The sequence below is a fragment of the Podarcis filfolensis genome (assembly GCF_964270895.1).
Source record: "Podarcis filfolensis genome assembly, chromosome: Z".
Classification (NCBI taxonomy): Eukaryota; Metazoa; Chordata; class Lepidosauria; order Squamata; family Lacertidae; genus Podarcis; species Podarcis filfolensis.
This window is the reverse complement of record NC_139617.1, coordinates 45,494,874-45,709,782: the sequence shown is the minus strand read 5'-3', so window position 1 is coordinate 45,709,782 and position 214,909 is coordinate 45,494,874. Positions and strand designations below refer to the sequence as shown.

General features: G+C 44.1%; 1 protein-coding gene and 1 long non-coding RNA gene across 7 annotated transcripts; both read left to right on the top strand.

Moving 5' to 3' along the window:
- The first annotated feature begins 2,351 nt into the window (after positions 1-2,351).
- CDK5RAP2 (CDK5 regulatory subunit associated protein 2) lies at positions 2,352-138,156 on the top strand. Of its 6 annotated transcripts, none has more exons than XM_083597129.1 (38): positions 2,352-2,780; positions 6,839-6,906; positions 8,790-8,857; positions 12,271-12,381; positions 21,654-21,730; positions 23,245-23,365; positions 25,776-25,930; positions 26,216-26,378; positions 28,591-28,644; positions 31,398-31,517; positions 34,002-34,085; positions 37,935-38,153; positions 44,585-44,755; positions 48,429-48,581; positions 59,050-59,147; positions 61,481-61,608; positions 66,303-66,418; positions 67,604-67,732; positions 78,923-79,018; positions 83,687-83,868; positions 86,187-86,643; positions 89,499-89,736; positions 94,997-95,095; positions 96,558-97,146; positions 99,349-99,581; positions 103,137-103,185; positions 104,231-104,349; positions 110,390-110,515; positions 114,062-114,178; positions 114,874-115,063; positions 117,788-117,909; positions 119,951-120,199; positions 125,052-125,132; positions 126,359-126,600; positions 127,457-127,603; positions 129,943-130,081; positions 134,362-134,408; positions 138,059-138,156. In XM_083597129.1, the coding sequence occupies exons 1-38, from the start codon at positions 2,728-2,730 to the stop codon at positions 138,116-138,118; spliced, it is 5,670 nt and encodes a 1,889-aa protein (XP_083453255.1). In that variant the 5' UTR covers positions 2,352-2,727; the 3' UTR covers positions 138,119-138,156. The 6 variants fall into 6 exon arrangements, with proteins under 6 accessions (XP_083453255.1, XP_083453254.1, XP_083453258.1 ...); XM_083597128.1 differs by having other exon boundaries at positions 83,684-83,868; XM_083597130.1 differs by lacking the exon at positions 2,352-2,780 and adding an exon at positions 2,789-2,914.
- LOC310754963 lies at positions 51,366-54,918 on the top strand. Its single transcript, XR_014544113.1, has 2 exons — positions 51,366-53,108; positions 54,016-54,918. It is a non-coding gene; the product is annotated as an uncharacterized lncRNA (long non-coding RNA).
- Positions 138,157-214,909: the final 76,753 nt, after the last annotated feature.

Here is a 214,909-nt window from a genome sequence, read left to right as displayed (position 1 = left end):
TCTTTGTAGTACTGGAACCTTGCCAATAACAATTGGCAAGGTCAAATGGTTTAAGAATGGCTTAATCTCCTGAAATGTGCGGCTAATTGAAATAAGGCTGAAACAATGCTGATCTTATTAGTGGCAGGGAAGTCTTTAACTGCTTCAAAACGATACTGTTTCACCACCTCTATCATAGCCCTGTGATGCTGTGGTAAAATATATAGAATCACAGTTGGAGGGGTCCAGATTTCTGCTAAGGTGGTGGTGAGGGCAAGCCTCAGGTGTTTGATGTGTGTGTATGTGTTGGGGGGATGTGGTCCTCCAAGCCTCTCCATTTGGTCCTTAATTGTGATAATGCCCCTTGTGTACTGGAAGAAGCAAAGATCACCAGTGTCGAAGCAATGACTCTTCAATATCAACTTCATTGGACTGGTCATGATGTTCAGATGTCTGATTATCATCTTTCGAAGCAACTACTTTATTCCGAACTTAAAAATGGAAAACGTAATGCTGGTGGTCAAGAAAAGAGGTTAAAAAAAAATCAAGAGCGCTTCAGGATTGCTTTCCTGTACTATTTCAGACATGTGGTTTATGTATGTGTGTTTACCTTCTGCATTTATGAACATTTATCTATATTTGAGACCTTAGAATTCTTATAACCTGTTGAACGTAGCAGCTGGAGGTGTAGAAGAGAGACTGCTTAACGCTAAACAAAACTAGAGATGTTTGAAGAAACTAGTGAAATTGGATGTCAGTACATGTACATATAGGGACGCGGGTGGCGCTGTGGGTTAAACCACAAAGCCTAGGACTTGCCGATCAGAAGGTCGGCGGTTTGAATCCCCGAGACGGGGTGAGCTCCCGTTGCTCGGTCCCTGCTCCTGCCAACCTAGCAGTTCGAAAGCACGTCAAAGTGCAAGTAGATAAATAGGTACCGCTGCAGCGGGAAGGTAAATGGCGTTTCCGTGCGCTGCTCTGGTTCACCAGAAGCGGCTTAGTCATGCTGGCCACATGATCCGGAAGCTGTCTGCGGACAAACGCCGGCTCCTTTGGCCAATAAAGCGAGATGAGCGCCACAACCCCAGAGTCGGCTACGACTGGACCTAATGGTCAGGGGTCCCTTTACCTTACATGTACATATATGTAAAACACTGCTGCTTCGCATGAAATGTTGGAAATCATTAAATAGTGAAACAAGACCTGACAGGAGTGAACACGGACCACTGGTACCAAATCGTATGGGAAACCTTACTAGAAAAGCTAACCAGCAGATTGAAACCGACATGGGGACAAAAAGACAAGGGCACCTTCACCCTGGTATGGCCCCCCTTTATTACATACGCAGCCCAACAAGATAACAAGAACCCATCAACTGCTTACAAATCAGTATGGATAACTTGACCCAACAATCCACCCCCCCCCCAAGGAGACAAATCTCACTGCAGCCAACCAACCATGCCCTGCCCTGCCCCCCCCTGCCAAAAGAAAATAAAAACCAATAGAAAGGGAACCTATCCAAGTGATGCTTGGATTAAGTAAAAGAATGTAAGTTTACCACCCTCCCCCCTCTTCTCCCCCAATCTTATACTGTATGTCTCACGTAACTTATTCGTAGAAAAGACTCTACGACCTGAAAATAGAGACAATGCATGTACTTTTGTAACCCCAAAAATCTTTAATAATAATATTAATTACAGCATATTTGGAAGTTAGGAAATAACACTTCTGCCTTTGCATAGTAAAAGAGAACTACATAACTGAGTTAATGATTTGTATGGTGACATCTTGTTTTAAGACTGGTGGGGTATAAATAATAATAAACTAATAATAATAACTGAGAAAGGTTACTTGGGGACTCGAGCATTGTGATCACTATTTTTAATTATTAAGAAACAAGAGAACTGGTAGTATGTGTAGTGGTCAGGATGTTGGACATCAGGAAGAACTTTCTGAGGTAAAGAGCTGTTCGAAAGTGGAACAAGATGTGGTGGGCTCTTCTTCCTTGAAGGCCAACTGTCATGGATGCATAGCTGTCAACGTTTCCCTTTTCTTAAGGTAAATTCCCTTATTCCGAATAGGATTCCTCGCAAGAAAAGGGAAAAGTTGACAGCTATGCATGGATGCTTTAAAGATTCCTGCATTGCAAGGGGGTTGTACTAGATGACCATCGGAATCCCTCCCAACTCTACAATTGTAATTAAATGTATTTTGAATGTACTGCTTCGGCAGGAGAGAAAATAATATTTCCCGCTTTTATTTCCTCTCCTCCTGCTTCTCATGACCAGATTGCCCCAACCACCCCACCCACCCCCACGTGCCACGCCTCTTCCTGGAGAAAAAAATGCCCGTATCGTGTCGTTGCTTCCTGTCGGCATGCGCCGCGTACCCGGAACAAATATGACGGCTCAGCTTCCGCCCCGACAAAAAAACCCCCGCTTTTGCATTCACCCGCCTATCGGCTGCGACGTGCCACATAATTCCCTTAACAAAGATGGCGCTCAAAACGCCCTCTCTCAATGGAAGTAGGCAGGGAAAGATGGCGGCAAGCCATAGGATTAACTGCGCAGCTTTTGCCAGGGCGTCTCTCGCGGCTTCATCAAGATGGCTGGGGGCGCCGCTGAGGCCGTTTGAATTCCGAGCCAGCCGCCAAACTCGGACAATAACAGCCCGGGTCGCCGCCGGGGAAGTCGCAGCAGCCGCTCGCCTGCTCGCCCCTCCTCACCTCTCTCTCCCGTGTTTCCAGCTATGGACTCGCTGCCGGGGGAAGACCCCACTTTGCCCTTGGAGTTCAGCGGCAGGTACCTTCGCGAGGGAGGCGGAGACCGTTAGAACCGTTACGTGGAGGGAGGGGGGTGGAGGAGGATGAGGGCGAGTTGGAGTTTAATTCTAACTCTTTACTACCCGTGGCGTGTTTGCACGGGCGTGAAAAGAGGTGTGTGTGTGAGAGAGAGTGAGAGTGAGAGAGAGAGAGAGTGAGAGAGTGAGAGAGAGAGAGAGAGACAGACAGACAGAGAGAGAGATTTAATACCCCCCCCCCGGTGTGGGAGGAAAAAAATATTCCTAGAGGTGGGGGCTTGACCGAAGAGAAGGCATTCAAGGCCAGTACCACTCTCTTCCCCTCTCCGTCCCTTCCTCTCCCCACACCGTTGTTCCTTGTTACAGAACAGTGGAGCCTCCAGCCTCAGAGGCAGTGTATCTGCGCATCGCCTTGGGGGAGGGCATCTGAAAGGGCATCAAATGGTTGGCTATTGCTGCCGGGGAAGGCAGTGGGAGAGGTGTGTGTTGGCAAGGAATGTGTATGTGTTTTAATCAGGGTGGATAAAAATGATTTTTAAAAATTAAAATCGGATTTTTAAAAATTAAAATAGGATTTTTGGAGGAAAAATCTTTCTAAAGATAGTTTTCTGTTTAAGTTACGTTATAGTCCAAAGGCTGTTCATCAGGAAATAAGGATTTAAGTTTTTCATGTGTGCTAAAACTCAGTCTAAGGTATTTTTTTAAAAAATGTTTAACCACATGAGTTAACAAACATGGATACATATGCTATAATGTTATTGTTTTAGTTAAATTGTTTAAATTGCTATTAAGGAAATATATGTTTTTCTCCTTCCAGTAAAGTACAGCAGAAAAGTTGTCCAAATATAAACAGTTAACTTATTAAACCTCACAATAATTCCATAATTATCTGTCTTATGTATTTCTAATAGCATAACCAAATCAGTAATTTTTGAAACAACTGTAAAAACTACTCTGAAAATTTATTATTTCAGAAAAGAAACCTTCATCTGGTTGTAAATATTAAGATTATACCAGCAAGAATGAGTCTTTCTGTAAAAAAATGATTTAAATCAAGTCTTCCTGACTAGTGTTTTAAATCGTGTTTTAAATCGAATTGATTTAAATCAAATCCATCCTGGTTTTAACGACCCCCCCCCCCACTTTAGTGGGATGAAAATAATTGTTTTCCAAGCGGGGAGGGAGCTTGACAGAAGGCATTCAGGGCCACTGTCCCCGTCCCCCACTCTTTGGTGTTACCTGTGGCTGGCGACCCTTAGTGCCTTTTGTTAAGACCCCTCTTGGAAAACTATATTTTACTCCTACTGGGGTTTTTTAAAATCTCACACCCACACATCAGTGGTTTGTTGTGGAATCCATTTTTACCATTATTGTATTGCTACTGGAAAAGCGGATGTGTGAGGTGTGTGCTACCAAAGATGGTTTGGTGGGTGGAGGGGGATATGTAACCCTCTTTTCCACTAGTGGGAGCAAGTCTGTGGGGGTGTGACTCTTTGTATGGCTTTTGAAGGAGGCTAGGCAAATTTTTGCACCCACAATGTTGGTATTGTCCAGAAGAGTTCAGTGGAGCCTCCAGCCTTAGAGGCAAATTGCCATTAAGGCTGTCAGTCACCTCCTGACTCAGGTGTAGAAATAGATTGCTAATAAGCAAGCATGATGAGCATTGCAGCCTGGGTCCAGCACACAACAACATGGTCAAATTACTAATTCTTTCACCTCTTTCCACCTACTCCAAGGCTTTGTCCTAAACAGTTTTTTAAAGCAAGTAAAAGCGCTCTCTCTCTTTCTCTCTCTCTCTCTCTGTGTGGTTCTCCAAGGATTTTTCCACAGGTTACCTATTTTCTCTGCTGTTGATGCCAGTCTGCAGGAAGGGGGAACTGGGTCTGAAGGGAGCTTGATTTTGAAACATTTAATAAGTGACTAATGCTTCTCTCCAGGCTTGAAAAAGCTTAACATCCAAAAATTTATTTGTTTTTATTGAGAGAGAGATGGCAACTCTAGCTACAATGGGTTTAATCTTATGAATGTAAAGAGAGCCCTATTCATTTGGACCAAAGGCCTACCCAGCATCAAGTTTCCAAGCTTGGTTATAGTAGATGCCTCCAGAAAGGCTAGAGGTAGGGGAGTCCTTGTCCGTTGTTTCTCAAGCAATTACTGTAGTGCACTAAAAACAAAAGAGAAGTTCTGTGTCCCATGTGATACAATAGCCATGTGGTCCAGATACTTTACATTGGAAACATATCTAGACAAAAGGAACTGACTGGGCACATTGGACCTCTCCAACTCACATGCTTCTTGAAGCACTTTGCACTCTATAATGTGCCATGACTGTTGCTTCCTTTTGGTGCACAGTATTTTTAAGTACCGTATTTTTCGCTCTATAGGGCGCACTTTTCCCCCTCCAAAAATGAAGGGGAAATGTGTGTGCGTCCTATAGGGCGAATGCAGGCTTTCGCTGAAGCCTGCAGAGTGAGAGGGGAGAGCCCCAGCGCCAGCCCCACAAGGTCGGGGGACAGAGGGAGGCGGAACGCTGCCATCCCGCTGTCTCCCGAAGTGGTTTGGAGGCTGATGGCGGGGAGACCCCGCCGCCAGCCCCGCAAGCTCCGGGGACAGTGGGGAGGCGCAGCGCGTCTCCCCGCTGTCCCCAGACCTGATCTGAAGGCGGGCGGCGAGGAGAAGAGCGCTTCTCCCCGCTGCCTGCCCCGCAAGCTCCGGGGACAGCGGGGAGGCGCAGCGCGTCTTCCCGCTGTCCCCAGACCTGGTCTGAAGGCGGGCGGCAGGGAGAAGAGCGCTTCTCCCCGCTGCCTGCCCCACAAGCTCCGGGGACAGCGAGGAGGCGCAGCGCGTCTCCCCGCTGTCCCCAGACCTGATCTGAAGGCGGGCGGCGAGGAGAAGAGCGCTTCTCCCCGCTGCCTGCCCCGCAAGCTCCGGGGACAGCGGGGAGGCGCAGCGCGTCTTCCCGCTGTCCCCAGACCTGGTCTGAAGGCGGGCGGCAGGGAGAAGAGCGCTTCTCCCCGCTGCCTGCCCCACAAGCTCCGGGGACAGCGAGGAGGCGCAGCGCGTCTCCCCGCTGTCCCCGGACCTGGTCTGAAGGCGGGCGGCGGGGAGAAGAGCGCTTCTCCCCGCTGCCTGCCCCACAAGCTCTGGGGACAGCTGGGAGGCATAGCGCGTCTTCCCGCTGTCCCCAGACCTGGTCTGAAGGCGGGCGGCGGGGAGAAGAGCGCTTCTCCCCGCTGCCTGCCCCGCAAGCTCCGGGGACTGCTGGGAGGCGCAGCGCGTCTCCCCGCTGACCCCGGACCTGGTCTGAAGGCGGGCTGCGGGGAGAAGAGCGCTTCTCCCCGCTGCCGGCACCACAAGCGCCTGGGGGGGAAATAATTTTTTTTCCTTTATTTCCCCCCTAAAAAACTTGATGCGTCCTATGGGCCGGTGCGTCCTATGGGGCGAAAATACGGTAGATTGCCAATAATATCACTTGGAACTGGAAAGGCACTCTTACAAAAACTTGGTGCTGTACTCCAAAATACGTTGTGAACAATGTTCAAACTAACCAGGTGCCAGCTGCTTTTTTTGTGACTCAAGAGTGCCTTCTTGCAATCAAGTTGATATTTCCTGTCATAAGTCTTGCTTTGCAGAAGCAGTGGTGTGAGTTTTCTGAATTTTTCCCTATGCATATTAGACAAAGAAAACTTTGTATTTGCACTGGGGAAATTTATGGTGCCCTAGAGAGTGTTCTAATTTAGCATGCTTATTTTGCTTGTATTTAAGTAAAGAAAGATGGAAATTTTCAACCTGCCAAGCTTCCCAAATATTATATTTGCAGTTGGTATGTTCCACTATTACAAGTGAAGTTTGGGAACAAAATTTTCTGTGAAAAAATAAAACACTGGGGGAATATTCTGCCCCAAATTTCTGGCTACAAGGTAGCTTCTTGTGTTCCTGTTTTATGTATGATTTTGAGTGATCCCAACTAAATTTGGGAAATGTACATGTGAGAGATATTGCATTGATGAATCTGACTTCTAAAAGCTTTCCTCAAGTGAATTCTCCTGCTTCTTCCTAGTGTGAATATGGCCAAACTTCTTGATGTATCGGGAGATGAAGTCCGAATTCGTCTGGGAGGTGATGGAGGTAAAGCTATAGGAATGCCACTTACCTTCTCTTTTTTTAATTCATTGATTAGGTCTGTGTGTACAGAAAGCAAATTTGGGATGGGAAAGAAATTTCAAATGTAGACTTCGGTGCATTTCAGTTCCTTCTTCTATGCAATTGCTGAGTCCAGTGATGGTAGTCTAGTACAGAGGTTCCCAGACATACTTGGGTGGTGCTGTGGGTTAAACCACAGAGCCTAGGACTTGCCGATCAGAAGGTCGGCGGTTTGAATCCCCGAGACGGGGTCAGCTCCCGTTGCTCGGTCCCTGCTCCTGCCAACCTAGCAGTTCGAAAGCACATCAAAGTGCAAGTAGATAAATAGGTACTGCTCCGGCGGGAAGGTAAACGGCGTTTCCGTGTGCTGCTCTGGTTTGCCAGAAGCGGCTTAGTCAGGCTGGCCACATGACCCGGAAGCTGTACGCTGGCTCCCTCGGCCAATAAAGCGAGATGAGCGCCACAACCCCAGAGTCATCCGTGACTGGACCTAATGGTCAGGGGTCCGTTTACATTTACCTTTTACCCCTTTTCAGGGGGAAAAATTTTCAGAAAAAAAATTACTCAGCGCCCCCCGCCCCCCCCTGGAAATCTACCTTCTTTAGCTGAACAAACAGGAAGATGCAGGCAAATAGGCATGCCAGCTGTGTTCCACCTTCTCAGGCCTGGGTGAAGCCAAAAGGTTCACCCGAACCTGGGAAACCTCTTACCTCCAACATGACTGCCAGGGAGGCATTGTCACCATCTCGCAACGGCACCTAACCTGGCAATAAGCACTATTATAAAACAGATGAAACATGTACAGTTTTCAATTCCCCCCCTCTCTTTATGCTTCCACCGCCCCCTTATTCAATGCCCCCCAATTGCACCCAAGACCGCTACTGTCCCCTGGATTTTTCCAGCACCTCCCAGGGGGAGGTATTGCCCACTTTGGGGAACACTGGTCTAGTACTTCACTCCATGCCAAATATAGCCCTCCAGGCCTCCCTGTCTGACTTTTGTGACCCTCAACAGCCCTGTTCTGCACTCTTTTAGTGTTTTTGCTAGGATGGAACATGTTCTTCAGTGGTGGTAATGCTTCTTGCTTTACTGGATAGAGGGAGATGGGGTGTGGGGTAGCAGTTTGTTTGCTATAGGAACCTCTGGCTTTTGTGTTGCTAGAATGTGTCTTCTTAAAGAAAAATTAGAGTCACACTTGTTGTTTTGTCTACTTTTGCTTCTGACTGTGCCCACCACAGACACATGACACCCACACCATTGGTAATGTTGTCCATGAGAGAATATGGCCATAATACACTCCCAACCCCTGTTCTGTGTAATATCTTGTTAAGGCTAATCTCAGGTAACCGTGTAGGAGCTGTTGAGAGATGAATGCACCTTCTGCATTACTGTTGTTCAGCTGCAGGATTTATAGTTTATTCACTTTGTAGCTTGCTGCATAACCCAGGTGAATAATTCCGGCAAGGGAATTGAGAAACCACACAAGTATTTCTGTCAGCCCAAGGGAAATTTGTGTTTTGTTTCTCAAATATCACCCTGTCTCCATCCTGCATAGCAAACTGCCTTTTCAATTTGGGCAATGAAGGTGTTTCAGAAACAGTTTTGTGATGTTACAAAGTAAAGAAAAATAGTCACTAAAGCTTTCTGTGTATGCCTAAGCACCTGAAGTAGCTTTTCAGATCTTGGTTGGCTTGTTAAAAGAATAAAGCCCTTACAAATACTGGAATTTGATGTTGCTGCTATCCTCTCTCTGACTACCTACTTCTTTTTTAGTTTCTCTTCTTTCTTAACTGAAGGTGATGTATGCACAGTGCTGAAAAGTTAAATTTACTGGAATCTGAATAAACTTTGTCTTTTGAAACTTGTAGCATTACCAGATGTGGCAGAAGACACAGTGTCACCAACTAGAGCACGGACCATGAAAGACTTTGAAAATGTGAGTGAATGACTTTTGGCCACCCAGTGAAGTGTGTAGGTTGAAGCAGACCATTTCTTGTTCAGTATATACTGAGGAAAAGGGGGTTTACAAAAGTGCTGTTAAGGGACTAAGCAATAACCTAACGTCCTCCATTTTCCCCCTATATTGCACATGCAGCTTCTGCTGTGCTGTTGCATACATATTAAGTTAATCTACAAAAGTAGTTTCAGTACTGGGAAAATACAGCTTGTATTTGTAGATATTTCACAAATAAATAAGTATGGAAAGTTTTAGATGCATATTTCTGTGGGCAGAATTGTTTCTGGGTAATTAAGAGTATTTACTGGTTTTGAAAATTTACAACTGAGTTTACTTCAGGGTTGCATTGAGTTCAGCGTATAAGCAAGGTCTTACAAGGATTACTATCACTTTCCCGTCAATCTTATACAGAAGTTACCCCTTGCTGGGCTGGGTGGTGGTGGTTGGATTTGTCTAAGCCCAGACCTGCTTGTCCTCCACTGAGGAAGTGCAACCAGAGGCATATGTACCACCAGCGGAGAGCCCCAATATGGGCCCTTCTGGGGAGGGGCTGACCAAGCCCAGGATCCTTTGGATCCTAAGCCAACCCTGTTGCTGTGGCAGCATTCAGGTTTGTGTGGTGATTTGTTTGCCTTTCTGCCCTCTTTAGGAGGCCTGCAAATGTGGTGGAAGCTCTTTTACTTTGTTAAGCTGCACTGAGCAGCTCCTGGGGTTTGGTTTGCACACCAAGCCCCATTTGAATTTGGTGTCTGTGTGTGTGTCTTAAGCAAGATTGCTTGTAGCTTCTATACCTACTCTAAGCCTTTCATTATACAGAAGCATGGACATCAATATTTTATTAGTAACATATTAGATTTCTCCATTTGGAAAGCATCTGGCAGACAGCAGGGATACGGGCCAATTGCTTTATTTGGATGTATGTTTGAAACTCATTCTTTTGAAAAAATTAAATCCTTTTCTTTTCCCTCTAATGCAATTTTCTGACATTTTACCCTCCTTCATTGGGGGTTAAGGTTAAGTCTCAAGCAATGAAGAATGCTGGGACAGCAGACTGTCCTAAGGGTACTGTGTTTGCCTTTTTTCTGCAAGTAGTTGATGTTTAAAATCTTCAGAGGAAGATATATTTACCTGTCCCCTGTCTCTCCCGTCCCATTGAGAATGGTCTGTTCTGGGCTAAAATGGTTCTGTCAGTTTCCTACCACAAACACTGTTCTGTGTGCCACTTTCCAAGTATGGATCCATTAATGCAGTGAAAGCAGTGTCATCCATGCACATAAGTAGGCTTTTGGGAACACTGAAATTTGCATAGGTAGAAAAAGAAAACTCCAGGATGCTTTGTGGTTGCCACAGAATGCTGACTACCTCTTGGGGAGAGCAGGCAGAAAACCAGAAGGGGAGGGGAAATGAAATGGTGCATGCTGTAAGAAGGCATGCTGGCTGGAATCCGGAATAGGAACAGTCCACACTGCAGTGTTTAGTCACAAGTCCAATTTGTTCTTTCTCAACAACATTTTTTAAGGAATATAAGATCTGTCGACTTAGTTGCTAACCATTATTTATGAGTATCGCCAATCCCCTCTCCCACATCCCATTGGCATGAACAGGGGACTTTGAGGAGAAGAAGCAGAGTGCTCTCCCATTTGTGCAGGGTGAAAGGTAAGAAACAGCAGGAGTTTCTCCTGCTGTTTGGATGGGACTCTTGCTCTTGGTTTAAACAAAGCATTGAAAATGAGACCAGTAGCATGGGGATCTATGTGATGGCAGATGTCCAGAAGCTTGTGGGCATTCTACTCCAATGGGAACCCTTGAAAAACACCTCTTACTCTCAAATTCAACACACAGGAAGCAGTATCAGCTTCTCTTTCACATGTGAGACTGCTTGGGCAATGTGCCCCAAAATTCTCAACTTTTTAGTTCTCTCACACATATTTGTGTAAGAGTTTGCATTGTAGACAGGGCTTTTTCAGGGGGAACTCACAGGAACTTAGTTCCAGCACCTCTCAGATGGGCACCATTGCCATTATAAGAGAGCGAGGGAGGTGTTTATGGTAAGTTCCAGCACCTCTTTTTCAAGAAAAATAGCACTAATTGTAGGTGTTTATAATAATAATAATAATAATAATAATTATTATTATTATTATTATTATTATTATTATTATTATTATTATTTATTATTTGTACCCCGCCCATCTGGCTGGTTTTCCCTAGCCACTCTGGGCGGCTTCCACAGAAACCAAAAATACACTAAAATCACACATTAAAAACTTCCCTGAACAGGGCTGCCTTAAGATGTCTTCTGAATGTCAGGTAATTGTTGATCGCTTTGACATCTGATGGAAGGGCGTTCCACAGGGTGGGCGCCACTACCGAGAAGGCCCTCTGCTGGTTCCCTGTAGCTTTGCTTCTCGCAATGAGGGAAATGCCAGAAGGCGCTCGGCGCTGGACCTCAGTGTACGGGCAGAACGATGGGGGTGGAGACGCTCCTTCAGGTATACTGGGCTGAGGCTGTTTAGGGCTTTAAAGGTCAGCACCAATACTTTGAATTGTGCTCGGAAACGTACTGGGAGCCAATGTAGGTCTTTTAAGACCGGTGTTATGTGGTCTGTTTCTGTTTGGGGCAAATAAATGTCTGTAGGAGCACAGTATTGATTGCAGGAAGTTGCTTGTTTGAGAGGTGCATGTTGCAATGAGGTGTGTTTGTGTGTGTGTGTGTGTGCATGAGCTAATGATGAATTAAGTTTTTGTGTGCTCATAATGACACAGAATTCATTGATTAGTTTAATCTCCAAAGAAACCTCTCAAAGTTATTTTTGTGTAGCAGCTGAATTGGTGAGATCCCCAAATCTTTTCAGTTACACTGTTTTTAATATGGTTGTGTGACATTGTTTCTGGTCCACCCTCTTTAGCAGATGTGGGGACCTCAAGCTCAGGGGCCAAATGAGGCCCTCCAGGTCTCTCTCTCTGAGGCCCTTGGGGCTCTTCCCAGGCCATACCCCCATCTCAGCATGTTCTCTCTCCCCAGGCAACACTCATCAGTGGCACTACCTGTTACTTGCCTGAATGCAAGACAGAGAAGTGTATGAGTGTCTATAGAAATTTGCCTGCAGAACAAAGGTAAAATTAATATTTGTTGCTCTGCTCACCACTAGCATGTTTCCCTCAGGAGGCTGCCTAGGAGGCAATGTAGCCTGTAGGCTGACTGTGTTTTTCACTTCTGCTATACAGGTAGTCTTGGAAAACACAGAACTTTCTCAACATTTTTAAAGTTTTTCCCTAACACTGATATATATTCCAGGATAAACTTGATGAGAGCATTTGTTTCCATCCTGTTCACATGATATTGCTGGATTGGTACAGTATGTATGTCACATGGTATTTCTCTTTCGTTATAGCAAATAATTGAGCTGCGAAAGGAGAATTTCAACCTGAAACTGCGCATATATTACCTGGAAGAGCGCATGCAGCAGAAATTTGATGGTCCCAATGAAGACATCTACCGAATTGTAGGTCTTTTTAAATCTCTTATAACTGATATAATTTATTTATTCATTCACTAAAGCAGTTGTAGGCTTTCTGGTTGAAGATGGTGATGAGTAAGACTGTCCTTGAACCCTGCAGTCTATTTTAATTTGTTTTTATTTTGAATAGTTTTAAACTTAGTTGGCTTAGCTGTTAAAAAAAATCTGCAAAAAGAAATCAGGAAAAAGGAGTGATAAAATAACTAAATAGTTGTGGTGATTCAAAGGTTTAATTTGAAATCAAGTTGGGTTTGCTTTGTTGGTGTGTCTGGTAGCTTCTTTCTTACCTCATGGATGTTGGCTCATAATATGGATCAGTATTGTTTTATTGATGCTGTTGCTGTAGGTTTGTCATAGCCTTTCACTAGAGCAGTAAACTTACCGTATTTTTCGCACCATAGGACGCACTTTTTCCCCTCCAAAAATGAAGGGGAAATGTGTGTGCGTCCTATGGTGCGAATGCAGGCTTTCGCTGAAGCCTGGAGAGTGAGAGAGGTTGGTGCGCACCGACCCCTCACGCTCTCCAGGCTTCGCACACCTCTCTGCAAGCAGCGGGAGCCCAGCGCTGGGCTCCCGCTGCTTGCGGAGACTTGCCTGCATGCCGAAGCCTGCGCGCGCTGAACTCAGCGTGCCCAGGCTTCGCGGACCTCTCCGCAAACAGCGGGAGCGCTCCCGCTGCTTGCGGAGAGTTGCCAGCATGCCGAAGCCTGCGGGCGCTGAGATCAGCGCGCCCAGGCTTCGCGGACCTCTCCGCAAACAGCGGGAGCGCTCCCGCTGCTTGCGGAGAGTTGCCAGCATGCCGAAGCCTGCGGGCGCTGAGATCAGCGCGCCCAGGCTTCGCGGACCTCTCCGCAAACAGCGGGAGCGCTCCCGCTGCTTGCGGAGAGTTGCCAGCATGCCGAAGCCTGCGGGCGCTGAGATCAGCGCGCCCAGGCTTCGCGGACCTCTCCGCAAACAGCGGGAGCGCTCCCACGGCTTGCAGAGAGCTGCCTGTTTGGGGGCTGGGGTCGGGGGAAGCTCGAGCTTCCCCCACCCCAGCCCCGCGCCTGGGGGGAAAATAATTTTTCCCCTTTATTTCCCCCCCCAAAAAACTGGGTGCGCCCTATGGTCCGGTGCGCCCTATGGTGCGAAAAATACGGTATATCAAAGCATTTGTATCCTACCCTTCTGGTGCAAAAGCACTACCCAGGTTGGCTTACAAAAATTACAAATGTATATAAACAATATATAAAACAAAGGTCCAAGGAGTGTGGTTCAGCAGTTAAAACCAACACATGAAAATATCACATACAATACTATCTTGCCAGAAGAAAACAAAATTTTGGTGAAAAACATCAAGGGAGGAGGGTGTTAACCATACTTCATGGAATGAAGTGTTCCATAATTTGGTTGCAGCCACTGATAAGGCCCTCAGTGTCTTGTTCCCCTCAATCATGGTTCTTGGTCAGCAGAGGAGTAGAGCATACAGGAAAGGCATAAGTCCTCCTTGGAGGAAGAGTCAGCACTGATTGACTAACAACAACAACAACAACAACACTTTATTATTTATATGCAGCCAGTCTGACTGGGTTACCCCAGCACTCTGGGTGGCTGGGTGATGCTGACCATCTGGAAGGGAAGGAAACCTTACTGTAATTGCCAGTATTTGTTCTCAAACTTAATCAGTTCCGGAAATCTGTTCAAAAACCAAAGTGTTCCAAAACCAAGGTGCGCTTTCCATAGAAAGTAATGCAAATGGATTAATTCGTTCCAGACTTTTAAGAACAAGCCCCAAAATAGCAATTTAAAATGAATTTTACTGTCTAACACAGGGGTCAGCAATGTGTGGCCCATGGGCTGGATGCGGCCCACAAAGACTGTTTTATCGGTCCCCGAGCCGCCCCCAAACCAAGCCGCCTGCTTGGTGAGTCCTCTGTGTGCGGCGCTAAACCAGCGCAGCGCGGGGACTCACCAAGTGGCGCCGGAAATTGTGTCTGTGCATGTGCAGATACTAGAAATCGCTTCTGCGGATGCCCAGATGCTGGAAATCGTTTCTGCGCAGGCGCAATTTTCAGCGTCTGGGCATGCGCACAAGCGATTTCCGGCAGTGCGGACATGCGCAGATGTGATTTCCGGCATCACGCTGTTCTGGTCTGGCCCATGGACAATCTCCGTGGGAGTGATCTGGCCCATGGTCGGTAAGCCCTACCGACCTCTGATCTAACGAGACCATTGAGCCATAAAATGAAAGCAATAATCAATGTACTGTACTCTAAAATTAAACAGTACCATAGATTATTTTTTTTTAAAAAATAAATCTTTTCTTACCTGCACTGATGATAGTCATTGTTTGGATGGGGGGCTTTTATCCATTTGCTCAGTCACACAATCAGTCAGTAGCTGAGCTGGGTTCCACACAGTCACAAAAACAAATTAACCGAAAAAGCCTCAAAAACAAAAAACGCAAAATAAATAGCAAAAACAAAAGCACCAAATATAAGCTCCAAATATCACCTCAATTGGAAACAGAAGACTTGAATTGCAATGGGGGGACATAAATTAGCAACGCAACAGTAAAAACGGAAGCTCAGGACTCAGAACAGAGTACGTTCAGCTCTCAAAGCAACGTTTGCAAACTGGAACACTGACTTCCGGGTTTGCAGCGTTCGAGTTTCAAGTTGTTTGGGAACTAAGCTGTTCCAAAATCAAGGTACCACTGTACATGTGGAAAGGATTTAGGGGTCTTGGTGGAACACAGTCCCACTTCTACTCTTTGATGGCCAGATTGAATAAAGCCATTCTCCATGGCCACTCATGTTGTGGCTGGGTTACTTCAGCCCCTGTGCAGTGTGGCTGCAATTCTTGATACATTTACTTGGGGATAAGTCCCCTCTGGATACAGCAGGATTTCTGAGTAAAGAGGTGCAGGACTGCACTCTGTGTGTTCTTTTATTTTTGAAAGCCAGTTATTCTCATTCTAGTTCTGGATTTGCTTAAACATAAATTCCCGGGTGTTAGTATGCCTTTGTTATATTTCAGCTATGAGATGTACGGTAATAAGGGGTTTAGAATGACCTTTGTATGATGTGTAGTATTACTTCTTAAACGATGCTGTTTCAGTACTAAAATAAAACAATTTCATTACTAGGAGTTCTAATCAAAGAGCTTCTTTCCTACTTAATTTAAATTGCTTGTTCGGTCTGACACTTTTATCAGTAAAACAAAGGCTTTCAGAAATTACATTATAATCCTTGCACATCAAACTGCAGCAGAAAGATGATCCATGTTAATATAAACTGTCTGCTTCTCTTGCTTGCATTTTCTTTTGCTTCTTTGTTCTGTAAGGCCATACAGAGAAATGATCAAATGAATGCTTGAGATAATATCCTATTTAACAAAAAATCCAGCTGCTGATTCCCTGTAGTGAGTGCAATTTTTGCAGCTGCTAATGCCTCGTTTAAAACTACTGTTCGTTTTGTGGATGTTTTGCCTGGCATAATTCAGATATCATATCAAACCTTGGTTTGTGCTAACCAGAGATCAGAACCCAAATCATGGTTTGAGCTTCCAGAAAAGGAATGGCCAATACATAATTTTGAGCTGCTCGTCTGCTTTTATCTTCCATCCTCTTAGCCCTAGCATCCTAAACTAAATGTCCTAATGCAGCAGCCTATGTAGGTGGAGCATTACTTGTAACAATGGAGTACAAGTCATGTTTTTCAGAATGCATCTCAAACCATGGTTCTGATTCTGGTTTGCTGGTGAACTGTAAACATTTCTTCGTCACTATGGGCAGGCAGCATGCAAGAAGAAGCTTCAGTTTTAAAATTGATTTATTTGTGGCCTTTGCATGCCACCCCATAGCATAGTTGTCTTGGTGGCTTACAACAAATAAGTAATAAATGGTGGTTTGTAACCAACTAAGCATATTAATGTTGAAACCTGTATCACCATAGCTCAGTGATCAAGGACTCACTTTGCATGCAGAAGGTCCCAGGTCCAATCACCAACATTCCTCAGCTGGGAATGTCTCCTGCCTGAAACCCTGGAGAGCTGCTGCCAGTGAGTGTGGACCATTGGTCTGACTTGGTATAAGGCAGCTTCCTGTGTTTCTAACTCTTTACTAAAATGAGAACAGAGAACACATGAGAAGGCAAGGCATACTCTCCAACTAGGTTCTAAGCATATTCGCTGCAGAATACATGAGTTATTGGTTCTATGTTTAAAAATCTGGTCCAGCATTCTCTACATCAGGGGTTGGCAAACTTTTTTAGCAGGGGGCCGGTCCACTGTCCCTCAGACCTTGTGGGGCACTGGACTACATTTTTTTTTTGGGGGGGGGGGGATGAACGAATTCCTATGCACACCAAGCAGGCCCCACAAATAACCCACAGATGCATTTTAAAAGGACACATTCCATGCAAGAGCACCAGGTAGGCCAGACAGTATTGTAGATGATAAAATTTAAAATTATTACTTTTTCTTACCTTCACTGAGGATAGTCATTGTTTGGGTAGGGGGTCCTCTCCTGGGTTTGGTGCTGCATTGTGGCCTGCTGGGCCTCCTGCAGCCGGCACCTCCTCTGCGCTTCGGGGGTGGGATGGGGGGCCCTCCTGCCGGCAGCAGAGGCCAGATCGCTGCCGCACAGTCAGCGGGGAGAGCTCCTGCCTGCTCACCCCACCCTCTCTCTTTTCCCTCCCCCTGTAAATCTCTTGCCCCCTCCCCTGCCCTGGATGGTGCCTCTTTTCCCGCCAGCGGCACCTCTGCCTCCTCCCTTTCCTCCTCCTGCACCTCCTGAAGGAGCACTTCGTGTGAGAACGTGTGGTGGCTTCCCTCTTTTTTGTCTTTTTTTCCAGGGAGCTCAGACAGTGGCCAGGCCGGGTTAATGACCTTTGCAGGCTTGATCCGGCCCATGGACTGTAGTTTGCTGACCCTGCTCTACACGCTAGGCTTCACTTCTGCTTAGGTTTAGCATTTTTAACTGTTCTTAGCTACAATTTCTGTGTTAGTCCTATGATTTTGTGTCCATATGATGCTGTGTCCCTGTGATTTTCCCCTATTTCTACCTATGATTAATCAAAATATAATTTATCAGATACACACACACACACAGTTTTTTAGTCCCACACAGCTCCCACCATCTTCTGAGTGGGAGGTACAATTTTTCAGCTCCTTTGGGGGTGGCCTCTTCTGCTCTCAGGCACCTTGGGAAAGCCTTTTCTTTCTCTAGCCTCTGCTCATTTCCTTCTGGAACAGAGAGCCCTTTAGCTACAAGTGGCTGTGGGTGTGGATGCTGGGCCAGATGGCGAGTGGGGAAGGCTCAGACTGTTGGTATGTGTACTGTAGGGCAAGGGTAGGACCAGACCTGCCTCCTGCCCACTGGCCTCTCTGTCCATGGGCCCATCGGGGGGCTTCAGCCGGAGCTTGGCATGCTTGTTGGCCCTGCGCCTGGCGCGTGGCTTGGTTCTGCTTCTGGCGCGTTCAGCGGAGTGTGAGCTGCGCGCTGCCTGCCTAGCGTTCTGCATGTGCGGCCTGCCCACCGACCTGGCCTCAGACAATGGTGCACGCTACCTGGGAGCTCAGCGGGGATGGGCCGATGTAGCAGGTGCTGCTTGTCAACAACGCTGAGTGCTGAGACGCGCTCCTGAGCACATGCAGAGTGCATTCCTCCTCCAGGTCTGGAAGCAGCTGTGGGACCGGCATGCAGGGTATTTATATTTTTCAAAATATAGTCCGCCGCCCCCAAGGTCTGGGGGACAGTGGACCGGCCCCCTGTTGAAAAAGTTTGCTGACCCCTGCTTTAAATGGTATCTTATGCCTGGGAAATATGAGGGGCACTCATTAAATATTTCCCCTGACGTACTTCCTGTGGACTGAGACAAACGAAACTGGACACAGTTATTAGTCCTTCTCTGCATAGCGACCAGCAAGAGTCACACACTTCTCCCATCGCTTTATGCAGCTGTGGAGACCTCATCTGTATAAGTTGGCAGGTTACATCAGAAACCATGACTTGACCTCAGAAATCAGCATTTCATTGTCTGGAAAAAGCTTGCCCTTCAAAAATAACTTCATGGTTGGAAAGAGGTGGAAGTCAGATAGTGCAAGGTTGGGAGAATAACAGGGGTGAGGAAGGATTTCATAGCCACAGGACCGTACTTCTGTCTGAGCAACATGCGAGTTATGAATCGGGCGTTAATCCTGCAGGAGGCAGACGCCTTTGGTCAGCATACCACACCTCTTGATTTTGATGGTCTTCAGCAATTTCTGCAGCAGTAGTATGTCCCGGTAATGATACCCTTTGTCAGGAAATCCATCATCACTACTCCGCGCTGGTCCCAAAAGACCATGAGCATGACCTTGCCGGTTGACGGTTGGATACATGCTTTCTTTGGAGGTGGTGAGGCAGAGTGCTTCCATTGTTTGGACTGGGATTTAGTCTCTGGGTCATAATGATGGACCCATGTTTCATCCTGAGTAATTAGTGTGGCAAAGAAGTCATCATGGTTTTCGTGACACATGGCCAAAAGAGCCCGTGGGCATGTGACTTGTTCCTGCTTCTGGGAAGGCATCACCAGTCAGTGAATCCACTGTGCGGATGCCTTTCCCATGTGCAAATGGTCATGGATGATTTTTTTCTACAGAGCCCACACTGATCTTGACATCTTCAGCTAGTTGCCGGATGGTTATGTGGCGATCCTCCAAAATGGCAGCCTCCACTTGCCGGATGGTGTCTTAATCAATGGCAGACTTTGGTTGCCCAGGAATGGGAACCGTTTTCCCCAAAGTCCGACCACACTTGAACTGATGATTCCAGTTCTTGACTACGTCATACAATGGGGCATCCTCCCCATAAGTCCCCTTTCCTCTCATCTAATGTCTCCCATGGTGTGTGCCCTTTCAAGTACAGGAACCTGATGACCACTCTGCATTCAACTGCATTATCAGTTGATGAACCTGATGACCATTCTGCATTATCAGACATTACTCCATGTTAGTACCTGTAGCAGAGAAACTGTTAGGAGTTCAGGGCTACAAATTACCACGTTGCCTATGGAGAGATTTATCATTATACATGTGCCATGTCATCCTTCTACGATAACTGGAAGTGGGTCAGGGGAAATCTTTAATGAGTGACCCTTGTATTAGAAAATAAGGTTCAAGGGGATAGATATATTCTGGAGATGTAATAGTAGTAATGTTGAAGACCTGCAGATAAGGCAGCAATGTCTGTAAATAAATGGATGAATGCTTGTAAGGCAACAGCTGTTGATATTGGGTGCCTCTGAACCTAATTTACTTAGTGGGATTCTTAAGCAACCAGAGGTGATAGTTTAGCTAAATACTGAAGATTGGTTTGAATGGATTTGGATTGCTCTCACTGTGGTTAAGCTCTCACAACTGCTGAGGCTCAGGGGAGCAAGATGGTTTTAAATTACAATTCTTTGCAATGTTGGAACATATTTGAACAGTGTTTGAATGTAAAGTATAATTAAATGAACTGTATCAATTCAAATCTTCAGTCTGAGACTTCTCTGTATGTATACAAGGGAAGGGCTGTTGCTTTTTTGTGTTTCATATAGGCTCCCCACAGTCATCCCCACAATGACTAGGGTGCTGGACCAGATGGACACTTGGTCTGATCCAGCAGGGCTCTTCTTACATTTGTATATGTCCTTGGCTCTCCCCCGACTTTTCTTTATGGGAGTATTTTAGTATCCCCTTGGAATTTATGAATTGCATTATTATATGACTCTTGATGTATACAGATCTATGAGAACCTTATTCTGTGCAATTTATTGTTGAAATTGCCATCTTAAGAAGAGCACTCCTTGACCAAGCCAAAGGTCTTTCCAGTCCTGGATCCTGTTTCCCACAGGGCCAACTGGACGCTACCAGGAAGTCTGCAAGAAGGCATGAACACAAGAGTTATTCCCCACAGTTGATATTTGTATATTTGCATTTGTATATCTGTTGCCTAGTTTGAGACCACTGATGCCGGACTGTGCACGCAGAACAAACCCAGTGCCATTAAAGATAGTTATTGCCAAGACAAAGTCCTAGCCTGAACAGCAAGTCATTACTATTACTATTAATACCCTGCCTGCTGAGGACAGCCTGCATAGACAGAGTCCCTCTAGTACATGAGAACCTTTTTCTGCCTACGAAGATGATCAAATCTGGGGCACCTCTGGGTTGCTGCTTTGTGTCCTGGTAGCTCTTCACAGGTTGTAGCCAAATTTCCAGCATTAGAGTACATTTACAGTAACTCTAGAAGAATTAGATGTAATTGTGTTAAATTTGCACTTAGTCATCTCTCCTAAACCAGGGATGGAGAATCTCAGACCCGGAGACTGAATGTGGCCCTCTAGACCTCTTTATCTGACCTTTGAAACACTCCAGACTATCTATTCTTCCCAGGCCATGCCACTCACCAACTCTGTTCCATGCTCCCCATGAGTGTTTTTGTCTGGTAAAAATGTGTAGAAACTAGTTTACTGTACAGTGGTACCTCGGGTTAAGTACTTAATTCGTTCCGGAGGTCCGTTCTTAACCTGAAACTGTTCTTAAGCTGAAGCACCACATTAGCTAATGGGGCCTCCCGCTGTTGCCGCGCCGCCGGAGCACGATTTCTGTTCTCACCCTGAAGCAAAGTTCTTAACCTGAGGTACTATTTCTGGGTTAGTGGAGTCTGTAATATGAAGCGTATGTAACCTGAAGCATAAGTAACCCGAGGTACCACTGTATAAAGGTTAAATATGCATTTTCTGCTCTATCTGATTTTGTCTCTGGCTCCATGAAACACTGGCATCTGTCCCCTGGAACATTGTCTAGAATGTGGCCCTTGGGCTGAGGAAGGTTTCCCTGCCCTTGTTTTAAACAGATGAGTACAATGGACCCTCGGGTTACGTTACCTTTGGGTAATGTAAGTTTCGGGTTGTGAATGCGGCAAACCCGGAACTATACACTTCGGGGTTTCATCGTGTGCACATGCACAGAAGCGCTCTGTCATGCCGTGCATGTGCGCAGAAGCAGCGGCTCTTCTTACGAAATTTTCGGGGTGCACCCGGACCCCCGGAACGAATTGAATTTGTATCTGGAGGATCCACTGTTTTTGTTTTTGTTTGACTGTTTTGAGGTATAAAGTCATGTAAATGTTTCATTCCCCAGTCGCTTAATGTAAATTGAATATTGTGGTGGGTGAGATGCTGGGAAGGTGGGACTCTAAGTTTTCCTGAGCTGAGGTGGCTACTATTTTTCTTCTCTTGTTCTGCTAGAACATTGAACTCAAAGTTGAATTGGAAAGCTTGAAACGAGAACTGCAGGAGCGAGAGCAATTGCTCATCAAGGCTTCGTAAGTGTCATCTTCATTTTTCATCCTTTGCTAGTAGCCCTCCTTTGAAGGTGTCATGCTCTTTTAGCAGTTGTTGCTTTCTCCCAGGTTTCTATTCAGAGATTAGCCTGTGCAGTCTGCATTCCAGATGGAGTCTTTGATTAGCCTGCAGGGTTGCCATATGCCCTTTTTTCCAAGACACGCCATCTTTTTCAGGTCTGGTTGTCATATGTTCTCTTTTTCCCAGACACGTTCTCTTTTTCAGGATTAAAATTTCTGTCTGGGTGGATTTTTAAAATTTGGCAAAATGTCCATTTATTTATTTTGTTTACAGTAACCCAAGAAAATTTTCCTAATGCATTAGACTGAGATCTAAGACACCTGGCTAAGCTGGTCTGCAGCACAGAATCACAACAGAACAGCATCTTAAACCAGCTACATATTGTATAAATCCCTTCTCTTGTGGCTGAACTAAAAGGTCAGCTAGAAGATCATGGAGAAGGAGTCTGGGAGGGCAAGAGTTAACATCTGCCTGCCCTTAAGAAGAGTCCATATGTACATGTTAAACAGTTTAATAAATTGTTCTGTGCACGCTTATGTTCACAAAGATGTGAACATGAGCCCAAATACTTTCATGTGACAAGTGATGGAGCAATATTTATTATTATTATTATTATTATTATTATTATTATTATTATTTTGTTGAAAGTTAAGAACAATGCTGCCAGCAATATATCACAGCTTCTATAGCCTACATATGGTAGGGGTATTTAAAATGAGAGTCATCAAAGCGATCTGTAGTTAAAAGTCTGCAAATGCGTCCTCTTTTTTTGCTCTTTAAAATATGGCAGCACTAGATTAGGGCTAGTATTTTTGGTTTTTGTACTGGGAAAGTCACTCTTATTAAAGAGGTACACTTTTTCTCTTTATGCAATGCCAGTTCAAACAGTTGAATCAAGTTTCTTGAAATAACATTGATATGCTGGTATATCCCTTTGCATGTAAGTAACTTGTGTGCCACATTCAAAAAATCTTCCTCTCTCGCCAATAGGATCTTGTCATCTCTGTCCTTGAGCCAGTCTTTTCCTGAACAAATCACTATTGGTGACCAGGAATCCAGATAGACATATAAGAAATAAACCATCTGGTGGAGGGACAGATCTTTATTTCAGCTTTTGAATCCCCTGAATAATACCTGCTTTGCTTGTTTTTATATTGCTATTTTATCAGTTTTATGTTGTTGTTTTGTTTTAAATATTGTTTTGTTTTTATATTTTACACCACTTAGAGATTTAAAAAAATAAGCTGTTTAAAAATGCTTTAAAATAACTAAGTAAACTTCCTCCAAGAAGCCCAGGATCATGTACATAATTCCCTTCCTATTTCATCCTCACCAAAATGTTGCAATGTAGGTTAGGCTGAGATATTGGTAATAACATTATAGTAATGCTGATTCTGATTTATTAGGTAGTGAGCGAAGTCTGGTGACAATCTTCTCATAAATTTCTAAAAGGATCTGTGCTTTGTCTTTGCAGTAAAGCAGTGGAAAGCTTGGCTCAAGGTGATGCTGAAATCAAGCGTCTGAAGGAAGAGGCTCATAAGGAAGTCCAGCAAGTGGAAGAAAGCTTGAAGTGCAAGATAAGCCACTTAGAGGAGGCAAGGCAATATGTTTTCATAGTGCACGTGCAGGTGTTTTTATGATTTCTGCTATTATACTTTGCTGGATCTTGTAGGAGAGCACTTGTTGTCTTTCAGTAATAATCTGAGAATAAGCCCTCACTTTCCTGAGAAAAAACTCAGGTAATTCAGTCTCTCTCTGAGGTAGGATGAACAATGGACATGTAACTGTCTCTTCCCTCCCTTGGGACGGGTTGGGATTGGGTTGAAGTCTAAAGAGGCTGAGCCAAGGCCATAGTAACATTCTTAGGTGCCAGAGGCAGGTCAGGGGTACAGGTGTGCGTTTCAAAGAAGGCAAGTGGAACAAGGCACTAAGACTGCTGCTGCTACTTGTGGTGACAGGTTGCTCAGACTGACTTATGGTCCAACCCTGAGGCCAGGGCTTCATGGACCAAGGTGAACTGGGATATGCATATAGGGTCAGTTGGCAATTACTGCAGCTGAGGTGACACCCTTGTTGACTGCAATGATTAGTCAGCCAGGTATGCAGGGGAAGCAGAGCACCAGTGGTGGCAAGGCTACCGAATGCCTGATTTGAGTCACACACACGTTGCACTTTACAGTAATGTTGAAAAGGTTGGAGGAGAGGGATTGGGTTTTTCGGACGCTATGAACCTTGCAGGGCCGGGAAAGCGGCTTTGTGGGGTGCTGAATACTTTTCTCCGTGAGGGAGTCTTTCCGGACCCCATTAAAGAAGTGGTTTTAAGCCACCTCTTGAAAAAACATCTTTGGACCTGGCCATTATGGCCAATTATCGCCCAGTCTCATCTCTTCCATTCTTGGGAAAGATAATTGAGTGGGTGGCATAATTGAGTGGCAACTCCAGGCACATGAAGATGCAGACCTTCCAGTTGCGATTCAGCCCCCGTCATGGGACTGAAACCACCTTAGTCGTGCTTGTTGATGATTTTGGGTGGGCTAGGACAGAGGTGAAAGCTGTTTCCTGGTTCTGCTGGATCTCTCAGTGGCTTTTGATACTATTGACCATGGTGTCCTTTAGGGCAAAACTAGTTTGAATTTCACATCGTGATAACTGTTTCCTAATATTTGACCTGGCAATATATTGCAAATCACAATATGTTTTAGGGCTAGGCCTCACACATATTGAGGTGATTGATAATATCATTTAACAATTTAGACCCTTAAGTAGTAGCAGTTGCCAAGACATTGTCCTGTTCGCCTCTGTGTAGTTCCTGCCTTATTTCAGATATTGAGGTATATCAATATATCATGATGTTTAGCTGCTGATATATCACACTATTGAAAGCCAGATATTGCCCAGATCTAGTGCCCTTCTGGACCATCTTAGGGGGGTTAGGAGCTGAGGGTTATTGTTATGTAGTGGTTCCCCTCCTTCCTCTGTGTTCGAGTCCAGAAAGTGGTGTTGGGAGGTGAGTGTTCAGACCCCTGGGCACTCATTTGTGGGGTATCTCAGGGCTCCGTCCTCTCCCCCTTGTTTTTTTAGCATCTATATGAAGCTGCAGGGAGAGATCATCAGGGGGTTTGGGCTGGGTGTTCACCAGTATGTGGATGATACCTAGCACTACTTCCTTTAAATTGGAACCAGTGAATGCGTTGAATGTCCTGTGTGAGTATCTGGAGGTTGGATGGCAGCTAATGGATTGAGATTGAATCCCAGGATAAGACAGAAGTACTGTTTTGGGGAGATGGGGTGAGCAGGTGTCGGGGACTCCCTGGTCATGAATGGAGTAACTGTGCCCCTGAAGGACCAGGTACGCAGCCTGTGAGTCATTTTGGACTCACAGCTGTCCATGGAGGTGCAGGCCAATTCTGTGTCCGGGGCAGCTGTCTACCAGCTCCATCTGGTATGCTGGCTGAGACCCCATTTGCCCGCAGACTGCAGACTGGTAATATAGAAAAGCTGGTGGAGGAATAGTTTAGTCTCTGAAGACTGTCAGTAACTGTCTTTAAGGTGGTCCTCCTTGAACAAAAGAACATCAAAGGTGGATTGCAATGTTAAGCAGTTGAATTGGAATACATCAAGAGAATTTTCTCACAACAAATGTCTTAATTGGCTGACCTGTACCAGGATGTCTATATTATCTAATACTGTTTTTGGTGAATGGCTGCAAAGTAATTATCACCCTCTGTACTTTCCTGCATTTCATTTTCTTCTGAGCTCCTATGAATAGTTCTCCTCTTTCCCATGCAAGTATGTAGCTGTAACTTACTCAGGGCATTACCTCTTGTTTGTGATTAAGTCTATTGTGGTCCAGAAAAGTGCATGTCATATTAAATTCCACCACAAGTAGTGATCCTTGCTGGGCAAATGAGCCCAGGAGGGGCAATACTGCTTGAGAAAGTATTGCAAAAGTTCACTGGCTGTGAATGGTTGGTTCATCATGCATCTCTTATTTTCTGAGCACAGGATCTTAAGGTGGCGAAGGAAGAAGTAGAGAAAGCGTTTGCAATGACGGAGCAGGAGAGAGTACTAAGACTTGCAGCCGAACAGCAACTTTCTTTGATTACAAATAGGCAGTCAAAGGATCTGGATGTGATGACAGTGCTTGAAGAAAAGGACAGGTTAGGTTGTTATTATGGATGAGTACTCATTTTGTCAAATTGGTCCGATCTCCCTTGACTACACCTCTTACTGACCTTCCTTCACATTCCAAGTGATTTTGCCTGACTGGAATATTCTTGAACTCTGTTAATGCCTCTTGCTTTTGTTTCATTTTCATTGGGCTTGTTGTGGGGACAAGTTGTGGTAAGTCCATTCAGTGACTAGATGTATCAATCGGATCTTATGTCTTTCCCTTCTGCTCTGCCTATGTCATCATCATCATGGTTCTTTTTCTGTAATTTTAGATGTATTGAGCAACTGAGTCTTTCTCTGAAAAATAAAGAAGCTTTAATCCAGTGCTTGGAAGCAGCAGAGTCCGGAAATAGATCTTTGGAGGAGAGTTTGTCAGAAGAAAAAATCCAAGATCATCCTGGTGCTTTAGTGCTTGAGAAAGAAAAGGAGCTGGAGGTGAGGACTATCAATAGGGTAGAAAGGTGGAATGCCATCCCTTGAGAAGATCCTGTTTGTCACCCTTGTTGTTTTCCCACAGTTATCTAAGGCATGACTTTTCCACTGAGCACAGGAGCAGTCTGTAAGCTGATACAGAGCTGTACTTTTGCATTTTTTTCTGCAGATACTCTTTGTTTTCCCCCCTTATTTTGTTTTTATTTTTACCTTTCTGTTCCACCTTCTTTCCAAGTCCTCAAGGTGTTATACATGCATCTCCCCCTCCCCATTTTGTTCTCACAACAACCATATGAGTCAGGGCTGAGAGAAGGCAATTGGCCCAAGATAACCCTGTGAGCTTCATGGCTGAGTGGGTATTTGAACCCCGAGCTCCAAGGACCTAGTCAAATGCTTTAACAGGACACCATACAGGGGATAGCCACCAGGCTATGAGCCACTTTGCTCACTTTCTCAACTGCTTCTCATTTGGTTCCTATTGGTCCAGGTTTCTAGCAATGTAAAACAATTAATGAATTCTTTCTCGAAGGCATGGGTCACACTGTCATCAAGTTTCAGAAACGTAGATAATTAATTATTATTATTGCATTTATATCCCACCTTTCCTCCAAGGTGCTCAATGTTGTGTAATATTCTTCTCCCTCCCCATTTTATCCCCACAACAAAGCTGTGAGGTGGGTTACACTGTGAGACAGTGACTAGCCCAAGGTCACTTAAGTGAGCTTAATGACCAGGTATGGATTTGAACCCTGGTCTTCCAGGTCCTAGTCAAATGCTCTAAATACTATACCACACTGGTGTACCTGTTGCTTCTATGGTCATTTCTATTGTAATGCTAGTAGTCTTTGAAAGTCATATGTTGCTGAAAAGCTGGTTAATTTGGAGGGTCAGATTGGGTCCAAAAGGAGTCATCTTTGAACCAACCCATACGTAGACCCTTCTGATGCAAATGAGGAGCTCAATTTTCTTTTGCCTCTAAACTCGATGTGGGTGGCAGGAGAGGGGATTGGGCAGAGCAAGGTGGCACTTTGTATTGGCTGAGCAAGAGGCAAACTTGTTGCTGACACAAATCCACCGCCTCCAAGGCCCACAGACATTCTGATTCCTTATATCTTTGAGGGATGCTCTGATCTTTGGATGTATGGTTTGTATCCACCAGGAGCCATGCATTCAATATTGTGTGCCAAGTTCTGTGACACTCCCTCCCAGCTGAGATCAGACAGGCCTCCTGACTATTGAACTTCAGGTGCTTGACAATGGCTTTCCTATTTCAGCAGGTGTCTTAAGTAAGCTGTACTTATTATGCCTGTTTATGGAACTGACATTTTCACCTGCCCTTTTTATTTTAAGTACCATATTGTTTTGGTTGATCTATAAACTACTTTTTGGCTTCTATGGTGAAAAGAGGTTTATAAATATTGATGATAGTTTTTAGTTTATTGAAAAGGGCTATTTTGTGCATAATTCATTCTGCTGCCACAGAACCAGGTGGTATATTGGTTTGAATGTTAGAACAGGACCTGGGAGCATTGGATTCAAATCCCCACTCAGCCTTGAAATTCACCAAGTGACCTTGGTTCAGTCACTATCCTATCAGGCTAACTTCCTTTCCTGAGTTGTAAGGAAAAAATAGGGGTGTGTATGAACAATCACATAAGGCCATTAGAGAAATAGTTGTGTAAATATGTCATAATAATTCCCTAGTTGCATGAGGAAAGTATGCATGCTCAGTCCTTGTTTGGGTTTATGGACGCATAGGGGGCACTTCTGACTTGATTTAATTACTCTTATCCTGCTTTTCTGTCCAGGATCTTACAGCCTCTTACATGATTTAAAACAGTAAGATGATTAAAACACTCTCATCATAAAAAGTGTGATTTCCAACCTCCCTTGATTTTTCTGCAAAGGTGGGGTGTATATTGTAGCTATAACACCTGCTCAGCTTACCCTCTTCTCCTTCTCACACTTGGGTGTATGCATGTGGACATCCTGTCTAACAAATATAGGGAGTTAAATGGAGAAGCATAGCTATGCATGTGCACAAAAGCCAGATTTTTCAAATATTAATCCTTGTGGTCTCCCGGGATGCATATTTTAATTATGTATATTTCACACATATAATGCTTTTTCTTATTGGAAATAAAAGAACCTGATAGCTGTCTACCTAGCTAATAATTGACACTGGAGTGAAAACTGGATTATTTTATTCCTTTAGGCGCTCAGAACAGAATTCTACAATGCAAAACATGACTTGGAAAAAAAGATCGCAGTACGTCTTGAATTTTCCCTTTCCTTTCTAGTTGTTGTGTATTGGCAGGTACAACCTTTGCAAGTGTCCTTTTATTCTACCATGAGTAGGAGCTGAAGCTCATGTTGTTTCCAAACAGTTTTTAGCCAAGGAGAGAGCTTCCAATATTAAAAGGTTTTGCAAGGAGTGCAGTGTGTGTTGTTAAGCTTTGTCAGGCATTGGTCAGGATGGAGAACTTGCAGTCTTCCATATGCTTATTGGACTCTCAATTACCCCAGCCAGCATGGCCCATAGTCAGGAATGCTTGGAGAACAGACATTTTCTGTCACTGTCCCCTGTCCCCTTCTGTCCTGTCCCACTATCCCCCTGCTGCCTGCAGAGACTTCATCAATCCTCTGCTTCCATCACCTGGAAGAGCCAGAAAGAATAAATTGTCCAGTTGAGGACACATACCACCCTCTAGGAGATGAAAACATGCCTCAGGACCCTAGATGCTAGGTAGCACAAATCTGTAGAGCACCATTTGGAATAACCTGTTGCGCCTGTGGCATCGAAGGCCTGAGGAGTGGATATTTTCCATTGATGTCCTTTCCACATGCCTTCTGCCTTTTAATCTTATGTCTGTTACACACTGGTTTTCACTTAACCACCAGCCACCTTGGAGGCTTGCAGAACAACAGAAAATAAATAGTAGAAATAAGTATTGTTTTAATTTTTATATCAGGATTTATTATATAGCACTTAATCATCAAAACCTCTTAAGTTGTTTAATATAAATTAAAAGCTACCGGTAACCTTCTTTTAACACCTGCTTTCAATGTGATAGTCTTCAAAATAAAATAATCAGTTTTAGCAGCATACATTGTAAAGTCAAGTTACATGTCAGACATGCACGTCTGAGTAGGCTTGCTTAAAGAAGCAAGTTTTTAAAGGTAAAGGCAAAGGTACCCCTGACTGTTAGGTCCAGTCGTGGACAACTCTGGCGTTGCATGCTCATCTTGCTCTATAGGCCGAGGGTGCCGGCGTTTGTCCACAGACAGCTTTCCGGGTCATGTGGCCAGCATGACTAAGCTGCTTCTGGCAAACCAGAGCAGCGCACAGAAACGCCATTTACATTCCCACCGGAGCGGTACCTATTTATCAGCTTGCGCTTTGACATGCTTTCGAACTGCTAGGTGGGCAGGAGCAGGGACTGAGCAACAGGAGCTCACCCTGTCGCAGGGATTTGAACTGCCGACCTTGTGATCACAGTGCCACCCGCATCCCTTTTACAGCATACATTGTAAAGTCAAGTTACATGCATGTCAGACATGCACGTCTGAGTAGGCTTGCTTAAAGAAGCAAGTTTTTAGGAGGTGCGAAAAACTCTACAGTGAAAGTGCCTGCTTAATATTCATCATAAACACAGTGGGTAACCAGATACCTTTGGGGACACCCTGGCCCTCCCCCTCCTCTACTGTGGTTCTCCAGCAGCTGGTATACAGAGGCACATTGCCTCTGATCCTGGAGCTATCATGCAACCGCCATGACTGGTAGTCCAATAGCTTTATTGTCCCTCTATCAGTTTCTTATTCTCTTTTCAAGCCATCTGAATTGTTGGCCGGTGCTACATCCTGTGGCAGCATATTTCACACTTAATGTGCTGTGTGAAAAGAGCTTGGATGAAGAGTCTGTTTAGTTCAGCGTCCTGCCTCCCACAGTGGCTGGGAAGCCCACAAGCAGGGTGGTTGCCTGGTGTACTGCCTTTGAAAACAGAGCTTCTGTTTAGCTTTTTTGGCTAGTAGACATTGATAGACCTCTCACTCACCTTTCTAAAGCCACCCAAGCCATCTCCACAGGCCTAGGGTCTTGCCATGTGGAGAAGCACATGGAAAAAAGCCTCCACCTTTTATCTCTCTTGCACCACTAACCATCTGTTCAGTTCTCACAGCTAATCTGGCCTCTCATCACTCCATCAGTGAGATGCTTATCTTCCCTCCAGCAAACATGCCACAACATTGTGGAATGCAGTGGAGCATTCTGGAGGCGTTGTGGGACTGAGCCGATTCAGAATCTGTTGGATCCCAAGCCAGTCTCACTGTTGTCATGCAGTGGCACTGGGCCCAGTTGCAGTGTCAGCTCCAGGATGGCACAGCAATCGTACTGCCCACCCCCCCACCTTCTGCCCTGGACAGTTCTGTGAAATCCCACTTTGGCTGTGTTGTATTTCAGCCTTAAAAGGTAGGAGAATAGGCAAGAGTTGCTTTAACCACATTATAAATGTTAAGGATTGCTCCTTTTGTGCTTGACAAAATATTGGGTAAGCAGCATATATGCAGGATAGGGCACCTTTGCCAGGAAAGCTTCAGGCCTAGTTCTTATGGTGGCCAACCTGCATCTACATTGTGCCACTTCAGGCAGGAGGTGGGAACTCACATGAGAGAATGCTGCTGTGTATCTAAAATTCTATGCATTTAGAAAACAAGCTTCTTAGCGAGGGTTCTAACCTTGCCAGCTCCCTTACACATTAGTTTTCTGTATACAGAGATTTCTGAGTGGAGGAACATTCAGCTACAGAAACCCCCTACCCCGCCTGCCATAGCGTGAAGTGGCCCAGCCCAGGTAGAGATTTCCTGTCTCAACAGTGAAAGGCTTGTGGCAAAGCTTATGTGGTCAAAATTGCAGTTGCCCTGAGTGAGGAGCTGTGCTCTTGCTTGATTCCTGTGAAAGTATTCTTAATATAGAAAATGTGTGCCTTGAAAAAGGATAACTATGCATTTACTTTTAATCCTCAGTCACTCCAGAAGGAACTTCATGAACGAGAGATGGAGCTTTCTGTCGAAAAGATAAATGCTTTGAAACGAGACAAAACTATCCAGGGATTAGTCCTTGCTGTAAAAGTGAAAGAAAAGGAGGTACACAGATTATGTTATTCTGATAAAAATGTATTCAAGCCATGCTTGATAGTAACAGATTGAGGGAAGGGCAGGGTGGACATTCTAGGAAGTCTTGAGGGTTAAGAATACCTATTTAGAGCAAGAGAGGGGAACATTTTTCAGTCCGAGAGCCACATTACCTTCTGGGCAACCTTCTGAGAGCAACATGCCACTGCTGAGCAGGCCAGGGGCAAAAGCGGATGAAACAATGGATGTATATTTTTCCTTTAACAAGTAGGCTATTTTCCACCTCACTCCCCCTCTAGCCCCCATCCAGGAAAACAAGTGGCAATATCAATGTATCAATACATCGCCCAGGACCAGTTTCAGGGCCAGAGTGTGATGTTGCCTTCACCCAGTGGTATATCATGGGTGAAACTGCGGCTGCTCCTGACTCAGGAATGGTGGTGCCTTCACCTGCGATATACTGCTGGGTGAAGGCTCCATCACGCTCGGGTCCTCAAACTGAGGGAGGAACAAGCTGCGAGGTGCCAGAGCTGATGCAGCTCATTTTCGCCCTCGGAGCACCAGGTGCCCATGTGCACAGAGAAACAAGCTGCACTGGCCCCGGCCTCGCAAGGTACCAATGTGAAACTCGTTGCTCCCGCCAAGGCCCGGGCCTGATACAACTTGTTCCTCCCTCTGCTTTTCAACATTCCGATGTATCACTATATCACGATGTTTGGCTGGTGATACATTACGATGTTGAAAAGCTGATAATCAGCCAGCCCTAATTGGAGGTCAAAAACACATTTAGTCCAGGTAAAAATACTTTGTGTGCAAAGCAGGGTTTGTGAAGTTTGACCCAGTGAGAGATTTGAGGGCCAGATAGAGAGGTCTGGAGCCCATGGTTGGCCCCCACCCATGATCTAGAGATAGAAAAACTGCTGGATCAGAGTTTCTAGTGTAGTATCTCACAGATGCCTCCAAGAAGTCCAAAAGTAAGATGCAAAAGGAATAGCCCATTACCATGGTTGTACTGAAGCTGCTGGTATTTAGTTGTTTGCTGCTTCTGAAGATGGAGGTTCTACTTAGCCATCATTGCTGATATATGCTTGGGTTTAAGGTGGAAGCTAATATTCTGCACGGGGAAGTTGTATTCTTATAGCTGTTGGATTTTGGTCTTCCTCCCCTGAATGAGAGAGTAATATTGGCAAATACTGGGAACACTCCACTCATTCCTGTACATCAGGGGTCGGCAAGGTTAACCTCGCCTGGGCCGGTTCACTCTAGCAGAGATCCCTCCATGGGCAGGATTGTGAGTGCACGTGCCTGCGATTTCTGGCGTCTGCATTTGCGCAGGCATGATTTCCAGCGTCTGTGTCTGCGCAGACGCGATTTCCTTGCCGAGCGGGCGGCTCAGTTCGGGGGCAGCTCATGGGCCGGTTAAACAACCCCTGTGGGCCGCTTGTGGCCCATGGGCTTTAGGTTGCCGACCCCTGCTGTAGATTGAGGGCATCCTCAACCATCCAGGGTGTCATGTGTTTTGAGTTGTGCTTCTGTGGGCACAACTGCAGAGCCAAGCAGGGGGAAAGCATCAAAAAGAGGCATGGTAATGGGACAGGATCAGGTTTCCCCATCCCTGTTGCAGTGGAGGCTCTGCCCCACCTGGCACAAATTATGAAATCCAAGGTGTGCCAGTCACACTTCCAGGCAGCAGAAGCATGTTCCCAGATCTCATGAGAAATGGCAGTCTTGAGGTTTCCGAGGTGAAACTGGAAAGCGGCTATGAGTGGGGAAGTGTCATTTAAGAACTTGAGGCAGTTGAGCCTTCAGAGTTGATCTGAGTGCCTGGAAGCAAAATGGGATGGAGAAGATAATTTGGCTCTTTTTGGAAATATCCTACTCTCATCTGTCTGGCTGGGGTGCGAATCCCTGAGCCAAGAACCCTGCACTGTGCTCCCACAATCTCCTACAGTAGTCAAATGATGGTTGGGTTCCCTAGTGTTAGTTTGAACCCAGGGTTGACTTTTTTCTTTCCAGATTGTTTCTTCTTAGGCAAAGGCTTTGACTCCTCCATTTGTTGGTTATAGGCCAGGGATGGGAAACCTTGGCCTGGAGGTTAAATGAGGCCCTCCAAGCCTTTCTTTCTGACTCTCAGGAATCTCCCAGACATTGTCCCTTACTATCTCTGCTTTGCACCTCGGGTATATTTGCTGGGCTGGAATGTGTCCTTAAGCTCTGATCATGCCTTTTGCTTGCATGGATGGATAACAGAGTGGTGTGCAAGTGTGTATGGGGAGGGCAGAGCAAAGGTTGGTACCAGCCCAGCCTCTGGAAGTGGGTGGGAGAGACTCCTCATTGCCCCGTCCTCTCTCTCTGCAGAAAAAAGAACATTCCTGGGAAATGCTGACATTCTTTTTTCATATGGTTGTGGTGGTGCTTTTGTTTTTGCCGTCTCTTGGCTCTTGTGTGTCTTTCACATCCATGAGATTTCACCCCTTTCTGTGTTCTTTCGTTCAGAATGAAAAACTTTGCTCTGAAATTGAAGATTTAAACACATCATTGGCTGAAGCCACCCAGAAAATTCAGATGCGGAAATTCAAGGTGAGACAATAAGGATTATTATGGTTACTTCTGTTCCTCCACCCTGTATTTCCAGGCAGAATCAGAGAATAGAATCAGAGAAGGGACCCAAGAGTCCTCTGGTCCAACCCCGTGCAATGCAGAAATCTCAGTTAAAGCATCCATTACATATGGCTATCCAACCTCTGTTAAAAAACTTCCAAGGAAGGGGAGTCCACCACCTCTTGCAGGAGTCTGTTCCACTGCCAAACAGTTCTTACTGTCAGAAAGTTTTTTCGAATGTTTAGTCAGAATCTCCTTTCTTGTAACTTGAAGCCATTGCCTTGAGTCCTACCCTGCAGAGCAGGAAAAAACAAACTTGCTCCCTTTTCCATGTGACAGCCCTTAAGATATTTGAAGATGGCTATCATATCTCTGGTCCAGGGGGTCATGAAGAGTCGGACATGACTAAATGAGTGAACAACAACAACAAAAATCATATCTCCTCCTAGTCTCCTCTTTTCTAGGCTAAACATACCCAGCTCTTTCAAGCACTCCTTATAAGACTTAGTTTCCATACCTTTGATCATCTTGGTTGCCCTCCTCTGCACATGTTCCAACTTGTCAACATCCTTCTTAAATTGTGGTGCCTAGAATAGGACACAGTGTTCGAGTTGTGGTCTGACCAAGGCAGAATAGAGTGATACTATTACTTCCCTTGATCTGGACATTATACTTCTGTGGATGCAGCCTAGAATAGCATTAGCTTTTTTTGCTGCTGCATCACACTGTTGACTCATGTAAGCTTGTGTTTCACCAAGACTCCCAGATCCTTTTCACATGTACTGTTGGTAAGTCAGGTGTCCCACATCCTATATTGGTGCGTCTGGTTCTTCCTGCCTAAGTGTAGAAACTTACATTTGTCTTTATTGAGATTCATTTTTCTAGCTTGCACCCAGTTCTCCAATCTGTTACAGTCATTCTGAATTATGATTCTGATTTCTGTGGCATTAGCTACCCCTTCCAGTTTAGTGTCATCTGCAAATTTGATGAGCATCCCCTCAATTCCTTCATCCAACTCATTTATAAAGATGTTAAACAACAATGGGCCCAGGACAGAACCCTGCGGAACCTCTGTCACTCTTTTCCAGGATGACGAACTATTAATGAGTACTCTGGGTTCAGTCAACCAGCTACAAATATACCTAACAGTTACCTCGTCCAACCCACATTTTACCAGCTCCCTCATGAGAATATCATGGGGAACTTTGTCAAAAGCCTTACTGAAATCAAGATACACTGTATCCACAGCATTTCCCTGATCCACCAAGTTTGTTATTCTATCAAAATAATAACTTATTTCTGAGAAACCCATGCAATCACAGCATCCTTTCTAAATGCTCACAGACAAACTGTTGAATTATCTGTTCTAGGACTTTCCCTGGTATTGATGTCAAGCTCACTGGTTAGCCATTGTCTGTGTTTCCTTTCCCCTCTTTTTGAAGATGCTGACTATTAAAAATCTAGTAAACTCTATCCACCATCCTTATATTCAAGGCCACAATATGGTACATCTAGAGATTGTATGTAACGTGAAGGAGATTATGCGTTGAAATATTTTAGTTGATATTTTAGAATGTAAAATGCTATTTTATTTATTGATTGGTTTTACCTTGTGGGCTTATAGCCGAATAAAGTATTATCTATCTATCTTTTTGAAGATGGGAACAATATTTGCCCACATCCAGTCTTTAGGGACCTGACCTATTCTGCAAGAATTCTCAGAGATAATAGGCAAAGGATCTGAAATTACACCTGCAAGCTCCTTTAGTTCCCTTGGATGCAGCTCATCAGGCCCTGGAGATTTGAATTCATTTAAAGTAGCTAGGTGTTCCCTTACTACCTCTTTTCCTATTTTGCGTTCCCTCCTTTCGTCATCTATTCTGTTATCACCAGGTTGCGCATCACTTTCCTTTTGAGTGAAGACAGAGGCAAAGTAGGTGTTGAATAGTTCTGCCTTCTCTCTTTCACTCAATAGCATTTCTCCATCTTCCCTATGCAGAGGACCTACCACTTGCTTGTTCTTCCTCTTACTTCGGACATAGCCGATGAAACCTTTTTTTATTATTTCTAACCTCTCTTGCAACCCTGAGCTCATTTTGAGCTGTAGCCAGCCTGATGTTACCCCTGCAACTGTTGGCTACTCCTGTATACTCTTTCTTTGTTATTTACCCTTTCTTCTATTTCTTATACATCCCCTTCTTAACTCTCAGCTCATCTGTAAGCCCCTTATGCAGTCACACTGGTTTCCTTAGATGCCTCCCACTTTTCTTTCTTGCATTTGGGCCTTCAGTATTTCTCCTTTAAGAAACTCCCACCCTTCTCTTTGAGTATTTCTAACCATGGGATCACACTCAGTAGCTCCTTCAGCTTTTTGAAACTGGCCTTCTTAAAGTCCAGAGTGTGTATCCGACTACGCTGCTGAAACCCAGGAGAACATGATCACTTCCTCCCAAGTTTCTGAGCACTTCCACTTCATCAATCAGTTACTCCCTATTGGTGAGGACCAGGTCCAAAATAGATGATTCCTTTGCTAGTTCTTCCACTTTCTGGGAAATGGAATGGTTAGTGAGGCTGTGGAGGCATTTGTCACACCTTACAGACTTGGCAGAGTTTGAGTCCCAACAGATATCAGGGAAGTTGAAGTCCCCCATGAAATCTATTTATTGCTGATGGGCTTTTATTTTTTGCTGATGGGCTATTTATTGCTGATGGGCCTTTGGAATTGGTAAGATTAGTTAATAGATCTGTTAAGTCACTGTTGCTAGAAGCTCTGACTGGTTTTTTGCCTATCCCTCACTGCGGGCTAATGTGCTTTCTTTTGACAGACCAGGGCAGAATCATTTCCTGGATTACCCCAGCAGGGACCCAGTTGGGTCCCTTGGCAGTGGATCTTGGTAACCCCCCTAGGTAGACATCTAACTGTGCTTTTGTGGATTGTAAGAATAATGTTTTTAGGAAGAATCCATGGCTTGTATATTACTCTGTGGTAGCCAATCTGTGTGGGGTGTACCACTTCAGAATGCAGATGAGGGGTGGTGGGCTCGTATGATAGAATGCCCACCCATAAAAATATTCCCTGCATGCAGAAAGCTAGCACATTTGAGGAAAGGCAGCCCTGGAATTCTCCACCCTTGACATATATAGGGCTGTATGCAACTCAGTTATACTCAAAGTATGTCCATTTGAATTAGTGAACCTATTGTTAGTGATGTCATTCATTTGGTCTACTCTGAGTACAAGTAGCATTGAATACCACTCAGTTTTCTATGTGCAGCATTTTTTTATTTATGGAGCAGTGTTCAGCTATGTGAACCCTGTCTGAAGTAGTACAGCCTCAACACGTCAACCAGTTTGGTGTGACTGTGCTGAGTGGCTTAAGAGTGTGCCATCCACAGTTTCCTACATAGAACTAAAGAAGCTGGAAGAGAGTAGGCTTTGTTAATTCTAAACAGATCATCTTCTCCTTTTCCTTAGCCTAATAGCTCACAGTTGTGAGGCTAGACATAAACAGAAAGCCCACCTGCAAGTTTTTGTTGTATAGTAGAAACTTGTCTGATGCTAAAATTACTTGTCCTAGGCGAGCAGCTAATAATAAGCCTGCCTTTAGAAGTCTTAATATGTTCCTGAATGTCTGTTCTACAAGCTTCATTTGGAGAATATTTGTGGCTAGGCTCTTTCGCAAAACAGTTTGGGCAACTGGGCTTGTCTTGCATTTGTGACATGAAAACTATGTTGATGTAGAGCTGTGAAAGGCATGAAAATAAAAGAGAAAGTTGTCCTCTATATTGCATGACTTGTGCTAACTGAAGTCACTGCTTTTTTTTCTAGGGTGTTGAAGATCCTCAGACTCTCTTGATGGAAAAAGAAAGTCTCCTGGCGGATTTGCGTTCTGAAAACCTGACCAAAGATCTAGAGAACCATAATCTTCAAAGGAAAGTTAAGAAGACCGAACAAGAGTTGCATGATTTGAATCTTGAGAAAGAGACATTGGTAAAGGAACTAGAAGAGGCTCAGCTACAGAAAAGTAGAAGTGACAAAGCCATTAATGTTAGTATTCAATTTTCCCTGTGTTTAAGAAATGCAGTTAAAAATAGTTTGCATAATTTGTAACTTCCTAAACATGAATATGAGTTGAGAGCAGGGAGAACTCACTGGAACTCAGTTCTGACACCTCTCAGGTGGGCGCCATTGCCATTCTAAGAGAACAAGGGAGGTATTCATGGTGAGTTCCGGCACCTCTTTTTCTCGAAAAAGGCTACTGCCACCTCTACTTTGGAGATAAAAGGTAGTCCTCTTGCAACCCCTCCCAGACTTCTGCTTACTCATTGTACCCACACAAATAGAACCTGTTACAAAAGGTTGAAGTTTGTGCTGCTTCTGTTCTGGCTGCTTCAATCCATTCTACTCCCTGCCTCCTACACATGGGTCTAACAATTACTTTAATGTGAGTGGAAGTGAACTTTCCTTACCTTCTCAGTTATTTTTCATCCAGCCCTGTTTCCTTCCTGAATCAGAATTGGTCTAGAGGAGAAAAGTTTGAATAACTGAGCCTTGAGAGGTGATGTGCGAGGGGATTCAAGTACTCTCACTTGTTTTCTTGTTAAAACGAACACACCGTATAAGTGACCTGGTCCAAAAGTGGCTAATTTATGTGGTGTCAGATCTGGTTTAGCCCCTCATTCCCCTCAAGGCCACTTGTAATATTACTTAAAGCCAGCAGAGGGGTCTCTCTGTCCACAGATCCAAGGCATCTCCCTCTCTCTGCCGTAATCCACTTATATATGATAACTGAATTACGGATGCAGTCTCTTGTCTGCTGGTTCTCTGATTCTCCACTCCACTATGGGGTGAACCTCTGAGACACCACTGAGACAGCCTCTATCATTAAGACCAGGAGTTGGCAACAATGGAACACTTATAATAGTCTGAAGATAATTTTCAGTGTCTGCATTTACCATAGTCTGCATATCTGTTTTGCCATCATAGCAGGCACCAAACTATAGTGGTTTGAATGTGTTATTCTTTATTCAAAAAATGGTTCTCTTAAATGTGAAAAAACTTTGAGCTACCCTTTGAAAATCATTATGGTTTTGGTGTGTGGAAAAAAGATAGTAAGAATATGAACATAGGGCTTCCAACTCTGCCTTTTTTTGGGGGGGGAGGAATAGACTATTGCAGCTGGTATTGGCCTGTGTACTGACATGACATCTAGTTAGTGTGCTAATTTTTGCTTCAGTTCCTCACCAGTGCTGGCATGTTCACTGCTGCCTTAGGAGCATAGGTAGTTGCCTTGTACTGAATCATACCACTGGCCCATCTAACTCAGTACTGTATGCACTGACTGGCAGCTGCTCTCCAGGATTTTAGGCTGAATTTGTTATTGTGTGTAAGGGCTGGGTGCAGATTTGCCCAGCAGAATTATTTGTACCTACCTTGGCTTGAGCTAAAGTTCCTAGGATTTTTCAAAACTTGTATTCAACTGATGTACATTTGTGGTGTGGACATGCTGGCTGTATTTGCATGTCACAGTAGACCATGGTTTAGTACAGGGGTGGGTGACCTTCAGCTCAAGGGCCACATTCTCTCAAAGGCATCCTTTGGCGCGGTGCATGCCAGTGCTAGGCATGGCTAGATGCAAAAGTGGGCAGATCAACAGATGTGACTCTTTACCTTTGTACGGGAGGTTACATTCCAGGCATGCACAAGCCAGAGATTTATACACACCTCGATCTATCCACCTACACCTCTATCCATCCAAGTAAGCAAGGTGCGTTGTCACATTTCAAGGACATATTTTGGCCAGGCAAAAGCACTTGAGGAGGGCTTACACCTGAGATCTTATAGAACTGCTGCCTGTCAGAGTAGACTATACAGGACTGGAGCAATGGTGTGATCCAGGGGTCAGCAAACTTTTTCAGCAGGGGGCCAGTCCACTGTCCCTCAGACCTTGTGGGGGGCTGGGCTGGACTATATTTGGGGGGGGGGGGAATTGAACGAATTCCTATGCCCCACAAATAAGCCAGAGATGCATTTTAAATAAAAGCACACATTCTACTCATGTAAAAACACCAGGCAGGCCCCACAAATAACCCAGAGATGCATTTTAAATAAAAGGACACATTCTGCTCGTGTAAAAACATGCTGATTCTTGGACCGTCCACAGGCCGAATTTAGAAGGCGATTGCGCCGGATCCAGCCCCCAGGCCTTAGTTTCCCTACCTATGGTCTGGTCTATATAAAGCAATTTCATGTGACTGTCCCTTCTGCTTTTCCCAAGGATGACAAAAAGCCTGGAATGAGAGGATTAAGGAGTTATCTCTCAGGATTTCCACAAGACTGAATTCATCATTGTGCCACTTTATGACCTCTTAGCTCTTCCCACAGATGTTTGCTCAGAGGACCAAAGTCCTTGCTAAATGATCTGCAGCATCCTCAAAAATTGAAGCCTGATCATCTTTTAATGCGGCCTGCTGTATCAAACACCAGAGCCACTGCTGTGAGTTGAATGCATTTCATCGGAAGCCTGGATGTGAAAATGTTTGCCCATTGAACAGGCAGGCAGGAGTAAAGAGCACACGGCAATATTTTCCTTATTTGACAATTTGGAACCCATTTGAGGGCTGTGATGCAAAATCTCTGTGAACGAGCTCAGCCGCCCCTGTTCTATTAACGTTAGGCAAAATGGTTGCTGTGCTGTGTTGCCAGCCCATAAAACTTTAACAAAATGAACCATGCCAGGTTTTTTTTTTGCTCCTTTACATCAAATTCTGAATATAGAAGGGAAATCTGAGCTGCTGGCTGGGAAATTAAATGATCTCTAAAATAGAATCATTGTAGAATCAGTGGTCCTTACACATAGTTGGGTAGAAAAGACACACTGTTGCATATCCATGGGGAATCAGTGGGGAGCCGGCTGTGCAATTGCCTGCTCCCATCCTTCTTATAGGCCCAAGCCAGCTGCTTCTCCTCCTCCTTGTGCCACATGCACTTCAAGGGGGCAGGTGAGCAAGGAGTGATAGTGAGGGGGAGGGGGGAGGGCTCCAGGGCAGAGGCAGTTTTAGGGTAGTGCAACTAGTGTGGTTGCACTGGGCGCCATGCTGTAGGAGATGTCAAAACAATGCTATAGAGCAGAGCATGAGAGGTGGGGACTGCGCCAAATTTTAGCTTGCACAGGGCACCACTGAAATTTGAGAGCCCAAAGCCTGCCACTGCCAGGGGTTGACAGTGGGCGCTCTGTTGAGGTAAGGACCTTGACCGGTGGTGACTCCTGAAGCTTTGATACAAGGCAGGAGTGAGGAACCTCAGGAACCAGGGTCAAATATGGCCCTCCAGGCCCTTGAATACTGATAGTGCCTTTTGCTTGTCTAGATGGGGGATAGACAGGGGTGTATGGATTGAAAATGGTGTATAAAAGCACAAAATGTACATTTTTTTGTTCCACCCACATTTGCCTCTGGCTCCACCTACCTCTGCCATGTGATCCCTGGAAGGTCGCCCGAAAAAAACTTTGGCCCTTGAGCTAAAATATGCTTATCAGCCCATGGTGTAAGGGAAGCAAAGCAGCCTGTAGCAAGTCTCAGGGACTAAAAATGGAGGCTGCAGCAGTCCATGGAAGACCACAGGCCAAAGAAGCAAAGGATAAAGCCAAGGGGAATGAAGCTGAAATGTGTTAGTTATGAGCCTAATCTGTTACGATTTTAGAGCTTTTAAATTTATGCTGTGTGAGTGTGTGTGTGTGTTCTTTGGGGGAAGTCTTGTGCTTGACTCTGATTCAGAGTCTTGACAGTGGCTGGATTTTGGAGTCATGACACTAATAGGCTACACAGTGAGCTTTGTGGTGGGTTTTAACCTGATTTTTTCCTTTCCAAACCCAACAATATATAATTGCTATGTCACAGTAATTTCCATTTTCTCTCCTTGGGCCGGGTTTGAAGGCGGATTAATCTTATCTGTAGGAACTAGAATGATCCTGAGCATATGGCTACTTACGCACCAAAAAACTTGTTTCTGACATCCAGTAAAGTACAAAAATATTTTCAGTATAAAGGCCAGTTAATTAGCTCTACCCAGTTGTATTCTGTGTACTTGACTCAGTGCTGAGAGTCTACTATGCTGTATCTGTGGAGTGGATTGCAGATTTTAGTGTGCTTTTTGCTTTTTGTTTTACTCTGAAGCAGTTAACATTTTGGGGCTTTGGGTGGATTTCACAGATGTTAGGAAATCGCCAGAGACGATGGAAGAAAATGGAGCCTTGCGGATGACACAAAGCTCCTCTGACAAAGTATTAAAAGAATTTAGCAGGAAACACAAGTGGACCTTTGGGGTACACGCAGCAGAGCTTTAGTCTTTCTTTAAGCAAATCCCCAAATTCAGGAATTCTTCCAAGCCATTGAGTCTGCAACACATTTTCCAGCAGCTGATTAATAATGTGCATCTACCAAATAACAGCTGGTTTAATAAGGTGCATTTACCAGTAACTGTCCGTCATCTTTGATCAAATGGTTGGGAATGGACAATAAGTCATTGTGTTGGATCTATTATGTGATGGTTGTCCCACCACCCCTGTCCTCAATCTTAAACTGAAAGGGTTGGGAGCTTAATATTTTAATTATTCATTCTTTTCCACCTTTTTTCTATTTGACCAATGGGGAGGACACTTCTCTGACCTTCAGTCTGAATTCTTTTAAGAATGGCTTTCCCATTCATTTTCTAAATTCAGTCATTATTCATCACAGAGCACTCCCTGGAAAAATGAGTTGTGGTGGTCAGGAGGTATTTGGCAGAAAGCATCTCTCATGGAGAATTGGCTCATTCTGTTTGTTGGGACATAGAGACCACTCACTTTCTTTGTAAGTTTGGGTCGTTCCATTGGAACCTGGTCCCTGAAAAGAAAATACATTTCAGTTAAGATAACATAGTGTTTCATTAGTAGAAGGGACTCCAAAATCACTCAACTTGTTTAACCAAAAAACCCGGGCTGTATAATTGGGATCAGTTAGTTTTCTTTATTTAGAAAGCTGCATTATGCCAAGTCAGATTGTTGGTCCATCTAGTTCAGAATTCTCTACACTCACTGGCAACTGATCTCCAGGATTTCAGGCAGGAAGTCTCTCCCACTGTTCCTGGAGATGCTGGGTACTGAACCTGGTGCGTTCTGCTTGCAAAGCAGATTGTCTACACTGAACTATCAGCACTTTCCCTTTGTTCCATGTATATCCCACTTTTTCTTCTATGAAAGATCTTGAGGCATATTCGTGTTCCTGTGTGGTCTTGTGTTCAGATAAAACTATAACACCAGAATTCATTAAAAATGCCCGCCATGGTGAATGCCTCCAATGGCATGAAGCCAAGCGCCTGGGCAATCTTCTTGATAGATAAGGGTTGTACGTGAACAGTGTAATGGCTACTAATTGTCATGGCTAAATATGATCTCATGTCAGTTGCTGTGGATCACAAGCAGTGGAATGATGCTCATTGAAGGTTTGTCAGTTAGGACTGAATGATGCACTGCCCAACCAATCACCCTCTGCCTTCAGCCATTCCTCCTTATTACAACTGGTCCAGGAACTGCAGTGACTGTCAGCTTCTTGCTTTTCAGTGTTGCCCTTTGTAAATATCATTTGGGGGTGGGAACAAACCCAGAATTAATTAACTGCATTTATTATTAGCTTTAACTTCACAAGTCAGTTGATCCATCTTCATCTACTGTTGACCTCCCTGCCTTTTGCCCTATTAGTCCCAATGAACATCAGTCTCCATTTGTGCTGCTCTTGCATTCATGTCCTGCTATTTGGTTGCTTACTGAGAACAATTCTGGAGCATACAGGTGTTTGGTTCTGATTCTTATGTTTTTCTGCAGTGGAAAATAATAGGTGTGAATTCAGATTGGGGAAATAGTTTATTTTTAAAAATTATAAATTATGTTTAATGCTTCTTGTTTTGATGTCTTCTAAAATACAAGGGGCTAATTTCTACTCAGAGTAGACCCAATAAAATAAATGGACCTAGGTTAGTAACGAGCATTAATTTCAGTGGGTCCACTGTGAGTAGAACTAACATTGTTTAAAAGCTTCAGAGTAAGTGTGGTGTATTGGTTACAATATCAGTCTAGGACCTGGGAGACCAGGATTCAAATCTCCACTTATTCTTGAAGCTCACTGGGTGACCCTGGGCTAGTCAGTCTCTGGAAGCCAAGCGTACCTTACAGCATTTTTGTGAAGATAATATGCGAGGGGGAGAACCATGCACACCACACCTTGAGCTTGGAGCAAAAGTAGAGTATAAATGGGATAAATGAATGAAAAAAAATCTTTAGAATGTCTAGGAATGTAAAACAGTAAAAAGTTAACCCTAACTTGAGCTGTTACTTAAAAGGATTTATTTCATCTTTGTTTCACCTCACAGGTTTTTCCCCCCTTTCCTTTTCTTTACTTGATTCACTTATGTCTTCTCTCCCCCATGTTCTCTTTCTTGGTTAGGACCTTAGAAACCAGCTAGAGAAATTTCACGATGAAATGGCTGACAAAGAAAAGGCCCTTGAGCTTCATTACAGTGTTCTTTTGAGTGAAGGCAATCAGAAATTGCAGAGCCAGGAATTAGTCATCACACACCTCACAGCCAGCATTGCTCAGAAGGATGAGTTACTCCAGGTAGGAATATTGGAGCAAAACTGAAGTGCAGGATTTTATACAAGGGTGTTTAAAATGTTTACATTTGCTCCCTGTTCTTTTTACCATATATGCTGTTTTAGTTCACTACTTTTGATGAGAGTTGTGGCATGTTTCACAAAGTCTCATGTTGCAATAGTGGAGAATGGGTTGTTCTCGAGATGCTGTTAGACCTCAGCTCCTATCAGCCCCAGCCAGTATGGCCAGTTGTCAAGAGATTATGGGTGTTGTAGTCAAGCGGCATCTGGAGAGTCACAATGGGTTTCTTTCGGATGGGGACAAAATACAGGAGAGGTGCTGGTGCTCACAGTCACATTTTCATGTGCTCTGAGGTGGCTTAAGAAAATTCCCATAAATCTGCTATCTTCTCTGCTAAACTTCTGTACTTCTGTTTTCACAGTTGGATGGAGTACTGCAATTGTCTGGTCCTTCCAACCACTACGCAAACTATATTTGTGTAATTGCATTAAAGGTGCTTAAAATGTGTTGGAAAGGAAGGGTCATAGTGACCCTGACAAGACAGAAGTACTGTTTTTGGGGGACAGGGGGCGGGCTGGTGTGGAGGACTCCCTGGTCCTGAATAGGGTAACTGTGCCCCTGAAGGATCAGGTGCGCAGCCTGGGAGTCATTTTGGACTCACAGCTGTCCATGGAGGCGCAGGTCAATTCTGTGTCCAGGGCAGCTGTCTACCAACTCCACCTGGTATGCAGGCTGAGACCCTACCTGCCCGCGGACTGTCTCGCCAGAGTGGTGCATGCTCTGGTTATCTCCCGCTTGGACTACTGCAATGCGCTCAACGTGGGGCTACCTTTGACTCGGAAACTACAACTAATCCAGAATGCGGCAGCTAGACTGGTGACTGGGGGCGGCCGCCGAGACCACATAACACCGGTCTTGAAAGACCTACATTGGCTCCCAGTACGTTTCCGAGCACAATTCAAAGTGCTGGTGTTGACCTTTAAAGCCCTAAACGGCCTCGGCCCAGTATACCTGAAGGAGCGTCTCCACCCCCATCGTTCTGCCCGGATGCTGAGGTCCAGCGCCGAGGGCCTTCTGGCGGTTCCCTCATTGCGAGAAGCAAAGCTACAGGGAACCAGGCAGAGGGCCTTCTCGGTAGTGGCGCCTGCCCTGTGGAACGCCCTCCCATTGGATGTCAAAGGGATAATTAACTACCTGACATTCAGAAGACATCTTAAGGCAGCCCTGTTCAGGGAAGTTTTTAGTGTATTTTTGGTTTTCTATGGAAGCCGCCCAGAGTGGCTGGGGAAACCCAGCCAGATGGGCGGGGTACAAATAATAAATTATTATTATTATTATTATTATCATAGTCAGTACTTTTCCCCAAGAAAAGTAGGTGCGTGAGCTCGCTATGAAGTTGTTGCCAGGCGACTCTGGGCAGCTTTGAAAGATGCTGGTTTGACAATAGCTGCATTCATCGGCTGCAGAGGTGCTAAAAACTATGGCAAGCTGTTTGCCAGGCTCAGGGGTTTTCAACCTTTTTGAGTCTATGGCTCCCTTGACCAACTACATTCTTTCTGCAGCACCCTTGTGGGGCTCAGGAGCCCAGTTATGTTATCCCTTGCCTGCAGAGTTGGCAGCCCCTGAACCCTTTTTGAGCACCCTCCCTTGTGGAGTGTTCCCTCAGCCTCCTCTCCTCTCCCCTCTCCTTGGGAGTTCTCTGGGCAGCCACTGTAGTCAACCCTGGCCTCTGAGATACTCCTCACCCCAAAGAGAGGCACCTACTCACACAGCTCCACATGGATCTGGGAACATGATGTCCCCAACCTTAACAGCCTGATGGAGACTGGCCGAAGGTTAATATGAGACCACCATCTTACTTTGGAGGCAGCAGTAGCAGCAGCAGATGCTGCTGGTCCCACATGGTGGAAAGGCTCCCCTTCGGTGCCAGCCACTCAGCTCCCAAGCAGGGAAAAAGGCCAGTACAGCGCCTGCCTGCCTGCCTGGCCTCCTACTTGTCTGTCCATTCCCAACAGCAAGGGCTGGTGGACTGGCTGGCTGGCCTCCCTCACCCACTTGCTTGCTTACTCCGAGGTCACCTCAGCTCCTAGCAACCAGCATCCCCTGGCCAGCCCCAGAGGTACCATTTGCCTCCAGAGCTTGTAGTCAGGGTTGCTATAATAAACAGCCGTCCAAGCCCTTGGGAGGCAGAGACGTGAGAGGGCATCAGAGAAAGGAGGGAAGGAAAGAGGGACAGAGGACAGTGTTGCCCATGGCACCCCAACCATCATGAAAAGCACCCCAGGGTGCCATGGCACACTGGTTGAAAACCACTGGCCTAGCTAGTTGGGGTGTTGCCCCTGGTTCTGTTGAAGGTCAAATAAATGCACCACCACCTCCTTCATTCTCTTTGATTCAGGCTGATGACTAGGGCAGCTTGGAAGAGCCCTCACACAAACGTTTGTGCATGTGTGCAGTGTTAGAGGCCAGACTGGAAAGTTCACAGTCCACTGCTGCTACATGGGAGACAGATTGAAGAAAAGGAAATATAAATTGGCCCTGCTCTATATCTAGGAATGGCTAGGAACTAGGTGGAGTCAGATCTATAAAAAAAAAGTGTTGACTCGCGCATGTTGGCCAGTTTCTGATTTGACATGAAATGTTCGTTTTGGGCTTCTTAAAGGTAAAGGTAAAGGTAAAGGGACCCCTGACCATTAGGTCCAGTCGTGACCGACTTGGGTTGCGGCGCTCATCTCGCTTTATTGGCCGAGGGAGCCGGCGTACAGCTTTTGGATCATGCAGCCAGCATGACTAAGCCGCTTCTGGCGAACCAGAGCAGCGCACGGAAACGCCGTTTACCTTCCCGCTAGAGCGGTACCTATTTATCTACTTGCACTTTGACGTGCTTTTGAACTGCTAGGTTGGCAGGAGCAGGGACTGAGCAACGGGAGCTCACCCCGTCATGGGGATTCGAACCGCCGACCTTCTGATCGGCAAGTTTGGGGTTCTTAGAAGTATGTAAAAGCAAGAAGTGGGTGAGGAGTGTGTGGCCCGCAATGGCACCCACCTGAGAGGTGGCAAAATTGCTCTGGTGCGTTTTGGCCAAAAACCTGCTAGTCTTAATTTAGTGGGTAAAGCATAGACATTGCAATCAGAAGGCCCTAAGTTCCAGCTCCAAAATCTCTAGAGAGGGTTGAGAGTCTCATGTCTGAAACCCTGGAGAGATTCTGCCTATCATTGTAGACAATTGTAGGCTGGGGCTAGTGAGAGTTAGTGTCAAATAGCATTTGGTGGGCACTGTTTTGAGAAAACCCTGGTTTGGGAACTCCCACCATCTGAAGTGTGGCAGATGGCTTCTGAAAAAGCACTTTCAAAGTGGTGGTGCTCCAGATTTGGAATGTTACCATCTTCCAAAGATGCCTACCTGGTACCTACTTTGATGGCCGTTTTGGCATCAGACAGATTTTGTTTTGTTTTGTTTTCCAGGCTTTAGAAATGTTTAATCCATTTTATCTATGCTGATAGTTTTCGCTGCTTTGGATTTGCTGCTTTTATCATGTTGTTCTTATGTTGTTGTATTTAATTCTTTGTAAGCCACCCTGAGACCTTGCTTGAGGGGCTGGATGGAATTCTTCTTCTTCTTCTTCTTCATCATCATCATCATCGTTGTGACATGTATCTACTTTGTTTTCCTTAGAAACTTGATAGAGTGATTAAAGAAAAGGCCATGGAGTTTCAGACTCTTTTAAAAGATAAAGAGGATCTTCAGAAGCAGAATGAAGATTTAGAAAAGGAGAAGTGTGCTGCCCAGTCACAGCAGCCAATGATCCAGATGATCCCAGATTTAGAGGTAGGTTTGCCACTTAAAAAAAATTTAAAAAAAGAAAAGGCTACTGGAGATTACTGGTTGGGGTTGTAAATGGTTTTAACTGATTTTAATCTTGTATTTTTCTATTGTTGTGAAGTCAAACTGTTGGAAGGTTACAGCATCTGCTGTGGCTGCAGAGACTGATATGGGAGAGATTTGTTTTGTTGCAGCTGGGACAAATGAAGGAATAATGTTGTTTTACTGAAGTTGCACCATGAAATTTTTTTCTCTTTGTGATCCTCCCAGTGGTCATTCTTCATCTGGTCACTGCTATGGATGCATGACCTGACTTCAGTCTAGTCACTGCAGTTGCCTGTAAGGAATTTCCACATGGCAGGGTTGATGTTGCCAATTTTCATGTCTCGTTTGCAGACATTTTTGTAACGGGCCTGGTGCCCAAATTCACAGAGAGACCCTGACTGAAACCAGCTCCTTATAGAACACATCCTTTGGGATCCTGCCATCTTCCATTCTATGGACATATCTAAGCTGCTGAGACAGGAGTGTGAACATGCTCTGAATGTGGGCTTGGGAGAGCACATCTTTGTTTGAGACTCTGTCATGTCTTTCTGATGCAGCACATCTGGAAGGCACTGAGGCATCACTTCTAGCAGTTGCAATTTGCCCACAAAGCAGTGTGCTCAACATGCAAGCCTGGTAGATCTTCACCTTGGTCATTAGCATCACATTCTCCCATACCATTTTGGAGGGATGAGCCATTGCTGTAGCTTCCATGTCAATACTCTTGTCTAGCTCACTGTCAGTGAGGAGGCTGTTGGTTATGGTGGAACCCTGGTAGACAGAATTGTCTGCCACCTCAAGCATGTGGTCAGCACCACTGTTTGTAGGGAAGGCGTCTGAAGATGAGCAGTCATATTGGACAGTGCTACACATGTTCTTGTGGAAGGACATGATCATCTTGTGAAGCTTGGATGGCATCCTATCTTACTGAACTGTGTGGAGTCCTTTTCAGCTGATGAGGTCAAAGGCCATCATCATTTCTTTGGAGATGTACAAGGGGCAACTCTGCTCTCTGCATTTCTCCTGCAGCTGGCTCAGTGAGAAAATAATGTTGACTGTTGACCTCTCAGTTCTAAAGCTGCATTATGACTCAGGATAGACCCTATCAGTGAGTGACTGTAATCTGTTGAGAACTACATGGGTGAAGGCATTCCCCACAGTACTTAGCAGGGAGATTTCATGGTAGTTCTTGCAGTCATGACAGCCACCTTTGTGCTTGTAGAGGGTCACAATGCTGGAGTTGCACATTTTTTGTGGCACAGATCCTCGTTCCCAACTCCACAATAGCAGGCTGTAGCAGTGTGTCATGAAGGAGGAATTGCAACCAGCTTTTATCACTTCTGTTGGGATTCCAACTTGTCCTGAGGCTATACCACATGCCTGAGAGTTGGTGGCATTCTTCAGCTCATCAAGGGAGGGAGGGACATCCAGCTCTTCCAAGACAGGCAGAGTCTGGATACTGTTGATTGCTGGGTCAGAGACCATGTTTTCCTGCAAGTATAGTTCTTGATAGCACTATGCCCAATGCTTTACCTGTTTGCTGCAGCCTTCATACATTTTGCGAGTGTTGCCAAAGTCAGCAGCAAGTTGAATGCTCTGATGCAGCTTTAGCTATTAATCATTGGCACATTGTCTGGGAATCTGCTGGGCATCACCCCATGTGTGATGATCGTCCCTAACTCTGGCATTGAAATCTCCTAGCAGGAATAGGTCTTTGCAGTCTGGGACCCTTCTGATAGGCTGGTCTAATTCCTAGGTCCTTGGTCTGTATGTCAGAGCTTGTAATGGGGAAAGTAGACACTCAAGATGTTAATTTGACCAGAGGTAGTTGAGAGGTGGAAGGAAAGCAAGTGTTCTGAGTCCTTGTTTGGCGGTTCTATTGCAGACAGATGGAGTTCCTCACTGTGAAGCCTACGCTGTGAGTATGTGGCTCGTCTCCTTGCTCCCAAAAGGTGTAGTTCTTTTCTTGGAGACAGCCATTTGAAATGAGTCTGGTCTCCTCCCATAAAGCAGAAACATCAATGTTGAGCTCATTTTCAGCTCATGGTCAATGATGGCCATCTTCCATGAGTTATTGACCAACAACAGGTTGGTGGACAAGCCAGGACACATGGCCCTGATATTCCAGCTTGATAGGTGCAAGAGGGTTTGTTTCTTTTCTTTTTGCCAGGTGCAGAAGCTCAGTCCCCTTGCTGAGTGACACTCTGAGTGCCAAGCACCCACTGAAGCAGGTGGACAGTGGTGGGTCAGCATTTTATTCACTGGGGATTTCCCAGCTCAAGGCAGGCAGTAACTGACCAGTGAAACATGTTTATGTGTCCATTGGCCAAAGCAACATGTAGCACTTGTACCATATGCCAATCAAGTTGAGCTTACAGCTCATAACCACTGCCTCCTGCATTGTTTTTACTGCTCCCCCCCCCCACTTCTCCCAAAGATGTCCCACAAGGCAATGAGTACTGATTTTTTCTTGGGGTTTATTCCCAAAGCCTTTCTCACAAATGAGTATAGGCACAAGGCAGGGGAGGTTTAGGACCAATCCTTTAGCCCATTATCCTAGATGGGCTGTCTTCCCAGGCTGATGAGCCCCATCTGCCCCTTCGGTGGGGGGAGTGGAGTATACATGTCCTTAAGGCATGTGCTGATTCCTTGGGAATAGCTAAATAATAATAATCTCCCTAGGCCCCAAGTACAGTGTGGATGTACCTTTATGTTGGTTTGTGCAGCTGTCTACATCACTGATTCAGATGAATATGAGACCTGTAGTGGGACCATGCAGCTGGCTTTACACTGAGGAAGTGGCATTGCCTCTTCCAGGCCCACTTCCTGCAATTTCTGTCTAGTGGTATAAAGCACTGCAGAAGGCATCTATTTGGCTTTCTGATAGTTCAGATTACATTTGAACATCTCGCCACAACACCAAGGGCAATAAATTTGCTTGTACTTGGAGAATGCTGTCAAAGGTCTGGTTGCAGATTCCTCATAGAGAAGTGTGCAAGAGGTGGGTGGAATTACAGAAAACATGTCTAGTTGTGTAACTGGTGGAAATGGCAAAGAAAAAAAGATCAGCGGTATGTTGCAAAGGAGGCATTAGGATCAATGGGATGCTGTTGAAGCTGAGACTAGAGTGTCACCCTTAAATGGGCTACTAAGGAGGAGGTGCGGCAGGAGTGATTCTGCAGAAGAAGGGATTAATTAATTAATTAGCTGAAGCTAATGGAAGACACTTGGCACTGCTGAGGCCGCCTGAGCCTCAAAGGATCTATAGGTAGAAGTAACCCTAAGCCAAGTACTTGTTCCTTCAGAGGGCGTGTAACTCCATCAAGAGCAGGCAACCACCCTTCTATCTTGTCTTGGGAGCCACCCACTACTAGTGCCTCGGTCTTATCTGGATTGAGCTTCAGTTTGTTGGCTCTCATACAGTTCATTTCTGAGGCAAGACACTGGTCCAGCACATCCACTGCCATAACTGCAGATGTAAAGGAGTAGAGCTGTCTGTCATCAGCATATTGCTGACAACATACTCTAAAACTCCAGATAACCCCACTCAGCTGGTTCATGTAGATGTTAAACAGCATAGGAGATAAAATTGAACCCTGAGGAACCCTACATTGAAGGTTCACAGGGCTGAAGAGCGCTCCCCAAGCACCACACTTTGGAAATAACCATCTACAGGTGAAACTCGAAAAATTAGAATATCGTGGAAAAGTTCCTTTCTTACAGTAATTCAGCTTAAAAGGTGAAACTAATATATGAGGTAGACTCATGACATGCAAAGCGAGATATGTCAAGCAAAAGGGGCCCAAACCAAATCCTGAGTACATATGCATGCTTCTACTTCTCAGAGGTCCAATATTGCTCTATTTGCAATCCTTGTTTTGCTGATTTCATTTAATATTCTAATTTTCTGAGATTGTTAATTTGGGGTTTTCATCAGCTGTATGCCATGATCATCACAATTATATAAAGGCTTGACATATTTTGCTTTGCATGTCATGAGTCTATCTCATATATTAGTTTCACCTTTTAAGTTGAATTACTGAAATAAATGAACTTTTCCACAATATTCTAATTTTTCGAGTTAGACAAACACAATTCTCCAGGATGGAAGAGGGACTGGCACACGGCACAGTCACCAACTGCTGTGTGCTCCTTACCTGGTGTCCCCACACCATACCTGCCGCTACCGTCAACCACTGTGTGATTGGGGTCCTTCTGCTCTCTCCTGCTCCTCTCTTCCTGGAGCATGACTTGGTGTGTTCTTTGAACTTAAATGAGGCTCACTTAACCAAAGCTCATAAAAGTCATGTTTCACTCAAGGGTTCTGCAAATACACAACTTTTGTGTCCTGTTTACTGGGTAGGATGACTTACTCTTACTTGAAAAAATGTGTGTGTGTTTCTATGGAATCCTTTGACCTGGACACCTTGATTTGTCAGCCCTTCCGAGTCAAAGACCCCATGGATAGCATTGCCTACAAACTAGCTGGTAAGGGCTTTATCATTGTCTGTGAAGTGGTGTGGTGTGGATCTGGGCAAGGGTTGTTGTAGGATTCAAGAGCGAGCAGCAATCACACCCTTGTCCTTTAATTTGGGGGTAGAAGTCAGGTGTTCTTGCTTCACTGGTGTGCTCCCCTCACCAGATTGTAGAATGGAGGCAACAAACAACTGAAGGGGGTATGGGAGCCCAGAGTGTTTTCAGACTGAGCTTTCACTGCTCGGGAATGGGAAGGGGTGGCGACAAGGAGAAAGAGGTGAAGGAAGATATTTATATCGTGTTGGAAGGATAGGGTTTCTGTCCCTGTTCTCTTGCCCAGTTGTTTGCGTGATGTGTGCATGCATTCTGACATTAACTGAAGGTCCTGCCTGCTGTCCTTTCCTCACAATCTTAAATCATGATTCTCCATTCGGAACAACCCTGTTATTGGCCTTATAGCTGGTCAAAGAAGAGATCCTATATGGGGTTCTTCTCCCTCCCCCTTCCCCTTCTGGGTACCCAGCACCACACGTGTGTGTGGTAGCACACAAATACAACGTGCGTAAATGGGGAGTTGCGTGTACTTACAACACAAGGACACAGGCCATGCAAACAAGCTGTTTAGCACAAATACAAGCCACATGGTAGATTCTATGACACATAACAAGCACAAAAATATTTTGCTGCTCCATTATAATTTGCACTGTGCTTGTGACCTTTTTAATGTTTAGAGACATTAATGTCTTAGAGACATTGTGTTCATTCGGGGCAGGGATAAGTCCCATGCATAGAGCTGGAATACTTAAATTGCTGTAGCTCTAGAATTATAGGCAATGCACCAAAGTTTATTCATGTGGCCAGGGCTTTGCACCTGATGTTTTCCTAGGTTGGAAGTTGATGTTCTTTGTTGTCATTGCAGTGATGCAGATGTGCTGGAGTGATTGAAATTGATGCAGCCTGCCAGTTGTTGCTGAGTCATCTCAACTGTTCAAACTGATGTGGGCGATTTTTTCTCCCCTTCTGAGCATGCCCTGTCTTTCAAAATTGCCATAAACACATTGCACTCAGCCTCTCAGAAGTGATTGATGTTGGGAAAGTTCTTGTCAGGGTTGACTTCCTTAGGCAAGGCAGGTCTGTTTCTGTAAATGAGATTGGTCCCTTCCCCCTATCTACACACTTGAAACATTCCCAAATTCTTCTTTGTGTACACTGGCTAAGAATATATCTTATTGTTAGTTTTATAGAGCACCACCTACATCAGGGGTGGGGAACTTTGGCCCTCCAAGTGCTCAGCTCCAACTCCCATCTGTCTTCACATTCATCATGCTAGCTTGGGCTGATGGGAGTTGTAGTTCAGCAACACCTGGACTGATTTATGAGCACAGTGCTTCATGAAGTAGTAGCATTCAGGCCTCTGCCCTGTGGGACTTACAATCTCTCACTCATCACAGGGGAGGGAAATGGAGGCAGGGGTGAAAAGGGAAGGATTCCACTGTCCAATTCTTCATACCATAGCTTAAAGAAGAAGTGGAGATTTCCCAGTGGAATTGGGGGGTGCATGGTGGCCTGCTCCTGTGAACACATATAGTGATGTTCACCTTTCATCAACACACTACTATTTTTATGGGAGATCCTTCCTCTCCCATCTGAGGTTATAGCCCTCCCTGTGCTAAACAGTGCGGGGCATGGACTTTCAAATGATTGGAAGGGCATGTTGCAGCGCCTTGTGATGTAGTTCCTTCTCCCACTTCAAATTATTTTGAATTGTGAAATAACACCAACAAGATCAAATGTTAAAAACCAATTAAACATTTAAAATGCATATGTGTTTCTGTGTTGTATTTGTACTATCGCTACGACAGCTGCTTCTCAGCATTCCACTTGTCACTTAGGAGCAAGGCCACCTGCAATCAATCCCCCAGGTAGAGTGTCCTGATTTTACTACAAAGAAATGACCCAGTGGGGTGATCCTTGTTTAGTGCCACGTACTTCAGGATGACTCCACCAGGGCAGAAATCGGCTGTCAATGGCAACCTCTATATAAGTAAGCTTCTCTTCTGGAAACCAGATGCAGTTAAGGCAGAGTTGTTCTTCATGGGTGGACCTAGCTAGCCAACCTTCTAGCTCCTCCATATCACTGCTCTTCTCCAGGTGCATCAGAAAATGGCTGTGGGCGCTAACATTCCCAGCCAACAATGTTAAAAAGCCAGAGTACATGCTCAGGATCTCTTAAGATATAAGGCATCACCCAACTGCATTCATGATTTGAAATCTGCACTTTTGCTTAGGAATATGTTCTGGGCCAGGGTGGGGGGCATGGAGGATGGTTTGATACTAACAAGAATTTCAAGATTATGAAAATTCGACATAATACTATTTTATCTCCTTTCTAAAAGGCTGAATGTTAAATGGGATCTCAGGAGACTATGTAAAACTATTGGTGCTACATCTCTCCCCAGAATGGCATGTAAACAACAGAGGGTTTCTTAAATGAAATCTACTTTTTGACATAGACATATTTCTTCTTTTCCTTCCCAGACACCCCCTAATCTAGAAGAAATTGATCACTGTGACAGTATGTGTTTGTCAGAAGTTGGGGAAACACAAGTAGTTGTGAATAAACATGGTATGTTTATTGTTTTAGTATACTAGATAAAGTCATGAAGCCAACCCAACTTGGCTAGGGGTTCAAAACCTCATCCTATTGGTCCACGGTGGCTTGCTGTGATCGTAGAGGGGTTACATGCCCTCCCGGCAGGTCATGGCAGCCCTCAGAGGCTGGATGTCATGTGATATCATCAATCAAACTCTAAGGGACCAGTCAAACCATGGGGTGGCCTTAAGCATTTGACAGGAGATAGTATTCTTGTACTACTCATGTTTACTCAGAAGAAAGTTATAGTGAGCTCAATGGGGCTTATCCTTTATCAGGTTTGTTTTGGATCAACTAAGGGGTTATACCGTGTGAGACTTAAAAGTGTAGTTAGCAGTGAAATCCAAAAGTAAGGTACATTGAGTTCAATGGAATTGACTCCCAGAGACATGTATTTAGAATTGCAGCCTCAGCCTTTTAAAGCAGTTATCAGGATTAATTCTTTGAGCAGTGCTCTACATTCACCACAGGCCTCTTAAACTGATCCAGCTCCCATCTTTGGCGATCACTTGTAGCGAGTAAGATTATCTTCCATGAAAATGGTCTTAACAGTGTGTCCATGGTGACTGTGAAGGCCACTTCTGGATCTGCACATCCTTCCACAGTGGTGACATAGATTTCTAGGTGGGAGTTGATGACAGTGAGGATTTGCCAAACGTGCCTTCCTCTTAGCTCCTTTCTCCCTTTCGTCTTGAGTTCATGCTTCTTCAAAGTCCATGACACCTTTGGTAGAGACTGTTCTTCAATTGGAGTTCTCGCAGGCCAGTGCTTCCTAGTTGTTGGTGTTCATACTACATTTTTAAAGATTTGCCTTGAGAGCGTCTTTAAACCTCTTGTGTTGTTCACTGGGGTTGCACTTTCCATTCTTAAGTTGGGAATAAAGTAGATGCTTTGGAAGACAGGAACCAGGCATCCAAACAACGTGACCAGTCCAGTGAAGTTAATTCTGAAGAATCATTGCTTTGGCACATACCAGGCTGACCATTATTCAGAGATGCTGAGAGGTGCCCGGAAGGCACCTCTGTTCTAGGCAACAGTTTACATTGTTAAACTGCTCTGATAACCAAGGATACCTGGTGGTCGAACAAACTGACAAGCAGTCAACCCATGGAGCATGATTTTCTCCTGTCTAGATTGCTTTCAGGTCCGAGCTGCTGTTCCTGTTAGGAGTCTTGTAAGGAGTCTCCAGATAGCAAGTCTTTACTTCTCTACTTGTTTTGTATGTCAGGGTGTCGAATGCTTCATTAATTGTTTCTGTATTATAACCTGTGTTGGCTATGTATCTGCCTTATTCTTTGTAATTCATTGGGGAACTCATTGGAATAACTCATGCCTTCCATAGAAGAGATTGTAATCATATGCAGAGAAGAATACAATATTGCTCCTAATGGCCTCATCGCTGTTGATTTGTCAGAAGCTTTTCAAATATAAAGATGTGGTTGTGTAAATGCAGTGATGAATAAGAAAGGAGCCAGAAGCCACCTGTTTAATGCTTTCTATGTGTAATCCGTGGATTCAGACAAATGGCTGAAATGTAAGTGCTGACAGTGAAACAGCAAAGCCACCACAAGTGAATTTAGCATGTCTGTCTGTTGTCACGGGTGATTGGCGGTAGTGCTCGTTTTCCGCGATGTGTCTTAAGCATTCAAACAGTTTTAGTGTCAGAATTGTCATCTTCTTCACCCCCTCCACTACCATATTCTTAGCTAAACAAAGATACCGCACCGTTGATCCATCCTGTCTATCTAGCTACCATCCAATTTCCCTTCTACCCTTTCTAGACTCTTAGAACAGGTTGAAGAACTTGTGGTGGTGTTGGACTCCAACTCCCATTAGTCACAGACAGCATGATAAATGGTCAGATATAATGGGAGTTGTGGTCCAGCAACACCTAAGAGAACCACAGGTTCCCCATCCCTGTCATAGAATTAGGAGTGCCACCACTGTGAAGGTTCACTTCTGAGAAGAACCATCTGTTGCATCTGGTATGACAAACTTGCTGGGAGGAATGAGCCTGATAAAAATCTTAACCCTATGGGCAGACATATCTGGAGGCAGGTGGTCCTTCCTGTGACTACATGTCACAGAGTGCTGCTAAAGGTCAGAAGCAGTACTTTGAACCAAGCATGGAAATTATGCAGGAGACTATGTAGTTGTTGAGACAATGAGATCTAGCAAGAGGAGGTTCTGAGAGGCTTTCTGGATAACACAGTAGGAAGGAAGGCAAGCAAAGTCAAGGTTTATTATCGTCTAGATGAGAGAAGGTCACAGCATGAAACCCCTGCAAAAGTGTGCACAACCTGAAGCTTTGGAAACTTAAGTAGATGAAGAATTAAGCAGGCCACCTGCAATGATGATGTGGCACACAGAATGATAACATATCCAGTTCCCTGTTCAGTGCCGTTTGGCAAATGGAACACTTTGCATGTAGGGCAGTTGAAATAATTCCCACTGTGGAGTTTGTTTTAACATATCTGGGATATGCTCTTTAATAATTCCAAACATGCATCGTACAAACCTTGTGATTATTTTCTCCCATCTGGGCTGCGGTGGGGGAACAATGTTATTTCAGATGTAGAAGGTGGTGGTAGTCTCTGGCACTTGCTAACTTAATGAAGACATCTGACACATGCTTTGCCGGTGGTGTCAGCTGAGTGACATGGGGGGGGGGGGGAGAAGAGAGAGAGAAAAGGGAATGTATCTTCTAGTGTCTTAGTAGGAAAATGGATTCTTTAAACACTCAGGTGGACGCATTTCTTTTACTTACTTATTTAAATTATTGAGAACCTACCCGCCCCGTTTCTGTCCTTTAGGATCTCCAACAACAGAAAACAACAACATAAAATCAAGTAGATAGCAGTGCCCTAGAAACTGCAGTTATTCAGGAATTTCAATAAAGCTAAAGTAGGGCATCAGGAGGTGGGTTGCGGGGGCAGCTAATGGTCATTTATCTCAAAAGCCCTCTGAAAGAGCAAGATCTTCACCTGCTGTCTGAACCCCATTAAGGAAGGAGTCAGGTAAGTCTCCCCGATAAGAAAGTTTCACAAGATAAGCACCACAACCAAGGAAGTCTTGTCTCATTTCACCACTCACTACATGTCAGATGTCTGACTCATCAGACATTGGGAACATTAGCCACTTTAAGCTGCAGAAACTGTTCTTGGGTCCTTCTTGTTTTGAAAAAAAATGTTTCTGCCTCTGCTATTCATTCTATGACTGGTTCTTAATTTGCAGACAAGCACTCTTCCAGGGTATTTTTACTTAAGAGTAATTGGTATGTATTTCTGTTTTTTAATTTAGAAAACAAAGGAATCTGAATTTGCAGGAATAATGGAAGGTCTACAGAAAGAGCGTGACATTTTTTCAGCTCTAATAAAGTCCCTGCAAGATACCAATAGGTGAGTGTCAGATTTTGCCTTTGAATACAAACAATGATGTCTGGTCACTCATCAGATCAGTGGGATGTCATCCATTTGCAACAGCCCAGAGTTCTGGTAATAAGGAGGAATCTTACACCCTTATATTAAAGTACTTTGAGACCAAGTAGCTCCAGTGGTATTCTGTACCCACTGAAACTTAAGATGGGCTGCACTAGAGGCACAATTAGGTTCCTTCTTTTCATTAGATGTTGTTTTCTTTGTTCTCTTCCACCTCCAGCATGGCTGCAAAAAAATTGGAAGTTTTTACTTCCGTTTTAGATTAACTACAGCTTCCCATGTTGTCTGAACTTGATCAACTGTGCTTAAACTATGGTTTATTGAAACATGCCAGCTCCAAGCCATAGTTTAATAATCTGGCTTGTTTCAATAAATTATGGTTAAGATTAACCACAGTTTCAGGGTTTGGGATGTATTGCTAAACCATGTAAATCTAAAATGAAAACAGATGTTTCCAATCATCTCATGGTCACAATGAAGAGGAGGCTTACTGTAACTCTTTATGTAACTCATCCTATGCAGTGAAATATGAAAATGCAGAAAATTGGTGTTTTCATGGTACCTGTATGTCCACTGCAGCCTCAACGTCCTCCTTGCTCCCTGGTCCACCAGGTAGAGAGGAAGGGCCACCTGTGGAGAAGTGACCCCCATCCGAGGGAATCTTGACCCCCCACCTGATAGCAATTGACCCGCCTACCTGAGGGGAAAGTGACCCCCCACTTGTGGGAAGGTGACCCCCCACCTGAGGAGAAGGTGATGCTCCACCTGAGGAGAAATGACCCTGCCGCAGCGACAGCACTAACTCTTGCTGTCAGCTAAGTTCCAGAAGGAATGACCTTCATTACAGTTATATGTTTTAGGCAAAGCCAGTGGCCTTTTTTCTTTTTTAAAAAAATTCCAACAATACTTAATTCTTGGGTTTTTATTATTATTATTAGTTTTGCTCATACTTTTGCCAGCTTCTTTCACTTGGATGCCAGAAGCCAGGCAGTGATTGCCTCTAAACAGCAAAGGAGCTGAGCCTCTTTCTAATGCTGAAATGGAGAAATTGTAGCCCTGCAGAAGTTGCTGGACTCCCAGCTGTCATCAGCCCCAGCCAGAATGGCCAGTGGTCAAGAATGATGGGACCTATAAGCCGGCAGCATCCAGAGAGCCATAGGTTCCTGTGGTATAGACAATGCTGAGCAGGCCTGGACAAGGGTGGGGAACCGGTAGCCCTGAAGAAGTTGTTGGACACAAGCTCCCATCAGCCCCAGCCAGCATAGTCAACGACCGGGGATGATGGGAGTTGTAAGACCAATAACTTCAGGAGAGTAATTAGTTCTCCACCCTGTCCTATTAAAAGTATTCTGTATGAAGTAGGGCAGGTGCGGCTGGAGTTTTAAGGAGCACCTATTGTGGTTTACATAGTTTTATAAAATGTGTTCTTATTATCTTTATTTTGTTGGTTGGGGGAGCTGAGCATTTATTAGTGTTAAATGAATCCTTTCTCCTTTGAAGATTTCTCTTTCTCTTTCCCTATTTCTTAGACTGACTTAAAAAGCAACCTTAGCATTGGCATTCACAGATGCTTACTTTTCACTCTACCTAGAGAAGGCAGGTTAAAGTTTTATGTACTCAGGTCTTTTAACATCCTGCCTCTGGCCAGCAGCATGTTCCCCTTCTTATTTTAACCATGCAAATGTGATCCAATTTGCTTGCCATGTCATCATCCCCAACGACCTTTACTTTTGAGAACCAGCTCCATCCTTGGATGCTTTGCCTGTGTCACAATTGATATTAAAATAAGCCACATTTATCTTAAAATGTGGAGATTTTCCACACACACCCTTGAGTGTGGAAGTCATGAGTTCAGTGGAAGATGTGTAAGATAAAATAAATCTAATATATGTGACAAAGGAGTTGCTCATAGACGCAGAACAACAGGATGTGCCAAATGTACTTCAGTCTGATTTTTTCTGCGGGAGGGAGAAATGAGCTTGAAGTTGGCCCATTAAGTGTGCCTTGAAGGTTCTGAAAGATGCCAGAATGTAGATGTGCAAGGGTTTCTATTCCTTTCGTCTTATGTAAAGATTTTTATTTTTTTAATGCTGTGCGTCGAGATGAGAGGATTGCATGCTTTCAAGAGAGTTTAGTTCTTTCTGCTTTGGAGTGAATTCTTTTATCGGAACCTTGATGTATAAAAGATGCCAGAGGTTCACAAGAAAATGACCCCAACTGTTTGATGAACCTTGAGTGATGCCTCCTTACAACTTCAGCATACTGATTTTTTTTACTTTTGAATTTTATTTTAGCATAAATAACCTTCAAGAAGAGTTGCACAACATTTCTGTGTTACGTAAGCAACTAGAAGATGACATCTTAGCTAACTGGAATTTGCGGAGAGGGCTGGAAAGTCAAATCAAAGCTAACAGAAGAGAAGGTAAGGAAGAATATGTGGCAAAGCATCTTTCATAGCATCATAGAATTGGTAGAGTTGGAAGGGACCACAAGGGTCATCTAGTTAAACCCCCTGCAATGCAGGAATCTCAGCTACAGCATCCATGACAGATGGCTCATTCGAAGCAGCTAATTATGAACCACAGCAGGGATGGGGAACATTTTCAGAGCAAGGGCCACATTCCAAGCAACCTTCTTGACTCCATACGTCAGTAGTGGGTGGGTCCAGATGCAAAAGTGGACAGAGCAGTGGATATAAATTGTACGTTTTGTACAGTAGGCTAGTTTCTGCATACACACACTCACACACCCTTTTCTATAATCCACCAGACAAGCAAGGGACACTATCAGAGTTCACAGACGCATTCCAACCAGCCAAAAACACTCAGGTGTGCAGTAGGGCCAGTGAGGGGTATGGCAGGTGGGGGAAGTTTTGAGGGCCAGGTAGACCTTGAAAGCCACATTTTGCCCTGGGCTAGGTTTATCTGTCCTTGGTATAAAATGCGGGAGATCTGCTAAGTCACTATACCTCCTTCCTAGCTGATTTGGATTTGAAATAAGTTGATTACAACAGGTCTTTTTCTACAAATTGTTCAGTTAAATAGCACAAACTATTCTTTCTATTCAGTTCCCGCAGTCTGTTGCACCAAAACCAAAAAATATATATTCTGCACTGTTATTAACCTGGCGTTTCCCCCCAAGACCTCTGGTTTCTCTCTCTCTCTCCCTCTCCCTCTATCCTTCCTGTCCCACCTTTACTTTGCACTTGCTCCAAATTATTAAATATGCAAATTATGATTCTGCATTAGATTCACAATGCATACTGATCGCTAGTAAAAAATCTAATACGTCTAAAATGTCAAAAAGTTACAAAGGAATATGAGGGTAAAAATTATTTCAGTTAAAGGGAATGCTTTGGGACAGAAGTAAGTAGCAACAATTTCCTCCCGTTTTAGCAGGCTGTTACACTACCATTTTTCATTACTGTTGTTATGTACCACCTAAACATGTACTAAGCACTTAGTTTTTAATCATTTGCAAACAACTTCATGCCTAGTAGGGTTTATAATCTAAAATTTAAGAAGTGTAAGGCTTGTAATACAGTGTTGCCACCTTGTCAGACAGTGTAAAGTAATGGATTCAGACCTGATCTTTGCATGATGCAGAGCGAGGTGGTAGACTTCTGGCTGAATATAAATGCTTCCTTGCATTTAAAAACACATACACCAACCAGTTTGCTTCAAGTGAAAAGCTAGCTCAGGTTCTAGCATAGTTTTTTCTTTGTTGTGCTTCTTTCCTACCTACAAGGATCTTGTTCTGTAGGGCAACCAATCAATATTGGGGTTTCCACAGTTGAGCACTTCAGTCCATTCTTCCACTTCAAGGTAGCCAGTTCATTCAGCTACATGCATACATGCATAAAGGCTTTGAAATGGCAGCCCAGTTACCACTTACGTAGTGAGTGTACACCAGGAGTCAGCAAACTTTTTCAGCAGGGGGCTGGTCCACCGTCCCTCAGACCTTATGGGGGGCCAGACTATATTTTGAAAAAAATAAAAATGAACGAATTCCTATGCCCCACAAATAACCCAGAGATGCATTTTAAATAAAAGCACACATTCTATGCATGTGAAAACACTAGGCAGGCCCCACAAATAACCCAAAGATGCATTTTAAATAAAAGGACACATCCTACTCATGTAAAAAGACGCTGATTCCTGGACTGTCCGCAGGCCAAATTTAGAAGGCGTTTGGGCCGGATCTGGGCCCCGGCCCTTAGCTTGCCTACCCATGGTGTACACAGTCCATTTATTCTTATGTAGGGACATAGGTTGTTGTCTTACACTGAGCCAGATCATTCGGGATCCATCTAATTCAATATTGTTTACACTACTGGCAGTGGTTCTACAAGGCTTCAGGAAGGGGTCTCTTCCCAGCCCTACCAAGAGATGCCAGGGAACAGATCTTCAGCATACAAAGTGTGTGTGCTGCCATTGAGCTACAGTCTACCCAATATTCTAGGCTAGGACACCACAGGGCTACAAGTAAGACTTTGCAAGAGGGCAAACTAGTTTCAGGACCCTGGCCAGCTCCTTGTGGAATGAGGATTAGAGGCTGGATACAATAAACCTGCTTCACCTGGAACTGGGTGTGGAACACAGCTGTGGGCAGTTGGGCTGAGGAATTTATTGATCTATCATCCAAAACTGGTTTGAAATCCACATCATGATAACTGTTGCAAAATATTTGACCTGGCAATATATCACATATTATGATGTTAGAAAAACCACGAAGCCAGTGCTTTTCTCACGATTCCTGCAGTCCATCTGAGCTCTCCTCTCCTTCCTGCAGTGGGCAACAATCCTCAGAGCAGTTTCAGACAAAAGCAGCCCACCGGGAACTTTCCTTAGTAATATAGATGGTGACGCCATGAGCTTCTTGCTTTAAGGTGCCAGTCTGGTAAATGGTTGAGGGAGATGCAGGTCTGAGCCTGCCCTGTTGTTTAAGCCTCTTCCCTCCCTCCCTCCCTCCCTCCCTCCCTCCCTCCCTTCTCTCTCTCTCTCTCTCTCTCTCTCTCTCTCTCTCTCTCTCTCTCTGTCTGTCTCCCACCTGTTTCTCTCTTGTCAATGCTCTTTGTTTCTCATCTTCTGCATGTTTGTGTGTTTGCCTGTGTCCCCCCCCCCGTTATGTTCCCCATTTTCTCCTTACCCTTGAAATCTTCCCAATTATCTCCTCTCCCCTTTGCTTTCTCACACATTTGTTTCCCCAGCCCTGTACTTCCTTATGTGCTGCTTCTTTCTTTTTCTTCTCTGCTGTCTACCAAGTCCCACTGGCAGAAAAACGGGGGGAAGTGTTTTTATTTTCATTTTCTGGTGCTTACATTGTTGTTTCCCCCTAAATTAGCTTCCCTCCATATTACAAAGGAAGGGTTTTTCTTTTTTAAAGAACTTACCTCTTTGCTTGCTTGCCCTCGCTGCCTCCCTTTGATAAAAAAGTGAGAGATGGGTGGGCTGAGGGCTTGGGGGGGGTGAGGCTTCTGCGTCACAATAGGGGGAAATGGAAGGGAGAGATTTAACTGGCCACCTTATGCTGAAATAGGAGGTTGGATAGTTGTGAAGTGAGAATGATGGGGTGTTTGTTAGTAAGCAGTGCACCCTACTGAATTCAATGGAGCTTACGCCCAGGGAGGTAGAACTACATTTAGTTGAACTCATTGGGGCTTACTCATGCATTTGGCCCTCTGAGTGGAGAAGCAGATGCAACTTGACACTTGTAAATTACTTAAATTATTCTTCGATTAGTTGAAAATAGATTAAGCTGTTCAATAAATTTTTGTTGTGTAAAATTTTATCTATTCTTTCTAGTTTGGCCTGGTTTATAAAAGAAATGCAATTTTTCCTGGCAAATTTTTTAAAATAAATTTTTGTTCTGTAAAATTTTATCCATTCTTTCTAGTTTGTAGTTCTAGCTGTACTTCTGCAACTTTAATTTAAGAGAAAATGTGCTAATTAAAAAATTATCTGTACTGTAAAATAACAGTTGTAACAATATGTTTAAAAAATTGTCAGTTTTAGACCCCTAAGTAGTATCAGTTGCCAGGACATTACCTCGTTCACCTATACATAGTTCCATCCTTATTTCAGACATTGTGATATATTGGTATATTACATTGCTTAGCTGGTGATATATCATATTGTTGAAAACCAGATATTAAACCAAGTTCTAGTAGGGAGCCTGAGGATGTAACATCCACCTTGGACCGGCCCATAAAAAGCAAGTCTAGAGTGAGAGACTGGGGTGATGTCCGCTGTTTCCAGGAAGTCTTCTCATTGTGAGACTTTTATGGGTGAGCAGGACCCTGCATGAGAACCTGGAGGCTGAGGAGGAGGGTTTGTCAGCAGGAAAATGAATTCATATTGATTTGGTATTGATATTGATGTTGGTATTGGACCCCTCTGACCACATCAAAGTCTGTCAGTCAGTTGACTACTTTGCTGCATCATGGTAGACAGAAACAGTCATGTATATTATGTACCGCAAAAAATATCTACCCACTAAGGCATCTCAGAATCTGCAGCAAGCATGGCTGAGTTCTGAGCCCTGAACAAAATATGTTTGCATCGTTCCCCCATAATTCAGTCCCTTTGAACTGTTCATAGAATCATAGAATTGTAGAGTTGGAAAGGATACTGAGGATCATCTAGTCCAACCCCCTGCAATGCAGGAATATGCAGCTCTCCCATACGGGGATCGAACCTGCAACTTCGGCATTATCAGCACAATCCGCTAACCAACTGAGCTATCCTCAGGATATTAGAAATCCCTGCAGAACACTCATTCCCACTGCTGATTTCTGAGATTTCCTGAAGTAATGCCCTTACAACATTCAGCCTTCTGTTTTAGTCATAAGGACTAACAACTTGATTTTGTAAGAAACTGCTGAATCCCGCACCTGGTTTCATATTATATGCACTTTTAGCACATGCACAAAATCACAGAGTATGTAGATGTGACAGCAGTAAGAAGGGAGTAGAGATCTGCAAATAATGGTACACTCGTTCCATTGAATGGGTACTTCAGTTACAAAATATATTGGTGGTTTTTCAAGGCCAGAGCAGGAAATTCCAATGCAATTATATAGATTAAGCTATCTTCTTCTTCTTTTTTAAAAAATAGAGGAAACCCTATCTTCTTGGGGAGAACAGACGTCTTACATGAGCATTTGTTTAAGAGACCAGGGTGGTTTGGAGTTGCAGTTGGACCAGCTGTCTCATGAGGAGCTTAAGAGAAAGGTATTGTTTTCCTGTTCCTTTACAGTCGTCCAGTATTTCTTGGGCATGCCAGCCTGCTTCTTTGTTTGGAACTCTGATGTGGGTGATTTTTGGAGGATTGGGTTCAGGGAAGGACCTGCATGATCTATAAATGTACAAGAGGCAGTTGCAGATTCCAGGCATCAGGACAGACTAATCTGTCCATAATTCCTGACTGGAGCTGATGGGAGTTGTAGTCCAAAACATCTGGGGAACACCAGGGTGGGAAAGGCTACTGTAAGTAATATGCACTCTGCCCTGCCAAGCCACAAATATGCTGTGCCACTAAATGCAGTTTCTGAATACTTTTCAAAGGTATCCCAACACAGAGCACATTCCAGTAATCCATATGAGAGCTTACAGTGCACAATACGTCTGTTTTTCTTTAGAATGCTGCAAGATTCATGGGAGTTATTGAAATAAGAATTGTTCTTTCTCTGCATACCAAGAACCATTGCTCACATCCTGTGGTTGTTATGATTACAGATCAGAACCACATTGTGTACCTATTAAGAACTGTAATGAGTTTACCTATTACAACTGTAATGTATTTTTTCTTCAGAAGTGCCATTGCCCTCAGGTCCTTATTGCAAGCCTGCCATGGGCATCTTCTGTAGTTATTACTGTCATTAGCTATTTTGGAATATTTATTGGTTTGGTGGTATGTCTTAGGCTTGTTAAACAATTCATTTTAAATGCATCCAAAATTACTGATTTAAAATAATTATTATTTAATTGTTAATTTAATGTTGTATGTTGTATATTGTATTGTTTTAATTATGGTTATTGTATATTTGTCTTTGGGCTATTCTGTTGTTAACTGCTTTGAGTAGAATTTTGTAGAAAATGTGGCAACAACAGCCAGCCACCATCCCCATCATCATCTGGTTGGCTGCATTGAGAACGAGATGCTTGATCCAACAGGCTCTTCTCATGTACTCAGATTCTTAACTCCCTGTCATGGATTTCTTGGGGTATACACTCAGTGGGGGGGGGGGGGGGGAAGGATGCATACACACTTCAAACATGAACAATTTCAACTGGCAGGCAATGCACACCTACAGTGTATCTTTTAAGAAATTGGTTGTTGAAATCATGATGTATGAAGCAGGCTGAAGAATGTTAAGAGCTTCCAAAGTCTCTAAAGGCATCCTTTTGCTTTTTCAGGTTGCTGAACTCCTCTCAGTCGTGAAGGAGCTGCATTTGGCAAATCAAAACCTAAAAAAAAATCAACTTGAAATCTCCACATTGGACATTGTGGCAAAGGAAAGTCAGGATACTCTAGACCAGAGTGAGGTGAGACTTAGTTTCCTGGTGCTGCTAAAGCTGGTGGAAGTGCAGCTTTATTTTTAAACATGGTTTCTAGATACAGTAGTACCTCGGGTTAAGAACTTAATTCGTTCTGGAGGTCTGTTCCTAACCTGAAACTGTTCTTAACCTGAGGTACCATGTTTTTTTATGGTTCTGCTCATACTGCTTCCAGAAGGTGGTACTAGGGCAGAGATGGGGAACCTGATGTCCTCCACATGTCATTGTACTACAATGCATTGTACAGGCATTGTACTCTCATCAATGTCTGCCATCATGGCCAGTGATCAGGGTTGATTGGAGCTGTAGTCCAACAATAACTGGAGGGCACCAGATTCCCACCCCAATGTTAGATCTCTGCTTGACCATGTCTCATTTACACTTTTAGATTCCATAGAGCTTGGTTCCCACCCCATCTCTTACTGTTCAGCATCTACATGAAACCATTAAGTGAGGTCAACTTGGGAATTAGAGTGTGGTGTTAGCACTAATTCAATGACCCAAAATTCTGGTTCATCTCATGTAAGACAGTTGAGATGATACAGAGGCTCAAATGGCTTGGTGGAGTGGAAGGTATTTGGGCATTGAGGAGTCCAGTCGCTGGATAGAGCTGAGGTTGAGGGCTGCAGTCTTGGGTTCTTAGTTCTTAAGCTTGAGAGCCCTTTGTTACTGGGTTCAGATTGCGTGCCTCCATAGTCACCTCATTCTTGGTATCTGTGTCCAGGGTCCTGCTGGAAGGTGAGGCTGCAACATTCTTAATGCATTATTGGCATGGCACTGGACCCCACATAGCCTGATACTGTGTGTGTGTGTGTGTGTGTGTGTGTGTGTGTGTGTGTGTGTTTAAAAGGGACTCTGTTAACTTCTGGTTATAAGCATACTGGAGGCTTCTGAGTGTCTCCCCACATTTTTGTCTTGATCTGAGACCCCCAATACTGGATCTGGGTTTTTACAAGGTAACTGTTTCTTAAAGTAGAGGCATTGCTTTGGGGGAGATGTTTGCTGCAATTTGCGCTGCTCTCCTCAAGGGGGTACTGTTCCCCTGCAACTGTCAACAGAAAACAACAACAGTGGCATTTATATAACACTTTTGAGTTTTTTCAAAGTGGTTCACATATAGTATCTAATTCTACTCCTTAAAAAGAATCTTGTAAGTCTGGCCAGGATTTTGTGTGTGTGGTTTTTTTTTACACATTTTTTAATCCAGTTTTTCTCAAAAACAATGAAGTTTGCAGCCAAGAAAAACCAGGTAATAAGAACACAAAGGGATTAAGTAATGCCCCAAGTTATTAATTAATAATACAGATAAATAAAGTCTATACAAATTTCAGCAACCACACCTCAATCAAAAATCCAAGTAGATGGAGTGGGAGGAACAAAAACCAGCTTTCATGAAAATGAAAGGCCCCAAAGCCTTCTCAAAGAGCCAGGTCTTAACCCTATGTGCTTGGACTTGATGGGCCTCCCTGAGGAGGCCATTCTGTGGAACTGGCATGGCAACTGAAAAAGCTCCAATAACTACTGGATACCTAGCAAACTTAACTGAGAAAAGTAATTTTTTTAGTTTTATTTCTCAGCCTTCTACCCCACCCCTCATCATAAATCATAAATAATCTCAGGGCGACTAACAGCAGTTTAAAATACAATAGAATTGGGGCAGGGATATGCTGGGTTTTTTTTGGATATGCTGGGGGTTGAATCTGGGGCCTTCTGCATGCAAAGCAGATACCTTTACCTCTGAGTTGTGGCCCTCCCCTGAATACACAAGTACTTCTGCTACACCAGGGATGATAAAATCTCAGGACCGGGGACCCATTGTGACCCTTCAGGCTTCTCTGCCCTTGGAATTTCCCCAAGGCGTTTCCATATGTCACACTCCTCCAGGCACAGCTTTGAACCCTGAGTGTCCTTGAGCTCTGAGAATGCCAGTGGCTTGCAGGCAAGGTAGAGGCATTCTCAGAGCAAATGGCCACATTTGAGCCAGAAACAAATATTCAAGGAGGGTGCAAGGAAGGGTCAGTAGGTTGTGTGGCCTGGGGAGAGTCCTAAAGACCAGCCAGAGAGTCATGGTAGGCCTGCATTTGGTCCCTGAGCCTGAGGTTCCCATTAGGATAAACTATGCAATGGTAAGAGCATGATGTAGTGGTTAGAGTGTTTGACTAGGACCTGAGAGACCAGGGTTTAAAACACTGCCCAGCCATGAAACTCACTAGGTGATCTTGGGTTAATCACAATCCCTCAGCCTAACCTACCACACAGGGTTGTAACAAATATAAAATGGGGAAGAAGAGAAACATGTACACTACCTTGAGGTCATTGGAGGAAAGGTGGGATATATATACACACTGTTCAATAGTGCCTGTAGCGCCTGTCTCGGGAGATTGTGGACTCTCCTTTGCCATCTAGCCTCTGCTTAAATGCCTTCAGAAATCTGTCAGGGATGCTGTCATTGCAATGCAGATCTGGCATTGTTGATGCAGATGGTCACCAAGATTGCTTCCAGGTCTGTGAGTCTACAATTCAGTAGGGGACCATGGAGCAAGGGCTCAGAAGTTGCATGGAGCTTGCAAAAGAGTAGAGATGGGGGAAAGACAGATCTTAAGGTAGACAGAATAAATGGTTTTCTATTGGGGTTAGACAGATTCTTGGATAGATTTATCAACAGCTATTAGTTCCTGGTAGCTAAATGCAACCTTCAAATTCACAAGCAGTTTGTCTATGAATACCAATTATGGGCTGGGGGGAGGCAGCAGCGGATGATAGTAGCCTTCATGCCCTGATGGAGGACTGTAGAGGCATCTGACTGGTTGCTCTTGAAAAAAATGATGTTGGCCAAGTGTTCTCCACCACTCATTTCAGTCTGTTCTAATCTGATATCTAAAGGTAAAGGTAAAGGGACCCCTGACCGTTTAGGTCCAGTCGTGGACGACTCTGGAGTTGCAGCGCGCATCTCGATTTATTGGCTGAGGGAGCCGGCGTACAGCTTCCGGGTCATGTGGCCAGCATGACTAAGCCGCTTCTGGCAAACTAGAGTAGCGCACGGAAACGCCGTGTACCTTCCCTCCAGAGTGGTACCTATTTATCTACTTGCATTTTGACGTGCTTTCGAACTGCTAGGTTGGCAGGAGCAGGGACCAAGCAACGGGAGCTCACCTTGTTGCAGGGATTTGAACTGCCGACCTTCTGATCGGCAAGCCCTAGGCTCTGTGGTTTAACCCACAGCGCCACTTGCGTCCCTATTCTGATATCTAATATGGCCTTAATCCCAGAATCTGCATGTTAAATTGTTGTTTGGGGGGAATATTGGCTGAAAACATGCTTTCCTCTCCTCCTCCACCCCCCCAAATGTTACACAGTGGTATCACAGTGCTTCTGGCACTAGTTTGCAAAACAATCCTATTTCTTCTTGAAGAGTAGCACACACACACACAAATATATGTATGTATTTTTATATTTAATGTCTGTCCTGGACATTTGATAGCCCTATATCTTTTAGCAAAATAAGAAACTGGAAAAAGAGAAAACTGACGGCCCTTCAGGTGCTTACATGGCTTTCTCCAAGCTAAGCATCCCAGTTCCGTCACCGTTTCTCCACAGGACTGCACTTTTGACCCTCTTCATTGACTTTTTCTGAAGTCATTTGTCTAAATCCTTGAAATGCAGTGCCCAGAACTGAAAACATACACATTCCTGGGTTATACCTACATATCCTGTAGGCAGTTTTTTGTAGGAGTTTTGGGGGGTATTTTCATAGGGAAGGAAGGCTTAATGCCCTTCCCCTGTTCTGCAGCACAACAGTGCTGATCCAGATCTCTACCCTTGCTTCCTCAAGGTGCTATGAACACCTTTAAAAACAGCAGGGCAATGTATTTGGGGGTCTCCATCATCACATCTAATTTGGCCCTCAGCTCTGTACAGCATTGAGTGTGCCACCCACATTGAATAAATATTAGAATACTGAATTGGTCAAATTCTGGGTAGTGGGGCTTATTTTAACGTATTGGAATCTGCTTCATTTGGTGCTGCCATGGGATTTGTTCATTCCTCTCAACCAGCACATGATGCCCATCAAGATATAATTCTCTGAGCCCAGGACTTTCTCTTGGCTGTTTTAAAAATTGTATCATTTTTTCTTTCTGTGAAGACAGCAGAAACACAATCCTGCTAAGCCCCGCTGTAGAGTCTTCCTAAGTCATGTCTCCCTTGGGTTGCCGCAGCTCTGAGCTGTATGGGGTGCCTTCGGGCTCCAAAAGAGAGATAAAAAAGGTTGTTTTTCTGCTGTCCTCTGAACATCTGCTTTCAGATGTGCTGAGTCCTGCCTCTGGGACTCATGGGATCTTTGCAAACCAAGCATATCAACTATTCATTTAGGAAAAAACACATTCTCAAGGTTTTTCATTGCCATGGGATGATTTGAAAGAGGAAGCTTTATCCTTCATAGACCTTCTCCTGGCCTTGAGCCACATATTTTACATTTTTTTAAAAAAAATGGTCAAGCATTAAAAGTCTCTTCCTTGGGGTACAGCAATTTCTCCATCACTCAGAAGCTAACACTTGAAGTCTTGAATGCAGCTCTATGCTTGCTTGCTTCTTTGGTGGCCTTTTAAAGTAGATCAACACAATTTTAGTAACTTGGTGCTGGTCGGGAAGGAGCTCTTAGTGACTGTATGCTTTCTTGTATCAAGTTTCAGAGGCAGTATGCTTCTGAAGACCATTTGCTGGGGAACAATGGTGGGGGGAGGTCTCTTGCCTTCATGTCCTTCTTAAGTGCATAAGAGCCCTGCTGGATTAAGCCAACTGTCAGGCCACTGTTTATACACTTGGAGTTTTATCCAGTGTTAGTTCTACTCCAGGAAGACCCATTGGAATCAATGGACATGACTATCAGGTCCACTAATTCCAGAAGGTCTACTCTGAATAAAACTTAGTTGGATATAATCCTTGATGCTTTTTTACTCACTTAGGTAATGTATGAAGCTAGCCTTAAGAAAGAGCAATCTGAGGTCTTAATAAAATATTTTTTCTTTTCAGTAAACTTTTTATCACATGACCCAAATCTCCCATTGGCTCTTAATAGTGGGGCACCAAGGGCCTGGCACCCAGGCCTTCTCATTTGTCCTTTCAGGCTGTTTTGGTGCAGCCATGCCTATATATGATTTTACCTGTGAGGCAGGTAAATACACAGCTGTTGCTTGCAAGCACTGCTAATCAGCTGTTTGACCATGTGGGTAAAAGCAGTTCATGTGCCATCATTATTATGTTCTGGTTGAGGCTCTGGTTGAGGCTAATCTAACTTCCTTAGGGCCCGGGACCTCTAGGGTGTTGCTATATATGGACCTTAAGGTCCTCCGTGGGGCATATACAGGGGGGTATACAGGGCCAAGACCATTTAGGGCTTTAAAGGTCAGCACCAACACTTTGAATTGCACTTGGAAATTGTACTGGGAGCCAATGTAGATCCTTTAGGACTGGTGTTATATGGTCCCGGCGGCCATTCCCAGTCACCAGTCTAGCTGCCGCGTTCTGGATTAATTGTAGTTTCTGAGTCACCTTCAAAGGTAGCCTCGTGTAGAGTGCATTGCAGTAGTCCAAGCAGGAGATAAACAGAGCATGTACCACTCCAGCAAGACAGTGTGTGGGCAGGTAGGGTCACAGCTGTCGCTTTTAGACAGCCATCCTGGGCACAGAATTAACCTCCATGGACAGCTGTGAATCCAAAATGACCTCCAGGCTTCGCATTTCCAGTCAAGCCATTAGTTTTTAGAAATTCTTGATAAATGTGTTGGCAAATAAAAATAATAAAAAGAAGCAGAAACTGGTAATGATAACTCAGAAAATGACACTGATTAAATTTTATGTAGTATACATTGAGTCTTCTTCTTCCCCCCTCCCTTCTTTTTCTCAGCTCTTTTTATGGAAATGAGTGCTTTATGTCTGCTTCACACTGTGAAGGCCTGGAGGAGATGTAATGATTTTCAGAATGCACAATAACTTTCTTTGTTTTTACTATAATGTTGATGGTTTCTTCTGTTTTTTACTTTTTGCTAGCTCTTCATAAATTGACAAAACCAAAGAGATGCTTAGGTTTCTTACAGTTTGGCAGCTTTTGTAACTTTTTTTTTTTAAAAAACCCCTCTAAATTTATTTTGTAATTATTGTATGACTATACTGTACTTTGAATATACAAAACATGGTAATTTTATGACATACCAAGTTATGCACAATACATTTTATGTTTCTAAAATAACAAAGTGATATTTGATCTGTAAAGGGTGCTAAAGAATGCATTGAAGATTTTTCAGTTTTCCCAAAATTTGTGTTTTGCCCTGGGGGGGGGGGGGGGAAACTATTTCTCCCATGGCTTCAAAATTTATCACTCCCCCCCCCCTGGTCAAATGTGGACTTGCGTGGGGCGTGGGTGGCCAGATCTATTTTTCATCCATGATCTGCTCAGGGATCCAACTCCTTGCTCTTGGTTTCTCTCCTGGCTACTCCCACTTGATTGACTATAGGCCATCCTTGACAATGTTTCCACCCTAAAAGCAGGTTCTTTTAATCCCAGATAACATCTGTACAGGGACGCGGGTGGCGCTGTGGTCTAAACCTCAGAGCCTAGGGTTTGCCGATCAGAAGGCCGGCGGTTCGAATCCCCATGACGGGGTGAGCTCCCGTTGCTCAGTCCCTGCTCCTGCCAACCTAGCAGTTCGGAAGCACGCCAAAAAGTGCAAGTAGATAAATAGGTACCGCTCTGGCGGGAAGGTAAATGGTGTTTCCGTGCTCTGCTCTGGTTTGCCAGAAGCTACTTAGTCATGCTGGCCACATGACCTGGAAGCTGTACGCTGGCTCCCTCGGCCAATAAAGCGAGATGAGCGCCGCAACCCCAGAGTCGGCCACAACTGGACCTAATGGTCAGGGGTCCCTTTACCTTTACCTTTAACATCTGTGCAGGATAATGAATTCTTCTGCTGGCTTTAAGTCCATTAAAGCAGCTTCCTGATTCTTTGAGTTCAAAATCTTCTGGGGAATGCATGTCAGAGACAAAGTGGGTGGAGCAATGGATATGGCTCTTACTTTGAATAGTCAGCTGTATTTAAGCCACACAAAAGTCAGAGGTTTTTATTTGCATACTATATTTGCCATATGTCTGTTTCCCCCCAGAAATGTCCTCTTTTTCAGGTTTAAAATGTCTGTCTGGGTGGATTTTAAAAATTTGGCAGAATGTCCAGGGTTTTTTGTTTGTTTGTTTGTTTGGTACCATTACAGGTTTCGTGCGGTTGTTTTGGGTTGTTTTTTGTTTCGCTTTTCTGCCTGTGGGATTTCCCTCCAATCCCCCGTGGATCACCTTACCCAACCTCTCTTCCCTCTTCTGCTGCAGGGATAGACAGGGACCAGTTCACTTTCCCCTCTTCCTTATCAACAGTTCCACTCCATACTTCCAGGAATCTCCCAAGAAAAAAAAAGCAGGCGGGGAAGGAGGCTGCCAGGGTTTACACAGCCACTTCCTGCCAATCAAGAGCCTGCCAGCCTCCCCTGCCAGCCAATGAAAGTTCTGAGCATTCATAAAAATAAATACTCTTGACACACTCCATCCCAGCCACACACAGGCATCAGGAATCCAAACCTCTTTCTTTCTCTTTCCCCCAGCGTGTCACTTTTCCCGTAAAATATACAAGCTCCTCTTGGAACCGGAGCAGCTCAAATATTCTTCTTGTGGCTCTTGCTCTCTTTCCTGCCCTCTCCATCCCTCCAGCTCCCAGCACAATTCAGCCAGCAGCAGCCACATGCTGACATGAGATGCAAGTTCACTGGCTCTTGCTGTCTTCCTCCCCCCCTACCAACCAGCCCTGCTTTACTCTGCTAATCTGGAAGGTATCAGGTGTGTGTGGAGGGCAGGATGTGGCAGGGAGAGAGATGAATTGGCCCAGTTTGGGAAGAAGCTTTCCATCCGGTGTGCTCCAGGCACTCAGGACATTTGCAGACTTCTCCTCTCACCACTTCCCCCCCCTAACCTCAACCCACCTCCCTTGCCGGCATTGCAAGTATGGCAAAGGCACACTAACTGACTGGACTCTGTTTTGGCAACACATTTCACGATTGGGAGAGGATTTTTAAATTTTGATCCCCCACCTGTTCCCTCCCTCTCTCCCTTCTTCCACTCTTTGAGAGAAACACACAGGCACCTCACTGCTTTCACACCTCCAAAGGTAAGTGAGTTTAAAACAACAACAACAGTGAGAGGAATAATAACCCCCAACCCCTGTTTTATATAGTTGATGCCAGAAGTGGGGAGCAGGGGTGAGATTGCAAAGGTGGGAAGAATACTGCAAGACCAGCCCACCCAGAGCTGAAAGTGACGGACAATTAGTGCCTGGGTAACTTTGGCTCCTGCTTCTGTCTAACCAGAACTATTGTGGTGCTTTTCTTGTCAGGTGCTAGTCAGTCTAGGAGGAGTAACTATCTTCAAGTTTTAATTTTGTATCCTTGTCATTAAGGATTATTATGATGGCTGTTTATTTATTTAGGAAAATAATGAGAATCCAAATTATAGGCAAGCAGCATGGTGGCTTTGGTTGCTTTGGAGGGGTGGGGGTGGGGGGTAAACAAGGACCAGAATCTGCACAAATTGGAAATCTGACCAAAAAACTAATTGAAGAAAATGTGAACTTCCATAACATTTAACTTTTGAGAGCTGGCTTCTGGAAGATATTAATGTGCTATCTATGTGGCTGTTGTAATTAAAACAGTACAATATAAACAGCCAACTTGCCACATTCGGGACTTTTCCATTTCCACCACACATGCCTTAAATTCAACTTACACAATAGAAAATTTCTTTAGGAGCTGTAGCAAAACCTTGCTTGGTAGCCCTGGTTTATCTCTATATATGAAAGTTAAGAACATTGCCACTAGCAATATATCACAGCTTCTATAGCCTACTTATAGTCGGGGTATTTAAAATGAGAGACATCATAATGATCCATAGTTAAAAGTAGAAGTTGGCAAATGTCCTCTTTTTTGTTCTTCAGAAAATGATAATACTACCACACACACACCCCTTCATTCACACAAGCACATAGCATGCTCATAGTTCAATGAAACATTCCAGCAGGGCAAATGCACTGAAGCAGGGTTGGTAAGGAGATGTGGCCAAAGGAGAGTCCTGAGTGCTAGCTGCGGAGCCTTGAAGGTTGCTCCTGGGCCTGAAGTTCCTAAGCCCCCTTCTTTAGAACATGTAAACTTGAATGCTTGAGGGTGTTCTGAAAAGCTGACATTTAGTAGGCCATGATCTACTTGAGAACTTTTTCCCAGCCAAATTCCTTGCACTCTGCCCAGGTGGTATTTTGCCCAAAGGTAGATTTGGTCTTGTGCTGCAAAGGAGCATGGGGTGGTGGGGACCCCCTTTTTAAACAGATGAAAACCAGCCTATTGGCCATTGGACAGTGAAGGCAGGGGCAGGTTGGCAGACTGCATCCAGTTTTCTTTCCCTTGTGCAGATGATCAGAGCATTCGCATATATGAAATGACTCTCTGTGTAACCCAGACTATTGGGTCCAGAGAGAGGAATATGCATGTCAACTCAATTTGATGATGTGGTGCCCCGTGCAAATCCCACACATTTGGGAGTTCCTTCCTGTGCATGTAGTGCTGGATCAGAGCATGGGAGCATGTTCTGATACTTGTATGCTCCCCATCCATCCTACCCATACCATAGAAGGCTGAAGGATCAATAATCCCATAAATATTTGAACCCAATATCTCTTTTGGCTACATAAATTTGGTCAAGCTTAAAAAGTTACAGTGGAACATGTCTTTTTTATTTATAACTGCAGCAGAAGTTTTAAAAATGAATTTTCAACCTCATTAAGAAAATGAGTAGACAACCTCAGTTAGGTTTAAGCAGTGCTTTGTGACTATTGCCTTAATTCATAAACTAAGACACAGAAAGGCAGCCAAGCTAGTTTGTTGGAGCAAGCACAAAAAAGAGTCAACAGGCACCTTAAGGACCAACTGATTTATTGTAGCCATCAGATGCATTAGACAAAATGGGCCCTAGTCCTTGAAAGCTTATGCCATAATAAATCCAGTCTTTCTGGTTCTGAGATATTGGTGGAGAATAGATTCATAACCTTGTTAGACAAGTACTGAAACTGCTCCCCCATTGCCTGCCATAAAACTAGGAGGAAACTCTAAGCAACCCACAGACCTGGCATGTGCCCAATCTTGGCACTTGAATGTCATGCATGCTAACAACCCAATCTAACACATGCTTGCTTGGAAGTTAGTCCCCAGATTGAAGCTTTAGCTGTTGTGTGGTGTACATTCGGTCTTAGCCTTATGTCCAGCCTTGTATTTTTGGGTGAGGATTGTGTTGCTTGAATTATTCAACAGTTTACATGCCACCCATCCCATCTGCCCATGATTTTCCAGTTCCTCTCCTCCCCTACCACAGCTTGGCTTGTTCTTCTCTGAACAGGGGTGGTAAGTGAAACGAAGGCCTCCTTCCTCCTCCCAGGGTCTGACGTGCTGCTATGCAGCATTCCAGATGCAAGTAGACATGGGAAATCAATTTCCCCTAGGCCACCACCTTTGGAGAAAACTCAATTTCCCAGATTTATTTGCATCTGACACACTTTGCAGCAGCATACTAGATGCTGGAGCAGGAAGAGATGCCCCTCTCACTTTCTGCCAGTGAAACAGCTTCATAAGTGAATAAGAGGGAAAGAAGAGAGAAATTGGGGAAAGGATGAACTGGGGTCTGACTGTGTTACATCATTGACTAGGATCAGAACAGGGTTTGAATTGATTTTTGAATTGACTCAGATCATGCCGAGCAATTTACTGTCTTCTTTTGAATGGTGTAGTTCAGCTTAGCCTGATCTTATCCAATTCAAATTTGGGAGAATTCATCCCTTGCTTGAAGTATCCGAGTCCTGCATTGCTGACAGCCATGGTCAATATTCATGAATTTGAATTGATTGCTTTTTAAAATTGGTATCTTTTTGGATCCCTTTGATGCCCTCTAATCTAATGTTTGTTACTCTATTCCAGGCATATATTTTTTTCAATTTCATTTTTTTAAAAACAAAAAAAGACATGACTTATTTGTACACGTTTCATATCACCAGATTTTGTTTTGCGAGCGCTGCATTTTTCATATCATTCCATTCATTTGTGTAGTTCCTTGAAAGAACAGAAGAAAGTCGGACTCTGACAGAAGCTTTCAATGACCAGACAAACAGCCAGAGTGGCCAATCTACTGAGACACCCAATGAGGTGGGATTTTTGTCTAGTGTATTTAAATAGTTTTAATAGCCCTTTCCTTTTGGAATATACAGGTCTGAGCTTCAAGTGACTCAGTAAGTTTACCCTTGTAGAAATTTGGTTTACTTAGTTTGTGCTTTGGCTCACTTCAGCTGCTCGAAGCTATATGCTCTGCAGGCGGTCCAAGGTTTCTAATACCAGCTGCACTACACTGAGATCTCTCCTGGCAATAGAGACCTTTGTTCCATTGTTTTCCCTCCTATTACTGTATTTCACCACGTAATGGTCACATTTTTGTGTGCCGATTTTTCATTTCCAAAAAGGGTACAACCATTATGAGGTGAATTATGGTTGGAAGCTGGTGAGGTGGCTGGAAGCCAGGCTGTCCCAGAGTGTAGGTCCCTCACAAAACTGTCCCCCCCATACCCCCCGCCCACTCGCACTGCCCTCATCCAACCCACCTCAGAAGGCGCAGTAAAAGAGGAAAATCCTTATATACTCGTTCACCCACATTCACCTCCTTGCCACCCAGCTGCTTCTCCTTGAACTCAAGCCCATCCCTCTTTCGGGATTTGCTGGGTCCGGGACTGTGCAAGAGGGGCATGCAGGCAGCGCCACAAAATTTGGCCAAGGCACCAGAGTTGTCCACAGGGAGAGCGAGAGTAGAGGAGCCTTGGTGATCACAGGCTGCAATTTTCATGTTTTTCGCTTGACCTCCTTTCCAGCACTGCCATAATCCCTCCTCAGAGCCGCCACCTCTGCCTCCTGACCATGTACAGAAATATACTGGTACCGATAATGCGCATGCTGAGAATTACCCCTGCAACTATTATGTCGAGGAATGCTCTGGGACCAATTTCAGGGTCTGATAAAGGGGTGTGTGATTATTACACAGTGGTGACCAGTATGCAGTGAAATACTTTAGTCCTTATCCTCCCCACTGCCCTCCTGCTCACAGTGTCCATAAGTTGGTAACACTGCATTACTTTTGTCCTGGTCATCTTTGCTTAAGTCATTGTTGGGGAACCCCTGCACCATGGACCTAATTAGGCCCAGAATTTGATGCATGATACAGTTTCCTCCCAAGCCACACTCACCTGCTCTACACCCAACATAATGTATGACATCAGGGTTGGGGAAAGTAAAGACAGGGCTCCCTGCTGAAAGCAGCGTTTGCAGACACTCCTGATCAGCTGATCCAATGGCATGTGCAACACCTGCTCCTATACCAGTGTGGTTTGAAGCTGTGCAGGAAAAGGAACAGGGCGTTGCAAGTGCAACTGGTCATCTGATTGATTTCAAAGAGTGCAGTTAACAGAAAACACATCACCTGGCATCATGGTTAAATCAGGTGACTGACAAGTGGGCAGCTATGCCCAAATGTCAAAATGGTTCACAGGGCTTAAGTCATAGGACTATAAGAAGTTGCCTTGTACCAAATCAGAACACTGGCATATCTGGCCTACTGACAGCTGCTCAGCTGTCCACAGACACGAGTCATTTCTAGCCCTACTTGGAGATGCTGAGGGTTGAACCTTAGATCTTCTGCTGCAGCCTTTCTTACTAAATGGAAGAGGTGTCAGAGTTATGAGCAGCACAGCCTCCAGCAATCATATCAACAAGTGTGGTGAAGCAGGCAGTGTGCCAGGTTACCTGGAGGAACAAATACTTCTTGCCTTGCATAATTAATTGGACCCTCTGGGAGCCCCTGCCTAGTGAGGTATGACTGGTAGCTCACCACCTTTTGGTGGTAGCCGCCCAGCTATGGAGTGCATAAAAGTGACTTTGTAGTGGTGAAGATATTTTGGACATTGGTTTTTTGTTTTTTTAAAAGTAACCCTTTAAAATTGGGTTAAAATATTGTTGCTTTTACTCAAGAGTCTGGAATTGTTCTTCTTCTCAGCTCTTGGAAATTTTTTTTAATAGGGCACTATATGTTCTTATTTTTATGGTTTCATAATTGCATTTTAATGGTTTACTATTGTAAGTGGCCCAGCACATGCAGTGCTGTTAATAAATAATGGGTTGCATCCAACTACATTTTATTCAGGATAGACCCAGTAGAATCAATGGACCTGAGCTAGTAATATCCATGAATTTAAGTGGGTATACTCTGAGTAGGGCTTGCATTGTATATAGCCTAATAACTTTCCCTCATCTGGGTTTGGCAAGAGCAGCTCTGAATCAGCATGTTGCACTGGTACTGAAAGCTCTGCACTGGATGTCAGCATGTTCCCAAGCCAAGTTCAAGGGTTACACTGTTAGTGTATAAATCCATAAATAGCCTAGGACCTGGTGGCATTGTCCCTTCTGCACAGGCCATATCACTGGAGTCATCTGAAGAGCCCCTCCTACTGCCTTGTTAGTGAAGTTCGCACATGAACTAAGCCTTTTAGCATAGTGACAGCAGTACTTTGGAACACTTTTCCTATTGAAATCAGATAGGCACCTATAATTTTGTTATTTTGTCATCTGCTGAAAAAAATGTTTTGCCAGGTGTTTTTAGAGAATAAGGTGCCAGGTGTTTTTAGAGAATTTAGAGAATTAGATTCACTTTTGCTATGTGTTTTACGGTTTTATAATCTTATGTTTTAATAATTTTATTGTACACTACCATGATTTTTTTAAAAAAATTGAGTTGGCTTTTAGTAACTACTTATATAACAAACAAACAAGCAAACAAACAATAAAATAAAATGTAGGCTTTATTTTTAATGAGGGCTAATTGTAATTTGGCCTTAAGAATTATCTTAATGCATGTGGCTGCATCTAAGGGGCTGGATAGTAAAACCTTCTCCATTTGTAGGGTAAAAATACCCTAAACAAATTGCACTTGAAATGAGCAAGCTCCCAGAACCACCCAGGAAAAATGACTAAAAAGTAAGGCTATGTTCCTTTAGTGAAGTAATCCTTTCACTTATTTGATTTTTTTAAAATGTTCTGATTGACTTTAAAAGGTGCCCCTCCTGGATTACCGTATTTTTCGCCCTATAGGACGCACTTTTCCCCCTCCAAAAATGAAGGGGAAATGTGTGTGCGTCCTATGGGGCGAATGCAGGCTATCGCTGAAGCCTGGAGAGCGAGAGGGGTCGGTGCACACCTCCCTCTCCAGGCTTCAGGAAGCTATCCGCAAGCCGTGGGAGCCCGCGGGAGTTCCCCCCGGGCTCCCCCGGCTTGTGCAGAGCTGCCTGCATCCCGAAGCCCCGGCGTGCTGAGCGGTTGCGCCGGGGCTTCGGGTAGCTCTGCGCAAGCCGCGGGATGGCTCCCCCAGCTTGCGCAGCGCTGCCTCTTATCCCAAAGTCCCGGCGCGCTCAGCAGTCGCGCCAGGGCTTCGGGTAGCTCTGCGCAAGCCGCAGGATGGCTTCCCTGGCTTGTGCAGCGCTGCCTCTTATCCCGAAGTCCCGGCGCGCTCAGCAGTCGCGCCAGGGCTTCGGGTAGCTCTGCGCAAGCCGCAGGATGGCTTCCCTGGCTTGTGCAGCGCTGCCTCTTATCCCGAAGCCCCGGCGCGCTCAGCAGTCGCGCCGGGGCTTCGGGTAACTCTGCGCAAGCCGCGGGAGGGCTCCCCCAGCTTGCGCAGCGCTGCTTCTTATCCCGAAGCTACCCGAAGCGACTGCTCAGCTCGCCGGGGCTTCGGGATAAAAGGCAGTGCTGCGCAAGCCGCGGGAGGGCTCCCCCGGCTTGCGCAGCGCTGCCTCTTATCCCAAAGTCCCGGCGCGCTCAGCAGTCGCGCCAGGGCTTCGGGTAGCTCTGCGCAAGCCGCGGGAGGGCTCCCCCGGCTTGCGCAGCGCTGCCTCTTATCCCAAAGTCCTGGTGCGCTGAGAAGTCGCGCTGGGGCTTCGGGTAGCTCTGCGCAAGCCGCGGGAGGGCTCCCACGGCTTGCAGAGAGCAGCCTGTTCTGGGGGCTGGGGTCGGGGGAAGCTCGGGCTTCCCCCGCCCCAGCCTCGCGCCTTGGGGGGGGGAATAATTTTTTCCCCCTTTATTTCCCCCCCAAAAAACTAGGTGCGCCTTATGGGCCAGTGCGCCCTATGGGGCGAAAAATACGGTAATTGCACAACAGATTTAACAATAGTGGTGGTAATGGTAGTCATAGCAACATCAGTAGCAACTGTAATAAACAACTATTTTAATTACAGTCACATATAAAATTAAATGAAGCATTCCATCCTATGTGGGAAAATTGGGAGATGCCTCTTCTAAGATGCGACCTGCATATTACATAGGAAAACAAAGTATTTTTTAAAATGCTAGATTGATTATTATTTGGTCATATTCAAATTTATGCAGAATTAGTTCATTCATTGACGAAAACATGGAGGATTAATCAACCTAAGATTACTTTAATTGAGGGATAGCTTTTCTAAAAAGTATTGGAGCCTTCACTTTCTCATGAGAGATACTTTCAAGGAAACCTTGTTAGTTCCCCTATGACAGCTCTTTATTTCTTTTTCTTCCACCCTGAAGAAACCAATATCAAATTGGTGTTCATTAGTGTTGATACTAATGAGTGGTATGTGGGATAATTTTACTGAGACTGTCTTTTCTAATGTAGATTAATCCCCTCCAAGAAGATAAAGTCTTATTATGTAAAGATCACAGCCCCCAAAGTAATAGAACATTGACATACCTGTCTCTAGTTATTATTTTTAAGAAAAGAAGTAAGTGCATTTTTCTTTTTAGCAGGCAACTCCTTCGGATTATTCGGATATACAGTGTCTGAATCTAAATAAGCCTGAGTTTGAACATGAGCTGGCTGATGGCAAATGCTTTGGCAGAAGCACAACAGGGAAAAAAGGCGAAGCTCAAGAGAGTGGTTTGCTCATGTCTCTTTTAAATGAAAATGGAGTGGCACTGCTTGGATCTAGGTAAGCGGGTGGCTTAGACACGACACTTTTAACAGTTGTTCTATTGCAAAAGAGAGGAAAGCAATTGTGTTAAAAGTGAATTTAGATAACGGAGTTCTCTAATTTACCTGGGAGATTGGCAAGCCTCCTTCAGAGTCGTTTTAGTCCATCATGCAATTAAGTAATTAGGAGATGTAAAGCACAGTCAGAGACATCAGTTACAAGATGCATTTTCCTTCATGGCAAGATGGCAACATACAGGGAATCAGATAAACAATACAAAATGACAGAGCAAAGACCTCACAGTTCCTTCCAGGCAAATAGAAGAAGATTGTCCAAATGGTTGGGAGTTGCAAAGCTCTGAAAATTGAGAGCTGGGAGTAGTTAAATCATGCTCCTGCCCAAAGTTACGAAATGCCCACTCCCATTCTTGCTGCCTGCAAATAATAGGAAGGATTCCAGGAAAGAGGGGTATAGGCAAAGAAGACCTCAAAACTTGCTTCCCTGTCTGGTGGAAACAATCTTTATGATTTATGTTTGAATATTGCTGAATGTGATTTCATTAATGTATTTTGATTTATAAGCTGCCTTATTTATATTCTGAAAGGCAGAGTACAAATAGTTACAACAAATAAATGGTACTGGTTTAGCCCTAGATAGGACCCTCATTGATCCACACTGCATTTATGGCAGTGATTGCTGCATTATATGAATGTGATTAGGGAAATTCAGAGAGAGCTGCTACTTCGTTTGAAGCCAGGGGTCACTAATGCTCAGCAGCCAGATTCCTTCTGAAATGAATGATACTAATTGCTGTTCATCGTACATCAGCTGAAGAGCATAAGTTAATATTAGTCACCAAAGCAATGTAGGATGGCAGATGAGAGATCTTCAGATACGAATCTAGAACATTGCCATCTTTCTCAACCTTACATAAAAATTTGCTATGGAGCATTTCCCTTCCAGCATTTTTAGGACTCTGATACACCATTCATCCTAATGTTTTCCTATAAATTCTCTCAGCCTGATTGGTGCCAAGGCAATAGTGCTGGGTAACTTACTTCTCACGAATGGCATTAAAAACATACTCGGCATTCTTTCTTTCAACTGCCAGCCTTCTAAATGCCTCTTGTTTTCAGTCCTGGCTTGTATTTCAAATGGCACAAAACAACTCTTTATTGACATGCTTGAAATTAACGACAGGATTTGTTTTGGAGTGTAATGTCCTTCTATTTAGTTTCCATTGGATTGTGAAATTGCTTTCCAAGCTGACATCCATAAGCCTTTAGCAGTATACAGAGCTATGCCTGGAAATTTACTAAGTTGGCTATTGCTTCTGATGGAGTATGCTTCCAACATGTTTTCAGACTGATTTGTGGTATTAAAATAGAAGACAGCTTAACTGCGTGGGGATTCCAGAGGTTGCCAGTATGGCACCCACAGGCAGCGCTTACAGATTTCTTCCCTGGTGCTTGCAGGGTCCCCTCCCTGATCCTACCCCTTAATTTACACTAGTCTTTAAACAAGCATTCTACTGTAGCCTATGGAATAGGTTGTGGCATGTACTTGGTGTAGTTTATCCCTCTGGTTTACAGTGAATATGGCTATGGGCCCCAAAAGTTTGGCAGTCCCTGGCTTAAACTTTCAGACTCTACAGTCTTGGGACTGGGGGGAGAAGCAGGGAGTTCAACCCTTTCTCCCCCATCATGGTCCTGGAAATAAATAAAAAATCTATTAAAAGCAGGTGAGTGCATTATAAGGGAACCCTCCTTTGGTGCGATTGGGCACTTTCCTTGAAATTGAAATAGTAGCTTCTGAGAAGTTGAAACCATGGCAGAGTCAGAGAGAGTTAAATTCCACCTCTCCACCATCCATGATCTAAAGGGAGGTTGTATAGGCTTTCCTTTTACAAACTAGTTACGTAACCGAAAGTGATCATTAATCACATTAATGCAATTAATGTCGTGTCTGATTTGGCTGCTAGAACTGTAACTTTAGGATTATTTTATACCTGAGACTTCTACTGCCAAACCCTCTTTCTCAGTCCTGCTCAACTTCTGAGTAGCAGTAGTGTTTTGAGAAGGTATTTCTTTGTAACTCATCCTGGATTTCTCCGAGTCACGTATCTGAGATTTCTTTCTTTCAACAATTTATTTTACTTATTTCATCAATTTATATACAACTTAATTACAATAGTCTGCAGGTGGTATATATCTGACACAAAGTGAGATTATGAAATATGTGTGAATTCTTTTTAATGATTTTATAATGTAAATCATAGAAGATAATATTGTTTTCTTATTGTTACTATTCTGCCCCCCCCCCCCCGGTAAAACTAGAGAAGAACAAATACAAATTGCAAATTACCTGTTAGATCATCTGAACACAAGCGAGCAAGACACTTCAAGTGGCCATCTAGAGAATAAAGATGAGAAAGATCTTAAGCAACTGATTATTCAGCTAAGAACTGAACTTGAGCAGCAAAGGCAAGCAAATAAATTCCTGAAGCTGCAAGTTGAATCCAAATCTACTTTGACTGAGGAAGAAGGGCTTGATCCCAAAACAATGCTACAGATTAATGTGGATATTGGATCATCAAAAGCTAAAGTGAAAACTGTAGCTACTCAAACAGGGACTGTTGAAGGTAACATCGTGGGAGTGAAACATGAAGGCCAAATAGCAAGCTCTGAATACAAAGCAGCATCTTCAAGATTAAATGAAGAACCTTGGCGGGAGAGAGCCTCTGTGAAGAGTGAACAGCAAGAGATCCTTCGGCATACAAGGAAAATGAACAAAGTGAGTTTGTTTTAAGGTGCTAAAGCTCCTTTTTAGAGTGTGAAAGAGTTCTCTCCACAACCAATAGGGTTGTGTTGTTTTGGGAGGCGGAATTACCTAAAGACTGGGGCAGGGGTCGGCAAGGTTTACCTCGCCTGGGCCGGTTCACTCCCACGGAGATCACTCTGTGGGCCACATCGCCTCTGCGCAGATGCGATTTCTGGCACTGCGGAAGCGAGTCCCTGCTCCACACTGTGCCAGTTTAGCACAGCGCACATGGACTCACTGAGTGGGCGGCTCAGTTCGGGGGTGGCTCGTGGGCCATTTAAACAACCCCCGTGGGCTGCTTGTGGCCCATGGGCCGCAGGTTGCCAACCCCTGGACTAGGATGTCAAAAGATACTTAAGATGCTTATGCATATTGTATACATCAGCCAGTTTTTAAAAGCAGTGTTACACCTGAACTCACGGTTTGCAATTTTGCTGCTGAGCTCCTTTTTCTCAAGCTGCAGCATCTGCATTTGAGTTCTCTTAAAAGGCTTTTGCATTAAACACCTTGTGGTGCACCTTAGTTACTTTTTAAAATTATTAAAAGTATAAAATTCTGCCATCTCAAAATTTTTGGTGTAGTGTACAGCAATATGTATGGAAGAACACATAAAACAAACAGTACAAAATCATTGTTAAAAAGACTGACTGCTCAAGAAAGTTTTAAACTGTTACATAGACCTGTTGGCATAGAAAGGTTTCTAAGAGCTGTCTTAAATATGTACAGGAGGGGGAGGGGACTAGGCATTGCTAGGAAACAGGTTGACATTGCTAGGTTTGGTCTTGGTCTTGCATGTCACTGAAATGTTGGTCACAGTCAGTCACAGCAAGCACAAGCCTAGTAGAGCTGCATGCTTTGAGGTGAGGGCTTTTGGCAGGATTTAGGCTTAATAGAACCAGGTGGCAAAGCTGTGATGTTGTTTCAGGAGCAACAAGACTGAGTTCTATGTAGTAGCAGCAGCTGTGTCCCAATTGTTAGCTCTGCCCCCACTGGGAGGTGCCTCTTCAGTTAAAAGGGGCCAGCCTGCTCTGGTAGTCTTCTGCTCCAGTGGAGCAGAAGAGACACTGCCCTCCTTAGGGCTACCACAATGGAACCCAACATTGTATGAAGAACATTGTCAAATGGCAGCATCAGTGAAGATGGTGAGGTGTTCTGTGAGGAACTGTTGAAAAAGCTGGGTAGGTTTAGTGTGGAAGATAAATTGTTATGGGGAGACATAATCAATGTCTTCAAATATCTGAAGTCACCCAAAGGATGGAGCAGACTCCAAAAGGCAGGACTTGACCCAGTGGGTGGACATAGTAGGGGCAGTGGGTTTTGGCTAAACATTTGGAGAAACTTCTTCATGGTTAGAGCTGTTTGGCAGAGGAAGTCATAGGAGGTGGTGTACTCTCGTTTGCCAAATGTATTTAAACATCTGGCCAATCTTTGTCAGACATATGGTACTTCATTTGCATCCTACATTGCAGATCCTGCTTTGAGCAGTGTGTTGGACTAGAAAATAACCTTGCAGGTCACTTTCAGCTCAATGACTCCATGAGGAATGTCCTAGGAAGCTCTCAAGAGAGCAGATAGAGCCTTTGTATTTGGCTTTCCCACATGCATATGACATTTCTCTGGCCGCTGGTGGGAACAGAATGTTACACTGGATGAATCTTAGTTTGACACCCAGTCTTGGAATTCTTGTTGCAGCCTCCATTATTTTACCTTAGGATACAGAGCTTCCGTTCTTTACCAGTTTGGTTATTACGTTGTTGATAGACTATATTCCATGAATATATTTAATTAAAGAATAAGTAATATTGAAACATAATGTTTGGTAACAATGAATTTCATAAGCTAGTGATGCGTTGTGTGAAGGGGCACTCCCTTTTCTTTCTTTTTTTAATGTAAACTCATAAGGTTCCTGGAAGGATAAAGTGAGTTTGAATTATTCCTTTATAGAAATCTAATTTCTCAAGCCTTTCTATTTAAACCTTGATACAACAATGATAATGGTCTTTTTGTTTGTTTGTTTGTTTACATACTGCTCTTCATCAAAAGATCTCAGGATGGTTCACAAGATAAAAATACAAGATAAAAACACAAATAAGTAATTAAAAAAACACCAAGAAAACAGTAGTACCCAATAACAAAACAATATAACAACCAGAGAAACTATTTTCTTCCTTTAGCATGCTTTGAGTTTTCTCATCCACCCTTACATGTTATTACTAATCTCATTGACGCTTTGTCACAAAGCTGAACTGAATTTCATGTCACTTTTCACATGAAGGGGAGGCAGCATGCTCTTCTTCAAAAGAAGCACTTTTAACTTTTTTCCTGCAATGTTTTGCATGATATTCCTGTTGTCCCGCTCAGCAGGGTTGTTCTTGCTAGCTACATAGTCTAGCCATGTGGACAGTGTGTTGAACATCATGGCACCATGTACCCAATCCAGTATGACTACATAGTAATATCATCAGACTAAGTCAGAGGGAAGGCAGTGCTTCTTATCTTTATTATTAATTATTATTATTTATTAAACAATAATATCTAATATTATTATTTAATATTGGTAATCTTAGGGTGGTTCACAACATAAATCTGAATTGTGTGTGTGTGTGTGTGTCCTGGTTCACAGATCACCTACTCTTGAATTGTACATTGTAACTAGGAGTAGGGTGTTTTTTAGGAGTGTGTGTGTTGCATCCCCCCCTTGGTAAAATGCTACCCCCTTTCAGTTAAGGTTTTTTGCAAAATATTCAAGGCTGGATTTTAGTGACCATTGTTTTCTTATACTGATCTTCCCTTCTCAACCTACTCACATTTTTCTATGTGTCATTTAGAGTGATCCTTGCCAGCCATTCAAGAAATCCTGTTTGCCTGTTTTACTGAAGTTATCCAAGTCGTTAGAAAGCATCTCCTTAAAGGACCCCATCTGGAAGCCAGACATGCAACTTCAGCATCGCATCTTTACCTTGGATGAAGATCTGAAGAAAAGAATTATGCAGCCACTTAATGATGAATTGCAGCCAAATGAAGTTGAGAGTGAGAGATCTGCTCAGGAAGGGATATTACTAGGAGGTAAGCAAGCAAGTACAGTTGAAAATAATACAGAAAGCATGCAGTGGCATTTCGTTCCTGTTGTGGTTGTGTCCAATTTGAATTCCACAGCAATATCCAGGGTTAGCATTGCTTCAGCAATCAGTAAGCTGCAAGTTTAAATGCTGTGTGCACCATTCAGTTTTACCCACCTTCCTCAACTCATCAAAATTGTATATTTTACATGTTACAAGTTGGCACCCCTGGGACTGGTCAGCTCGGCTTTCTTCTATTTTGTCGGGAAGAAAGGGGTGGGGGGAGAGGATGGTTGTCCCTAGCCTGTGTGGTGCAGGACACATTTTGTAGCACTAGCCATGGAGAACAAGATTATCAAGGGCCACTAGTCAAAATGGCTATGCTCTCCCGCCACTGTTGGAGGTAGCATGCCTCTGAATACCAGTTGCTGGGTATTATAGCCCCCCCATAAGTAAAAATCAATAGAAATCAATAGAAATCTGAGGTTCTGACTCCCCTATCAAAAGGCTGCCCACCCAAAAAAAAATTCCTGCTTAAATAGAACATGTTTTATTTATAATTGTTATAATTCATGCAAAATATAGTTACATAAAATGATAGCAAGATAATGAAATATTGTTGAAGCAGAAAAACATAGAATCATGGAGCTGGAATGGACCCCAAGCGTCATCTTTCTAGTGCAACCCCCTGCAATCTAGGAAATTCAGCTAAAGCATCCATGACAGATGACCATTCAACCTCTACTTAGAAACCTCCAAGGAAGGAGAGTCCACAACCTCCCAAGGAAGATCCATCTTCCATGTATTATAAATAGTAAACAACACTTATTTGACCCCAGTTATTTGACACTACAGATACAATCCAAAAGATGGAAAAGGAGTTCTGTATATGTGGGAGAATTTTAAAAAGCAAGTGTTCCTCATTAACCTGGTGCAAAAAGCTTGTCATCCAGAGGAGCCCTAGCTTCCTAGATAAAACACTACAGCCCCCCACACCCTTACCTGAGAGTAAGATGTGACAACACAACGGCCCTCTCTCTCCCTGGCAGCACTGTGCCAGCCCTCAGTTTCCCTTTCCCTGAGGTGAATTCCCCCAATGGAGAATGAATCACAAGCGGCAGTGGGTTTTTCTTTTGTGAAAACAGGTTGCAAACAAACTTTATTATAACAGATGAGTTTTGGTTCTTCTTCTTCCACAGAAATGTAACGAACAGTGAGGTTATTCACAGCATAGTGCTGTTGCTTTACGTATACTGAAACGTATACTGTTTCAGGTTATAGGCTGTATGCCAGGTGTCAGCAAGGTTTACTTCACCTGGGTCGGTTCACTCCAGTGGAGATCCCTCTGGGCTGAATTGTGTGTGAGCGCCTCCCCCCCCCCCCCGATTTCCACAGATGCAATTTCTGGCGCCGCAGAAGCGAGTCCCCTGCGCCACACTGCTCCAGTTGAGTGCAGTGTGCGGGGACTCACTGAGCAGGCAGCTGGGTTCGGGGGTGGCTCATGGGCTAGTTAAATGACCCCCGTGGGCCACTTGTGGCCCATGGGCCTTAGGTTGCCTACCCCTGCTGTATGCTGTTCAGGCTTAAGGTTACCTTCTTTTACACATCTTCCATAGATAAGACTTCTCCACACACACTTCAGCAACTTAGGATTTTAACTGGACTGTTTCCCTTACAGACCCCCAAATCCTCCCTGGCCTCGGAATCACTACTGCCCTTTCCTGTCAGAGTATCCCCTCTGGGGACCCTTTTTCCTGTAGGCACGTGTGGAACTGTGTCTTTTCTGCGATTCAGAACCTGAGAGCATCTCCTGGGAGTTCTCGGCTCTCCTCAGCCTCCTGACAGAATCCCCCTCACACACTCCTGCCTCCACTCCAGCTGCCTCCCCTGGAACTCTGGCCAGTCAGCCATTGTTGTTAGTTAATTGTTTGCTGGCAGGGGGAAAAACACTTGATGACTCATCCTGCTCAGAAAACAAACTTTTCTGTCACAATAAGGCCCACTGAACTCAGTGTGGCTTTCTTTTGAGTAGACAGTTATTTACTAGATGCAAGTCAGCAGCACTAGATGACCCGCTCAGCTAGGCATTGGGGTGGATTTCTCCCTGTGCCTTGCAGAGCTGGGCCGACGATGCCGATGAGCCATGCGCCCCTCAGCAACATCCAAAGGCCCTGATCCACTAGGTGCTGGGGTGGATTGCACTCTGTGCCTTACAGAGTCAGGCCCAGGCTGCCACCAGGCCCAGCACTGGCGGCAGCAACAAGCAGCTCTGGCAGCTCTGGCCATTGCCACCCCACCGCAGCACTTACTTGACCTGGGGGTTCTGGATCACAGGCTTCTACTGGTAAAAATGGGAACCTCAGCGATTGCCTTCTCCCACCAGAAACGAACCAGGACTGCTCCAAGAAAACACACATGGCAAAAAGGAACTCTAGGCCCTCGTGGGCCACCCCTTACCCGCTTGGAATTAGCCAAGCAGATAGCCAACCAATCAGGATTTTATTTTATTTTTAAAAAAGATCCCCCCCCATCACTTCTCACTTCCCTCTGTGGCCCCCTAGCCTCGTGCTGTGGCCTCCCATTTTCACATTTTGTTACCTGGGCCCTCCTTGGAATTTCCTGGCGGGGCTCCAGGGCCCCATAAGGCCCCTGCTTTAGAAACACTGGTCTACTCTGCCTTTCCAGGCCCTTGGGCATAGACGGGTATTTTCCATCAGCTGCTACTGGTTATGCCTAGAATTGAACATGAGGATACTGTACCATGAGGCTACAGACCCTTTCCATGGCTGTCCATGCTTCCCTGTTTGTTTTTCTGTGGGTCAGGTTTGGGAGTATTTAGATTGGGGAGAATGACATAGGGGTAAGAATGAAACACCCATTCTCTGTTCTATCTTACTTCCCTTACTATTTCATGAATGTGTGGCATGTGTGTGTGTCTGTTTCATTGAAGAGAAAATGTTAATGCCCACATCTTATTTATTATGCACATTACCCTAGGTTCCCGCATGTGCTTTCCTTGTGGATCAAGTGGTACATAAGAGAATAAGTATAATAAATAAGATGGTTGCAGAACAGTAATTTTTTTTTTTATGAAGACACTTGTTCGCTTGGAGACAGATAAAGTAGATCATTTTAACATTGTGGATCAGGAATAGAATTTAATGTCTCACTCGGCTAGAAGAAATGGAGCTGTGCCTTGCAAAGATGTACTCTGGATTACATTGGAAGACAGTTGCTGTCCCCTCTCCCCTTGCCAGTAGTTTACTGCAGGGATCCCTCATGCCACTGAAGGATTGGCATCATTTCCCTTCCCTCCCATCCACTAGCACCACCACTTTGCTGTCCCTTTAATTCCATTTATAGTTCAATCCCAATAAGGATTACTTGGATTTTTGCTACCAGCTCAACAATAGGCAGTAGTTTACCTGCCCCCAAACCCATTTCTGCCTTGCACCTACCATCTCCTTGTGATACTGAAGGTTAAATTGCACAGATGGATCTAAGAACGTCAATCAGTGAGCAGCTCAACATGCAGCTAAAGGGTTAAAACAGGTGTAATGCTGCCAAATTTGATTAGAATGCCCTCTCCTTAACTTTGAAGCAAGGAGTGGTAGTAGGAGCTGAGGGTTAAAAGTGGTAGAGGAGAGCCAGGAGGATTCTGCAGAAATACTTGGATTGTTGTAGTTATTTACATTTCACCCTGGGGTAGCCAACATTGCACATTCCATATATTGTTTGATTCCAGTTCCCTTCATCAGCTGGAGTCCAACAATGGGTGAAGGGCCACAGGTTCCTCAACTCTACTGGGACCTAGCCACTTATATTTGACATTCTCTTCTGCAATGATGAATCTGCAGCTTGCTGAGCTCACCAGCAGCCAGTTACAGATTGGTTTTGGTTCATATGACACTTGCCTTTTGTCATCATCATCAGGCTGTGAATTGCCTCACCTCTTCCTTTGGACTACTTATCCCAACTAGGTTACTCCTGACCTTGCCTTTCTTCCATGAAACATAATGGTGGCATATAGGAGGGGAGTTGAGGAGTGACCAGACCTGCAAGGCCATTCCATCATGTCCATTTAGATCACACAGAAACATGACAGGGGAAACTAGGGCCCACAGCCAAGTTAATTTGGCTGATGAGAATGCCTGTGAGAATAATTTCTCACTTTTTTTCTTGCTTTTTAGGCACTAGATGCTTGATAATATATTGATTGGGCATCTGCTGATAGGGCATGCCAACACTCAACAGAAAATGTGAGGAGATGATGATGAAGAAAAATAAGATGAAGAACATGGGGCAATTGCCTGCTCTCAAGACTGTTTTGCCTCTCTTCCTGCATCCGTAGTACCAGTAGGGTAGAAGATCAGCAAAAGCTAGGAACCAACACCATGTGGCTTTATTTACTTACTCAAAAGGCTTACATTCTTTTCAGCTTCCAAGCCTGCAAGGCGGCTTACAGACAATGAAAATGATTGGTAATAACATCCAAAAGAACTCTTGAACCATCAAACATGCAAAAAGAGATCTGGACAATAAGATAACAGCTGCTACAAAAACAATAAGTCATTAAATCCTTGGGAAAATAAAACCCCTTTAAACTTGGTGTCCATAAAAATAAGAATCCTTACTGAAGAAGTATTTTCAGAGACACTGTTTTATAGGTGAAATGCCAGCATCAAAAAATTCCTGTTCATCACCCACCTAACCTAGGAGCACCCCAGCAGCTGATCTTAAGGAATGGGAACATGACATGCAGGAGGTATGCCTTCAGATAGGATGAAACACTGCGAATGTGTGCTTTAGATCAGAGGTAGGGATTCTTTTTCATCTCAAGGGCTATATTCCCTTGCTTGCTCTGAATGACTGTGACCACTGTTTCCATAGCATGCAAGAACCACCCTTCCAGTGGTGGGCACAGCAGGGGGCACAAGTGGGAGGAGAAACAAATGCAAGTTTTACCTTTGCACAGTAGGCTAGTTTAACATACATTCACACACCACTCTCCATACTCCTATCCCTGCAACCAAAAGGCATTCTCACAGTCCAAGGCCAGGCAAAAACAGTCATGATGCAAAGCTGGACCAGTGAGGGGTCTGTGTGGGGAGATTTCTGAGTGCCAGACAGAGAGGCTTTGGAAGGTCACATTTCTCTCCTGCGCCTGTGAAGATCAGTTTGAACTTCTAAATTGCTGAGATGTTTCATTCTTTAAATGTGTCCCTTTTCTTTTACCACTTTTCTCTTCATTTCCATGTTTTCTCCAGCTGAGTCATTGATCAGAGTAAATGGCTCTGAAGTGGATGTCACCTTGGTCAGTGGTGAAAGCAAAGGCGAAACAGCCAAGGATCCGAGCAGCAGCCAAGGTATGAGATGGATACACAAGTGATTTTGCCGGGACTGGGAGAACAAACCTTTCTTGCAAAACAAGCTGGTCATTTTTGTTAATTGTCCAAATAAATTCCAGCTAACAGCTTGTTTGCTAAAGTTAATTGCTCCTTTTTACCACAGTCTGTAACTTTAAAATATTGTTTGCTTAATTATCCCACAATAGCAGCCCCTGGGAATAGCAGCCACAGTCTTTTAAGTGTGGAAGAGTCCCCGGGATTTATGAGTATGGGTTTTAATAAAATGAATGAAATGTGTGCACAACTCTATATGTACTCAGTGCCACAGAATTGGTCTGATCTTGGCTTGTGATTAAAAAAAATATTAATGGATTCTGATTTTTTATTTTTATTTTTGCATTCCTGACGTTTCTAAACCCTCTCCCTTTGATTCTTACCCTCTCCCTTTGATTCCCTCAAAATATAAAGGAATTAGTGCAGATTATAAATAGTTTATCAGTCGTGTGACTCTGCTGTGGAAGTACCAATATACTCTTTTGTCAACACTAGAAAGTTCCCCAAAGTTCATGTTCCACCAGGAATTTTTCCCATCGTTAAATGATAATGAATGGAAACTGGAAGAACAGTTATGTGACATGAAGAATGTTGCTTGGTTACTAGCAAACCACAACAGAATTGGTCTGGGGTTGTTTGCTTAAGGAGTAGGATTCAGATAGCTTGGACATTTTAACCTAACTGAATTGCTTTCCAGTGTCACTTAGATTAGAGAAATGATTGATGGTTAGGTCTAATCTGGTATTCATTGGGATATTTAAATGGAACCTCTATAAGCAAAGGAAAAACATTTCTGAGTACTTTGTGCTGGGGCCATGCAAATGGAGTTGACTATCACATTCCTGCCATAGCTACTCTTGGAAACACTGTTGGACTGTATCCAGCAAGGTAGTACTTCAAAGGGATGACTTAGAGCAGGTTTTTGGACTGTCAGCAATCAGGTTGTTCATAATAGATTGTGCACTCAGACCTTTTCAGTCAAATTGTTTATAGTTTACATAGAGGAGAAAGTTTATGAATTGAGTTTTGGAATAGTCAAGTGACTGGACAAAGCAGAGGCCACTTGTGTAAATGGAGCTGTCAGTATTAGAGTATTAGATGCAGATGGCTATGAGAGTTGGACTCCAACAACAACTGAAGGACCACCAGTTCTCCACCCCTCCTATAAGCTTTTCGTAATAGTAGGAATGGGGAACCTGTGGCCTTCTGGACTGCAATTCCTATGATCCCTAACAAATGGCCATGCTGGCTGGGGCTGATGGGAACTGAGTCCCACAACATTTGGAGGGCCATAAATTTCCCATTCATGCAGATAATGCTGAGCAGTGGCAGACCCAGAAGCCTCATTGGTTGCAAAAATAAGGGAATGTCTTAGACCGAATCATAACCTCTAACCTTTAAGTAAAACACATTATTTTATTTCCAGAAACAGAAACTTCCACACCTGAGTCAAAGCTTGCTATGAAAGAGCTAAATCAAGAGTTTGCTTTCTCAGAGAAGGAAGATGTTGATGCAACTACCACATACTCAGATTCTAGGAGCCTGCTTTCACTCAGCTTAAGAATTACAAGCATAGATGCATTTGACTATGAAGCTACTGATGACATTGAAGAATTGAGACAAATAATTAAGATTCTGAAGTCTGAACTGGCAAAGTACAGGATGCTGATGATCCACTTTGAGCCTGCCAAGCAACTCCCTTCTGGTGATATTTTAAGTACAACTCAGAATGATGGGGAGCTGCCCACGCACCATCATTTTCTTCCCATAATAGATGCCAGTAGACCAGAGTTGCAAACTTTCTCTGATGAGCATCTGCAAGAGGAGCCTCAAATCCGCATCAAGGATCTCACATCTCATGACTTGGAGCAACAAAATGAAAAAAAAATTCAAAAGCTGAAGGAGCTGCTGTCAGAGAATGAGATGGAGTTGGAAAAAGAGCAGATTGCAAACATACATCTTCTGGATGAGGTGTGCCGTCTGCAAAATAAACTTAAAGGAGTTTCACTGGCTAGGTGAGCTTATGATAAAGCAGCTTTGGGGAGGAAGTTTGGAGTGGGCAGAATGGTTAAGTAAATACATGAATGGTTCTTGAATGTAATACTCCATAGGACTCTGAGCAGCCTTGGAGGCCGTACTGATGTCATATCCTCATGCGTGTCATCATGAGACAGATTATGCTAGGGCAGGGATGGGGAAGCTCAGGCTTGGAGGCCAGATATGTAGCCCTCCAGGCCTCTCTATCTGGCCCTCATAACTTACCCAAGAACACATTCCTCACTGCCTTGCTTAGTACCCAAAGTGTTTTGCAGTGCCTAGAGAGACTTCAGAAGGCAGCTTAGAGCAAGGATGGGGAACCTCAGGCCAAATGTGACCCTCCAGATCTCCCTATCTGGCCTCATGGAACTATCCCATGGCCATATTCTCTTCTCAGACCACACACTACTCACTAGCCCTGCTTCATAACTCCCTTGAGTGATTTTGCCTGGCCTGAAGTGTCCTCATGCTTGTTTGGATGGAGAACAGAGAAATTAGCCTGCTGTATAAAGGTGGTCCCCCACCCCATAGTGCATCATTTGCTTATGGAGCTTGTTGTCAGTAGATGTAGTGATGGCCACTAGCTTGGGTGGATTTAATAGAGGATTAAAGCAATTCATGGAGCATACATTTAGCAATGGCTTCCTATCATAGAATCTATGAAAGGCACCATTTTGAGGAACAATTTCTGGGATCAGCAATGGGACAGGGCTCTTCTCTTCATGTCCTGCCTGTAGGCTTTGGTTGCAGCATCTGGTTGGCTAACTGGGGAAGCAGAATGCTGGACTAGATGGGTCTTTGTTATGATCCAGCAAGGCTGCTCTTATGTTGAGGTAAATTATTAAAAGACTGGTTACTACCTCCAGTATCGGAGGCAGTATGATGAGGGCTTATGAAATGGAGGCCAGAAATTGGATAACTTTAAAAGAGGATTAGACAGTTTTCATGGAGGATAAGGCTATTGGTGGTTACCTGCCATGATGGCTATATTATGCCTCCACAGCTGGAGACAGCATGCCTCTGAATACTAGTTGCTGGGGTCTGCAGGTGGGGAGAGTGCTGCTGCATTCAGGTACTGCTTATGGGCTTCTCAGAGGTATCTGTTTGGCTACTGTGAGACTAAGATGCTTCACTGGATGGGCCTTCAGACTTTTCTTGTGTGTCAACAGGAAAACTCAGCTAGAGCTTCTAGGATGATTGTGCTGGGGTGTTTCATTTTGTTTATCTTTATCTACCAAACATCTACTTCTCTGTGTATTCATTTTGTTCTTCAGTGGTGCTTTATATGTCACATCTGGGGTTGGGGAAATTAGATTTTTATTAGTACATGCCAGGTTCACACTACATAAGATGGGGGGGGGGGGAAACAACTGCAGCCACCTTTCCATAAATGACAAAAGAAATGTACAAAAAGGTAAAGCAGTGACAAATTATTTCACAAAACAAAATGCAAAACCTTGTGCTATTTATTTCTCTGTTAGAACAAGAAAGAAGAGTACAAACAGACTTGATTGGGTTCACTTCAGGGTATCTGCTCTGGAGAATTAAATTGCTTCTAAATCCCACTATATCATTTCAATAACAGTTGCCTTGCTCTTGAATTTCTGCATTTCTGAAATATCAAGGTAGTAAGAACAATGTTTCAAATGGTCACTATCATTATCAGTTGTTGATTGTACTCTGTTTAAAAGAAACTGGAAATACTGGATGATATCCAACTAAGTCCTATCCAGTGTAGACACATTGAAAACCACGAACTTGCATTTTTCATTGATTTCTGTGGATCTGCTTGTGAGTATGACATAGTTGAATAGCACCCTCTGTGTTCACCATGAACTGCAAATATCTCACTTCTCATATAATATTTTGTTGATTTAAACTGCTTATTAAAAAATCACAAATATTTTGGTAAGTTTTATAGTTAGAGGAAAACTTCACGCTTTGATCAATTCTGCTCTCTGAAACGTGGGTCCAGAGGGCACCAGGTGATTCTGCAGAGGAGCTTTCTTCAAGGGGGGAGTGCATAGGGAGGTGAAATAGATACTCTCACATGTGGTCCCTCACAAATATCATGCCTTGTGCAAAATTCTAGTCTAGAAATTGTGTTTTGAGTCAACTTTGAAAAGCTGGATGCATCTTCTTTCTAAAGTCGGCTTCTGGTTCCCCCCCTTTTTTTAAAGGCACGATTCCCCAATCCACTCTCCAGTACATGAGCAGTCTTACCAGCGTCAGAAAATTCAAGAGATCCACAGCATCTGTGCAACTTACCGCCAGCACCTGTCCAATTTGATCAGAGCTTTTGAGGAGCTCTTGCAGGCCAGCGAAGTGGATTATTGTGTTGCAGAGGGCTTTCGCGAACAGCTGAATCAAAGTGCCCAGCTGTTTGAGAGGCTGGAACAGCAGTGTCTGTATGGTGTGTGGCTGTGTTTGTTGCTTATCTTCAGTTATAGATCTCAGACACACATTCCTATCTGTTTTCTGGGCTCCTATCTGTGTGCCAATGTTTTTTCTTTCCCCTTCTTCTCCTTATCGCATGGTGATTGTCGAAGATTGGGCCCCTCATTTATCATTTAAGATAGGAATATATATATACTATGGGATCTTCAACAAATGTTGCAGAGTTGAGTGCTGCTGTTCAGTTTTTAAAAGGTATATTTTAAACTCTGGACAGAAATTCCAGGCAATCCCACAAACTGCAATCCCATTGGGTAGCAGTACCAACCAAGTGTGCTACCAAGTGCATGCCCCATTAGGTGTGCAGAAGTGTAACTTTATGGGCACAGCATGGGGTTGCAAATATTTCTGGGTTTGATGTTACTTTGTTTTCCGATACCAAGAGACTTTAATTTGAGAAACAATATTGTAGTTTACATGTCCTAGCTGTATTCTCAAAAGACTTGAGTGTATTCAATTATCATATATCAAATTCTTCACATTGGAAATAAGTTTCTCCAGCGAATAAACATTAAAATGCCTTTCTGTTCAAATCAGCAGATGGTATCATATATACTAATGAAATTGCTGACAACTGAGACAATTCAATATATCTTTGCACAATAGGGTTGCACTGAATCACAAGTAAAGACAAGGGCTGGAGCAGAATATTCAAGCAGGCTGAAAGTTAGAGTGGCAGTCATAGTCCACTGTTTTGTGGAAGGGCTGTGGTTTGGGGGTGCAGATTTGATTTTAAAAAATTCTGTTTAGTTAAGGCATTTATACTTAGCCCTTGTAGCCAAAAAGGCTCCCAGAGAGACTTAAAAATCAGCAGTAAGAAGGTCCCTGCCCTCAAACTTAGAATGTAAAAAGACATGGCTCTCCTTATAATGTCTATGCATCAGCCTGTCATAATAATAACCTTTAAACAAAATTTGCCTTCCTAAACAAGGGGTGGATAGGTTTCCCCAGCCCAATGCATCCATATGTTTTGGTGTCAGTGGCCAGCTGCTTTTGCAATCATCATTCCCTCACTGCCTCCTCTGTCCTTTGGCATGTGTAGAGCACTTGGGGGAAGGAAGGGTTATTTCTTTCCTCTGGGCTTTTGCAGAGGCAAGGCCATGGGAGAAACTTATGCTGCTGCTTCAGGTGTTTAGCACAAAATGAGAGCAGCCTCCTCCCCAGCCTGTTTTCTCCCAAGTCTTCTGGCATATGGAGGGGACTCAGGAATTGAGTTGACACATCCCTGTCTTTCTGGAGACCCTGTAAAAAACTGGCCAGATTGGGTTTAGGTGTGGCGCTGCCTGGTGGTCCATAGGCAATAATGCAAGCTTGAAAAATTAATTAATAAATTAAAAAAGGAAGCTGCCGTCTTGGCTCCTCCCCGCTCCTCCCTCCCTCAGTTTTTTAATTTTGCCTTGTGGGAAGTGGTTGTTTCTTCCTGAGACTTCTGGTGCACATCTTTTTTCAGGCTGGTTAATTCCTTGTTTATTCTACCTCTTGTTGAATTTCTCTGTGGCTCTAGTTCCTTTACCTTCTGCTTATTTTCACTACTTATAAGTATCAGTAGCTTCTGTATTTCTCCCTATCGAGCCCTAATGCTGAGTGCAGTTAAGGCTTTGGAAACGGAAACTGTTAGTTCTCAGTGGGGGTTTAGCCAGTTTTCTGCCACTTTGCTAACAATCTGCAAACAACTGGCTATTGTTCAGTTCTGCTTCTTTGCCTGCATTTAAATAGTAAAGGCACAGATGAAATCCACACTCTCCTGCCAGGAGAGAATTGCAGCAGCAAACTACAGCCTGTAAAGGCAATAGACATGATTCAGATAGATCTGATAGACTTTAGCTCCAGCCCTCCTCCCATGTAAGCAGCAGCTACTGCTACTTTCAACAGTTATGACAGATCTTCCCAGTTTACCAGCCTCTCCTTCCCCCTCTCTAGGGGGGAACATCTCAGAGCCAGATCAGGTGTGCCCATAAATTCCCCTTTATATGGCATTATTCTAACTGGGGGAGAGGTGTGCAATAGAAAGCTCAGCAGGAGGCTCTGTCCCTGCTTTGGCTGAAGAATGCTCACTGCACAGAGAGAGGATGGCAACAGAATACAGTGGACGCTTGGGTTGCGAACGTGATCCGTGCAGGATGCACATTCACAACCTGCAGCGTTCGCAACCTGCGCATGCGCATGCACGGGTTGTGATTTGGCGCTTCTGCACATGTGCAAAGCGCGATTTAGCGCTTCTGCGCATGCGCGACTGCCGAAACCCAAAAGTAACCTGTTCCGGTACTTCCGGGATTTAGCGGTCCGCAACCCGAAAAAACGCAACCTGAAGTGGCTGTAAGCCGAGGTATGACTGTATTCCTGTGGAGGACAAGGAGAGCAAGCAGTTCAATCACAAGGAAGCTCTCCCTCAGCTGGACTTAGAAGAATTCCTCATCCTATGGAAACTCCTATCAGAGCAAAGGTATTTATGCAGCTCACCCCAGCATGAACCAGCCTCAATATTCAATACTTAATACACAACTGTCCAGAATCTGTCTCAACTGATGCAGTTTTCTGCATTATTTATTCCTTAATTTTCGATCTACTTCACTGCCCCAAGGAGACCTAGCTAAGTAAGTACTTTTACCTTCAGCCCCATATCAGTTTCCAAATGTTCTACATCAACAATCTGTATCTACTACTACTCCCTCCACCTCCAGGAGGCAGTCTAAAGTGTGACCTTCACACAGGAGTTCTCAGTCGCAACCCAGGCACTCTGTTTCCCTTGAAGACCTTGACTCTGAACATCAGCCACAGGATGAAGGTGATGAATGGAGTGGTGAATGAGGAGTCTGATTCTTGCAGAGTTACCGGCACTCTGATTTCTTTACTCCCTGGTGCAATTCTATTCTGCAATTATTCTGTGATACCTTTACTCTTATATGCTTTGTCTGATAGTTGCTCCATATTTTTCTACCTTTTTACTGGGAAGTCTCAGTGAATCCTTTAGGCAACCTTTTCCTGTTGAAAGCTGCCTCCCACACTATACTAATACCAAATCTCCCCACTTTCTGGCTTGTTATCTAAAAACTGAGGGAGGGAGGAGCTAAAACGGCAGCTTCCTGCTTGAATTGTTTATTTTTTCAAGCTTGCAGTGTTGCCTATTGACCGCCAGGCAGTGCCAAATCTAACTCAATCTGGCAGCAGCTTTTACAGGATCTAGAAATACCTTTCATGGTAAGTATAATTCCTTTCTGTAGCAAGCTTGGGGGTCAGATTGCAATGGCTTGAGTTTCTTGCAGGGAAAAACTATTAAGAGGGACTTGCACAGTTTCTTTGCCTCTCCAGCACCCCACCCTTTTCTCTAAGGCCTTTGTGTTTGACTTGGGGAGAGCGGGGACTAAGCATGCCAGGGTTTTGCAGGATGCAGAACCAGGAAAAATCTGGTTTGTTTCAGTGGCCATATGCCTCTGAATACCAGTAGCTGGGGAGGTGGAGAGAGCACTTTATCATTTCAGCATAATTTTGAAAGGCTTCTTTTCCCCTATTGCAGGAGAGTCAATAGATGATGAGATGACTCAACTGTGTGGCCTTGCACGAAGGTAAGTGCATCATTTCCTTTTGCTAACCTTTCTTTATTAGTTCAGTACACTTAGCAGTCACAATTGGGGCACAATGTTTTAAAGAATTACATTAGGCTGAAGGTTGAGAGTCTGGTGTCCTCCTGCTCCCCTGCAAATTTTGTAGGGTTCAGGTGAGACAATGAACATATCCCTTGATGAACTCTAGGGCAAATAAGGGAAAAGCTCATTGCTTATTCCACATCAAGGAGCCCATTGAAACATCAATTGATCATTGCTATATTAGCAATTTTGGGGGGAAAAAATAATCCTATTTGTTTTGCTGTTCCATATGAGAAGGGTTACCAGGATTGCTACTCTTTCCAGGCTGCTTAGGAAGCTCTCCCATTAAACAGTTCATTCAGTGGCTTGCAAATCATATTTTTAAAATAGCAGTCCCTGTCATCAGACTCTTGCCCTTTAAAAAGACAGGGAAAAAAGAATGGGGAGGAAAGAGGAAAAGAAGCAAATTCTGACACCAAATTCTTAACATTACAAGATTTTTGTAATGACTGGCTTGGATGGAAACAAGATGCTCACATTTCAAAATAGAAGCCTTGACACCCAGCCTGGAAGTGACTGTAATGCACTTCCTCCCAGAGTGGAGTATAGCAGGAATCTATGGCTAGCCATACTCTGAGTATACCCTTTTAAATTAATGAACATGGCTAGCCTAGATCTAGTCAGTGGTTCTACTCTGAGTAGAATGTAGTTGGAAATAATTCTCAGCTTCTTGTCACTCCCAGATTGGTTCATGGGGGCCCTGTTGATGCCACCACTCCCAGAGCAGCTAATCCTGTTCATCTTCCTCACAGGGCAGGTGCAACTGATGGCCTTGGGAAGTGTGGGAAGGGGTCCAGTCCATCTGGTGAGAGCAGCAGCAAGTGGAAGTGGTAGTTCCTTGCTGTCTGCTACTTCTGTGATTCATAGTGGTCATGAACTTGGCTATGTAACTTGCCATAAATAAGCTCTCCAGACATTAGGCAGAATTCATGTTAAGACATCCCCTCTTCTTTTTCTTCTATAGTTTATCTGACTTGGAGATGCCACAAAAGCCATCCTCTTTGGAATCCCCCCAGCCTGAAAAAGAAGAAACGGAGGGTGAGAGGGAAAACCTGGCAATCATGCCGGTCAAATTCCCCCCAGGTAAACTAGTTTACTCTAGCAGAGGGAATCTTTAGCAGCCTTGAGGCATCATTGGAAAAGGAAGTTTCTGGTTTGAATGCCATAACTGGCACACTGGTCGGGTTAGTGGAGACAGGAATTCTGATTGCAGCACTGCAGACAGGACCTACCAGCAAAGAAACTGAAGTTAGTGATGGTTTGAAGATACATCAAGATTTAGATAGGTCTGAGATTGCTAAGTCCATATCAGTAACTGAACAATTTTGTTGTTGGAATCTTTCTGTCTTGAGAGAGTAGAGTGCACCTCTGTGGCTGCAGACATTGATAACTCGTAACTGCTGCCTCCTGCGTTGTTTTTGCTGCATTATATATTTGCTGACAGAGAGCTGTTAGTTAGAATTAAAAGGCTGCACAACCAATAGCAAGTTAAATATTCCTCTCCTGTACATAGCAGAAAAAGGAAATTGCAGTCTGGAAAAAGGAACAGGACATTCTCAAGCCTTAAGGCCTTTGCTACTTTTACTAATAATATCCAGATACGCTCCAATAGTCAAGAAGGGAAGATTCATTATATTGGCCCAAATGCAGGTATTGGAAGAAATATACCCAAGTTAGAGGTTCAAAACTTCAACCCTGCTAGCAATTTATTTTTCAGAAATCAAAAGAATTATACATTAACAAATGCTCAAGATAAGACCAGGCCTAGGGGTAATTATAGAAAATCAAATTATGATACCTTCAGCTCTTCTTTAAGATACCATAACTGACTAGAAAACATCCAAAAAGGCCTTAATAGTTTTTCCTGGAACCTGGCAGGTTGGGATAATAAGATGGATAAGGATTTTATTTGTATGCTCTAGCAATTTGATAAAATATGTTTGCAGGAGACTTGGTCTTATTAACCTAAGCTGCTCCTGCCCTCAACTTACAGGATTGTAACTCTTCTAGCCAGTCAGCTGTTAAGAAATTTAAAAGGGGCTGAGGAAGTCAGAGCTTGGCTTATTTTATAAGACTTGGTTTGGCAGGAGAAGTTTGGATAGCAGATTTTGGAATTCAAAATAATTATATTTGCCAGTAGAAATCAAAACTGAGCTCTATAAGGAATGCATAGGATGGTGGATGCCTACCATGACTGGCTTATTTACTACCATAAACAAGGGCAAAAACTATTGGCCACTTATCTTGTTAGACATCTCAAAGCTATGCATGGTATCTCCTCCAAAAATAATCAGACTGGTTGCAAAATAACAACATTATTCATGAAAACAAGTGGGGTTCAGAGAAGGACACAGTACCATTGATCAATGTTTTATTCTGAACCATAGTATAAGGAAATAGACTAGGAACATTAAGAATAATCTTTATGTAGCCTTTTTATCTCTGCTGCATTTGCCTCTATTAATCGAAACAGACTGGGAGAAATTTCAAATTGCCAATACTGACTGCAGAATTCTGTTATTGATCTAACAGCTGTACTGAAATGAGGGTCAGAGTATGTTTAAAACAGGGGTCGGAGCACGCGCGCCTGCATGAGTGCATGCACCTGCGATTTCCAGTGTCTGCACAGTCACGATTTTCGTTGTTTGTACTTGCACAGATGTGATTTCTGGTGTCTGCGTGTGCACAGACGCAATTTCCGGCACTGTGGAAGCGAGTCCCTGTGCTGTGCTGCACCGGTGTAGCACAGCACGCTGGGACTCGCCGAGTGGGCGGCTTGGTTCTGGGGCAGCTCGTGGGCCAGTTAAATGGCCTCCGTGGGCTGTTTCCAGCCCATGGGCCGCACATTGCCGACCCCTGGTTTAAAAGGTTGCACTCTGGCTCCCACTCTTTTAAACTTTTATATTAATGACAGGAAAGCCTATATATTACTCTTAATGATTTTTTAGCAAACACAGTCCTAAGTATAAATGGTATTTAGATCAGCAAGCTGTAGAACAAACTCACTCATATCTGGGTGTACTCTTTAGTGAAACCCTCTCTTGGAAGTGCCATATGGAGGAAGTGAAAGTCAAAGCAGAGAAAAGCATAGGGACATTGATGAAGTTCTGTTACAATAAGGAAGGGCAGCTGATTGAACCTGCACAAAATATACTTGGTAGCAAAGTGCTTATCCAGTGCTCTGTGGTGTTGAAATCTGAGGCTCTGATTTTAACTCGATTAAAGTTTTGGAAACTGTGCAGAATATATATTTTTTCCCCTGGAAGAAATACTCTCTACCATCAGGAATATCAGGAGCTCTTCTTTGTACAAAATCCAAGTGGCCGACAATTAAGGCAAGAGCTGACTGCACTCAGTTAAAGTATATTAGAAGAATTGCTGTTATGCCAGTTGAGTGTTTTCCTGTGCTGTGCTATAGGGAATTGGGTAAGAACCAGTGCTGAAAAGCAGCTTGTCAAGATATTTTAGACTATGATTATTTTCCATAACTGAGCTCTTCATTTACATTGAATACATGTCAACTAAGGGATTGGCTCTTCTGGATAGAATCCAGAAGGGACCTGCAACTTATTAGAAATACTAAATTTCCCCATTAGTATCCACTCCCGAGAACAGAGCATTTTACAGCTAGTTATCTGACCAAACTCTTACCAGCTTCCTTAAAAATGCCTCTATTGAGCTGCGTTTCCAAGTGATGCCCACCACATCCTTGGATGGGTACTGCAACAAGGTCCCGTACATCAACAGACTTTGTATTTCTGGTCAACCTCAGGTGGAAGATATTACTCATTATCTGTTAGCCTGCCGCCTTATATATAGACCTAAGAGATTTGGTTTTGAAATCTTTGTTCACATAAATAAACAAGCAGGTACAGCCTAGCAGAAATGGTCCAGTTTCATTTGAGTGACAACAATAGCTTCATAACTCAGAGAGTGGCTCTCTGTGCATTGGCTGCAAAAAAGGAGGGAAAAGGAGTTTGATGCGAACGGGATCCATTCCAAAGCCCTGTTCGCATCCTGAAGTGAACATAACCCGCGTCTGCACGTGCGTGGGTCGCGATTCGTCGCTTCCGCGCATGCACATGACGTCATTTTGAGCGTCTGCGCATGCGCGAGCGGCGAAACCCGGAAGTAACACGCTCCGTTACTTCTGGGTTGTCGTGGAGCACAACCTGAAAATGCTTAACCTGAAGCTACTTCAACCTGAGGTATGACTGTATTAGTTGTTGTGGTGATTCAGAGGTATAATCTGAAATCAAGCTACATTTAAGCTTACTGGTGTCTCTCGTATCTTCTGCATCGTGGATGTTGGCTTATATTATGGATGTTTGTTATGTATTATATTATAAATACTATTGCTACAAGTTTGTCATGGCTTTGGCTAGAACAACAAACTTACAAAGAACAACTAGTTTACCCACTACAGGTTTACTACGCATAGAAGGACATCTACTAGATTTTCTAGCGAGGATTCCATCCTCCGCCATTGAGGCACACAGACCTTTTGGCTGACAGAATTTGCTTCATTGTTTTACGAGTACCCCAAGATCAGCTTGGATCAAAAGATGTAAACATAATAATTCTACAAGAATAAGTTTTGAATTTCAGAACTGAATGGAGTTCACAGTCATTTCTCTTGAAAATCTATTTCTGGATACCCTAAGATTTCTTCATTTCAGTAATATAATTTAAGGTGTGAGAGCACTCATTTAGTTGCTAATATTGTGAAATTGTAGGTAGTAGGTAGATCCATTTTACCGCAAATCACTCAGAGATCTTCTACCAGTGGATTCAATCTTCCTATCCTTGTTTTAGTCTTTTAGTGTTTGTATTTTAAAAATAGATGGACTTTTCTCTAAAATTCAAATTAGGAGCTAGAATACAGACAATTGATAGGTGATGTTTAAGTTACATGGTTTCTACCACTATAAAAGCCCAGGTACTGTTTCATTGGGATTGAAGTGTGCTGCATAATTAATAGGAGGAGTGAGACTTGACCTGGAACAGGACACCCAGTGCAATTGATGCTTACCAGGCTGTTCTGCTAGAGACTCAATTGAAAGCAGGTGGTGTTTGCAAAATGCTCTGTTTGAAATAAAACAGAATTTATTGGAAGTGGCTGAACTAACAAATAAAATGGAATAGGTGAATTCCTGACCAATGTGGAAGTTACTGCAGGTGGGGGGAACCTGCAGTCAACCATCAAAGGTACTTTTTAATTGAAACAGAATACTGTGTAATATGCTTCCTTATTTTTTTTCCTGTGCTATGTGAATCAAACTCATCTATTAAATAGTTTCATATAGTGTTGTCCGAGTGCATGATGCTCTACAGAGTATCATTAGTGACGCTAAGGGGTTCCTGCCCCAGTGAATTTACAAACCACATGTCAACAGTAGTTTGAGATCAGAAGTAGAGAAGGAAGAAGTGAGTGTAGGACAGAGTCACAGGAAGAAGGGAGAAAGGAAGAGTTTCAAAAGGGTGACCAAATGCATTGACATGTAAAGTGGACTTATTTTCAGGGATGAAGCTGGGGAGTTGGAAAAAAAACCCTTTTTTTAGATTAGCTTGCCTTGTCACCTGAGATTGCTACCTGAGATTCTTCTTATGGTAGCCCTGAATTCAAAAGGTGGGCTGGTTGCACAGGAAAGGGAGGGCCGTCCCTGTGGTGGCGCCCCAACTATTGAACTTCCTCCCTAGCAAAACTCAAATTACTGTGTTGAGAAGGTAGTGGGGGACATAATTTGACAAAGCATGAAAGTATAAAGCATGAAAGAGGTATAGATTGCATTAAGAGTCTTCCATACCTCCTCCCTAATTACTGAAGTGAGGTGAAGTCTTTCTGAGCTTTCAACAGCATTCTATTGCTTCTTCCTTATTCTTCTGTTGTCTTTTAATCCATTTTAGTTGGCATTTTGTATTGCATTTAATTGGTCTGTCAGCTACCTTGAAAGCTATTCTGATGGGAAAGATGGGAATATAAACATGCGTACATACACACACACACATATACACAAAAGTGTAGGCAGCTTATTGGACAGCTGAGGTTGGGGAGGCTGATGTTCATGGGCAAGGCTGGAGAAAAAGGGGAAAATAAGAACAGAAAGTTGGGGCACGTATATGTGGCAATGGGCAAGCCTGCAAAGTCAAAGGTGAGGGTTGATGGAAAGCTGATTGTAAAGATATACAGAGGGTGTCATGTAGTCTCAGTGACGAAAGGGAAAGAGGGGGATGGTTTTGACAGAAAACCAGTGGGTACAGCTGAGAGGATTCTGTGAGGCAAGAGACTGCCAGAGAGAAGGTGCTTGTGGTTATTGAGGCAGGAGATTACCAGATTTTGTGGGGTGGGGGATGTGGATGGAAGAAGAGATTTTTGTAATGATATTTAAGGGAGAACTGACAACTTGGCAATGGAATTCCATTGCCCTCTGCGAGTTGAAGGAAGATAGGAAATCTGGGAGGAGTTGGTGACATTTCTTCAATAGCATTGATATAAATCAGGTCAGGGGAACCTCTAGCCCTCTGGTTGTTGCTGGGCTCCAGCTCCCTTCAGCCCTAGCCAGCATAGCCAATGGTCAGGGATGATGGGAGCATGGACTCAAATGACATTGGGTGTGGGGGAGCACAGTGATTGTAGCCAACTTTGCTTTGAGAGTTATTGACTTGTGTATGCCCCACACAGATTATATTATTACTACTACAGTGGTACCTCGGGTTAAGTACTTAATTCGTCCCGGAGGTCCGTTCTTAACCTGAAGCACCACTTTAGCTAATGGGGCCTCCCACTGCCACCGCGCCACCGCCGCACGATTTCTGTTCTCTGTTCTCATCCTGAAGCAAAGTTCTTAACCCAAGATACTTTTTCTGGGTTAGCAGAGTCTGTAACCTGAAGCGTATGTAACCTGAACCGTATGTAACCCAAGGTACCACTGTATTTCTATTAAATTTTCTGTACCACTCTTAATCCAATTTGTGCCAGATTTTATATTTTGTGTGTCAGGGTAAAATGACTGATTCTGGCTTTTGGAGATCTAAATCTGAAAGCCCTCCAGTAACTAGTAAAGAGCCATAATATTTTCAGTCCCCTGCTCCAGACTTTGATATGGCCACTCTCTTTATTTAGAGTTGTTGATGGAGCATCTCCAAGAAATACGAATGTTGAGGCACCAGCTTGAGGAATCCATCAGAACCAACGACCGACTAAGGAAGCAGCTTGAGCAACAAGTGTCAGACTCTGCTCAGGAGCAAGGTAGAATATTTGAAGTCAAAGTCTGCCTAGGAAGGTTGGAAGGAAGGAGAGCTGTGTAGACCTCCAAAAAAGAAAATAGCCCTCCTTTATTTGCAAACAGTGATATCACAATTTGGGTTTCATGAGCATTTGTACCTGCCCCATATCAGAAGACACAGGAAAGCCACTGAACTTCCTCCTCAGGCTCTGCTTTGAACCCTACTCTTATTAAATGTTGCATTTTTTAAGCATCCTATGCTTGCGTTTTTGTTGTTGTTTTTAAATGGTCCTATCTGGAAATGGTGATTCCTCTCAGGAGTAATTTACACTGATGGAAAAGTATATATATAAATGCCTCTGAGTTTGTTCATGAAGTATTTACAAGCAGCTGGAAAGCCATGCTGTTCACTTGCGAAATGACCACACCTGAAACTATTCCAGCTATTGTTTTTATGGCTTCATAAAGATTTGAGGAAAGGACATCTGGTTAATGCAGCAGGCATACAATCTCTTACACCTTTTCATCCATCTTTCTGTTACTTTGGTTAATCAAATTTATCACTGTGTGATGGATTCCTTACCACTGCGGAAAAAGGAGCAGGGCTGTTTTGTATTTATAAGTGAGAGAATCCTCCCAGCTCCTTCGTATTTTGATGGCAAATCAAGACAAGGCAGCAGGTGAGCTATGCTTAAGCTGAAAAGTAGTGTGGGGAGGGGAATTGAGTTGGAAAACCAGTGCTGAGGGAATGGAGCGTGTCTCTCCCCTGGTTTGGTTTCTGTATATTTTCTTCTGTGGGGTAAGCAGCTTTGAGGGAGAGTGGATTTGGATCAGAAAACGTGAAGGAAAGGGGCTAACCCTCTGCATTGCAGCCTGGTCCTGTTCATTATTTTTTAGGCAAGGAGATAGGATCGCTGCAGTTTCTGTTTAACCTCTTAAGAAATGTGGGCTATCTGATGATTAATCTTCAGCCATCTTGTCCATTTGACCTTGAGGCTGTGGGCTCAAACTACACAGCACATAAAATGTATTATTGTGTTTAATGTGGGCTTGCTTATTGAATTACTCCCTTGCTTATGACTATTCCAGTACACAAGAAGGGAAGGGGGTTTCTACTGACCCAATGAAAAGTTGCCCTGTGCTGCCTGTTTACTGGATCCAGACAGGGGACATACTTCTGCCAGAGGTTAAAACTCTCTCTGGTGGTGACAGCCAGGGAGACGGGCCATCCTGCTCTTCAGACTGATGTTGTCCGGGGTTAGCATAAGTTAGGCTAATCAACGATCTGGAGAGACTTCTCTTCCTTGGCCTTTTTCTTGGCAATTTCTTCTTTTCTCTGTCCCTTGCACAGAACTGGTGATCAGTGGCAAAGCTTTGGTGTGATTGTTGGCTGTGGTGGGGCTTCATGGAGTTTACTCCATCGTAGATTAAATCATTGTAATCCTAACAATCCCGTAAAGTGGGTGAATGTTTTTCCCCATTATGCAGTTGGCTCAGAGAGACTGGCTTTGCTGCAGCCACTCAGTTTATGGTGCAGGGGAGATTTGGGCCACGGAAGTTTCTTGATTCATAGCGCAACCCTTTTACCACTAAAGCTACAAATCACACATCTCTTTCTTACAATATAATTTTATACACAACACTGGCTTGTGGGAGAGCTTCCATAGCTGTGACAAATGAATTAACCTTTGAAACAGCAATATTTGAAGGGGTGGGGGAAAGAAAGCAATGAATGTGGGCTTCTTTACCTTGGCTCCTTGTCTGATCCATTATTGCTTTTATCCATCATATCTTCAAACACCTCTGCAACCTTGACAGCTAGAAACTTGCTTGCTTGTTATAAATGAACTCAGCATTTTGGTGCTGCGAGCAGCTGCCCATCACTGACGAAAGCTCAGGCCAGATGTGCCTGTGTTTATGCTCACTGTAACCATCTCAGCTTCATAAACTGCTTGCGTTCCTAGCTTCAGCTTCATATCTGATCCTGGGGACTGGTGATTGTTATAGAGCACTGGCAGCATACAGATTACAAGAGGGAAGGCTGCTGCCCCAAGGAGCTTTCCATCTCAGATTCAGTGCATGGAAATAAAGCGGAGAGAGGGAAGAGGAGGAAGAGGGATGTGGAGGCAGGAATGAACAAGGAAAGAGTATGGTTGATTCAGTCACTGTACTTAGGCTTGGTTTCAGGGTTAGTTGCAATAGGATATGGAAACTAGGGGGCTGAGGCAAAAGATTTCATGGAAAAGGCTTAGGTACCATGGTTTCCTGCTTAAAACCCTTGGCATATTAAAACACAATACAAGGACATTCTCAGTTTAATAAACCGTGGTATTTTAAGCAAGATTATTGTGTCTGAACTTGACCACACTCAACTGAAGAATCATGTCAAATGGCAGATAAGGAAGTTTAAATATGGCTTGAGGTGATAGCTAAACTGAGGAGTGTTTTGTTATCAACCAGCTAAACAAAGTAAGAAGTCATTATTTGCACATACCATGGTGTGATGTGATATCCTACTTGACAAGCCATAGCTACAGTCAGTGCTCCACCATCAGAATCTAGTGTTTCATAGAAATGAGAGAGAATTCATGAAGTTGAATGGGACAGAAATTGGAAGTAGGCAGGTGGTTCTAAACCATGGCTTCCCAGTTATATATTTGGGATCTAAAGCTATGGTCTGGCTTCTAAGCTATGGCTAGCACAAACCCTGGTTTGACCTGTTGTCTGTATAGAGCAAATGAATATGAGTTTCTAAAACTGAGAAGAAGAAGAAAAGTTCAAAATAATTTAAAGGTAATTAATATGCTTCTTGATTTCAGTGGAGTATACCTTCAGGTATCTAGGATTCATTTTGTGAGGTGGGGATGGGGGAGAACTCCGTGGCTCTGAGCCCCAGTGAGGAGTCACCCTTGCTTTCAAGCCCTTGAATAACTAAAATAAAGGTGAAATAATGCAGACTTGTATTACTGCCACATAGTCTTTGTTTCACAAGTGGCTCCAGGCATGTTGAGGTCAGCCTTGTTAATGGGGGGGGGGGATTCTCTTAACCTCTAGCAGAGGAGCCCCTCCTCTTGTAAAGTCTACCTGCGCAACTGCTCTTTCAGCAGATGAAAATTGCAATTCAACCAATAGATCAACTGGAACTTGTCAAACGCAAAACTAGCATCCTCCTTTTATTCTTCTTTCTTTCCTTTTTTCCTTTTTGTAAATGCAGTAATTTACCAGAGTGTTGAAAATGACTGCAAATTCGTCTTCTTGCAATCTCTAGCTGGAGGCCCAAGATAAGTGTGGCAATGTCTGCACCCAACATCATTATCTGCCAGGGATAATTTGCAATTTTACTGATATTAGCCCAGCATCAGTAGTGGTGTTGGAATGGCTTGATCAGAGTCCACCTGAATTACCTTTTACTCTGATGATAACCTTCAGAATATATAGGGGATAAATAGCTTTCATAGTGTGTGTATTGCCCCCCTCTCTGCTTTGTTTAAATTGTTCTTGTCTGGAAAAGTTTAATCTTTACTGACCTAGAGATGACTCATAAATCGTTTTTATGTATATATTTATAGGTTCTGCAAGCGTTTGTATTCGTGGCTCGGAGCAACATAATTCCCTGACTTCTGAAATTCATTTCCTGAGGAAGCAAAATCAGGCTTTGAATATGATGCTGGCAAAGGGATCTCAAGGTACGATAAGAAACTCGGTGTTAAAGAGAGAGCACAACAATTTGGAGTTATTTGTTTGAAAATGGTAGGACAATATTGTTGTGCCTTTTCAACATCACACTCGAGAAGAGAATGTTTTGTAGGTGCTAGTTTGCCTGTTACAATATCTGCTGTACTCAACAGATTTCTGAAAATGTTGCTTTGAAAAGAAGATTGCTAGTCCTCATTGTCTCATTTATTCATTGCAACATTTATATCTACAATAGAACTCCTCTACCCCACAAAAGTGTTTCACAATCTGAATAAAATAATAATCAATAAAACTGCAAATGAAACCTTTTGTAGAGAGGCAAAATGGTAGCAGCTTGTAAATGGAGCATTGTGGAGGATGCTTAGCCACTGCAAGGAGATCTCGCTCCAGCAGCTGATGGACATCACCTTCCTTCTTATGATATAATCCCTCTTATAGAACTCAGGTATTGTAAGGGTTATTTTTTTTATTTCTTTGAAATGCATTTTCTATTCCAGAGCCTCAGGAGAGAAAACTGGGATGCTAGAATTGTAAATGTCACATGAGTATCTCATTTCGCTTATTGCTTCTCTGAGTTGTGGGCGTCTTTAATGTTGAAATAAATATATAAATCATTAATTTTCCCTAGCGGTTTTGCTCAGATTATGCTTAAATTGCCAACAAACTGAGCTTTGTTTCCTTCCAGAGAAACAAAAGGAAAATGAAAAGTTGAGAGAATCCCTGTCGAAGAAGCACCTTGCTGCCGAGCGCCTTCACAAGGACTACGAGCACCTCAAGAAGGAGAAGGAGAAACTGCAGAAGCAGCTTGGGAAGCAAGAGGAAGAAAATGGGCATCTGACTCATGATATTTACAGTGTTAGAAACGAATTAAACAGGTAGTAATCCTGTTATTTCTCTCCCAAAACATATTTCCAAAGAATGTAGTCATGCTGCAGTTCGCATCGCAGTCAGTGGGTGAAGCTATGAACTTCACGGTGGTGACAAACTGGGCTCTTGGAGCTGCTGGCCATCACAGTAGCGTTGAAGGGCGAGGAGGAAGAAATCAGAGATGGGAGTGAGCAAGTGACCCAGACCTGTGAGCAGAGGTTTGGCGAGGTTTGAGGGGGGGAGTGGTTTGGACAAGGCTTAGATGGTAGGTAAGGGGATGGGCGTGGCAGGTAGGTGAGGCTGGCGAGCAAAACAAGCAGAGTCAAACCCCTAGTAAGGCTGTATGAAGGTAAAGCAGAGTCCTCTGCCCCAGGATTGAGGAGGTAGCCTCCTTTTTCTGAGATACTAGAACTCGGGGCAAGATGTGGCTGGGTGGTATGTACTTCAGTACCAAGATTACAGGTATCTTTGGGTGGCTTTGCCTTTGCAGTCAAGGAATCACAGAACTGTAGTGTTGGAAGGGACTCAAAGGCTCATCCAGTCTAGCCCCCCAAAGTGCAGGAATTTCCTTAGCCTCAACCCCTGTCCTGCCTTCCAGCTTTTGCTTCCCCCTCCCACAAAGCATCACGCTCCATGATCACCCATTTCCCCCTCCTTAAACTCATCATGAATCTAAGACTGCCCAGCTGTTTTCCCCTGAAACCAGCCTTGCCCAGTTTGAAGACTGAAAATCCCACTCAAGAGAGGGAGCAGGTACAGAAGGGCTGGACCACTCCAACCATCCTCTTCCTCAGGCAGGACTAACCCGCCTACCAAATGCATCTCAGGCAGGACCCCAGAGGGAGCAAAACATCTCCCTGCATGACACACCCCTCCTAGCCAGCCAACCCAGTAGAGAGTCCCTTTGTATTAGTACAGTGGTACCTCTGGATGCGAACGGGATCCGTTCCGGAACCCCCATTCGCATCCTGAAGCGAATGCAACCCGCATGTGTGTGGGTCACAATTCACTGCTTCTGCGCATGCATGTGACGTCATTTTGAGCGTCTGCGCATGTGCGAGCGGCAAAACCTGGAAGAAACGTGCTCCGTTACTTCTGGGTCGCCGTGGAGCGCAACCTGAAAACGCTCAACCCGAAGCTACTTCAACCCGAGCTATGACTGTATTACCATTTTAATAGCCCTGGGAGTGCCTAGTAGGGTCATTGGGGGGTGCTTCTGTTCCTTTCCTCCGCTGATGGAATGGAAACATCATCTATCCCCCCTCTGAGTGGGCTAGACACTTCCCCATTGACTGGCAACTGTCCCAAACGCCCCCATCTCTGCCAGAAGTGACCACCCTGCCTCCAACTGCTCCACACACACCCCAAGAATCTGGAGCCCCTGCACCCAGCGGTGGGGGGTTCTTCTCACCTGACGACTGGCCACCACAGATGGCACAGAGGTGCTTCCTGAGCATCATGGCTCCGTGTGGGTGGATGCCCAACACCCTCATGCCCAGGAAGGGTTTCACAACATCTGAGCTGCTGACCGAGTGGAGCCTCGACAGGTTCACTGTGGAGTTGATCTGGGGGCTGCTGACAGGGCTGAATTGAGATTGTATACTACAGGTAGCCAACATGAGTTCCCCCCTTCCCCCCCCCGACATGTGACCGCAGCTCTCGTCCTCCCTGACCACTGGCCATGTTGGCTGGAGCTGATAGGAGTTGTAGTCCAACAACATCTGGAGGGCACCATATTGGCTACCCCTATGATATGCACAGGTCACGTATTTGCTTTGTTTATGTAAAATCAGCTTCAGGAGCAGATGATGGGAGAAGAGAGAGTGTGTTTAAAACCTTCTCACTACCTCCTGGGAAGGGCTATGGCTCAATTACAGAACATCGGCTTTTCATAGAAAAGGTCCCAGGCTCATTCCCCAATGTCTCCAGATTGAGTTCAGAGAGAACCACCTTTGAAACCCTGGAGAGCCACTGTTACTCAGCATAGCCAAAACTGAGCTAGATGGACCACTAGTGTGAATAGAAGGCAGCTTCCTATGTTTTTATGTACTGCTTTGTGCTTCAAAATGCCTCCCCCAGCCACTTTTCCAGATGTATGTTTACCCTTGCAAGTGCATCTGGAAGCCTGCAAGAGAGGGAGGGTTAGCATCTTTGAGGGGGGTTTTGAGCAGATGGGAAAGACTTTAATTCCTCCCCCAGTGCTCCATTCTAAATTGCTGCCTTTCTGAAACTGCTTTTCTATATACAGTGAGCATTGGATTTTAAAAACAAAACATTGGCAGGTAGCCTCTAGTGCGGCCATCAGGATGTGTAGGCTAAACATTGCAGGAAATAACAACAACAACAACAACTGCCACCACCCAAACAATTGGGGACAAAATCATGCATTAGTGGCTTTGGAAGGTTTGATCCTTTCCTTGTGTTGGGTTGCTCAAGTTTCTGCAGCTATCCATTCTGCATCGACCTGAGTGTGGTCAAGTTGATCATCTCCATCCTGAACTGTGATCTGGATGGTGGGGGGTTAGTCTGTGTAGGGCTGATAACATCAAAAATCCTCCTTAGGGTAGGAGTTGTCAATGACCTGGTCTGTTCTAGTCCTATAATTCTAAATTTTCTTTCCTGAGGCATCATTGGTTTTTCATGATAGCAAAAATTGTGTTAGCACAGCCTGGCCACAATTTATGGTGCCAATGTTTAAACTCATACTGACCAGTTCAATTGGAATGTCACAGGCTGCAAATTGAGCTGAACGCCAAACAGCATCAGCTGTCAGAGAACGACAAATTACTACACTCACTGCAACTGGAGCTGAAGGTATATGAAAAGTTAGATGAAGCAATCAGAAGTCAAAAAGGTATGAAACAATATGATCTTGGTGGTAGGTCCCACTATATGCTCCCTCAGAAATTCACACTAGGCTTTTGCTTTTCCTGCTCAGTTCCTACATTTCAATTGCTGCCAAGATTGAACACCTATCCTCTCCGTTCTGAACAGAGGAGAGATGTTCTGAACAGAGGAGAGATGAACAGAGGAGAGTACTTCTCTCTTGGAGCAAGTGCTTTGGTGGCTGATGTTGGTGCTTTATTCCTCTTTGATAGAGCTGCTGATGAGGCAGGAGAGGCATGCCCACACCTTTTGTGGTCATGTCTCTTCTATGTGCTTTTAAATGTGGCAGACATTTTGTGTTATACTGTGCCTACGCAACAGCTGTTTTGTGGCTTGGTGACCCCTGGGATGCAGGATGCAAACTGTTACTAAATGCTTGCAGAGAAACTTGTAAGAACTAATTCATCCAGATGTACCCACCTGGATCTTACCCATCACTGAGATTAACTAGAAGATGGAAACCAGTCCCAAGGAAACCAGTCATGCCATTTTGCTCATCCTTATGTTTGCTGCATCCTTTTCCTCTGTTCCTGCATTCTCTGTTGATATTCAAGTTTGGGAATTCCTGTAAGCACAGGGAAACCAATGGTTAGCTACCTGTCACCCATAGTTTCATTAGAAAGCAAGGTTTTACATTATGGACCACTTGCTGCTCCCTGGTACTACCCATCATGCACCCGTAATGGGGAAATGAAGGTACCATGTATGGGGGTTTATGTGAACCTCATGCAAGTGCACCGCATATCCAGGGGTGCAGCAAATGCAGATTTAACCTCTCTGAAGGGCATTTGTTTCTGTTCTGCATCAGAGAAGCCATTAAAAAAAAATCATTTTCTTAGAGAAGCTTTTAAATCACCATTTGTCTGGGCCAAATGCATGCTGGATCCTCTTTCTTTTAGGCTGCAGAAGACCTAACATCTGTCAGTAAAATGTTTGGACTAGTTACATTAGTGAACTTCTTTACATGGCTGTGATCCCAATGCTTGTAAAACATCATTTAGCAGTTACATGGCATGTCACTGGAAGAAAGAGAGAAGGAAAAGAGAGGGAATGATAATTTGGGGGGTAACACAAATTCTAGAATTTCTCATCCTAGAGTTGATCCTTCAAGTTCACTATCAGAAAACAGCTAATTGGGTTCAAGTAGCCCCAATTATTAGCAACAAACAGGAAAGGCAATGAGCTTTTAATTGTCTCTGCGTAGGTAGTTTTAAAATACTGCCATTTGGCCTGTGTTCTGCCCCTGGCATATTTCACAAAAATGCCCAGATGATTAAGAGAAACTTTCCTCTTCATTTTTACAGTAGTAAGTGTGACTGTATTAGAAGGCAAGATTGGACACAGTTGAGCAGGAAACAGAGCCTGCATTTCCCACATCTAAGCCCAAGGCTGCTTTCATACCTCCATTGATGAACTTAGAGCTGAGGCAGAGGGTTAAAAAGTGAGCTGTTACGATTTTAGCTGCAAGGGAGAAAGGTGTTCCTGGAAAATAATGCTTAGCATTCCAACCACAGATATGGCCCATCTGTTTATGAAACCATAAACCTTTGCCTTTTTGGCAGATTAAGAATACCTAGGATTCTCAGTTTCCATGATTAAATGTTGTCCAGGCTTTTGATGAAACTGCCTTCATTTTCAGTATCTACTCTTCCTTCTTTCCGTTTTTTTCTTTTTCATGCCATGCTTCCAAATGCCCTTCAGGATATATATCCCCCAGTCCGTTAATATACATAATTTTACCTTGGGTATGCAACATTAGCTTTTACGGACAAAGTGATTTTTTAAATTTATTTTTTGGCTCTTGTTAAATCTTTGGAGGATAGAAGTAATTAAGGTTGGAGAGGGGTGTGTATTTGTGTGCGCAACCCTCTTCCCTTTTAAATTATTACCATCTACTGTTTGTAGTAGTTAGTTCTTAATATCTGGCTCAAATGCACTCATCCAGCATGTTAATAATGACTCTTTTCATTGTTTGCAATGGTAATTAAAAACAAACCCCAACTCCTAAGATCTTGGCCGTGACGGATCGGATGAATGCTGGAAAGATCAAAACCATCCACTTGACTTGCATGAACTATTGACTGAAATACAGAACTTCAGAATGCAGCTTGAAAGGAGCATCAAGGCAAACAAGACGTTGCATGAAAAATTGGAAGAACAGCTTTCCAGAGGAAAGAGAGAGGGAGACAGCTTGGGGTCAACTGTAAATATCGGCTGCCTTTTAAAGCAAGAATTGCAGCATTACACTGGGATAAACGGTATGGTGTATGGTGCACAATCAGGTTTTTTGTGTTGGTTTGATGGGGTTTTCCTCCAATCCATTTTGTTGGAAACATATGCTGAACTGAACGCATTTGTGTGCTGTGTTGTTTGCTTTTATCCCCTCTTCCCACCAAATCTAACCTAGAGGCAGCTTGAGATTTCAAATGGAGGGAAGGCAAAATACAAGCTCCCCTAATTCAAAAGAGTGTCCCCATTGAGTCTGATCCAGCTGCCCCCCTTTTTTTAAAAAAAATATTTTTATATAAATTCCAATACAAGATTTAAACATACATATTCAATATTATCACAGATACATAATTTTGACTTCCTTCAGCTCATCCGCGAAGCTTCCGTTTTCTAATCTTCTATCCACAATTCTAAATTTAACATTGCCTTTTATTTTAAATAAACCTTTTCCCTTATTCCCTTTTTTACAGTGTTTCTAATATTATTTCTTCACAAAGCTTCCTGTAAACCCACAAACGTTATTTGCGTATCACAAATGCTTTTCATATAGTCCACAAATTTACTCCAGTCCTTGGTAAACTTGTGATCTCGTCGGTTTTGGATCCTTCCTGTTAATTTATCTAATTCTGCGTAGTCCATTAATTTCATTCTCCATTCTTCTATCAATGGTAATTCTTCCTGCTTCCATTTTTGGGCCAGTAGTATTCTTGCTGCTGATACTGCATATAAAAATATTTTATGGTCCTTTCTATTTATTTCATTTCCAACCATTCCTAACAAAAAAGCTTCTGGTTTTTAAAAAAATGTATATTTCAACATTTTTTTAAATTCATTATATATCAATTCCCAGAAGACTCTCACCTTTTTACACTCCCACCACATATGATAAAATGTTCCCTCCTTTTCTTTACATTTCCAACACTTATTACATACTTTATACATTTTTGCTAATTTAACTGGAGTGATATACCATCTATAGACCATCTTCTTCATATTTTCTTTTAATGCAGTACAGGCTGTGAATTTTATCCTTTCGTTCCACAATTTAGTCCACTCCTCTAATTGTACATTATACCCAAAATCTCTGGCCCAATGGATCATAACCGATTTTACCTCTTCGTCTTTCATATACCATTCTAACAGCAGTTTATACATTTTAGACAAATTTTTGAATTCATTACTCAATATCTCACTTTGAAACTTTGACTCTTTTTCTGAAAAATCTCTCTCCTTTATCTCCATTTTAAACATTTCATTAATCTGATAATAATGCAACCAGTCGTTTACATGTTCTTTAACTTCTTCATATGGCTTTAACTTCCATTTTCCTCCTTCTTTAATAATCATATCCCCATAAGTTATCCACCACCCTCTCATATTGATTTTCTTCACACTCATCTTTTTTTTAATAAAATATTTATTGAGATTTTACAAAAAACAAAGGTTTACAGAATAAGAAGAAAACATATAAAAAGAAAGAAATAAAAAAACATACAAAAATACATAAAATTGAAAAAATAAAAAATAAAAATAAAAATACAAAATGCAAAAAACGAACAAGTAAGAAAAAATTAAAAACAAATCCATTTTTTTGTATCTTTAAACTCATTAGCTTGTTTCCTTGACCTCCTCACACCTCCCCTTTTTGTGTTCCCATTTACATAATTAAATCAACAAATCCTTACCCTCTTTCATTTATCTTAACTCTATATCTTAACATATTATAACTCTATATTTTCATCCATTATCAATCCATTTTTGCATATTCTTATTAACTTTGTTGCTAATGCCACTTATTTTCAATCCAACATCATTTTAACATTCATTAATTTTACAGTGTTTCTGCAGATAGTCTTTAAATTTCTTCCAATCTTCTTCCACCAACTCTTCTCCCAGGTCTCGGATTCTGCCAGCCATTTCCGCCAATTCCATATAGTCCATCACCTTCATCTGCCACTCTTCTAGGGTGGGTAAATCTTGTGTCTTCCAATACTTTGCAATAAGTATTCTTGCTGCTGTTGCATACATGAAGAAAGTTCTATCCTTCTTTGGCACCAATTGGCCGACTATGCCCAAGAGAAAGGCCTCTGGTTTCTTCAGAAAGGTATATTTAAATACCTTTTTCATTTCATTATAGATCATCTCCCAGAAAGCCTTAATCTTTGGGCACGTCCACCAAAGGTGAAAGAATGTACCTTCATTTTCTTTACATTTCCAACATTTGTTATCGGGCAAATGATATATTTTTGCAAGCTTTACTGGTGTCATGTACCACCTGTATATCATTTTCATAATATTCTCTCTTAAGGCATTACATGCCGTAAATTTCATACCGGTGGTCCACAACTGTTCCCAGATTTTCACACTCATCACTTCTAAAGGAGATAACCAATGTGGTATTTTTGGTTCTAATAGGTTTTTATACCTATCCCAAACTTCCAAAAGAGATCTTCGAATGATGTGGTTTTCAAAACCTTTATGTACTTTTTTCTTATCATACCATAAATAGGCGTGCCAACCGAATCTATTATCAAAACCTTCCAAATCCAACAGTTCCTTATTCTCTAATTTCATCCACTCCTTCAACCAACAGAGGCAAGATGCTTTATAATATACTGTATTTTTTGCTCTATAAGACTCACTTTTTCCCTCCTGAAAAGTAAGGGGAAATGTGTGTGCGTCTTATGGAGCGAATGCAGCTATCCCAGAAGCCAGAACAGCAAGAGGGATTGCTGCTTTCACTGCGCAGCGATTCCTCTTGCTGTTCTGGCTTCTGAGATTCAGAATATTTTTTTTCTTGTTTTCCTCCTCCCAAAACTAGGTGCGTCTTGTGGTCTGGTGCATCTTATAGAGCGAAAAATACGGTAATTTCAGGTCCGGCAGGGCGAAGCCTCCTCTTTCTTTCGTTTCAGTTAACAGTTTAAATTGTATTCTTGGCTTCTTACCCTGCCGTATATACCTTGAAATTATTTTTTGCCACTCCTTAAATATCATTGCCCTTTTGATTACCGGAATTGTCTGAAATAAAAATAACATTTTCGGCAAAACACTCATCTTTATCGTCGAAATCTTTCGCCTTTTACCAGCTGCCCCTTTTAAACCTGATCCAAAATGGAGATGGTACCCTGCTGCTACCCAGTAATCTTTGCCAATACCTACCCCACCCAAAGAATGTGTCCTGGTGTTAGTTCCAGCTAAAGAGAGGCCTTCCAGGGCAGTGTGTGTGTGTGTGTGTGTGTGTGTGTGAGAGAGAGAGAGAGAGAGAGAGAGAGAGAGAGAGATCCCCACTGCCTGTAACCACCTCTCCTCTGCCTTTTACCACCACCAACCCAATTTTTGTGCATTATCAAAAGCGTGATTGAAGAGCTCAGGATTCTGGGGGCGCGTGCCAAGAATGCTGCTAGAGCCCAAATGGTTTTGTGGGGTGCGGGATTTTGCAAGGGCCTCACCAATCTTTGTAGGGGTGTGGTTGGACATCACTAGTCTAAACCTGGCAATTCGGCCTTTTTTGAACTCTTTGCCTCAGGAACCTCCAGCTGTTGGAGGCAGCATGCCTCTGAATGCCAGTTGCTTTGAATACCAGTGCTGGGGAGAGTGCCTGTGGGCTTCCGATGGGCATCTGGTTCACCACTGTGAGAGCAGGATGCTGAACTCAATGGGTCTGTGGCCTGATCTAGGAATGCTCTACTTATATTCTTACGTAACCATTCATATGTTTTGCTTTGGAGGTGGGGGACCAGTTTGCCAGCTATAACTGTTACCGTAGAACTGTTGAATTCAGTTTTCAAACAGTTTTGCTTACCTGAATGGCTTGTTACTTGCACAAGCATTTGCTTCAGGAGGCCATGCATTACTCAGGAACAATCAATATGTGCTTTGGATGGTCTGTGAATAAATCAGCAGAATAAATTTTATGCCCTAGAGGAATATTTTCCCACTATTTGCATTGAGATTCAGTGAAGTACTCTAGCAGTTTGAAACTTAAGGGGAGACAGAAGTAGCCACCATGGAAATCTGAATATTAAAAGGAACATCCAGAGCATTGTAATGCCATAGAACATAATGAATGCCCTGTAGCTCAGAACACTACAGAACAAATATTGCAGCTCCATTGACTGGCTTAGTCTTGTACTTTTGACCTTGCTGAGTAGAGCTCAGACAAATGTAGACAAATCACACTGTGCTGATATATGCAGAAGTGGGCTTGTGTGTTTCAGAGGCGTGAAGTTACAAGTTTACAGCAAATTTAAATTTTATGGTGCAAGTTGGGTTACCTTTGTAGGAAATAAATTTGAGGTGCCCAGCTTTGATTTTTAGTGTGTCTGTGTGAATCTTAGGGGTCGTACCCTGTGTTAGCACTACTCAGAATCAGGGTGGATTTAATTTAAATCAAATCGTCAGTAAGACTTGATTTAACTCATTTTTTTACAGAAAGACATTCTTGCTGGTATAATCTTAATATTTACAAGCAGATGAAGGTTTCGTTTTGGAATAATAAATTTTCAGAGTAGTTTTTACAGTTATATCAAAAACTACTGATTTGGTTATACTATTAGAAATACATAGATAATTATGAAATTATTGTGAGGTTTGAGTTAACTGTTTATATTTGGACAACTTTTCTTCTGTACTTCTTTATTGGAAGGAGAAAAATAATAATTTCCTTGATAACAATTTAAACAATTTATTTAACTAAAACAATAACATTATAGCATATGTATCCATGTTTGTTAACCCATGTGGTTAAACAATTTTTTAAAAAAACACCCTGTGTCAGATAATTAACTTATTTGCTTTTTACAGCACTATTAGGGAAGTGGAGGATGAACACTGTTCTGGCTCCTAACTTCTTAATGACCCTCTGCTCCTCTTGATTCCCAGATCTTAAATTCTCTGCTATGGACAGCAATGTCATTGAATTGCAACGGAAGTACGGAACCTGCATAGCGCCACGGAATGCAGGTACTGTAAGACTCTGAAAGTATCTTTAATATACCTTCCAGAGTGAAGACTGTCTCTCTCTGGGATTTCATGATAATACAAACAGAACTTAAGAAGAGCCCTGTGGGGTCAGAGTTCAGCATTCTGTTTCCCACAGCAGCCAATCATTTGTCTCCAAGAAGCCCATAATTAGGGCATAAAGGAAATCATTCTTTCCCAATGTTGCTGTCTGCTAAATCTGAAAGCTCCATGTTGGTCATCATAACTAGGAGCTATCAACATTCTTAACCTCCATTAACATGTCTAAAAAGGTAAAGGGACCCCTGACCATTAGGTCCAGTCGTGGCCGACTCTGGGGTTGTGGCGCTCATCTCGCTTTATTGGCCGAGGGAGCCGGCGTACAGCTTCCGGGTCATGTGGCCAGCATGACCAAGCCGCTTCTGGCGAACCAGAGCAGCGCACGGAAACACTGTTTACCTTCCCGCCGGAGCAGTACCTATTTATCTACCTGCACTTTGACATGCTTTCAAACTGCTAGGTTGGCAGGAGCTGGGACCGAACAATGGGAGCTCACCCCGTTGTGGGGATTCGAATCGCCGACCTTCTGATCAGCAAGCCCTAGGCTCTGTGGTTTAACCCACAGTGCCACCCTCGTCCCTTTAACATGTCTAATTATGTTTTTATAGCTTCTCCCCACTCAAATAGAATTTGGAGTGTTTTGATGTGAAAATATTAAATAATATGGCATTCAGTGCATTGTTACTGTATTATTTCTATGCCCAGGGACTGAATTCTCTTCTGGGCAACATTCCAGGTTGGGAGTGTGTGTGCACATGCCAGTGAGGGGCAGGGCCAGAGGCAAAAGTGGATGGAGCAATTAATGTAAATTTTACCGTAGTACAATACACTGGCTTCTACACACACTCAAACTATCCCTCCCTGTCCCCCACTCAGGCAAGCAGGCGTCATTATCAGAGTTCAACAACATACTCCAGCCAGTTAAAAAGGATGCCAAGCAGGACTGGTGAGGGGTGTGGTGTGGAGAGTGTTTTGAGAGCCAGATGGAGATGCCTGGAGGGCTGCTTTTGGCCCCTGGGCCTGAGGTTCCCCACTTCTGAATTAAAGTGATGTGTAGAAAGAGGGAAAGCAAAGTCAATAAAGAGTGCAAGAAGGGGCTGAGTTTCATGTGCAGATGTTGCTTAGATATGCTGAGTGTGATCTGGTCGCTCTGCTCCTGTGCTCCTCAGATACAGAGCTGGCTGTGGATAATTCAGACAGTTCCTCCCGATGCAACTCACCGGCAAACCATTCCAGTGACCCTTGCCTCGTTCCCAGCCATTGTGTGTGGGCAGACAAAAATGGCCGGCACATCCTTGGCTTGATCGAAGATTATAACTCTTTACGGAAGCAAATCTTGGAAGGGCGAAAAAGGTTGTCTGAGCTGGAACTTCCTCTGAAAGAAGCAGGACTTCAAGAACTGGGAGTGACGGTAAACACCATGACTGAGACCATGATTGTCAGAACTGGGTGCATGATCATTAAGGACACATCTACACCATACATGTAAAGAGCATTGCTTCCTTCAATGAATCTGGGAACTGTAGTTTATTAAGGGTGTTAGGAGTTGTAGCTCTGCAGGGGAGGGTAAGTTACAGTTCCCAGGATTCTTTGGGGGGTGCCATGTACATTTAATGTATGGTGTGGATGTGGTATATGTTTGCAGTTTCATGATATATGGGTCTTGCAAGGAACCGGAAGCTTCTGGTTACTCTTAAGAGCAAGTTCCCTGCCCCTTCAACTGGTCCCACTCAGTGTTTTCTCCCTTTGCTTCCTTTCCATTCTTCATTTTGGCAGCTCCTTCATTTTGTTCCCTCATCAGTCTTGCAAAAGAAAAACATTTCTGCATTGGCCCCTGATAGTTAGCTTACCATTAAGTAGAACAGTTTAAAGGGTCTGCTAACGGAGAAACATCTATATTGCCTAAATTAATGTCAGGAGTCATTTGACTTTCAAATAGCTTGCCATGAAATGCAAATAGGGAAAGGAAAAAGTATTTTCCAAGTGGCACAGCAAACGTAGTAAATGTAGCCTGTTATTAATGACTGTTATTGATTATGCTAAGTCCCCGTTCCCTCCATCCTCACCTTCTTTTTTTGAAGAATACATAATTCAGCTGCCTTTTTCACCTAATAAATTAGTTTGCCTGGCACACAATATACTTGTTCATCAGCCTGAATCTGGAATTCATAGTAAATTGGATTTATTCCATTAATTAAAGCTTACGTTTTCATAATCTTTTAAGGATAAAATGTAGCGCTCTTTCTTCTTCTAATTCTGAAATGTAGGTTCCACAGCTGGCATTCCTGAGCAGGCTTTCTACAACCATTTGTGCAATCCAGCATAACCTAGAAGAAGCTGCTCGTTTGTTGAAGCTCCTTTGGAGAGTCTCCCTCCCAATGAAAGTTGTCCACAATGTCGATTATGCGTTTCAGGTCTGTGTGCTGGTGTTTCGATCTTAAAGTTGGGAGTGCACCAAACGGGGGTGCTTTCTGCTGGCCACTGTCAGGAAGGGAGTTTCCCAAAGAACCTTTAGTCCCAAAGTGCTGTTTTTGAGTGCCAGCAAAGAAAGCCACAATGGTTTGGAAAAATCACATACAAGCAAGAGAAAGAGTAGAAGTGTGCATAATGTGTAGGTAACCTGTAGCCCTCCTGATGTTGTTGGGCTCCAACACACATCAGCCCCAAACAGCATAGCCAATGGTGTGGGATGCTGGGAGTAGGAGTCCAGCAATGTCCAGAAGGCCACAAGTGCCATCACAAGCTTCTTCGTGGGGTGGGGGCGGGGGGATAAAAATTGGCTCAGCCTGTTGCCACCTGGCTAAAAAAATTCTGCTCTGGTGCTTTTAGCAGGATAAAAATAGGAACCTGCTGGCAACACCCGTGTCAAGCTTTGATGGTTTACCCTTGGAGACCCTCCCCTCATAGGCAGTGTTCGAAACTCCCACTGTTCTAGGCGCAGTTCATTAGCAGAAGCAGTTTCTGAGCTCTGGGCACAGTGCGCCTAAGATTTCAGATTAAAATTGCAGAGTGGAAGGAAAGGAGGACCTTTTTTCTACCTCCCTGCTTCCAGCTACTCACTGAAGAAGAGACCCTTTTAAGAATATTGGGGGGTGGGCAGGGGAAGGACTAGATCATGTGAAAAAATGAACATAATATTTTAGCTACAGTTCATTCATTTTCAGCTTTGTATTCTTGTTATAAAAAACCACATGCCTAGACATTCCACTGTTGCACCCAGAACCTAGGTTTAAGGTGCCATTTAGCTCCTAGCTTTCATATCTCTGTTTCTGACACTGCTCCTAGGCTGTGCTCAAGCATTAGATGTCCTGTGGTTCTTCAGAGGTTGCTGGACTCCAAACTCTGTCCATCCCAGACAGCATGGTCAATAGTGAGGGATGCTGCAGTTGGAGCCTAGCAATGCCTGGCGTGTCACCGGTTCCTCATCATCAGTATGGAGAATTTGGATAAAATAATGTTTGTGCCCTCTCTCAGTACACTAGAACATGGGGGCGGAGTCATAGAATAAGTTTTTTCCTAAGAAATTTGTGAATGTTTCAACTCCTGAAGGAGTAGTTTTTAACTCTGAAATGTGTAGAGAAACAGCAATGAACATCATTTTCCAATAAGCCCCAGAGCTTGTCTCCTCTGCCCAAGTCCTTCATACAGCACAGGATTAAGTTTTGGGGTTTGCTTTTGCCATTGTTGTTGGGCATGATAACTAAAATGGCACCTCCAAGTTTCACTGCAGCAGTTTTGGAAGAGGGCTGTTCATGCTCTGTTTTCGGCTGCCAGAAGCATCTGGCTGACCACAATTGCAAACGGGATGCTGGTCTAGACAGACCATTGGTTTGATCCAGCGGACCTCTTCTTACATAGAGAGCAGAATGTTCAGTAGAGTGAACAATAGAGAAGAGAAGAGAAGGGCTTTTCAGATTTTTTTTGCAAGGATGACCATTCTGTAACAGCAGGCACCTTCTTGTCCTGTGAGCTAATGGCAGGAGGTTAGATCAGGGATTGAGAACCTTTGGCTCTGCAGATATTGCTGGACTACAACTCCCATCATTCCTGGTCATTGGCCATTTTGACAAGAAATTGTAGCTCAGCCACATGATGGTCATGGGTTAGCCTCCCCTTCTCTAAGCACTGGACAGCCAGTTGCCCTATGCTTGAGTTCCCTCTAAACCCTGAGAACACCTAATGATGTTGGAAAGTGTTGTAACATCTCTGCTTTGCCAGCGCAATATTGCATTTGGGCTGCAAAAGTTTGGCTAGATTTGTTTTGCTGATCTTAGTTTATTCAGACCTAAACCTTTCTCAATGGCAGGATCTACCACACTATCCAGAGCTCTGTAGGGCTGCCACATACTTGTATCATTCTTGCATGTGACCATTTTTCACTCAGTATTACAGCAGAACCTTGGTTGTCGAACGTAATCCATTCTGGAAGACAGTTCAACTTCTGAAATGTTCAACAACCGAGGCACAATTGCCTGTCAGCAAAATCCATTGAAAAAAGTGGAGAAATGCGCCTTGGAAGCCATTTGACTTCTGAGGCACTTTCTAAAATGGAACCATTCACTTCCAAGTTGTTGGTGTTTGAAAGCTGAAACGTTCGACTTCTGAAGTGTTCGACAACCAAGGTTCCACAGTAAAGGGAAACGGGGCACCCCCAGAACATATAGTACTCTGGGTATGTACATATAAGTGCATGTACCATGTGGTGGGTCAGAAAGCTTATTCACTTCAGCGTTTTCTTTGCCTTACATTGCAGGATGAACACATGAAAGCAGAAATAAAGAAGCTCCATCGGAAACTGGCCGAGCAGGAAAAGAGGCTGCATTGCACAGTCAAATGCTTACATGCTACCAACCAGCTGAAAGAAAACATGGAGAGAGTCATCATTGATCAGTGTGAGTGAGCTTCCTCTCTTTGCTTCCTTTTCTACTTCTAAGTCATTGTTAGGCCATTGAACTAAATGTAGGAAGAAATCTGGTGCTGCCTGTGGAAACAGGCTGGAGGTTTATGCATCAAATCCTTCAGTGAACCCCAAGCCTGCAGTCTTCCACCAAGGGGTCCTCTCCCTGTGACCCAACTTCAGCAGGTGGGTAGGGCTGCCTATCTGTCAATCTCCTGACACTGTGACATCAGGGGACTACTTCAAAAGTAACACACATTGGGTACACTAGGAAGTTCCAGATGGGGTTAATGTTTCACTTAGCATCATTGTCAAGGAACAGTATCTTTGATCCAGCTGAGATTGTAGACCCAGACATGATCATTAATAGATGGTCTGGATCCACCCTTGGTCAGTTAGCTACCAATCTCAAACTTATTGATTCACTTGGTATTGTAGGGCTGAATACATGTCTATAGAACCCATAGAAATTGATAGTTTTGTGGGTGTGTTCAGGAAGACTGTATTGTGCATGAGCAGAGAATACTTTCACATCCTTTTTAAAAAAGTAAATGCATATTTTCCTGCTTTATTAGAAAGATGCATTCACCTTCTTCTGCAGCATATTGATGAAGGAACAAACCGGCTCAGTGAACTGGTCCAGCTAGCAATTACCTGCTAAGGAGTAATTAATCTAGTACTGAAAATGCCATATTAGCTCCCCCCCCCCTTGAAAGGTGCATGAAATGGACCTGTATAAATGTCAAAAGTTAACCATGCCACTGAAATGAAACATGCCTCCGCTTTTGATTTCAATTATTAGTTTTGAAACCATCACAAATATACATTTTTTAAAGGTTAACACACATCCTTTCCCACCGGTACATGATTTATAGATTATTTTTAAAAAGAGCTTCTCTGTTATGAAATCCACCCCCCTCCAAATGTTGCTTGTTAGCTCTGTTTCCACCTCTGTGTTGGATGGTGGATATAGTAAAATAATTCTCTTTGTGCAGATACAATGCTTACATTTTATAAAAGTACCAAATAATTCTATCCTGCGTTAACATATCTAAAAGTATATGCTGGCACCCAGATTCCAGCAGTTAGTGTTAATTATCATAGCTTTAATTGTAAGCCCCTTGGTGCAGGGGCTTATTCTCTTCGTCGTTAAATCAGTACAACAGATGGTCCCATACAAAAAACAAATGTATAATCCTTTATGCAGAACTTCTCGAGATACGAGGTTCTTTACAAGCTTTCTGCCCAACTGACTGAGTACATTTCAACCTTGTCAAGGTTCCAACTTCCCATGGAAAGGCCCCTGGAGACAGAAAAGCCTTGGTTCACATTGAAAGGGGATCCTTTCCAGATGGGGTCCTTGAACAACCCACCCTTTACTTCCTTGATTCGTTTACCAAAATGTGGGGTGTGGAGTGAGAGGCAAAAAGGGGGGCACAAACTGGTCCTTCTCAGCCAAGGTGATCATGACTAAGCTCCATGTTCCAATGATGGATCAACCAGTGACAACTTTTTCTTCATATTAGGTTCTCCCTTTGGAGAGGGGGAGAGGACATAAGAGACGGAGCGTAAAGGAGCACAAGTCTTGCATTTTGGGCATTCAGTTTAGGCTAGTTTGTATCATGACAGACAAATGGGTGCTGGACATGGTCACACAGGTTGCTTCATGGGATGAGCGAAGCTTCCAAGGGAGAAATTGATCCCCACTCCCTGATGATCATCAACAGCCAAAAAACACCTGGTCTTTGGGAAAGCAATTCACAATCTATTTGACATCAGAGAAAAAGAACAAGTCCCAGTCTTCCAGAGGTACTCAGGATTCTGTTCCAATTGTCCAGTCTCTGGACAAGAGCAATTGTATGGCATCAATCAACCTTGCAGAGACTTGCCTGCATATTTTTATTATTATTATTATTATTATTATTATTATTATTGGCCACTGTATAGTTGCAGGTCTCAGGGCAGTTCACGACATAAAATCACAAAATAAAAACAAAATACATAATAAAAATTAAAACAAGAACATTCCAGGGCCACTGAATTTTTTTGTGTTTCTGCTGTGTAGGCCACCATTGTGAATATAGGGGTCTCCCTTTTGGGTCGGAAGCCATTTCCAGGGTCTTCCCATGCTTAGACAACAACCAAGTCCTGTCTCCAAGCAGAGAACAGTGCATAATGGACATAAACATCATTGGGCTTCCTTCAGCAACACAGACTTGTAAATTGAGAGAAGTGACACTGGAGCCTATCCAGCATCTCAGAGTGTGACTGGATACCCAGGCATGTAGGATGTGCCTTTCTGAAGAACGCAGAGCGAAGCTCACACTGCTCAGAGACTAAATTCTGGGACAGAAGGAGGTGGACCTGATGGAGTTGGCAAAGCTCCAAGGCGTGATAGTGCCATGTCATGATCTGGTTTACTGGCCTTGACTCCACACAAGACCTCTTCAGAGAATGCTTCATTCACTTCAGGATCAGATTGATTCCAAGCATTTACTTGCTCCCGCAACTGTGCAGGGCTTTCCAATGGTGGACACACAACACAGACTCCTGGACAGGATGAGCATCAAGGATCACTCCAGGATAGTCATCACAATGGATGAGAGCCTTTATGGCTAGGGAGCTTACCTGGGGTTCTTGATGACTCAGAGTGTGTGGATCCCACAGGAGAATTGATGGAGCATCATACTCCCTACTCCTGGCACACAGGAAAAGAGCACCTGCTGAGACAGCCAGCTATCCTAGCATTATTCTTGCATCTTTCTTTCTTGGGGGTGTCTTTCTCAGATACTTCAAAGTGGATGACCTCCTCTCCACTTTGTGTGATCCCTTCCATTCATTTCAAATTTGCAGAACAATCCTATGTGCTGATAGGATTGTTTCCACAAGACACAAGATTGTTTTCTTACTTAGGCCCCCGCAGAGCTCTTTCCTGAGGGCTCAGGGTGGTGCATCAAACTGGAATGAATTAGTAACTTGGGGAATGTGGATCCTGATCTCAACAAATACTGGAAGAAATTTGATTTATAGTGTGCCTATGAATCACCGGTAGCTTCTTGTTCAGAGTGGCAAAGAACCAAAATGGTGAGAACTTGCTTCTGTTTGATTCACCAGGGCTCTTCTTAGGATCAAAGGCTGATCCAGTCCAGCATCCTGTCTCTCACAAGAACCAAATTGTTGGTTTGTTATATTTATTGCTGGCTCGTCACCAGATTGTCCTAGGGACAGTTGCAACATATAAAAACACAATTAAAATTTAAACAATAAAAACAGTAAAAACAATCCCACTCATAACCCCAAAAGATAATGTATGCAACACATCACAAAATGGAGACTGGAAGAGGATACAAATGATACAAAGGTGCAAGCTATCACACAAAGTGATATTTACACCATAATCAGGTACTGATGATACCACACATGCATTCTTTTTCTTCTTACATACCTCCCCACTCAACATTTATCTATCTCCTGGTTCTCACCCAGGACTCCCATCTACCCACCCTGGCTCTCACACAAGCTCACAAGTTCTTTACCCCATCCCATCTCTCATCATTAAGAGGCTTACCTAAGCCTGCTGACCTCACCCTATCTCTCACTCTAGAGTGCAAACCTCACTATGACAGGGAATCAAAGGGGTGATACTGCCTTCCCCTGTGACTCCTTTCAAAGTGATGAATCACTTTGATGGAAATGCTACTGGTGACATCCTACTGCCCATGGCAGGGCTTGCTTTTATTAACAGGCATCAAGGTCTTAGGTTTCTCATAGTTGTATCCCAATATGTTCATGAGGAATGCTCTCCCACTGGTGTTCCCAATTGACTGCTATTCAGATCTGGGACCTTATGGGACTATTGAGCTACACCTCTCCCCTTTGGGGCAAGGCATTAATGAAATAAAACTGCAGCAGACTATGCACACTTTAATGCCAGAATTTAATTTTAGAAATTCTATTATTTAAACTGGAATTCTCAAGGTGTGCAGTGTAGGGCAGAACAAATCCAATGAATGATATAGGAACTAAAAGAGGGAAAACTCATCCCTCAAGCAGGCAGTCTTGGAGTCTTTTGCAGCAGCAAGTCCTGTTGAACTCAGTGGACTTAATTTCCAAGCAGCACATGCAGGATGGACATCATAGGAGAAGAACATAATCGTGTCTGTTGGTTAAAAGCGTCATACGTAGTCTGTGGCTTTCTTAAAAAGAGCTTTCATATACCCCTCTTTGAAAAACAAAACTAGCATTCACACTCACATAGTTGTACTTCTTTTACAGTGGCTTTAACTCATGATGTCTTAAGGAAGGCGCGAGGAAACCTTGAAGTAAGTAAAAAACCCTCTACCGTCATTAATTAGCCCTTGCTGTTACGTTCTCCATTTCTCCCTCCCACTGCCTGTTCATCTTTATGAGCAGCAGAAATTTCCTTGTTAACCTGCTTTGCAAAACTGCTGTTATTTGTTCAGAGTGTGTGTGCAGAGGGTATCACATTCCATATGTTTGGGGAAGATAGCTCAGTTTCTACCTGTTTAATGCAATAAACATTCCTTAATAGTTAATGTTCGGGTTGCACATTCTGATTCAATCTTTACATCAATGGCCAAACTAGCTCTGCCTCTATAATTTTGTATGCCTCCATGGTTCATACTGACTTCTTTTCGGGGGGGCCACTAGGTGGCGCATCGGAAGATGGCTGACAATAACATCTCTCCGACCCACACGAGGTAATTTGGAGGCTATGATGGGGGTAATTAGCCTCCTTAACCCCCCCAGGATTGTGGGGGGGACGGCCCTTGCCTGCAGTGCCCTATACCACCCCCGAATTTGTGGGGGTGGGGGCACTAGGCACAAAGCCCTCCTGTGGGATTCCGGCACTCCTGGACGCCGTCCCTGATTCGCGCCGCTAGTTGCAAGCATCTTCAAAAGAAACAATTTGGACGAGATAAATTGCACATGCTTCAAGGAAAAAGGGGAGTAAAGACTGCTGACAGAAGAGATCTCTGATAACAAGACAAGAATAAAATATGAGAAGATACGTCAAGATACGGTATGACAAATGACTGAGGGGGGAGGGGGGAAAACCTGCCTTCCTTTTTTCTTATGTGATTTAACAAGAAGCCCCTCCCCTAATGAGTCAGAAACTAAGGACTTAAGCTGTGGATTTAAGGCTGTGTGGAGATAAACTTTCGAACCAAAGCAATGTTTCAAGATGAAGCTGGAAAGCTAAGAGTTTTGGAATGACGCAGTTAAAAATGCCGTCGCCATTTTGGGAGGCATTGTTGGAGCTCTTGGGTCTGGGAGGAGAAAGAGAGAAATAGAGTTGTTTACATATCGTGGATCAACTTCTCGGTGGGACTTAAGAGTGACAAATGCCAAATTTATGATGGAAAGAGCGATGCTATCTACGAAGGAGATATATGGAAACCATCTGGACTTAGTGGAGGAACGGGAAATCCACACAGGATTATTATTTTGCTTATCGGCTTAAGGAGACTAACAGAAGAGATCGTAAAGGAAAAATAGAAATTATATGAACAAGATATGATGTGGAAACACCAAGATAAGACTGGATAGAATTATGAATTTTGTTTGGACTGATTGGGACTGATTTGGACATTAACGCAGTAATAAGAAGATGATCTGAATCCCCCTTTGGATCTTGAAGTATGGGTTCCCCCAACAAAATTTAAAAATTTGGCTTTGTAATTTGGAATTTATGTGATGTGATTTAATTTGATGTGATTGGCCAGTTAATAAAAATTATTTTTAAAAAAACAAAACATACTGACTCCTTTTCATTTTCCTTGGGCCACTCACTCAGCAGAAATGTAGACAATGGATTTGAGGTTGTAAACCAGCCTTTGTCTTGCCAAAAACAGAAAAGAGGAAGAAGGCATTGTGGCATCAGTTACTGAGTTGTCTCAACCCCTGCCCCCAATTTGTCAGGCTGCTTACCCCTCCTTCAAATTATTAACATATGAAAGTGACTTATGTGAAGGTTGGAAATACCCTGCTGTAGTGCAAGTTTGGTAGAGGAGCTCACTAGTAACAGGTAACACATTCCTCTTCTTCTTCCTCTTCTTGCCATCACCTGCTCATTTGTCACCCAAGTGAAAGGTGCAGGAGTCTCACTGTCTTACAGTGGCCTTCTTAAGAGTAGGGGGACTGCCAGGTAAATTCCAAGTCTCCTGCATGGCAGCTTCAGCCCCACCACCCCTCCTGATCTGTCCGGCACTTTAAACCAGTAGAGCAGCCCAAATGGTCTAAGCAATGTTGTGAGGGACAACCAGCCCTTGAATCAGTACAGCCCAGCCCAGAAATCCAGTGAAACAGTTTATTTAAGTGGAGTATAGAAAGAGAGGGAAGAAAGAGCAGGTGTTAGTCCTACACAGAGTAGACCCATGGAAATTGATGGATAAGCTAACATAAGTAACTTAATTTCAATGGATCTACTCTGAGCAGCATAGTATAATAATTTTTATTTTAATACAAATCAAATAAAAGCTGCATTATCACAATACCAAATTACAATCCAATTAAAAACAGAGCCAATTATTCAAAAACTGAATTAAACAATTTGAGGTGATTTCCCGTGCACAGAGTTTCAGGATGTGACGTTCTTATTCCTTCCTGCTTTCATAATCTTGATTGATTCATTTATAGCAATTCTGATCTTCATCCTTTATTTAACAGCCACTGAGCTCTTGAGTTTCATTCATAGTTGCAAATTTATTAACTCTTGTTTCTGCAAAAGGAGTTTGTATCCAGTACGTTTCCTGTGTGAGATAATACTCTGGAGTAGCATGTACCCAGCAAGTACACACACAAACAGGAGGAATACCAAGCACTACACCAGAACATTGGCCAATTTAATCCTATACTTGGCCAAACATACTCTTTTGGTAGCCTCTGGAGTTTGTTGCAGGATGAGGGACAAAGGAGTATTGGCAACATTCCACTTTTAAGAGCTCTAGACCCAAGTGGCCTCTGATTGACAGGGGTTTCTGAGCAATCAATTGGAGTGACTACACAGTAGGTGGGAGGGTGCTGTTAATGCTGCCTTGGAAGTTGGGAGATGGGGCTGCCACGTGGTTAATTGCTGCTTAAAATGGTTCAGCTTCCCTACTAGACTGTAAGGTTTTTTTGCAACATGCTCATTGGAAGGGAGACATGATCTCTCCACTTGGACACACTGGAGGACTAGAGAGCTTAGGGCAGGGCAATTAAGACCTTTCATCAGTCTACCTCAGTATGGTCTCCTTTGATGAGCAGAGACTCTGCAGGGTCTTGGGCAGCAGTCTTTTCCATCACTTACTGATCCTCTGTTCATGGCAATACCAGGGATTGAACTTGTGGGGCCTCTCCCCTCAGTAACTACTTTCATTTAACTGTTCCTGAGCCGTGCTAGCTCCTTTGCCTTCCCTTCAGCCAGTACGCACTTCTCTGTCCCACCTCAGTGATAACTTAAATTGTATATTTCGGTATGTTTAACATCTGGCTTGTAAACTTTTGGGAAGGTGTTTTTGTTTTGTTTTTTAATGGTGCATAAATTGCATAAATAAGTAAACCAGGCCTATATGTTTACAATAAGGGTGCAGCTTTCTTTTCCTTGGCATGCCAATTTTCTATATGCTGGGGAAAGCTTCTGGCAGAAGTGGCCAAGCAGTGATGGAATGCTGGAAGCTGCCTTAAAATGGTTCATTCTGCTCAGTATTATCTACATTGTCTTGCAGCAGCTCTCGGGTCTCATGCAGGGGACATTGCCAGCCCTGCCTAGAGATGCCAGGGCTTGAACCTGGGACCTTCTGCATGCCAAACAGATGCTCTACCACCAAACCATGGCTCTTCCCCAAAGCAGGTTTTCCATCTCACTGAGAAGTTGGCCATTGTGTTTCCCAAAGCCATTTACTGCCAATTGCTACTATCACTTGTAGTGGTATTTTCCATTAACTTGAAATGTTTCATTCTTCCCTAGGTTCAGCCAGCTGAAAACAAGACATCAGCCTCCAGCCTCAGCAGGAAAAGGGTTTTGTGAAAGTTCTGCTTCCCCTAATAAAGACCATTTCCCCCCTACTGAGCCTATTCTTTTGACCTTTTCTTTGCTCTCAAGGCCTTAATGCTTAGTTTACTTCAAGCAGGTTATCCTAGCAAGGTTGCCAGGCACCCTTGCTAGAAAAACAAGCCTCAGAAAAACCACTTGCTTTAACATATATAACCAAGTTGGGATTCAAATGTTGATGGTGACCACAGCAAGATGATTAAGGACATGATGATTGAGGACTTCTCTTTTCTTCCTTTCTGGGTCCCTACCCCCCTTCCAACTTCTGGAAAGCTTCTCTTCTGTATGTTATTTGAATGATGGTACGAAATGACAGGGCAAAGGGAAAACTCACTGCCACAGCTTCAAGATGGGAGCAAAAGACCGGGTGGCAGTAATTTAATTGTGCCTTGGTGGTTTGCTTGATGTGTTTGTTTGTTTGGGTTTTTGTTCTTTGTTCTTTGTTTGGGTTGGTTGTTTTTTGGGAATGTGAGATACCATGAATAATAATCATATTTTTAAATGCATTGTGATTATTTGCTTGGAGGATTTAACTGAAAACAACCTGGTGCACCACACTAAGCTTCTAATCTAGATCATCACTTCAGTCTGATAAAAGGTTGGAATCAAATGTTCTGTTTTGCAAGACTAACTCCTAGCTGTTCTTTCCCCCCTTTTTGTCACAGAATGTTACATCTTCGAAGCAAAGATAACATTTTAACCTATGGGAATTGGCCAGCTAAAAGTGCCCTTGACCAAACACATCTAGCGCAAAACCAAAAAATGTGTATGCTTCCCCTTTTTGTGCATCCATTTTTAAGGCCCTGTTTATTCACATGTCGAATAAGTTCCCCCCTTTGCTTCACAGTGTGTGTGAAAAGCACCAGAGCTACCTCTCCACTTAAGTGAATGGGGCAATCTCCCCACTCCCTTTGTGGATGGAATAGTTTTGCATCAGAGCTGCTACTACTGGAACATCAAGGTGAAAATTGGGTTGCATACTCTTGCAGTTTGCAGGAGTTGCTTTGCTTTGCTTACCCTTGACTGGAAAAAGTATATGCAGCTGTGAGGACCTAGGGGGATCTTCATAGCAGTATCTCCCCCTGCCCCAAGGACATTTCCCCCAGGGAACCCATTCCCCTGTGGGCTTTAGATATCAGCAGGGATGGCTAACTTGTTGCCCTGCAGGTGGGTTGGACTCCAGCTCCCATCAGCCCCAGCTAGCAAGGTACACAGTGATGGATGTTGCTCGCAATCCATCTGTCTCAAAAGACAATGGAGTGTGCCTCCAGGTTGAAGTAAAATGGCTGCATCAGCAGCACTAAGCTATCCTCCCCAGGGTGCAAGCCTGGGCAGTGTGTATGGAGGTCCTGGGCTGATCAAATGAAAAGACCTCTTTTCTTCTCCCGAAGATATCCCTTCCCAGGCTGATGAGCCCTACCTTCCATCTCCAGCATGTGCAGAAACTGCCTTCTTTGACCCACTCTTAGTCTCATCCGCTCAATCCGCCAGAGCCTGTCTTCACATGCAGGGGAAGTCCGTAACTTACCTAGGGTTGGAGACCCATAGGCTACACTCAGCTGGTTTAGCTGGGCAGTCAAAGCTGTTTCCCAGGGTGTGGCTTCTGCTGCATGCTGACAGCTTCTAGGAGCCACAGGTGAGAGCTGAGTGCAGGGCAGGGACCAAAGGAGGACTAAGTAGGAAGTAGGAAGGAGCATGACTATCCCCTATCAGAGGTACTACCACTCCCCTAACGCTGCATAAAGGGGTGGTGGGAATTGAAATCCAGTGAATATTTGCAGGTCCTCAGTTTAGCTACTGCTGCTCTAAAACATTCCTTTCTAGGTGTTCCTTTTAGATATATTTTAGAAAAATATATGGAATGTGGGTTTTTGTGTGTGTATAGATTCACTGTATCTCTGAAATATGTGTTGTTTACTGTAACCCTATGTCTTTGTAACTTGATTTGCTGTTTTGTAAACTGCCCTGTACTACATTTTTGGGGGTGTGTGTGAGTGAGAAAGACAGGGCATGAATCTGATATGTTCCATGTAGAAAGCAACAGAATGCTAGACTAGATGGACTTGTTCATCATATCTAGCAGGGCTGCCTTTAATGTTCAAAAATGGACTTTCCAATACATTTTGCATTATTTATCTCTTCTCCCCAAATTCAAACAGTGTTCTTCGGAGGATGGGGAATAGCAACATCTGAAATAAATCTTAGTAATTTGGCTAGATTAAATTGCCATATGGGTTGGTATTTGTTGAACATCCCAATTGCTTGGTGCACCTAGAAATGCTCTATGGAATGGTGAAGTTTAACACACACACAAAATGCCAGTGAAACAAAAGGGATGTGTTTAACTGAAGTTATTTTTCTTTTCATTACAACTGTAGAAACTAGTTTAGTTAATGTTCCAGGTAGGTAGATAAATGTCATAGGGCCTACCAGCAAGTAAGGAGCCCAGAAGGTAGAGAGAAGACATGCCTACAAGGAAAGGCCTGTATGGCTTTTCCATGTTTCTGAATCTTGATGGCAGACTTGATCCGTTTTTTAAAGCAAACCTTCAGTTTGCGCCACAGAAACCAGAGATGCAAGAGACAGCTTCCAGTCATCCAGAAGTCGTTTTCCTTCTCCTGGCAAAACCAGCTCACCTCCTGGCTTAGATTGCTGCTGCCCCTCTGTCTCCCACTATTCTTCATTGCTTGGGGGAGGAACCAGTGGCCCTCCAGACATTCCAACACTCTCCAGCTAATAAGATGTTGCAGTAACATCTGAAAGACCAGAGGTTCCTCATCCCTTCCTTCATCAGGCTGTTATATATAGTATAGCACAAAAAACCATCTTTGTTTTTCAATAATAAAAAATCTTTGTTTTTCAATAAAATGTTGAGGATTTATGTTCAGGCTGAGTTTTGTGATATTAGGTACAGGAAACAGATGATGAAGTTGAAAAATGCATTTCTGATCCAAGTTTATTAATTCAATAAATTTATTTCTTATTTAAAAAAACCCATGTCTATGTTGTTTCCCCTAAATCTCCCTCTTCTGACTACAAATCCCTAAAGCTTCCATTGCTCATCTTGCTTTTGCTTCATTGTAGCACCTCCTTTCATTTGATCTGTGACAAAAAAACCCACAGTCCTCTGTATCCCTAAATTTCCAGTTTCACAACTGTAGTGGTCTGACACAATTGGCAGTTGCATATTATTCTCCCTTTGGGTTTTCTAAATTTAGCCATCTGGAATGAAAAGACATTGGGGTTATGTCATCTCTTTGGGATTGAGGGTGCAAGAGCTAATTGCTAAAAGCTCCTTTGTGTCCAAGGGAAAGTTGGACAAGGAATTAGGTTCTCCAGGCTTTCTGAGAGTTCTTCAAAGATAGTTCCACACGTTGCAGTAGCCAAGACTGGATGTTACTAGGGCAGGGGTAGGAGACATTTTTCAGCCGAAAGCCTGCATTTCTTCAGGGGCAATCTTTTGGAGGCAACCTGTTTTAAGGGAATGCCCCTTCTCTAAGTATAGGGAAGCAGCCCTTTGCTGGTGTAGTAATAGAAACAAAGGGCCCTTGAAGGCCATGTAGTCTGACCCCGCTTTTTTTTTTAATTCAAGAAATCCAGAGTTACATTAAAGTTTCTTTCAGTTATTTCAATGCAGAAGAGACAGCACAAAATCTCCATGCTGTGGATGAAAGCAAACGTGTGTGTTTTAATTTTTAAAAGGCAAAAATGAGGTTTAATTTTAGACATAAACTAATCAAAGGGAAAAGGTAATCCACAGTACATTCCACATTCCTCACAATTGTCTTCCCATTACACAAGCAACATTGAGTTAATTTTACTAAGTAGCTAAATTATAGACACTCAGAGATAATCAAAAATGATGTAAATTCCAACTTTCAGAAGTAATCATGCTATGTTTTTTTTTTGAAAGGGGAGTTCACAACACCTGAAAGAAACAGCTGTATAACTATATATAGCATGCCTATCTCAGGCAGTTGCTTCTGCATCCTTTATTCACACCATCTGCACATCACTCACTGACTTTTTTCTTTAAGACCCAAGCGCTCATTTCAGTTAAGACCCAAACTCTTGCAATGCCCTGGGCTTCTTGCCCCCCAGCAAAAAGATGCATCATTTCCATATCCCTCACATCCTAGCCTGGACGAAGTTGAGAGGGCCAGAAATGGTCCAGTACTGCAATTGGGTCAGCTGGAGACAGTGAGGGTGTGAGAGAAGTAGCTGGGCTCGAGGTTTTTCATTTTCAAAGGGAACAAAGTAAATCCTTTAATTAACCAAACCTTTTTAGCAATGCACACAACGTATCAGAAAAAGCACCTTGCAGATTGAAAAGCTGGTATGAAAAGCCCTCTCCCTGCAAAACTTTGATCTAATTAGTTCAAAATTCTTTAAAAAGAAAGAGAGAGAGAGAGAGAGAGAGAAATAGAGCACTAGGCAAAGATGTGTGCTTTGAGAAGAGCAACATATGTTTAACGAGCAGTAACCTAGAAATATTTGATGTCTGGAGAACACCTTGAGCTGTATCCAGTGCTACTCCTTCCTGCTCAGAATACCGTACATGCTCTGAGATTAATAGACACTGCTAACTTGCATTCATTTATTTCAATGGGTCTACTCCAAGTAGGACTAGCACTGGATACAATCCACTGATAGAATTATATGGAGTGGGTCTGCGGAACCTGCAGCTCTACAGAGATTGTTGAACTGCAAATCCCATCATCCCTGACCATGGGCTATGCTGGCTTGGACGGATGAGGGCTGAAGACCCAATACCATCTAGAGAGCCACCAATTCCCTATTCCCAATTAGTGGGTCAAGCCTGGAACTGGAAACTAATCCACACTTGAAGGTCTCAATGGGGAGCCTGAAACCATAAATTGTTCTCAGAACTGGCACTGTGCCTCCTTGTAACATGCCATCAACATGCAGCAGTTTTGCTCACAGGGAAATTTCCTTCCAATCTAACTTAAAAGGATGGTTTCAGCCTTCAAAACCCTAAACAAGCCTTCCCCAACCTTCCCTCCAGCTGAATTCTGGAGACTTGAAGGGCCAGTGGTGGAAATGGTGGAACAGACTTTCCTGAAGGTCGAGAGTGGGAGGTAAGCCTTCAAGTGAGGAAGGGGAATTAGTTTCCTTAGCAGTAGGAGGTAGCCCAGGGGCCTTTTTCGTCTTCAGGCATTGTGCCAAGTGACATTTAAATGTAGGTCCTGCCATGTACCTTAAAAGCAAGTTAGGAAATGTTCCTGGAAATGGTGCTTTATCAGTCTTCCCCAACCTGGGGCCTTCTGGATATTGTTGGACTACAACTCCCATCATCCATAATCATTTGCCACTCTAGGTGTTGGAATATGCAAACATCTGGAGGGTGGCAGGTTGGGAGGAGGGGTTGCCCTAAACCTAGGATGGGGATCTGGATCTGGCCAGAGAGCTGGATCCTTACCCCCCCCCCACACCAGTCATGGGCCAGGTTTGGCAGGTGGGCAGAGCCACCAACATCTCAGTCACCCAACATCAATGTCAGGTGACCTTTTTTGCCCACAGGGGTCTACACAAGCTCCTTTCAAAGCACTGTATTGAGAAATAGTTTGAAAGGGGCTCCTTGAGATCTAGCAACCAGTCTGCAAAGCCAACTTTCAGCCTGCAGAGTTTGTTCACCTGTCCCAGACCTGATGCCACACTTGGCATTAGCTAGGTGGGCATGGCATGGCTGAAATGATATTGCAGAACAAATGGGAAGCCTGAGAGTCAGAGGCTCCCTGCTGTAAACAGTCTTATTCCCAGGGACATCCAGGATTGTCTGTTGCCATATCTACCTACCTGGGCTTTTAAGACCTGCTTCAAAGGCCTCTGCTCCCTGACATTGTCATCTTCAGTAGTCAATCAGACGAGGAGACGCATGATCTTCTTGATAGTGGCACCAAGGTTCTGGGATGCTCTTGTCTGTAGAAGTTCCCCAGACTGTGTTCCCATAAGTTCCTCCACTTTTCTTGTGACCATCAGCCCCACCCTGTTTAATCTCAACATAAATAATACAGTTCAGGAACTTCCGTCTCTCTCCCAGCCCCCCAGGTCCTAGCCCTCAATTGGCAATCAATAAATTCCAGTAGAGCTTTATCTTCTTCTTCTTCTTTGGCAATCCCTCGTAGCCGAGTAAGATTGTCTTCCATAAACACAGTTTTAACAATGAGTCCGTAAGTGACTGTGGAGGCCAATTCTGGATCCACACATCCTTCCACAGGGGGGACACTGGTTTCCGGGTGGGAGTTGATCACAGTGTGGATTTGCCAAGCGTGCCTTCCTCTTAGCACATTTCTCCCTTGTGTCCTGAGTTTGAGTGTCTTCAAAGCCCATGACATCTTTGGTAAAGACTGCTCTCCAACTGGAGTGCTCACAGGCCAATGTTTCCCAATTGCCTTGAGGCAGTCTTTAAACCTCTTTTGTTGACCACCAGCATTATGCTTTCCATTTTTAAGTTCGGAATAGAGTACGGTGGTACCTCAGGTTAAGAACTTAATTCGTTCTGAAGGTCTGTTCTTAACCTGAAACTGTTCTTAACCTCAAGCACCACTTTAGCTAATGGGGCCTCCTGCTGCTGCCATGCCACTGGAGTACGATTTCTGTTCTTATCCTGAAGCAAAGTTCTTAACCCGAGGTAATATTTCTGGGTTAGTGGAGTCTGTAACCTGAAGCGTATGTGTCAGGGAACTGACATCGGAGCCAGAAGTGGAGGCAGGGCTCCCAAGCGATGCCAGAGAAGGGCCAAGCAGGGAGAGAGGGGACTCAGCTGCTGGGGAAGGAAATCAGCGTAACACCAGGGATAAAGGGGGGTGGATGGGGGAATCGGAGAGAGGGCTCCAGGACTCTTCGCTGGAGACCAGCGGGGAGAGCACAGGTCCTCCGCTACCCACACCCACCCTGCGCAGAAGACTGCCGCGCAGGGAAAGTAGGCAGAGACTTGGCGTCAAAGAACTTCTTTGCTGGAAGAAGTTCAAGAAACGCCCACTGACGGATTCTGCTAGCGACTGAACAGCCATGAAGTGAAGGGCTGTCCAGCCAGGAAAGGTTTAACCAGGCTACCTAGCCAGGAGTGGAGGCAACTTATGCACGAACAACCCCATATAACCATTACAGTATGTAACCTGAAGCGTATGTAACCCGAGGTACCACTGTAGTTGCTTTGGAAGATGATAATCAGGCATCCGCACAACATGTCCAGTCCAACAAAGTTGATGTTGAAGAATCATTGCTTCAACACTGGTGATCTTTGCTTCTTCCAGTACACTGATATTAGTTCGCCTGTCTTCCCAAGTGATGTTATATGATGCAGCAACTTGGGGTAATTCTAGTAGAAACAGATTTTATATAATCCAAAATATGTTCCAGTGCATATTACTTGCAGCTCCACTGAGAACACCTAATGCAATATTTTAGAAATGATGTAGGCATCCTTTCTTTAAATGCACACGTTCATAAATGCACAGTTCTGTATGGGGACCGGGGGACCTTACCCTAATGTCAGGCCACCATTTAGCAAAACTGGTGGGAAGTTTTCTTTCTTCTTTTTTAAGAACTGAAGAACTAAGGCAGCTGGCCATAACACTGTAACTTGTTTGAGGTTGTGTTGTTCAATTCCCCCTGTAATTTCATTTCAGGATGTTTCTGACTATAGGATCCATGGTATCATTTTTCCTGAATATGCCAGAGTGGACTTTGAATATATGAAGAAATCCAAGTCCTCAGCTGGGCATGTTAACATTTTTTAAAAATACTTTATTTATAACTTTTCCATTGCAGTTTTTCACATTTCAATATATCCATAATCATCAACTTCCCTTCCCTCCCTTCCATGGTTCCATTTATTTATCCATTACAACTGCATATTCGAATTACTCCATATGTTTAATTTTTCTCCTTACTCCCTATATCCTCAAGGGCATGTTAAAATTAAACCTGACCCTTGAATGGTTTGTTAGCAGCAGCAATTAACTCCCGCCCTCTGCTCCAGTTGAACTTGTGTTTGCTCAGTTTAGATGTCAGATTATACCTACAGAATATTTGACCTGCAAATTATTTGATAAGCCAATGAATTACCTTCTTGGCATATGTGGATCAGGCCAGATCAAAGACATAATGCACTTAATCCTGAATTGCTCACCTAGGGATAGATTCCTCTATTAATTTCTGAATTATCTTCAAGGTCAATCAGATGCTCTCAAAATTAGATGGCTGGTGGCTGATGCAGACACATTTGTTAGCTAAATGGTAGCTTTATATGCCTTGGCAGTGAGAAAGTGACAAGCTACTTCTTTGAGTTAAAATGATGTCAACTGCCAAGAGGATTTTTAAAAATTCAATGATTTGGGGAAATTAACATGTTGATATTTTGTCAGCTTGCATTTCTACACACTTACATCTTTAACTTACTCTTGGTCTTGTTTGTTTTTGAGGGTTACATTGAAATTGCCATTGACTAAAGACAACCTGAGGTTAGCTTACTATGACCACAGTATCTTATCACCACTCCCAGTCATAGATGGAGGGTGGCATGGCTTAGAATTGTAGAGTTGGAAGGATCCCGAGGGTCATCTAGTTCAAACCCTTGTAAGGAATCTCAAGTAGATCATATATGTCTGATGGCCATCCAACCTCTGCTTAAAACCCCCCAAGGAAGGAGAGTTCACCACCTCTTGTGGGAGTATGTTCCACTGCCAAACAGCTCTTACTGTCAGAAAGTTACTCCTGATGTATAGTCAGAATCCTATCTCCTCTCAGTTTGCTCCCCCCACCATGATAAACATGTCATGAGACAAAGGTTCTTAAGATAAGGTTACCAGATCTTTTTCAATGAATTCGGGGACACTTTGAATGAATGAATGAATGAATGAATGAATACTACACGTTCGAGATGTTGATGCTGCAGTGATGGTGGTGGCCACCATCTTGACTCAACCACCACGTTTCCCCTTCCTCCGAGGCTTCTATCTCCTCTCTCCAAGAGCCTGGGCAGCCCCTGAGTTGTTGGTTCTTCGGTGGTGGTGGTGGTGGGGAAGCGGTGTGCGGTGGGTCAGGCATGGAAGGCGGAGAAGGAGGGGAGAGAGCGGCGGCAAGGCTCGGGCAGCGCGATACCTCCCGTCCCATTGGAACAGCCCCAATCCCATTCCTACTTGCGTGCAAGCTGGAGGGGGCGGGGATCCCTCAGCTGGGAAGGGAGGCTTCCTGTTGCCTAACTGAGAGATCCCTGCCCCCTCCTGCTTGCACGCAAGCTCTGATAGGCAGCATGAAGCCTGCTGTCACAGCTTAGTTGCTGGGCCTCTCACTTAGAAACTGGCCTCTCACTTCCTCTATGGCCTGAGATATCATCTCTAACTCTGAAGCAAAATCAAACAAACAGCTTGTTTTTTAGACACAAGCTATAGGCAAGCAAAAGTCTAGCTGAGGGCTGTGTATTGACAATTCCTGCTCCTGTAGGCCATGTTTTCGCATGGGATAGCAAAGGGGTGCAAACGCACTCAGGGAGGGTTTTGATCGAGTCTTTTTGCAGAAGGTTGCACGACTTCCCTTGGTCCCACACCCAGTGTTTCCTCCACTCTGCCACTAGGTGGCGCCAGCATGCTGTGCTGGGCTTGCTAGAGGCCTCTGCATCACTGGGATTTTTGTATTTCCTCCGTTTTCTGCTATGGCTCTTGAAAACCAGCTTATTCTTTATGCCGGCTGTGCTAGGAGACGCCATGGAACCAGACTGCACTGAGTTTATACAATCAAGCCATGTTAACGGCGGGGAGCAGTGAGCCAGAGAAAAGCAACCGTGTGCTAGGACTAAGTCATACGGGAAGTGCATTAGTGAGAAAAGCATGTCATGCACACGTCTCACCTCTTCGCCATCTCTGCTTGCAATGCAGAGCATAATTTCCAGAGAAACAGATGCTCGAGTCTAATAGGGAAACCACTTCCTGAACCATTGGGCAAAATGGCCCATCTAGTCTAAACCAATAATGCCTACTCTGGCTGGCAAAGGGCTCTCCACACAGGGCTGGGAGAGATCCATGCCTGAAACCCGGAAGAGCTGCTACCAGTGTGTGTAGACAATACTGAGCTCGATGGACCAATGACCTGACTCTGTATAAGACAATCATCTATGTTCCTAATTAAAATCAATGCTTTATTCAGAACCATGACGAGGACTGGAATCTTAGCTTATCATTAGGGAAAGGATTGTAGCTCACTGGAAGAGCATCTGCTTTGCAAGCGGAAGGCCCCAGGTTGAACCTCCGGCATCCCCAGGAAGGGCTGAGAGAGAACTCTGGCTGAAACCCTAAAGCGTTGCTGCCAATCAGGGTAGGCATGTTCGCAACCCACGTCTATGTGTCTGCGCATGCACGGGTTGTGATTGGGTGCTTTTGCGCATGCGCAACCGCCGAAACCCAGAAGTAATCCATTCCGGTACTTCCGGGTTTCGGCAGTCCGTAATCCAAAAAAGCGCAACCTGAAGCGTCTGTAACCTGAGGTATGACTGTATTAGATGGATAGGCTCATGTTCCCATCTGAATCACAGAATCATGGAAGGGACCACGAGGGTCATCTAGTCCAACCCCCTGCAAGGCAAGAATCTTTTGCCCAATGTGGGGCTTGAACCAGCGACCCTGAGATGGAGTATCTCAGGCTCTGCCAACTGAGTTTCATAGATGACTGGTGAGGTTCATGTTGAGCTGTTTTCAGATCAGACCAAGGTTGTGCCTCTTTCCTTGTTTGCATAAAACACAAGGGATGGGGAAGGAATTCAGCTTGCTTTGCATTTTATTGCCAAACTACCTAATCTGCACCTGCCGAAACAACACACAGACTAAGCTTCAGTCTAGGCTTCAAAATTTACATTTCTGCAAATTATGTGGTGCAGGGCTCTGGCCAAAAATATGTGTACAAAATGTACCTGTTATGGGAAAGCGTAAATAAAAATGAATGCATTAGTGAAGATGACAGGAAAAATTCATTAAATTACAGAAAATTGCTTGCAATTTTGCCTTTTTGTCTATTCAAGAAAACTGCATATAAAAATATGTGCTGAACTGCTGTGAATTTTCTGCAGGATTATTTTTTTTTTAACCAAACTGATGTGGAAATGTGAGAGACCAAACTTGAGAATGAAAAAAATGAGAACCCGAGGGAAATCAGAATTGATGGATTCATCTGACCATGATAGACACAAAATACTAATCACTCACTTTCTTTCCACATTCAACATAATAACTTATAAAGGCAGCAACTGCTGCTGAATGCTTTTGGAGATGAGCCAGTCCCCTTGAGCAGGCAAAACCCCAGCTGGAGGCTATGAGATACCCTGGCGGGATTGCAGGGGAGCTCTGTCCCTCATTGTGGTGTTCAAGAAGGTGCTCTGGGTCCTTGAGAAAAGGAAGCATCACCCTGCAAAAATGACACCCACTCTGCACAATCGGGAGTGCAGGTTGGGATGGGACAGGAGACACAACATTTCCTCCTCTCTCTTGGAAATATATCTAATTAGAGGGTTATCCTAATTAAACATTAGCCCAGTAGCGTAGCAAACTGTTAGGGTGCCCGGGGAAGGTGTGCATGCCCTGAACATGCGCTGCCCATGGGGGTGGGGTGAGTCAGGGCAGGATGCGCTGCCAGAACCGCGTCCCGCTCGGAGCCCTCCACTTGTGTGTGTGCTGGCCCCACGCTCCCTGCAAAAGCAGCATAGGGCTGGGGTCCAAGCTGCTGTGTTCCTGCAGGGCGGCTGAAGGGGAGGCGGAAGGTGGACGCTGCTTTTTCTGGCAACGTGGAGCAGACACCATGGCTCGGGCATGCTGCAGGCCCCATGAGCCTTGAGGGCCAGAGCGTGCCAGTTGTGTCCTTCTCAGCTGCCCTCTGGTGGCTGGGGGCGGATCAGCGGCTCATTGCGCTGCAAGCCCAGCCCCAGGCTACACTGCTTTGGGGCACCATGCTGCCCCCAAGGTAAGTGCCACCCCCTACTACATTAGCACCAGCTCCTGAGTTAGTATGGGCTCAGATCCAGGATGGGGCTGGCAGGCCCTTTGTTGGCCGACCTGATTAGAAGCCCCTGGATCAGGACCATCATGTGGATGGCGGTGGGCTTTGCACAGCCCTACTAAAAACCCAGTTCCTGGTTGAGGCCTCGGACATGGGGAATAAGGAGCAGTGCTCCTCCAGATGACCTCTGTGATCAAGCTGGGATCGAGCTCCATAATCAACTTCAGGTGGTCCTTAAAGAATCCTGGACCAAAGTTGTTCAGGGAAATTGTACAATTATGGGTCTCTCTGTGTGAATCTGAGGGCCTGAAAAAGCATTCCTCCAGTAAACACAACCCTGCTGAAATATTCAAAATTGCTACCTGAAGAGATTAAGCAATAAAATACCTAGCAATTTTATGCAACTGGTTAAATTAAATCTTGATCCATATTATTAATCAAATAATGGCAGACTTAGAGTGCTGGAAAGATCTTCTGAGAGTGTTATTTGCGGGGGGAAAGGAAGAGGAAGAGGGGGAGAGATGAGAAGCCATCTTGTTTGGTTAGCCTGTGGTTAGCCTATGGGGGAAATTAATACCATAAAAATGACCCATGTTCTTGGAGGGCACATTACAGCAATTCTCCAAAAGTACTTTGTGTAAAATATAAGGTTTTCTCCCTTTCTCTTAACACTGGAACTGGTGGACCTACAAAGAAGCTGAATTTTGGAAGATTCAGGACAGATTCAAGAAAAGACTTATTCACACAGTGCAAACTATGGAATTCGCTCCCCTGGGAGGCAGGGAAGGCCATCAAATTGGATGGCTTTAAATGAGGATTAGGTACAGTGGCATAGCTAGGGTTTGCTGCCCGGGGCAGTCACTGAGTTTGCCACCCCTCTTACTGTTCCTCATCCAGGGGCCTCCCTGGCTTGCCACAGCCCTCCTTTCCGCTCCAACTGTCCTTCCCTTCTCTTACCCCACTTCCCAAGGGCAGAAAGGAACTTGGTTCCTGAGACCTCAGCCCCCCCCCCTTCACCATGGGAATGGAAACCAGTTCTCCATAAACAAGCAGTGGTCCCCAGTTCATTCACCGCTTGTTCCCCTTCTAGGTCATATGGAAAACAATAGGGAGAAAATACTGTAGAGGAGGAGATGGGAACCTGCAGTCCTGCAGCATTACTAGACTATGGTCACATCCACACCACACATTTAAAGCACATGACTTATTCTTAAACAACAACAACGGTGATTTGTTAAGGGTGCCGGGAATTGTAGCTATGTGAGGGGTTAACTACAGTTTACAGCAGTTGGGGCTGGGCCATTTGGGTGTCCAGTTTAAGATCCTTCTTCCTTCTTGTTCAGTTTCTTCTTTATTTCTCTTCAAAGCATTTTTACCCTGCTCTTTGGCTTAAAAAAAAGGGGGGGGGCTCCCAGAGTAACAGCTTCAGTTATCATTAATAAGAGGCTTGCTGTGGTATAGCCAATATGCTTAAATCTGATTAATGCATGATTAATACCACAGAGTAAGCTGTTCTGCCAGGCTCAGCCATGTCACTTCTCTTATCTTTGGAGGAAATAGGTAATCAAGCCTATTGTCCCCACCCGGCCACATTCTACCTGGGAAGTTCAGCATGAGAAGAGACCTGAGTTGGTTGCTCCAACTCAGCCACATAGCTCTCACCAGCCACTCTTGAGTCACTGCATCAATAATCTTGGAACTTTTACCACTTTGTAACTAAACTAAGCTTTACTGCCTGTGCAACTTTTCAAACTGATGAATGGGAAAGCACAAGAACCAGACCTTTGAAGAGTTTGTAAGTACAGTGGTACCTCGGGTTACAAACTCCTCATGTTACGGACTCTGCTAACCCAGAAGTAGTACCTCGGGTTAAGAACTTTGCCCCAGGATGAGAATAGAAATCGCACGCCAGCAGCATGGCAACAGCAGGAGGCCCCATTAGCTAAAGTGGTACCTCAGGTGAAGAATGGTTTCAGGTGAAGAACAGACCTCTGGAATTAATTAAGTTCATAACCGGAGGTACCACTGTAAACCATTTTTAACACAGTATGGTGTAGGAAGAAGACTTCTGAATAAGCGTGTTGTCTTGCACAATAGGAACAACACCCCCCAATGACAATCAGTAAAACTGGGGAGCGGGGTGACATTGACCCAAGGTTCAAGGAGATGGGGGGTCAGATGAACACCTACCCACACCCTCCAGTCCCCTCTCACAGTCCTTCTTTCCAGCCATGATCCAGGGAAGACACCAGTGGCCATGTTTCAAGGCTGGGGAGCCCTCCCCTCGCTCATAGTTAACTCCTGGGCACCTGTGGTGGTGGAATGGTCTTCCTTCTACCTTTAAGGATCAACAGGTGACACGGGAGGGGAGGAGGACAAATAAGGGGAACTAGCATGCCTTCTCCCCAGGTCTCTTATCCTGCCACCACATCTCCTCTACATCTTATCTTTTCCACTTAGAAATATCATATATTGGGGAACCTTTTACCATATGTGGTGGGAATGCAGAGAAATTAAAAAAATTCTGGGAAATGATACATAATGAATTGAAGAAAATGTTTAAAATGACATTTGTAAAAAAGACCAGAAGCATTTTTGTTAGGGATTCTAGGACAAGACCTTCCAAGGAAAATAAAGAACTTATTTATGTTACGCTACAACAGCGGCAAGAGTCTTGATAGCACAAGGATGGAAGAATGAGGAAACCCCGACGAAAGAACAGTGGCAAGAGAAATTGCTGAACTATGCAGAATTGGCGAAACTGACATACAAATTGTGAGATAAGGACAACTGTGACTTTAAAGAAGAATGGGAACTTTTTACAAATTATTTAAAAAGACAACAAAATGAACTGGACTCCTTGGCAGGTTTTGAATAAACATACACAAATTTATTGAGGGTTAATATAGTAGACAGATAATAAAAGGATATATACAATTTTACAGTATGCAGAGAATGACATGAGTTGAGAAATCAGAGAGAGGAGCTGAGGGAAGTCTGGGGGGGGGGAGAGGGAGGGAAGGATCTTTGGGGAGTGGGGAGGGGGAAAGGGGGGAAATAATGAAGATTTGTTTTGATAATTTGTTATGTTGAAATTGTTAATATTTTTTTTTTAAAAAAAGAAATCTCATATATGGAACAAAATTCTCCCCTTTAAACAAAATAGCCTCTCTGTGCTTTATCATACCAAGTGTCACAGAAAAAATCAGAAGGGGGTGGGGTCAAACCTTGCATGACACCTTGAGCTCCTTGAGGGCAAGTGAGGAGAGAGAAATAATACGTAGCGGAACATAGAGAGATCCTCTGCAATCCGTTCTCAGCTGCCCTCTTTCCCTCACCTGGCTTGCAAGGCAGCCACACCCCCTTCTGAAGAATGCCTCACCTTTCGGCTTCCTCCTAGTCCTCCCGGACTTTGCAGGGCCCTGCTCAGCGGCTTCTCCTTCACAAGAGAGGAGGTGTTTGCTCAGAGCCCAGTGCCACCTCAAAACAAAGTACCGTCTGGGGCAACCCGCTCCTCCTGCCCCACCCTAGCTATGCCACTTAGGCAAATACATGGAGGAGAGAGCTGTCAATGGCTACTAGTGTGGTGTAGTGGTTAAGAGCAGTGGACTCATAATCTGGTGAACCGGGTTCGATTCCCTGCTCCTCCACATGCAGCTGCTGGGTGACCTTGGGCCAGTCACACTTCTCTGAAGTCTCTCAGCCCCACTCACCTCACAGAGTGTTTGTTGTGGGGGTGGAAGGGAAAGGAGAATGTTAGCCGCTTTGAGACTCCTTAGGGTAGTGATAAAGCGGGATATCAAATCCGAACTCTTCTTTTTCTACTACTAGTCCTAATGGCTATGCTCTGCCTCTGCAGTTGGAGGCAGCAATGCTTATGAACACCATTTTCTGGAAACCACAGGTTGCTCTTGTGCTCAGGTCCAGCTTGCTGCCCCCCTGCCCCCCCGGCATCTGGCTGGCCACTATGAAAAAAGGATGCTGAACTAGCAGGTTGTTCTTATGTTAACTATTTCACAACTTCTTGATATGAAATATGGCTGGACTGAACTTTTGAAAGACCAGTCTGAAATTGGTCGAGACGGGGCATGGAGGAGCAGAACCGCCTCTCCCTTTTCACATTTTAGGTACCAATTTGCCTGAACCAAATTCAAGGTGTGTCTGATGGTATAGGAAGCCCCTAACAGTTTGAACTAGTTTACTTGAAGGTTCACCTTAGCCTATGCAGCATCCTACTTAACTTGTCTCTTTTTTCAGGATGATGAAGTCAAGGTAAAGGTAAAGGACCCCTGGATGGCTAAGTCCGGTCAAAGGGGACTCTGGGGTTGCAGCGCTCATCTCGCTTTCAGGCCAAGGGAGCCGGCGTTTGTCCACAGACAGCTTTCTGGGTCATGTGGCCAGCATGACTAAACCACTTCTGGTGGAATGAAACACCGCGACGGAAGGCAGAGTGCACAGAAACACTGTTTACCTTCCTGCTGCAGCAGTACCTATTTATACTCCTAGGTTGGAAGGAGCTGGGACAGAAAAATTGGAGCTCACCCTGTCGTGGGGATTCGAACTGCCGACCTTCTGATCGGCAAGTCCAAGAGGCTTGGTGGTTTAGACCACAGCACTACCCACATCCCTAGGATGCTGAGGAACCATTAGTGAGCACTCCTAGGTTTGGTCTGTCAGCCAACTGCAAATCCACCCAACAGCAAATGTCCAGCCTATATTTTACCAACTTCTCCTCATCATGGGGGACTTTGTCAAAAGCCTTACTGAAAACAAGATACACTACATCCACAGTATTCTGCTGATCCACCATGCTCACAACTCTTTCTTAAAGAAAGAAGAAATGAAGGTTCATCTCTTATGACTTATTTTTGAGAAACCCATGCTGGGTATTAGTAATCACCACATCTTTTTCTAAGTGCTCACAGACCGACTGTTGAATTATCTGTTCTGGTATTGCTGACAAGCTCAGTGGTCAGTAGTTACCTGGGTATTCTCCCCACCCCCCTTTGAAGACGGGGACAAGATTTGCCTGTTTTCAGTCTGCAAGGACCTCACCTGTTTTCAGAATTCTCAGAGGTTATAGACAGGGGCTCTGAGATGTTATTTTAATATGTAATTTTATTTTATAATGGATGTAATAGAAAGTAAAAAAGCTAGCTTGCCCCACCCTAATACCAGCTATTACAGTAATGGCCCCCACTGGTGCTGCATACAGGCTTACATAGGACTGGCAGTTCATAACCTCCATTCAAGTGAGGTACACTAACTAAACCAAAGACAGAGGCTGTTTTTATACAAAAAGGCCTGGACACAGAAGGGTTGATCTTCCTTCTGGCAATAAGGTCCTAGGGAACAATTTCCCCAGTACTAGAGGGGCTGCATGCTGGTTGACCTTGTATTAACTTATTTAATAATCCTCACAGCCCTAGTGACCTTGATGTCATCTTGCATCAGACACCCACAGGCGGTAGCAAGAGAAAACTAATCTAGGGAACCTTTCCCCCCAGTGAAGACTGTACCCAAAACTCTAGAGTTAAACGCCATTTTAAAATGAACCAAAAAGAGGAGGCAGGATTTATATATATATAGCTAGTCACACAGAGTCATATGTGTGAATCTGATAGGACTGAAGGAACTTAGCAGCAGTTCTGTATATGGTCACAGGGAACTAAGTTACAGGAGGGCAGCCAAGAGCCTCTCTAATTTGGGGTGTTTGTGGCTCAGATTCCATCTGGAGGCATTCTAAATGCAAACACAACAATGCCAGAGTCATAGAACAGCAATCTTTAAATTATATTCCAAGAGAGAAAGAGAGAGAGGGAGAGGGAGGGAGAAGGGAGGAAAGAAAGAAAGATGTTTAGAGCATATATCATTGAATTATAAAGAGATTTGGCAGCTTTATTGATGATGTTGAATCTGGCTGACAGATGCATTTACACCAGATAAGCATTTGAGATGTTGGCGTAATTGCTTATTAGTCTAGTTGTGAGGCAAAACAGCAGATTGGAATGAATAGGGGCGCTTGTGAACACAGGGTTTTTTAAATATATTTTGCTGCCTTTGGTCCCCCCCCCCCCCCCACCGCCCAAGCTAACCATCTGCTAAGCATCTGGGATTTCCAAAAAATCAAAATCCACATCATGCACAGGTGGGAATTAGGGATGACAGGGAGACCAAAAATAAAAAGAGGCTTCAGCCACTATTCAACAAAGACTTCAGAGTGATTAGTTCTGTATTGAATGGAGGTTGATAATACAATCATGTTTTCAATAGGCCAATCAGACAGTGAAAGGCTTCATCCTCTTGGCAAATGGGGTGCTGCCCCATCACTATCCATCTGCCCTCAGCCAGACCACATTTGACTGCCTTAAAGGGTGTGGTCTGGGGCCAGACGGAAAGTCCTACAAAACCACTTCAGATGCTTGAGCCTTAGGCTCCCTGTTCCTACTGCAAAACTTTGCAAAGGATTTTCCATACAAGGCTATAAGCTGCAGAACTAGCCCAATATATTCCTGCTACTTGAGGTGAAGGATGAGGAGCTGCGCCTCACCATTCGAAGTGGTCAGCTGAAACTTACAGCCTCCGCTCCATCACCACCACCACACGTGAGGGCAGTAGGCTAGCTCAGTGGACATGCATCAAGCTCTGCCTTCCAAACCACTGTGTTTCCTTCCAAGCTGCCTCACTCCGCCTAATATTAGGGCTGGCCCTGATCAAACGTTCTCATGGCCTATCCACAGGTGACTAGTTTCCGGTTTTTAATGCGGAGGTGTGCAAATGGAGAAATAATTATGGTCTTTTTGAGGAGGACCTCCTCAGAAATACATGTTAAATAAAATCTCAATGAGCGATAGCGGCAATTAGTCTTTCATTTATGGAAGGTGTCACATTTATTACCATAAGCTTCTGGTTATTTATTATATTAAAAGATCAAGAATAGGCTCATGGATGATGGATGAAACTAGTTAATAAAAATATTAATGATACTAATTTTAAGCTGTTTGGCCTTGTAGATACACAAAAGGAGTTCGGAAAACTACCCCACTCCCCAGGACGGAATGCACTGAATTCACAATTAGAGTATCAGACGCCTACTTATGCAATTTAGTTTTAGTTTAGTTTAACTTATGCATTGCTTTTCCATGGTGTATCATGGCCAAGGTGGTTCATGCTGTAACAGGGCCAGCCCAAGACATTTTGCAGGTTGAGGAATAAGACCATAAGAAGAGTCCCAAAGGCCCACACAGTCCACCATCCTGTTCTTGCAGTGGCCAACGCGTCTCTCTCAGTCCTACCTGGAGAAGCTGCAGATTAAACCTGAGACCTTCTGCATACAAAGTACGTGTTCTACCACTGAGCTACAGTCTTCACCCCTGTGCAAGCTAGAAAGCTGTATTATTCCAAGTCCGACCATTTGTCCATTTTTGACACCCATTCCATGTCTGCAATGACTGGCAGTCGCTCTCCAGGAGTCTTTCCCAGCACTACCTGCAGACACCAGGGATTGAACCTGGGACCTTCTGCATGTAAAGCATGTGCCCTGCTGCTGAGCTATGGCCCTCTGTAGGCTTGTACTGGTAGTGTATACAATAGAATTGTACCTAAGCTTTTACAAAGTCGCTGACCAATGACCATTTCAGATGGGACTGAGAACACCTGGAGGGCTACATGCTCCTTCACCCGTGACTTCGTGTAAAGTTGGTATTGCAGGGGCTGGACTAGATGACTCCCGTGGTCCCTTCCACAATTATTATTGTTACAACACCCCACCCCCCAAAAAAACCACACACATGCTTTTTCAATTGACTTGCCTAAGATCCAGGATTCCATCTGTGGTGACCTTGTTGCATGTTCTCAAGAGTGCCTCTGAGGCTTGGGCATCCTTTAACAGTAGCTCAGTGGTGCAGGATCTGCTTTCAACACAGAAGGTCTTGGGTTCAAAATGTGGAATCACACATTAGGTCTGGATAAGACTCCCTGCCTGAAACCACAGACTGCTGAGAACTGCTGCCAGCTAGTGGAGACAATGCTGAGCTAGATGGATCAATATTCTGTATAAGGGAGCTTCCTGGGCTCTTAAATCATCATTGTACACGCTCCTCCAAAATTTAAAATGGTGGGTCTTTCAGCTAATATCCGAATCTGAAGATATCTTAGCAACAGGAAACGCAATGTGTTCTGCACATTTCAATGACAAGGGTCCCTGCGCTTTTTGAATTGGCATGTCCCTATCAGTTGTGGGTTTTTGTCTCCAGCGACTGCCATCAACAGGGATCTCTCAAAAGAGGGCAGGGTAATTGCTACTAGGAAAGTTCAGTGTTTGAAGATGGTTTGATTAGGGAACTGTACAAATTCAATTTCTCCCAACCAGATTCAATTCTAATCTAATCTAAGGAGAGAAAACTCCAGTGTAATAATGACAAAAGCAAAAAAGGACGTCGGAGCGGACTGTTTTAAATGCCTTTTCACTTTTCTTTTATTGTCCATGAAGCGGGGGGTGGGGGTGGGCAGAAAATGTTGGGTTTGGATATGGAGACAACAATTGTGGCTTCACAGAACTTGTGTTTAGCGGCTGGGGAGGGGGATAATGGCCTGGTTGAAGAACCTCACATCTCACTTAGCAGCTGATGGACTGACTATAGCAGTGGTTCTCAACCTGTGGGTCCCCAGATGTTGTTGGACTACAACTCCCATCACCCCTGAGCTCTGGCCTTGCTAGCTAGGGATGATGGGAGTTGTAGTCCAACAACATCTGGGGACCCACAGGTTGAGAAAGGCTGGACTATAGGGTGTCCCTGGCTGCATTCACATCATGCAATTGAAACTCTATGGTGCCACTTTGAACAGTCTTGGGCTCTCCCTAAGAATTCTGGGAGCTGTAGTTAAGGGTGCCGAGAGTTGTTCCCTCCTGTTCCCTCCCAGAGCTGCAATTTCTGGAGTGGTTTAACAGTCCATCCCTCTTCCCAGAAAGCTCTTTGAGGGGGTTATATGAGGGTGTCTCCTGATCACCCTCAGCACCCTTGTTAAGCTATAACACCCAGAATTACTTGAGGGAAGCCATGGCTGTTTAAAGTGGTATCATAGTGCTTTAAATGCTTGGTGGGAACATGGCCCCTGTGTCCTGTTTTACAGAGACCTTTCTTCACAGCTCTGCTGATTATATAGCAATGACAGAGAACCTATTTCAACGCAAGGGGCCACACATCCTTCGGGACAATCTTTTGAGGGCCAGCGGTGGGAGACAACAGTAAGCAGAGCAACTAATGTCCATTTCACCTTAGGTTACTTTCCACATGCACACCCTCTCCATGTGGGAAAGCAAGGGGCATGATCAGAGTTCAAGGATACCTTCCAACCAGGCAAAGACACTCAAAGAGGGTATTGAACAAAGCCATTGATGTTGGTGGCTGGGTAGAGGGTGTTGCTTGGGGGAATATGGTTTGAGGAGAGCCCCAAGGACCTGAGTGACATAGCCTAGAGAGAAGCTCGCAGAGTGATTTACACCGACATGAAGGTAAAGGGACCCCTGACCATTAGGTCCAGTCACGGACGACTCAGGATGTGGCACTCATCTCGCTTTACAGGCCGAGGGAGCTGGTGTTTGTCCATAGACAGTTTTTCCAGGTCATGTGGCCAGCATGACTAAGCCGCTTCTGGCAGCGCACGGAAACGCCGTTTACCTTCCCGCCAGAGCGGTACCTATTTATCTACTTGCACTTTGACGTGCTTTCGAACTGCTAGGTTGGCAGGAGCAGGGACCGAGCAGCGGGAGCTCACTCCGTTGTGGGGATTAGAACTGCCTACCTTCTGATCGGCAAGCCACCAGCATAGCCTACTTCAGATGTGCTTTGCAGCTGAATCCCATCCAGTGCAAACCTCTAGCCCCTGTGGCAAACTGACTGGCTCTGCAAAACAATTCCATAAGAGAAAGAGAGATAGGGAGAGCATCCATGGGTATGTGCAGCAAGCGTCTCCACCACAGGGCAATTTAAAATGAATACATTTTAACATGGCCTCATGGCAGCAGAGAAGTCATTTAAAGAGGAACATGAGAACAAACCTAGACAGCATCTTAAAAAGCAGAGACATCACCTTGCCAACAAAGGTCCGTATAGTAAAAGCTATGGTTTTCCCAGCAGTGATGTATGGAAGTGAGAGCTGGACCATAAAGAAGGCTGATCGCCAAAGAATGGATGCTTTTGAATTCTGGTGCTGGAGGAGACTCTTGAGAGTCCCATGGACTGCAAGAAGATCAAACCTCTCCATTCTGAAGGAAATCAGCCCTGAGTGCTCACTGGAAGGACAGATCCTGAAGCTGAGGCTCCAATACTTTGGCCACCTCATGAGAAGAGAAGACTCCCTGGAAAAGACCCTGATGTTGGGAAAGATGGAGGGCACAAGGAGAAGGGGACGACAGAGGACGAGATGGTTGGACAGTGTTCTCGAAGCTACCAACATGAGATTGACAAAACTGCGGGAGGCAGCGGAAGACAGGGGTGCCTGGCGTGCTCTGGTCCGTGGGGTCACGACTAAACGGCTAAACAACAATAACAATAAGAACCAACAGCAGCTTAAAATAATAACAACCTTAAAATAGAATGGCCAGCAATGAAGCAAGATAATTTATAACATCTGAAATGATGGGCATGATTTTCTGTGCCCTGGATGTATTCATGCAAGGCCAAGCATGGGGGAGTGTCTCTTTTTATTATTTAAATGTACACCCTTCTTCCTAAAGGAGCCTAAGTAGGGTGGTTACACATTGGCCTGATCTATTCAAGTTACAGCTGCTGAATCAGATATGTGGCCAGGAGGAGAAGAAAGGAAGGATGTAGCTCAGGGGCTGAACATCTGCTTTGCATGCAGAAGGTCCCAGGTTCAACCCCTAGCATCTCTGGGTAGGGCTGGGAATGACCCCTGCCTGAACCCTTGGGCAGCTGCTGCCAGTCAGTCAGTGTAGACAAGACTGAGCTGGGCGGACCAGCTTCCTATATCCCTGAGGAGGAGTGTGGTAATTGTCCCAGAGGTGCTCCTCTGGCCCGTCTTATATGCAATACAAAATTCTTTGTGTGAAGGGGAATTGTTTGCTGAAGCAACATCCAGGAGAAATCCATCCTCTGCCCAACACTGATGTCCTCAATAGCAGTTGGTAGCTAATAAAGGTTCTTGACATGTTATCTGGCATAGACTCTGTATACAGGAATCCTGTTTGTAAGAAATGGGTTAATGCCATCCCCATTTGCATATTGATTTCTCCTTTAGTAATTATCTGTGAAAAGTCAAATATTTGCTTTATCTTATAATTCAATTTTAGAAATGCCTTTGGGATTCAAATTAACTCTCTTGTAATATCTTCATTGAGAAAGAAGATTAATTATGCTTACAAGGAACCTAATTTAACTTATCGGACCTTTAATGTTTCAGGGATCAGCAAAGCATTTAAATTTAGGATTAGAAGGGCAATCTGCTTCCATTAGCTTGGCTACTTTCAAATCTGCCATTATTTTTATGCATGTAGGGATCCCCCCTCCCTGCCATATCCTTCTAACCAAAATTAAAATATCAATTATGAAGGAAATAAACATTATATATTGACATTAGTAATTATGCTTCTGGCGTTTAGGAGTGTATAAAAATGGTATTTGTGAATGGTGTAAACATTCAGAATTATTAAGATGGGAAGTGCTTAAAACTAGACTCTACCACTTCCAGGTCAGCTATGAACAAGTGAAGCAGCTTTTCCGGGAAAGTCCCGGGGGGAGATCTGAGGGTTGCGCAGGCAACCCCCCCATTAGCACCCTGATAGTATGGGGGTTGACTGGAGATTATCCAAGCGCATTGGATCGCTGCTCCTTGCCTCAGATAGAGTCAGAGGACCCCATTTTCAGGCAGGTTGAATGGCGAGACGCAGGCAGACTCCATTGCTGACTCCCCTGCTGGAAAGCTTCGAAATGCAGCCGCATAGGCAGTCGACTTTCCATCAACTTGATTAAGTTGTAATTAAAGCTCTGCTGCGTCACCCCCTGGCCAGCCAATCGGCTGGCTCTGGGGGCGTGGCCTGCCCTATTTAAGGCAGGCGCAGCTGGGGATCTCCCTCTTTTGCCGCCCACCAGCTGTTCCTGTTTCCCACCCTTCTGCCCTTTAAGGTTTTCATTCCTTGACCTTGCTATGGACCTCGCCGTTGAGGGACCTGGTAGGAATTTTTCCACTTGGCAAATTGGCACCAGCCATTTGGTTTTTCGCCTACCTCATGGCAAATTGTCACAACATTCTTGGTATTGGCGGTTAGGCATTGGCATTGGTATTGTTATGTAGATGGAGGAGGGGAGGAAGTGCCATCACCTGCCCCACATATTAAAGGGTAGTCCAATAAAGGATTCCAGGGGGCGTGGCCCTGACTGAAGCCTATGGAGGTGAGGGCCTAAGGCACGCCCCTGAGCGGTGACCCCTGGGGGAGTTCCTAGTTGATGTGGGAGTTCCTAGTTGACTTCAGGTGGACGGGTTGAAGCCAGATATAGTTGGTTAGGACCAATGCCTAAGCCAATACCGCTCATCACCTGTAACCAATAAAGTTGTGGCCTTATTTAGCCCATTAACCTTAATAATTGTGTCATGTGTCTTTATTTCCACTGGGGGTGGGGAACTTGCCATGCAAATTAATACACCCTCACAGAAAGGGTGAGGTATATACTGCAGGAGAAAATTCCAGCTACTTTGTTCAAATATTGGGAAAGGTGAGAGATGTATAAAAGTGTGTCAATTAAATGCTGGAAATGTAAGCAGATAGACGGGTCATTCTCCCATATGTGGTAGACATGTAAAAAAGCTAAAGGCTTCGGGAAATGATATATAATGAAATGAAGGAAGTGTTTAAATTGGCAATTCCCAAAAGGCCAGAAGATTTCTTTATAGGTATAATAGGGACAGAGGTTCCAAAGGTGATAACTACATTATTTATGTGTGAGACAACAGCAGCTAGAATAGTCCAACAAAGGAGGAGTGGCTTTTGAAAGTAATGGATTATGCAGAAATGGCAAAGCTGACAGTGAAATTCAGAGATCAAAATGACGAACTTTTTAATAGAAGAAGGGGAGCCTTTCATGGACTATTTTTTAAAATATTTCTGTCAAATGAAATAGCGAGCAGGATTCTAGATAAAAGCAGCAGAAGAAAAATGACAAAATAATTGCAATAAAGATATAATTCAGTAGAAAATGTTTGAGTTAAAACACTGTGGAGGTGAAGGTGGGAACTTATGAAATGATGTAATTATTTTATTTGAAGGTTATTGTGAAAAAAATTGAACAATTTCTCTCTCTCTCTCTCTCTCTCTCTCTCTCTCTCTCTCTCACACACACACACACACACACACACACACACAACTCTACCAGAAGCTATGGAATGCCAAAGCATTTCTCTTTCTCTCCCTTCCTCTCTCTATCTTAGAGGTAACCATGTGTCCTATTTTACAGTGCTTTATTCAAAGAACAGAAGGAGAGCCCTGCTAGACCAGGCCAAAGACCCATCAAGTTCAATATCCTGTCTTCACAGTGGCCAACCAGATGCCCATTATAGGAAGCCTGAAAGCAGGACTCAAGGAGGGTGACAGCACCCTTCTCACCTTTGACTCCCAGCAAGTAGCATTCAGAGACATATTGCCTCTGGAGGTAGGACATAGCCACTGATAAGGGCTCTCGGGTCCAAGTCCAGTTTGGTAAAAAGAATGAAAAGAAGAGAGAATAGGAGGGCTATCATATTGCCTATCCATTTTAAGTAGCATGTGTGTGGGAGGGATATTTTTTCAGGCATTGAATGGAACTGGGCACCAGAGATTGCAACCTTTGCATTTGGGATGCAACCACAAGAGTCGTTAATAAGCAATTAATCTTTCAAGATGTTACATCTGTGACCACAGTATTGCACTTTTAACACGTTCTATAGATAGACCACACAGTCATTTGTTTGTTTGTTTTTTGGCTGTGAGTGTTTGCTGACTCAGCAGCAAACCAGATGACTTGCCATCTGCATTTGATTCATGAGCTGCTTTTCTTCTCCCTCTGCTCTGCCTCTGAAAAACTGTGTCCTAGCTGAAGCCAGAGAGGCCCCGAGGTAGCTTTGGCATGTGGGAGTTTTGGAAGCTTGTTGGAATTGATGAATCAAGGAAATAGCAGATTGGAAACGGAGGAGACTTCAGAACTTGCTTCGTTTTTCAAAATGCTCATTAGTAAGACACACGTCGTGCCATGAAAGCTGAGACCTGAGAAATTACAGAAGTGACAGAGTATTTTATTTTAGGGACAGAGGAAGCTGCCAAGCCTTGTGAGGAAAACTTGAGGGAACTGGGTATGTGTAGCCTGGAAAAGTGGAGAATGAGAGGAGATATGGTAGCCATCTTCAAAGGGCTGTCACACAGAGGATGGAGCAAGCTTGTTTTCTCCTGCTCTGCAAGGAAGGACTCAAAGCAATAGCTTCAAGTTACAAGAAAGGAAGTTCCGACAAACATCAGGAGTAACTTTCTGACAATAAGAGCTGTTCGGCAGTGGAACAGAGGTGGTGAGCTCTCCTTCCTTGGAGGTTTTTAAGCAGAGGGATGTCAGGGATGCTTTAGTTGAGATATCTGCACTGCATCTGAATCAGGTCATTGGTCCATCTGGCTGGGGCAATGGGAACTAAACATTCAGAAGGTCATGGGTTAGCTACACATATGGGGTATTGGGGGATGGATAGTACCTGTGGTGTGGGATATGTCATACTCCTTCTGGGGCAGTTTATCCACCTTTGGTCCCCAACCTGCACTCAGCTCTCACCTGTGGCTCCTAGAAGCCGTCAACATGTGACAGCAGCCACACGCCAGGAAATGGCTTTGTCTGGCTGGCTAAACAAGGTGAGGGTAGCTGATGGGTATCAAACCCTGGGGGAGTTTGGGACTTCCCCTGTCATATCCTGCCTTTCAAAAAAAGAAAATAAAGTAGTACAGGGCAGTTTACAAAACAGCAAATCAAGTTACAAAGACATAGTGTTAGAGTAAGCAAAAAAATATTTCAGAGATACAGTGAATACTCTATACACACCCACATTCCATGTATTTTTCTAAAATATCTCTAAAAGGAACACCTAGAAAGGAATTACAGTCATACCTCAAGTTACAAACGCTTCAGGTTGCGCAGTTTTGGGTTGCGCACTGCGCCGAACCCGGATGTACCGGAACGGGTTACTTCCGGGTTTCGGCGCTTGCTCGTGCGCAGAAGCGCTAAATTGCGAGTAAACCCAACTTTAAAGAACAGACAGAGCCAATTTAAGCTCATGGATTTGAAAGGGTCTACTCTGAGTAGGACTAATATTGGATACGATAGGGGGAAGTGGGGCAGATTGATGCAGAAAAAATCAATCTCATTTTTTATGTAACAAAAATGAGTCAAATAATAATTTTTTTGCTTTATGCACGGCATAACTAATCAATACAGTGGTACCTCGGGTTACATACGCTTCAGGTCACATACGCTTCAGGTTACAGACTCCACTAACCCAGAAATAGTGCTTCAGGTTAAGAACTTTGCTTCAGGATGAGAAGAGAAATCGTGCTCCAGCGGCGTGGCGGCAGCAGGAGGCCCCATTAGCTAAAGTGGTGCTTCAGGTTAAGAACAGCTTCAGGTTAAGAACAGACCTCCGGAACGAATTAAGTTATTAACCCGAGGTACCACTGTATTATAATAGCAATCAAAAGAACCATTAAAGTTAGAAAATAATGAGAATATATTACTTGAGTAAAAAAATGGGATTTGTATCATTCCGCCCCACCTATGGGGCACTTAGATACATTGGATGGGGCACTTTGATACAAAGCATAAATAGTATGAGAATGGTAATTATTTACAAAAATTTAATGAAAAAAAACAATTTTTATTGTGAGAGATCATAATCAGCCTTACAATTCGTTACTTTAAATCTAAATTACGTATCAAAACTAACAGTGTTTCACACAGATCATAGACTTTATGGCAGGTTTTCTTAACAAAACATCAAAACTTATATTAATCTTTCCTCAAACACCTATTCATTTTTAAAAAAAACTTTGGAAAAAAATTAAAAAGTATAAGAACTCACATTAGGTAGTTAAAAAATAGTAATTAAAACAAAATGCTTATAAAAAAATAAGATAATTATTTAACATTTAGCTTCTATGGCACATTACGGTATATCCACTTAAGATAATAGAAAAAGTATAAAGAGATGATGTTCGAGATGTTCCCTTTGAGAAATTTGGTTTTGGCAACTGCAAAACAACATCCTTGAAATCAACGCTTGCCTTATCTTCTACAATGGGGAAGACAAACATACAAGATCCTGGTTTTTCCCTCAGACTTGGTAATCGGACATATTATATTTAAAAATGACTTTGCCCACATAGTAAACAACAGTTCTTTTTTGCTTTTCAAATTTAATGAGTAGGAAATCTCCAACATTTATATTTTCAGGATTGGGAACATCAAAATTTATACCCTCATCTTCTGGATCAGACGGAACTTCAAAATCTTTGTCGTTACCATTACTCAATTCCACATATTCATTCCGACTGGTATCAGAGTCAGATTGTGAACGACATCTTTTCTTAGTTTTTTTTTAGTGTCCGTTAAACCCCATAAAACTTGTATATTGAGGCACTATTGTACACTAGTGGGGCACTTTTATATGTATCAATGTGCCCCGTGTCTTAGTGTATCAAAGTACCCCAACGGACATTTTCAAAAAACTAACATTTATTAATAAAACCACTGAACTTACTTAAAATTCACATGTAATCCTGATCACTAAATTACCTTTGGTATTTTTAAATCTAAACTAAACGACGCAAAACAGCGTTGGAACACTTTTACACTTCACGTAATTTTTTTAGTTGGCCGCGCTAAAAACACACCTACTCTTGTCAAACGCCAACGGCTAACTGGCAGGTGGCATGGTCGCAACTGTTGTACTCACACATGTATAGACACATTTTAGTGATGTCACAACTCGAATAACGTTTCTCGATATTGAAATATTGTTGGCGTATCAATGTGCCCCTTGCATCAATGTGCCCCGCCTCCCCCTATGCAATACATCTTAACCATTGCTGCTGCTGGTGGCTGGGGTTGACCCGGGCCTTCTATTGGGGATTTTAAATTAAACCTCTGCAATAGCTCCATATTAAAAAAAATTAATGGTTAGATGTTAATAAATGGAAAGCAATAACAGTGCTGAAAGCTGTACTATTTCCCTCTCATACTCATTTATTGCTGGGATACCTCTTTCCAGTTCCTTGCTTCTATGGGTTTTATTAGCACATTTTGGAGGAGTAGATTTGTTCTGAAGTGATAAAAAGCTGACTATAATCAGAAAGCTTTTGTTATCGGGCTACAACCAGTGGTAAATGCCACCTCAGAAGGGGCTCTGTTCAGTGCCTTTATTGCAGTGATTAGTCTAAGATGCTGTTAAGATAGCAACAAACTTCAAGCTTAACTGATAAGACTTGGTTAAAGTAAAGCTCTCTCGCTCTCGCTCTCCCTCCCTCCCTCCCCTCCTTTATGTGTTTCTGTGTATGTATGCATGTATGTTTGTATGTATGTATGTGTACACACACTTCCTGGCCCCATTTTATCATAACATCTTTGACTTCTTCATCTTTTAATTCCCACTCTAATAGTAAATTGTACATTCTGGATAAGTTCTTGTTGGAATTTTTTAGCAATACAGTCATACCTCTTTTTGCGAACGCTTCATGTTGCATTTTTTCGGGTTAAGAACGTGGCAAACCTGGAAGTGTTTATTTCCGGGTTTTGCCATGCGTGCTGATACGGAAGGGGGGGCATGTCTTCTTCACCTTCTTCTTCGCTACAATATATCAATTTATTTCCAATTGTCAATGTCAAAAGGGACTAAAATCTATAAAATTCATAGAAAATCAACGTGCCAATTTGCTCAATTTCTCTAGGACTCCATCACACCTCCCCTGTCCTCCATAATCCCTCAAGCAAGGTATCAAGACCCTAATCCTGTAAAATCACTCTGCCAAACCTTTCCTCCAGGAAATGCCAGTACATGGACCATTGTCTTCTCATCAGGATGTGCTTATCTGTGCATATCTCCAGCTCTGCATATTCCCCCCTCCCTCCTCCATATGTTAATCCTGTGTAACCCAACCTCTTCTTAATGTATTCATGATGTAATCTGTGTAACCCAACCTCTCTTTAATGTATTCATGATGTAACTGGGATGTATTTTGCACTGTATTCTGGGACATGGAGGGAAGTTTCAAAAGTTTATGTCACCCCTTTCTCGCTGTTCAATCTCGCCTTGAACCTGTTGCGCAATAAACGTGGATCTTCTGCAGCTTGCTCCTGTCTCCGGCTGAGCTCATTTTCCTCCGCAGGGACCCGCGGACTTAGTCCGACGAGCTGGGTGGCTGAGCAGCCTCGCACCCAGATTTTTACCGTAACAGTGCACACACAGAAGTATTCTGCGCAGTTCGCACATGTGCAGAAGCGTTCTATCATGCTTTGCACATGTGCAGAAGTACTGCTCTGGTTATGGACTTTTCGGGGTGCGAACAGCACCCCTGAACAGATTGTGTCCACAACCAGAGGTACCACTGTACTGTTTGTAATTTTGACTCCTGTTCTCAAAATCCAATTTTTTAATCTTGATTAAATAAATGAGCAATTTGATGATACTGTATCCAACTAGATTGATTTCCTCATAAGGTTTTAGTTTTGGTTGCCCCTGTTCCTCTTTTAATAATTGTTGATAAATTGCCCAATTTCTTTCCATATTTTTCTTTTTAACTGATATTACTTCCCCTGGCGATGTCCACTATGGCGTTGGGTTCCAGGAGCCATCGATATTTTATCCAAACTTTATACAATGGGTTCCTAGTTAAATGGTTTAAGAATCCTTTATGCACTGCCACTTTATTGTACATTACGTATGCGTGCCAGCCAAATCTAATATTCCAGCCCTCAAGGTCTAAGATGTCCATGTTGTCCAACATAATCCAATCTTTAAGCCAGCAAAGACATGCCGCCTCATAATAAATTCTTAAGTCAGGGAGGCCAAAGCATCCCCTTTCCTTACTATCCATTAATAATTTATATTTAATACATGGTTTTTTTACCTTCCCATAGAAATTTTGTCAGGTCTTTTATCCGTTGGTTAAAACACTCCATTTTGCCAATTATGGGGATCATTTGAAAGAGAAACAATAATTTTGGTAATATATTCATTTTTATTGCAGATATTCTTCCCCATAATGTTAATTTTAATTTGGTCCATATCTCCATATCTTTCTTTATTTCTTTCCAGATTTTGCTATAATTATCTTCAAATAAATATATATTTTCCATTGTCAATTGTATACCCAAATATTTTACTTTTTTCGCTATTTGTAATCCTGTTTTTTCTTCTAATTCCCCTTTCCCCTGATCCCCCATGTTTTTTAATATTCATTTCATTTTTTCTTTGTTTAGGGTAAACCCTGTGACTTTACCAAATTCCCCCAGTTTTTCAAGAACCTTTTAAATACTTTATTCTGTGTTTTCTACCATCAATACTAAATAGTCTACAAATGCCCTTAATTTATATGACTTATTACCTAGAGTTTTCCCTTTTATCTCCTGGTCTAATCTAATTTATTCATTTAATATTCCCAAAGTTAAAATAAAAAGTATCTGATCCCAAACCTCCACTTTCTTGTGGGACATCTTTGGGGGAAGCAATGGCTAAGGAGTAAGTCCCACACAAATCCTCAGTGGATTCTCTAAGATGGTGGATGGCACCTTGTACATCTTCCAGCAACTCCTGCAGCCCAGCTGGTGCCTATCCTATTGCTCTGCTTTCCTTTGGACCACATCAGCGAGGCCAAGAGGGGGTCTTGTCATCTGGGCAGCCCAGGACCTCCAGACACGCTACCCAGGCTTGTGTCCCAGGAAGGTCAATTGTTTGACTTCATCCCTGGACACACACTTCACCGTCGCTCGAGACAAACAGATGAAACAGAAGGAGGTTACTGAGCATGTTGTGCGGATGCCTGATAATCGTCTTCCAAAGCAACTACTCTATTCCAAATTTAAAAATGGAAAACGTAATGCTGGTGGTCAATAAAAGAGGTTTAAAGACTCTCTCAAGGCAAATCTTAAAACATGTGGTATAAACAGCGACAACTGGGAAACACTGGCCTGCGAGCGCTCCAGTTGGAGAACAGCCTTTACCAAAGGTTTCATGGACTTTGAAGACACTTGAATTCAGAACGCAAGGGAGAAACGTGCTAAGAGGGAGGCACGCTTGGCAAATCCACACCGTGATCAACTCCCGCCGGGAAACCAATGTCCCCACTGTGGAAGGACGTGTGGATCCAGAATTGCCCTCCACAGTCACTTAGAGACTCATTGTTAAAACCGTGTTTATGGAAGACAATCTTACTCGGCTACGAGTGATCACAGAAGAAGAAGAAGAAGAAGAAGAAGAAGAAGAAGAAGAAGAAGAAGAAAGGTACCCTAAAGGTAAAGGTAAAGGACCCCTGACCATTAAGTCCAGTCGTGGACAACTCTAGGGATGCGGTGCTCATCTCGCTTTACTGGCTGAGGGATCCGGCGTTTGTCTACAGACAGCTTCCGGGTCATGTGGCCAGCATGACTAAGCCGCTTCTGGCGAACCAGAGCAGCGCATGGCAATGCTATTTACCTTCCCGCCAGAGCAGTGCCTATTTATCTACTTGCACTTGACATGCTTTCGAACTGCGAGGTGGGCAGGAGCAGGGACCAAGCAATGGGAGCTCACCCTGTTGCGGGGATTCGAACCGCTGACCTTCTGATCAGCAAGCCCTAGACTCAGTGGTTTAGACCACAGCACCACCTGCATCCCTAAACTACCCATTACAAATTCCCTTTAGGGGGGAATTTGGAGAGAATCTGACTTATACCACTTCCCACCCCCACCCCCCAGCTAAGTTCCACAGGGTTGTTTAGTACAGGTGTGAGACTCTCCATGCTCCATGCCCCCTTTTCTGGACTTGTGCCAGTGTAAGTGACCCCAGCTTAAGTTCTGTTGGCTGAGCCCCAGCTGAGTTAGAGTGAGGTGGGGGGGGGGGGAAGGGACTAATGCTGGCACAGCCTCAGCTCAGCTTGGAAAGCACAAGAACCACCAAATCCAAATGCTCTCATCCTGACAGATCTTGGGTTTGAATTGCACTGTTAGACTGAAAGTGAGTGCTTGGCCCTGGGCCACCTTTTGAGCTTCACGGCTGAAGTCTTGCTACCTTAGTCCAACATGTTAACGGCCACATTATCCCCTATTTCCCCTTGCTTTTGTAGCTGTTACTACTGCAATATTTGTATAGATGTAAGGGCACATTTTAAAATGCCATATCCTGATGGCCCTCATAGCCCTTCCCTGGTTATTGTTGCTTTTACGCCACGTTAAGCTAAGTCAAGGTCTGGCCAAGTGCGTCACCGAAACTGGGCCTTGTGGTTAAGCTCCCTCCTCACTCACCATAAGCTGCAACCATGAACAAATATTTTACTACCTAATGCATAAAGGTAAAGGTAAAAGGACCCCTGACCATTAGGTCCAGTCGTGGCCAACTCTACGGTTGCAGCGCTCATCTCGCTTTATTGGCTGAGGGAGCCGGCGTACAGCTTCTGGTTTATGTGGCCAGCATGACTAAACCGCTTCTGGTGAACCAGAGCAGTGCACGGAAATGCCGTTTACCTTCCCACCGGAGTGGTACCTATTTATTTACTTGCACTTTGAAGTGCTTTTGAACTGCTAGGTTGGCAGGAGTAGGGACCGAGCAATGAGAGCTCACCCCGTCGCAGGGATTCGAAACACTGACCTTCTGATTGGCAAGTCCTAGGCTCTGTAGTTTAACCCATAACGCCACCTGCGTCCCTTACCTAATGCATAGATGAGGCCAAAATAACCAATTCTATTGCTGAAGGGATCTTTTCCTCCCTTCTCTTACCTAAATAAGTTTTCTCAACTCCCTCTTGGTACTGAAGAAAACAAAAAGAACATAAGAACAACCGGCTAGATTAGGCCAAAGATCTGTCTATTTCAGCATCCTCCCAGTGGCCAACCACATTCCTTTGCAAAGCTGCAAGTGGACTCTGAATGCAACAGTGTTCTCCCAACTTCTGATTCCCAGCAACTGGTATTCAGAGGCAAACCAAAAGCCAGTGTATGCTATAGCCCAGGAGCAACAGGACTGCCACGGTTCCCAACTATGTTGCCTGACTTGTGCAAGAGATCAAACCATCACTATCCTTGAAATGACATTGAAGAATGCAGAACTGTGTGTGTAAGTGCTGGTGGGCTTGGGGGAGACATTTAGAAGAAGTCCCTTTCTCTTTCCCTCTTTTCTCCTGAGCTGGTGTGGGCAGTGTCACCCCAAAACTGTCAAATGTACCAGACAATTTACCCTCCCTCGCTGAGTCTGACTGAGCTACAAGGTTCTTGGTGCTTCTTCTCATTCTCCTTCTCCTCCAGCTGACCTTGCAAGATCAGCCATCTGCAGCATGGAGGCGATTCGTAAGCAAGGCCTTTTCTGCTGTGATCTTTCTGATACACAAGGAAGACTGGAGTGAGCTTATGAAATAATAAAACAATGCAGAGTTGTGGGGGCGGGCGGGAAGGACTTACAACAGTGTGCTAGAGAAATCCTGTCTTACAGATTTATTTCTCTCAGTTCCACTGGAGGTCAGTGCAACATTACAGGACATTACAGGATCGTGGGGTGGTTCCCCCCCCATCCCTGAAATGATGCTCTCCTTCATTCTAAACTAGTACTCCAGCTAAATACACCCCCCTCCCAAGTTGTTGTTTAAAAAACTAGATTTTGATGGTAATAAATGTGGGCTTTGGAACAGTTCTCTGTGGTTATATTTGTAACTGCTCAAATAGGGCTGTGAAAAGCTAGAAATACTCAGGTGTTACTCAGCTGAAGCCTGCTCTGCTCTGCTTGGGAATGAAAATGGCATTTAGTCTTTTCTACCCTCCCCTACGCTCCCCGCCATGAGACAAAATGCTCCATCTGTCTAATAAATGGGTGAGGACTGGATGACTCAGCTATGTGGGACTGATGGGTGGGAGGATACAGTGAGTAATAGCAGCCTTGATCCAGCACTTTTCGTAAGAGCAGAGAAGTATTCTAGACAGGGTTGTGCTGGGTGGGAACATTGGAAGCTGCCTTCTACTCAGCCAGATCATTGGTTCGCCCATCTCAGTATTGTCCAGACTGAATAGCAGTGACTCCCCAGAATTTCAGGCAGGGAGTCTCTCCCAGTCTGGAGATGTTGGGGACAGTATGCAATAGGTGCTCCACCTCTGAGCTACATTCTTTTCCTGGGTACATTTTCCCCCCAGGTGAAAACAAATGAACCTCATTGAAATGTTCCTTGAACATTCTCCCCGCTGCAGACTCATGTTTGTCACTGGCTAGGGTTAGTTTTCCTATTTGCAGCTCTATAACACAATCCGTGTGCTGCTCTGGTTTGCCAGAAGCGGCTTAGTCATGCTGGCCACATGACCCGGAAACTGTACGCCAGCTCCCTCGGCCAATAAAGCGAGATGAGCACCGCAACCCCAGAGTCAGTCACGACTGGACCTAACGGTCAGGGGTCCCTTTACCTTTAACACAATTACCCCCATTAAACCAGTCTTTCTCTTCCAGGGTACATCATGTAGCCATAGTTTTGGCTACGGGATTATGTCATTGTGGGCAAACAAAGCCAATTTAGAGGGAGGGCAGCACACCCTGAACCTTGTTTCCCCAATGTTGAGCCAATCAGGGATCACAAAACAGGCACCACAGTTTTGCAAATCCCAACCCAATTGACTATTCAGAGAAAGGGCAATGTTTCATTCATTACCTTGTCCTTTGTGCAAACATTTCTGCATCCTTTAAATGCAGTAATTGAAAAGGGGTGGGTCCCTCTTTTGGCTCAGCCTTAGTCCTATGAGCTGAATGGATGGGTCCCAATAGAATGCAACTACCAGTACCTTAAACAAATGGCTTAAAAAGATGCATAAACACCTAAAAAGAGACTACTCTAAAAAGGTGCAAGTTCCCAAATGAATTGAAAAATGGGCAAATCCTCCTCCAAATATCCTCTTTAGGGGGAGATACTGTCAAAAGCCAGGGACGTGGGTGGCGCTGTGGGTTAAACCACCGAGCCTAGGACTTGTTGATCAGAAGGTTGGCAGTTTGAATCCCCGTGAATGGGGTGAGCTCCCATTGCTCAGTCCCTGCTCCTGCCAACCTAGCAGTTCAAAAGCACATCAAAGTGCAGGTAGATAAATAGGTACCACTCCTGCAGGAAGGTAAACGGTGTTTCCGTGCGCTGCTCTGGTTTGCCAGAAGTGGCTTAGTCATGCTGGCCACATGACCCGGAAGCTGTACGCCGGCTCCCTCGGCCAATAAAGCGAGATGAGCGCCGCAACCCCAGAGTCAGTCACGACTGGACCTAATGGTCAGGGGTCCCTTTACCTTTACTGTCAAAAGCCAGAGAATCACTTAGAGTTTTGTGAAGAGATTAGTTGAGATTGGTTGAGTCAATGTTCCATTTTGGGCTCCTTCCTTCTTTGTAAGGCAGCAGTGGGTTAAATTTCAGACCAAGGGCTGCATTCTGTTCTGGGGGCTGAATGTCCGTGATACTGTAGTTAGGGCCAGAGGCAGAAGAGGGTGGAACAATTAACACAATTTTTGTCTTTATACAGAAATCTACAATGCACAAGAGACTGTTTGCTATTCCTGCTCAGTTTGCACTGGCTCAGCCTATCCTAATACGTCCCCCCTACAGCCCAACATGCCCACGTTTCACTGGACACTCAACCTTTTTTCCATTCTGAACAGAGGAGAGGAGCAAATAGCTTTTCTCTGTGACTGCTTGATATAGGTGGCTTTCCCTCAGTGATGCAGGAGGAGGGCAGGGGGAAACACCTGCACAATCCTGTAGCCCTGCCTCTTTTCCTATGGCATTTTGTGGCTGGTTCCCTCTGTGCATTCTCCGAATTCCAAGTGTGCCCAATGGGGCAAGAAGGTCAGTGACCCCTGATCCATATGGCAGGGGTCAACAAACCTATCCGTTTTATTTTACTGTATTTGCATTATCTTTTTAAAGGTGCAACCTTCCTTGAGACTTTATGGTAACATATAAAGTAAAATAAAATATAACATAAAATTCAGTTTCACATTTATTGTTTGTTGCATTTTATATCCTTCCTTTTTCTCTGAGGAGCTCAAGATGGCTTATATGGTTATCCTAATCTTTATTTAATCCTCACCAGGGGTGCCAACTCCAGGGGCCCCTGGAGGCGCATGGACGTGCTTCTGGGGTGCGTCCGTGGTCACAGCGGGCCCCAATAGACGGCCTGAAGTGGAAGAGGCACAAGAGTGTGCTGTGGCACAAGAACGTGTGCATGCCCAGCGCCGCACTGTCATGACGTCATGTCACATAGCACCTCAACGTCATGTCATGCCTCAGCGTCATGACATCACAGCACCAAGCTGCATTGGGCACCCAGAGTCTGGGGCCCAAGTCGGCACTGCTGAGCCCCACAACAACCCTGTGAGGTAGACTGAGCTGAGAGGCATTGCCTAGCCCAAAGCAGTGGGCTTCATGCTTAAGTGGGGAATAAAATGCTGGTTTGCCACTATAACCACTGTACAGTACTACACTGGCTCCTCCCCAATTTTAAATTCAGTTCTGAAGAAAAAAAAAGCACTATTTAATTGAACCCAATAAGTTGACAAATGGTTAAGCTCAGAAATCCTGCTTCATGGAGACCTGTTGCTTTTAACAGAGTTTCCTGTAAGGAAAGACCTGACCTCGCCCATCTTTTTGTCTTTTTTAAAAGCTGGCCTTTAATGAAGAGCAGAACCTTTCTATACGATGATAAGCTCTTGTATATGTTTATATTTTCCTGCATATTTGTTTCGCCTTCCTCTGAATTTTTTTTTTATGCTAATGGTCTCTCAAAATATTTTAATTGGATTTTTTAAAAATGAAGTTCTTGAAAGTTAATTAAAAGTTATCCTCCTTTAGTTGTACAAAAGCAGACTTTCTGCTCTGAAAATTAACTCCCATAATTAAAATCCTATATCTGTTTCCTGATATAAATGGGGTGTGTATTACCCATTTATTATTATTGGCTACGCAGGACAATTTACATGAGCACAGAGAGAAAAAGTGTGTGTGTGTCAGAGAGAGAGGGGGAGAGGGAGGGAGAGAATGAACCATATTCAGCAAAGGGCTTATCACTTTTTTTTTTAATTCCATCTCTGTGCTGGGATTTTGCTATCATTCATATTTCCTGACATTTGGAGCAATAATAGCAGGGAGGATAGTTCTTTCCCCCATAACAACATGTCACTTAATTTCTGCAAGATGTTAACACACACACACACACACACACACACACACACACTCTCTTTATTGTGAGCTCAAGATGCATGCCAAGGCCCCATGACCCCACAGCTCCCTAGAGAAATGAATACCCACACATGGACAATAATATTTTAGGTTTGGGCTTGAGTAAGGCCACAACTTTATTGGTTACAGAAGAGAATGGTTTGGCGTGGGCTTTGGGTAAAGCCATTGCTATTCCACTCCAGCCAGTCTGCTGGAAGTGCATCTAAGGGTAAACCACATATTGGGGGATTCCCTATGACCTACATCAAATAGGGGTGCCCCCTACAAGGCCCCTGTTGGAGGAGTGGTATGGCCCCCACCCCCGCCTGGAGGTCAGACAGAAGCCACTCCTCCTGGATCCTTTAAATAGGACACCCTTTTCCCAAGGAGGGGTAGGCAGAGGCTATAGCCTCCCTTCCAGCCAATATCTAGACTCACCCAATGTCTAACCACCTTACAAAGAAATTATGGAAAAAATTAAAAGAACCATGGAAGGGGAAAAAGGGAAGTTGATGAATTACAATGGTGGATATTTAATGGTGGAAATGTATATTTGAATTTTTTAAATAAAAATTACTAACAAAGTTGTGATGATTCCTATGAGGTAAGTGAAAACCAGATGGTCACTGCCAATTTGCTAAATGGAAAATTTCCTGCCTGGTCCCAAATACAGCAACCGACTTGGTCAATAGCAAGGTCATAGCCCAAGAAAGCAACAGGTAATGGGAGGGTGGGCGGGAGATCCAACGTAAAGCAGGGTGGCGTGCTGGGCAGACTGTGATTTAACAACCCCAGGCCCAAGCATCCTGATTGGTTGGTTGGGCCCGCTCCAGGGGAACGCCTGACCAAAGTCTGCTGGCATAGGCCAATTAGCAGCCAGCCAGTCTATTCACTGGATTACTTGTGTGGCATGGGGCCTGGCCGCAACACTGCAGGTGAGCAGACTTGTTGGAAATAGTGAAATGGTTGAATTACAAATTCTGTGTGTTGAGGCTGTGGTCTGTGTCTGTGGGCACCATGCTTAGATATCTGCCATAGGCATGTATGCCAATAGGAGACCACTGACAAGAGCTTCCCTGGACCTGATCCTCCTCTTCACCACTGCAACCTGCTTGTTCAGTTCCATGTCATTCTGTCCTTAACAAATAATGGAGCAATGGTAGATGCCCAACGGGGATGACCAAGCAAACAACAGGTATGGTAAGAAGGAGGAGTAGAAGATGCCACTGGCTGCTTGCTTACTGGACAAGCAAGCACGTGGAAGCACTGATGATCCAGAGCAGCTGAAGCAGCCAGCAACAAAAGCAGTAAAAGGGGGCAGCAGATTCAATGAGTTGTGTGCAAGGACCCTTCAAAACCTGGAGACAGCACTGGCTGCTGCTTTCAAATCTCACTTCCCATGTGATTGAGCAAAACTTCCTTTGGCATCTGTAGGGTCATGAGAACATAAGGAGAGCCTTGCTGAATCAGCAGATGGCCCATCTAGCACAGCATCCTGTTCTCACAGTGGTCAACCAGATCCCTGTAGGAAACCTGCAAGCAGGACTTGAGCACAAGAGTACTCTCCCCACCTGGGGTTTCCAGCAACAGGTATTCAGAAGCATTGCTACCTGTGACTGTGCAGGAAGAATATAGCAATTGTGGCTAGTATCCATTACCAGCTCTATCTGGTACGCAGGCTGAGACCCTACCTGCCCGCAGATTGTCTTGCCAGAGTGGTGCATGCTCTAGTTATCTCCTGCTACTGCAATGCACTCTACGTGGGGCTACCTTTGAAGGTGACCCGGAAACGACAATTAATCCAGAATGCAGCAGCTAGACTGGTGACTGGGAGCAGCTTCTGAGACCACATAACACTGGTCTTGAAAGACCTACATTGGTTCCCAGTACGTTTCCGAGCACAATTCAAAGTGTTGGTGCTGACCTTTAAAACCCCTAAACGGCCTCAGTCCAGTATACCTGAAGGAGCATCTCCACCACCATCATTCAGCCCAAACACTGATGTCCAGTGCTGAGGGCCTTCTGGCGGTTCCCTCACTGTGAGAAGTGAGGTTACAGGGAACCAGGCAGAGGGCCTTCTCGGTAGTGGCACCTGCCCTGTGGAACTCCCTCCCATCAGATGTCAAGGAAATAAACAACTACCTGACCATCTGAAGGCAGCCCTGTTTAGGGAAGTTTTTAATGTTTGATGTTTTATTGTGTTTTTAATTCCATTAAATATTCTATTGGGAGCCACCCAGAGTAGCTGGGGAAACCCAGCCAGATGGGTGGGGTATAAATAATATATGATGATGATGAATTTGTCTAATCCTCTTTTAAAGACTTTCAAGTCAGTGGTCATCACTACATATTGTGTGAGCAATTTCCATAGTTTATGCAAATTCAGCTGCTGCAATTGATGTGGATTTGGATTCATGCATAATACATCCACTTCCCTTGCCCTCCCCCACACCTTAAAACTGGACTCAAGTGTTATGTGAAAATGCACTGGAAAGTCTGGACTAGCAATTGTTTCACATGACATTGCATAACCGCTTGCCCAGCTTTGGGAAGGAGGTTGGAAGGCTCTCCCCAAAACTGGGAGCCTCCCTTACCAAGCTTTGGGAAGGTGTCTTTGGGCTGGGGGAGGGGGCTATCAAATTTTGGCCTTGCACAGGGTACCTACAATATTACCAAGGTTCACCTCTATGTAGCTTCTGGCTGCTGCTTCCCCTAAGTCTCATCAGTGGCAAGGCTAGGGAACCCTTTTCAGTCTGAAAAGTGAGTGTGACAATGAATGCAATTTTTTCCTTTGTAGAATGGGCTGCTTTCTACATACACTCATGTAATCCTCTTCAGATGCGGGAGGCAGTGGAAGACAGGAGTGCCTGGCATGCTCTGGTCCATGGGGTCACGAAGAGTTGGACACGAATAAACGACTAAACAACAACAACAACAATCCTCTTCAGCTTCTATTCAATCAGTCATGAGACAATCATCAGAGTTCAAAGACACACTCCAGCCAGGCAAAATAATTTGAGGGCCAGTGAGGGATGTGGTCTGGGGAAAGTCACAAAGCCCAGTTAGACAGGCACAAAGGAATCTACTTGGTTCTGCACCCCAGATCGAAGTTGTCCTCTTCTAGGTAACATCACACACTCCCTGACTGCTAGTTTCATCATATTAACATAGCCACTCATCCAGGACAAGCTTTGGATTTCCAGGGTGTAGGTATCAGTCCTTTTTCTGCTGGCAAGACTCCATGAAGCTATCACTGCTCATATTTATTCAAAGCCCTGATAATTGGGAGAGAGCCCGAGACAGCATTAGAAGCAAGTGTGTCCCATGGGGGCGGGGGGAAGCGGAACATGTCCCACTTTATGCCATGATGCGATTGGGCAACTTCAGAGCGTATGCGCTCCAGGGATTCCTCCAGAGCACTGCATCTCCAGCAACTAGAGTACACACATGCTATCGGTTCTCCTGAGCATCCAGAAAATAAATACACAAGAAGGTTTTTTAAAAAACAACACCAACAAGAGACATAGCGAGGACACAGATATAAGTAGAAAGTGCTTGCTGACTTATAGACTCTCTTCAGTTTGGAGTTATTGTTTAAAGTTCACCAGCATTTTAGTCTGCATTTCTCCTAATGCAAACCCTTTTTTATGCAACATTGCCTAATATATGCATTTTCCACAAATAACCCCCCTCCCAATATAATGCATTTCTACATTATTGGGGGTGTGTGTTTTTGTTTGCTACTTTGTTATGTATTTTTGTGTTTTTATTTTGTAAATCACCATGTGATCCTCAGATGAAGGGCAGTGTAGGAATTTAATAACTAAATAACTAAATGTTATTTTCACTAATATATGCATTTTTCAATGCTCATTTTCACCAACAGGTTCATTTTTGAACATTCATTTTGGTTGGAGTACACTACAAAATTCAGAAAAGAAATGAGGCAGGTCCACATTAAAATGTGAACTAAGCTTCATTTTACAGCTTGCCTGTAATCTAATATAAGAGATTGATAAAAAATAAAAGTGCTGCAATAGACCAATAAACACTAAGGTCAATACTGAATGAACCAAATGCACCATTTCAGAGAATAAAGAATACCAAATCCATATACTAGTCTTCATTAGCCTAATGCCCACCAGATGTTTTGGACTACAATTCCCATCAGCCGCAGCCAGTGCATTTTGACAAGGGCAAGTTGGTGAGGGTTGCTACAAACAGTAACTCATTAAAACTACAAGGGAATAATAACAAACTCATATTTTGTCAAAATGCATACACTCAAATGATCTCTCCAGCAACCTATAAACATGACCAAAGTTATGGGGGGGGGCTCCAACTCCCATCAGTCCTCACCAGCATGGCCAGTGGCCAGAGATGATGAGAACTGGAGTCCAGTAACATCTGGTCATAGCTTCCCCATACCTGAATGAAGAAGTAATATTGCCTGCTATATGTGAGAGGTGGTGTGATGGCCTGGGATTCAGACTCGGATGCTGAACCTGAGGGATCCCAGCCTGCACAGGATTCCCCGCCTCCAGAACCAGCTGAGCTGGGGCTGGGGCATGAGCCTGAAGGGTCCTCACCTGTGCTGGATCCTCAGGTGCAGGCACCAGCTGAGTCTGCTCTGGCTTCTGAGGTGATGGAGGACACATTGCCTGCAGGTGCTCCACTCTCAGCCCCGTCAGGGGAAGCTGAGGTTGCCTCTGGGTCCGGTAACCCTCCAGCCTCTCCTGAGCTGCAGAGGCTCAGGGCAGAGAGGCGGAGGGAACTAAGTTCCCGCAGGAGGAGTGCTCACCTCCAGGCCAGGAGAGGCGAGCCACCTGTGGACTGCGGCCGCCCTATGCCTTGGGGCAGATAAAAGCCAGCCAGCCCCAGTCCCAAGTTGCAGGAGCAACATTGTTGGTTGCTAGTTCCTGCCTGAACCCTGTCCTGCTTTCCTGCCTGAGCTCTTGACCCACCCTGGCTCCCTGCTTGCATGCCTGTTCCTGACTTCACCCGACTCCCTGCCCTGCACCCAGCTTCAGCTACTACGGACTGCCTCCATGTTGCACCTTTGACCACGGACCAGACTTGGATCTCGCCTCTTGGGTAACCCACGGGACCAGCACAGGTGGCTCTCTTTCAAAAGATGTATGGAGAAAGCTTGGATAAAAGACTTGGAGTCCTCCAGATGTTGCTGGACTCTAACCCCCTCAGCCCCAGTAGTCAGCACAGGTTATGGTTAGGGATGATGGTAGCTGAAGTCTAGCTGTACCAGGGGTGGGGCAGTTCCCCATCCCTTTACTAGACTATGTGGACATACCATTCAAGGACACAAAGCCACTGGCTAGTAAAAGCAAAGAGGACTAGGCACAACTGATCACTGCAGCAATAGCACAGGATACAAAGCTGTCATAGCCTTTCATCCCTCATGTCAAACATGCTCTCTCATCATAGGCCAAGACCCCAGAGAGACTGCCAGGCAGTGTTGACAATACTGATCTGGATGGGTTTGACTCAGGGTTTGACTTAGGATGGCAGCTTCCTAAGTTGGCATTCAGTAGCACACCATCATAAGGCCCCTCTGAAAGGGCTTGCTTTAGACATGGTTAAACCACCTCATGGGCTGTGAGAACAAACTCTGAGCGAGAGGTGGCGAAGTGGGGGAACCCCAGAGGGCATTGATCTCCCCAATGTTCAGTGGTCAGGGATGGTGGAAGCTGGGGTCCAGGAAGATCTGGAGGACAGCAGGCTCCCCATACTTGTCAACAACAGCAATATAGTCTTTGCTTTGTATCTGAAGCAGATGGCAGAAGTGTGAGAATAATTACACTACTGGTTTTATTCAGGTAAATAAAAATGGCTTTTTAAAAAATAAACCAAAAACCAACAACAACACTTGGGAAGGAAGATCCGCTTCTTAGTCAAACATTTACTGAATAAACAGATTGCGCATTTCCTCTCTTGCTGAGTCTTTATCCTTCAAGATTGCAATAAGTGACCTTTTAATCCCAGACAGCACACTGCGTGAGCAGCTGAAATGGAAAAAACAGAAAAGCATGATTTTCCCCCACCACTTCACTAGCCCCTGATATCCACTCAGTTTGAATCAGGGGGAAAAAAAACCCTGTGTATTTTTTAAAACCAAAAATCCCATCACTGTAAAACGGCAAGGTGTGTTCGATTATCTCTCCATCAACACCACCACTGCTTAGGTGGTTGGAATTTGATTGGTAGACAGGAAGCGAAGGTGGCAGAGAGTAGAGGGCAGTTAGCTGGGTGGGGATTTATAGGACTGCCCTACGTCCAGCCTTTTTGTAAGCAAGAAGCTCAACAACTTTGGGGTTTGTCTAAAAAGCTCAAGCATTTCAGTGTTTTCCTTTTAAAAAAGCTCAACAACTTTTGCAGGTCCTGGTTTTGAAATGTAAGAGTGGTGGTGCCCAGGGGTCCACTGGGTAGGCAGGGAGACCAACAGCAGGTGGCGCCAGAACAGGCAGGCAGAGCCAACAAATGTGTTTTGTCTCCATCCTTCTCCCGCCCCCCTCCGAGTTCCGCAAGAGCAACACTGAGAATGAGGAGGAGGAAGAGGAAGGTGACAGGCAGAGTCATTCCCTGAGCTGGTTGCATGTAAGGAGGCAGGCAGGCAGGCAGGCAGGTGGTGCAGGGGCCAACCTGAGGGGAGGCTGACCTTGGTAGAACAGTGCCTCACTCATCCTAGTGGACCAGCCTCCACTGTTTAGGAGATTACTCATTCTAACTATCCTCACCATCCCATTCAGTTTACTGTGAATTTATTTCCATCATTCCTCAAATATAGGGCAGATCCATACCACGTTTCAAGTACATCCTCTACCCCAGGAATCCTGGAAACTGTAGTTTACTCTCACATAGATACAGTACCTTCCAACTATCCTTACAATTATGCTTTTGTGGGGCGGGGATGTGCTTTAAAATATGCTTTAAATTAGTCCTACAATTAGTCATCCTTCTGCTGCTGCTTTCAGAAGATCCAGCACCCCAAAAAACCTTCTCGGGAGGGGGGGGAACTCTCCTGAATAATGTGGGATGGGAATGTAAGGAATTGCTGTTGGAAAGGGGGAGATCACCCAAAATCAAGCTTTGACCTTAAGACAACTCAACACATTTAATCCCTTTCTTCCCCCAGCAACTCTCCATCCCTCTTTCCACATTGTTCAGAAGAGCTTCCCTGACGCTTTCTGTCCAGAGACTGCACTCACTTGCCAGTGAGTGCAGTAGAGAGGGATCTTTGGTGGGCGCTGTCCATTGGGATTAGTAGGAAGGCAGAGAGACCAACATTAGGTGGACCCAGAGACAATGACAGATGGAGACAAGCAGTGCTTTTTTCTAAAAAGAATGTTTAGGGGTACTCTCATTTTCCTACTCATATTGAAATACTGCCCCTCAATGAGGCCAAACTTAGATTCACAAAATGTGTAGGGGTATGTGTACCCCTGCATACCCCCAGAAAAAAAAGCACTGGAGACAAGTAATTCTAGTTTTGTTCTCATCCTGCCCCCTGAGGCTAAGGGGGAGGATGATGAACGCCACCCGCCATGAACTGTTTGTAAGTAAGAAGGCAGAAAGGCGGGGGCTGGCTGGGAGCAAGCTAAGGTTGATGGGGCAGAGCCCATATGTAAACTTGCTGATTGACTGTATTTCTATCCCACCTTTTCCTCCAAGCAGCTCATGGTGCCTTACATAGTTATCCTCCTTCCCATTCTGTCCTCACAGCAACCCTGCATGGTAGGTTAAGGTGAGAAGCTGTAACAAGTCTAAGGTCACACCCAGTGAATTCCATGGCCAAGTGGGGGATTTGAACCCTGGTCTCTCCCAGGTCTTAGTCCAGCTCTCTAACCACTACACCACAGCAGCTCAGCTGTATCAGCTGATGTACCTGATGATCTAAGGCTCTCTCTCTGCATGCAACAAAGCTGTGTCTGGGTTTTTTTAATGCAGGATAGTATTTTGAAGCTGTAATAATGGCAGAACATCGAAAAACATCTTTATCTTGACCAGTGTTCAGGATGTATAATATACACAAACATGCATACAATGTACTGTTTCCCTGTTTTACGTCCCCCCCTTTGCTCAGAAAAATCAGAAAGGATGACCTTACTGAAGGGAAGCGACAGTATGGCTAGGTTCCCCCAGCCTCCCCCGCCCCCTGCTCTTAAAGTACTTATCCCAATAATTTCTTATGCCTGATGGACAGACTCAGCAATAACCTGATCCTGCAATACACTGAATAAACACTTTAGCATTTAGTGCATGGACACTAATGTGCTTCGAAGTAATTGCTTAGAGAGAGTCCCAGCTCCAGAAGAATAATGCAGAGGTTGCACTAATATGCCACACGAGTGGGAAAAATGCTGCTGGACAAAATTTCAGGGCTCTCTCTTTCTCTCTCTCTTCTCCTCCCCACCTTATGCATAATTTTTATTTATTTATTTTTTATTTGCAGTGCAGGGAGTTGGGCACCTGGAAAGCAACCCTAACAGCCCAATATCATTAGGATATATGAAGGAATGAGGATTGCCCCTTGTAAACTACTCAGCACTTTTTCCTAATCAGCACTTTGATGACTGTCTGGGACAAGGGTAGCCAACATAGTTCTTTCCAGATGCAACTGGACTTGAACTCCTGTGACTTTCCAGTGGATGGCGCACTCTGCGGCAACGTAGCTTCTTCTTTCTTCTCCCTCCCACTTCTGCACTCCACCTCTGTGTGCCTGCATCTCGTTTGTCACAGGCAAGTTGCGTGGCTTCAGTGGTGTCAGTGTGTGAAGTGCTGTTTCTTCATGCAAGTACTACCACGAAAGGAGGTATGTTGCTGCATGCAAAAGGTACTCAGCCTAGGCAGAATCACCATAACATAATGGACAGAGGTGATCTTTGGTTATCCTTCACAGCAATAGAAGCAGATATAAAAAAGCTTGTTTCTGGTCATCAAGCACAAGGGTCACATTGATGGAAAAAGACTTGAAGTGTACATTTTTATGCAATTGCATTTTGTATAAATTATAAAAATTATAAATAAAGCACATTCTGTTTACAAACAAGACATTTAAACAGCTACCTTTCTACTGGTGGGACCGGGGGACCACGGGAAGTAAACCAGGTCAGAAGTGGGCCACGGTGGGGAAAAGGTTGAGAAACACTGAAATAGAGGACTGTCCTCTTGACAGTCTTAAATAAAGAACAGCCTTCTGTAAAGCAGTACATGTTGACCCCCTGCAAGCCCCCTGAGCATTCAGTTGCAAAGACGGAACAAGCCGTGGAGTAGGGCAGATGAACCACCCACCCATAGGAGCCACCATATTCTCTGGACTGGGTTTCAATTTACTGGTCCTCATCTGGTCAGTGGGTATCCCTCATCCCAGGGGCCTAGGGTGTTTTGAACCTCTTTCTCTGAGGGCAGAGAAAAATCTGGCCTCATAATTCATGTAGGACAGGGCTATCAATGGCTACTGGCGATTGTGGCCATGCAGTGTTCCACAACTGGAGGCAGTTGCTTCTGAATATCAGTTGTTGGAAACAGCAGGAGGGAAGAGTGCATTGTTCAGCCCGGGCACTGAGATCCAGCACCAAGGGCCTTCTGGCGGTTCCCTCATTGCGAGAAGTGAGGTTACAGGGAACCAGGCAGAGGGCCTTCTCGGTAGTGGCGCCCGCCCTGTGGAACGCCCTCCCACCAGATGTCAAGGAAATACCGTATTTCTTTCTCTAAAACACACAGATTTTTTCTCCTAAAAAGAAGGGGAAATGTCCGTGCGTGTTATTGAGCGAATGTGTGGTCCCTGGAGCCGACTAGGGCGAATGCAGGAACAAAAATCAGGCAAAAATCAAATCGCGTGTCAGAGAAGGGAAACCTGAAAAGAGGAAGTTGCTGCTTTCCTGCATTCTGCCTCAGGGTCTTACTGCCCACCCGCTTGTGTTTCGTTGCTGTGTTTGCTCAAACGGAACAAAGAGCAGGCAAATCCCCTCCCCTCCAGGCAAGCAGAGGGGAAAGCAGAGCATCCTTCCTTCTAATTCCTCTCCCTGCTCCTCGCAGGCAGCCAGAAAACATGCAGGTGGGAGAGAGGGAGAGAGAGAGAGAGGGCTGGCTTGGGTGGGTGGGTGGGACTTTTGCCTTTCTTTCCTCCCTCCCGTTAAATCCCTCTCCTGCATTCTTTGCCAGATGCTTCTCTGCACACCCCTCTCATGTTCCTTGTCCCTTCTGTGTTTTTCCTTCCCTCCCCACTTAAAATGTAGTTACAAAGCATGGATCCACATGGATCCTCAGGATCTTTGCATTGGGTCACCCCAAATTCACCATCAGATCACATAGCATGTCCATGGCTACAGCCTGCCCCCCCAAAATCACGCACCCACTGTTGCCTGGGGCTGCAATGGTGCAAAAACGTGGTTAAAAAGCATGGATCCACAGGGATTCTCAGGATTTTTGCACTGGGTCACCCCAAATTCACCATCAGATCACATGTCTGTGGCCACAGCATGAAGCACAAAAATGATACATCCACTGTTTCATTCAGAATTCCCCCCCCCCTTGTTTTCCTCCTCTAAAAACGATGTGTGTGTTATGGTCAGGTGCGTGTTATAGAGCGAAAAATACGGTAAGCAGCTATCTTCTCTTTAAAAGACATCTGAAGGCAGCCCTGTTTAGGGAAGTTTTTAATATTTAATGCTGTATTGTTTTTAACACTCGATTGGAAGCCGCCCAGAGTGGCTGGGGAAACTCAGCCAGATGGGTGGGGTATAAATAATAAATTATTATTATTATTATTATTATTATTATTATTATTATTATTATTATTTACTAAAATCCTCCTTGCTGGTTTCCCACAAGAGGCATCTGGTTGACCAGGTGGGCCATTGGCCTGATCCAAAAGGCTCTTCTGATGTACTTAACACCCCTCCCAGTTGCCAGTTAATTATTTTAGGACAGGGGTGCCCAAACTTTTTTTCAAAGAGGGCCAGAATTGATGATGTGAACATGTGTGAGGGCCGACCAAAGTTGCTGAGCTTCTTTTTAGGATTTTAACCCAGGAGATATACTGCCACGGGGGCTGGATTAAATCGACTGATGGACAGGATTAGGCCCCCGAAATGGACTTTGGACATGCCTGTTTAAGGAGGAAGAAGTGGACTTGATTAGCTGTGATTCCTGTATTGCAGCAGGCTGGACTAGATGACCCGTTGGGTCTCCTCCAAATCTATGATTCTATGTACAAGGGCCAGGGAGAAGATGAAGGAAAAGGGAAGTTTGTCCAGGGAGGTGGGATAGGGGGTGTTAGGTAGAAGTTGAGTGAGAGTGGAAGAAGAAGTTATAGGAGATGTGCGAACAGACGTTGAGGGGCATTTGGGGGTGGGAAGGGAGATATATAGAAAGAAAAAGCCAGTGTGGTGTAGTGGTTAAGAGCGGTGGCCTTGTAATCTGGTGAACCGGGTTCGCTTCTCCGCTCCTCCACAAGCAGCTGCTGGGTGACCTTGGGCCAGTCACACTCCTTTGAAGTCTCTCAGCCTCATTCACCTCATAGAATGTTTGTTGTGGGGGAGGAAGGGAAAGGAGATTGTTAGCTGCTTTGAGACTCCCTAGGGTAGTGATAAAGCGGGGTATCAAATCCAAACTCCTCCTCCTCCTCTTCCTCCTCCTCCTCCTCCTCCTCCTCTTCTTCTTCTTCTCTATTTGGGACCTCTGGAGCAGCAAATTATGTCTAAAATGGGGGGAGACTGAGTCACAATACCTCCAGAGCGAATGTCTATACTCAGCTTAAGTAAAGCTGAGCTATGGAACTCCTCACCAGATGGGGAACACCATGAAGAAAAGAATTTAGCTGTTTTCAGGTATAGATAAGAGACCATCAGTTGATGGCTGATGAGGCCAAACTCTGCCCCCATCTCCCTCTGTTCTGAGGCTGACTGTGACCCTGCACCACCATTTTGTGGTGGGTCTCAGTGTTTTCAACTGACTCATGCAGGCCCTGGGGGAAGAAAATTTGAGAGCTCTTGGCTTACAACATTCAAAATGTAATAAAAAAAAAAGGTTGGTTTTTTTTATATGAAACAAAACAAAAAACAAATAAATGAAAACATTCCAAAAAGACACTAAAAATTACATGCAATTAGTTAGACTTAAATATTCAGCAGTAAGAAATGACTGTATTTTCACTTATGCAAATAATTTGCTTTAGTCTTCACTCAGAGTGCTCATCTTTTAATGCCATTTATTAATTACAGATGGCAATACATTTTAATGGAAAACTAATTTGGGCATTTTCCTCATTAAATAAATCTATAGCTTTCCCCCAGATATTTTTTAGCTTGTATGCAATTCAGAAGCTTTTGTTGATTCGCCACCCCCTCCTCATATAACAAACGAAGCTTGCAAGCAATTAGAGACATATTAGTCTTTACATAAGACTAATGTTGACAGTTGCATCAAGAAAACAAGATGCAATCCCCCCCGCTCTCCTCCCACTTCAGAGGACAAAAATAAAGACAAAAAGACCGCTGTAGCCAATGTATTATTAATATCCAATAAATGTGAACTGGTGAATTTAAAAGCCAGGGCGTAATGCTTTTTCCCAGAGCAGAGAGCCTTTAAACAAGTTCCAGTTATTGAAATTGTGCAGTAAAAATGGGTAAAATGAAAGAACATTTTTTTAGGTGGGATAATAAAATTCAGTATATTAACATAGCCGGTCCAGATAGCACACCTGCGGAATGGCAGAGCTGTTGTCCTTTATGGACTCAGCTAAGGCCAGGGGCTTTCAGAAAGTATATGTGCAAGCAGGACTTGCTGTAAGATGTAACTAGGGATAGAAGCATCTGTCGTCGAATCATAGAATTGTAGAGTTAGAAGGGACCCTGAGGATCATCTAGTCCAGGGGTCTGCAACCTTTAAGACAAAAAGAGCCACTTGGACCCGTTTCTGAAGAAGAAAAAAAAGGGAGCCGCAAAACTCGTCATTATAAAAATAACTTTTTTGTCACTTTTTTATTATTTCTTTGTTTGGCCCCTCAGAATTACTCCTCCTCATAGAAGTAAACGTTAAATTAACAAGTTACCTTTTTTTGTTCCAGTTACAGATAGGTAGCCGTGTTGGTCTGCCATAGTCAAAACAAAATTTTTTTCCCCCTTCCAGTAGCACCTTAAAGACCAACTAAGTTAGTTCTTGGTATGAGCTTTCGTGTGCATGCACACTATGTATCTGAAGAAGTGTGCATGCACACGAAAGCTCATACCAAGAACTAACTTAGTTGGTCTTTAAGGTGCTACTGGAAGGAAAATTTTTTTTTGTTTTGACCTTTTTTTTGTGTGTGTTCTTCACTCCCCTTCAAAACAGTGACCAGCGTACATGCCCCTTACAATGTAGCAGGCGGGCGGGCGGGAAGGTGACGTCGGGACGGTGTGTGACTAACGCACGCACCGCCCCCATGCGACGTCACAGCCAGTACAGCGCCCGCCACAGTGGGGAGTGTCGGGGCGCACAATGCGCCTCCACCCCTCGCTAGTATCTGCCCCGGAGCTGCGGCAAAGGTGTAAAAGAGCCAGATGCGGCTCCGGAGCCGCGGGTTGTAGACCCCTGATCTAGTCCAACCCCCCTGATAAAATTCTGTTCTCTGGCAGAGGTAAGAATAACAGTTTCCTGGGAAGAGAGACTGGTTGTTAAACTGATCTGAGAATTCGGGATTTGGTGGGAGGCATGACTGTTCAAAGTGGTTTGATACTGCTTTAAATGTATAGTGCAGATGGAGTCTAACTTCTGCTCAAAGTAGATCACTTGAAATTAAGAGGTTATATCTAAAAGTAAGGCATGCCAATCTGTTACAGTGGCGTGGGACTAACATTGAATTCAACCCAGAGTGTTGACAGCTACCCTAGATGTCATCTCATCAATCCCTACTGCTCAATGTAGGATACAGTGACAGCATATGTGGCAGATATATTTGCACCCTCTCCTTCTATACCTGCAGTGAAGGAGAGCTCTTCCCATTAAAACATTTCTCCAAATTTCCTTTCCTGCCATTTCCATTTGCAGCCACTGGTTGCAGTCCAGCCCTCTGGAGCAAAAGAGAACAAGTCTGTTCTTAAGTTAGCTTGCAGTAATGACAAGCTGTCAATTGGACACTTTCTCCCTTCCTCTCTCCCTTCCTCTCTTTATATGCATAATCAGCATATAAACAGAGTCAAGTGAAAAAAATGTACAAGGAAGTTTGCCAGAGATTGCTAAAGGATAACTCGATATATTTTATATCGTTATCTATAGCCTTGTTTAAGCAAACACCCCTGAGGACACTTGAAGCATTTAGACAAGGGGTAGGTAACCTAAGGCCCGGGGGCTGGGTGTGGCCCAATCACCTTCTCAATCCGGCTCGTGGATGGTCCGGGAATCAGCGTGTTTTTACATGAGTAGAATCTGTCCTTTTATTTCAAATGCATCTCTGGGTTATTTGTGGGGCCTGCCTGGTGTTTTTACATGAGTAGAATCTGTGCTTTTATTTCAAATGCATCTCTGGTTTATTGGTGGGGCATAGGAATTCGTTCATTCCCACCCCCCAAAAAAAATATAGTCCAGCCCACCACATGGTCTGAGGGACGGTGGACCGGCCCATGGCTGAAAAAGGTTGCTGACCCCTGATTTAGACATTTGGGCTACAAAATCCTATGCCCGCTTCCTAGGGATTGTGCTTTCCTGAAATCTCTGGGGTTTACTCTGGAGTAAAAATGCAGAGTGGTTGTGCTGGTAGACCCACTGGCCATGGGCTGGGGACCTAGACCTCCACCAGCCATTTTTTGATATTTTGGCAGAATTCATCGCTGAAGGTAAGCCCTGCTTGTAGTAGGGATTGGTTGCATTTAGGGGATCCCAATCAAATCTAAAACCAAAAGCAAGTCATGCTTGAGCCAGTTTGCAGCAGGGATCAGTGAACTCTATTTCTGGCAGGGATTTTGGTTGACAGGAGCTGGAGTTCAAAATATCTTCAGGGCACCATGCTTAGGAAGGCTGCCCTAGATAATACACCTAGTTAATTAGCACACAGGAAGTTTAGAAGAGGCCTCTGATTGCATGCCAGGATATTTAATTTTAATTAATTAATTAATTAATTAATTAATTAATGAAATGCCTTTCATGGAAAGGGTTCAACGAGGCTAACAGAACCACATTAAAAACTGACTTCAAAAATCAGTACAATGCTTATGGAACATAAAAGGTAAAGGACCCCTGACAGTTAAGTCCAGTCGTGAACGACTCGGGGGTTGTGGCGCTCATCTCGCTTTACTGGCCAAGGGAGCCGATGTTTGTCCGCAGATAGTTTTTCCGGGTCATGTGGCCAGCATGACTAAGCCACTTCTGGCGAACTAGAGCAGCTCATGGAAACGCCATTTACCTTCCCGCCAGAGTGGTGCCTATTTATCTACTTAAACTTTTGGATGTGCTTTTGAACTGCTAGGTTGGCAGGAGCTGGGACTGAGCAATAGGAGCTCACCCCGTCACGGGGATTCAAACCGGCAACCTTCTGATCGGCAAGCCCAAGAGGCTCAGTGGTTTAGACCACAGTGCCATCCACATTCCCTTATGGAACATAGGAAGCTGCATTATACTGAGTCAGGCCATTGGTCTACACAGCTCAATATTGTACATACACTGACAGTGACTCTTGAGGGTTTCAGATGGGAGCATTTTCCCTGTCCTACATAGAGGCACTACAGATCAAACCTGTGACCTTCTGGATGCAAAGCTGCTGCCCTACAGCTGAGCCCTTCCTGTGTAAGTTGCTGCTGCTGCTGTTCCCTGACAGGGACTCAAGGCAACTTACAGATAAAAATAATAATAGCTAAAAATATAGAAACCCCTTTGGGGTGGGTGTGTTCTGCCACAATGGTACCTAGGCCAAAGAGGGCCTATCTCTTGTGTTCATCTGCTGCAGTTAAGGATGGATGTGGGTGCATTGCAGGTAGATCCAAGCCTGAAGGGAGATACAATGGATTCCACTGGTCCCTAGTCTGTTGGTCAGGCTCAATTCCTGCATGTTTGGATAGCAATTAAAGAGGTTTTCGAAAGGCAACATATTCCTGCTTGGTGAAAAAGATCAAAATATTATTACTGACAGCCAAGCAAATAATTCATAACAAATCACATATTCCAATCAATCCTCTCACACTTTTGGTTCAGAAACTGCCCACATGCAGATGGCAAACTTTTTCTTCTTTTCGGTGCAGATATACTGCATTCATTATTAAAATTATGTGTTTTAACAAATATTATGCGAATCATTTTTATGACTTTTTGTTTTTGCACTGTGTCAATTAGTGATGGATCAATTACTCAGTGCACCTCAGCAAGCTTGGATGGGACATGTCAGTTGAACATGGTGCTCAATAATTCAGTATCTCTTTTCCAGAATTCCCCATATCACAGGTTATTTTGGAAGAGGAAAAAATGTAACCTGATGTCATGGTGACAATGTCTGTGCTTGTCTGGATGGAGGACAGTGTGTGTGTGTGTGTGTAGAAACTATCCTATGTGACAAAGGACTCCCAATTTTTGCTTCTGGCCCTCCCCACCACTTGCATGTGGCCCTTGGAAGTTCACCCAGATGGCAAAAGTACATTTTCTCACCTTTGTTATAGAAGCTTACTCCTTCCTGCTTTGCCAATGTACTCAGTGCCTGAAATTAGCTGAACTATTCTATATAGTGTCTTTTCAACACATTCAAAGCCTGAAATGGATCTTAAGGCTGATAGGCAGACGTCTCTCCTTAAAATACCACATTTTTGCAAGCACAGTAACCTTGTTGATTCCTGCCCAGTGCTGTTGACATTAATATACCCTGCACTTGAATTTTTCATGACAAAATGTTCCAATGCAAGCCCTCGGTTTCACCATGACATAAATCTGTGCTACTTCCATCTGGCTATAAAGATCACAATCTTCAGGATCATTGTTCTCTGTGGTGATGCAAGATGACATCCTACAATTCAAAGGCATACCCTCCGACATTTCTCCAATGAAAATAGGGACGTCCTATTAAATAACAATAATTTTATTATTTATACCCTGCTCATCTGGCTGGGTTTCCCTAGCCACTTTGGGCAGCTTCCAACATATATAAAAACATAATAAAACATTAAAATTACAAAACGTCCCTATACAGGGCTGCTTTCAGATGTCTTCTAAAGGTTGTATAGTTACTGACATCCTTGGCTCGGGGGTCACATGACTCTGTACCCTCCAGCATCAGAAAGCGGGTCAGCATTTGTAAATCTGGGACCAGCCCTGGAAAATAGGGACAGTTGGAGGGTATGCAAACAAAATGTTATTTTTGGTCATTTTTGTTTTGATGCTTTCATGGAGTTGAAGGGGGCCTTTGCAGGGCATTTACTTCACCTCAATGGCGAATCCACTGGTTGAACATTTGGAGCAGATGACTATCTAGCATCTGCTGGGAGATCTCCAGCAAGATACAGCCCACTTACACTGCTGGATTAAATCCTGTGGGGACCCCTAGGCAGTCGAAATCTTGCCCCTCCCCCGCAAATTATCTCGTAATATTTTATTTTTGATGTTGTTGTTTAGTCATTTAGTCGTGTCTGACTCTTCGTGACCCCCTGGACCAGAGCATGCCAGGCCCTCCTGTGTTCCACTGTCTCCTGCACCTTGGTCAAACTCATGCTGGTAGCTTCGAGAACACTGTCCAACCATCTCGTCCTCTGTCGTCCCCTTCTCCTTGTGCCCTCCACAGTGGCGTAGCATGGGGGGTGCAGGGGGGGCCGGCCGCACCGGGCGCAACATCTGGGGTTAGGGCAAATCCACAGGTTAGGGGGCGCAAATCCACGGGTTAGGGGGCGCAAATTACTTGCCTTGCCCCGGGTGCTGACAACCCACGCTACGCCACTGGCTCTCCATCTTTCCCAGCATCAGGGTCTTTTCCAGGGAGTCTTCTGTGAGGTTTGGAGCTTACGGGGTTAACAGCTCTGAGTGTCCTGCATCTGGGGAGGAGCTATCCTTACATCTGGGAAGCTGAGTTCTTTGTCTGTGAGTTACTTTCTTCTCATGAGGTGGCCAAAGTATTGGAGCCTCAGCTTCAGGATCTGTCCTTCCAGAGAGCACTCAGGGCTGATCTCCTTAAGAATGGATACGTTTGATCTTCTTGCAGTCCACGGGACTCTCAAGAGTCTCCTCCAGCACCATAATTCAAAAGCATCAATTCTTTGGCGATCAGCCTTCTTTATGGTCCAGCTCTCACTTCCATACATCACTACTGGGAAAACCATAGCTTGAACTATACGGACCTTTGTTGGCAAGGTGATGTTTGTGCTTTTTAAGATGTTGTCTAGGTTTGTCATTGCTTTTCTCCCAAGAAGCAAGTGTCTTTTAATTTTGTGACTGCTGTCACCATCTGCAGTGATCATGGAGCCCAAGAAAGTAAAATCTCTCACTGCCTCATTTTCTTCCCCTTCTATTTGCCAGGAGCATCCAATGTGTTTTGACTATATGTACCATACTTTTGGCTTTAGGCACTATCCCTGGAATGTAACTCCCACATAAATTACTGTATTTTACTATTTATTACCCTTATTAGTCACTTTACTCCAAAAAAGAATCAAAGTGGACAGCATACACATAAAGGACAGTTACCATAAGTCCGATCGCGAACGACTCTGGCGTTGTGCGTTCATCCCGCTTTACTGGCTGAGGGAGCCGGTGTTTGTCCGCGAACAGCTTCCAGGTCATGTGGCCAGCATGACTAAGGTGCTTCCGGTGAACCAGAGCAGCGCACAGAAATGCTGTTTATCTGCCCGCCGGATTGGTACCTATTTATCTACTTGCACTTTGACGTGCTTTCGAACTGATAGGTTGGCAGGAGCAGGGACTGAGCAACGGGAGTTCACCCCGTCGCGGGGATTCGAACCGCTGACCTTCCAATCGGCAAGCCCTAGGCTCATTGGTTTAACCCACAGCGCCACCCGTGCTTAAAACAAACACCAAATGAAGTGGAACAGTATTATTTGCTAAATGTACACATCCTGTCTAGAGAGGAACACAAAGTTCACATCTGCTCCATACATTTCAATCATGATTATACCACTGTAACAGCCACGGCTTCTCAGCGTTGTTTAACAATCAACCCTTCTTCCCAGAGAATTGTGGGAACTGTAGCTCTGCGAAGGGAACAGGAGTCTCCAAACAACTCTCAGTACCCTTACTGAACTGCAGTTCCTTTGGGGGAGGCCTTGATTGTTTAACATGGCATGATACTCCTTGAAATGTATGATGGCAATGTGGCCCAAAACAGGCTGGAACATCCTACCATCTAATTCCACTTAAGAACCATATCTGAGTAAAATGGTTCATAGCTGCTTGACGCCTAGTTGATGATGATGATGGTGCCAGACATACCTCCCTGGAGAGAGCATTCCAAACCTCATTTCCCCACATCTCTCACTGGCCCTGCTTTGCACCCTCCTTGAGTGCCCCCCCATCTCGAATGGGTGCTTGAATTTTGCTCATCTGGATGGAGAATAGAGAGAGCTGTGTGAGGGTGTGTAGAAACCAGCCTACTAGACTGAGACAGCACCTGCACCCATTGTTCCACCCACTTTTCCACGGGCCATATGCCTGCCATGGAGAGGAACCCTTTGCATCTGTATTTGTTGTATATATGATAGAATCCCATAAAACAGTGTAAAACGTTTCAGGATCCTCTGACAACGCATGATTTGTGGGTTATTTTTTCCAGCTAATCTCCACATATTCTTACACCAAAGTGAAAGTTGCAAGTCCTATGAGGTTTTCTGTTTTGGAGGGCAACTAGAGCTCTGGCAGCCACCAGCATCCATATCAATTTCCCCCGAGATCTGAACCCTTTCAGTTCATGTCCTATAGGTTTAATAAACAAATCTGCAGTGAATTGGAACGGAATATTTGAGGAGCATGGTAATTTCCTGACAAAACATTCCCCGGAATTTAAATACCTTTGGGCAGTCCCACCAGAGGTCAGCTCTAATGCTATATTTGCCAGAATACCAACAGCTTCATGCATTCAACATAAAACGAAGTGTCCTGAGCCACCTCTTCTTCTCTTGGATGTTTTTAAGCAGAGGTTGGATGGCCATCTGCCATGGATGATCTAGTTGAGATTTCTGCATTACAGGGGGTTGGACTAGATGACCCTCGTGGCCCCTTTCATCTCTACAATTTTACTATTCTTCCACTCTTCCCTTCACTCCTCCACTTTTTCTCTCCTTAGTCCTGTCTTGAAAGTGCTTCTCAGAGCAACCTCTTTAAAAATGTATCAGCTTGGAGAAGGAAATTGTCCGGGGCTGACAACAATACTCTAACACATATTTGGATATTTATTCACGAGATCAAATTGATAAAACAGGCTCCTTCATGCCTTCTGATTTATCTACGGCACAGTTATCGGTGGCGTATGCACTGCCTGGCTATAACTGTCATGGATGATACAGGGATAAGACGAATAACCTCTACAGATTTCAGGTAGAAGTAGGAAAATGTAATCATAACTCACTTTAGAAGCAAGTGATACATATTTATACTTTGCCTATCAGAGCCTCACAAGCCTTTTGCCTCTTTATTTTTGCATTCAGGGACCCTGGGTGCCCATCAATCATGTTTCCTGTTGGTTAATACTCTTGTCAGTCAAGCAAAATTTATTGTTGTAAGACTTATGACCAACAAGCTGTTTCTTAGGCCAAAACGTTCTCTTAATTTAGTGGATTCAAATCTTCATTATTTCAAAAGTTAAAAAAAAAAAAGGCATCATTATCAATGCCATCAGCTCTGGGTGGGAAGAACCTGGTTGCAGTGGTGGTGGCGACATTTCCTTGTAGGAATGCTTTTAGATAGGCTGGCCTCCTACAGATTGCCCCCAAAGAGGCAATGAATTGCTAAAAACGAGGACACCTTTGTGCATATTATTGATATATCAGTGTCTAACAAAACAAAACAAAAAATTAAGTTCTTCTTCTAGCAAAATGTTCTGGCTTCCAGCTTCATCAGTTGCTCTGATAAAAATGATGCTGTCTCCAAGGTGGGGGCTACAGAGCTTCAAGGATAGGGTGTTCAGAAAGGCTTCATTCACTGAAGCTAAGCAACATTGGTACTATCCTTTAGGTTGAGGCTGTGTGGCTGTGCAGTATTACTAGAACTAGTACTTGTTCATGCAGTGAATGGTTAAATTATGGAATTTTCTCCTACAGGAGGCAGTGATGGCCACAAACCTGGATGGCTTTAAAAGAGAATTAGTTAAATTTATGGATGACTAAGCTACCAATAGAGGACGTGAGTAGCGCTGTGGGTTAAACCACAGAGCCTAGGACTTGCCGATCAGAAGGTCGGCAGTTCGAATCCCCGCAACGGGGTGAGCTCCCGTTGCTCGGTCCCTGCTCCTGCCAACCTAGCAGTTCAAAAGCACGTCAAAGTGCAAGTAGATAAATAGGTACCACTCCACCGGGAAGGTAAACGGCATTTCCGTGCACTGCTCTGGTTCGCCAGAAGCGGCTTAGTCATGCTGGCCACATGACCCGGAAGCTGTACGCCGGCTCCCTTGGGCAATAAGGCGAGATGAGTGCTGCAACCCCAGAGTCGGTCACGACTGGACCTTATGGTCAGGGGTCCCTTTACCTTTACCTTTAGGCTACCAATGGCTGCCAGCTATGATTCTACCTCCACTTACAAAGGTAAGAGTAATATCTACTGCTCCCCCCCAATTTTGTTATCTGGTCCTGCCCTCCACTGCTATGTGCCCTGCTATAGGTTGCCTAAGATGAAATGTTGCCCATGGGCTGAAAAAGATGTTCCTGAGCTAAACATGGCTGACAATGCTAGAGATTTCCAGCAAGAGAGAGCCTACCAGCACTCTTGGTAATTGTTTATCACCACTAAGAAGTTCCCCCTTGTGTTCAGCCAAAATCCACTCACTCAGAACGTAGGCTATAGCCCAGTGGAAAAGTCCTGCCTTGCAAGCAGAAGGCCCTAGATTCAGTCTCTGACGGCATCTCCAGGCGGGGTTGGGAATGTCCCTTGTCTGAAACCCTGCTGTTAGTCAGTGTAGACAATACTGAGCTAGATGGCCAATGGTCTGACTCAGTATAAAGAAGCTCTGCATGTTCATAAGTCCAGTAGACAGTGGAGTGAACAGGGTGCTGCCCCACTAATTTTAATTTTCAGCCAGTTCCTACCTGCCTGCCTTTTTTCTTAAAACCAGTCAGGGACTGGTTCTGTTGCCACCTAATGCTGGGTGGAATCTAGACACATATAGAAAACGTTGTGAAAATGCTTTTTTAAAAAAAGTTTTGAAAAACCTATTGATTTGCCATAGCTCACCATTGCCATCTGGTGTCACATTTGTGTAATGCACTTTACAACACACTTAAAACGTGTTTTGTTGGGGTTTATTTTGCAGCTGTATAGCTGAGTCCTTGGTCTCCTTGGCTTCTCTGCCCTACCATTTGCAACAAGGACCAGCTCCCACTCCTATTAGACCTAGTCCTGCTTCAGGCACAGCAGCACAAAACAAGCATATGTCCTCTTTCATATAGCAGCCCTTCAGGTATTAGACAGGTGCGTTCATGCTTCTGCCTCCCCAGTGTTTTCTTTTGAAAGTACCCAGTTCATTCAACACATAGGACTTGTTTTCCATTCTATTGTAGTTGCTCCTGACATGCTGCTAGTTTGCCTACTTTTCTTCTTCTACTTCTTCTTTTTGCACATGGGTTGTGTATGTGTGTCATTTGTCATTCAAGGTTCTTTCCTGCAATACTCATTTATATTTGCATTTCATCCATGGGGGGCGGGGAAGGAAAAGGTCAGGAGTGCTAGGAGTTATGGAGATCCCATTTGGCTTATACGCAAAGTCTATTTGCAGAAAACAGCAGCTGCATTAATTAAACAAGGGGTGGCCAGCAGGAGCATGGCAGTAACGAGTCTGAGGCCCATAAATCTCACCGGACGCCTCTTAGGGGAAGTATCAATTCGCTTTATCAAACTTTACCTATAGATTTATAGAGCTCTCAGACCTCCAGTTCCTCTGTGTAATCACTTTGGCATTTTCGGTCTCTGTGACCACGTTCCATGCGAAATAATGGAATTTATTGACAGAGAAGCAGGCACAGCAATTTTACTCTTGTTTAGAAAAATTGCCCATCAATGAAATGTCACTTGGAGAAAAGGGGGGGGGGCTAGAGAGAGAGATTATAGTTTACTGACTATCGCCCTACTTCTCTGGAACTAGAGGGAGGAAAACATTAGTGAATTAAACACAGGGAGAAAATCACCAGAAAAACATGCCATCAGCAACTAATCCCATCAGTTCTAAGCTCTGGAACCGGGTCCTTGTTTGCTTCTCTGGTTGGTTAATATATTTATTTCATTGTACTTATATCCCCCTGCCTTCCTCGTAATGGGAGCACAGAGCAGCTAACAATACTAAGCAGTGCATACCCAGCAGCGCACAGTACTAAAAACCATTAAAACCTCACAGCATTCCTTTCTGAGAAATCTTCAGTCTACAAACAGAAGCTGAACGGGGGAAGGGCACCGGCGGCGGGAGGCCGCATTAGGGAAAGCACGCCTCAGTTTAAGAATGGCTTTGGTTTAAGAACAGACTTCCGGAACGGATTAAGTTCATAAACTGAGGTACCACTGTAACTGCCACGATGGACTGCGTTTCATACATGTCTATTTGACTGTATTCCAAGAGAGTCTCAATAGCTGCCATCTTTCCATGAATGTCCGACTGCCTCCCCAAATGAATATGGGATGTCACTATTATTTCTACACATAAGCAGTTTTGCTTTACGGGTATCAGCCAGGAGCCCCCACTGATATATATTCAAACAACATGGATTTTAAAACCACATTGCATGCTTCCAAAGAGATAAACACATGACATTGTCAAATTCCAAAGGTATGGAAGCACAACTTACTTACATGTGTGGGTGTCTTCCCTTAACAATTTCCTTTCCTCTCTCCAGTTCTTTGCTGAAAGAGGTTAGTGCATATTCCCTACCTGGGCTAGCTGAGGTGATGGGCAAGATGCAACCCACCCACCCACAATTCCCTGTACAGATTGTAGCAGCTGAATCTTCCTTCAGCACTGATAATGGGACAGCACCTCGCATCCTGCCTGCCTGAGGCCAGCAGACTAGAATATTAGACTGAGGTTTCAAGGCAGACCAAATGGCACACAGACAGCGTAGGCTGGTCCATTAGAGCCAACGGGGCCCTAGCTGAACCACCTCAGCCTGCCCTCACCTACTGTGGGGGCATGGCAGAACAGAAACTGGTGGCTGAACACAAACAAATGGCTACCATGACTAATAGAGCAGGAAACGGAGACAGAGCCACATATTGAAAAAACAAACAAACCGTAAGCCACTCCCTCCATGTTATGTGTGTTTGGGGGGTGATTAACAAAACCAATCCCCCTGGCAAATTGGGAATATCCCCTCAGTCACCCAGTTTTAGGGCATTCCACACCTTTCCTCAGCAGTGTCTTTTTCTTTGAGAAAAAAAGTGGGTCATGTAAATGTAAACTAAGCTTTAATAATGAACTGTAATAACAAAATAACATAATGAGGCAAGTCTGAGGCAAGAGACAAGAAGAGGCAGTTGGTCCCTCTTAACTGACACTCTTAACTGAACAGACACTAAAGGGAGGGGCTGATTCTGGAGCAGAACACACAAGCCCCGCCCACCAGACACCAAACACTCTACTATGCAAATTAGACCCCAGTGTTTTTCTTACACTCCACACTTCTGTCCTGGCAACAGTAATCCGGTGGAGATTCAGATATAGTGGCAGCATACCTCTCCATCCTTTTGCTTCCTCACCCCAGTTTGTGCCTCTGTAATATGCTTAAAGTTATCAGATTGTGTTATTACTGCTTGTGCAGCGATTGGGTACAACAAGGACCATAGCTCAGTGGCAGACTACAACCTTAGCAAGCAGAAGGTCCTGGGCTCAATTCTCAGCATCTCTAGGTAGCTCTGGAAAAGACGGTCTGAAACCCTGGAGAGCTGCTTGCTGGTCAGTGTAGACATTATTGAATTGGATGGACCAGTTGAATTGTCTGAATTGGTACAAGGCTGCTTCTTGTGTTGCTGACTGGGAGCCTCAACACAATGCGTTCGCACCCCTAAGAGGAGTGAGTGCTATTGTTCACAGCTCCTAGTTTGGAACAGGAGTGTTGTAGACATTGCAAGGTTCAGGCAAGGTCCATTTTTATGTGTATTTTGATTTAGTACATATTATTTGTAGTTTGATTAGTTTGCTGAATTCTCTTCTGATTTTGTATGTTAAATTGGCTTAACACCAATTCAGTTATTGTGTATGTAACTATTATAGAAATTCCAATTTTGGTTGGAATTTTGAATTTCTCTAATAGTTTCTGTAAGAGAAAATTATGTGAAAATGATATATTGTTGGTATCTAACACCAAGTAAACTGGCAAAAATGTATAAATCTAAATCAAGCAAATGTTGGAAATGTAAAGAGAAAGAAGGTTCTTTTTATCATATGTGGTGGTCTTGTAGTAAGGTTAAAGCTTACTGGGAAATGATATATAATGAATTGAAAAGGATGTTTAAAATAACCTTTGTAAAAAAACAAGAAGCTTTTCTATGGGGAATTATAGGGACAGAACCACCTAAACAATATAGAAATTTATTTATGTATGCTACTACAACAGCAAGAATGCTACTCGCTCCAAAATGGAAAGAAGCAGAAGTCCTAGAAAAGGAAGAATGGATACAAAAACTTATGGAATGTGCAGAAATGGCAAAACTCACTGGAAGAATAAGAAATCAAGGTAACAAACTTTTATTTATAAAAGAATGGAAATGGTTTATTGAATATTTACAGATAAATTGCAAACAGATAAAAACACTGGCAGGATTCTTGTAATAACCTGCAGTTTCATAAAAGTTTATATTTAAAGTAGATAATTAAATGAGCAAATTAAATGAATTTGGATATGCAGAAGATGTTAAAAAATGAACCCAAAAAGAGGGCGAAGGAAGTAAAAAATTGAAATGTTAAAATGCTTGTAAAATTAATGAAACGTATAAATTTGAAAATTATATCTAAATACCTAGGAAAAAAGAGAAGAAAAAGGATGAGTTCTGGGTCTAGCAAGGTGCCCCTTTGTGGTCCACTGGGATGTGTCCTAAAGAACTGGTCCATCGTGGCGGGAGGGCTGGGGGCAACTTGACCAAGCAAAAATTAAGGCAATTTTGCCAGCAGGAATGGCATCTTTATGACCTCAGTGAACTTGTTGTTTGGCCGGAATTTGGATTGATAGATTGCGGCATTATTTTGAAATTTTTGGAGTTCCTTAGGAACACTGGGAAATGGGATGAACATGACTATGGAGAATTGTTTGATGATTTGATGTTGAAACCTGCTTTGATGAAGCCTTGTAAGTTTCTGTCAGTCTTAGAAATGGCTCCTCTGCATAAACCCTCTGCTGATTTCCTTAAGAATGGATAGGTTTGATCTTTTTGCAGTCCATGGGACTCTCAAGAGTCTCCTCCAGCACCATAATTCAAAAGCATCAGTTCTTCAGCAATCAGCCTTCTTTATGGTCCAGCTCTCACTTCCATACATCATTACTGGGAAAACCATAGTTTTTACTATACGGACCTTTGTTGGCAAGGTGATGTCTCTCCCAGAGTCTCATAGTCCCTTGCTATACATTAAAGGCTGTGTGTGGCAGTATCATTTGTACCCACATGGATCTGAAGGAAGGGGTAGTGCTCAGTGGGCTTGATAACACTTGGCAACTTCTCCACCACATCGTCAATCTTTGCACCTGGAAGACAGCACACCGCCCGGGACATCCTGTTTCCTCCACACACTGCTGCCTCTGTTCCCCTCAGTTGGGAGACACCTATCACCACCACTTGTCTCCTCCTCCTCGGGGGAGGGCAGGAATCATCCAATGTGCTGTGCCTTCCAAAACCTGCTTGGAGTGCTCTAAGTCTGCACCTGCTGCTCTTGAGTCTTCCCCTCTTGTCTATTGGAGCTTATTTTGATATTGTGGGGATAAGTTACAAAGGCAGGAACCGTACGGTTTGAGTATTTCCTGCAACTTCCTCTCGGCTGGCCATCTCCAGAGTGCAATTCTCTTTCTCCAACATTGTCTCCATGGAAGATAGTAACAAACTCCAAAGGAAAATTCAGGTGACTATGTTTAAAAATGTGTAGGGAGCATTTGTGAAAATGAATGGTCAACCAGGAAGGGTGAACTGATCACCCTTTTCTCACCCCTGGGCTGCTCTTCCACCTTCCATGATGACATCATCTGATTCTGAAATTCTCCTAGCCCCCTCCTCACATTCTGCAGGGTTACCGTAGAGACAGCAAGAAACAACTTTGTATCATCGCTATTCCGTTGCCCACTTCTTACCAGACGTTGTTCAGTAAGTGTGCTCTCAGATTAGAGATTTGTGTTTCTTGTGTCAGCATTCCTATCAACATGGTAGGTAGGAAATTGTGCTATCTAGATGTTCACCTGTTCTGCTTCATTGTCCCATGAAGCAGACAGAGAAGCCAGCTGGGAAGTTAAGGATTTATAGCTGGGGAATGGATGAAATCTTTGGACAACTTAGAGATGGTAACATACATGCAAGTGGATGCTGTGATAGACAGCAAGAGAGAAGGGAGAAAGGCAGATTCCCTTAAAAAGCCACCCCAGTTAGTCAAGGTCCCAGGACCCCCCATGGGGCTTAGATAAGCCATGACTAAGGCCCATTCAATGGCCTTCAGTGGGACTTACTCTTGAATATATATTTCACTACATGTGCCAATAAAATCTGAGGCTCCTTCAAAAACATATATTTATTTTCAGTACCACTGTCCACCTACACTGCATTTTGTAGAACAATGTACATTGCACTTGTCCAAAGCAGCTTACGAACCAAGAGTTTCTAGGGAGCAACAACACAAAATATCAGTTTGGGAGGAAAAGCAGTAGACAAATAAGTAAATATCCATAAATGATCCCCATTGATTCAGAACCAAAAGCAGTTTGGTTAGATTCCGCTCTAGTGTGAGAGCCTGAAATAGCAATTGTTCTTTAGATGAATGATGATCTTTGTTGCTGTTGTAACCCCTATCTCACCGAATTGTAGAAACAGGTGAGCTTGACAGGTATAAGATTTAGCTGGTGCCTAAATCTTTAGCCAGGGTGGGCCTCTACCATCGTGGAACCTTAGCCCCCATTCCACAGGAACAGAGGAACCCCACTGTCCAGATTGGGAGCTCTGTCCCTATGCTATCAGCCGCAAACAAGGAAATGCTTCTAGTCCTCCTGCAGGTAGAACCCCAAACCACCCTGGGACCTCCTCGTACAGGAGTGGTTGCAAACAGAAATGAACAAAATTCAGGCTTCTTTGCAGAGGATATAATTTTATGCACCTCTGACCCTATCACAGCAGGCAAAGTACTATGTACAGAGTTGGAACAGTTCTCCAAGGTCTCAGGATTGCAAAAAAACTTTTAAGAAAGCAGAGGTAATGCTTTTTCATACACCACCCCATTCATATACAACAGGCTTTTACAGCAATGTTGAAGATTCCAATAGCTAGGAAAAGTTCTAGATATCTGGGGATGCAAATTACCCAAAATTTGAACAAAGAAGTTGTATTGGTTTAATTATAGTACGGTTTGGAAAGCTCTAAATATGGATATAATACGTTGGAATAAATGAAGACTCTCCATTATGGAGAAACTAGTTGCATTGAAAATAATGACTGTACCTCCATTTCTTTTCTTCCAGACTTGGGTGAATGCCTGAGATGGAGGAAGACCCTGGAACCTATCCCTAAAGGAATCCAACAAAGCCCACCCACCCGTGGGAAGCAAGATAGGGGAGACCTGGCCATAAAGGGGATAGGCATACCTAACCCCCCAAAAGAGAACCCCCTAAGAAAAAAAGGAAAGCCCCCAAAAGAAGCCCCAAAAGTGGAGAAAGGGGGCATCGGAGGAAACAAAATAACCCTTGAGGAAAGGCCTAAAAAACACTCCAAAAGCCTCTTTTGGCTGGCACCCTTTCCCCAGCCCCCCTCCCTGCCAAAGCCAGCAGCCCAATTTGGGCAGAGGCTGGCACATTCTCCTTGCTCACCCATGTGGATTACCCTGAGCCATTTGCAGGACCATCTGGCTCGCATCTGGCTGCTGATGGGGTGAACTGTGAAAGTGGCCAAGAGTACCGCTATTCCTACAAGCACTCAGAAATGAAATTCAGGAGCATGTCCTCCCCTGGCTCAATGTTTGTGTTTCCTCCGGAGGCTCCATGTGCATTTCATCCCCTGATGGGATGGGATGGAGGTTTTACTTCAGAGTGGTTTTTTTTTAGGTCTTTCCTGGAAGGTTATTTTGTTCCCTCAGATGCCCCCTTTCTCTATCTTTTTGGCCTCGTAGGATTTTATCTTTGGGGGGGGGTTCTCTTTATTGGGGTTAGGTGTGCCAGGTCTCCTCTATCTACCCTCCCACGGGCAGGCTAGCTTTTTCTGAATAGGTTCCAGGGTCCTTCTCCCTTTCCCTCATTTCTTTTTTAAAAAAATTGTCATTAAAGAATTATTAGTTTTCAAAAATACGTGTATTGTCTCTTTTTTCATGTTGCGGTTTCTACAGATCACCTTCATTTGTTGTGAGACATTAGTGTTACATACAGTGCTGGGTTAGGAAGAAAAGGGGGAAAGAGGGGCTGGCAATGGTGAGTGGGGTGGGGTGGGAATGCTTCTATTCTTCTACTTAGTGTATGTGTGGGGGTTTTGTATAAGTGTCACTTGTGTGGGTTCTCTTACTATTAAAAAGTATATATCTAAATCAAACAAGTGTTGGAAATGTAAAGAGAAAGAAGGTTCTTTTCATCATATGTGGAGGTCTTGTAGTAAGGTTAAAGCTTACTGGGAAATGATATATAATGAATTGAAAAGGATGTTCAAAATAATTTTTAATTAAAAAAACCCCCAGAAGCTTTTCTTTGGGGAATTATAGGGAAAGAACTACCTAAATTGCATAGAAATTTATGTATGCTACTACAACAGCAAGAATGTTACTTGCCCAAAAATGGAAAGAAGCAGAAGTCTCAGTAAAGGAAGAATGGATACAAAAACTTATGGAATATGCAGAAATGGCAAAACTTACCAGAAGGATAAGAAATCAAGATAACAAATTTTTTATAAAAGAATGGAAATGGTTTATTTACAGATAAATTGTAAACAGATAAAAACATTAGCAGGATTATTGTAATGACCTGCAGTTTTATAAGAGTATATATTTACAGTAGATAATTAAATGAGCAAGTTAAATGAAATTTGATATGCAGAAGATATTAAAAAATAAATTTAAGGAACCACAGAAAGAGGGGGAAGGAAGTCAAATTTTGAAATGTTAAATGGATTGTAAAACTAATGAAATGTATAAATTTGAAAAGTATAAATAAAGAACTATTTCCCCCCAATTTGATCTTTTATAACTCTTATTTTGGAAAAGCGATGTTTGCTGTTTTTATTGTAAAAAAAATAAATTAATAAAACACTTAAATAAAAATTAATATAAAAAAAGAAAAATAGGCCTTTGGTGGGGAATGTGATGCCCACCAGAACTTTGCTGGATTCTGACTCCTAACATCCCTGACCATTGACTATGTTGGCTGGGGCAGATTGTTGGCATACAGCAATACATAGAGAGTGTGAGTTTGGCTACCCCTAGAGCAGTCAGTACTGGACTTGATCACAGGTGGGGAACTTTTTAAGCATAAGGGCCAGATTTCCTTCTGGGCAACCTTCCAGGGGTCACATGCCAATGCTGAACAAAGCCAGAGGCCAGAGCCGGCCCATGTCAATTTTGGCGCCTGAGGTGAACCAGAAGATGGTGCTCCCCTCCCTGCCATTAAAGAGGTGTGGGTGAAGATCTACATCATAAGCAAGGAGGTGGGAATAAAAATCTACATTGGCATCTGCTGCCCCTGAGAATCCTGCTGCCTGAGGCAGTCACCTCACTTTGCCTCATAGGGGGGCTGGTCCTGCTAGAGGCAAAGTGGGCAGAGCAATCCACTCTGTCCTCCATCCAGACAAAGAGGCATTAGCAGTCTAAGGACACTGTAATGTCCTGGGATTCAGACTCGGATGCTGAACCTGAGGGATCCCAGCCTGCACAGGATTCCCTGCCTCCAGAACCAGCTGAGCCGGGGCTGGGGCATGAGCCTGAAGGGTCCTCACCTGTGCTGGATCCTCAGGTGCAGGCATCAGCTGAGTCTGCTCTGCCTCCTGAGGTGATGGAGGACCCATTGCCTGCAGGTGCTCTACTCTCAGACTCGTCAGAGGAAGCTAAGGTTGCCTTTGGGTCCAGTAACCCTCCAGCCTCTCCTGAGCTGCAGAAGCTCAGGGCAGAAAGGTAGAGGGAGCTAAGTTCCTGCAGGAGGAGTGCTCGCCTCCAGGCCAGGAGAGGCGAGTCACCAGAGGATCGGGGCTGCCCTATGCCTCGAGGCAGATAAATGCCGGCCAGCCCCAGTCCCAAGTTGCGGGAGCAACATTGTTGGTTGCTAGTTCCTGCCTGAGCTCCTGACCCGCCCTGGCTCCCTGCTTGCAAGCCTGTTCCTGACTTTGCCCGGCTCCCTGCCCTGCACCCAGCTTCAGCTACTACGGACTGCCTCCACGTTGCACCTTTGACCATGGACCGGACTTGGACCTCGCCTCTTGGGTATCCCATGGGACTAGCACAGACACATTCCAGCCACTCAGTGAGGACCTGAAGCAGGGTGATGGGTGTAGCCTGGGAAGAGTCCCAAGAGCAAGTAGTGAGGCCTGGAGGGCCATGTTGAGCCCCCAAGGCCTGACATTACCCACACCTGGGCTGGATGAACAAATAGCCTTAGGATCCAATGATCCTAAGAAGAGTCACAGGTCTTGTTGGCTTCCCATTCAGACATCTTGTTAGTTACTGGAGAGCAAGATGCTAGACTAGATGGGGCTTTGGCCTAATCCAGCAGGGCTCTTCTTGTGTTATCTATGGTGAAATTTCCCTGGAAAAATATAAGCTTAATTTGAGTTCCACTGAATTCCTTTCGATGCTGCAAAGGTTGTGTTAAAATTTACACCATCTGTGGTAAAAAAAAGAGAAAGAATTTAAAACAACAACAACACCCCAATAATTCTCCCTGACCTACATCTGCACTCATGTTGATCTATATTATCTATATGCACACATCATATCATTTTCTCTGGTGTCAACAATAGTCTGTATTTATTTATTTTATCAACTATCTGTCCAGCTTGTCTCATTTTTTTTGGATCTAGTCAGGCACTTAAAAGGATTTATACCTCTCCTAATGTGGCTTAGTTGCCGGTTTGTTTTTAATCCATTCTGCCCTGTGTCTGCAATTACCGCCCAGGTCTGTCCATCACGGAGGTTGGAGAGCCGTAAACATCGAAGGACGTTCAACGCCATCTCTCTGTTCCCTGCAAATTGGGGTCGGGGCGTGCTCTGAAGGGAGAAACAAGCCATTTGACGGCGGCTGCTTATGATGGAGATCCTCTCAATCTGCTTCTAGCCAGGAATAATATTCACAGAAGTGTAAAGTTCTCTTTTCCCTTAATTTGTAGCTTGGAAGGCAGTGGAGAAAAGCACACTTTTGATGGCTTTACCCTGCAATCAGTGGATTGGCCCTGGTAATGAAAGGACATGGCTTGGATATCACTCTTGTCTATATTTAAGAGTTTGGATGAAAAAGACATCTGGCTTTTTTTGAGTGACCAGCAATATAAATACAAGGTCCATGTACAATTGAATAGACTAGAAATGCCCTGATCTGTCTCCATTGTAGTCTTCCGTCTCTTGCATGCAGGGGTATGTAACACTATGGGCTTGTCCACACTTTGCCTGTCCGGGGCTTAGAAAGCACAGGTCTGTGGTCTTCTGCTTGCCCCAATTGACACCTGCTCTGATCAGATGTAAAGAGTGGGCTTTCCTAGGGAGAAAGTGAAGGGACAAGTGGAAGGATAGACAAGCCCTATGTCTTAGATCAGGGATGGGCAACCTGAGAGCCTCTGGATGTTAACGTCCAGGCTTACTGGGGCTGATAGGAGATGAGCTACATCTGTAGCACCACAGATTCCCCACCCACATTTTAAGCCCTGAAACTCTGGTTCTGAAATGGGGACCAGACTGGCCTTTATTCAAGTTACAACCACTGCTATTTTTCTAGGAAAAGAGGTGCCGGAACTCACCATGTACACCTCCTTAGTTCTCTTAGTATGGAAATGGCACCCACCTGAGAGGTATTGGAACTGAGTTTCAGTGAGTTCTAGCTGAAAAAAAAGCCCTGTATATAAGTGACAAGGATGGGCAGGGGCTGCACACAGAAGATATATTAAGAGCCCAATTTAGCAGCCCCTGATACACAACTTCTCATCTTCTTTGCCACAGGAGGATTTTTTTTTTTAAAAAAACTGCCATCACCATCTCGAACCAGTAGTTCATAATTAAAACATCTGAATCTGGAGAATAATAATTGAGCAAACTTCCTCAAGTCTTTCTGATCTGCGTTCAGCCCCTGCTTTCTGCCTTCCACACCTCCAACTTGCTTAAATTAAAATAAGGGATATGTGCCAATGCACCTCCTTTTGAAGAAATCCGCATTTTGCCACCTGCAAAAAGGTGGCATAGAGGGGACAGGGGTGCAGCTTTCCCTTACAGAAGGTGTCAGAAGAGCTGTGGTGCTGAAACTGAAAGTATGACAAATTCTCAAGGCAGATCAGCAGGCTCCTTTCCAGTGCAGATGGTTTCTCAAGGCACAGGCAGGGGGATAGAATTCACCCCTTGCACTGTCCATCACTCCCCCTAGAGGTGGGTTGGAGCCACTTATGACCATGTGCAACACACACACACACACAAAAGTGAAAAGTGTTTGGAGAAGAGGCAACATGGCACAGGGGCACTTGTGAGCACCTTCTCTCTCCTTTAATCCTCTTGGTTGAAAGGAAAAGAAGCAAAGCGGTGTTACGCTACAGCATGGGATTAGTGCTTCCTTGAAAGCAAGAACCAGTGAAGTACATGCAGAAGGTTTTCTCCGTCTTTCATAAAATTCAGGGCCGTCCAATAAAGCTGAATCTTAGAAGATTCAGGACAGACAGAAGAAAGTACTTTTTCCCACATTGCATCATTAAGTTGTGGAATTTGCTTCTGTATAGCAGAGCTGTAGCTGCTGGGGGAGAAGGGCTAGCTGGGTTTTTGGCCCCAAGTTAAGCCTCCAGAGGAGCACCATTGAGGCACCCAGCCTTCGTGTGAGTATGTATGCAAATGTGAGTGTGGGGATGTGCCAAACTGGGTCTTGACCCGAGTAAAATAAAGCCTAGTTTCACCCCTGCAAAAAGTGTAGCAATGGACACCAACTTGGATGGCTTTGTAAGATTATTAGGCTGACTGATTGACTGACTGATGGATGGATGGATGGATGGATTTGCACACCACACTTTTGCCCTGCCCCTTATTCTATGACTCTCCCCTGGGTAGTCTAGTTCCAAGTCCCTGATCTCCTCCCACTCCTCCTTAGGATCTGGCCACCCTTTCCATGACATCTCCATGGGGTTCATGACACTAACCATGACATGCGAGTATGAGGACATCATTGCTTCCCCCACAACCACCAACTCCACAGGGAAAAGCAAAGTGGCAGTACTATTAACTATCCCTGTGTGTTGTGTATTCAAGGCTTTGCAACTGAGTCCCAAAGTCAAAGTCATGAAAAGCTTCAGCAGTACTCTTGTATAAGGGGCGATACATTGTACTGTAGTCAGACAGTGACAATAACATGCACTTTATCTCCTGATCAATAGATGGACATGGATTAAAGTACAGCTCTTCCATTAAGGCATCGTTTCTTCTTTTCTTTTTTTAAAGGTTCATTTTTAGAGATGCATTTTGTAGGAGGAAGGAAAAGCCAGTTACTGGGATACAAGGGCATGGAGAGAATCAGGTCACGTGTCTAATTACAGATGATGTTTAAAACGATTGAAAATCCATGCCACTTAAAGCTTGCACATCAATATATGAGAGAGTTTTTGTGTCAAATATACAGGACCACCACTAATATGCAGAACAAGGGGAGGGAACGTCACTCAGTGGCAAAGCCTTTGCTGGGTACCCAGATCTACAGCAGCCAGATTTGCTTGAGGGAATGGCATCTGCAGGAGGCTTTCTGATGCCTTCACTTGATTGTGAGTACAACACGCCACATGATCAGGGAACCCACTTTATCACACTTGTAGAGAATGTGAGCAGATGCCCGCTTGCACACCTTCCACACTCAACATAGGACCTGAGTGCATGGGGGAATGCAGGTGGAGTGTTGGGTTGGGGGCTTGCATGAACACCACTGTCCCCCATCCACAGATACAGAATTCATGTGTTCACACAAATTCATGGGTCAGCTTATGGGACCATAACAGTCAAACAGAATTAGGAGCTGACTAATGTGAACAGGATCTAGGGGTCTTAACATGAGTCAACAGTGTGATGCAGCAGCATAATAAATGCTAATGCCCTTCTAGGTTGTGTCAACAGAAGTGGAGTGTCCAGATCAAGGGAAGTACCACTCTATTCTGCCTTGGTCAGACCACACCTGGAGTCCTCCATCCTGGACACCACACTTTAAGAAGGATATTGGGGGAGTTGGGGATGTTTAGCCTGGAGAAGAGGAGACTGAAAAGGGATATGACTGCCATCTTCAAATATGTAAAGGGCTCTCCCATGGAAGATTTAGCAAGTTTGTTTTATGCAGCTCCAGAGGGTAGGCCTTGAATCAATAGATTCCAAATTCTGGAAGGAGATTCTGACTAAACATTAGGAATAACTTTCTGACGGTAAGACTATGTGATGGACTCCCTCAGGAGGTTGTGGGCTCTCCTTCATTGGAAGTTTTTAGGCAGAGGTTGGATGGCCACCTGCCAGTGATTCTTTAACTGTGATTCCTTCATCGCAGGGGGTTGGACTAGATGGCACTTGGGGTCCCTTTCCAACTCTACAATACTATGATCCCCTGAGCAGATTGGCTGTGTGGTGAGAGGGGTGGAATCTTTATGTACGACAGCAATTCCCCTGCCCCACTGACCTACTCTAGTGCTTCTCCAAGTACCTTGGAGGACAAAGCTGGATGACTATTGAGAATGCATCCCCTCATCCACCCAGTTCTCTATCATCCATGATCAAAACATTGAGGGGGCCCACTGTGCCTTGGCCCCCTGGAGCCAGTGCCTATGGCTGGAAGGCAGACCAGGAGGGGTGATAGGCAGCAGTGCTTCTGAATACCATTTCCTGGAAACCACAGGTATCTGGTTGGCCATGGTGAGGATGCTGGACAAGATGCACCATGGGCTTGATCCGGCAGGGCCCATCTTATGTATGATCTTATAGATCTGCTGTATCTAACACTCTTTTTCTGAACCACCCTCCTCTGCTCTCCATCGCCATTCCTCCCCCTGCCCCCTTGACAGGCTTGCTTGAAAGGCTTCTAGTTGTGTGCTGTACAAGATTTGACAGCTAGATACTATTGCTAAAGTACATCTTTAGGCAGGAATCAGGGGTCATTAGAGACCAAACAAGAGGAGACGCTGTTTGTGCAGCTAGCAATTGTGCAGCGGATGCCTTTTTGAAAGGACATTATAGTCATAGGAACCACATTATGGATTGGGAAGCTGGTGTGGGGATAGGGGAATGTAACCATTTGTCCCAATCCCACATCAGGACCAATGTGAACAGGAAATTTGTGTCGTCATCCAAATTGGAACTAAAATGGGCAGCAAAGGGTTAAAGTACCTTGCTCTCACCATGATCGAGATTCCCTGCCCTGGCTTAATAATAATAATAATAATAATAATAATAATAATAATAATAATAATAATTTTTATTTATACCCCAGCCAAGGCCAGGCTCAGGGCGGCTAACAAGCAATAATAAAAACATGTTGAATGATTACAACTTAAAAACAAAATTAAAATACAACATTAAAATATTGAAACATTAAAATATTAAAATGTAGCCTCATCACAGGAGGAGAAAGGAAAAGAAAAAAGAAAGAGAGGGGGAGAATCAAATTGGCTCCAAGCCAAAGGCCAGGCGGAACAACTCTGTCTTACAGGCCCTGTGGAAAGAAATCAGATCCCGCAGGGCCCTGGTCTCATGAGGCAGAGCGTTCCACCAGGCCGGAGCCAGAGTTGAAAAGGCCCTGGCTCTGGTTGAAGCCAATCTAACTTCCTTAGGGCCTGGGACCACTAGGGTGTTGCTATTTATGGACCTTGAGGCTCTCCGTGGGGCATAGCGGGAGAGGCGGTCCCGTAGGTACGAGGGTCCTAGGCCATGAAGGGCTTTAAAGGTCAAAAGCAGCACCTTAAATTTGACCCTGTACTTCACCGGGAGCCAGTGCAGATGGAAAAGCACTGGATGAATATGCTCCCATATTCAATGTATTCAATACATATTCAATGTACTTTAACAAAAAAGCCTTTTGCACAAATGGCAATATACCAATTAGCATATATACCAACATGCTAACAAAAGGCATATAGACCAATTTCATGGGAAAGAGCCCTGTGAGTGAAATCTGTCTGCATGCCTGGTTCTGGCTCCAGCATGACTAGGCTTACATAGGAAGCACTGGTGGATAACCTATTTTCTTCAGCCAGTCAATACAGCATGAGGTTTGAGGTTCATGGGTTTGAGCCCCACATTGGACAAAAAGATTCCTGCATTGCAGGGGATTGGACTAGATGACCCTCGTGGTCCCTTTCAACTCTACAATTCAATGATTCCACCAGGGGAAGTATGTGGGGTGCTGCATATTGATAGTAAGCGGGGTCAGAGCCCCAAAGTGGGTGAGTCCATTCCCCTTCTCTCTTTCTGCCATCCAGTTTCTTTATAGCACCTCTTTCCCCTGTTCCCCTCCTCTTGCAACCCACAAGAAATTAGGTCATGGGCTGCATTTAGCAATCAGGCCGCAGGTTGCTGATGTGTGATATAAAGGGTCCTAAAGAAAGCTAGGAAAACAAGGTTTTGGACAGAAGTTATGAGGGAGAAATATAAGGCACATTTCCTTTTCTCTTCTGCAGAAAGCAGCTGCTATCCTGCATTATGCCAATGTTTCAAATGAGTGCTTTTAACAGAGTTGTATTAGAACACCGGGAGCCAAGGCAAAGATCAAGGAGGTTAGCAGTGAATTAGGAAAAGAGATTCTGATGGAACTCTCTGCTCAGCTCATTAAGAGGGGAAGAAGTTTGTCTCTTAGGGGAC

What these genes read in the sequence shown, in the direction of transcription:
- CDK5RAP2 (XM_083597128.1), top strand. Translation starts at nt 2,728, where the DNA reads ATGGACTCGCTGCCGGGGGAAGACCCCACTTTGCCCTTGGAGTTCAGC. An exon ending in AGATGATCCCAGATTTAGAG is followed by an intron (nt 48,582 to 59,049) that starts GTAGGTTTGCCA and finishes TTTTTAATTTAG; the next exon opens with AAAACAAAGGAATCTGAATT. An exon ending in ATACTCTAGACCAGAGTGAG is followed by an intron (nt 67,733 to 78,922) that starts GTGAGACTTAGT and finishes TCATTTGTGTAG; the next exon opens with TTCCTTGAAAGAACAGAAGA.